General features: G+C 38.3%; 6 protein-coding genes and 1 long non-coding RNA gene across 26 annotated transcripts; 3 read left to right on the forward strand and 4 right to left on the reverse strand.

The window, feature by feature from the left end:
* Window positions 1-5,150: 5,150 nt before the first annotated feature.
* On the forward strand, window positions 5,151-7,977 carry MAD2L1 (mitotic arrest deficient 2 like 1). Its single transcript, XM_083835974.1, has 5 exons — window positions 5,151-5,304; window positions 5,506-5,652; window positions 5,731-5,851; window positions 6,301-6,404; window positions 7,188-7,977. The coding sequence occupies exons 1-5, from the start codon at window positions 5,229-5,231 to the stop codon at window positions 7,358-7,360; spliced, it is 621 nt and encodes a 206-aa protein (XP_083692100.1). The 5' UTR covers window positions 5,151-5,228; the 3' UTR covers window positions 7,361-7,977.
* A 715-nt stretch (window positions 7,978-8,692) lies between these two features.
* RPL7L1 (ribosomal protein L7 like 1) lies at window positions 8,693-12,700 on the reverse strand. The gene is made up of 7 exons (XM_083835973.1): window positions 12,549-12,700; window positions 12,319-12,427; window positions 10,798-10,961; window positions 10,480-10,617; window positions 10,115-10,224; window positions 9,674-9,886; window positions 8,693-9,430 (listed from the first exon to the last, which is right to left on the reverse strand). The coding sequence occupies exons 1-6, from the start codon at window positions 12,581-12,583 to the stop codon at window positions 9,678-9,680; spliced, it is 765 nt and encodes a 254-aa protein (XP_083692099.1). The 5' UTR covers window positions 12,584-12,700; the 3' UTR covers window positions 8,693-9,430; window positions 9,674-9,677.
* Window positions 12,701-19,442: 6,742 nt separating this feature from the next.
* LOC310899529 (uncharacterized protein) lies at window positions 19,443-87,737 on the reverse strand. Of its 2 annotated transcripts, none has more exons than XR_014584361.1 (3): window positions 76,466-87,737; window positions 69,083-69,154; window positions 19,443-21,451 (listed from the first exon to the last, which is right to left on the reverse strand). XR_014584361.1 is itself a non-coding variant. In XM_083835980.1 (3 exons), the coding sequence occupies exons 1-3, from the start codon at window positions 75,697-75,699 to the stop codon at window positions 21,231-21,233; spliced, it is 312 nt and encodes a 103-aa protein (XP_083692106.1). In that variant the 5' UTR covers window positions 75,700-76,343; the 3' UTR covers window positions 19,443-21,230. The 2 variants fall into 2 exon arrangements, 1 of the variants encoding a protein (XP_083692106.1); XM_083835980.1 differs by lacking the exon at window positions 76,466-87,737 and adding an exon at window positions 75,681-76,343.
* PDE5A (phosphodiesterase 5A) lies at window positions 51,494-187,109 on the forward strand. 10 transcript variants are annotated; one of them, XM_083835964.1, is made up of 22 exons: window positions 51,494-51,798; window positions 68,379-68,490; window positions 134,856-135,438; window positions 136,930-137,019; window positions 146,168-146,239; window positions 147,336-147,425; window positions 148,643-148,780; window positions 149,958-150,025; window positions 152,222-152,330; window positions 155,184-155,268; window positions 159,440-159,615; window positions 161,096-161,146; window positions 166,324-166,470; window positions 168,520-168,645; window positions 170,598-170,692; window positions 174,093-174,180; window positions 175,332-175,432; window positions 175,522-175,599; window positions 177,070-177,133; window positions 177,728-177,802; window positions 178,320-178,403; window positions 181,728-187,109. In XM_083835964.1, the coding sequence occupies exons 2-22, from the start codon at window positions 68,396-68,398 to the stop codon at window positions 181,863-181,865; spliced, it is 2,553 nt and encodes an 850-aa protein (XP_083692090.1). In that variant the 5' UTR covers window positions 51,494-51,798; window positions 68,379-68,395; the 3' UTR covers window positions 181,866-187,109. The 10 variants fall into 10 exon arrangements, with proteins under 10 accessions (XP_083692090.1, XP_083692088.1, XP_083692092.1 ...); XM_083835962.1 differs by having other exon boundaries at window positions 51,498-51,798; window positions 161,096-161,155; XM_083835966.1 differs by lacking the exon at window positions 68,379-68,490 and having other exon boundaries at window positions 51,501-51,798; window positions 161,096-161,155.
* Window positions 185,317-197,590, reverse strand: LOC310899541. The gene is made up of 3 exons (XR_014584374.1): window positions 197,010-197,590; window positions 196,638-196,718; window positions 185,317-191,201 (listed from the first exon to the last, which is right to left on the reverse strand). It is a non-coding gene; the product is annotated as an uncharacterized lncRNA (long non-coding RNA).
* Window positions 191,179-200,952, forward strand: FABP2 (fatty acid binding protein 2). 4 transcript variants are annotated; one of them, XM_083835976.1, is made up of 6 exons: window positions 191,179-191,285; window positions 194,980-195,084; window positions 195,783-195,955; window positions 196,567-196,674; window positions 197,598-200,572; window positions 200,660-200,952. In XM_083835976.1, the coding sequence occupies exons 1-5, from the start codon at window positions 191,216-191,218 to the stop codon at window positions 197,646-197,648; spliced, it is 507 nt and encodes a 168-aa protein (XP_083692102.1). In that variant the 5' UTR covers window positions 191,179-191,215; the 3' UTR covers window positions 197,649-200,572; window positions 200,660-200,952. The 4 variants fall into 4 exon arrangements, with proteins under 4 accessions (XP_083692102.1, XP_083692101.1, XP_083692103.1 ...); XM_083835975.1 differs by lacking the exon at window positions 191,179-191,285 and adding an exon at window positions 191,296-194,573; XM_083835977.1 differs by lacking the exon at window positions 191,179-191,285 and adding an exon at window positions 191,298-193,751.
* A 1,652-nt stretch (window positions 200,953-202,604) lies between these two features.
* Window positions 202,605-241,173, reverse strand: USP53 (ubiquitin specific peptidase 53). 7 transcript variants are annotated; one of them, XM_083835951.1, is made up of 17 exons: window positions 241,018-241,125; window positions 233,916-234,047; window positions 231,032-231,771; window positions 228,607-228,699; window positions 224,618-224,752; window positions 223,036-223,149; window positions 222,867-222,949; window positions 222,469-222,574; window positions 221,508-221,654; window positions 220,849-220,998; window positions 220,220-220,391; window positions 219,280-219,429; window positions 218,085-218,228; window positions 217,120-217,852; window positions 213,729-213,802; window positions 207,542-207,641; window positions 202,605-206,748 (listed from the first exon to the last, which is right to left on the reverse strand). In XM_083835951.1, the coding sequence occupies exons 3-17, from the start codon at window positions 231,173-231,175 to the stop codon at window positions 205,764-205,766; spliced, it is 3,330 nt and encodes a 1,109-aa protein (XP_083692077.1). In that variant the 5' UTR covers window positions 231,176-231,771; window positions 233,916-234,047; window positions 241,018-241,125; the 3' UTR covers window positions 202,605-205,763. The 7 variants fall into 7 exon arrangements, with proteins under 7 accessions (XP_083692077.1, XP_083692079.1, XP_083692076.1 ...); XM_083835953.1 differs by lacking the exon at window positions 241,018-241,125 and adding an exon at window positions 240,775-240,975; XM_083835950.1 differs by lacking the exon at window positions 241,018-241,125 and adding an exon at window positions 236,958-240,679.
* Window positions 241,174-246,085: the final 4,912 nt, after the last annotated feature.

Genomic DNA, 246,085 nt, shown 5'->3' on the forward strand with positions numbered 1-246,085 from the left:
ACATACAAGCTGTACCACCTATACTGTTGTAGAAATTCGCTTCCTCTAAAACACAGTGTTGAAAGAATTATTATGCAAATAAAAGTGAGGCATTCTTCATACCGTTCATATTCCATAAATTACACAAACCATCCTAGAAAGAAATGACATATATAAATGCCCTATGTTAACTACTGAATAAGTATGTGTGATTCTATAGTAGTTCTGACATAATCCATGCAGGTGCACCTTCAGAAAATAACCTTACCAGGCAGGAGATGAAACCTGCAGGGTGTCACAAGTATGCTTGTTTTTTCAACATGGTCAACAACAAAGTCTTAACAAAAATATAACAAAAAGTGTTTTTATTGATAAACTATACATCTATACATTTAAAACTATACCAACGATATATTAATGTTCTTGCTGGCATCTCAGAGGCTTGTCAGTGAACCATTCATGTGCCCTAACACTTGGTGTCCAGAACAAGACTGACACGTTGTGGAAGAAGCTCTCACTCCATGTATTAAATGTGCCCAAAGCACCAGGTGGTAAACTGTGTTACAAAGGGAAAAGCATTTGCACAGACAGAAAGACCTACATGTATGTACCTCTCACATCTCTCAGACAGGCAACCTACACAATTATGTTTAGTTTGGGTGAAAACGAAGGAAATTCGCCTTCAACTTGCAGGATGTGGACAGGAAAAAAAGAACACAGACTTACTGAAAAATCAAATCAAATTTTATTTCTGTCACTATCATTTTTATTTTCGCGTTTCAAGTTAAGGTTTTCCTTCATTCTGGCACATGTTTTAAAAAACAGCAAAGAAATAAATCTAAAACTTTCTAAACTGAAGTACTTAACTACTGTAAAATGAACTTGCTGTAGTTTCAGACTAAACTGAAAGGATGCAGATAACTTATGCTCCTGGTGCCATCTCCTGGTAGTGAAGAGGTAAAATCACCAGAAGAATCTAATTATTTTCTAAGTACCCTTTAGAAAAACGTCAGGACTCAGAGAGCTAGAGGAAGAACGTTGTTACACAGAAGTAGCTTTTTAAACTCTCGAAACCACAAAAGTTATTTCACTGCACATGAAGGCCAGTATCTGGATGTAGCTTCACTCAAGATGAGTGTTGCTCTTACATTGGCTTAAATAAGGAAACATAACATTTCTCTAGCTTTCCAGGTATAAGTAGTCACCACTGAATAAGTTTACTTTCAAAATACATTCAGTATCACTGATAACAGTTAAGATGAAAAGTAATTTTACAGAGTTTCACACCATGTTCAAAACCCAAACAAGGAATTCCCTTTGAGAAGTCCACTCAGAGTAATTCTAGTGCAGCTTATTAGCTCACGCTGACTCATTTTAAAGTCAATTTCTTTTTAATATTTAAAATTCAGGACATTCTTTCCCAGTTGCATCACTCTTTCCTTGTTGTTGATGAAAGACTGCAGTATGGCTACTTGTAATAATATCCCATGGATTACATTGTAAAAAATAAAAATAAATAATAGCATTAGCCAACTTGAAAAGAAATGTTATAAAGTTATTTTGACAGCTGACACCAAGTACCTGGACTTATCCTACAAACTTCAATGCTACGAAGACTGTTTGTTGAAACTTGACCACCACCAACAAAAAAATTGAAACAACTTGAGCTTGGTAATAAAACACCTGTCAAAAAGTACAGTATTTTACATTAATTCTAGAGTTAGCTCCAGGTAATAATAAATCATGAAAGGAATCCTGGGTGAAAGCTGTGAAGACACAATGGAAGGCAGTAAAATTAAGTAAGCTAAAGATTTTAGTAGGTTTAAAAATAACTCTTAGATAAAGGAACAGTGATGGTACGTGGCTGTGCTGGTGGCCTGCTCTGTGCCCAGGGAGCACTTTTCCTGGAAACCAACCAATGTCACTCCCTCCCACAGCACAGAGAACTAAACAGCTGAAATAGAAAAGCTGAAATAGGAAAGTAACAATTTCACCAAAAATCATGGAAGTTCAGCCAACTGAGAAGGACCTCAGCCCACTGCGGGATAAGATAGCATCCAGCACATGATGTAAAAATACCACAAGCTGGACTGAGGACGGAAGGGAGCAAAATGTCTAACCTGCAGAACAAGAATGAGCTCAACACTGCCATGAATTTTAAGCACTGAAAACTAGTGATGGGTAGAATTATAAACCCCTAAGGGGAACCAAAGCAATGCACAGAAAATAGGAGGGAATAAGGCAAAAGGGCTAGCTGTATCTGTGGGCTAGCGAGTAGAGAATCTCCTGAAGTGGGAGAGAAAACACCTCAGAAGAGCCTGAGATCTCCCAGAATGGGAGAGCGCTAAGGGTCTGTTAAGGTAAGGTTTCCTTCCTCTGCACAGGAAAAAATGGATTTACTGAGGCTTAATATGACAATTTGTTAATGTGATAAGAGGGCTCTTGTAACAAATGGAACTTTTATTTTAACAAACTGTTTTACTACACTGTCCATATCACCCTGAGGTGGGGAAAAAAGAAAAAAAAAAAGTGAATTATTTCTTCTAGTCTGCTGAATGACTACAGGAGTGTGACTAGGGTTGCCTTAAAAAAAAAGTGAAGGAGCAGCAGTGATCTGGATTGTCACAGGTTCACTGACAATTGCCATGGGGAAGCAATCATTAAATGCTGCAGAAAAACCAAGATAAATAGGGGACATTTCCTTCCACAGAAAGAGAAGAAAAAAAAAAATCTGTCATAACATCGAGCTATAATTTAGAAATAGAGCAATGAATGAAGAAACATAAGAGAACCAAATTAAATGCAACTGGGATTTCACATTCCTTATGAAAATTAAGGCTTTAGCATGAGATAATTAAAGCAAGGATAGCCAACTCATGATGTGCCAGAACATATAACTCAGCCTGTCATCTTCATTCCTGAGAGTCCCTCCGAGCTGGTCAGGAAGCAGGCTGTCAGCCACACAAACCATTCACTAACCCATGGCAGTCTCCCTGCTGTTCTCCTCTGTGAGAGCCCCACGGCCTCCCGGAGGTGCCCTAATCACAAGCAACACAATCATCGTTGCATGGAGCATGCTCATTCATTCAGTACTATGACAAAAGGACTTCAGTGCATGTGTCCCCAGCACACCACGGTGTGCTCTGATGTGGCCGCCAGGCTCAGCTGAAGCAATGACTGCAGCCCTAGATACATGATGGTAAGCACACATCCCCTAGGTGCCTCCGTTGGGGGATTTTGGCTTGACCTGGCAGAAAAGCTGAGTGACACTGATCTAAAAGAAGCAAAGAAAATGAAGACAAGTATTGTGGAGCTTAGGACTTGTAATAGAAAAAACAAAGATGAGATAATGAGAGAACACAAAAGGAAAAACAGCACACATACTGTCACATAACAACCTTTATGCAAGTGAACTACTGGCAGAGGGAAGGACAGGAACGTCTTGCTGACATGAAGACAAAATAGAGGTGAAGATGAAGAACCTTCTGGCAGAAGAAATACAAAGGTTAAGAAAAAGAAAGATGCTACCTTATGGACTAAAAAGACTGAACTTTTTAAAACTAATGAATTGGCCATATAAAAAGTAGTATATGTTAAAAGACAAAGGAAAATATTAGGAGCTTTGTACTGCAAAAAGTTCAGAAGTATTGAAAATATGCAGTTCCTACCATTAGATTACATTTACAGTACAAATAAGAAATTAAAAGAGAAGTAGTGGCACATTATAAAAGGGAAAAGTATTTCCCCAAGGAGACAGAAATATTAGAATTGCAAAATGCAAAGGGTTTTTCTTGGCGTGGGAGCACGGTGCAATTAAGTCTGTTGTTGATAAGCATATCTGCACAGTCACATCAACAACAGATCTTCAAGCCATCTACACCGAAACACAGTGAAACAAATTTATGGAAAATCAAATCAGTTAATTGTAGTGGGAGACTCTTAAGAATCCAACAGAGCTATATTTAGCTGAATTTTGCTTCTAGGAGCATTGGGGTTTATTGGGTTTTTGGTTTTGGTGGTTTTTTTTTGTTGTTGTTTTTTTTTCTCCATGTTTTTTTTTACAGTAACAAGCCAGTTGGAGGAGAAACATGTAAATATTGATCAAAAACTCTACTATGCTTGCCTGTCCTCATGCAACAGTGCTTTCAAGCTCTTATGTTAATCACAAGTAAGCAGCCCTTCGAAAACCTCTGAGGGGGCAAAACGTATGAAAAGCCAAGGAGGGAAAAAAGGGTTCTAAGGCCATTTTGATATAGGGTAACATAGTGCACAAGGTGTGTAGTAAAACAGCAAACTAACTTCTAAAGGCCAGGCCTAGCATGGATAATGCTGCCATAGGATGAATAATGCTTACCATAGGCCTTGAAGCACCCTATACTTAATCGAAAAATATTCTGTTCAGAAGACTAATGTATAACACAGTCACTAGTGATCAAGGCCCAGAATAAAGTTCTCTAGATTAATAAAACTATTTTGACTCTTTCAGAATTTCCAGCACACGAGTCCAGGACCATATTACTCTTTTTAATCACAGCAGCACAAACCCCCAAAACAAACTGTATTTCCTGTCAGCGCAAACACTGGAACCAAAAGATAGCCTCGGCTTTTGAGAAAAATATTTTGCTGTGACAAAATAAGCAACCACGCTACTGACTCACTCTTTTAGCACCTAGCCTATGTAAGGACCATACAGGTAATTCCCCCTCCTCTGTGAGTCACCCATTACCCCTTGGACTCTAGGAGACTGTTTCGTCCCCCTTGCTTGGTCTCTCCCTGCCTGCCTTTTAGCAGCGCCGGCAAAACAAGCCTGTTCTCCCCTCAGTGCCTCATACAGGTCAGGCCACCCTAACCCAGGCACCCGCTGCCCCTCCCGACCCGGGGAGCGCCCTCACGGGGACACCCAGCGGCGCTCCGCCCCACAAACCCGCCCTTCCCTCAGCCCAGCCACAGGGCCGGGACGGACCGGACACCCACCGACCCCACAGCACCCAAAACTCGTGAGACATTTAAACTGGAAAGAACTGCTTTACTCCGTGCCCGACAGCCCTTCCTAGCGAGGACGGTGAAGAGCTCCCCCTCCGTGAACGCACCGCGCTGACGGAAACCACCGCCCGCCAACGGCCGCCCCGCACGCAGGCGCCCTGCAGCCGCGGGGCGGGAGGGGAGGCGCGGCGGCGGCACCGCGCCTGCGCGGGGAGGGGCGGGGCCGGGATTCGAAAGCGGGCGGCGGGGAGCGGGCGGGCGGCCCCATGGCCAAGCAGGCGGTGCGGGACCAGCAGGGCATCACCCTGCGGGGCAGCGCCGAGATCGTCGCCGAGTTCTTCTGTAAGGGGCTGCGGGGCCAGGCGGGAGGGGTGGGGGGAGGAGGAGGAGGAGGAGGAGGAGGAGGGAGGAAGAAGAGGGGGAGGAAGGCAGCCCGCTCGCCCCCGTGCTGCGACGCGAAATGGCGGCCGGTGGGGGGGTGGGGGGGCGCGGGGTCTGTCGCCTCGTGTCCCGCCTCACGTCTCTCCCCACACTGCGCTGCAGCCTATGGGATCAACAGCATCCTGTACCAGCGGGGCATCTACCCCCCCGAGACCTTCACCCGCGTCCAGAAGTACGGGCTCACCCTGCTGGTCACCACCGACCCCGAGCTGAAGAACTACCTCAACAACGTGGTGGAGCAGATGAAAGGTGCCCGGGGGGTCTGGAGGCGCAGGGTCGCTGCCTGCGCTTGGCGCCGCCGCTAACTGCCCGGGCTGCTTCTTTCAGAGTGGCTCTGCAAGTGCCTGGTGCAGCGCCTGGTGGTGGTCATCTCCAGCATCGAAAGCAACGAGGTTCTGGAGCGGTGGCAGTTCGACATAGAGTGCGACAAAACTGCCAAGGACGAGAGGTGAGTAACGGTGCGCCTCTGGGCCTGGCTGTGGTGCAGGCACCAGGCGATGGCCGTGTGCGTCAGCACCGTTCTGCCTCCTCTGAGCAGCTGCCGCAGCTTTGTCTCACTAAGAGCACAGAAGGTGTCCTGTCAAACCTAAAATCCTATGTAACAGATGTGGCTTGAAGAACCGCTTCTCTCCTGTTGTTCTGCCAAAACTTTCTCATCCATTCCAGACTGAAAATAAACCTTAGTGTTCCTTAAAAATACTGTGAAGTTTCACAAGCAAAAATAAAGTAAAGCTGACAGTGTTCCGAGCCTGTTTACCTAAGGCTTAAAAGAATGCCCCTCCTCTAAAGGATCACAGCAAACAAACCACCAGCAGCTTGGCAGAACTGTGTTTAAAAAACACTGTTAGTATACTAGGTTGAAAATTTGCTTTTTTAATAATTTTCCTATTTTTCCAGTGTGCCCCGAGAAAAATCTCAGAAAGCTATTCAGGATGAAATTCGGTCTGTTATCAGACAAATAACTGCCACAGTAACTTTTCTGCCTCTGTTGGAAACTGCCTGTGAGTATTCACAACTTCTTTAAAGCTATCAAACATTTTCAGAAAGCCTGAACAACTTTTTCCATTGTAGAAAATATTTTTGGTTTTTGTTTTTCTTATTATTACTTGAAATGTCATATACTGTTGCATTCGAGAGCATTAGGTTTTGTTAGACTGAGATCATCTCCTGCAGATATGTACAGTATGGAAGCAGTGCGTCTGACAAAATACTCTCAAGGATTGTCCCCTGCTGCTTCCTGCACAATAGTGAAAAGAATTGCTAATGTACATACCGTGCTGTAGCTCTCATTGAAGAAATTGGAACAACTTCATTAGAAGGTGCTAGCGGGACTTTCTCCAAAAACTACTTGAAGCTCTTTTGTCAAAAAGTTACAGTTCAAGGTGACCTAACTAGCTTGATGAAACTAAATATACTCTGAGGAACATAATTTTTCATAATTAAAATGTTTTATGACTACAGCTGTGGACAGACTCATATAAATACTAAGCATTGAGATTATCTGAAGTAACTGCCATGTAGAGCCCAGTTCACAGTATTTCAACACATTTCAAAACAAAAAATTGCATCATACTCATTTCAGGAGAAAAGTAAAATGGCTGTGCATATGAATGTTAACCAGGACTATTTTTTCATGCTTTAACTGCTCTTTCTTTCCCCATAAATAGTATTAGTGTAACTTCTGATATCATTGGCATGTCTCAAATTCTAGAGGAGTCACTAACTTCAAACATGGCATCTTCCTGTCTGTGTATAACTGTTAATTTGTTCCCTCTTGTTTACAGGTGCCTTTGACTTGCTGATTTACACTGATAAAGATTTGGCTGTGCCAGAAAAGTGGGAAGAGTCAGGACCACAATTCATTGCCAATTCAGAAGAGGTTCGCCTTCGTTCCTTCACTACCACGATCCACAAAGTAAATAGTATGGTAGCTTACAAAAAGGATTCCTTTCCCTGAGACAGGGGTTCTTGTACGTATCTTGTCATCTTGTATAGTTTCTGTTCATAGTGCAGCTATTATGAACACACTATTGCTCTTGCTGAAGTATGGTACAGAAAAACGGCAAAGCGCGTCTGATAATGTGGTTTAACACTAGACTATGCTGGCATTGTTTAAAGAGGTCTAAATAAGGTGTTCATTATGATAGTTAAATCCTTTCTTAACTGAACACACCAAACTAATGGTGTGCTAAGCTGTACAGAATTCACTGAAAATAATGCTTGAGTCTAGGATTAGTTGGTAGAATTCAGATCCTGTATAAACTACATTCTAGTAGCAGACTGACATTAAAATTCTTGCTCCTGACGTGCCAGTCTTTCACGTAAAGATGTTCCTATTAACAGGAATAATCCAAAGCTAATCAAGACCAATTCTGAAGTGATGTGTACCTCTTTACAATGAAAGCAGCTGTTTATCAGAAAAAGCTGAAATACATGAAGCCTTGTATGTTAGAAAGGGGGCCTCTGTAGTTCTGGGGAGTGCTGTTCTGCTTCAGTGTATCTTTTTTTTTAACGTCTGTCAAACATTTTCTATGTTTGTATTCTTGTTTTATGGAATAAAACTTGAAATTTTAAGTCAGACATTGTGGTAATTTGTAATTTAGATGTGTCTATAAACTTCAGCTATTACCTGTCAAGCAGTAACCTAAAGGCATACCTGCTTCTGGAAAAAAACACAAACCTCAAGTACCTTACCCCTTTCCTGAGTCAGAGAACAAGTGCTATGTAGTCAGTATGAAATCCATTAATTATAGTTTCCCTCTACTTGAGTCTTCAAGTAGCTGTGTGCCACAGCACCTAATGGTTAAATAGTGTTGCCTTTCAGATTTGTTCATATATCCTTCATGTTTCAATATCCCTAACTTATTCTAATGTTGATAAAACCTTTTGTACCCTTAATTCGTCTTCACCAAATTTCCCACACCTGTAAGTGTTCAAAAGCTGTCTGGACAGTGCCCTCAATTATGTGCTTTAACTTTTGGTTAGCCCTGAACAGGTCAGGCAGTTGGACTACATGATCTGGGAAGGTCTCCTCCAGCTGAACTATTGTATTCATTTCAGCCAGAGTATTAACATCCATCTAGAAGATTTGAAGTACTTCTACTGTTATTCTGAAAGTAAGGTAAGCCTCTTGCAAGTAGAGAAGCATGTTTAACACGGATGGTTACTGAGTAATCACAGGGCTCTCTCTTTGTCCATGGCATATTTTCAGAACTCCCAATAGCAACAGTCTGTTACTTACCCACTTAAGCAGTTATAAATCAATCAGAGCATGAGTGGTATAACAATATCATTTTAAGAATTTATTTAAAAAGTATTGAATATTTTTGTAATACAGCTGTGAAGTATACATAGCGGGCTTTCCTACCAGAGAATATTTATCTCCAGCAGTCCCTATCTAGCACAGCTGCAAAGATGTTTTGTAAATCAGTAGGACAAAATCACAGATTTTTAAATAAATACAATCTAGCTGCTTCAAGAAGTGTTACACTGTTCCCTGTGGTAACAGAGGAGTAAAGCTAGTGTTTTCCTCTGCCTGTCAGCAACCACCAGCTGACTGCACTACCCATCTACACCTACACGGAGGTACACTTCAACAGCGAGAACAATTTCAAGCACTTCTTCCCTTGGGGAGGACTGGACAAAAGCACTGGGTACAAGTCACTCGTAACAAGTTTATATCAGGAAGTGACAACCCATGCTTTATACTAAAGGTGTTATTCAGGGCATAATTGCTACAGAGCTGGCAGTGAGGAATATAAAAAAAAAAGTTAAAAAACACCTTCTTTTACAGATAGCACAGTCATATTGCTCCAGGAAGTTCAAGTCACTTTTTTCTTGCACCAAATACAGTTTCTCTTCTTCTTCAAGAAGGACCAGCCCAAAATGTATCTCCATCATCATCTATGTTTATTTTTTAAGAGGCAGCAAGAGTCAAAAGATGTAGCATATCACTGTAGACAGCCAAGGTCTGTGAAAATTACACGTGAAGAGGAACAGGTTCTAAATCCTGATGTTTTCAAAGACCCTGCAGAACAAGAAAGAAAAATAGAATTAACAGTCACTTCAGTCACTAATGAAATCTCCCAATAGTCAAGTCTTTATGGAGGAATCTATCAGGATTTGCCAATACCTAATGTGACCCTCAATCTTCACTATTTGACCTTGACAGTCACTTTCGTAGAGTGACCTGGTGACAGTACAGTTATTCTTAAGAAGACAGATAAAGGGTAACATAGGATTTAGAAGTTAGACTACAGGCATTCCTCACCTGTCTAGTTCAGCTGACGTATAAGCTGGTTGATTCCTTCACCTCTGCAGCCAGGCTTACCCATTTCCTTGAGGAAACCCACTTTATTACGTGCAGCATGGCGGGCCACTGACAGATGGAAAGGCCATAGAAACTCCGTGACATTTCTGAAATACCTCCCAGCTGAATAGATTTCATGAATAAGGTCTTCCAGGCAAATAATACCAAAGTTCCCTGCAAGGAAAAAAAAAAGAAAATAAAATGAACAAACACACATACCACACACACAGAGGCGCATCTCATGTGTGTGGTATTATCTTTATTCACATTATCCAAGGACTGCAGTCCTCCACATACAAGTCTCGCAGGATTTCTCTCCCTCCCTTCCCTCAGGTCAGAACGCAAACTCTCAGCACCCCCCTCTTCCCTTGATTCACTTCATTTTCTTATCTTCTTCCTCACCTAAATGTTCCTCTATCAGCATATTGTCTGTCAGAGGTACCTTCTTCTTGTTAACAATTGCTTGGCCCCGTTTCAGGATAAGCTCTCGTACAGACTTCAGGTTAGGGTATCTGTACAAAAACAGAAATCAGATTCCATAGTGGAGAGATAAGATGCAGCAGAAAGTCCCATTCCAATTCTTTGTACTTAAGTAGGAAAGTAACCAATATATGTTTACAAAGATGAAAAGGAACAAGATTTAAATGTAAAGTTGCCAAAGACCACTACTGGACCAGCTAGCTATAGATTTGTGACAGCACATGAAAAATTGGAAAGATGTGATGCTTACACACAATCTGCTATGAAATCATGCGAATAGTACTTACCCCCACGCCACGTAAGGTTCCACAATCCGCAGCATCTTCAGCGTTAATGGAGACAGTTTAACAAATGTTCCACTGAAAATTTTTCTCAGCCGCAGCAACTCGATCACTCTCCTTACCCTCAAACTCACTCCCCTAATCCTGAATTGATAAAAAAAAAAGTACTAACGGTTACCGTGTTTCTTTAATACAGCACCAAATGGCCCCAGGTTACTTGCATAGAGACCTGTCTGGCTTGATCCCACTTCCTTTGCTTAGGAAGGATATGACAGTTACAAACAGTAGCAATAATAAAGATAGGGAGTAACAAAGACTTCTTACTCTGTAATCCGCACAACAAAGGCTAGTTTGTGCTCCTTAGGCACAGCCACCTGTCCAGGTTTCTGCTCCATGCGCCTCAGCCGGACCTCGTCTCGGTGTTTGCGCCATGAATCTCGAAGAAAAGTTTCAAGGCGCTTAAACTGGATTTGTTTCCCCTTCTGGTGCTAAAGACAAAAGGATAAGAAATGATTACCCTTCCCAACAATCTTAGAAGCTAGCATCTCAAAGGTCAGATGAAATTCAGAACTTCATGAACTATGCTCTTTCATTTTTGGAGGCAGTAAGAAGAAAATAGATTTGAAAATCCAAGCCCAAATGATACAGAATTGAGGGACAACATGCAAAGTTATAAACTTCAAACAGCTAGCTGTAGCTTCCAGTGAACATGGGAGTTTTGCCACAGAAGAAAATAAGTTAGGAGTAAGAAAGAGCAAGACCCAGAACGCTTCCAAGCATAGGAGAAATCAAATGGACACAGCCACATACACAGCTCAATTAGTCACCTGGAAAACCAGAAACAACATATGTCTGGGTAAAACAGATGATAAAGTAATAGTCCACTGTGAGTCAAAGTAACCATCCAAAAGAAATTAACTTTTAATTCCTTTTCTATAAAGGTATACATGCAAGAAAGGAGAAAGAAACATTCAACTGAGTATTACTCATTTAAACACAGAAAGCCCAGCTCACTTGAAAAAAAAATCTTTTCAGAATTATGAGAGGAGGGAAAACATATTTAATTCAAAAGATGTTTAAATGCCTATGCTTAGTTCAGGATCAAGTACATCCACCTAAATCACAGCACTTCCTCATATGAGGAAGGCATGTACTTGGCATTTACCAAATGAATTTAGCCAATAATACATCTAAAATATATTATACACTTCTGAATTAAAGAGTATAGTGTTGTGTGTCTTTAGTTTTATTTCACATCGGAAATCACCTGTGAAATTAGTTCAGATTTTCAAAGCAGGCAGAGACTTGATCAGACCCATCACTACGATCTTTTTTCAAATGAGAATCTTGAAAGGGGGCTATCGAACATTATTAGTTTGGTTTCCACTTTCACTCTGGGAATACAGCAGGCCTTTCACATATGTAACAAAACATACACAGTAGGTAGCAAAGAACAGAAGTTTTACACGTAATCCTATAAACACCATAAAGGTAGATTCCCAAGGAAAGCCTTAAGCCATTCCCAAGGAAGGCCCGGGCTGTTTTAGCGGAGACACAGCAGAGCGGGTCCCAAGCTCGGGAGATAGCTCACAGGGCACAGCGAGTCCCCGCATCAGTGGCACTTGTCACCCCGTGCGTGGCAAAAGGCCTCACCGTGACGCTCTGTTTAACTACGTCCAGGAGACGACCTATACACAGCTAACCAACCGCACTCCCAGGGATGCGCACGGTCCCCGGGGAGGCTCATAACGCAGAGCTGACCGCTTCCAGGCAGCACAGCCACCGCTAACACGGCGCCCCGCTCCCCGCTCGGCTGCGCTCTCCCCCTGCGGCCCCGGCCCCCACCTTCCGCTTGTCGAGGAGCGCCTGCTTGGCCTGGGTGGCCTTGATGGCCTGGTACGCCTTCCTCTTCTTCAGCAGGTTCTCCGGCACCAGCGGGATCCGCCGCTTCGGCCTGCGGGGCACAAGCAGCCGGTCACACGCACCGCCGCCATCCCGGCCGCCCCCCGGCCGCCCGCCGCCCGCTGCCCGCCGATGGCGGCCGATGCGCTGCCCCCCCGCCCCGCAGCACTCACTCGCCGTCCGCCATCTTGCCGCCGCCGCCGCGCATGCACCGGGCGGGGCGTGTGATGGCCGCCGGGAGGCGGGATGGCTGCAAGCCCGGGGCACGGAGGGAAGGGGAGCGGCTCGGGGCTGTCCCCGCCCTGAAGGGATAACGGCCAGATAGCGGTTGTTTCGGAACCTAAAAGTTAATCCGTGGAAGGGCAGCCCCGAGCACTGACTGTGTTAAAATGGGATGCTGCCGCACTTCGAGGGGCACGAGGACTGGGAGGGGAAGAAGTCATCCCCCAGCACCTACCGGGCGTCAAATGGCAGCCACAGTGGCTGGGCACGGACCTCAGGCTTTGACGTGTCAGTCCCGGTGCAAGAGCAGCATCACCATGTCAGGAGCCCGTGACAGACAAAATGCCTTTCCGAAAGATCTTTCCTTTCAGCCTCTCACCTCAATACCACAGGTGGCCTCAGCAGGAGGAATGAGACCATTTCCCTCCCTTCCTGGTGGCTTCCAAGTGAAGCCATTCCCACCCCCGAACAGCAAGTCCTGCCTGAAGGAGCATGTAGGCCCAAGCAAGGACTCGGGGGCCACACAGCACACCTGATGCGCAGGCCAGCAGCTGGGCACAGCCACATTTGAGGGAAGGGTCTCAAACATGGCCATGGCCCTGTGCAGTAGGAAAAGACAATCACACCTCTGGGGCAGTAGGGGCAGTGTGAGGAGCAGGTATAGGGACAGGGAATGGGGAGTTGCATTGCAAACTGTAGTCTGGAGAGGTTGCAGAGGCAGGAACAAGCACAGAATCATAGAATCACAGAATATCCCAAGTTGGAAGGGACCCACAAGGATCATCGAGTCCACCTCCTGGCACCGCGCAGGTCTACCCAAAAGCTCAGACCACATGACTGAGCACAGTCCAAACGCTTCTTGAACTCCAACAGGCTTGGTGCCGTGACTACGTCCCTGGGGAGCCTGTTCCAGTGTGCGACAACCCCCTCAGTGAAGAACCTTTTCCTGACATCAAGCCTAAACCTCCCTTGTCACAGCTTGACACCATCTCTCGGGTGCTATCACTGGTCACTAAAGAGAATAGATCGGCACCTGCCCCTCCACTCCCCCTCGTGAGGAAGCTGTAGGCCACAATGAGGTCTCCCCTCAGTCTCCTCTTTTCCAGGCTGAACAGGCCCAGTGACCTCAACCGTTCCTCATACATCTTCCCCTCTAGGCCCTTCACCATCTTTGTAGCCCTTCTCTGGACACTCTCCAATAGTTTCACATCTTTTTTGTACTGTGGTGCCCAGAACTGCACACAGTACTTGAGGTGAGGCCGCACCAGCACAGAGTAGAGCAGGACAATCACTTTCCTTGACTGAAATACAAGATTTTTTTTCTCAGAGCTGGCCCTACCTCTTAATGTCTTCGCATCACCTTTGCTGATACTTCCTGTTGTGTAAGAGACAGATTACAGGAGGAATTTATACCTAACAGGTCTATTAACACCTCTACCATTCTCCACTATTTGAATCTGTCTCAGCAACACACATAAGTGTGTTGTTATATCATATCAATGTAACTTGACCCAAAAGAAGTATTTCTCAAGAGAATAAACACAGTGTGATCTTGAAGAGGTGTGCAAAGCTGTGTTGTCTTTTGATATCCACTAAAACTCACTTAGGACATTAAAGAACATCTGTCCCTGGCTGCATGTAGTAAGTCTGAATGTTAGATTAGCCTATACCAGTAGATACTGCTCAACATCATTTCAAATTTAGGAAAGGTTTGGGAGTCCGCCTGTGGAGTTGGTTGGGTATCTCTGGTGCTGACAGCCAGTGGCAGTGTGCTCCCTTTACAGAGCTCCTCTGCTGGGACTACAAACACAGCAGAGAGGCAAGACTGGAGGGGGTCCAGCACTGTCCCCTCATTGCTCTGTAAGAGTAGAAGGAACCTCCGCAGCTGGGAAGCCACTGGGCATAGCAGGGGGTCCCCTCTGGTCCCTCTTTATCCCCTCTTCCCAATTTCCCCTGGCCCTCCCCCAGTTCTCCTGTCTCCCTCCACCCCCCTGCAGGACCTGCTGGTCTGCCTCACCACATCTCTGCTGTGGCCCCAGGCAGCACCGACACCACTCCTGCCCTGGTGTCTCCCACTGCACACAGAAACCCTTGCCCATGGCCACCCTACTGCCACCACCAGCTCCCCACAGTGCCGGGGGGGCTCTGTGTGTTTGCCCCAGCCAAGGCAGCACCAACGTGACGGGATGCTGCAGGCAGCATCCCCCCAACCAGCGCCATCACCATACTCCATCCATGCCAATGGCTCCTGCTGGAGACAGGTTGCATGGGGTTGTGGTGGGAGGGACATGCATGGGTAGCCAGAGGGGATTAATCAGCTCACCAGGAGATTTAGAAATAAAGATTGTCTTCTTGTTCACAGGGTCCTGCACTGAGCTTTATTGTACTAATTTTGTGGAGTTTGCTTGGGCCAGCTGATAAAATTTCTGAAAACCTAGGGAAATCATCAGGTCAGTTTTCATGTGTTCCTGAGAAGGAAGCACATTAGGGAATATAGGTACCCCAGAGTATGTTGCCAGGCAGAAAGATCACCAACTTTCACTGCCAGGCCCAGACAAACTGGGTTCCCAAATGCATGTCTGAATGGGACTGTGTCTCTAACAGTAAAAATATATATTTCAAATGGCTGCTGATGGAACCTTTACAAATTTCACTAGAATGTAACTACTCTCTGAGTTAAAATGTTCACTTCACTGTCCTTTTACATTCATGTGTTAGTTAAGTCCCAGCACCAGCCAGAGTGGCTGTCCCAGTCAGAAAGGGCTGCCCGTCCAAGCCAGGGCAGTGCAGGTACAACCACCCTCTGTGCCCTCCAAGTGTCAAATGAGAGCAACTGTGTCCTGCCAGTCCCAGGTAAGGTGACGTTTACATCGAACATGGAGCCAAAGCTCTGAAGAGGAAAGAGCCCAAGCACAGGGAAAACTTATCCAGACAAAACAGAGGTTGCCGATGCAAATGTTAAAGTAATTGTAGCATAGATGTCTTCCTGGATAACATTCCCAAGACATGGTATAAAAAGAAGAAAAGAAAGGAGGAAGTGGAGTTGTTACCCCCAAACCTCAGAGATTTTGTCACTGTATTTACTGCAAGTTGGCTTGTGATAATCCTGTGGAAAGAAAAATATGAAAAAATAGAAGACGCAAAACAGCAAATATCAAAGGACTATTGCACTGAACCTGTAGGAACTTTCAAGATTATAGAAACACAGTCAGGATTTATATTTAGTGTTGCTGGATTTGGGGCTGGACCCAAGGATGCACTCTGGAAGGGGGAGCCTTGATGAACCAGAGCACTGCGCTAAGGAGATGGGGGAAGCAAGCCTGGGACAGCATCTGGAGTGTGCATATCATGTGTGAAGGTGGAGAGCAGGACTGAGGAGAGCAGCCTGATCCAGCTCTTCACAACCTACTGAACGTCCTCAGCTGAATGACAGGAAAGCACAGATGAATGCAGGGCTTGAGCAGACAGACCGGCATAGCTGGCAAACGGCTGGAACCAAAACCATACCAATGCTTTTGTGTGGTTTTTTTTTGTTTGTTTGTTTGTTTGGTGGTGGTGTTTTTGTTTGTTTGTTTGTTTTCAAATCCTTATTCGAGAGAAGGGGAAACTGTGGCAAACGGTTTGGACAGCAATCTCACCCGCAGATGGTGCCATAGCCTCACGGAGGGGAGATGTTGCATCTGATGAGGTGGTATTTGTGCTCTGCAGCCTCCTCTTTGCCATGGAGGGTAGAAGCGTGTTGCATGCCTGCACGCTGGACTTGTTGCTTTAATTGCATCTGTAATCATTTGATTTATACCAGCCACTGTTAACTCTTCAGCTAAATAGCTGAGAATCAGAGCCTTTCACTAAAAATCTCAGGGATGTCAAAGTTTAACTGCTTCACCTCAATAAAGCTGCAAACCTTTACAACATTGTAAATTAGGCCATTTCTCTTTTGACACCTAATACCCAAATATCTGTATTTAGAAACGCGAGCCCACATTCTGGCACCTGCTCGGGTACATGCTCTGCAAAGAGCACACCACTTGGAGAGTAAAACCAGCTTCCCACCAGCTATTCTTTGATGCAGTCTTTTGGATTATGAAACAGAAAGCACATGAAACAGATCATATGAAAGTTTTATTTTTTAAAAAATAGAGGCAAATTAATAAATTTCACTCTGCCATGAGAGTAAGCTGCTCTACATAGAAATAACTGAAGTCTCTGGCAGCTCACAAAGGGAAATGTGGCCCATTTAAATTTACACATGAGTATGTTTTGTTTAACGAGGGAAATGCAAATAGGATCTTGTGTATTTCATTATTTATGGAAAGGAAACAATAAGTAAATAAATATTTCAAGTGCTGTTGCTATGAAATGTCACACAGCATAGCAGCATACCCGTGCTGACTTGTTAAACATTAACTAATAGTTACAGTATATTAATGAATGACTATTCAAATGTTCTCCTTTGCAGGCTTAGTCAGAAAAAAATATTTTCTTTCCTATATAGCAAGCTGTTGTAAATTGACTTTCAGCACTCTAAATCCCTATTGTCTTCATTTTTCTTCACAAGACCTTACATTTTTTGAGATTTCCATTAACTGTTACAGATAAAACCAATGACAACAGGTTTATGATTGTCACCATCAGTCAGTGATGGATTAAATGATTCCTCCTCGCTTACAGGTCATTCAGAATGAAAGGTAAAACCATTTTCAAAAGGCTGGAGCAAAACGATGGATATTTAGTTATGCCACTTGCAGTCATTGCTATTCAGTGACTTCACAAATCAGCTAGTGGCTTCCCCTCAGTATTGGTGATGAAGGTCCTTTGTGAGTGCGTTTTCTCCATTTCTCCAACACACCTCAGATAAGGCTCAGAACTCACCCAAGGAAATTATTTTTGAAAACTAGGTTTTTATGTAATTCAAAAAGGCCTGCTGGGTTGAGGAGGGTGGGTGGGGACAGAAGACATCGCTTTTAAGGACCAAAATTGAATGTGTCATATCAAAATAAATCATCCATAAAGCAAGTCAGGAAAACATGACTTCCTTTTCATCAGCAGAATAGAAAATAACCCCTTTTCTGTACCGCATGGAGACTTCTTCCACTTTAATTTCAAAATATAAAAATCCTCACAATGTATTTTTTAACAAAGCATGTTACCTTTTGATACGTTACTGGCTGTGGCAGGTCTGCTATGCTGTTTTTGAGGAGACTGTGTTTGAAAGGTTGACTGGGAAGATCAAAATCAAGAGGCTGCCTATATCTTTCCAGAAGGATGCCCCTGGAAGGGAAGAATTTTTGAAAAGAGCATCTCTCAGATGGCCTTGCTTTGTCTGAGCTGCTTGCCTTTATAGGTAAAACTTGGAATATTTTACACGTGACTAAGTGTCCCTGCTCTAATCACACTGGTCCATTTTGGAGTGCTGCTGCAGAACACTCACAAACATCTTTCATGGTTTCTGCCTACCTTGGCTTGAATCTCTTCACAGTGCTTCTACAATTCACATAGGTGCTGCAGAGCTGCCCAAGAGCAGATCCCTTCGTTATACTTGGGACTCCATTAGAGCAAATAAAAGCAAACAAAGGCAGATCTCTCTTTTGCCCCCTGCAGTCCTTACATGATCTGGTTCCCTCTCTTGAGTGAAGCGTCTTGCCAGCTTTCATTTTATCGTGATCTGATATTTTATCGTGGCTGATATTTTGTGTCGCATATTTTAATGTTCATTTTTATTACCTCATTCATGGACACAAAGCTGCAGCAAGTCTTTTATGCTGTTTTGAGGAGGCTGTGTTTGAAAGCTTGACTTTGAGACCAAAATCAAAAGGCTGCAGATATCGTTCCATAGGGAGCACCCTGGAAAGGAAGAATTTTTTAAAAATAGCATCTCTCAGAAAGTGAGGTCTTGCTTCGACCTAGACATTAGAAAATACAAAAATAGCAAACTGAAGTTAATAGGTATAAGTCTCAGAAAAGTAGATGCTGTTGTTTTGTTTTGTTGTTGTGTCAATGTAGTCCTCTTCTCCTAAAGGAGAAGAATCCAAAAAGAATCCAAAACTCTCCTTTGGATTAAATATTTAAGACTATTTCCTCCCTGCAGTAGGAATAAATTGTGTGGACTTCAGCCACAACTTAAATCTTCATTTTCATCATGCCAAAAGCTTAGCTTTCTGGAGGTATCCGAGTGTTCCTCTCTTTCCATTAATGGAGATGTTTGCTATTTGGGGTACAGACCATTGTTTTTGGATGCACTGGTGGTGAACTGTACACAGCCATAGAAGGAATAACTTGCACCAAAAGTTCTAGTCATCTGTTTTACTGGATTATTTATTTTCTTCAAGTATGAATGATGGCATTTGTAGACTCTAAATTTCTAAATTTTTAATCCTAGACAACAGTTTATGTCCCCAAAAGAATTTGTTATGACATGGTTACTGCAACAGAAATTTCCAGCCCTTTCTTTATACTTACTATGCTTCTGTTTAGATAGTGCTATGCTTCTTGTGTTACAGATTTTCTTAATGTTTCTACAATGAGTGGATAGTTAATAGGAATAGTAACTGCCACAGAATAAAGGATATTACTATTCTTTAGTTAATAGCAATATATTGCACTGCCATGTTTCCGTAACTCTGTCTAAGCCATTTAACTCTATAAATATAAAGCAAGACATCTGTGAAACAAGTATTCAACTGTTTGAAAATGCAACATATACAGCTTGAAAAAAAAAAAGTAACAAACATGTTGCTAGTTGAGTGCAAAAAATATGTACAAAAATGTGTAAAATGTGTGAAATTGTGTAAACAAAAGTAAACATGGTAAAATATAAGTATGGAAATGTAGTTAAGAGATGAGTATGTCAAAAACGTACTCACTTTAGCATGCGCACAGTTAGGGCTCCTGGGACAAAATCTGTCGTGTGGGATAAAAGGAGGGACGATGCTGACCTGGGCGCAGAATCAGTGCCTGCATTTCAGAGAGGTCAGTCGGGAAATGAAACAAGCTGTGGGTAACAACACGGGGCATGGATTCCAGGAGCAGAGGCAGGAGGTGAAGCATCTTGTCCATAAAACTTCTTGCCTTATTTTATCTTCTGACATTAACAGGAGAGCATAAAGCTCCATTAAATTCATTTTAAATCCCACAAAACCTCTACAGACAATATGTGCTGTCTCAGAACAAAAAAAAAGGAGCAGTGTTTGAAGTCTATCACTCTTGCCAGTGAACCATGTCCCAATCTGAAACCTGCCTGTAATGTATTCTCTGTAAAAAGAGCCAACAAATTAAATTCTGTTTATTTTGCCAGATCGTGATCTAATCTGGGGAACATTTTAATGGGGGAAATACCTTGTGATCTTAAATTATGCCCATTTTCAGATCTTTTAAGGAAAAAGTTTATATGATTTGGAAAGAGGCCCAAGAACTGCTCTATATGCACACTAAAACCAACGTTTAACAGAGAAAAAAGCCATGTGGTCTAGGACTTTCTTTCATGAAAATAACAATCACATGGAGATAGACTAATATTTAATAAAAATATTGTTGTGAAAATTGTGCATACATGCTTTTTTATTTTAATAACAGGGTTTCTTAACAACAGCGTTTCTGACAGAAATCCTGCAAATACTCCTCAAGGAGAGTAGTCTGGGTATAATGAAGAGACATGAATGGGACTAGTATTGGTGACTATTTGGCAGCTAATGGCTGCCTAATATGTCAAATTAAAAGGTCTAAAAACATATGTTTTGTGGTTTGCGTCTCCCTGGAAAAAAAAATGTGGGGAAAAACAATTCCATACAGTGGACCTAAGTCATAAAGTCAAGAATTAAAAACTATTTACTTATTCCAAATATTTTATCTTGTTTCCTTCAAGAAATTTAACTCAGATGCTTATTCCTTTCATTTCCAACATTTTGTAAATAGAATATGACTTTCTAATGAAAAAATAACAGCATTTTTCAGGAAAAGAGAATCTGGCATTTCTGCATTTTGCACATGTTGAAAGGAAATGCTTCACGCTTCAGATTTCTGCCCTTGTCTTTTCACTGAAGACATTTGCTTTCTTTGGCTTTCTGAAGACTTTACAATAAACCCCTCAGAAGTCTATTTTGTGACCTTACAATTTGTTGAAAAACTGCACCTGCACCACCATATCAAATTGCAGATAGCTTTATGGAAAAATACTGGTGTTTGAATCCATCCTGGCCATAAGATATACACTGCCTGATAAACCCCACATGTAACAGAGTCCACTGCATCTGCATCCACGGGAAGTCCGAGATGCAGCCACAGGATTTTTGAGAATTTCACTCCAGGTATGGTTTCCTGATACATGAGCACACATTTGACGCAAAAGGAGTCTATATATTTATAATCAGTTTTTAAAAAGCTTTCAAAATATTTTAGCATTGTTTTGAGGTTTTCACCGATTTCAAAGGAAATAGGATCAGCCAGAACTCAGTATTATTTAAAACACTACTTTCTAAATATTGTGCGGTATGCAAATAGATTCAAGTAAGTACGTAAATAAAATAAGTCTCCATTGACTATGACAGAGTGATAAACAATAACACAGCCGTCACAGCAAAATCCAGTTGCTTGCCCCCCTCGTTGTGGTATAACTAGCAACCCCGTCTTGCAAGCACCTATTTCTGTGAGAAATCCCCCTGCTTCCCATGGCCCCGCAGCTGGCTTTGGAGCTCCCATTCCGGGATATTTTCCAGGCTGGGCCACAACGGACTGCCTGCGGGAGACAGGAACACTGCATCTCTCAAGAGGCAACGCTGCGCTTGGTAGGTCTGAACACGAGATCGTGGCTCAGTCTGCTCCTTCAGCTGTGGTTTCATTGCCTTCTTCACGCTGCCTCCTGTGTGAGAAGCAACAACTTGGCAGTTTTCAAATACTTTTTAAAGTGGGGATTCTCCCACGTTTGCAAGACCAAGTCCTCTAGCACTCCCCCAGCTGAGTAATAACTACTGCAGTGATTTCTTTTCTACCTTTAGTGTGATTCATTTTCAAGTGTTGGAAAATATTCCAACTTAGAAAGCTTGATTTTATAGAAACTACTGTGAATACTTCACCAGAAGAAAAGCAGACTACTAATAAACCACTCACACTGTTCTCAGATATTGTCCGTGGAAATTATGTCTGGAGTTTTAAGAGCTTCTGTGTTATTAGAGATTTACATCTATCAAAAAATTCTGACATTTTCTGAGAGTGGTGGTACCTATTTACAAGTTTCTGAAGTGAAACACTTGCAAGAAATGAAATGTTAAGTAATTTAATTTTGCTCTAATGTATTTGTAAAGGCTTGATTAATGAACCTGAAATAGAAAAAATAATGTTTTTCAATTACAATAAACGGTGATGAAAATAATTTTGTTTTCCATCTCGACTAACCACACCAGAGAGTAGTGTGTACTATGAATTTAATTGTACCTTTAAAGAAAAAGGGGGGCAAAACCAGACATCATTCTAGATGGTCTCCACAGGTCTCTATGACCTCTCCTACCTCCACGGGGATGGAAAGCTATATTTTATTTGTGAAAAAGAAGACAGATTGAATTATGCTTGAGATGAAAGACAATGAGAGCAGAATAGCTGTCTTCCACACTCAGTAATTGGAAATCCTGCCTCCTACTAGATTACTTTTTAATTGAACCTCCAAGATAAAAATGCAACTAATTATGCCATTTAGGTAGCGGAAGCATGTTCATAAGTACACCACAGCATGAGCTATTCATAAAAATACTGCAGACTGGGGAACCACAGAAAGGGATGGAATGGAGTAAGCTAATTAGGAGGTTTGTCATTTCAATGCAGACAACTTCATAGGAAATGCTTTGTGTACTCAGATGTAATTTCTGTCCTAAATGTCAATGATTCTGGTACAAGGGTGGTAGTGCTAGAGAATTATTTCTATCAACTAAACAAAACAAAATAAAACACACATTTAATTATTCTTCCTTCATGGGCCAAGTTATCCTGGGCCAAGTTATTTCTTATACAAGAAATCCTTCAACAAGTCCACTTGTGGAGACTAGGGGAGGGAGCTGTTGTTTCAAACAGAAGAATAAATCTGAAGAAAATTAAATCAGTATAAATGGGAGATGATTTTCATTAATTTATGTAAAAACACAGCAGAATAGTATTACTAGTTTGCAGACTGTACTATTGAGCTCTAAATGAAGCTGAGTGCTGTAACGGTGCATGGCAATAGGGCTATAAAGATCCTCTCACTTTTTTCCCTGTTAATTTATGCAGGGAAAGATTTGGTTGGAACATTTTATTTTGCCTACAAGTATTTGAGACAACTGCCTAGTCAAGATAAAGAGACAGAGCATTTGTACTTGACCAGGATATGCCAGATACGAAACACAGAGCCTGAAGGAAACGGTTTTACCCCAAGGAAGGAGCTGTGTCCCAGCCTCTCCAAGCTGCTGATGTGTGGCTGGAGTGAGGGGAGGGAGGAGGTGGTTGCAGGCTTCTCCTCATGAAAACCACAACCTTTTATGGGTGGGATTTTAGCTCCTTACCGAAGCTGAATTCTTCAGTACCTGGATAACAGTAACTGAGCTGAAAGTTTTCACTACAAGAGTTCAAATATATGCTTTAAAAAATAAAAACAGTAAATAAAAATGTAGCAGCATTTCAAATATTCATACATGAAATGTTGGGTTCTAGGCTAATTACTAAGCATGGGAGTGAGATTTTGGAATTAGTATAGATTTTAAAAAAATCAGCTCTATGCTTAGGATGATAAACAAAAATAATTGAGAATTATTTGAAAAGGGACTCAGAACAAAGTTTTAGAAAAAGTTTTAGTTTAGAGACCATCATCACATTACTGTAACCCTCAGCATGTTTTGAATGCTACAGCTTTGGTCAGTTTTCATTCTTCCCTCTGTCCATCCTATACCCCTCCCTTCCTCCCCCTGAGATACAAAAGTAGATTTGGAAAAGCTTCAGAGAAAGAAGATAAAAGATATGGAATGGTTTCCATCTGTAGAGCAGTTAAACAGAATGGACACACAAGCTGAAAGAAAGGTATATGGGAGAAAATAGTCAGTAAAATCACAGTTGGTGTGGTGGTTGTTTACTCCTTCTTCAGTACAGGAAGAAGGGAACCTCAGATGAAAGTAACAGGAGGCAGGTTCACAAGTAACCTGTTCTTCCAACACATGAACTTGTAGTTAAGACGTGTTCTGAGAAAGCTAAAACCCTACATGCAAAGACTGAACAATTTCATGGAAAAACAGAGATATTGATTACAAATGACACCCCTTCTGGCTCTAGAAGTATCTAAGCAGCAACAGTTGGAGGTCATGGAAGTGTTCTTGTGGTTTGTCACTTCACGTTTCCTTCACTCTTCCTAAAACTTTACTTCTTGTCACTGTCAGAAGCAGACTACAGCTAGATAAACCTTTAATTTGTCTGAGCCTAGCTGTTCTCATAAGTCATGCCAAGCCCCATATCACCATATTTTTTTATTTTATAATATAATCTCTTCTCCTTGAATGCTAGGGAAGGGAAGATTGGAGTGCAAGTGCACCTCCACAAAATGGTTTGGATAACCAAGACATGGAGAAAAGGTAGACACATTGGTGGCAGCTCTGAACAACCATTCCCTTTTCTTCTGCAGCTGGTGCCCAGCCTTCTCTGTTTGCTGACTATTTCCCATTCATTACAGTCATCCTCACGTTCAAGTATCAAAAAGACTCAGTTCTCTTAAAAAGAGTTATGAAAAAAATGCTGGTGAGTCAGGAGTCCCAACAAATCAAAAAGACATGCCTGGAGCAAAACACAAGGAGGTGTTAGGCAAGTCAAAGATCAGGAGAGAAACTTTTTGACCCTATAATAGACTCCTGATAGTTAGAACTGACATTAGAACTGACATGGCACATCTGCCAGCCACTTGCATATTGGGAAGATGTAAATCTACATGCCATTTTCTGGGACAATATTTCCCCTGCAAGACTGGAAATCTATTTTCAGTATCAATTTGGGCCTGCAGCACAAATTGGATTCTCAGATACTCACAGTTCTGTGGTGGTCCTGGCAAAATGTCATTCAAGTATTCAAGCTATCAGATGGATGCAAAACGTCATTTGAAAACGCCACCTAACACACAACATTTAAGTGTCTTACACAACCTACCATCAGTCATAGCCTTGGTAGCACTTTTGCCTGTCGTTAGAATAACCACCTTTCTCTTGTACGTTTGGGTTCTGTCGTGATATTTATCCAGTAAATTTCCTGAACAAGTTGATTTTTATGGCATTCATTCTATCTCTATATGCAGAGATACCTCCAGATATTCTATCATTTCTCATAATACTCATATACTCCACTTTTTTCCTAAAGAGTTTGCAGATGTTTCTTTCACAACACCCAGTCCAGTTTTGTCCTAAACATTTCACACTTTTCACACAGATCCCAATACAGATAAACCAGTTAAGAAGTTTTCTGAAAATGAACAAGTTAAAGCTCCGCAACTAAACCACAAATAAGAAAGGTATTGATCCTATGCCCAAACTGTATTTTCCAACAATGGTCAACTCTATACCAAAAAAAAAAAAAAGGAAAAAGCAAACTGAACAAAGTCAGTGTTGTCACAGAGCAGCCAAATAATCCTGCATTCTGCAGGAAGGGCTGATAGAAGAGGGGCTGATCTGATCTGACTGCACGTCCTTCTTCCGTGTCCACCTGCCCCTGTCCTGTTTTTCTGCCTTTAGAGCACATCCTTTTCAGATCTTTAAACAGCCCTAGATAAATGAATCCATTCTTGCAATGAACTATTATCACTTATCTGAAAGCTAAAAGGATGAGGAAATTTGCCAAAGACCCGAGAACAGATGTAAATTAGCGAGAAGAGGATCAAGGAGCTGGTTAGCTCCAGGTACCCTTGTCTGGACCACAGCTGTGGAGAGCACTTGCAGCAAGTGGTGCTTGGTCCCTGCTTCTCAGAAGTGTCCTCCTCCCTGTTGTAACTTTCACCCATTGACTGATGGAGTGAGATTGCAGGGGTACTCATTCATCTTGAAATAAAACAGTTTTTACAGTGCTCAGCCTTGAGTTAGGGGGGGATAAGAAGAGGAGCAAGCATCGACAGTAATAAACCAGAGAAATTCAAAGCGACTGCACTGATGTTCTGCACCATGCTCTGTAGGACTTGCTTCTTCCCTGGCAGTTTTCTACAACCCCCAGCAGGATCAAGGCCTTTCCATATCAGATGCTGTGGTCTGACATCTAAGATAGAGTTTCTGACTCAAGGGACTATACTGAAGAAGGGCTAATAAAGAAAATCTGTGTCCCCTTTCTAAACCAATTAACAGAAAAACAAGTGTGTCTTTCTAGTTTCATTTTTCTCTGCACACATACTGATTATACTGTACATTTTTATACATCATATAGACAAAAATATTTGTCATCATTATTTCATATTTTTAATAACAAAAAGTATTCCTTCCTTTCAGTAAACAACCTTAGCAGTGAAAGAAATCATTTGGGTGCGGGTGTGCTTCAAAAGAATGTTTGTTCTGAGAACAGTTTTTTTTCCTCTGCATCCAATGCACTGCAGTTATATCAGAAAAACACACGCATTTTTTTTTTAAACCTGGTATGTCAAGTCACTGCCTAATGCAGGAGCTAGCTCTACGTGATGAGGTAAAGATAATCAGCAGGGCAGGTTTTATCAAGAAAAGGCTCTTAAACTTGCAGGAGAGGGAAGAAGCTGATCTACTTTACATATACACCTGTGATTTCATTTGACGTCTTCTTGAAGGAGGTGCCTGAGTTTAGTTTATAGCCAATGTAGAAAGGCTTTGTGTACTTTCATACTGCTTAATTTAAGTGCCTCAACTTAGCTTTCAATATCTCCTTCAGAAAGAAAAATCTTTTCTTACAGCCTCTTTAATACGCAACAGAAAATGGAAATAAATACCTTCAAATTCAACCCCTTCCCAAATTTGACAATCTTTGAAACACTTTAAAATGTGTGTAAAATAAGAAGAAAGAATGGGAAAACTGGCTTTTCCATTTCTCATTCTTTTCAAATCCAGACTGGCTACCTTTATGGAAGATTAAGCTTGAATGAAAAACACACTATCTGTAGGATTCAGAATACAGATAACAAGCCAAAACATAACAGGTTATCGAAACCCACTGCTGTGATGGGACCTTTCTCCTACTGTTGGAAGCAGCACGGGTCAGCGAGGAGGTGCCCGTGCCCAGGCTGGGGCTGCAGGGACCTGCTGCGGCTCTGCCCCTTTGCCAGGACAAGCCCGGGTCTCCTCCCTAGCTCCCTTCCCTGGTTCCTGTCAACAAAGTGCACCTGCAGGTCACAGAGGAGCTGCAAAACATTCTTGCCACAACCTAGAGAGGCCTGAGGGCTGCAGACCGTGTTACAGCATGTACCTGTATAACCCAGTGCTTACTTCTAATTCAGATAGGGATTTAGTCTCAACAGCTCACTTCTTTATAGCTGTTTCAAATCTGGAAGGTACCATTGAAATGTGACCCCGTTGCCTGTTTGTAATGATCTGTGAACAGCCACCTGGGTTTAGTGGTGTTCTGTTATTACTATGGATTACCCACCAGATGGTTTAGATAAAAATACTTCAAATGATGAATAGCTCATGAATTCTTCACGTCACTTCAAAGGCTTGCTTTTCAGAATTTGCACTGTACAAGTGGTCCCTTGTGCGTATTTTTTGTTGCTGATTCTCTTCGCCAGTTTGCAGGCCACCAAATCCACAAGCTGCCTCCAGAATAATCACATCTACCTGCGAAGTGTGAGTACCTCTGCAAATACACATGGGCATTTCCACTGCTTGCTGTTGCTGCACGCAGAAAGTCTCTGGAAAGTGAGCGTAAGGCCTTCCATATGGATCCAAAAGGGAAACTTGGGGGTGTTAGTGGAACAAATGTGAATTAGTTATTTTTCAGTCTTCATTCAGCTCTAATTAAAATTAATATCACTTTGGCTCATACTAACACTACTAACAGTGAGGAAATTTGTAGCTAAAACTTCCAGCTTGCTAGGCTTAGATGCTGCTGCACATATGGTTTGTGTGATCACTGACTGTTCCCGATAAAAGCCCATATGGGCTGCAACGAGTATGCAATCAAGGCATTGATGCTGTAGCCTCACTTGTTGTTGTTGTCATTAGCTTATTTCTCAATTTCACTCCACTTCTAACTACAAGGTATTTACTGTCTGTCATCTCTTTTCCCCTTCTGCGTAGTCTCACAGTCATCACAGCACCTCTAGCGACCACGACTCAGGCCATTCAGCAGAGGCTTCCAGAAGAGTCATGCATCGTTGCCAGTCTGCTCCCAATATCTCATATTCTTTCTGCATCAGCAGCACAACCACTGACAAACCTTGCAGTCCTTCAGGAAGCTGAACTACCTGCCAGCAAGTAACCTGAGGAAAAGTTTCTTACCAACTGGTCATTAAGAATGTCTTACATTTAAAAGACAAAATTATGTACAACAGGAAACATTTTTCCTGATCTTTTTTTAAGTTGATTTATAATAGAAGTATTTTTGTGTTGTTTGTTTATTTATTGGGTTCTACAGTTGTTGCTACTATTGTGTGAAATATTCCCCACCATCACTTCCAAATTATTTTGAAATCTAGTGATTTGAGTTACATCTCCCCAGAGTTTAATCTATTTTAATAAGTCTTAGATGCTTATTTAGTTTCTATAATTTATCTCACTCTTCTCGTAAATCTCTCCTTCCTTGCTTTAGCGTACTCTTTGGAAGACACGTACCCAGAATACATTCAGAACAATTACTGCTGGTGCAAACATAAGAGTTTAAAGGTATTGAATTAGAATCAGTGGGTTTCTGAAATGTAAAGCACATGCAAATGCCAATTCACTTGCTGGAGAACATAGGGTATAGGTAAGAGACTGAAGGAGTGTTGCTTCAGTGGCCATCCATTTTATGTCTGCATGTCTTCTGCAGGTGGCTATCAGAAATTAAATGCACCATCCTCAGTGGGCGGTGTGTACATAACAAACGTGTGACAAATTTGCGAATATCAGAAGTCCATTCTAAGCCAGCACATTTCTGTACCTGCAAATTATCGGCGAATGCCTTTTAGCAGAGTAAACTTATCCATGAATTAAGTCATAAGGATTCTTAAACAGACAACTGAGTGACTTAATAGGATGCTATTAACAAAGCAAGAGTGAAAATGAGGAAGATTATTCTCAAATATTTTGCAGTTTATGCAGGACTTGTGACAAATATTTAGCTGTGTATGGTCTGATCTAAACTTCTTTGGATGCGTCTCCAGGTATATAACAAAACAGTTGTTGCATCCTTCTCAGTCTGACAGCTAAACTAGAAGATGAATACAGCCCCTGACCGCCAGGGCCTCTCTTCTCCAGGGCTCTGCACCTCTGACACATTTCCCTCAGGCCCTTTGGTTCAAGCTTTCCCTTCTGTCCATTGCAAGTCTGCTCTGGTTGAATTATAAAACATTTTCCACTCAGAGGGGTCTGTTGGTTGTTGTGCTTTCATTATTTTTGTATTTTACACTGGCGGTATCTGAAAACCATACAGAGATTTCATATTTCATTCCCCTGATGGGGCCATTGAGTCAGAAACTCGCATCAGTCTCCTAGAGTTGCCCTTCCTTTCACCAATGCACTTTGAGCTGAAAAGGAAGATTTGGCCACATATTCTGACAGCTTGTATTTTGTTACTTCCTATCCTCTAGTCCTGTATCTTTATTATACTGACTGTAAAAAGGGATAAAAAATAAAATTATGTTAAAGCTTAGTTTATATAACACTAATCTAATAGGAAGCTATTAAAGTACAGTGAAAATAGAAACATACTCTTCAGCCTAAAACTTAATTTCAGCTGAACTTGTGCTCTTTACAACATAAGATGAGGCACATATTCATTTTGTAAAAATGAGCTTTTTGTTTAAGTTAAACTTACTTATTGGTAGCATTTTCATTATGACTAACGAAAAAGAGAAGTTTTAAGTTTAGATTTTTAAGCAAAAAATATTCCTATTGATATATTACGGCAAATAATCTTGCCTGAAAAACAATTCACTCTTAAAAAGCAATTAGTAACAGGATTAGTTATCATTCTTCATTATTTTTGTTTTGTTTGCTTTATGACATGCTACTTTTTCAGAAACACTCTTTTGACCTCCTTGTCCCATCTGAGTTAAGCACTTTCTTGGGAGAGAATTGACAACCCAAAAGGTGCTCTAGTTTGTGTTAAGTGTAAATAGCACAAGTGATCTCATGATCAACATGACTTTTAGGTACTAAGATCCCACCATCTACAGTGTTTGTTGATAGCATCTTCCATATAGAAGAAATTCTGCACTTGGAAATACAGCATAAAAGGCCACTTCTGTCACATTACAGCATAAAAGATTAACTGAAATTACATTATTTTTCTACAAAGGAATTTGTAAATAAGAGCATAAACAGAGGCAACAAAGTTAAATAGACTAAACTACAAAACGAAGGCCCTTATAAAGGGAGCAGATATGAAAATGTGTACATAGAGACATATATCTACATACGTTAACTTATAGATGTAACTACAGAATAACAGAATGTCCCGAGTGGGAAGGAACCCACAAGGATCATTGAGTCCAACTCCTGGCTCCACAAAGGATCACCCAAAAATCAAACCCTGTGTCTGAAAACATTGTTCAAACACTTCTTGAACTATATTCAATACGGGTGCAAAACCTATAAAAGTTCAAAAAGAAGACCAAATGCTGTACAGTATTTTTACTACAATTTTAAAAGATACTTGGTCCAGAAGGAAGAAGACATATTGGGTTTGGGAAGAAGGCACGCCTGGTCTTGGGGGAAGGAACAGTCTATGACATGCTTTTAAGGGGTAGCAAAAGATGCAGCGCAAATAAAGATGAACGTATTCATGGTTTCAGTGCCAGTCTTGATGGTGAACCCTCTGCGTTCTCACTGGCACTCATGGTAGCACGCATGGCATGCAAGAGGCAGCTTGTTTTGGAAGACCAGATATACCATACAGCAACACTGCAGATGTTAAAATTAGAAGATTGGAAGGGGCCTCAAGAGAGATTTAAATCAATTTTCCTATGATAAAGCAGCACCAGCTATTCCTGTGTTTTTCCAGACTCCATTAATTCTCCATGTAATCTATTGTACAACTCCTCTATGTTCATCATTAGAAAGTCTTTTCAATGTATAATCATCTGTGCTGCACTTCAAGTTCATTAGGGTGTTGTTCTATATAAATCTATCATAGAGGGTTTTTGGTTTTTTGTTTTTGTTTTTTTCTTTGTTTTTATTTTAAATTTTGTCTATTAAACATAGGTAAATCAGTAAGGGATAAGTCCAGGCAGTTAGCTCAGATGTTTACCAACTCTTCTGCTGATCACTTGTCTTACATGGCCTGATGGGACCCTTTCCTCGTTACAGGGGTTTACAGGGTTGTGGCCTCACTATCCGACTAGAAGAGAATTTCCTACTGCAAGCAGTTGCAAAGCTATCTTCCAAGGCCCACACTGCAAAGAGCAATGCTGGACTGGGAGCAAAAGTGACAAGCTGGAGACACGGCTGTCTCATGGTGTCCTGAAGGCACTCTAGGAAGCACTGGGGCTTGAGGGGTCATGCTAGGAGGCTGCCTTAGCTCTGAAACATCTTAAAACGGAGACGCTCACAATTAGGGAGGAAGAGAGATTTTTAAGCCACCAGTGAACTCAGTGGGGCTCAGCGCTTTCGATGCAGACAGACTTTCTCTCTTTGTGTTCCCATGAACGAGGTATCTTGACTTTCTAATGCTCAGTAAATGCAGTTACACTCAGAGGCAACTCTTGCCTCCCACAAAAGGCTCTGTTCTGACAGCTAAATTACCAGACTGTGATGTTTTATAAGCCATGTTTTTCCTCTCTCTTTATGTTGTAACCAATGGGCACTGGACTCCAAGGGATGTTAAGAGCAAGTTTATTGCACACAGTAGGTAAATATTTGTTGTACTCTGTCTCATACTTGCTCTTCTATTATTTTTTCCACAGACGTGTTAAAATTGGATTAGTGCTTAATCTTGCTTTTATTTTTTGTCTACTTTGTCTACATAATAGCACAGCATCAATGTCACTTTATGTTTTGAAACACTTTCACACTTGCATAGCTGAAAGGATATTTTGTTTGGTTGAGATCCTAAATTCATGTGGAGCTAGGACAAGAAATGAAGTGCCTGTCCAAAGCAACCTGGTTAGCTTGCAGAGCCAGCACCACAGCTGAAGAAGATTACCCCCAGGCTTCTATGGTGGAAAAATATAAGGCTGTAGCAAACAGACGTGGGCTGTAAGCTGCTCACCCCTATTTGTACAGGGAACTTGCAGGGGAAATCTCTTTCACAATAACTGCCAATTAGCCTTCACCCTACTAAAAGGGTCAAAATCAACTACAAGGCACACGTCTCCCTCTTTTTTTTCGTTTTTTTTTTTATCCTGAAGATCTGGTATTCTCAAGTAAAGTTTCAAAATTGTGAAATTTCTTCCCTAAATGCCTGTGGCTCCAAGACAGCTCCTGGCAAAACTCCCACACAGCCATACCTACTTCCCATCGGCTACATATCCAAGCCCATAAAATACTTTAACTCTTCCAAACTGTCATAGAAATGTTTAGCACTTGTAGAGCTACTGCACAACTGGCTTTGAAAAAATAGCTAAGAATAATTGTTCTGCAAATTCAAAGAAATAAGTTGTATGTGACAGGTTAAAATTCAAAAAGGGACCGAGGAGTTGTAGAAAAAGAAGCCACAGACCTGGGTCTTTACTTTCCCAATCTTACCGCAAACAGCAAAAAGTTTTTTAATGACATAATCACTGGTGAAGACCTCTGTTTCCCCAGAAAAGGTCTTGACTTCTCTGAATAAATCAAGGTCACTCGAGACTGAGAAAAAACCTGCTGTGGTGACCAGCTCTGTGCACTTTATCACAAGCTGTAGGAATTTCCCATAATTATGCTTTGCAAATAAATTACCAGCAACATAACAAACACACAGAGACATTAAATGTGAACAAAGATATTTTTGAGATCTTTGAAGAGGGAGAAAATTTAATTCAATTAGAGTTGCTCAGAAGACAGTCATAAAAGAACTTCCTGTTTAAAAGGATTTTGTCCAGATCTCTTACCAAGACTAATAACAAGTAATAACAGTAATTGGGATTTCTACAGGGCCTTTCACCCAAGGAGCTTAAAGAACAAAAGGGGAATTCCTTTCTAGTTATCCAGAGTTTGTTTTGTTTTATAATCAGGGGCCCAAGAGCAAAGCTCCAGCTCTGAGCCTCTTGGTGGGGGAGAGTGCTGACACTGAGGACACCCATAGGGGATGCTGGAGGGACCATGCCTGAGGCAGATGGGCCCTTATTAGCCCTCTTGCTGCTATATAATCAAAATCCCTCAAGGCTGGTACAGGCAAGCTGGTTTTGCTGGCACAAGCCGGTTTAAGTACATCTTGCTAGTTTCTGAACACATGTATTACTCCTATTCTGTAACATGCTAACTTGGTGTGTGTTCATCATTTAACTAAAATTACTATTATTCAGAATGAATGACTCCTTAGCAATCTCACAGCTAATGTAACGTGTTTGCCTACCTTTAAATAGCCTCCCTGGAGATGTAAAATTCCTGTGCTAACAATGCCTCTCATTTTGCTGAAGGGCATTTCATCTAGTCCACTGCCCAGCAGCAACAATCACAAATTGTAAGCATCAAATTGCAAGCTTTGAATCTAGTAAATAACAGACCAAAACACTAGGTGGATGTCCCGTTTGAAACAGGCATGGAGGCCAGAACATGCCCAGTCTGAAATTAAATGGCAGGAGAGCAGGACCGGAGAGTAGCACGCAGCTCCATCTCCTTCCTCCATCTCTTTCCAGTAGCCAGACAAATTTCAAGTCTGAGCACACTCATGTGGACTGTTGCCTCTGTTTAAGAGCAAATTAATTACAGGCATATCGGAAATGTGAACAAATTAAATCCCTCTTACTTCACACTCTCTTGCTTTATGTATTTGCATCCTCTGTTTTGAATTTCCTGAGAGAAAATAGGCAATTAAAACTCAATACTTCATGACGCAGACTTTCCTAGTGATCCTGCGTAGCCTTGCTAGAGCTGGCACATGGCTGTGAGAGGGCATATTCCAACCAGGCAGCCAGAAGGTTGTAAAATGATAATTGAAAGGATTAATGGAGAGCACCATATGCTCAGCCTTTGGGTCTGGCCACAAGCAGTACAGGGCATGCAGAGACTTCCAGTACAGTGCGAGGCCAGAAAAGGTAACAGATGCTGATATTTCTAGAAACCAAGAGAATAAAACTTGAATGAAACACAGTAGGTATAAGTAAGACATGGTTTTTGCTTCATGAAGGATGTGAACAGATGAGTAACAGAACGGGTTGGGTTGGAAGGACCTTGAAGACCTAGTCAGACCCTAGTTCCTCCCCCCAGCCATGGGCAGGGACACCTCCCACCAGATCAGGTTGCCCAAAGCCCCATCCAGCCTGGCCTTGAGCACCTTCAGGGATGGGGCATCCACAGCTTCTCTGGGCAGTCTGTGCCAGTGTCCTGGAAGATTTTGCTGCATCGGAGACATTTAATTAGTCCAGCTCTGAGGGGCTGGGGACAAATTCCTCCACCTCAACCATCACTCTGTACAGTCCAGTTTTTACGCTAAAACACTCGGCCTGCGTGCATTTTCCTCTTAAAGTCTTCCCACTGGGGTACCGCTCCCACATGCATGCCGTTTCTGTTATCTGGAAACCACCAATAAAAATGGAGATAAGGTGTTTACTGTCAGTATGTCCTTTTACTCTGGAATAAACTGTTAAATTCTAAAATACCTGAACCCCAAAGAGGAAGCTGCTTTTGTGATAAAGTTTAGTCAAGGTGAGCAACTGAACTCCTCTGAATGCTGAACTCCTCTCGGAGCTCGCAGCCAAGACTGGGAGGCTCTGGGGGAGCCAAAATACAGCACAGGCAGAGCAATGCTTGCTGGCTATATAAGGAACAGATCCACAGGCTTCCCATCTCAGCAGAAGAAAGATGATAACTAATAAGGTGCTATAAATACAGACATGTTTATGGGACGTGTTACATAACGGCTTTCCATGAGCTTCATGCCTCCCCCTTCACTGACACACACCACAAAATGTTTAATCTTATTGTCTCTTTATACTAAAAGGAATCTAATTTTAAAGCCAGAAACTAGGACAATATCTCATGATCTAAAGCTCCAAGTTAGCATTCACATGACCAAAGAGTTTGCTTTTCATTATACTTTATTTTCTATTTGTACCTTACCTATTTTTTCTCCCCAGATATGCATCCACAGCCTTTTCTAGTTTTTAATTTGATGCATAGTGTTGAAAACAGTATTATTTCCACAATTTCAGAATGTACTTGGGAGAGAAAAAAATATTTTGAAGAGTACAGTGATTTGAGGAATACACTAGAAGACTTAAGTACTTTAAGATATTTGGGGTAACAGATGGCATACATTGTCCTTTGCAAATACATGTCAAATAACAAGCCTATGAGGTTGAAGATGTGAACAGCTGCTAAAGAAAGAGGCCAGAAGTTATAGTAGAATAAATTGATAAGTCTTGTCTTACCGTATTGTAAGAAAGACAGTCTGAGTTTGCCTGGTTAACACGAGTAGATGGCACTCAGATCCCCATGTAACCCTGAGGTTGAAAGGAAGTGCAAATAAAGCACCAGTTCATCCCAACCCACCCTACGGAGTACAGTAATTACACAGCTGTCTTGAATGGGTCAAACTGCCATGCTAAATTTCAGGTGATAACATGTACATTTTGAGTGTAAAAGTTTTTGCCATTTTGTTTTTTTTTCCGGAAAGGTGTGGGTTATAATAAATAGATTTGCTACCTCTGGTCTTTAAGGACAGTTTTTCTAAACAGTTTGATTTATAATTGCTTGGTCCTGCGCCGGAAAGGAAGAGAAGGCCAGCCACGTAGGAAATAGCCGACAAAAAGCCCATGCTGTGGGAGTGCATCCCTGGAGTACATGCATGGGAAGGAGCCAGCTTTGTAGCACTACAAGAGGTTCATCTGGCAGCACACCAGGAACATTTTGCTCCCGACTGAGAGTGAGTAAGGGAAGAGGTTGGAAAATACAGCACCTTCACAATATGTCATTTCTCATTGTAACTAAAAGCTGTCATGGCATGAGGGAAGAATGTAGAAAAAAAAAAGGAGCAGGAAAGAAAGCATATGGAAAACACAGGAGGAGAAGAGTGTGAAATATGGAGGAAAACAGCAAGGAGAGAATGGGAATGGAGTGGGTGGGTAAATTAAGAGCATATAAATAGTAGAAGAGGAAAAGGAATAGGAAAGGAGAAAAAGCTTGAAGACCAGGCCTTTTTTTCTAGCTCTAATCTAGTAATTAGGCCCGTATGACTAGGTCTTGGTGCCCATAGAGCTTCTGTCAGGAACATATTTAAATCTTGTCAAATCAAACACCTGCTTGAGGCTTGTTTTCATCCGCCCATGCCTCACATTGCCTTCCACGAGACCACACGTTTCAGCATCCCCACAGAAGATGGAGATGGAGTATGTCCCATGCTGGGGCAGGGTCTTAGCTAGGAGGTGACACAGGGATCCGCACCCAGACAGAGCATACTTTATATTATTTCCATTACGAATGATACGGTCTTATCCTTTCAGAGATTTCAAAACTGCTAATTCACGCTACTTCTCCCAGTTTACTATGGAATCATTTTCCCTTTATTTCCACAGGATTATCTTGTTTTCATTTCTTCAGTTGCTGCCATTTCTGCATGTTTTTGTTTTGTTTCTTTTTTTCCCTTCCTATTCTCTCTTTCACAACTTGAAAAACTCACAGCTAAAGGAGTGAGGAGAATTGCTCCTTGATTTCTACTGGAAGCACCAGATGACCTCTCCTCCCTCCCCTTTACTTGGTGTGGCGAGCGAGCACTGCGCCCCAGCACTGCTCTGGTCCTGTGGCTGCTCAGGGACTGACCAAGTAAGCAGGGAAATCTGAGCCAGGATCGGCAGAGACACCTGGTATCAGGCTGAAGCACAGAGCCAGAGAGGGAGCAATTCCATTTGGTGATTGCTGTCAAGGTTTCATAATCTGTTTCTGTTTCAATGAGGAATTAAACAATCCCTTTCAAACATTTCTGCGAAACAGAATTGTGGTGAAACATCTGTTTTCTGGCTGAAGATGAAGATACATTTTCTCTCAGTTAGGATACAATCAGGGACCTAGATCCTTCCAATTAAATGTTTTGCTAGTACCTCCATTAAATATTTTTTAAATATTTCAGCTGCTCAAGCAGAGCATATTTGCACATCGATGACAAAAGTGTAGTCAATGAGGGGAGAACAGTGTTGCAGGATGTAAAACTTCACTCTACAGATGAACAGGCAAAGCAGCTGCAGCCTTTAAGAGAGGAATACAAGGCCAGAAGCCTTTGACCTACCGACAGTCAGTACTGGCTATCTCGCTCCTTTATTCCCTTCATTTTTCATTATCGCAGCATTTGCCATGAATTAATCTAGCATTGCCAGTGACAAGAGAGCAAGCTTGGACTGCACCTCACCTTTCCTAAATAGATCTGCTTCCTCTGTTATTAAAAAGCGGAACTAAATAACGCATCTATCTTCTAAAACTCAGGAACTTACTGGCATTAGTGTATCAATGCTATTTGATGATTTCTTGAGCATGCATTTAATGGAGGCTACCTTCTGCAAGGCCACAGGTTACAGTACCATTCCTCAGATTAATTGTTCTTTTGCCATTAACAGCTCCTTCTCTTCCCGATTGTAACACTGTGAAGGACCATGAATTTTTAATGGACCTTTTCTTAAGGTTACTGCTCAGGTATGCTATATATATTAAATACCCAGGAAGTAAAAATAAATAAATAAATAAATCTCTATTGTGTTCATTTTTACAAATAGCCTACTTTAGACCCTCTCAATAAAACATTCAAAGAAAGATGCCATTTATTAATTGTTCATTACAAATAATTGGTTTATGCATGAATAAAGCACATTCCACATGCACCAATTTCTCAGGAAACGTATTGATTTCATATTTCCTTTCTTCAAGCTCTATTTCACAAGGGTTAATTTAATTCGTGGCAGTGAAAATTAAAAGCATTTCAGATTCAAAGAAAAACAGGGCTAGAGAGAAAGAAACAAATTGCATTAAATGCAACCTTTGTCCGAGGTCTTCTGTTGTGACCTGAGCCTGCTCTCTACCAAGCCACTGAAAACACTACGCAGGAGAGAAATCCTAGGTATTAGTGCTCCAACTAGCACCAAATACATGGAGGAAAAAAAAGTTCAGAGGAGGTACAAAAATTTTTCATGCTAAATACTTTTCCACTTAAGTTTCATCTATAGAAGTAATTTGCATTTGCAAAAAGCTTTTTCAAAGGTTATGTTTAGGTAGTCACTGTTAAAATATTGAATATGAACTTGCTTATTTTTAGCAGCGTTTAAAATTAGGTAAAATCAAGTAAAATTAAAAATTTGTGGGATTTTTTATAAGCCACCGAAAGGGGATACTGAATTACAGTGAGAGTTATTTTGAAATATTAAAAATGTTGTTGCTAAGGATTAAAATCTACTAACTACTGAGCAGAAGACTCTTGCTTTTCTTGCTTTTTCTTATTGAGGATTCTGAACTTCAAATTTCCACGATGTTTTTCCTATCCTCTCAGCTGTGAAAGTCTTTGGAGTCCAGTAGGGATACTGAAGATAAATACACTGAACTTCAGTATTTCCTCAGAAGTAGAGAACACAGTGTTACAGAAAGTGTTACTCACTTCTGTGAACTGTCAACTCATTCTAGCATAAGTAACTAAACCTTTCCCAGAGAAAAATAGATTTCAAGTCCATTAGCTTGGACTAACTAACCTTGTGTTTTCTTGATGTCAATTCACAGAGTTTGGTTTCAAGAACTGTCTTCCGTGGATCCTTCTCAAAGAGTTGAAATTGGAGTTGCACAGAAAAAAATATCGAAAGTAACATTATCTGATGTATGTGTTTTTTTTTTCTTAGTCTGTTTCCAAACTCTGCTTCACAGAGCTCTTACGGAATCTTTGCAGCATCAGTTGTGTTCACACAGTGCTAGGCAGTTCCTTCTTGCCCTCAGGAGGCATGGAGCCAACAAAAAGAAGAGGGGAAACTGGCAGCAAACAACAAAAAAAAAGAAGCCACGCTCTCTTTTTTCCCCTCCTCTGAAAGGAGAATTTACAACATACGAGTACTTCTTAATGCTACATCTACATGCACACCGCTCCCATTGCTTCACCTTGGACATGAAACGTGGGAGGTGCCACAGCTGAAAACAGGACAAACCAGCACCTCTAAGATACAGCCTGCAGCATTACTGCAGTTCTGGAGAATTGCACTGCACAAGAACACTGCTGGGGCCTTCGCAGAAAGCACAGTTTCAGTATGAGTTGTGCCGGACACATGACAATCTTGCTGGACTCACAGTAAGATTAAAAAAAGTAGAGTTCAGGGCTTTGCTGCTGGAATCAGAGAGGCACCAGAAGTGGTCCCTTCCCAGCCAGGGCACAGCAGTCACTCACCTGGATCTACCTCTCTCCTCCAACATTACTTGCTGTGACCACAGAACTGACACAACCAGGAGACTCGTCTGCCTTAGGCGGTGTTTACATTATGGTGGCCTAGATTGCAAAATACTCCTTCTCAGAGGAGGGTGTAATAAGCAGAGAGGACATAGTTTGATTTTCACATTTCAGCTCAAGCTTGCTAAGCTCAAAAGGTTTAAAAAACCATAAACATTTCCATAAAGTAGGCAGTATCTTTACAGCTCACTTTCAGAAAAAGATTGTTTCAGAAAGGTTAAGTTTCACATTTGCGTGCAGATCATAGAATCACAGAATGGGTTGGAAGGGACCTTAAAGCCTATCCAGTTCCAACCCCCCTGCCATGGGCAGGGACACCTCCCACCTGACCAGGTTGCCCAAAGCCCCATCCAGCCTGGCCTTGAGCACCTCCAGGGATGGGGCAGCCACAGCTTCTCTGGGCAGCCTGTGCCAGGGCCTCACCACCCTCTGAGTGAAGAATTTCTACTTTGTACCTAATTTTAGTTTAAAACCATTTTAAACCATTTTAGTTTACAACCTCTTAGTATAAAGGTTACTCCATTACTCCTTGTCCACTGCAGGCCCTAGTAAAAAGTCTCTCCCCGTATTTCTTATCAGCCCCCATTTAAGCATTGAAAAGCTGCAATAAGGTCTCCCTGGAGCCTTTTTTAATCCAGGCTGAACAACTCCAGCTCTCTCAGGTGAATGCTCCCAATATTGAAAAGGACAAGCCAAAATTTCCAGGCCTAAGTCCCTAAGCTCATAAAGTAGACTTCAAGCACCTACTCCAGATTTCAAGGATTTGCACATGACTGCTAATGGAGGAGAAGATATTAACGTAACTGTAAGGTGGGTGACTTCTTCGGGTGCTTGAGCATGACCCTGCTCAAGCCTAGGACTCTGGCACAGACAGCAGAATACCCAGGGTCCCACTAAGGGCAAGACGGTGCCATTTATTTTGGCTGTACCAAGTGATGTTCATTAAAGCAAGCTCAAAAGAAAAGGGATAGCCTAAGAGAAGTCAGAAATTAATAACTTCTCAGATCTGGGCTCCAACCAGTTCAAAAAGCTTTTCTGCTGACAGCAGGTTGTTTTCAACACTAAGTATGAAGCATTCATCTTTATCCTTTGAAGCTGTGCCATTCACACCAATATATACACAAGGGTCCTGAAATGGATACTTACTAAAACAAAATGCCTGTTCAAAATGAATACCTTTTTCAACTTCAAACCACATTGTACACAGAAGTTCTTTGGAGCTTTTTAAAGACAAAAGCAAGAAAAATAAAGGCAAGGAAAAAATTTTAAACAATTCTGTCCCTATGCACCAAGCAGTAATGTAAAATAGAAAAGTTATGTCAAAGTGAACCACTAAATGGGTATGCTTTCTGCAAATCAAGCCAATACAAATTTCATAAAACTTTCCCCGTTAGAGGTACAAACCATCTGTTAAAAGAATAACATTCTAGTGCCATAATATTTTCACTGTTCCAACTGAATGTGAAGTTGTGTATTGCATTGAAACAATAATATCAGATATCATAAAAATGTGTTGAGACTCATGACAGCATGATCCCTGAAGGCAGCCTGATGGTGGGAACTGAAATCTTAATTTTGGAAGTACTGCTGAGATGTAGTTTTCTTCCAAGAATTAGGGTACTGGTGCATTAAAGTTTTTTAATAGGCATCTATAAAATTGAATATTACTTTACTATGGTTTCCTAACAAATAATTAATTCTAGCATGTTTTGTTTATATTTGGGAATTTAATTTTCTCATTCAGTTTTTTACATGACATTTAGCGATGGGTTAGCCATGTCAACAATTAAGAATGCTTTGCCCATAAGAAGCAAAATCAGTATTTTCGATTATTTTTCATCATTTATTGTGCTAACACAAACCAGTTTCAAAGCTTCTATCTATTCCCAATCCCTCTTTCTATAACAGAGATAACAAATAACTTTTCAAAGTAAGAATGGTTCTGGAACGTAGTTTATTTGAGCAGAAACTTTTGGCTGTCCTTAATTTATTTGGTTCTGGATCACGCTAACAGCACTTCTTTTTGCTCATTAAGGTCTAAATAGCATGTACAAAAATAGCTAAGATAATGTATGATAAGAAAATGCAAGGTTTTGCAAACAAAACAATATATTTTAATAATTTCTACAATGTTTTATTTTCACATTTCACAGGCAAATTTATGAGTACCTGACAGCAGTAAAAATGACTAATCACAACTGTAGCTGCGATCACGTGAAGCTTCAGGGTATGATCAAGGTCGTAGCAGTAATTTAACAAATGTATAAGTCTGGTTATTTTCTGTCATATAGATATTTGGATCATTAAGATGAAGGAAGTGAATGCCAGGGTTATGCTAGACATACAAGTAAAGGTAGAGCATTTACAGGAACCACTCTCTTGCTTTCTCATTTCCAGAGAGGTCACAGAAGTGTACACAAAAGGTATCTATCCTGTGACAAAAACTATCAACTCTTTGTTGTAATCACTTTGTAAAATTCATCATTTATGAAATTCCCCCTGTTCAGACTGCTCAAAGATATACTGTGTTATTTTGTTACCAGGATGGATGGTGGCTGTACTCACCTCATTGATTTAACCTTATTTCAGAACTACAGTAGCTTAGGGCCACGATTTGAAAAGAACCTGGTATCCAGCGACTTCCATTAACACTTTCTGTGTTGATCATGTAAGCACTGGAGCTATTCACTTTTAAAAATAAGTTGAAAAAGACTTCACCTTGAATCCTGCTCCAGTTCATTAACATCACAAAGACAACATATCTAGAGATTTCCCATTACTCACCCTGAAGTTTTCTTCTGCCTGCTGCTGTCATTCCCCATTTGTGCAAGGAGAGAAAAGCCCTTGTTCTCTACCTTAAGGCATCTAGTCATGCTGTGAAGCCTTTTTTTTTTTTTTTTTTAACCAAGAGAACTCCTGAAAGACATTGCCATGGGAATCAAAGTAGGGCAGCAGATACTTGAAGTTGCATGATAATCAAAAGATGTGCCAAAGCTCCAAATTAAGAGATACACTAGTTTTTCATAAGCAACTGCAGATGATCCTTTATCTTATTAGAACCCAGAGTATTTGCATATGTTTGAATCTTGAATAACTGATTTTGTTGCATTCATTTCTTTTTCAAACCTTTTCTAATTATTTAGACAGCTTTTATAAACTCCATAAATTTCCAAAGAATCGTGTGTAGATATTAACTAAAATACTCTTTAAAAGGAAAAGAAAGAAAAATGTCCAAAAAAGTATGAAATTACTTCACAACTGAGTTTGAAAAGGTGTTACACCATAGTAAGGAATACACTGCAAAAGTAATTTACAGTACTTACTGGGCTCTAAAGATCAATATTTCAAATATGTACATGTGGAGCACTACACATAATAAGCTATCCACTTTCAGAGCAGTGTTATTCTTAGAGTAAGCCAAAGAAAGGTTAATTTCTACTGTTTATACAGGCAGCAATTATAGAACAGATTTAATAAGAGCAGACTAAGAACAAGTTTGAAAGGGTTTTCATTTCATTTTCAGCTGCTTCTAAAATATCTCGTCACAGTTGCCTAGGTTGTGGTGCTTTATTATGACTTTCTGATTTACCCCTTGAAGAGAAACTTACTAGTTTTGCAAAAAATGCAACAACATGCCAGCTTCTTCCAGGAAGAGAAGACTGTGGAGTGCAAACACTAAGGGAAGCTATGAAAAATACATTTACATTCAGCTGTTCTGTTATGCAAGGTCATATGCACAAAGAACTAGTGATCATGTATCAACTGCAGATCTGCAACAGGAGCAAAAAGAAAAGCACCAAAGGAAAGATTCTTGCATTTGTTAGCTCTGCTTTTAGGTCACCCTCACAGCAAAAACATCCCTAAAACCAGGCATAGCAGCTCAAATGATAATATCCCCACCGTCCCAGTTTCTCTACAGCAGAGTTGTTTTTGCCTGCAGTTCTCCTGTAGGAAAACAATTTGCCATAGATGAAAAAAAAAAAAAAAAAAGCAAAAGATGAAGTTGCTCAGCTATAGCCTGAACATTTGCACTTAGAGTATACCATTGAAGCTAGGAAGACTTCCTCTGAAATTTGAGTTCAAGCAGCTAAACTGAAGTTTCTTTTTCCGTGTCTTAAATTATTTGCTCCCTGTGAGAGTACAGAACCTCACAGGGCTCATTTGGACAAATGCTCAGATTTAAGCCTGAATATGAAGAGCCAGGTGGCTCAGCTGTTTGCATCCATATTCTTGCATCCCCACGTAAATGCAGGCTTCTCTTTCACTCCATATTCAAGCTACAGCAAGAGCCAAAAGAGACTGATTAAACAATCTGGGCTCAAGCAGCCAACTAAATCCCCAAACTATCATCACTGACCTCAAAAGCCAGTTAAATTATTTTTTGTCACCTTCATAAATTATAGGATTTCTATGATACCTAATTCAACAGGAAGAAAAGCATACCTTCTTTACCCACCAAATTTTAAACAGTTTGATAGGTCCTCTTTAGTCCCCTGACACAGAATAACTAGAAGATCTTATACCTACTTCATGTCCAGAGACTTAACAATAAGAATAAAACAAAGATTTCTTTTTTAATTCCCTTCAAATTGAAATTAATTATTCAACCAATGTTCCAATGTTTTTCTAGTTGTTCTCCCTACATATAAATGAAATGCATACACATCCATAGCTATTCAGGCCTCCAGCACAAGTAAGTATCTTCAGACATGCAGATACAGTCTCAAAGACAACTAGAAGTCAGGCCACTAAACCTAACCTTGCCACATTTTTTTTTTTTTTTAACCATAGCAGTGCTGAGAGCTAGAAACAGAAATGCAGAAGTCCACATTTCTCTGCAGCAGCAATGCAGCTTTTGTACACTCAGTGCAAGTCTCAGTAACAGGGCTCCCTCCTACCCTCATCTCATCCCTCCCCACGGCCCCTCTAGAGCTACACCATTCCACAAAGCCACCATTATGGTATAATGCTATACGTTAGTCCATAACAAAAGCTCAAGAGCTTTCGTTTGTTCTCTTGCACGTTTTCTTATTAGGCTAAGTTACATGATAGTTTAATGTAAGCTAATGCAGGGAAACCTCATTATGCAAAGTGTGGGGGGAAGCCAATACAAATATCAAAGCCTAGCAGCTGTTGACGTGTTTTTGATATCTTATTAATGCTTTAGTAAGGTCTCTTGGATAAAGCCTGGAAATCAAACCCACACACCACAACACAAAGGGCTCATAGAGGAGGCACAGTGATAGATTTGGACATTGCTTACTGATCTACAGTGAAATTGCCTTCTGGAAGCAAGAAAAGCAAATATCATGAACAGGTATATTAGAAGCACTGTGGTGAAATTTGTTGTTCATCATTGAAGTGATGGGGCTAAGACCTATCAAAGGGACACATGCACTTTAAAACACATGACAAAAGAAAAGCAATCCTTCAGAAAAAAAAAAAATAAAAAGTCTTCCATTCTAAGAAGAAGTGTTAGCTGTGGGAGTTCATTTTCTGGAGAAATGACAGTAAGCTCAGATGAAGGACAATCACCCCAGACCCCCCAAGAACAGCACACTAGAGTTTTATCAGGACCTCTTGCAATTTCTCTCCAAACATCAGAGCTAGCACCCAGCTGCATTTAGATACTGAAACATAAGTGTGCCAGCGCTGTGCCACAGGATGACCTTCTTTCTCTTAGTCTGTGGTCCAGGCAGCACAGGGACCAGAGACCTGGAAAGTGACACCTGCCTTTTGCTGCTTCACCATCTGTTAGCATGAGGAAAGGGTAACTTGATAAGCTTTCAGACACAGTGGCTATCTGCAATGCAAGCCTGGCAACAGTATGAATGTATTAGCAAAGGTGTCTACGTGCAATTCAAACATATTATTAAAGCTTTTTTTTTTTTTCCTGGAGATTAACCATGAAGAATTTCTTATTTGCTGTTGTGTTTTTTTTTTTTTTTCCTCTTAGAAAGGTCTCTGATAAAAAATAGGAAACAAAAATATTTTCTTCTGAAGCTTAGACCCAATATAACTAAGTTATTCTATCAAGTCTGAATGTATTTTGTGTCAGAAGTTGGGACAAAAATAGAAATTTTTAGTTAGAGCTGGAGTGGTATTAAAGTAAAAAAAGAGCATTTGTTTTTCATTTTCTGCAAGCAAAACCATGAATATTCCTACTATATTTTGCTTCTGATTAGTTTTTAGTATTGAAAATTAAAATCAATTAGAACAATTGCCTTGGTACTAAAGGGAATCACCACCATCTAGAGTAAAAGTTTGCAGAAGTGTTTATTTTTGGAAGTAAATCCAGACCAAGCAGCAGAGAAGAGATTGGTTAACTTCAAATTCAGTCTTTGAAAATTATTTTTTTTCCCCTTTTTTCTTTTTCCAGAGTAACATAGATTGTTTCTAACCTAGATTGTTTCACAGAATAAGTCTCTAAAAACAACTCTTAAATTCCACATAGAGGACTTAAATCTCACAGTTACATAGGCAGGGATGAGAACAAGCAAGTTTTCTTTTTCTGTGCCATTATCACAGCCAATCTAGAACAAACAGAACAGGAACCTAACACATCTAATGAACTGGGGATTTCTAACGTAACCTCTCCCTTGCACCAGGGAGCAGCAGCAGTACAGAGAAAGGAGGCAGTAACACTCAATTGCCAGGCTGCAGCTTCCTCGGTGCCACAGTTTGCAGCAAAAAAACATCTATCCTGGTGATATCTTCAGATAATATTGAACTTTAAATTATAGCTCCTTTATTTCCAGGGCAGGAAACACAGACAGTTGGCTGGATCAAGTCTCTCCCCTCACCTGTGAAAAGCCTTTTTCACAGATCTGCTGGAGAGCTTTAGCTCACAACAGCACCCAATGGTCTTAGCTCAGGTGCTCCATGGTTCAGTACCTGCTTTGATGGGTAAAGAGTTTGTTACACAAGTCATTGCAGAAGATCCGGGTAAGAATTTAGGCATCTTATTGTCATCAAATAAAGTAGACATTCATTAAACAAAACAGGACATAATCATTAGCTTTAATCAATGGCTTCAAGAAAAGAAAATGAAGACACAAAACAGTTTGTGGGTAGAGAAATTCGTAAGAGATCACATTCAGTAATAAAGAAAAAAGGGGTTAAATGTTCTTGTTATATTCACGTGAAGAGCACCTCCTTTGGTAAGGATACTCATCTTAATTTGTTATAGAGGGAAGGAAACTGACAGCTCATATCATTAAATAGACCCAGTTTTGAAGTTGCCTTAACTCAGTGTTCTGCATGAACACTGCATGCTCCTTTCTCATTCCAAGTCATCTGAGATTTATGGGCAATTGAAAGCTGGGAACTGCAAAAGGAACAGAGGGAACAACTGTGCTTTTATACATCCAGGTGGCAGAATAAGTAAAACTGAAAAATGAGCACTGATGTGCTGGAGTTTCAATTTTTTTTTTTTCTCAAGTGTGAGCTGGGTCCTAGAGAAAAGTCAGGGAGTAGAAGTAGGAACTTTTGGTTAGAAAAATTGATTGAAACTCCAGAAGATTTTCCACAGTCTTCAGAAAATGCAGGAACAAATTTGATCAAAGTACTCTTTTGCACGTTATGGAGTACACATTTTACCTTTGCCTGTGTTACTTCTATTCTAATCAGTCCAGCTAAAGACTGTCTTTTAGTATGTCTAAAGTCTTGCAAAACTAAACTCCACTCTTCCCCCAGATATGATTGTATCCCCATGTATTTATGTCAATCATCTACACTAAACTGGTGATTAGCAAGAAGAGTCTAGAAAAGATGCAAGTCTAGCATTCCAGATCATAAACAGTCTTTAATTCAGGGAAAAGTTCCCTTTGAGTAGGTTATTTCATATGATCTTACAATGACATTTCTTGCACTTCCCCCATGATAATTTGCTGCTTGCCACCACCGTCTACAGTGGTGATGAGATCATCAAGCTGAACTAATTCAGCATGATGGTACACTTGTTTCACTGTAATTAATCCTCCACATTTTCATTATGGAATTACTATTTTTCTTCAGAAAGTGTGCCATTATTGTTCTTTTACCTCAAGAAACTCCCTAATTTTACCACTACCAGTGAGGACTGTACTCCCAGGGCACCAGAGAGTACCTGGTTCCAGCTTGTCCCAGTCTGCAGAGCGACGCTGACTGATTGGTGTTGTGACTTAAGCACGTCTCAGAGGTTTTACTAAATTTCAAATATATTCATATTTCCTTGGCCAAGGGATTGGCTCATTCTCTGGAGGTTTCCAATTTTAGATGGCTCCAAAATGGTACTAAAAACATTCTCCAAGAAAAGCAGGGCTGTCACTCTGAGGAAGGTTTTTAGGGTGTGTGGAACACTGCTTAGCTGAGGAATGTCTGCATTTCTATGTAGCAAAGAGCACGCCATGCTAATGCAAGTATTTCATACTGGAATAACACTTACTTCATTCTGGTAAGGTGAAGAGTTTCAGTTTCCTCAAACACCCTGAATATTTTGCTGCCTGAGTAGTATCTGTCCTTTCAATAATCAAGGAAATCTTTATATGATGCTATAATGTCTGCATACTTAATAGGCTAGAAGCAGCTATCTGTATGAAAAGCCGTATGATTGAAAATGATGCAAGAGTGAAGACTTTCAGCATTTTCTGTTGATAATTAAATTATTTTTTTTTTTAAATCCTTGAATTATAGGGACAAATTCTTATTACATTCAAGGCCTCTCAGTCAACTATAGATCATGTATAAGAATTCAAGTTTTCACAAGTAATCTGAGGTTATCCAAATTGTACTTGTATACGTGCACAGTTTGAGCTTGGTTACTTTATTTTTCAGATCTCTGAACTGCCTGAAATCTTTGGTCCAGCTAGGGAAAAGCGAGCTATTCCTCAGCGTTAGTCCCCAAAAACATGATTTAAAGTTGTAGCCAAAGCATGGAATGGAATAATCCACATGAACAAACAATTACAAGTTTATGTTAGTTCATTTTCACATGCAAGCAGGCATATCATTCCTCTGCTTCCCTTCTCTTCAGGGATCAGGACCAGAAGCATCAAAATAGAGTAAGAAACACTTCTTCCACTATTCCTTTCCTGGCTGAAATCAGGAAAGGCTGGAAGTCTCACAGGAAAGACTTATTCCATGATTTTCCAACAGCAGAACTTTAAGGATGCTTCCAATAAGTGGAGAGATTTGAATGATTCTGTCCCTCAGCCAGATTTCCCTAGCTATTCATTAAGCTATGTTATTCTGATCATTGGTCAATTTATCTAGTTTATTTTGGCTTTCATCTGGGTGAGCATTTCTTCCATTTTCTCCAAACTTGACAGAAAGCACAATATTGAGAAATTAAGAAGGTTTAGAGCTTAAGACTCCTAAAAGTTTGACTTAGAAATTTAACAGATTCCTTTGAGAAGCCTAGGCACTCACAGACTGGCTTTTAGAGACTTTCAGCTCTTCTGTATGCAGATCAGTGCCTGGTGTGAATTTCAGAAAATAGCTCGGGAACTAAACTTCTTCAGAAATATTTTTGTTACTGGCTAAGATGTTCTGAAGTCACAAGGAAATCTTCTGGAAAGTTATTTATATCAATAGCTATCACACCACTGAAGTCAACCAATCTAATCATCCCTAGAGAGTTACAACAATAGGAATTATAAATAGCTAAAATATCCTGGATATCTCCAGCAGTATTTTAAAAACATTGGTCATACAGACTAGTAACTAAGAACAAATCTTAGGACATGACCTCTCAATTTGAATATCAGAATATGTGCTCACTTGTCACTGCCAAATGGCTTTCCTAAGGCCAGATGCTTTTTTCTAAGCAAAACACACTTAATGCAACAGACAAAGGTGAATACAAAGGCAGAGAATAGATGGTCCGTCTCATCACTATATAGGTAGGAGTCACTAAAAGTTTATGTACATGTGTTTGGTAAGGAAATGTAATAGATGAGACAAGCTAACAAAAAGCACTCAATTTTTGATTAACATGAAGACTACCTTCAAGATGAGTTTGTTTTGAGTCCATTTGTAGATGAATTTTAAATTATCATCTTCAATGCAGTTTAAGCATATCCAGAAGAGATGGACTTCAATGAGGCATGTATGTTTGTTTTATAACTTAGTTCCCTATTCACTTCAAATTCAAAGTGTTTCAGGTAGTAAAATTTGCATTATTTCAACACCATATGCATGGTTTTAGTTCTTTGGTGGAACTACACACACTCCCTCCATCTCATGAGTACTGCCTGAGGATATCTCAGTTTCCCTTTTCACTGTGTGCTTTGCAGCCTTCGGCAGTTCCTTCATACCCAGCTACAAGCAACCAAAGATCTCCCTACACATAGCTCCCCAGCCATCCACATTGCATAATGTTTCTAACGCAGACAAATGCAGTCAGACAACATTGAGGTAGACCTCACCTGGTATTGTCTTAAAACATTACCAGTGTCCCTGCTGAGAGTGTGACCAAAGCCATTTTACATGAAACTAAGAGGACATGAAGCAAAACTTCAAATGCCAGAAAAGAATGTTGCCAGAAAATACTTTGCAGCACTTGCAAGCCAGGACCACTTTCTGTAATGGTCATTTCTTTTTGTTCAGTGAAAGAGATGAAGGAAATTCTGAATAGTTTGAAAACTGCAAGACAAATTGTCTACATGCTGGGAAGTGTCCTGGAAAAAGTTAGGCAAAATGAAAAACTTAGGAAGTGGTGATTACACATACCAGCACTTCTTATACATCTTTATAATGCAGTCTACTTTTTTTTTCCTATCTTCAAAAAGTATCTAGGTAGCTAATAAGCAGCACATTATATTCAGTTCTGCTACTGGAACCCACTTGTTCCAGACCTGTACCATCCAGTTCTGTTACAGGACTTTGTCTGCCAAGATACTCTTTATTAGAAAGAAACAGAAAAGGACATATCCTGACCCCTTCCCTTTAGTGTTTGTGTAGTTATTAAAGGGTGAGTGCATGGTTATACTGACAGTTTAATCTGCCTAATTATTTTCATTAAACACTTAGGCTTTCAAGAACATCAGACTTCAGTCAGGTTGAAATTTCTTCTTGTACTCTGGAAATTTTTTTTTATTTTTTTTAAAGTTTGATATAAAATAGTTCAGCCTTTTTTGGAACAAACTTAGTGAAGGATGTTTTTGCCAACATTCATATTTTTCATCTGTTTTCTGAAGAACCATAATGATTTATAACAGGAGCTTAAAATCTGGCAGCAAGACAACCCTCAAGTTAGCATGGTATCTTTTGTCCCCAGGAAAACCCCATTCTTATTCAACTGGGTTAACAGTTACAGAAACATCCCAGTTGGTATTTATAGAACAGAAGCTGTAACATTTCACAGTTTTTTCAATACTGCAAGAGGAACATGCAAACTCTGAAGCCTGCTGGACCCCTTGTCCTGAACAGGTACTACACATCTGAAGATAAAGCTCTGGACAGCTTTATCCTGAGCGGATTTCCATGTGTTTTTTTTTTTTTTTTTTTTTTTTTACAGCAACTATGTCATCAGCAGAAAGAGTACAATAAAAATATTTAGCAAGAGAAGTTAATTGAAAGTTGATTTCTCCACATTATTTATACATGTCAGGAGAGATTAAAGCCTTTCAAGGTTGTATTGATCTATTCATCCTGTATAATGAGTTCCCTAGAATTTAACGGCTATTTCTTCAGTTGTTATAACTCAGCTCTGTTAAGAGTTACATTAGTTTACCCCGACTAATATACTTTAGCTAAGCTGCCAAGCTAATAAAACCATTTTAGCTGTACTTTTAAACTAATTCCCAAATATTATCTGAAAGGTTTCTTCAGTGCAAAAAACCCACCCCAGTATAGGCCACAGCCCTGAATCCGTTGCACAATCCATATTACTGGTCAGTAAGTGATCATGAGGGTACCCTAGGTTACTGCTTCCTCATGATGAGTTCAGAGAAAGGGTGAAAACAGTTTGAAAAACATTTCAAATTTCAGCAGAGTTTTTCAGGCTTTGCAGACACAGAAGTCACTCAGATGTCCAAAGGGACAGCCTTAGCAAGCCCTGTCATTTTATGACAAATTGGACCATGGTATTTTAGAAGGGATTTAGTTGGGATTGCTAAACACATGCCCAAAAGAGAACTGCTTCTTGGATTTTTTCAATCAAGTAGCACTATATTTGGACTGGAAACAGCCCGTGGACAAGCAGGAATAACCATTAGAAGGCAAGTGAGAAGTTTCAAGCAGATGATACTACAGTCAAGAAAGAAACAACTTGAATGTATCTGGGCACGTTTCCATACTGACTCAAGCAACACTTTTTCCCATGACATCAGACTCAAAACAACCAATATATTATAGCCCATATGTTGATTAAAGAAAACCCAAGCAGTGCAGAGGCATGCACCAGCCTACCGAGCACCGACTGAACAAAAGCTGGACTGCTTGCAAGCCATGGGAGTTAATAAAACAAATAAAAAGCCCCAAGTTTTCAGGATAAGGAGCCTGGGTAAGACTTCTCAGCAAGATGAGGTTGTGAACACTGAGGTAAGACTGAAAGTAAATTGGCTGGATAAATGTTATACAGTCTAACTAGATGACAAATACAATAAATGAGCAATGCTTTGAATATGCAGCAGTGATAAGGCTCAGAAATCTGAAAAGTTGGTTACAGATAATGTACTTAGAGAACCTGCTACCTAAAGTCATGTGGCATTTACATAGGAAGTTTGGACTGTAGAATGGTTTGTAATTGGTGTTCAGAAGATCTTCTGGCAGATAAAGGGTTTTCCAGCAATATAATGCTGAGAATAAACATGCAAAGAAATACATAAAAGCTGTTTTCACAAGAATAATGCTACTTTATAAAACTGATTGCATTTTAGGAGAAGAACAGCTAGGACGCCATCCTCACAAGATGCCAACAATCAATCTATTGAGAACAGTTAGTAAATCATACCATTTAGCAACTTAAAATGACATGGTGTATTCTGAAATCAAAACAGAAACTTATACTGGATGAGAAAGAAGTACTTGCTAGGACTAGCATATTGATGCTCTTTAGGAAAGAATTGGGAACTGCACTCTTACTTTAAGATGGCCTAACGACAGTAATGGCTTACTGCATAAAGCTGAATTTACTAACTGAATTTACTGCACTATCGAACGCTGAATTATCTGATCTGCTTATCCTGTGTAATAAGAGGCCACAGGCCATCTTCGTTCCCTCTCAGAACAACAAGAAGTCAAAATCAGAAAGGAGTCCTGTCAAATGAAGATAAATATGAATAGAAGTATGAAGTAGACAGGTTATGAAGTTTCAATTATTTTAGCAAAAATGATATAAGCTCATCAAGACCAGTAGCCATGGAATATCATTAAATAAAATGTAATGTCATTGAGGTTAAAATGAGAACACCTAGGTTTACAGAAGAATGGATAATTATTCTTTGTTTGTACAGTACTGAACACATTCACAAAAGGTAAGAAATGCCTTGTTCGTTAGCCAGATTTCTGAAGACAGTTCACTTATAGGTTTCTTCTGTTTTAAATGAATATATTTAAAGGAATAAAAATTTGTTTATACTGCTTACAAAAGCTTCAGTCCAGGAATGACTGGTTAGCATCAAACTATACAGTGAAAGACTTACTTAAAAGAGCAATGTAAACAAATTGGGCAATTTTAATTCTTTGCCATTCAGTTTGGATCTCTGCATCCATCTTTGACAGATACTTGTCTGTAGAGATATTTAGGTAACAGCATACTTGATTAAGCTCTGATACTGTCAAAAAAAAGAAACGTGCTTCTTCCAAGCAAATGATCTTCCTAAAATAGTCTCAATAGCAAGCTGTTATCTGTCAAGAGAACCCTTAAGGTTCTTAGTACTAATAACTACCTCCCACATTGTTACCAACAGTGGCAGATGCACATTCAAGTTTTTTGGAATATTCACTATTTTAAAAGTTGAGTACTAATGCCAGTTGAGGTGTGTTAACATCTGAATAGCACTCTTGCACTGATCTTCAGTGCCTAAGGCAAAACCCAACAGCTTTTTTTCTGCATCTTCCATCTCCAATTTGCAGGAAATAGGGATGACTTACCGGCCAAATTCACTACGTAATAATCACCGGGACTGAGTGAGCATGGAAGTACATGATTTCTGTAGTGATATCACCTTTTGTAACCCTATGTTTTCCTCCAAGGTGGAGAAATAGTGGTCAGCCACTAACAGCTGCCAACACACCACTGCAGTTTACAGCATCTTTTAGCTACTGTAACATTTTGAGCTAGAAGGAATGAATCTATTATAGATGCAGAAGTAGCTTAAAGTGGCTTCTCTCATGTTTCTCCCTTCTTTCTCTCCTCAACACCCTGCAAGGATAAGAGCAACCACCTCAGAACAGGCAGAGATCTCTTTAGTAACCTCTTTCCACCAACAGCCTCTGGAAAATGACTCCTATAATTTCCATGAAACAAAGAAAAGGCCTGGGCTAACCATGAACTTCTTTACTCTAGATGGGGATAATCCCCAAGTTTAGTCAGAGCTAAGATTTTGAAAAAGGACATAAATTACAATAGCTTCATTAACTTTGCTACAACTAACAACTTTCACCTGACTTGTACAGTTTTGTTCTTTTACACAGCAAGTGCTCTTAAATTCTCATCTAATGCTAAAAGTCTATATTCCTCTTTTCTAAAAATGTATTAAATGATGTATCTTAAAACCACAAATTAATACATAGTCTGAAGACAGTCAAAATAATCTGTGGACAGGTGTCAGTGAATAATTTCTTCAAAACAAGAATTTCATATCTTAAAAAAGATATATTTTAAACCTATACACTAGGTCCAATTTGAAACCACCATTATAGAAATTAAGTACCTGCTATCATTCCACGCTCAGAAGCAAATTATGCAGTGTATAGTGCAGATGAACACTTTACAATTCTTTAAGTTAAAGAAAGTAATTTAAGTTGTTTAGCAGCTTAAGGTACAGTTAACAGTAACTTGGCTTTAACTCATCACTTTAGAAGTCCATCCTGTAGATTCAAGAAATTCTAGAAAAGGGAAGCATAGTAGGTCTTTTAACCTTATCTAATCCTTATGAAGTCATTAACATCAAACCGAGGAATAGAAACATAGTCTGACAACTAGCAGGCATATTAGTTATCTTTCAGCCCCTGCTCTTGATTTTAAGCTGAGGCTGTACATTCCCTGCACTGCATAGAAAGGAGTGTAATGAGATACAACTGGGAAAAAACATTTTGAACTTGATGACAGGTAGCTGAGCTTAAGACTAAGAGGTTATTTATGCCTTCAATAGTGCTACGGGTCTGGTCTTCAATATCCATATCCTTAACATACAGGCAAAGGATATGTAGGAAGAGAGAGACATGGTGCAGTGTAAGACTGCACTCACTGCGTTGTAACAAGTAGCATTGCATCCTATTTATTCCATAGAGAAAAATACCTTTATAGAATACACAAGAAAGTGCTAAGATCTGGATTACAGTCAATATAAAGCACTGATGTCACTATTGCAAAGACCTTTGTAGGTGCATTTTCGATGTTCATATTTCAAACTCACGTAACACCTGCTTATTTAACAGCAACCTGTGTAAACACTAATCCATGCTTTTTAAAGAAAAAAATGGAAACTCTGCACCCCAGTGTCCATTTCATAAGATGCATGTAAGACAGGTCTGCAACTGGTTTTGCTTTAGTAGTCATGCCATCAGCAATTACAAACATCTCAGCTACACAGGTCATAGTTTCCACATTTGTACCTAACTGTTCTGCTAAACTTACTTTGGTGTAACAAGCCAACATTCTTTAATAGAAAATCCAGATATTTTCACATTTAGTATTAGCATATTCTATATGCATAATTGCTTTTATGATATTTATCCCAGTGTATGAAAAGCAACCAAATGGCACAGTAGACTGTCATGAATTGCTAGGTAAGAAACGTTCTGTTGGACTGAACCAGCTGTTGAACATGTCTTTTCAAAATCCTTGAAAACCATGTTAACTGCTACATCTTGTTTTTCATGCACCTCAGCAGTTCTTCATGTTGGCTGGAAGTGCAGACTATGAAATGACTGTTCTTGCATTATTGTGAGTTTGGCTTTAGCCAAGAAGTCCTGGAATTGCAATCGTGTATTCTTTGGGGTATATTCAAAGTTAAACTAAACCTCCAAATGTTTCTTGGCTCACCTGCCATTAACTGGACCTTGAACTAACCATTCAATGGCTGGGGGGCTAGTGCTGCCATCTGTTTTGACAAATGTTTTCCATTGCCTCTGCATAGCTGACAGAACACAAGGCATATTGGGAAAAGGTGAGGTTCTCTTTCTGATTCACCAAGAATTCTTCTAGTGCTCAGAAATCTAATCAGAACATAGCTGACTGTATGAAACTAATTGTAAATCTGTTTGTAAAAGATTTTAATTTGTCATGAGCTGTAGGTCTTCTCAAATTTTCCTAGATGCCTATCAGTTACTCTGAGCATCTGTCTGCTCTTTAGTCCTTCAGTCAAAAAAATCTCTATTAAGTGGAAAATCATAGCTGGAGGCGTTCTGAAAAAAACAATACACATCACTTCTACTTCTGTCTTCCATACAGTTTCAAAAACTGCACAAAAGTTATAACCATGCACATTAAGAAAAGCAGTTGTGTAAAGTCAGATTTATTTTTTTTTAGTTATTAAAACCAGAAATCCATAAACAGACTTAGGAATAGGGCTTTATCTTTCTCACAAGATAGCCAACGACTGCCTGTTTCATATTGTTAGTTTCAGGTGTGACTTAAATAGCTTTGGCACAGCAATAGGAAAAAATGACATCTCAGAACTTTCGTATCGAGTGCCAATAAGCTCTTATTTAGCCTGCAAGATATTTTGATAGCAAGATGAATTTTTTAATACCAATTCCATATCAGAAAAGCATTTTTTGTTTCTGAAAATCAGAATCTTCATTTCAGAGTAACTTCCTAAAACAACATGTGACACTACAGCTCTCCAGCACAAAGGCTAACACAGATCAGCTACATCTTTTTCTCTCTTAAAGGCAGTCTGTGGCTTGTAGACCTGGGTATCTGCTAGGTACTCTTCTCTATAAGAAGAGAGCCTAATCTGACCTCAGAATCAATTGTTAGGTCTGCACAGACCTCAGGACCTCAAAACAATTTTTCATTTCTTAATGCCAATCTACTATGTATTGTATTACTTCCTCAGAAACTGAGGCAATTGCCTGCAAAACATGGGAAGAAAATTCTCTAATTTTCCATTCCTTTTCCATATAGAGTTAGACACTTATATCATGATGATCTAATCTCCTCTCCACTCAAGCAGCAGCTAGAAATGGGTTATTAGCAGAAGGTTCTTCAGCTTTCTTATAAGATAAAGCACTTCAAGATAGCACACATCCACTTCTTGGGGAGCTGCTTTACTAGTCTCTCTAAAATATATGGTCAGGTTTATTCTCTAAATAAAAGATAAAAGATATGGTCAGACCCAGATCTGAAATGAGACAAATTTATTACAGACTGCCCAGGACCGTGAAGACTTCCTACCTTCCACATTATAGCGTGGACTATGTCTGTATCCTCAAGATTACCAAAATCCCGATTGCTTAAGCAAGGCTGGCCTCATAATTCAAATAGCAAAATTAATCCCAGTGTCTTAAAGTTTGATCTTACCCGCCAAAAAAAAAAAAAAAAAGGCAAGTTAAATTGGTGCTTTAGATCTACCTACATTTTCTCTACCATAAAGTGTAACTTGAAAGGTATTTCTTAATTTCATCTCATAAAAATTATAGTCTGGACTATGAAAACATCAAGCCTGATCCCTTCTGGTTGACACACTGTCATCAGTAACAAGAATTCAGTGGCATGTAGGCTTGCAGTGTCTCAGGTGTAGTCAGCTGGAATTTAGTTAGAATAGAAGTTTCCCCTTATCTCGTAGCTTTGCAGGGATAGTAGAAAGAACGAAACAACTGTTTATATTTATCTCTAAGTAGGTGTGTGAATGCATATGTAAGCAACTGCCAGGTAAGCAGAGATCATTTTTATACTGTCATATTCCAAAGGAATAAAGACACCATGTTAAGGAGTCCCAGACTCTTTCCTGTGCGAACCACTAGAGATATTGGGCAAACAGCAGGAACTACGCCCTTTCCGCATGCACACATACAAGATGCACAAGGGATAGCACTATAGATAGTGCTACCTAATGCCTAGATTGCACACTGCATGACAAACTCATGCCCCTTCTCATTGCTATGCCTGGTGCTAGTTGCATAGAGAAACAGAGTGCGAAGCATTGAAGAAAGTAATGCCCACTTACACAGCCTAGTATCTTTGCACCAGAATCAGTGTGTGTATCACAAACCACCTACAATCACCCAAATACGAGCTGTACCCCAGCTCTACTCACCAGGCCAACACAGCACATCCCTGCTGCCCTCTGCCATGGCCCTGCTCTCTAAGTCAAGACCAGGTGTTACCAGCACCCACAGCAGCACTTGAAGGAAGGTTCACAGTCTTCCTCCAGATAGTCTATCTCAGCCATTACTACCTGAAGATGTTTATCTTACAGCTCAGCTCACCTAGACTATTTCACACAGGCAAAGTTGAGAGCTGCCATCCTTGCATACAACTTAGAAAAGGCTGTGGGGCACCAGCAGTAAATACTTACACATCTCTACTTGGATAAGTAGGGCCTAAATAAAAATTGGCTTTGAGTTTTCAGTTTTTAAATGGACAAATGCAAGTGATCATTATAAAGTTACATTTCTGAGAAATTTAGGAACAATATCTTCTTTGGTAAGAAATGCTGCTAAGGATCAGCAACAGTCTGTTTGGGGGTGATACAGTATTTGCCTTCCATATTTCAGATTTTCCCTGTGCTTATTACAGCCCTATTGGTTCTCATTTCATTTTATATCCATCTGCGCTGCTCATAGGTCACAAATCTCCCTAAAGTCAGCTTCTATCCCACCTTTCCCCTGAATTAGGTACTTTACTATTTCATTGTCTTTTATTTACAATCCAGTTCCATTTTACCATTGAATCACTTCATCTTTTAAAACAACATGCTTGTTTAGATCATGGCCCTACAACCAAAAGCCTCTGCATTTTCTCCTTGAAAGGAAAGGAGAAAGACTGAGAAATACTGTTGCATGCCAACACCAACAACTTGCTGTTAGCCTCATCTTTTTCTGCAACTAAGATGGATGAACCAGAGCAAAGTTTTTTTGAGGACCTGTACATTTATCTAAATAAATGTATGAGCACAGGCTCAGAATGCTTAAGCAGAGAACATATACAGATATTTTAACTGAACAGTACCATCCGAGCTGCATCCGTTCTATATAGTTAAGGAAATTGTCTAAGTTGTTAAAAAAGCAAGACCTCTTCTACAGAAGTCTCATGTGCTGCTCATGTCTGTACCTGAGGTTTGGATAAATTGGAGCAGGCTGAAAGGCTTTCATCCAAAACTATTTTCAAGGCAAAAAGAAATAAATACTTCAGAAATATTCTGCAAAGATCTGGCTTAATTTGGTCTTCCCTCTGCAAGCAGTGATGATATATACATCCAAAGCTTTTCAAACTAAAAATAAGAACCATTATTTTTATTTAAAGTTTCTCAAATCTTGTGGAGGATTGTATTTGTGTGAACATGGCATCACGATGAAAGCAGTATAGGTAGCCTTAAGAATTAGGTTTTCTTTGGTCCCTGGAATTGATTTCATCCTGCCCAAGTGCTAACTTCAGTATCACGAGTATAAAGTTATGCATACATGCACCTCTCTGCAAGATTTGATCCGTTAATGCTATTAGGATATATATGTGGAAGAGATATGCAACATATGTAACACTGGAGATCTCTTTTCAAAACTTACGCTACAGCTTCAAGTAGTCTTTCTCCTTAATCAGCACAGACTCCAGACATCGTAACAGTTATCTGCAGCTCTCAAAGCCCCCTAGCAATATTATATATCTGCTAGTCTTATTTCTCTGCCCTTTATTAGCTCACCTACCATACTTTAACAGGGATGAACCAAGTAAAATTTCAGGAACCGTTTTTGAAGCTTATGAATTATTTTACTGGTACCAAAGTAAATAGGTCTGCCTAAACGTTTTCTCTAATAGCAATAAATTCAGTCTTCCTATTCTTAGAAGAAGTATTTTCAGCCTCTTATTAGAATCACGAGAATCAAGGGAGTTGATGAGGGTTGCCAATTCTGATAAAGCAACCATGTAAGTGTCCAGAAAAAGTAGTAATTAAAAGCTACATTTCATCTTGATTTTTAAAATGACCTTTCCTAATTTCTGTGCAAAATATAATAACCAGATACAAAAAGCCTTGCATAAATCAGATCACAAGATGTTTTTAAGATATCTGGTTTATCTAAACTTGAACTGAATAATGAATTTATGCTAGCAGTACAGAAGAAGGAAAGATGTAAAATTAGGTTGTGCTGCTAACTGGGCTCCTGAAGTTCTGAAAAGAGAAATCACAGACAACGAAAAGTACTGCTTTACAATTCAGGTTGCATGTCACAATGTCATACCTATGATTCATGTCACATGCCACAGAGTCATTGTGCACATGTACAAATCAAGTGCCAGACATAAAATTAGGTATTTCTGGATTACATAGAAATTACTTAAGTATATATCTTAGTTAAATATTAGTAAACAGTAAAATCTTTTAATGTAAAGTATTGAAATTTCATTTTCTCCTTAACTTTAAAAGATCAACTTTCTTTCTGAAGCATGCAACTCTTTGTATTTACTTGTCTTTCCTTTGTCTTAAAACAGAAGAGAGAATAACAAAAGGAAAAACAGACAATATCACTAATTGTCTTTATTCATATTACCAGATAAATTTCTTTATGAAGAGATGAATGACAGGCAAGGGTATATGCATAATCTAGAATTTTTAAAATACTCTAGGATTACTTTAAAACTTGAGACATACCTAAGCAGGATTAATTCAAATTTCCCCCAGCATAACTGAAAGATATTAGGCCCTGGAGACCTTAGTATTATTCAAAGATATAATTTTAAAGAAAAAAGGAAAAAAGTTCTGCACATGTACGCCCTCTGTGAAACCATTCCTTCATCGGTGAAAGCAGAGACATACTGTAATGTCTCATAATTCATAGGAATTACATTAAAAGCAGCCATAGGATTTGTGGGTTTATCTTCTATTTAAAAAGGCGACCACACAATCAGTAAACTTGCATCAAGGGAAAAAGAGTGAAGCCCAATGATATTAGCTATTAAACATTTGAAGAACAAAACTAAGAAATAGCCTGATCTGTTTTAGTCCACCTGACATTTATGTCCACATCAAACTAACAAGTCATTAATATCCAGGTAAATGTAAGCAAGGGAGATTTTAGCTGAGAAGTCTTGTTCAAAGTAATAAAACTTTTATTCACACTCAGCTTGTACATCAACATTTCATAACTTGGCAGCCCTGAACAAATACTCAGAATCACCAGTCCAATGGCACGGAACAGAATCAGTCAGTATCTGTTAATAAAATCCTTACATGACTACGGAAAAAGCAATTACCATTAACATTTTTTCTCAGAGAAACCTGGCTACATATAGGGAAAAAATATCAGACAGCAAATTGCGTGTGATAGGGGCTTCAAGTTTTTCCTTTTTGCCTTCTACACAAAAAAAAGATTCCTTGGAACTCAAGTTCTTTCACAGACTTTAGCTTCCTAAAGAGCCACAAGAGAATTTGCTCATCCAAGTTCTCTTAAGCCAGGCCTGTCTTATTCCAAAACATTCTTAAATGCTAAAATCAGCAGATAACAAGAATGTATGTCAAAAAGACATGCTTCATTCAGGAGAAGATACCAGATACCAGTTTTCCAAGTTAACCATTTTCAGTTTATCATAAATTCTCATCTTACCACTGATTTCTGCAATGGAATTTCTTTTAGCTGTCAGTTCTGTCATAGTGTATAGAGCAGAATACAGCATACTAAATAGTATGATTTTTAATATGCCACATGTCACAGTATTTATTAAGGTCTCAGGAGTTACCAAGACAATATACTAACATTTAACTTTATGTGCTAATACTCAAGATTAACACGCAGCGAGAATCATAACTATACAAATATAGCAGTTTTTAAACTCTACCAATTAGAATCATAGAATGGCTGGGGTTGGAAGGGACCTTAAAGATCATATAACTCCAACCCCCAAGAAAGGAAAGAATCCATCAAGTAAGAATTTTTTTTTTTGAACTAAGCTTACAGTGATTAGAGTTTCTTATCTTTCCCATGCCAAGGGAATAATCCTATAGTACCCTACTCTGACTACAAAGCTGAATGCCATTAGGAAATCCCACTGTTTTCAGCAGCAAGTACAATTTTAGTAATTACAACTTAAAAAAAAAAAAAAAATTAAGTATTCCTGAAGGTCTTTAGCAGCATATACTAGTATTAGTATAAAAATACTATGTGTGTATATATAGACATATATATTCACATTTTAAAACAGTGCTAGTTCAGCGCTAATTCAAAGAAAAGACACAAGGAAGAAACTGATACAAGACTTTGGAATGACTAGCTGAATCAACAATATGACTAACGGTATGAATTGCAGCTGACAGCACATCTTTGCATAGGACAACAATAAAGATGACTGGTCAGAGTAGAAAATGATGACTTATGCTGCATAAAGTATCTCGTAATATAAATGCAAGCAGATAGTATCTTCAGTGCACATGAAAATAGAGTTGGTTTTGGGACTTACAGTAATCATTGCCCACAGTCAGGAGGTGTGCTCTTTGTGAGTACATCTTTCCACGACTCCAGACTGTTATATGCCACTTTCAGTTGTAATTAGTTGTGGTCATTTAGTCAAATATTATGAGGTCAAACACTTTCAAATCTACATAGGCAGACATGGCTATCAGCAGTCTGATTTTAATTACAGAACTGCTACAACTAATCAACACCCACATCTTGCTTCTGGTCAATGCCATGTACCTTAATAGGTCTGTAGGTTGTGTGCTGTGTTTAACAGGTAGAGTTTTATCAGTTTTGTGATTTTAGTTTTACTTGTAATCATTCTGAAAGTTTAATTACTGCTGCCACTTGTATATGTATTTTCTCTGTAGTGTTAAATACTAAATAAAATTGATTCGCTTTGGACACTTCCTGGGGCTAAAGAGTTCTGGAAGGCTGCTTTAGGACCTCCGTTCAATTTTCTGTTAGTTCCTGGACAGTGGGATTATGTTGTTTTCTAGAGTAAAGCGTCTACATTTAAAGTCCTCCATCCCCTTGGATTTAGGGAATTATACCGTGGTAGCTACTATGAATTTAATTACTATTTCTGACAAAGCAGACTGGTGCAGAATACACTCCCCTCCCCCTCGCACCTTCTCACCTACTTTTATTTTTATCATGGGAACAGAAAATGACAAGAAGGGGTGAGGTCTTAAGTCACTAAACCCAATCTCTGCTGCCTCAGGCACCACATCATCTCATCTTTCACAAACTCCACCACAGAAGTAGCTTGCCTTCTTACCATCCTTAAGTCGAATGAAAGACAGCTACCCCAGACTCTGCTTTAAAAATTAAAAGCCTCTTCTACTTTGCAATCTAAAATGGCTTTAAGTCACCATTAATTCATTGTGTCAACTTTAACACTTAGCTTAAATAATCTTATAGCGTTCATCTTCTAACGCATTAATAAAAAACATATTACCTGTCTCCTATTTTGCTAGCCTAAATAAAACAAATTCTCCCATCTTCTCTTATGTGGGAGATCAACATAGATTTGACCAAGCTATCGTTTAGTGTACAGATTTTATATTGTTCTTTTTTTATTATTATTAATTGTTAATTTTATATTGTCCTTCTATTTTCAATTTCTCATCGAGTATTCAGGATAAGTTCCTTAGGAAAATGTCTGTCAGGAATTTTCTGTGGTACATGGCATGGTCCAACCAAATCACAAGTGTCAGTCTCAAAGCACACATTGCCTATGAGTTAGGCTGCAAGTTTAGACAAGGCATCCAAAAATTAATTAATACTCAAATTAATACTTGTTACACTGATCAGCTTATTTATATATTTATTGCAGCATGCCTTGACTACTGAAATTACACCCTCTGTAGCTTCCAAGTTTTCCCATTCTGCTCAGACCACTGGAAAACCACAAAGCCACAAACAGATAAAGATGTTTTTTTAAAAAACATTTTTTGTAGTTATGTCTTCATATTTCATTTGTGCCTCCTTACTTTCTAATCAGTTTCTATTTTGTTGATTTGGGGTTCTGTACAAAGAGTATCCAATAACTCTTTATTTGTTATCCATCCGTCCTATCCCTCATTCTTGGCCGAACAATGTTCCTTTACTAGCACAGCTCCACAAGTCTGGGTGCTCTAATAAACAAACCCTCCAGGTCAGAATGTTTTCTTACCTTTGACTTATCAGTCACCCTCCTCCTCTCAGTATTTCCAGAGTATGACAAAAATTCTGAGAGCCATGGTTGCACCTATTTCTATTGCTCTTCTTAGACATTCCAGCAGAAAAGTATTTAGCACCAAGCGATGAGCTCATTTTAAGAGCTGCTTTCAACCAAATTTCCTTTTCCAGATGGCATATGAATTGAAACCTTCTATCATGGACTTAACAAGCCGTGGGTTGCTGTTAATTGTCACTTCCAGGTTTCAGTGTTGTTTATAAGCCACTAATAAAGCCTGCTGTTCCTTTCAAATTAGAAAATTAATTCTAATTTTTAAGGGTATACTTCACACCCTACTTTCCTTCTCCCTCTTATTAAATTCTTGCCTTGACTTCTGCCTGTGTATTTCTCACACGATCAGCAGAAGATTAAATCTTGATATTTCATTGAGATTTTCTTCGCATCTTTTTCAGATAAAGTTCTTTAAGGGATTTTACAGTAAAGGCCAAGTATCTTCTGCTCTATCAGCTCTTATTGCAGAGAAAAGAACTTGTCCCTTTCTTGTTTAATATTCTGAAACAAATTCTTACTCTGGTGAATAACACATAAAAAGAAGTGATACCATATTGATATGCATACCATATGAAAAATAATATATTTTAATATTTCCACTGTCTGATACCTTATCTCAACCAGCAATTAACAAATGTGCAACTGGCAGTCTTCTGAATTTGTGTAGCTTAGTAATAGAAAACAAAGCAGCAACAACAAGGTGAGGTTAGGTTGTTGGTTTTTAATATTAGAGCAGAGTTTAAGATGAGTGCCAAGTCACCAGGGTTCTGTCCACTAATATCTACAAGGCTTCCAGATGACACCCTGAAACATGAGCTGCACAAGTCCAGCTTGTTGATCACCAAGTTTCTATTATTTGTCAGGTAACTGTAAAGTAGATATTGGACTTGGGTCTTTCCAAATTGTCTGATGACAATTTAGAGTACAAAGCCATCTGAATTACAAGAAATAAGGTATCCACATCAGCAAAGCACCAAGTCCAGGACTCTTCTGCAGTTTACAAGACCCATTACCACCTTACACTCAGGCAGGCACATGCACTTCCAGCACAGGCATGCTCACTTTGGGGGCTTTTGCATGCTTAGCACTCTATTAGCCAAACTTTACATAGAGTAGATGTACAGTGAGTGCTAAAAGCAGGGCCTTAGAAGTTAGAATATGTACATCTTCAGTCATCACATTCTTCTCCCTGCAGCAAGGATTTGGAAGAAGAGACCAAGGTCATGCTACATAACTACAAAATTTCTTAGCCAGCCCATCTATAGATGAACTCTCCAAGGAAGTTGCTTTAACCCCAAGGCCATATTCACAGCTGTAAGACTTCTACATGGCCTAGAGAAACGGATTCCTCATTCAGCCTCCAAGGCATTTCCCAGCAAAAAGCCCAGCTGTTTGAGCTGGGAATAGTTTGGAATTACAGCTTTCAAAATCCTGCACTTTTTACAGTTAATTGAAAACCAAATTCGATGGGAACATACCACAGAGAAGTCAAATAAAACAGAAATGTGGTTTGTATGCTTCCTCTAGACATGCATCAAGAAAGGAGAACCCAAACAGAAAAAGGCTCTCCTTACTATTCACTTACTATTATAAGCAAATCATAGGCTCTATACAACAGATTCAAATTCCCTAGACAGAAGTATGCTCTCATACATATCGCTGACTGAAAAAAAAACAATCTGATAATTCAAGCTGAAAACATATAAATCAGAGTTACGCGCCCTAACAGTTACCTGGCATTGTCAGTGGCCACCTCAAACTGAGTAGAAGGGAAGTAGAGAAAGGCAGCATTTCAGAGCAAGCTGCATCAGCACACCCTGACAGCTACAGCCAGGCAGTGCCACTTGCCTGCTCCTCACTGACAGCTGTCCCAGCCCCAACAGCCAGCTCTGCTCTACCATCTCACCCTCCTTATCTACATGTAGGAAGGCTGTGATCCCTTCTTCAAGAGAGCGTACACCATGGAACTGAATACCTAAATTCCAAGGAGCTCTTTAAGCCCCTACCTGCAAATTAAATCTCTCCCTCAAAACATTAATTTTGCATTTAAAAAATACATATGCATGTGAGTCTAACATAGAGTAACTTTTGTATAACAAGTAGAAAGAAAATCCAGGCAGAGGTGGTTAGTTCTCAGGCTTCCTCCTAGTTTCTGGGTTACTGGAATAGCACCTGCTTTGCCTCTAGAGATCTCTTCTCCTCTGACACCACGCACTAATACAGAAGCAAAATGGAACTAGAGGTGCATCACATACCAAGATGTATGCACACTATATTCATTTAGTCACTCATGAGCTTCCTGAACTGTATCCTGCTTGCCACATGAATAGCTAATATTCTTCGTCTGTTTTCTTGTGTAAATATTCGGGGGGGGGGGGGGGAAAAAGTGTTCTTCCAGTGCTTTGGAATGTGTGTTTTGGGCAAGAAAGTATTACACTGGATTTACTGTACTTTGATACTTCTGTGTCAGTTACTTGAGATCAAAGCCAAACTCCCCCTTACAGGGGGAAAGTCACCTTAACCTAGAGTTACACTGTGCTAGTGGTATTTACATTTGGATACTATCAAAGAAATCTCACCATCACTAAAACATATAAAATATTAACCAAATTCAGTATTTTCTGTTGATTAAATCAGCTGTCCTGACTTTTGTTTCTATACACTGGATAACATATATACCAAATACAATTGTTGGCCCTACATTGCAGCATTTTGTTCTATGATGTGCATCTGGTCTCCAAGATATTTTGAAACAACTGCATGAAGCACTACATAGTATAGGTCTTGGCATATTTTCTACAATACTATATAGTGATTTGAGCCACAGATGTTTATTCCCACAGGAGATGTTATTAAGGACAAGGAGTTGTGAACATACCATAAATGGCCCTAAATCTTCAATAGGAACACAGTAGTTTTTCATTTTCACCATTAAATATGATTATAGTAATTAACCCAAAACTTATAAAACACAGTTATATTAATTATAGGGTGTAAATTGACGGTCTATCCAAAATGTTAACCATTCTGTTGTATGTTGGGTTTCTGCTTTATTGTCTCTGGTACAGAGTCATTTCATTAGAAGAATATGTTTCTGGAACCACTCTTCTGGCAAAGGCAACTCCTTCAGGAATCTTGGTTACAGACCTATTGGGTCAGATTATCTGACAGGTTAGTCTTTCAACACTTTCTGAAGGCTGGGGAAAATACTACGCTTTCTGTTGGAAAATCAAAGCAGATAAAAAAAGCCCATTTCTTGAGCTGAGTTTTTTTGTTTGTTTCAAACTCTTTCCTTTTACAAGCTTAATTTTTATTCACAGCTTCTCCTGATATGAGCATGCAACATGGGGTTTAAACCCTTTCCTTAGCTGAAGTTTACAGATTTTACCTCCTTCAAGCCCTTAAGATTTTTATACAAATTGCTTCACCAGCTATTTTGATAACCCTTATCAAGCTTTCAGAAGAGACATAGCAGCAGGGTTTTTTTCCTAAAAATCTCATCTTTTGTCTCAGTGATTGGAACCAGGCTCCTTTGAAAAAATCTGTCCCCAAGATTACTGTTTGCCACTGAATCGTGAATATTTGGATTGCCTATGTAATGCAAACTGCATAAAGAAGTAGTGATTCTGTTTTCAAAGGAAAGTAGAGCTGAAGGGTCAGACAAATCAAGCTATAGTGCCTCGTGCCTTTCTTCTTCCAAAGGAGTGGCTAATGACTTTGGGAAGACTGGAAAGAGGTCAAGTATGAATGCATGATTAAGAGAAGAAAAATCTTCCACACCAATTATAGTTTCTATGCTTTTGGCTAGAACCCAGAACCCTGCTTCCAGGGGTAGCCCAGTGACTTTTCTATTTCCTAATCACTCTACAGGGTCAAAAGGATGGATGCATGCAATCAGTTTGCTATTTTGTAAGCCTGGAAGAAATGGGATTGGCAGACAGTCTCAGAAATTCAGTTAGAATATAATTAACAATAAAATAAACTTTTCCCAAAAGAAAGCTACTCAGGCTTCAAAATCCTCTGACATTGGGGACCGCATACAAACTACGTTTCTACCTAGCTCCCCATCACTACTACCTGCAGCACTATCATTACTTCACAAAAGCATTCAAAAACCACAGGAAATTAGAATAAAGCAACAAATTCTACCACCGTATAAAGCACTATGCTTGGCATGCTCTCATTTGCTAAAGTCTACTGTTTTTCAAACTAGTTAGCACTCTTCAAACTAGTTAGCACACATGAACTCCTTTTTCAGTTGATACAGAATTGCAGACATCCATCCCAACAGCATTCAAGGAGTTCTCCAATGCAAGAACCTGTGGTGCATTTACTGAGGGTTCTGCCTTGTCCTAGGACTGTACAGAGTTTCAAACCCTGACAATGTTACAATGTTTTAAGAATTGCCAGGTGAACGAAGAACATCAATCTTTGTTTAGGGTATGAAAATCTTAGTCAACATTGAAAAAAAATTAAAAAAAATAAAAAAACACTCATATGCCTCTGAATAAAAGCATTTTTTAAGGAAGAGCCATTCCACTTCCAGCCGCACACAGGAGCATCACAGCTGCTGTACTACTTTTACAGTAAGGTACTATCTGTCTTTCAGGGTATGTCACCAATGCAATGGATGAAATCCACAACCCTCACAAGGCTCCTTTGTGCTGCCGCAGGTCTGTGGTTCCACCTCCACACCACTTAAGCACTGGAGCAGTTGAAAGGTATGGTGGGAGGAAAGGGAGCACAAACTGTTCTTGTGATCCCAGCCGGAAAAATGGCTCCTCTGAAAAGACATCCATGTAGCTGCTGTAATTTGCATTAGGAAATGTTTTGTTTCACAGAAGTCAGAGATGTACCAACATCTTATTTATGTGATAAAAAGAATAATGATTGGGGTTGTCCATGCCTTTTTCTGCAGAGATCATGAACAAAAGAGTGGGACAAAATCATGTTTGAAGTTTACCGAGTTCTGTTTTCTCACTTACCGGTTTATGTAACTGTGATCAGCAGCACTTTAAGAGTTAAGCCAACACAGAACTTTCCAGTTCACTACTAGCAGTTAGAACTGAGTTTGAATATAAATTGAAAATGTAAAATTATCTGAAGCTCAAATGGCTGCTTCCAATGCATTTTTATTTACTCTCTCAAGAGCCCTCTTCACATCTCTTGTTAAACTATGTACTACATTCAAATTAAAGCCTAAGATATATATATAACTTCTCTTTCCATTTCTCACCAATTGAAATGATTTATCTGGGTTAGGCATGAGCCCAAAGGATATGATCTATGATGTCAGAAATGGCATTAACTTACCACAGTGATAAATAGCCAAGGTAATGCTCGTCTTAAACTGAGTACGGTTGGCTTTCCTCTTCAAGTAGACAACTGGAAAAAAAAAATAGTTTGTATCAACAGAATTGAAGAGGTTTACAAGTGGAATTTCCTTTTGGATTTCCCAATTTCCTTAAGAGAATTAATACATTATTTCTCAATTACAATCTACATTTTGGCATAGTCTAACGCAGTGGGAGGAGAAACTCATTAAAAGTGTGGTAAATGGTCCTATGTGGGAAGAATACAGCAGGCAACAATCAGAGCCTGGATGTGACTGCAGGTCTTCCCTTTCTGTTTTGAAGAAAAAAGAAAAAAAAAGTTGCATTTGGAAATAATTGGAAAAATGTACACTGAGCAGACAAAGAGCCATCAGGAAGACTCGTAACTAGTATAAACAACAGGATTCAGGCAATAGTTGGCATGTTCCACTATGTCTATTGATTACCTTTAACACGCAGCACATTACACAACATAGTCTCAGTCTTGCTGCTCCCAGCACAAGGACACCTGCAGTGATGTGGGACCACAGCATTGCCAGTACCCTAGAGGCACCCCTAAGCAGCAGCACTGCATACAACCAGATGGAGTCTCATTAAATCATGTACCCTGAGTGCTCTTGAATAAGCAAATGGATAGCTATTTCTGCAGAACAGCATTGGTGGAACAAAAAGTATTAAAAAATGAAGCCTTCTATAGCTGTAAAATGTAATTCCTTTTTGAGACGTTAAAAGTTATACTTCAAGTAACAAGTGAAAATGCTATCACTTCTTGCAAGTTCTTCCATTACTTAAAGCAAAACGCAGAGAAAACATTTAAATTTAGGCTGATGTAGAAATTTATTTTCTGACTAAGCAATGTATTGTCCTCTCTATCAGCCCAGCTGCACAAATGCAGTAACAAGTTAAAAAAACAAAAAGCAAAAGGCAGCTTCTTAGTGAGGTCCAGATGCTTTAAATAAACTGCTCTTCTCCTTAAACACCTCCCAAGCCATAGCTAAATAGGAACTTAAGCATGCTTATGAAGTTCTGCAGAATTTTATTTGTTTTCCAGCGATTAGAAGTTACCATGCCTCTGTGGGAATTGGAAGCACACTAGGTTTTCCTATCCATAATAAAGGTAATTACAACAGAACTGATGCCACCTTAAGATTAGAGGATCATATATTTTATGATTCTGTTTATACAGTAACATATTGTGCTGTTTACCTTGGCTAGGCAATGTGCATACTGGGACTGCTTCTTATTATACGAAACTCGATCTTTTCACTGTTACCATGTCCTTTTCTGGCCTCTAACTCTACCTTTTCTGAACTACTTCTTCGTGAAGAGTTTTTTCATCTTTATCTCTTAGAACACATCATCTTACCAAACTATATTTGTGTGCATGCAAAGATGATGACTGAAGCTAAACCTGAGCACACATGAGAAAGGATGCTAATAAAAATGACATTATTTCAAGGTGATTTTAGTCAGAGCTGTAGCAGAATACACTTCTGTTTCCTGCAAAAAGCAGAAAGCATAGGAGAAAACTGTAGGGACTGATCACATAGCAAAAGACTGATACCATAATAGGCATGGGGAAGAAGCTAAATCTGTCCTGCTGTTTTATGCTTGTAGTGTTCGACTCTGCAACAGCAGCTTCCTTTTTAATATAAGTTTTGTAACAGGCGTTTGCCGTACATACTGCCAACAATTACACCTCAGCAGAAGGTTAGCCAAATGCAGAACATGCTTGCCTAATTTTTTGTTGACTCAGATTGCCCTGTTAGGAACTGGCTGTGGCAACTGACATGAGGAACACAACCACAGTAGCTGGGGCTGTGGCAGAAGCAGCTGTTTCTTGTAAAGAAATGCTGGTGAACATTTCATTGCTGGTGAAATAGTATTTTACCACTCATGAAACAACTGAGCAATGCCTCACTGTATGCAAATAAAGATTCTTAGCCCATGCATAAATATGGATTTCTTAACACCTGCCTTAGTTTTTAGGGTCAGAAAACAAGAATAAAATTCCATAGAAGTTTCATTAGTGACAGATCTTTTAACTGGCAAACTGCAAAGTAATTTTTATTGCTATATTAAAGGGGAGATTGCATTGTAAGGTTTTTTTTTTTTTTGCTTTTTAATGTAAAAATATATTTGAAAGGAAGAGGCTAGGAAGCTGAGGCAAGGGAAGTTTAGGCTGGACATCAGGAAGAGGTTCTTCACGACACCAAGTTAGGTGCGTGTGTCGGTCTGCTCGAGGGCAGGAAGGCTCTGCAGGAGGATCTGGATAGGCTGGAGCGATGGGCTGAGGCCAACTGTATGAGGTTCAACAAGGCCAAGTGCTGGGTCCTGCACCTGGGCCACAACAACCCCAAGCAGCGCTACAGGCTGGGAGATGAGTGGCTGGAAAGCTGCCTGGCAGAGAAGGACCTGGGAGTCTTGGTCAATAGTTGGCTGAATATGAGCCAGCAGTGTGCTCAGGTGGCCAAGAAGGCCAACAGCATCCTGGCTTGTATAAGCAGCAGTGTGGCCAGCAGGGCTAGGGATGTGATTGTCCCCCTGTACTCGGCTCTGGTGAGGCCGCACCTCGAGTACTGTGTTCAGTTTTGGGCCCCTCGCTACAAGAAGGACGTCGAGGTGCTTGAGTGAGTCCAGAGAAGGGCAACGAAGCTGGTGAGGGGTCTGGAGAACAAGTCTTATGAGGAGCGGTTGAGGGAGCTGGGGTTGTTCAGCCTGGAGAAGAGGAGGCTCAGGGGTGACCTTATCGCTCTCTATAGGTACCTTAAAGCAGGCTGTAGAGAGGTGGGGGTTGGTCTGTTCTCCCACGTGCCTGGTGACAGGACGAGGGGGAATGGGCTAAAGTTGTGCCAGGGGAGGTTTAGGTTGGATCTTCTTTACTGAAAGTGTTGTTAAGCATTGGAATAGGCTGCCCAGGGAAGTGGTTGAGTCACCATCCCTGGAGGTCTTTAAAAGACATTTAGATGTAGAGCTTAGCAATATGGTTTAGTGGAGGACTTGTTAGTGTTAGGTCAGAGGTTGGACTGGGTGATCTTGGAGGTCTCTTTCAACCTAGATGATTCTGTGATTCACAGAGAGGGTGGTTGCACACTGGAACAGGCTCCCCAGTGAAGCAGTCACTGCACCAAGCCTGTCTGAATTTAAGAAGCGTTTGGACTGTGCACTTAGTCACATGGTCTAAACTTTTGCGTAGACCTGTGCGGTGCCAGGAGTTGGACTTGATGATCCTTATGGGTCCCTTCCAACTCGGGATATTCTATGATTCTATATTTGAAGGTCTCACAAAAGTTTCCACCAATTCATCTGGAGTTCTTGTTGACTGATGCTTTAAACACGCCAGAATCTAGTAGAGTTCATAATCAGAGCTCTTTAAACAGCTGTTGAGTTAAAGAGGGTAAAAGATGCTATTCAAATGTAGATATTGAAATTGAGCCAGATTCCAGGCACCTCTATTCCTTAAGGTTTACAGGCCTGTTTTTGCAAACTGACAAGTGCCTTACAGGAGGTAAAGTTCTGAATGTTCAAATCCATACTTGTGATTAAGTAGAAACAAAAATAACCTTCAGGTAAAAAGTCTGAAAGCCTGTTTAAAATGCAGACTGATGTGCTTCCAGAAGCATCTCACTAAAACTATAACATACAAAGAAGGTGTGGAATTATTCCCCATCTTCAACAAGCTTCTACATTCCGCTAACCCTGTCACATCCACTGTGCCACAGATGCCTGATCCCTTGACCTCAGGATCTGACTAGAAAATACACCTTCTTGCAGCAGGGTATCCTGCATCAAATGATAGGCACCTGGGATAAAAATCACACCATGCTAAATTTTAGAGTTGGCTATGTCCTTTGCTAATTATCCCCAAGGGATTTCCACAAGGTGTCACGCAGGACTTGCTTCCACCTCCAGCAGCTAGACAGCACGCTGGTGCTTACAGCCCAAAAAACCCTCCAAACCACAACTGGGGACAGCTGCTGCTGAGCACTGCTGGTGTTCTTCAGGGTTATCTTCTTGCCTCAGTGGGAAGAAATCCTGGAGGACTTGTTTTTAATCCCTTAAAAAGTGCTTTGTAAAGGTTACGACCACAGGATAGGCTGAGAGAAAATATTTCTGACAAAACCCATTCTTAAATTATTACCTGCTCTTTGCTAGGTAGGCTGAGTACCCCACCTGCTCTTATTTCCTATTGCTGGAAACCTGAATACAGTGTATACAGACTTGAGCACATTTCAAACTCAGCATAGCTGCACAAGGTAACTGGTATTTTCTTAAAAGAAATCACTTCAACAGATTATCAGGTTCACAGCTGAAATAACAAAACATAGTTGCTTGCTAAAAGACATGGAGAATGTTTAACACATACTACAGATAGCAAGTGACAAAAGACCAAGGAACCAAAACTGATTCATGCCGACGGGGTCTTGAATGAAACTGCAGCCCCTGCCAGTAAACAGAGCTGTCAGAAGCCCCAGGCCATGGCTTCTCACAGCCAGCTCCGGTATTCCCCCCACTTAAGTCTCCAGCCACAATGCCACATCACATTGCCACCTAGTGGACACCAATATTTAACACTCCCAACCCTCAGTCATAGGAGCATAAATAGTTTCAGTTTTATTTTTTATTAAAAATAATAATAATAATCTTACTCTTTTCAGTTCAGTCCCAGACTACAACAATGCATATAAGTGCAGGAAACACCCAAACTAGCAACTTCAGCTTTTACTGGTTTATGAAGGTGTCTGGAAATAATGATTCCTTCTCAAAGTCAAAAACGCGTAAAACAAACAGTATAGCCAGCAACTAGATTTTTATTTCAGATTTTTTTTTTTATTCTATCGCGTTGTTGAAGAAATTCCTCCATTCTAAAGCAATACAAAGCTCCTCATAAATAAAACATGTTTAAGGGCATTACCCCTAAGAGAAAACCCCAGGAAGTTTTAGCACAGCTCCTTACAGCAGCCAGGCATGTTTTGTGTGAGAAATTTAAGATGCGTGGTACACAAAGATTAATGTGTACATAGAGAGGCAGATGCTGCTTGCACTGACACTGTTCTTGCCTCCCTTCTGGCTACAAGATGGGATATAATTAAGAACGGAAATACTGGAAGTTAAAAACAGTAGATGCTAATTTGAGAAAAGGCATCCCTGGTGTGTGAAAAAGCTTCCAACTTAAGAATGACATCTAGCCAAGCGTGACAACCTGCAATTGGATCTGTATCTTAGCAGTTATCTGATGCCTACATTTTTATCCTACAGGAAAACACTAGAGAAAATACGTTCACAGGCATTAACTTTGTAAACTTCCATTTCTGTCCTGCCTATGGCTCACTAACTTAAAGAGGAAGCATAAGAAGAAAATGACTGGTTAAGACTGAGAAGAAACTTCTTTAAATAGCCATAATCCCCTGCTCCACAGAATCCAATACAGCTCTCTTAAAGTTCTCTTAAAAGATCTTGCAGATCTCTTAAGATCACTTCACACCCTCTTTGCATTCTTATTTTGTGAGCTTGCCGGCCCCCAACCCAGCCCATCAGAACCAAGTAGTTGAATAGTTGTAGCTTGATTATTGCCAGTTCAGATGTCAAAAAGTGGCACTTTAAGACAGAAAGTCAGCTGTGAATACCGAGTTGTGCAAGTGCCCACTGGAAAGAATAAAATCATAGGTTTGACCATACTTCACCCACTCATTTTGAGCAAACCTAGAAAAATTGGTGGTTTTGACCTCAGCTTCAAGAGCATAAATCTAGATCATCTTGACCAGAGCCTTTGATGTCAGTAAAGTCACGCCTAATTTACCCTAGCAGAACTGAAATTAGAGCCTAGCCCAAGGGTAAAAACGTCTTTCAAGTCACCCAGCCTGGTCCTCCCCCTGTGCAGGTTTGTAGCTGCACCACAGTGACTCTATCCTTATACCATCCCTTCCTATGACTTGAAGTTTGTCATCGTTTCCTTCTAACCACAGGGTAGGAGAGACTTTCAGGGTCAGAGCTGATCATGGGACTCTGGTCTGTGAGGGGAACTTTTCTCCCAGCCTTCTCACACAATAGCATTTATCTGCATTCTCTAATTACATACAACTACAGCTGGGTAAAATCAGAGAAACCCACTAGACAGGATAACGTACATTTTCTTCAAGTCTAAGGAAAGTCAATGAGTAGTTCTGAAGTAAAGAAAAAGGAAAAAAAGTGAGAGAAGAAAATAAGACCTGTATATGCTTTGACATTCTTAAAACTATATTTTTTTCAGGTCAGAAGGACTAATGCAAGTCACACTATTCAGGGAAGGAGGCACTAAGTGACAACAAAGGAAGATGACAAAGCAGGAGCAGAAGAAACTAGATCAAGTCAATAGAAAGCAAGTTCATGATTGGATTTGGCTGCCAAAATATCCTCCCATATCTCCCTCTCCTGACCTTTAGCAAATTATATCCTATGCTGTTCTGTTTCCCCATGGAGCCATAATGAACATTTACTTTCCTCTGGCTCAAAGCACACGTTCAATACAGGAAAGCCAAGCAAGCTAAAAAAGGTTTTTGGAAACAGACTGACAGATCCACAGTCACTAGTTGCCATACCAGGGTCTTTAGTGAGCATATCCCAGGGCAGATGAGGGTCCACACCAAGCACTTTTCATGCTGGCTCCTCCTCGGGGGGGGCACCAAACGGCCTATGAAACCTCAGGCACTGAGAACATGACTGGAAAAGGCCACAAGCACCCTGCTCCAATGTCGACAATAGCCCGGCTTGGACACAACAGCTTCCTGAAATCCCTTCCAATATAAATATTCAAAGATTCTACCAACATCTTTAAAATTTCACTTTTTTTTAACCTCAGTTAAACAAGGATAGAGGACCAAAGCCTCTCCAGAAATAAGCAGTGCGCTGTTAAAAAGCATGCTGTAATAAAACCTTTAAGTGAGTTTTAAGTGAATATTAAACACATAATAATGCACGTTGCTACAGCCAGCAATGAAATTGAACACAACAATCAGAGCAAGACAGTTTAGCACAGATGCCTTGACAATTCATTATTTAAATAAAAAACAAAGGACAGTTGTCCACAACACATAGGTTGCCACATGAAAAAGTTATTTCCACATTTTTCCTACAGCCTGCTTTAATTGAAAGTCATAGGAAACATGAGTTTAGGAGAGCAAGATTAGACATAAAGCTCCTCAAAAATCACTAGAGGAAAGGAAATCTTCTTAAGCTTCGGTGTTTTTTAGCAGTTCATCCTAGACTAGGCCTAACTTCCCACCTGGGATTAGGCCTTTCCACAATGCTTTCTGTTTTCAGAGATCACATACAACGCACAGGGCTGGTTACAGTAGCTCAGGGACAAAACAAGCAGCACCCTTACCCAAACATAGAGTTACAGATTAGGCATTAGACACCATGCTCTGAGATCAAAGTAACTATCCCAGCTATTTCACTGCAGGTTTACTAATCCTAGTGCTAGAGAGAGATCAGCTTTACACTTAATCTAAATTACATAAACCTGGTAGGTATCTTCACAGCCAGTACTAATCCACTCTGCCCAGTAATTTAAGCCAGGGCTCTAAATTGGTTTGTGAGGAACTGTCTATCCTGGATCTGCATCATGAGGGGACGCCTCTCTTTGGAGAATGTGGAAGTAGCAGTTTAAGCCAGGTGGTATTTGTTGTGCATGAAGCAAGGTAGCATTAATTCAAGAGATTAATCATAGTCTTTCTCACTTTTTATACCAGGCTTTATCCATTAATCTGCACTTGCAGTAGAAGCTCTGTAAGTCACATCAGTAACTAAGACAGTTATTGTAAAGTCCTGATAACAGAAAGCTAGGAAGTGCACAAGCAATGATAAAGAAAAAAAAAATCAAGGTTATGGTATCACAAAAGGAACTTTGTCTGCTTAGCCAGTAAAACATTTCTTTACAACATAACTTCCTTATTGTCCAGCAAGTGTTTTGTACTACTAATTGTAAAAGTTGCAGAGAAACCTCAATGTGAGCCTACTGCAATGTTATCCATCAAGCAAAGGTCACCACTTTATATGTGCAGTTCAATTAAGTATGAGTTCACGATGCCTTCTCTGCATTTACTATACAGTGCTAGAGAACCAACAGAGTAGTAGAGATGCTGCAATATCATATGCAAGACAAAAACACCCTGCTTCATGTGCAGCACCTGGGATCAAACTTTATGATAAGGCACAAAACCAATTACACCTTATCAATACAACACTAAAAAACAAGCTCCCCAAATCCAAAGCCATTGCACTTGCTTCCTGCGAATTTCTGCCAAAAGGTCATTTCTGCCTTGATACCAACAGAGACACTGTGCTGACACGAGCAGTTGCTACACACTTCTGGCTGGTTGGACGGTTTGGTTTGCTGCACCAGCCTTTTTAGTTCTGCTTTCTCCTCACTGTCTACTCCTCTGTAAAGGCCAGAAACTTTTCTGTTTAATGCCAATCACAATACTTTGTTGGACAGTTGTACTCCTGTAATAAACAGTAAGAATAACAGAAGGTCACATGTTTGAATCTACATCTGCTATCCCTGTCTCTAAAGGCTGTGATGGATGGCACTGATAGATTTAGCCATAATATGCTGAGCATTACTAGTCTCAGCTGTTCATTCATCTCTTTGCCAGAGGTGATTGCCTTGTGGCAAACACATGCCAATCCTGTAGCTTCTGTAGTTTGCAGCTTGGCAGATTTAACCACAGTTATTCACTTCTGTAACTCTTGCAATGTAACTTCTGCAGGAAGGTGGGGTAGGCACCTGAGAAAGGAAAGGTAGCCTTAACCTGACAGAGCTCATCTGTCATAGCCAAAAAGGTCAGTATTTTGATAACAGAGATTTCAGATATGCATGCAAAACAAACAAAAGCACCTTCTGACATGAAGCCATATAAGAATCTAAGAATGGATTCTCCCTATTTTCTGTTTGATCACTAAACTTATTTTTTGTCCGTGCAGTATTTCCCTTTACAGGTTTAAGGTGAAAAACAAGCTCAGATTTCCATTTCAAGCACCATGATGTTCTTCCTATAGTACAAGTCAAACTGACCCTATCCCAGTTAATAAATATTTCCAGTGTTGCTGCTCTCTCTGTATCCTGCTTTAATGTAATGACACCACAGCAACAGTTCCCGGCACTCCAGAGATGATGGGAAAGTATAAACAGCGCTCCATCTGCAGTTCATTTGCTATCGCTATAAAAAAAGAGCAAAACAAGCCTTTGACTGATGGTCGGTTTCCACAGTTCAGTGGCAACAGCTTTGCAAATGAACTATTTCAGGCAAGAGCTGGTGGCAGTTATTTGATAAAATGCAGCAGTTCTGATAATATGTGGATTTTTTATATTTTTTTTTTAAACTTGGACTTTGTAAATGGTAGTATTCAAGGACAAGCTTGCCAGGTCAAATTTGACCCAGGTTTTGAATGTGTAAAAGCTGAGTGGTAGAGATCACTGAAGGAAAGATTAATGACACTATTATCATGAATTTGTGCAGCTACATAGCTGTGCACAGAGAAAAAGGTTTGTTTGGAGGCATGGTAAATGAAGTCTGGGTATGTTCTGGGGATACTTTGGTTCCTTTTTCAGTATGGAGATAATTTATCTCAGAGTTATTTAAATACACTTGAGTTACTATATGCAGGCTTTAAAGATTAATATTTTTTTTACTTCTGCCTGATGATCAGCAGTTTTGTAATTTCCTATTATCATCAAAATACACTCTATTTAACATTACCCAGCTAACCTGCACTGAAAGATTCTCATAATATGTCCAGCTGGCCCCTTCAATATTATGTTTTTCATGCTGTTGCAATGCAATCAGTGTGTGATATTTTTAATTATTATCTTTCCAAATGTGTAAAATTGAACTCTGATTCTCCTGAGCAAAAACATTTTATAGTTCACCAGTTGTGATGTACTAAATTGTAAAGAACACAGCTCTTGCATGAAATGGTAAGAACACCTTAATCAGTTTGGGACTACATTCTTACCTTGTGAAATCAGCCAAAGCTCCTCTAATATCATCAGTGCACTCATTTACATCTCCTGAAGAGCTGCCATCTGAGGGAGGCAGGGCCATGCAGAGAGAGGGGGCAGGAAGAACAGTTGATCTCATTGCCCACTGTGTTCAGTAATTACAGGGGTCTTGAACCTTGTGCCAGTGGGACAGACCTTGATAGTCAGGGTATGGTAATCTCTACTCGTATTACTAATTCCTTTGTAGCTCTGGGCACCTCATCTGATCATTGTCAAAGTTTTGGTCCAATATTCAAATTTGTTAAGTATCTGTAATCAAAGTCAGACAGGCCTGCATGTATAGGTGCTTGATACACTGCTGATTAAATTCAGCACTAGGGCCAAATCACTTGACTGAAATTTTCATCTCCTCAGTGCAGGGTAAATACCACCCCAGTGTCACTATGGGCATCTGCAGTCTTGAAGGTTCACATAGAAACTGGCCTCTGCAAGGACAGAAAGTATTTCTTCCCTTTGACTTCAATTCTTCCTTCATTTGCAGCTGATCTGGTCCCTGCAAAAACTGGTAGGTGAAACTCTGAGATCTGTTAAGAGATTTTTCTCTCTTCTTCCTGTCATTAAACAATTTCAGTTTCAGCAATGTTAGGCCCAAGAAGCAATTCTGGAGGAAAATGGATTGTAAGAACATGACCCAAATGTTCCTGACTTCAATGAAAAATTCACTGAATTCAGTCAGACACATTATTTGATGAGCTCTTTCCCTTTCTTCCCTGTGTTTCCAGAGGTGGATAAATAATTCAGTCAAACATAAACATAATCACTTTTGAAATCTGCTGAATAAAGGAGTCTTCCTCCTGATCATACTCTGGGTCTCAGTTTATTTCAGTGGAAATACTTTGTGATTAAAATACTGAATATTACAAGATTGCTATCACATTCCCAGGTCAGTCTGTGAGAATTGCTCCTCACCTTCAGGCTCTAAGTTTCCAAAGTTCCCAGATATTCATGGGCCCTTTTCTGTTCACAGTAGACTGGCCTCTTCATTAACTTCTGCTGTGCTCAGATCTCTCATCTACAGAATGGTAGTTCTTCACATCACAGTGGTGTGGGAAGCATGAATCCAAATACCCCTCAGGTATTATGAAGAAAGGGTTTTATAGAGGCTGCCTGCACAAATTTGCCAGATGTGTTCAGAGTTTATTGTCCCTTTTAGCCTGCACTGAAAGTCTCTGTCATATAATGTGGCTGTAATTACATGTTGGCGTTCCACTCATGATTGGAGCTGCTTCTACTCCAGAATAATACAGGAAGGTAAAAAGCCTGTTCACGTCTAAAAATCAGTGCTGCTTGGCCATTTATCTCTCTGGTACCTTTCAGAGATCCTAATTCAAAGCTTGAAATTCTCTACTAGTTCATTACGCAAAGTATTTATTGTACAGCTAGGAAATCCTGCATAATTTGGTCTTTAATTGTAGCCTTTCACCCTTTCTTTTCACAATGACCAACTGGAATTGCATCTTCTGTTCTTTCTAAACCATTCATTCATTCATACTGTCCACCAGGATATAATCCCTCATTTCCAGCTGGGAACCACTTGCAGCAATCCCCTGTTATACGCACCAGAAATTTAGCACTATGAATGAAAGCAGTGACACATATTAATCAGTATGCCATGTTTTTTCTGGGTATGAAATTTCAGAATATCCGCTAAATTGTAAAGTTTGTTTGTAACTTCATCTACCTCTCCTTTCCTCATAATTATTTACATGGGACCATTGGGATACAGCATGTCATAATATTCTTTCATACTTGCAAACCGCAAACTAGAAGAAAGCTGAGCCAGGACTAATGCAAACAGACAGAAACAGATAAGTACATCTGGCTATGAATAAACAGCAAGTTTTTTGCTTCCTCTCCTGGAAACTTTCTTGGACTGCGTTCCACCACAGTTTATTCTTTTAGAGACAAAATGGCCTGCTTCAATAGTTGCATAATATTGTAAAGCATCATCAGATTCAGGCATCATAAAAGACTTAAAAGTCCACGAGCAAAAGTAGATCTATTTTTAGAGCCAATGACCCATCATTTGTATAGATTAATATTAGTTAAAGAAAATAATAAATCAGACATAATCAGCTCTACCTATACAAAAACAACACTAACCGGTGACAAGTTAAAATTGAGCTGGCTGAGTTAAATCCACACTGTGAATGGCCAGGTTGGTCCCCCACACAAGTTGCTTTGCACAGCTGCAATACTGTCCGTGTTGTGGAAGGGACAGTTTGGGGAAATATCTATAACAAATCAAATCACACTGGAAATGCCATTTGCCTGTTGAGCAGAATGGGTAAACTAATATTAGAAACCTCCACTTTAATTTTTCCTGTCTCCATTCCATGGTAAATTGTTATCTATTTATTTTTAAGTACAACAAAAGGTTGTACTTTTCCACAGCTATTCCAAATGTAGTCATTCATCCTTTTTTAACAAAGTTACAAGAACATTCACTGTGGAGTCTGAGGGATGGTAAACAGAAATTGATTTCAGATTTAATAGTAATATTTGTCATAGATGAGTTGATATTTTCAATTATTTCTACTGACTCCTCAATCCTAAATCTATGTTCCAGAAAGAGTTCTCAAAGAGATTTTTTTCCAAAAGTAATGATTTTTCTCTAAATTCAGACTGTTATGTTCAAGTTTGTAGAAAAAAAAGTTGTTACAGAAAGCTAAAACAAAACCATATGTTTTCTATTTCTTTTAAGAAAAAGTTCTCTGTTATCAGTTGCACTTTTTAATGCTAAAATTAAATACTATATTGCAGAAAAACAAGGGCTATTTACTGGCTAAATGCTACCAAAAGAGAAGATCTATTTATCACTTACAATTTTCAGTGGCATGTATGTGGTCTTTATTTATTGAGTTTTGTTATTTACAGTCATTCAACAGTTACTTATAGAACTTAATTTTGTAATTTTCTCTGTCTTGTTTCTCAGTTGTATATCTTATCTCTTTCCTCATTGAAAGGACTGAGCTTTCTTACAGAAAGGATTTCCATAGTTTATTTCCAAAGCTTTCGACAGCACTCTAAGTCTGTTCAATTCATCCGCTGTGTAAATAAACCATCATTTTAAACAAAAGATGAAAGTACTGCTTTTGCAGATATCCTCCCTGTATAACCATTTAAAATAGAACCAAGAGTTATTTTGCTTTCAGCACATAAGCTTGCAAATAAAATCTTTGAACATGAACTTTGAAGAAGAATACTGATCTACAACAGGGTCTGTCCACGTGTATCGTCTCTCAGGCACAGGTAACTTTCCTAAATTTGAAAGAGCTTTGTGTAAGATTGGGAGTTTTTTTCATCAGATGGCCTTGAATGCACTGGGCTTACCTGCAGGAAGGGACCAAAGGTAGAAGTTAACCATATTGGATGGTTTTACATTTGTCTTGTAAAAAACTCACTTTCAGCCTCACTATGGCAGTAAATCAGAGACTATTTATACCCAGAGCTTTGAATACTTACTGCCTGGTAACACCAGACAAGACTAAAGAGGAAAAAAAAAAAAAAAAAAAAAAAAAAAAAAAGGAGCAGTTCTTAGTTCTTCAAGTTAGTGCCTTTCCCTGTCATGGAAAGTTTTGCAAACAGGTATTGCTTATTACTTTAAGCTACTGGGTTTGAGACTGAAAATCAGTGGTTTGAAATTTGGTCTGAAGAATCTTGCCAAAGCTGGTACTGAAGTTTTAACGGCTCAAAAATAATGAAAGGCTAGGATATGCATAGATTATTGTAAATAAATAACATGGTATGTCAGGAAGAATGAAGGAGAGTGATGAAAGGCAATGAAAGACCATGATTTAAAGAGTCACATTGCAGAGCAGCACAAACACAGTGATGTTCTCCTGTTAAGATCTCTTTTTACAAAGTTGTGGGCTTTTATTGTTTTGCTGGAAATGTTTTGAGAAGGTACTTTTCAGGAATTTAAAATAATGAAGAAAAACTACATTTCCCTATTTGTACTCTCATTGAAGTTTTAATTCTTTAAGGTAAACTCAGTCTGATGAGATATTTTTCTAAAGAATTTATTCCATTAAGGGGGAAAGAGGTAAATGTCCCAAAAATTGTTTAGCACAGGCATTCAAGCTCTGCCATTGGAAAGGGTAAACAGCAAGTTACACAGATCTTGAAGGTCAAGTCATTTTATTCGTTATATTTCATTGTAGTTAGGCTTGGGTGAACTTCAGAAAATTGAAGTGTGTGCATACATGCGTCCTTCCATTTATGGAGGGTGTAATAACTCTGGAAGAGCTGACATATTATGACAGAGAATAAATACAAAACTGTATAAACAGATTTCATTGCAATTGGTAGTCCTTAGACAAAACTTTCTTCTATCCACATACTGCCAAACTCAGTAAAGACAGGATTTAACAAAGCTCAATGTAAAGTCCAAAACAGGGACCTAATTCCATTTTAATGGATATTATATAAACCCAGTATACAAGAATTTCATTGCTAATCTGGGAGTAGAAAGATCAAGATCTGGAGTCCTTACACGAGTGTAAAATACAAACATTTAGTTCAGCTTTCTGCAGATCAAAGAATGTGATACTTTGTGATTATTATTTTAAATGCTTTTAATTAATCTCAAAACAAGCTGCAGCTAAAGGTCATGATTTAAGTGCTTTAGACTGCAGAGATGCAGCTCCAAGGAAAAGTGTGTTTTTGTGTTGCTAGGGGAACCCTTCATGTGTGATGGCAGCAGAAACTCTCTGAAAAACAAGAAAGGAAGGGTAAGTAGGTATTGTTTAATAAAAAACATGAAAAGATTAAATCAAGGTCCAGAAAATCATTACACATAAAAAAGAGGGACAGACAGAACATTTTTAAAAGCATTTTAGAGAGTTTTTAAATATTTAATATTAATAGTTTTAAAATATTTATTTGTTAAAACTATATTTAATTATTTCAAAGGAAGAGCTTAGACTAGAACTGTTGCCAGAGATTGCTTAATGAAATAGATTAATGGTGCCCTGAAAGGACCTCAGAAGGCTGGTGCTGTGTGCATGAAACCAGTGGAAGGATGCAGACTGTAGACTTTGCATGACATTTTCTTAAAATCCAGTAATCTGTGAAACTTTCCTTGCTTCAGAATTTATCATAAATCAGATCTCAACAAATCTGTCAATTTCTATGCACAGTTGTGCCACATTTTACAGTAATATTCTCCACTTCCAGGGTGCTTTGAAAATCCCTCTGAACTGAGCCTTAAACAAAGATTTTCTCTGTATGATGTGGATTGAAATCACTGCTCTAGATCATCACTAAAAATTATAGGGTCAGGGTCTCAGTTGACTTCTGCCTATTTATATCCACTGAGTATATAACATGGTGCCGTAATATAAGGACATAAAACTATTTGAGAGCGTCCAAAGGAGGGCTACAAAGATGGTGAAGGGTCTGGAGGGGAAGATGTGTGAGGAGCAGCTGAGGCCCCTTGGTTTGTTCAGCCCCGAGCAGAGCAGGCTGAGGGGAGGCCTCATGGCGGCCTGCAGCTCCCTCACGAGGGGAGCGGAGGGGCAGGCGCTGAGCTCTGCTCTCTGGGGACAGCGACAGGACCCGAGGGAACGGCATGGAGCTGGGACAGGGGAGGGTCAGGCTGGGGGTTAGGGAAAGGTTCTGCACCCAGAGGGTGGTCGGGCACTGGGACAGGCTCCTCAGGGCAGTGGTCACCGCACTGTGCCTGCCAGAGTTCAAGAAGCATTTGGACAATGCTCTCAGACATAGGGTTTGATTTTTGGGTGGTCCTGTATGGAGCCAGGAGTTGGATTTGATGGTCCCTGAGGGTCCCTTCCAACTTGGGATATTCTGTGATTCTATGAAAGCTGATCAATAGAAATTAGTATCAAGTAAACAAGTTTTTAAACAGTTTTAGTAGATCTCTGTAAATAATTGAAATTTTGGCCAACTGATCACACTTAGAGACACTTAGTGACACTGAAGTATTAAGTGAATATGGTTAAATTTCATCTGAAGCATAGTTTCAAATTCACAACTATACCTTCTAAATTTAAAAAAAAAAAAAAACTTTCAAAACTGGTTTAAAACCTTTTAACCAGTCTGTTAGGGCAATCTTTTTCAGGTAAAAACTATTTGAAAAATCAGTCTTGGTCTGTTTAATAATTTCATTGCCCTGCACATATTTTTTTGGTGCACAAGGTACTTATTTGAAAATATTTCTAATCCTCTACTTCTGATTGCTCTAAAGCCCTAGACTGGCACCTTCTACAACGAAAATCTTTGTACAGTGGAGATGATAAATATGGAGGTTCCTCTTCATTGTTCCTCCTACAACTGTCCTGGTGCCTTGCAACTGCATATTGCAATTGGGTGCAATCCAGTACTTTGGTTAGACCAAAGAAAAACCCAGTTCTACTGCTGACAAAAGAAGAAGAAAAAAAGATACGCATATAATCTTCTATGAGTTAAAGAAATCTTATTTCATTCATACATTTTTCAGTGCCTCACACAAGGGTTCTAGCACAGCCATCATAGCCAATGCATGAAGAAATTTTCCTATTCTTTCACTCTTTGGCAGCTCCATTAGGTAGCATGTGAAATTTTTCTTCTTTATCTTGAACAAATTTATCTGAAACAGAAATCGTTTTCACTTATTGAAGGGAAAAGAAGGACTAATCAGGTATTATTATCTTCGTGCAGACCTTTTTTATTACAGAATTACTTTCTGACAATTTGTTGTTTAGTAAATAAGTTTACTAAACATATATGGGAATTTGTCTAAATCATGTATATTTCTGGGAAATAAGCTACATGGGTAGGTAAGAAATAATGATTTCATACATATTATATAGGACATACATATAGTTAGAAAATGCAAAGAACGTTGATACAGTGGGAAAATTATTTGTAGATAGACTCTTGCTTAAGAATTCCCATACCTATTACAGAAACTATGAATTGTTACATGTGAAGAACAAAAATGTGTGAAATGCCTATAAAAGTATTTGGTAATTTGGATGTTTCTCTGCACTGTGTACTTCACACAAAGCTTAAATGTCAAGGAATCCTACACTGAAGCACTGACAAAATTATGAAAATTATTACATACTTTTTAAGCCCACCAACATCTTAGTTAGATTGTCCATAGAATTCAGGTCAGCAGCCATAAAATACAAAATAATTTATCAATCCTAATTCCACAGTAGTATTTCTATGCACAGGCCTCAGGTCTAGTTGTTGCATTCCCAGATTTTTCTTCCGACAGTGGGATTATTACAGATATTGACAGTAGCATATTAAAAGGCCTAAACTGGAAATGCAGACTAATAAAAAATGGAAAATAATAATGTTGAAAAGACTACTTGTCTTAATACAATAATATTCACTATTTGACCTTTTTCTTCTCATGCTCAAGAGGAATAGAACGTCATAAACAAACTTCCATAGGGACAAACTATATCATAGATAATCTCTTTTGAGAATAGCATGCTTGCAATAATATACATGAATTAACTTACTGTAATTTATGATATGTAGGACTAGGACTTTTTAGTGTATAACCCTGCATTAAATTATGTGGCCCAATGCATCAGACTTTTCATTCTAATAAGTTCAATGTATATTAGACATTTGCAATAAGTGTTTACTTTAAAAGCCTCACAGAAGAGGGGACAAAACAACATTCTTTAGTTTTCATTATTCATGACTTGTTCCAGCTTAAATCATAATTTTCTCTCTGCTTCAGACAATCTGTTGAGTTTCACATTACTTTTCATGCTTCAATAGCATTAATAACAGAACATTGAAAGCTAAGGCATATTTTAGTTGAGCTTACAATAAAAACCAAAGCATAATCCATAACAGTTGCCATTCATGACTGCATTGTTCCAATATTATATTTCTATAATTGCATTAACTTTCACAGTACTACACCAGCATGTAACCAAATAGCACATTGGTGGCTAAGGCCTGGAACAGATGGGCTTCTCATGAGCCAGTTCCCCAGCTGTTATGTGCCAGCACTGCGCTGTTGAAACCAATGCAATTGCAATAATATCAGCCAAAGATCTGCTCCACTGGATCATATTCTGATGCATTTGCATCGATATATATACCTCTACCAATAAAATACGCATCACGAATGGCATAAAAACAGGCTGTGAAAACAATTGTACAGTGCCCCAACACAGGTCAGCTGGCCCAATAGCACATCCAAACACACATCTGGTCACACATACTTAGGAGAGGAGGAAAAAAATCTGCAGATGCATATCACATGCGCTTCCCCTTGTAAGGGTCCATCTTTACTGGGAGCAATTAGTGAACTGGAGACCTCTTGATGTACAGTTTGCATCCAGCTCATCATACCTTGTACCCACTGATATTGCTACCCTCATTGCATTTTTTAATGCTTTATGAGCCCATTTCTATTTTTGACTTCCACAACATCCAGTGGCGATGACAATAGGAAAAACAGCTCCTTTGTATGTATTTTTAATGAACTACTTGACATTTTCATTAAATCCTCACTAGTTCTCATCGTAAACACTAAATAATAGGTCCCTCAATTCCTCAGCAATCTATTTGCCTTTCTAATCTCCCTTCTATATACCTTCAGAGCACTCTGTGACAGGCACCCTCACTTTTTTTTTCCCTGAGTCCCACTGAATATAATTCACTGTTACACAGGCCTGACTGCTCAGTGCTTTACACCTTCTGTAATCATTACAACATACAGGGCAAATAAAGTACAGACTGGTTGAAAATCAATCCTGATTCAACAGCATTTTATACCCAAATGCACGACATAATATATGTTTAATCATACAGGAACTGACCACAGCTTGATAGAAATCTTCCTGTCTCTAGTAGCATCAACAGAGCAATGTTAATTTATACCAGATGGACATCTGGCCCAGCTTGTGTGAAGAAACTGTTGAGGTAGAAATTTAATATTTAAACTAGTACAAACCTACAGAATTCTGCAATGAAATTAAATTTGAGTACAGGATTAGTTATACTTTGATTATCTATTAAAGAAGGCCTGTTTTTACAGTAAACAGAAAATTGAAAATAATTGGAATCAAAACTTTTGCTGTTTATGTAGTGTCACTTTCATGACACTTACCCTAAATGTATTTATTATTAAAGTGGATGAGTGACATGCCTAAAGAAGGTGAGAAGAGTAACCTGGCACCTTGGGTTGCTCCCCTGTTTTTCTACAAATCTAGACAGGGCCACAGTCACAGCCAGCCAGTCACATGCATGTTTACATAGAGATGAATTTTGATACATTACAATGCCCTTGAGAAGCCATAAGGCCTGAAAATTGGGGAATGTGAGAATAAAATATTCACCCACTAACCAGAACTAGGGGGTTTATGATTCTAGAGTTGTTGAAGATACTTTTGGGACCAAGGGTTGAGCTAAGCCAGTCTTACCGAGAAATAGCTTATGCAGCAGTCTTTTTCCCCCTTCTAACTCCCCCATTTCTTATGATGCTTTTCTTTCCCCCTTTTGCTTTCTTCCTTCTTTATGTCAGGATATGAGAAGGAAGCTGGAGCTTAAATTATAAGACCTGGTTTTAGTATTTATGGCTGTTTTCAGAAAGTGGGAGAGCTGCTGAGGCCAGATGCCTGGCACACGCTTGGTGATTGAAGAGTATGTAGGAGGAAGCTTGCTACCTATTGCCTTGGCTTTCCACAGTAAACTTGGTCTCCCTACTCTCACTGTAGTTTCTCTGTCTTTTCTACTGCTGCATCTAAGTGATCTCTAGTTTTAAAGTCTGGCAAAGACCTGAAAAAAGATAAAAAGCATAACATAACAGTGAGCTGCTTTTATTAATTTTCAACTGGCATTCTAGAGATTTAATTAAATTTCTCCAATTTTGGCCATTGCCAGGAAATGTGACAGAACAGAGAGTGATCACCTGAGTTTCCGCAGTTCTTCCTGGGCACTGACTGGCAGCACAGTAATGCAGTACAGTGCTAGGGGAGGACATGTTGCAGGCAAAGTCCTTCAGAGAGCCAGAGAATACAACAAAGGCTGCACTGTGTCTTCACCCCCATAGTACTGAATGTTGATCATATTCTCCTCATATTATTTGCCTTGGACTAGTCTGACTTGTTTTTTTCAATGCAATGATAATTGGAACATTTAGATCATAGCTCTAAGCAGCATTTCTCCATAGTACGATATCTAAATATCATTGTTTCTATATCCAGTTTACGCGTATTCTGATGAAAAATATGTTGTGGAAGGACAGTATAGGGAAAAGCAAAATGCATTCCTCATCCAGAGGAAAGTAATCATTCTTTTGATATTTCAATATTAATCTGTCATAGTCTCTTTGTGCGCATTTTATTGCCTGATCAATGGGGAACTCTTGTAGACCTATCAACAGATTTCCTGAAGCTTGAAAATGAGGCAATCATGGACTTTAAGTGTGACAATGTACTAGCAAAATGGTGAGGATTGTAGAACAGTGTAGATACTATATAACAAATTGTTTATCCATTTTACGAAATGCCAGTGTCTGGAATTTTTATAGAGATGATGAAGCACTGAAATACGAGCAGTTTGATAACCTTATTTTTAAGAGTGGGCTTGAATCAAAGATGTTGAAGCACAGATGAGGATTTCTTTCTGTAGTAATATTCACTTGTTACTCTTTACCAGTTGTTTCTATTCTCTCTGGTAAGGCATCTTCTAGTATATAGGTATACATTTCTGCCAGTTTGTCCTTCAAAACCATCTATCAGGCATTCAGCTACTTAACTTCACAATTAACAAAGCTATTTGTGATAGTGAAAAGCGTTCTATGCCCATATTTTATTAAACCATGTTTTTCTCGTGGAGCTTGATCACTTGTATTATTATTAAAGTAAATACCAGAAATTATATGAAGGCATTGTAGAGATCAGGAAAAAATATTGAAAGATCCATGAAAAATGGCTTTCCCTTTGGATAATTTGAACAGTTATTCTGCTGGGGCTATCTCTGTCTGTTTCTTTTTGTAAGACCTCTGGACCAAAGACATCTTCCTGAACTTTGTGGAATCATACTCAGATCAATAAAACTAAGAAAGATTAAGTGACAATACCTGTGCCTGATCAGGATTCGAAGTCCCTTTTGAAACAAATCCAAAACAGTTCACCATAAAGCAAAAAAGCCCACAACTCCATTATGATAATCCTATGTCATATGTTATGGAATGATTCTAAGATTCCCAGTAAGCCAGGTACATACAATACAAAAGAGCTACGTAAGCATGAAATAATGGACCTAGGTCTTACCAGTTGCTAGGACCAGGCAGGAAATCTATGTAAGTTTCACCCATTTTTGTGTGATAAGAGTGATCTTGCAATGATGCACTACACATAGTCCAACTGGCAAAAACCTTACATGTAGATGTTTGTTTTGGTGTAGTAAATTGGCAAGAGGGCCAAAGAACCAACAAGATGGACAAGAAAGCCAAGGGAGAAAAAAAGGAAGGAATAGAAGGAATATGAATTAAGAATATATATATATAGATTAAAAAAAAAAACAAACTATGCATGAATTATAATGTAGAGCTACTCATCTCAAAGAGTTTATTTCTGGCCCTTTACCCATAAGATTTTTCCAACGATAATATGGTATAAGCAGTAATAAGAACTTCATGAATGATGTTGCAGACAAATTATAGAAAAGAGATCAGATCCTTTGAGTTTTGGGGGAAATTTTATGACATAGTACTTGTGTGCTGAATGCTTGTCCTCCTATTCATGTCTCTATGATTTTCTTATGTTTATGTAACTTTATCATTCCATATAACCAAAATTAACATTAGTTTATTTTCTGCCCATCTCACATGTTACACATAAACACAGAATGAATTTTAATGTTTTGTTTAAATCTAATGAACTCAAAACCTATCAGTGTTAAACCAATGAAAAAAAGCGTTAACAAAAATGTCATCAATTATTTACATAGCCTCCAGAGAAACCTTGTGCATGTATGGTGGTAATATTTAAAAAAGAAAACTGTTTCATCTAAAAAATAACAAACAGTTGCTAGAGGTTCTGAGAAAATTATCTTCAAGTTATCTGAATTTAATCCATGAACCAGTGCAGAACTTCAGAATGGAATACAGCAGACTTTGGATAGCAGACCTTGTGCATTATCTAACTGCTTGATTTAGTCACTTATTTCAAAAACATAGGCTCTTTGGTGTAGACAATATTGTGTCCTGTTTTGTTATATTTGTATAAATCACAAGTGTTTAAAGTAAAAAAGACCTAAATATAAATCTGGTATAAAGACTAAGCAGTATTTTGCTATATATTATACATTCAGATAGTAGCTATTCCATAAACACAAAATATGCAATTATCCTGAAAAGAAAATGCAAGGGATCTGTTTTCAATTTTAGGTTCTCTAAATTTATTTCTGGGAACTGTATTACTTTCAGGAACTATGGGTTAAATGGGAGGAAAAACAGGAGCAATGAACTTGATTTGGCAGTTAAACACTGAGTTCACTGATTTCAGGAATAGTTTCTTTTCCACCAGATGAAGACTTTTCCAGTGCGAATAACTCATTGATATAGTAAGGACAATGAAGAACAATGGCTTCTTACAGTGGAAACTCAGAACAGTAATGACTGTTCTGTTTCCACAGAAAATGTTTTAATTTCATGTTTTGAAAGGACAAACATTTTGAAAGCATATTTCCAAAATACATCTGCAAAATAGCTTACCATTCTCCTTTACTCACTGCTTCCATGAGACTCAGAGCATTATGCTTCATGGTTACTCAACTCTGTGCAGAAACATTTTCCCACAAAAAGACTGGTAAATTTTTTTGCAAAAGCCTAAGCAAAAGCCAATGTGGAAGTACACCTCCAGTATGGATCCCCGACATCTTTGGAAATGACAGAAACAGCAAAATCCAAAACAGATCATTCCTTCTGATCCAGTGTTGCTCTAAATGATTTCAAATTGTACATAAAGTATACGATATTCATGACCACAGATCAGTGCCATTATTATATATTTTTTAAAACCTATGATTAAGTTATCAGCTGCCAAAGCCATGTCTGACTGTGGCTGACACACACTGTCCTAATTTTTTTTTTGGATGACTAATACAGGTGCTTCAACGGCAGTTCTAGTGGGAAGGAAGGTCTGTGAAAAAGCCCCTCTGGCAGATACAGACATAGCTATAGATGCTAATCTGTAGTCACTTTAACACTCAGATGAAGAAATCTGCTAGCTGTGTGCTGTCTTGACAATAGAAAGCAGACTGAGTTTCCATAAAAGTTGAAAAACACCTGAAGAAATATATGTTAGTAGAGAAAAAAGCAGGTCTGTCAGTGCCCTAATGTATGAGGGTCTACCCCGGAGATCTTCAGTTGTGAAGGTTGCTATTTTTAATGAGTATGACAGACAAAAGTCTGTCTATATCATACAGGTAAATTTCTATACCCTCCCCCCCCCCCCCAAAAAAAAAAAAGTGTCTTCTGCAATTCCTTTTCTTTTCCCTAGAAAGCTTTGAAATTTTATCTGTGCAAGATGGATGAATGAGGACATATTCTTGTCTTTAGAGCTTACAGCATCTCAATTAAAGTGAAGATATTTTTCCAAAAGAATGTGTTATGTATTTAAGAAAAGAAGTTCACTGTGGGATGACAGAGATCAACATTTTCTTTCCTGGAAGAAGCTTTGTTTAGTTTCCATTAAGTAATGAGCTGCTAAAAGATTTGCTGCTATAAGAAACCAAAAAAAGACACCTTAAACACACTAAAGCAAAGCATTGTCCTGTGGGACAGTTGCATAGTACAAGTTGGTGCCAGTAGGCACTCTGTCGCTGATATATGAACTAGAAATAGCTAACACTGAAGATTTGTTCCAGAAACATTCTTGAGAAAATTGTTTTCCTGAAATACATAATCATGCTTATTTTTTTTACATTCCAGTGTTTTTACTGGTTTGGTAGCCTTGACAGGAGGCATGAATCACAAACTTACAAGAAGACAGCATTCTGCATTCCTTTCTGTGGAAAAGTCAGGCCCTAATGATTTTTGCAAGATAGACCAAGGGAATATGCAACATGAACATTGCTTGCTTGACATTCATCTACATAAAAATGAGAAGACAGGATACTTCTGCAGTTAGAGCTACATATAGACAATAACAGATGACAGTGCTGTCCAAACAATGGTTTTTATTCTTTACTTAGTTTGGCCATATCTTGTTTTATAAAACCAATTATTATGGAATACTCTGTGAAGTACAGTACTGGTACACGAGTGAGAATGACGGAACTAAGAGGCAGTAGAGATGGCTGAATTTCATGTTGAGAAATTGTCTCTCAATATACCTTTTTCATTCAAAAATTACTCATTATTTCATTACTCATTATTTATTTCAACAAGATAACTAATGTCAACCCATAACTATCTGTGAAGATAATTTTTCTGAGTGCTGAATATATACAATTTAATATTTGAGCTGTTTGCTCAACTTAGCTTCTTGATATTGTTTCCTCTTCCTGACTGGAAGGCCTTTCATACTAATTTTGTTTGAAACAAACTCTATCTAATCATTAAATAAATTTGATTTTGTAATCAAATTAATCTCAATTTAAAGTCTAGCATTCACTTTATGAAAACATATTGTCACAAGAAGTAAATAAAAATGAGTATAAGCATTTGCCAGAAAAATGGTGAATATTTTTGTAGCGTTTTTCTGCTTTGCTGCTATCATAGAGTTGTCTGTAATACATATCAGCAGTAAAAAAAGTAATAAACAATTGACCAACACATATCCATTTATTTAGAAACAGTTCCATGGTGAAGATTTGAGCCTGTGACTTTGCGTACATTCTCAGTTGTATGAGAGGATATGTTTTTTGTCTAGCCACAGTAGAAGTCCTTATCTTTAGTTTCAACTTGTGAAAGTAAATTTGTCATTATATTAAGCCATAGGTCCCTTATACATGCATCTTTCTCTAAAACCAGAGTTATGTGGTCCTCAGAGCAATGTTATTAGGCTTACAGTTCTGCTGTAAGGCTCTTGGGCTTTAACAGCAACACCAAATACCAAAACTCCATGTGTGCTTATCAAGAACTAAGTACACTTGAGTAAAACTGGAAGACCACGGATTTCAGCTCACTCTAAACACATTGTAGGCAGCTGAAGGCTGACAGAAATAAGTACCATTGGCTTTAGTTCTGAATATTGCTGAAATAGCCTGGCCCTAAAGACACTCATAAGGATGATGCATATTTTCAGAGGTACCAGGACTCCACGCTGACATCCTACACTTTCATACTATAATAGTTTTGAAGTTGTTTGGGAACAACTTTGAAAAAAAATGTAGATTAAAGCAGTTCTTCCTTGCAAGGGCATCAAAGGAAGGATAGAAACACACACACTGTTAACTTCTGCCAGTTCAGCTTGTTGAACCTGCACAATGTGAACAGTACTATTAATTTATGCATTTGCATAAGCATTTTCCTGGGTGAGCACCAGGAAAATATGTTAGCTGTGGAGACAGTAGATCAAGTTCTACACAGATTCCACAGGTATACAGTTTGGGTCAGCTGATACCACTTCAAAGTCTCTCTGTATGACTGGGGAAAAAAAAAAAAAAAAAAAAAACTATTACTTGTAAAAGTGCCACAAATTTTACTTGTACAAAGTCTGAGACTCCTTCACTTCTTGGCCTTTGTAAGTGCTTGCCAACTCATGGGTTTAAACACGTTATTCATACAGGAGACAACCTGGACCTCTAATCTGTTTCTATTTTGAATTGGGGTAAGCAACTTAATCCTCCAGAGACAGTTTCAATTTCTGTAAAACAAAGTTTGAAGGCACTATTTTCTCCTACAGGGAACATTATGAATTGAACTAATTAACACTTAACAAGTGTTTAATATTTCAGAAAACTAAGTGCTATGGAGAAGAAGAGTATTGGGATCCTGTTTATGGTAGAATACTTGCATTTGACAAGTAGTTGAGAACTAGCCTTTACTCTCTGCCTTAGCATCTCTGAAGTGCCCTGCGTCCTCATCAACATTTTGTTCTCTACGTCTTCCACATGTATTTACCACTTCCAGACAGCAATTACGTTTATCCTCCAAAACTGGCAGTTATCTTACAAGTCAAACTTTATTTCACTGTTACTCCATAATATCATGAAAACAAACATCATAGGTTTTTCCTTGCACTTTTTATTTCAGGCAGACAATTCTCTACTCCCTCTGCTTAGAAAAATTCTGAGTGCAGTCATGATTCCACTATCAAACTAGAGAATACTCTGAGTTTTACACTTAACACTTCGGCTACCGTTGTATAGAAAATACTAACGGTGACAGCAATGAAGGGAAACAGCCTTTCCTAGTCGTAAACTCCTGGGTAATCTGCGTGGCATGAAGGTTCTAAATTAAGAACCAAAGCGTTCCATATTTCTGAGTACAACTGTAAATTAAAAGTAAGCATATACAAAATACTTCAAGCCCCTGAATAACAGCAGGACATCATAGTCCATTCCACAGTCTTTTTTAGACTGGTCCATTAATGTTTTATATACAGCTGGACATACATCTGATAAACATCGCTGCATTAACAGTACTTTTTTTCTTAAACACTTTGCATAATAAGACAAAGATGTAAGTAACATGGGGCAAAACAAAATGCAAATACCTGTAGATTTTCAGAACTTTAAGATCTTAACAAAACTTGCATCCTGGATCCAAGCATTCTCACAATGATTTTGAATTTACTTAGAGGCTGGAATTTTCAGAGTGGATGAAATCCAGTCACCAAATGTTCAATTTCTAAAATTCAAATACTTATCTGAATTTGAAGTACGTCATGAACTTTTCATTGTACAGTAGAGCTCATTTATGATGTATTTGGTATACAGGCATTATATTAAGCAAACATTTAAATGTGCAGGCTTACATTACATCAAGAGTATTCAAACTAAAAGAATGTCAAGCCAAACTTTTCAGAATTGTATTCTTAACAAGAAAAGCTCTTGAGGGGATACATAACCTCTGATGACATTGCAGTTGCAGTGTCCAGTTTAAAAAACTCCTGAAAAAAATATGTCAAAACCAATTTGAATGATTAGCTCTAGATTTTCCTTATCCTGGTGAAGGGGAAAAGTATGAATCTTAAATACTTACCATCATTAGTGTTATCTCTGTAATACTGCCCCAAATGACCACGTCAATCCTCATAAACCAGCAAAGGAAAATGATCTCTAATATGTGTGCAAAGCCAAATAGATTATCAAAATTTACATATCAACATGGAAGGACTCATCTAAAGGATTTTGCACAGGGATCAGTCGTGGGTCCAGTGGTATAAAATATTTCACTACTGACCCAAATAGCAGGTCAGAGAATAGACTCATTAAATTTAGAGACAAATGTAGTCTGGTACACTGTAACTACTTTGGAGGACAAAAATAGGATTCATAATATCTTGATAAACTGGAGATAAGAATGGAAAACTTGAGATATTTTTCATGTTGTAGAAGTGCAAGTAACACACTCATCAATAAGAAACTACACCAAGGGAAAATGGGGAAGAGCTATTGATGGAGAAATTCATTTGGGAAAGGATATAGAAATTAGCTGACCACAGACCAGACATGAGTTAAAAATGACATGCTGCTGCAAACACAGAAATGTCCTTCTGGAATGCAGATAGCATGCAAGTTTGCAAAGCAACTCTTCGTTCTACTCAGCCCTGATAAGGCTTTAACTGGATTATTGTGCCTAGGTCAGGGACCACACTTCAAGAAATTTATGTACTGGTCAAAGACAGTCCCAAAGATAGCAATAAAAATGATAAAAGGTCTATAAAATATGAATTATGATAAAATACTGAAAAAGTGGGATTTTTAACCTAAAAGACTGAGGGAAGGCTTGATTACAGTCTTTCAGACAAGTAGAAGGCTACTTTATGTGTCTGCAGAAGTAACAGGCCAAAATTCAAGCAAGCAAATTCAGATTACATATTCAAAAAAAAAATTTTGAGAAGACCATGAACAGCAGAAGAGTTTGACTGAGGTTTTCTGTATCCATACTGAAGACTTCAGGGCACGCTGACAAGTATCTGTCACGAAGGACCCAAAGGTTGTTGCTTTTGCCTTGAACTAGATGACTTCAGGTCCCTTATAGCCCTACGATCCTGTACTTTTGGCTTGCTCTTTATCCTGTTTAGCTGAAGCACTGAAAGTCATGACATATGCCACGTGCAAAATACATCCGGTTTCCATGAGCCCCGTACAAGCTTCTGCTTCTCTTCCTTCTACTTTCACTTTCTACTAAAAGGAAAAGTCAAATTATTGTTTTTCTCATTCAAACCTATTGTTTTACTGAAATTTCAGCTTCTCAGTAGTGGTCTAGAAATTTCAAGGCTCAAACCTAAGAGATAGGAACATTCTGGTCCTTATCCTGTTAAACAATGAAGGGCAAGAACAGCCAAACACATGCTTACTGTTTAAGGAAGTGTGCCAATATCTGGCAGATTGCTCAGCAGGCTCATTATCTTGTAGACTGAGCCATCGCAGGATCACAGAATCACACAGAGTCACAGAACGGTTGAGGTTGGCAGGGACCTCTGGAGGTCTTCTGGTCTGCCCCCCTGCTCAAGCAGGGCCACCCAGAGCAGGTTGCTCAGGACCATGTCAGTGTCATTCAGGAGACTGAGCTGTATGTATTCAATTCAAGTAGACAGAAAACAATAAACTAAATCTTGAAAACTGTCTCAAATATCTCCAAAACTTTGTTGTTTAATTTACAACTTCAAACGATTTGTACAGCTCAAACTGAAAGGACAGAACTGATGCAAGTAACCACAGGAATTAAGAAAAAAAATCTTCTTTTATTACCAACAATGTCATTAATGCTTCTATGGAGACAACCAGAAATGTTGGCGTGTAGGGAAAATTGTATTATTTTTTTCAGAAGCAGCCCAAGTTTTTTTATGATTTTTCTATCCACAGCTTGTTTGAAGGTATTGTAGGGAGTAGCTGAAAGGCATAAACCATAATTAGAAGTTGAACCATGCCAAGACACCATGGGCATTGTTCAAGAAGTCATGCCAATTGACATCCCAAGCATGCAATGTGAAAAGAGGGTTTGCCAACAATTTGTGAAAAATTATCTCAGCATGTTGTTTCATTTCAGTATTAACATTGTTTTAAAAAATGTCAGCCAGTTACATAGGGTTTGGCTGCAATCCAGGTGTGAAACAGTGATGAAGAGGGCCATTAATGCAAAATGCCAAGCCCTGAGTTTCATGTCATTAATATTTATGACATAGTGTGAAGAGCCTTATTTAAATGCCACTTGGTGTGTGGGTTGGGGAGGGGGAAAAGACGGATGGTAGGGGAGGAGAGTTATAGTATTTATGCTAAAGTGTCAAAGTCTTGACATGGAACAAAGCCCTTTACAGACACAGAGTAGTAATAATTAGCCTAATGTTTGGATAGTTACACTTTATTTGACCTCTGATTTTAATGGTATAAAATTGTAAAAACTAACCATCTTGTCAAGCCACCAAAGGAAATGCATTTGGATGGGTATTTGGAAACCACATGTAATTGTTAACCATCATCTATTATTTTGGGCAAATTGCCTGAAGCGTACTGAACCTCAAATACTTATTTCAAGCTGCTCTGGCCCTTCTGAAGTGATGTTATAATTTCAGGCAGACAATATGCTTTGTTTAACATCGTCCTATAACTCCTACCAGTGCCTGCTGAGGTCACAAAATAATTGATTTCCTCCTTTTCCAGGCTGTGGCAAGAAACTGCACGCTTCAAGCGAGTAGTGCCCTAGACCTTTACAAGGTCACAGGAGGTGATCAGACGTTTTCACATCCATGACTTCTATAAGTGATGTTTTTTGTACACTGATGAGATTTAGTGTTTAGGTCCTTCCTTAATGAAACACAACTCCATTGTTAGTGTCCTCTGTCCTGGAATGGCAATGCTCTGCATTTTGTCATATGAACACAGCGAGTCGCTTTTATACTTTTATACAATTCACATAAGATTTGCATGAACTATGTAGCCAGTCCTCAGTTCCCTGTTTTTAATTGCAAATTGTCTCCTTCTCTTGACATAAGTAGTCTGTTTTTTGTCATAACTTAATTCCTACAAACTGCTGTGTTTTTTCAACTTATGCTCTTATGTCAAGAAATAAATGAAGTGCACTATACACATCATATTTTTCATGCAACTGTCAGACATGCTTATTGCTTACATAAAAATACAGCATTGTTTAGAAAAGAGAAAAAAAAATAGAGTGAGCTGGTATAAAATATTTCTTTTTAAAGTAGCAATTCCTTGGAGATTAAATTTTAGAAAGAAAATGATATTTCATGGTCTGCAAAGAAAAATCTGCTTTTCAAAATGCAGAGAACAATCAAATTAAATTAAATTTACAATTTTATATGAAGAAATCATCATATTTGTAGCACCAAAATATAAAATGAAATAATATTGTAATTAACTGTTGAAAAATCCTTTTAATATGCACTAATATAAAATTGATAGTGTACTCTGTTACTCAGGAAATGTATTCATTTTGTAGTCACTATCTCCTGTTTCTATTCAAAGAAGGTCAAAGCTCAGGCTCAGCAGGAATCTAGGAACTCTTAAAGCGAGGCTGAATGAACCCCCAGGCATGTTTTCTTAAATTATGTTACAGTTGCTCTGTAACTATATCCATCCAGAGTATCTCCTAAAATCCATACGTTAAGAATGGGTGATTGTACTTTGGACTACAAAACCCGTCCCAAAATAACAAAGAGGTTAGATTCTCAATGATTTAAAATTGATAACCAATCTAAGACCATGGAGAAACTCCTTCTAATGACTGTTAATGAAGTTTTCTTTCTAGTAACCTATTTAGGTTAGTCAGGACTGAAAACAATGATAAGGAATATCAGAGACATCTGGGACATCCACATCAGTAAGTGGATAATGCAATGGGAAATTATAATCATTAGTTGATTAATGTAAATAATGTATGACCCCCCAAAATTTCTAGAAGTCACTTTTTAACATACATTATTTTCATTAATCAACAAATGAACAGGGATTTTCCTACATGGAGCTTAGTGTGCAGTGCTTGGATCATGTGACAATGGGGCTCAGGAGTACTTTGTGTCAGGCAAAGGGACTGCAACATGGTTAGCAATTCGAGAAGATACCCAAGCATGGCGTTACTCAGTGTAGCTCTACTGGCACCTCAGAGCAATACAACACAATAGAACCAAGCAATACAACACAATAGAACCAAATTCTGGAAATTAGAAACCACTCACCTCAAGCTGAGATCACAAAATCTGGGAACAAGAACTTTAGCAGACCTTTCTCACAATATGATCCTGAGCTGTGCCTGTGTTAAATAAAAGCTGATCTCCAGAGCCCCACTGTGCAAAGTGCATTTCTTTGGGAATTTTGTAGAAAGATTATGTTTGTATGCACACTCTGTATTTCCCTTTTATAAACACATATGGTGGCTCTTTAAATCTGACTTTGACTTCTCTACATATACCAGCCTCATCTCAGGGTTCATACTGAGAAGTTCACAAATACTGGATGCCATTTCTAAAGAACTCTCCTTCAAAGGAGAAAGACAGCCTCTTTGATAATTCTAGGATGGCCATGGCCAAAGTGTATTTAGCATCCAGGCTGGCTAGAGGGCTTGCCCAATACTTTTCTACTGCAGCAACATTAGGTTCAGGAGGAACTTGCCCAGCATCTGGAACTGTTCCGTTTTTACTAAGCATTTTCTACTGCAGCACTAAGACTATCTTATCTTTCTTTATTACCTCTGTGTAACATATATATGTGTGTTTCAATAAGATTATCGTTTAGTCAGATTACTGCATTCACATAATTACATCAATCAAGCGAGCATTTTAGGCACACAATTCCTTGGCATCTGATCAATTTTCTGCAAAGAGGATAAGGTCTTTGATCTCACCCTAGAGAGGGTCACTAGAGTATGATCCCAAAGATGCTGAATGCTGATTTCAGAAAAAAAAAATGATGATCAGGACATCTCAAAAACGATTGTTTAGGTTAAGAGTTCAGCTAATAAGTTCCCTGACTCCTAAGTGCTATGCACCTCCTGGGAGGTACTGAGACCCTCCAGCTGCCCTTGCAGTTAATGGAGATGAGGATACTCCATATTTTGCATAACCCAGCTATAAATGCATTACACTTAACTGCATAATCTCAAGGATAAGAGAACATCTGTCATCCAATAACAGCAAACACCATCTGGGTTTGTATCATTGTATTCCTACTTACTTGAACAAATGAAGCTCAAGTGACACTGGGCGTTGCTTCAAAGGAAAAACAAAATGTATTTACACTTGTTACTTTGCCCTTTTGCACATTTTGAACAGCTATAATGAAAGGCTTTGCCTACAAAAGCATTCATTAGAATAACTGCTATTTCTGTTTTCTCAGCTATCTTTTCAGAATTATATCATTTTTCTCTAATCATCTCATGGAAGATATCCAAAGTAGTCATGAAGGAACTCACATCTCATTCCTTCTGACCTTAGCTAGTAGCCTTTTTTTTTTTTTTTGTCTATTTTTAAAGATAATATCAAGTGTCCTACTTGATCTTTTCAGCTTCTGCCCCAGAGAAGGCTGGCTGGTCCTCTTCTGCTTCTCTGCTGGTACTAAAACAAAGGAGCTGCAATAGCAGCACAGTATCAGGCCAAAAATCTTTTCTGTCAGAGTAAACTAGACCTCTGGAACTTTGCCAGAAGAAATGCAGATGAGTTGGTTTGAACGCTTTGTACTGCTCATAATTTATAGTGTCTTCTTATTAATATTTTTAATGTCTGGAGGAAAATAAAATTATTCTGCACTGTGGAGTCAGTTTGTAAAGCTGTTCAAATTACCTGACTAGATAATTGTTCCTCTTCTAGCTTCTGATTAAGGCTCTTCCTCCTGTCACTTTATTAAACAGAGAGCAGAGCACATGCCCCAGTCTAAAGTTGGAAATGGCTCTTTAGAAAGCTTTGGGAAATTCATCATTTAACTCAGTACTACAATGGATTCTAAAGACAGTTACTCACAGCAATTGATGCTGTGTTTTCCAAACTTAGCCCTTAAGGGACTGATGTGCTCTGTGCCCCCAAAAGAATATCCGACTTGAAAAGCAAACCTAAGAACTAGTGTTAGAAGAGGATGCTAAAGTAGGCCAAATGAACCAGGTATAAACACAGCTCTGAGAACTAAGAGGAAATTAGTGAATAACTAGAACAGCTTGCATAAATCTAGGGAGACAAAAATATGTTTATTTCGAATCTTGGAATCCAAAGCCAATTTGTATCTAGTGCTGGGTTGAACTTTTCAGTAGATACTTTAAAATGCTCATAATTTTCTATAATACTCGTAGATTTTTTTATAATTTATAGAAACATCTGTTTCCCTAACTATGTACAGAGGCAACTTTTGTAGGTAGGCTTTTGTACTTATTTGACCAATTCCATCTCTGCACACACACTTTCATACACACCTTCAAAGAATAAAGCATGTTTGAAATGCCTGCAAACTCACAGATAGTTACAGCTTTAAAACACATTGCATTTCTAAAGCCCACAGATGTCTTCATCCAGACAGCTGAACTCCACACTAGCATCTCGATTCTAACCATAAAACTGAGAACTGACCTCCCAAGGTAATGCATATTATTATTATATGTGTTACAATAGCACTTGAGAAACCGAATTACATCCTTCCCGGTATTTAGAGCTGTGCAATATCTGCGATATGAGGCTGCCTTGTAAATTTAGAATGCTAGCTCCTAGGGGACAGGCTAGAGGTAGGGGGAGAAATAAGCTCATAGGGAAGAAATGTTAGAAATCAGACCTATTGACTTCCAGTCCAGGGCATTACACAACAGAATATGTCAACTATTATATTATCGTGTTAACTATAACTGCCTTTGAAGTGAGATGAGACTCACGTACTTCTGTGTCTCACACACACACATACACAAAGGGAATTTTCCCAAAAAACTTTTTTTTTTCTAATGAAGTTTCTGGAAAGAATTATAGGTGGTTGTTTTTTTTTGTTTGGTTGGTTTTTTTGTTTTGGTTGGTTGCTTTTTTTTTTTTCTTGTAATAGAAAGCAAGTTCCAAAGGGACAATTTTATTCTTGCAGTGGTAAAAGCAATTTAAGTTTCCATAATAATTGAGTAATCCATGGCAGTGTGTGAAAACTTTTGGTATATATATCAGTATTTCTATTCTGGTTGGGTAAAAGATTTAAGAAGTTTCTGAGAGATCACATGCAATAGCATCCCCTCACTGGTAGAGACTCCAGCAAGGAAAAGTAACCTCTGTTGTCCCTTGGCTTATAACCAATATAGACCAAAACCCTTTCTCTCTTTGTCTCCTCTCCCTTACACTCATTTAGAGTAGTCACCTCAGAGCATTACCTGGTGTCACCTCCAGTACAGGAAAGGAGACAAAATATCCAGTGTGAGCCGTAGGTGGGTGGCAGGCTTTTAGTCGTCCTGTAAATGTAAAAGCAGGCAGTGCCTTCCTTCATACCTCAGCAGCAGGAATAGGCCCCGCTTTGCCAGTTTGCTGTTCCCTAGATGATCTCTTTCTCAGAAGAGAAAAATTGGCAACTTTCTTCACTTCCAGTCACTAACATATGTTCATGTATCAAACAACTTAATTGTCAGTACATGGAATAATAACAATTAAGGATCAGAGATCAGTGTTCTAGTTTAAAGTGAAAGTGAAATGCAGTCTATGCTCAGGCCAGTCCCACATGTTTATAGCATTTCTTCTGGGCAAAGTCAGTCAGATTGCAATGGCTGCATTGCAGGCTGGTGTGCCAAGTCTATGTTCAGAGCACTTCTTATGGGATTTCTGAATATATAGTGTGAATTGACCACATCTTTCTCCTCTCCTCAGGAATACTGTAACATGGTATCACACCTCCTATTTGAATGCTCTTGCAAATGTTAATGAAAGAAAGTTCACAATCTCTTTCTAAAGTAAAATAAGTATTTAATACCTGTTTTCCAGCTCAGCCATCCGAGGCAAAGACAATTAATTAGTGTAAATTCTTGCCCATGAGAGTTGCTAAATTATGAATTATTTTGGTCAGGAAGTATTTTTTTGTTTTGTTTTGTTCTGTTTTATTTTAATTTGTGGCCAGAAAGTAATAATTATTTATAACAAATAATCAGTTGTAACAACAATTAGTTATAATAACAAGGAATGGTAAAAAACATAATCCTAGATTGCAACAGTGGTAGAAATGAAGAGGAGGAATTTTGACTCTTTGCTATATCAAGCCACTAAAAATTAGCCATTAGACAAAAATGGCAGAAAAACAGATGGAAGCATAACTAGGATCCTTCTTGTGCATGGAATGGCAAGAAACTGCAGCGTTGGCAGCCCTTCTCGTGAAACTGAGAACTTGAGCCACTAAGACATTCAGTGTCTTTCTCTGATTCACAGCTCAGGCTTTCCGTCCATCTCTTCACAGGTATTTTATTTCTGGTCTCCACCGCAGCCACAGGTTAATTTGTAAGGTGGAAACTCCCCTTTCTGCTGAGCAAGCCAGTGCCAAGAGCAGAGCAGGCTGAGGAGGAGCAGCTCCCAGCCCGTGCTGAGCCCCCGTGCCACACACATCTGGCCATGTCCAGGTGCTGTCTCATGCTGTCAGGACAGACCTGAGCACCAGGTCCCACTGCTGCTTACTCCCTCCATCCCTCACAGGCAGGGTAAATCACATCCAGGCTCCAAGGCGAGTGCTGGCAGCTGTGCAAATGCAGGGTGAAGTGCTGCACCGTACGCCCCAGCTGTCCCTCTGTTAAGGCAGGGCTGCCTTGTTTGCATGCCTGTATCAAAAAGTAACAGCCACAAAATATCAAAGACTGTTTTTCCTCTCCAAACTGACTGCCTGTTGTTATTTCTCAAAACATGAGTCCATCTGCGTCTTTCCAAGCTATGGACATGTGGAGACATCTGCGTCATTTTGAAAAAAGCATGTGTGTTTGCTTCTCACGGGAAGTTGGAACTTGCCAAGAAATAATTGTCAAGACTCTTTATTGTTTTCACTTTTATACCTGTTATTCCTGAGCAAAAAGGACTTGAATCTCCTCTCCTTCCCAATGTAAATCTGAATTAAGCTCACAGAGCTATGGAAAATAAGGTACCTAAGGCATCGGAACAAATATTCTTTGATCCAGAAGGTATCTATTTAGTTCGTTTGATCATAAAGAGAACCTACTCAGTTCTCACTGCACATCACTGCACTTTCTGAGTAGCAAAGGTTCACAGGGCTGCTATGGCTCATCCAGTGTCAGCCACTCAGAGATATTCAGACTGATGGACAGTACTAAGAATTCCCATGGCAGAAATAAAGGCAGAGACAAGACCACTTCTGTAATCTACTGCGGTATACAAGTCCTAAAAGTGTTATTTTTGAAAAAGCTGAATCTGGTAGTGTAAAGAAACATAGCAACAGCTTTTAAAGCAAAACTATCAAGGTGAAATAAACACATTAGCAGCATCTAGATTTGGCACTTCCTTACAGTTCTGATGGAAATACTACTTTGGGTGCAGATCTCCCAAAGAAGACAAAATGTTGATTTGAATAAGCTTCTAGTTTTTGTTGCATTGGCATAATAAATCTAGGTAAACCCTAGTGAATTGAATCACTTAACTACTAGAGAAGAACAGGGAAAAGAGAAGAATTTGACCCATTGCATAGAGTGACTGTGGTTCTCCAATGTATTTAGTTTTGCAGTAGTGATGAGAGTATGACCATGAAGTGGACAGCAAAGATGAATCCAGGTGTCACTGCAGCTACTTCCTATCCTAAGCCAGTGCTGTTTCTACTGCTGTACTGCATTTGGCAAAGTTAATGACAGGCAAGAATCTATGTGTCATATCCAGTCATTATCACAGGAATATGCAATGTGTTCTCGTCACCAAGGAGAAAGGTCCTAAAACTAAGCACAGGCTTCTATCTTAGGAGACTTTGAATATTACAAAAGTACTGCTAGCATTGACAGGACAAAGATCTGGCCTCTGATCTTCAAATGTGTAAGTTTTTTGCAAGGATTATCCAGCCCAGCTTTTCACACACAAAGTAGCCCTGTGAAGCTGAGTCTCACATGCCAAATGTGTTTCCAAAGCTACCAGTGCTTCAGCTCTGGAACCACAGAAGCCACTCCTTGCTAAAAAATACCTGTCTTTCACAATTCCTCTTTTTTATCTTCATTACAATTAATTTAATTTATTTCAAGGCAGTTGACAGCAAAAGCAAAACATTTTGTTCCTACTCTGCAAAAGATGTGGAGACATCCCTGAGGAAAACCAACCACACAATGGCAACACTGTTCATTAAAAATCCAAGATCTGCCATGCAATGCTGTTTATAATTTATCCCATCTGTGGCAGGAGGGACATCATTGTGATGATCGAGGTGATAAGTTCTGGAAAGAAATATAAATCATTCATTCAAGTATTTCAGATGTATTCTTAAAATGCAGCAGTAATTCTTCATTATCTCCTTCTTAGGAGACTGCATTTGGAAGCCACAGCTCATCCTTAACCAGTAAAAGTAGTTCACTTACAGACAAGGGAACTGTGGTATGAAATGTTCGAAATGAATGAGAAGACAATAAAAAGTAAACAAAATTTAAATATTTTTGCTTTTCAAAACCAAATTTTGTTTTCCATCACATATTTAAAATTTGATTTGCATTTCCCACAATAGGAATTTATTGTACAATACCTGAAAGCACAGACTTATGGGAATGGAGTACAATTTTATAAATACTGGTGTTTATTTTCAGAAGCTCCCAGATCAGTAAATGAAATCACAGTTTTACCCATCAGTTGTAAATCTGTAAAACCTTAGCTACTAATGGCATTATGTAGCAATCTGGAATTAACCCAAGACAGCTTTCTGGATGAAAGAAGTCATCTTCCTATAGGAGTGTCCTTGGTGTTTATAAGACCTCTATCTTAAAATCACATCACCATAACACTAGAAAGTTAGGGGAAGTGTTAGATTTCCTCAGAGGGCATCTTATCTCTGGGCACTACCAGCTTTTTCCTCCCAGACATGATTAGCTTGTGGGAGTCATATGAACTTTTTTTGAAGGCCACAATTTTTGCTTCAGAATGGTTCAGATTGTACCGAGCTGCAGGTATTTTGAAAACAAAATTAACTTTCCATACAAGGTTAAAAATACTCACTGAGCCCTCTCACACATCAGACTGCAAGAGCTGAATGCTACTACGCTATCAATACAGTCAGTATATTTTTCAGGAACAAAATATAAACATTGAGAAAGAACACTTAATATAAGTTTGCTAAGTACTTTTGCTTCCTTTCTTGGTCATGGCTATGAGAAACTGTTTGTTTAAATGTGGAGGAAAATGAATAGATTTCCCAGACTTCCCTCCTTTGCCAGCAAATACAGTGTTCACCGTACATTGCATAACATGTGGTGAAAAGGAAAAAAAATAGATTCTCTTGTTAAAATACCTGCCGTCACTAGTTAATTTGTTGTGTGTTTTTTTACCTTTCCCTATAAATGTGCATAGAGCCACCTCAGTGTCTATTGACATCTCCAGGGATAGGTTTGGTCCTTAGGAATAATGGGAAAGGTCTCTGGTCTGAATTCTGCACTCTCCCCTACGAGCATTAAGCCCAGTAGCTTTCCTACCGCTTCTACATAAATGCTGGCAAGGACTGGGCAGACGAAGTGCTCTGTGCAACTGCTCGGAGGATAAAAGCTCTTGACCTGGTGGTTTAGTCACAGCAAATGTGCACATTGAGAAGACGTGTGGTGCTGAGAAGAACAGAACGATTCTATTCCAGCCTCACACCTCCGCTTGGTTGCCAAGATGCCCAGCAGCAGTGCTGAACAAGGGAATCAGAGGCTGCAGAGCAGCCAAGCATAGTGCATGAGTTAAGCCACAAATAATAGGAGAACACGCACTTAAGTTAATAGCATATGCTGCCTCAAGCTTTCTTCTTTCAAGGAAACTTTCTAGCTTGTAGGAACAAAGCCCACCACCCATCTTGGAGGCTGTTCGGCAGTGTGCAATAAGTGAGATTTTTTTATTCCAGCCGCTTTCCAGTAGACTGTGTTAACATAAGAAAGTCATTACTACTTTCATTATTGGCAAAACTGCAGTGTCCTGAGGGAGCCAAGAGATGTGAACAGGCTGAGACTCATCTAGGACAAGGAAATCTAAGTTGCAGTTTGGGCACATTAAAGAATGAGCCATACGCTGTGCTCTGTGGATGAGGACCTCAAACTTACCAATGACAGATCAGTGACTCCACAAGTATTTCAAAACCCTCACATAAGAATAAAGTAGAAAGGGCTTCTTTCCTTAATTTCTGAGATAAGTAACTTCTGAGAAGGAATTTTAATTCAAAGTACAAAAATCATTTCCTATCAGATCCACAGAGATGGACCTTAGTTTCTGATAAAGCCAACATTAAGAGGAGTCCATGTATTAACTCATATCCCATTTCAATGAGTTTCTGTCTCATCTGTGTGTGTCAAACATGTGTGAATCATTCTGCCAAAACTCTGGAGGCTGTCTAGGAACTACCAAGCACAAGTGAAAGCATCTGTGCTCCACGTAGCACAGCTGTATGAATGATGCTGCTCGCCTGCCCGCAGAGCACACACCATGCCAGCTGTTTGACAGGGTGAATGGGAAGGGAGATCGATGAGAGGCTCTCTGAGAGAGCCTGGGGCACACTTCAAAAGCATTTTTTTCCTTTCACTCCTCTGCTTTTATGCACTGCTCATATTGCTTTGATTATTTCACTTCTTTAATCTGATCAACATTAATAAACAGCAAGTACTCCTCCCAGCACTTATTTTTAATAATTTCTTTAAGCAATGAGCTGAAAGTCTGATACTTTGCCAGGGTCAGATGGCTCAGATTACGCAGCTGCGTTCCTGTGTTAGCACCCAAGGATTTATGTAGAAGTTTGCATTCTACTTTATAGTCAGTGAAAACCAACAAAGCCTGCAGTACAACCAGCTTTCTGGTGGTCAGTAATGTCCTGTACTGGAGGGAACATTGTTGATTACACAAATGTCTTTACCTTTAATGGCTTTCTTTAAATTCTTTCATTTCATTGTGTTGTGCTTAGCTTGGTGACCAATCTGCTCTGCTGAGGAGTGAAGTACCAGCCATATTTTTATAATTTTTGGAATAAAAACAGATTAACCTGAACCTTAATTACCTCTTTTATCAGTGCAAAGAAAGTAGTCGCTAAGAAAAAGATTTTCTCATCCTTTTGAAGGCCTTCTTGTCTGTGTTTACAGCTCTTTTTATTTGAGCTTAATGAACATTTGTGCAGGCAATGTTAGATTGGCATGAACAGTACACAGAGTGAATTTCAGGCCTGTTAACAGAGATTTGCTATCTGTGAATTAGATTCTTGATTAAATAAAACACATTTTGGCAGGCTCAGATTTGCTTTTTAAAGGTCAAGACATTCAGTCAGAGAACAGAAACAATACTATGAACAAAACACAAAGGCCCACTCCATGTCCCAAGGACCTTTATGAAGAAGCACGGCTCTGTGAGAAGTATACAGTGAGATCAAAAGGGCAGCAATAAATCAGAATCACTAGTGTGCATGTTCAGATAATGATAGCTCTCTGTTGCTATTAATTTCTATTTCTAAGTGCTATGTAAGGATTTTTCTGAGGAAGATTTGAATACGAGCGGATAGTGTGCTTTTGCGAAGCTGTGAAAGATATCTTCAAACACTGGTGATGATAAGAGCACAAATGAAATGTGATGAAATGTGATAAGAACACTAGAGACACCAGAAAAAAATCTTAATCTTGATCTGTAGGTCGGAATGATATTGATAGGGTGATGGGTGATATGTAGAGGGACATCTCTTTGACTCCTTCCATAAAGAAACTAAAAATAGGAAGGAGAATGAATGTTAGGCTATCTACATATTGATTTGGAAGGAGTGGATAAGAATTGTTTAAGTTCAATGTTAGCAGAGGCAAAGAAGCAAAAGAGCAGGTAGAAACCAGCCTGAAGCAGAAGAGCTCTTTGTTCTGGGACCATCAGAACAAATGCGACTGTGTTTTCTATACTTTTTTGTGACTAACAGATTTTTAATTGAATTATACTAATGCTCCAGGCAGCAAAAAGCCCACGCAGGAAAGATCTCACTGTCTAAAGGCTGCCTGGGATGGTGCAGACCTCCAGCTGAAGCTCCAGGTCTCTGCAAGGCTCTCTGCTGCGCGGGTGCTGTGGTCTCCTGAAAGGTTCACTATCGCACTGACTCTCAATGAGTGCATTAATAGCGTCTCTTCAATTGGGCTATTATTCTTTGAGATGTTCGCATTATTTTGTTATCTTTATCCTTCCATCAGCTTTGTCTGTTGCTGGCTAGAGGATTTGAAGAATCCTGGAGTTAAAGGAACTGACAGATATTGACAGATGCAGATAAACACAAACTGAAAAACCTTGCACTTTTTTTTTTTTTTAATCGTAGCAAGAGCTTCAGAAATTATTTAATACTACTATTAATGAGCATAGCTCTTCAGAAACAGCAAGAATCCTGGAAAAAAAAAAAAAGGAACTCAAGTTTTGACTGAGGGAGGTTGTTTCAATCTGAATCTTTCCCACTGAGATGTAAAGTGACCCAGCTGTCTTAATGCTTTGAGCCACTCTGAATGAGAAACAGCCTAACCCTTCAGGGACAACCGCAGCAAATAAGAACTCTTAACAAATGAAAACAATAGTACTATGCATGTTTCAGCTGAATGCTCAGCGGGGTTGTATCTGTGTTAAAATCTACATTCTACAAGTTTTTAGGGCTGGAAAGCACTGGGGCACTTCCAGCTTTTGCTTTCTACTTTAGTGACTAGCTTAAAATCAACTTAAATTTCTATATTTTCTTCCCATATTAGAGGATATAAGCATTACAGGATTTCAGTTCCTGGTTGGTTTGTCTGTTTGCTTGTTTGTTGTATATTCATATATACACATATATATATATATACATTTTCCATTCTAAAGTAGTCACACTGTTGTAATCAACAGAATTGGAAGATTATAGCAATATATTTATTCTGATAGTAATGTTAAACTCCATTCTTCAGTTAAACTGAGAATCAGTCCATATAAAATGAACATCTTTCAACTTCACCAAAAATTCTAAGCCATCATGGAGATTTGTTGATTTGCTTTTTATTCCCTTTTGCTCTTCTTACTTCCACACAACTTTGAATTCTCTTATCTCCCCAAACTACTTTTAAGTAGCAAAACAGGATGGTATTTTTATTCACACACATGGAGTGGCAAACAGTTCCTGATTTATCCTGGGTTTTCAGGAGCTTAAGGACCTGAGGAGGAGAGGCTGTTCATGCGGGCCTACTGTAGCCATTTTGCTGTAAACACAGAACTCAATCATGTCAATACAAATCTAGTCAGCAGTGTCGTTTCCTTACAAGATCTGTAAAGTCAGCTGTCAACACACAGAAAGAGCTCTTCTAGATCACTATCAAAGGAAAACGAAATGACATATAAAGACCGTGTACCACACGCACACAAATCCTGCCTTTCAGTCCATTTTGCACCTCTGGCCTCTGGCCTCCTGTGGAAAGGAGAAAAATAGCACAGGATGTGTATGTGTTTGGCACGGGGTGAGCTGACAGGCAAGGCTGCAGCCCGCCAGCCCTGCCACACTCAGCTGTCCTTGCAGGCTGCCAGAGGCTGTGCCACATTTGGGTTTTTCAAGGGTGCTCGTGGTATTATTTGAGCAACGAGAACACATCAACTTCTGCTTCCACACAACCATTTTACTTGGGAAATAAAAGAAAAACAAAATAAATGCAACCAGATCAAATAAAAATTAAATATTTTTTTCTTCAGGTCTCTGAAAGAGACCAGACTTTGCAGACAGACAGATGGATGGTCAGGTGTGGCCCGTGGCTTGCAAGCAGCTGGCAGAAGGTTTAGGCTCATGAAGAGTCCCCTTACTATTTCTGACTGCTAGCAGAATTGCATGCTTATTTCCATATCACTGTCCCCATCTATCTAGCTCTTTCTGGCAGTTTTTTTCTCACATGGTCTGATTCCTCTCAGTCTATAATCTTCACTGAAGGCCTAAAAGTGGGGTGGGCAGCTAGCGTTCTTAATCTGGAGGAGGTACTTGTCTCCTCTGTTGGACAGGAGACTTCTTGCTTTGCAGGGATGAAAGCCACAGTTCACATTTTCATATGCTCCCAAAGTGAATGCAGGCTGAAATTTTTGAAGTGACACAAAATCAGGGTTGCCACTTTCCAGAATCAGAAATTGCCCACAGCCCACAGCACACCCCTGACAGAGCTCTTACCTGCTCTCCTAGAGATGGCACAAGATGTCAGAAGTAGCTAGGTAACCCCTCAACTGTGGGAAGCATTAAAATTTAGCTCCCTGGTGGTTTAGAAGGATAATCACAATACAAAAAGCAAGTGACTCATCCGTTGTGATTTTAGCTATGTATGAGAAAAACTTTTTCACTACCCTAAGCCAAATCATGCAATCTTTCCGTTTAGTTAAAGCCATGTGTAGTACAAGACTAGTGACAACTATCTGTCTTCACAGATATAATGGGAGGACACTAATTAATAGAAAAGCTTTTAAGATATACAATTTGTATTTGAGTTCCAAGAAAAAATGTTTTATTCTGTCATTTGTGTTAGTTTTACAAGGGCACTTGAAGGTCCAATTATGCTAAATGCTGCAGAACCACATGGCCAGGGACAGGCCCTGCCTCAGAAACTGAACAGAATGCAACCTGCCAGTGATGAAATGTAAGTACCAATTTGAGAAATGGAGCATCAAGCTTGAAAAGATATCGTAATGTGGACCTAGTAGTAGCTCTTAGATCACTCACTATTTTCCTGAAAAATACAGATTTGCTTCTTCAGGAAGGCAGGGTGGTGCTGGCCTAAAGAGAGTCTAAATGGGAGTTTAATGGGAGAGTCTAAAGATCCATTTCACTAATTTGCTCTACAATAGTTTTCTTCTATTTACTAGACAGAAACTAGTTACTAGATCCTCAGGTCAGCCAAAGCTTAAAAACAAATGATGAGGCAGCATGAGCAGCCACTGGAGGGAACACCTCTTCATCAGATTGCAGCTGATTTGGGATCAGCAGTGGTATATTGTGAATAGACTCATTCAGACTCCCTTGGCTGAACAAATGTCTACACCACAGATGTCTTGAGGGATGGGCATGAAAGCTGAAGGAGAAAATGCAAGGATCCTGAGCATGCTATACCCCTCAAAAAAAATAAAAAATAAAATAAAAAAATGGGATCCAGCAATAGACACACATTCATTTATAAGAACCTCTTTTCAATCTGAATGCTTTCATACATTTTGTTCTTGAGTATAATTAAAATGCCATATATTCCCTTAGCCTTAGTTACAATCTTATCTCTTACACATTTACCATGCTTGTTCAAAACACTGAATGCTTTGTGGTTATACTTTTAGGTTATAATTTCAATATTATGTGTAAGTAATCTCTCTATTCATCTTCTGTATTGTTTAATTTTTGCTGAACTTTCCCAACCATACATTGACACTACTTAATTAACAGACTACGTCTACACATTCCTAAAATGCCCTGAAAACATTTTTATGCCCACTGCATAATACTTCAGTGATATATTCTGTGTTTACCTGTAGGCTTTTTATTGGACTGGGTCCAAACCTCCACTCCAACCACTCTACCGTAGCTTGAAAAAAAAGAGAATATTTGATGCTGTACCCACTCAAGCAAGAGATATATTTTTTGCACGGCTTCCAGTACAAAGAAATCCTGACTCCAAATGTGTTCTTTAGAAAGTGTAGCATTTTTTTTTCATAATTATTTTTCCAGAATCAGTAATGCATATAGAACACCAATGAAGTTTGTTCTTATCAGTAAATCAGTAGCTAAAATATGCTTACTTATAATGGGTTAAAAGGAGTTAATTTATTCAGTTAAGTACAGTTAGGCTTGGTCAAAGGAACACCTTGTCTTTCAAAAATGTCTTCCACTGGGAAATGTTAAGCAGCTTAATTACTTTGGGATCTGGACAAGATCGTCTCCTATTAGTCTAAATAAATAATGTCAGTGAAAGTATAATTTTAGATTCATAAAATGCTTAAAAACTTTGGCACTAGCCAAATTTATTACTTGTTTCTATTTGTAGTGGGACTTCATTGTGATACAAATTTACTGGGCACCTTAGTATATAGCAGATGCTTCACAGAGTTTCTGACTACACAGCAGTTTCCCTCTTCATGGTAAGACAGAAGCAATGAAAACAACCACATAAACATATTCTTGCATGTTATATCCTGGACTATGAAGATTTCATATTGATAGTAACAAACAGAAAGATTGACCAGCTCTGTGCCACTAAAATATTCCTTGGGATCTACTGAGGTAGAAATCATATGTCCACCACTAAGATTCCAAAATATCAGGAAGTAAAATAATACCTGTTTAACAGCCCTAAAGCCTCAGTAAGACAAAATTTAAAAGAACCAAACTCAGAAAAGCATGTCTTGAAATCCCAGGCAAGATCCCAAAGACAGAAGAGAAGCAAACATTGTTCCATTATTTAATAAGGAAATTGCAGATCATTTTGTCTGACATCAATGTCAGGAAAACTGATGGAAAGGCTGGTACAGGAAGCAATCAGTGTACAATTAAAGGATGATAGTACAATTAACGCCAGTCAGCATAGTTAGATAGAAAATTGGTTTTGTCAGAAAAAAACTTCCTGTTTTCCCATGAGATTATGTATCTGTTTGATAAAGGAAACTCATACAGATTTCTCTAGGACTTTGACTCATAACCTTAGGGATATGGTTTAGTGGGTAATATTGGTGGTAGGGGGATGGTTGGACCAGATGATCTTGGAGGTCTTTTCCAACTTCAATGATTCTATGATTCTATGATATACAGACATTGTAGTTTGTTTTTTTTTAAAAAAAAAAAAAAAAAAGGAAGAAAGAAAGACAGAAAAAAAAAACAGCAAAGTATACTATCAGTGTGGTCCATACTATGTGGACCCAAACCATACTGAATAATGTTAAGAAAAATAGAAAATTATTGCTGGAAAGAGATGCAAATGATAAAAAAGTTATAGTGATAAATAATGGGAAGGACAGGCCATTAACACAGACCAACTAAGATTACTTAGTAAGGTCTGGACTATATTTTAACACAGAGGAGAAAAGATTGTTCATCAAAGAACAAAGAACAGAGGTCTCATATCCAGGATGGAAGATGATATTGTAAAAAGCAGTGACTCTGAAAAGAAATAAATGGTAATAGTAGACCCAAGTAGACATGAGTTCTCAAAGCAAAGTGTAGGCAACAGGCAAAAGTTACTCTTATTGCACATGATGAGGTAGGAGTTGTTGGTACTATTACAACTGTCTATGATTTCAGAGAGATAATTACTTGGAAAATGTGCTGATTACAGCATCTCCAGAAAAGCAAAGCCTTGTACTGACAGAAACTATACTAATAATGCGTGATGATAGGGAGTCTTTAGAAACTAATTTGTGAGAAGTTTATCAGAGAATTATGGTCTCTGAATATATAAATGGTATAGTAGATGGCTTTCTAATCTGTCAGAAGCAAACAAACAAAAACCAACAGGAGGATCCATACATGCTACTGAAGACAGATAAATTAAAAGGCAAAATGGTAGAAACATTCAGCAGCAAGGAAAATTAACTGTGTGAACAACATACTTGAAGACATGTTGGATTCAAGTCCCTATATAAAAACAACAGTCTTTCTAAAGCCTTGCATTAACACTGAATTGTTGGGTGAGTTTCTGTGGCATACTGTTAGGAAAATATGAGGAGATCACCATCAGAGTAACACACCTCACTCTACACTGGATTCAGAATTCTCCTCCTCCTCATACACACTGAAGCAGCCCATACAATCCTAAAACAGAATGGTCCCAGTTGCAAGGATTTGTACCTGAAAAACATCTGAGTAATCTTAGCTTTATATAGTCCATCACTTTTTTATTTTCATGTTGAGGTCTCCTTCTTCCAGCAACCATAATTAGGAAAAATGCCCTTATACTTTGGCTTAATAATTATTTGTAAGGTTACATACAAACCTAATTAAATTTGAGATGACAAATACTAAAAAAACTACTAATAACCACACCTATTAACTAACTAGCCAGTAGTTGCTAAAAAGCTGGTTAAAAAATAAACTGTATTGTGTCAATTAGGAAAAAAAAAAAAAAAAGTTCCTTGTGCAGCAAGAGGGCCTAGAATGAAATCTGGCCTACATAAGTTTCCTACTTACCTACTAATTCCCATTTAAACCCTGTCAAACTCCGTATCTAAGTTAAAAAAAAAAACAGAACATTTTGATCACAGCTTCAATTTTCAACATGTTAGAAGCCCAGAAGTGTTTGCTGAATGCAACTGGAAAGGGGCTACGTGGGTGCACATTTGCAGGGGATTGTAGCCTGGCCCTTTGAACAAGTCAGTGCACTGGGTTTGCTGCTATCCCTTGTGACACAACCACGCATAACCTCCCTGCTTAAATCAGGGCTGTGTCTGCATGTTCATTGAAGATGTGGGTCTGGCATGTCAGCACCAGAAACCAGCTAATTAAACAAGAAATCATGCTCAGAAGTCCACTTTCGCCTAGCTGCATCATCCCCGTGATTGCCCAGCCCCATGTCCTTCAGCAAATTTGCACTAAGCTTGATGAGGTAAAGAATACACTGGAGGACAGGCATAGGATTCAAAATAACCTTGACAAATTGGAGAAATGGGTCATTATCAGAGGATGAAATTAAAAAGGTTAAAGAAAAGGAAAGTGCACTTAAGCAGAAGTAAACAGGTACACAGGGAACATCTGACAACACGGCAACTATTTAGAAAAAGGGAATAGAGTACAGTGGGTCACCATGAGTCAACAAGATCAGACTGCTGCCAAGAAGACATACCCAAGGGGGGACTATATTAGCAGGAATGTAGCCTGCAAGGTACCCAAAATATCCGTTCCACTTCATTCATTATTGATATGTGTTCAACTGGACTACTTGATCCTAGCTCGATGAGACACCCCCGGAATGGCAGAGATAATCTGGGAAAAATCCACAGTGAGAAAGAATGATTGGAGGGCTAAAAAATGTGCCATTAAAGGAAGAATGGAAATAAATGGCACTACTTAGCTGAAAGGAGAGAAAGCTGAGGAAAAGAGACACACTTGGTAACAGTCTTCGAATTTATTCTGAGACTTCCAACAGAAAGTAGAAGAGGTTAAAACCTGAGCATGCTGGTCAGCTGATGTATTAAATGCTAATATGTTAAACTCAAATTCCAAATTTTCAGGGGATAAAGTTAGACGGTATTTTCCAGACAAATGTCTGTGTATTACAAACAAGTTTGCAAAGCCACTGCTTTCCTGAGATTAACAGCAATTTTGCATGGTACTTTGATTGACGCAAATGCTCAATCACATTCAAATCAAAATAGGAGGAAGCTACTATTTTACATGGCTTCCTGTAGGACATATGCAATGGTATCCCAGAGGAGAAGGCAGGTTATGCAATGAATGAGCAGCTCTGCAAAACTGTGTTTATTTTGGAAGCATTTCCAGTAATTATTTGGGAAGGACTGAGAGAAGGAGCTGATAAGACATTCTCATGATTTAGTATTTTCATCACTGAAGTAACAATTAGATTTTAAATGAATTAGATTTTGGTTGCTATTTTATCCTCTTCATACAACTTAAGTAATGGGAGGGAAATGGAAACTTGCTTTACTAATATTAGGCTTCTTCCACTGCGTGCGTGTTTGCATGTGTGTGTGAAAGTGCTGGCTAATAAAGAAGCAGGATAGTTTCCTCTCCCTTACCATATTCTAGCCTCACTGGCAATTTAGTACAGTCCTAAACTTGTTTTAGGAGCCAGAATGGTCCAACTGTTTTCCAGATTTAAGGGATGGTAGAAAGACAGCCAATTCCCACTTCTTAGCAATGCTAAATGTTGCTCCAATTCATCTAATGAGTAAGTCAGACAAATAAGTCAACTGTGGTGACATTAGAAACCTTATTTTCTTCCCTTTTAAAGGGGAATGCTATAGAAATAAATGAGTTTCTAATAAGTTAAAATAAATAAAGGGTTCTTTCAGCATAAATATTTTAGAAATACTTCTCTGATTACAAACTTATTTGTTCTATATAAATACTCGTTCTTACATCTGATCATGAGTTAGCAGCATCTCTGATTTATGTGCCTTGCACATACCAAAAAATCCCATCTTCCTTATTTCCTTGCTAAATTCCTTATTCCTTCCTTATTTCCTATGCTACAGTATTTGCAAAATATACAAACAAAGACTTCAGTTAATAAGCTTTTCTATCAGCCGGTCCCGCTATAGAAAGGCCTTCTGCAGGAAAAGCATTCTGGCTTCTATACTGAGCTCTCAAGCACCCTGCCTTGCCACAAGTAGCTTTTAAACTTGAACCGGACATATTTATTTGTGTGTCATTACCACAAATCCTTTTCATGTTTACAGCTACTACACATCAGTTCTGTCATCCAAGTTCTGGAAACAAACTGGAAGCCTGGGTGTGAGTTAAGATACATGGAGCTTTTTCACAGCACTTTTGAAGCCAAAACCATGCAAGACTTTTTCCAATTTTACCATTCACTTCTCTGTTATGTTTGGCCTTCACCCTGTCCCGTCACCTTAAAAATGAAAACAGCATGTTCATTATTATTCATGAAAATTCATTGGATATGGAGAAAGTATCCCTTTTTTTCCCCCAACCATTCCATTTTTGTTTCTTTTGGGAAAGACTATGCTATTCTTTAGTCTGTTGAACTGATCTTTTGCCACTGAATTCACAGGAAGACAACCATCTGCATCAGCTTTACTGACTCTTATCTGTAGGATGGATAATTGAGAGGCCATCAACCCTGAGCCAAGTGCATGGTGCTGCTGCCCTGCCCATCTTCCCCCTCCTTTGGTACAAAATCACACACATGCTCTCGAAACCTGGGCAGCCATCCACGGTCCAGGCAGCTCCATCCTACAGGGTCCAAGGACCTCATGGCATGAACAGGGATGCTGTATGCTTACTTCTCAGCCAGCCTAGACTTCAATGTTGTTGTTTACAGGGCTCAGTACAACACATATCTGTTCTTGACTGGGCTTTACTGAATGCTGCTACAGTAAACATGCTTCTTTCTATTAGTGCTCCTCCTAATTATATGAATTGAGATGGTACATATTGCAGCTGACATAATATCATTGACCATTACCTTGTTATTCTCCTATGAGACAGACAGAAAATCCTATTCTATTTTAAATACCAGTAATCAAATTATATATTTGCATTCATCCTTTTGTAAACAATCTCCTGTCTCCTTACAGAAGAGAGATCTCCATCTGTTTGCTCATTCCTAGCTTTCCCATCTAGACCACCTCTGATAATTCTGCAATTGTATTTTGAGATGGGATGAGCAGTTCTGTTACCAATATGGAACCATTAGGAGACATTCTGGGAAATGCTTGTTGATATTTATGAAATCTGCATTTTATAATTCTGTATTTTACATTTCTCTTGTATTTCTTAAGCATTCTAACATAGTGTTGTTTTCCGAAAGCTTTGCCCAGCTTAGAAGTTTTTATTGCCATGTCTAGTGTAGCCTCAAAAGTCTTTTCCTGAATGAAACAGTTAATTTAGAAATCTGCGAGTTCCAAGACATGTTTATCTTCTTTTTTCTAACATACCGTACTTTCCAGGTTTTGACACTAAACATCAACTTCTTTTATTGCTGTGTTGTCTCTTTTTGTGGTTTGCCTGATAATTCTGAATTTCCCCGTTGAAAGACTTCTCTTTGCCTGGACTAGTGGCTTGACTCCTGTGGCATATCTTAACCAGTTTATCTTTACATCTTGCTCTTTGGTCACCGTGCACATTTCTCCTGAGATTCCTTGTATAACAGAGTTATGTTGATGTAAACCTTCCCTTGCTGTGCGCTTGTATTACACAAACTCTTGCAGCCAAAAGACAGATGTTACACAAAGACACAGAAGAAAAAAATTTCCCCCAAGCTCAGGGACAGGCTCTTAATCCCTTTGCCGTGAAGCTTCTGCCGCTGCCTCTGCTCGTGCTGCAGAATCCCCCTCTCCTGTCGGGGCTGGAGGCAAGTCTCTACGTGCACTGCCAAAAATCACAAAGGTGTGCGGGGATGCATGCTCTGTCTGAAGTGCACCACCCTGCATACAATGAAAGGCTTTAAGAGGGGCAGAAAACCTTTTACTTTCTATTATCTTTCTCAATTTATCATGCAGGAGAATCGTTTTAAAGACCCTGTATATCCCTTTCCACAGAAACCTGCTGCTGCTTTTTACTGGTATTGACCTCCAAAGATGCCGCATGTGATGACACAGGAAACTATGCCTGTGCATCATACTTCGTGTGAGGTTTTTTGGGAATGCAGTCAATTATTGTAAAAGTGTGCACATGCATATGTTAGAGTGGAACTACAGTACAGGAAAGTGATGCTCAGCACTAACCCAGACTTTCAATCCTGCTAATATCAGAGGGAAAAAAAAAAAAAAAAAAAGTAGCTGTGAGTCTGGAGCATCTTCAGAGCTAGGCTGCGTTCATTGAGTGTCTAAAGCGAACCTAAAAGCCTCGCTGGAGGCAAGAAGGATCGAAAAGCCAGGGTTTATATCGACACCCAACCGTGAATCACTCCACGGAGCCTTCTGATTTCACCACTTTTTCTAAGCGGGCTTCGCCAGGCCACACCTTGAAGGGCAAATAACCGAAGGCGGGGAGGTGTTCCCTCGGCAGGCTCGGGGCGAACAATTCCCTTCTTCATCGCTTTGGGGTTTCTCCCTGCCCTGGCCACGCACACGGAGGACGCCTCCTCCTGCCGCCGCCCTCCTCAGCGCCGAGCACCGGGGGCGGCGCGGCCGGGGGCAGCCGCCGGTGCCCCGCGGCGGGACTGAGCCGTGCCGTGCGGGGCAGAGCCGTGCCGAGCCGTGCCGAGCGGGGCGGGGGCGCTGCGGGAGGTGGAGCCGCCTGCCCGCCGCGGGCCGGGGATGCGCTGAGGTGCGGCGGCGGGGCCGGGGCTTCCTCCCGCCCGCTTCGGGCGAGCACCTGGGCGCGGGGCGGGGGCGGCCCCCGGCCGGAGGAGGTCGGGCGGCGCTGAAGGGGGCCGAAGGGAGCGGGCAGGGCTGTGGGAGCGGAGCATGGAGCGCAGCTGCCGCCCCCCGCCGGAGCAGGAAGCGGTGGAAGCGTGGTTGGACGATCACTGCGACTTCGCCCGCTCCTACTTTGTTAGGAAAGCCACAAGGTAAGGCTGGTGAGGCGGCGGGCGGAGGCAGAGCCTTCCTCGGCGGCGAGAGGTCGCTCCTCGGTTCCCCTTCGCTGTCCCCGAAGGAAAGAAAAAAGCCGTTCCCCCACCCCCACCCTCGAAAAGAGCAAAGACCGAAAGCAGCCGGCGGCGGCTCCGGGGCAGGCACCCCTGGGGGGCTCTCCTCGCCCCTTGGAGGCTGCCCTTGCCCCCGAGCAGCAGGCAGCGGGCTGCTCCCTGCCCGGCCCCGCCGGCCCGAGGGAAGCGCGGCGAAGCGCTGGGAGATGCCGGCCGGCCGGGAGGGGCAGCGAGGCGCTACTTGTCACCCCGAAACTGGGACTGTCCTTAAAGAGCGCAGCCGAACCCCTGGCTCTGTAGGTGTAGGGGCCGAGACCAGCTGGGATTGGGATTGGGATTGGGATTGGGGCTGGGATTGGGATTGGGGCTCGCCATTCTGCAGCCGTCGTGGCCGGCAGGGGGCAGCGCGGAGCCGGGCTGCGGCGCAGGGCAGGCAGCGGCTGCGAGTTCCCCTGCGCCCGGGGGCGGCTGCTCCTCGCTTCCTGTCCTTCGGGTTTGGTTTTTGCCAAGAGCTAATGTAAAGATCCGAAGAGCTCATCTGGGCTTTCCCCCCTGGCCTGACATGCTGCCTTATGGAGATAAGACGAGGTATTTGCTCACCGTTGTCACACTTCAGCAGTGGGACTTCGAGTTGAAACTGAGTAAATTCAGCTATTTTTAGAAGTGGAGTCAGGTTTCCATTTTGAATATTTTCCGATAAACAAAGCAGTGGGGATGCTGAGCACAGGCAATCTGCGGCTCCCACGGTATATCTCAGTGGAGAGCTCGGGTTAGTAAGTCCTGTGGTTTGGTCCTTGGACACACCACCTCCGCGGGCTCTCCTCTCCTCTCCTCTCCTATCCTCTCCTCTCCATCTGCTCACTGCTGCTGATTTACTTCTTTCCCAAGTCACTTAGCAGGGATGGCTGCATTCTGAATGAGGCTTTGCTGCTGCTCCTCTCTGCATGGGATGGGGCGGTAAGAAGAGAAATCCCCATTAATAATTGACTCACAGCAAGCCAGAAGGCTTTGGGGGTCACCTGCTTTCTTGTGACCATCTGTCACACAGTCCCTCTTTCCTCTGCTGCTTCTTCCTTAGGTTGATTTAGCAGAAAGTAATAAAAAGTGCCTTTAAATAAGTCTTTAAAATGTTGAATTTTTAAAAAAGGCTGTGCATAGGTATAGCTGATGGAAGCGTTTAACTTTGATATTCTACAGAACACTAGTTCATGGTATATAACTGAAGGGTAGCTTATTTGCCCAGGAAATAGGGTGTTAGCAGCTTTGAGAAGTAGCATTTTATTAGTCCAGCTTGTCACACTTCCTTTGGAAACTGGAAGTAGTATTGAACAAATAGGAATGTTAATTAATAGTAACTGCTCTGTCAGATTTGTTCTCCCCTTGGAGGGGTTTGGTTAGTCTCTTTTCTCACGCTGCGGCAGCTTTGTGTTTGAGTAGGTCTGAAGCAGGCAGTAGTTCCCCAAATACAATCCAGTCATGTCTTCGTGACAGCAATGCCTCTGCATTTAGAGAAGGTTTTGCAGAAAAACTGTTGACTTAGAGTTGTTGCTTGGCAGTAATTGTGATGGTTTTATAGAGATGAAAACATTGTATTAGTTTTGAAACTATCTTCTCTGTTGTTTTGCATGGAGTGCCTTTTTTCTTTTTTTGTATTACTGTCTAAATAGCAAACTATAAATATTTAATAAGGAATGACTTTCATATGTTAGCTTGTATTTGATTAGGCAAGTTGTGAGTTACTCAATTGTATGGTTCAGGTTTTATTCACTGAAATGATACCCTGTAAACCTGATAAAATGCTTAATGTTCTACATTGTAGCGCTATTTTAGAGCTTAAAAAGGGGGGAAAAAAACCACAGCCCACTAACATTTAATGCTATGCTTTGTTTTAGTTGAAACTTTGTGCTACAACAGTACGTTGAACAGACTATGCTGTGAATCTTTCGGTTAATTAGCATTAGATTTATTCTGTCATGTAAAACAATACTCCTTGAGCTAGTTCTTACTGTTTTCTAATCTTAATTTACTGCTGTTTTTTTGTCGTTACTGTTGTTGGTTTTTTTCTTCTTTTTAATATGCTTAAGTCCTCACAGGTCCTGAAAGCAGTTGACCAAAAGTTAGTTACTGTGGTATCTTACAGAGCAGAGGCATATCTTGCATATCCACCTCCTCAACACTAGGCATAATTGCTAATGGCAAAAGTTTCTCTCTCTGTTTTTCAAATAGTCGCACGCAGGAACAGATCACCAGCTAAACCACTTACTACAGAGCAATACAAGCCCTTTCTGCTGATGATAATTGGCTTTGAGTCAGACCCTAATTTAGCAATTGCATTTTATGCTAGGCATTAATTTTTATATTTATATTTCTGTGTAATTAATTCATTCCTGCAGTGTTCTGTAATTCTGCCTCCAAAAATTGTTTGTAGAATTAGGTGTCTAATTAATACCAATAAAATAAATACTTTGGGTAGTCTTATGCTGCAGATTTTATTTATTTTTTAAGTATGGGAGTCATGTTTTATATTCATGGAGTGAGTGGTAACTTCTGTTTTGCATGCATCAGTTTCATGTTAGTATCAGTTTTCATCATTTAACTTACACATTTTCTGACAGGGTGGCACTTCAAATGAAAGCATTTGCTTTTATTCATTTGTATTAATTGTTGTTTATAACGTGGGTGTGACAACTGGCAGAGTCGATAGGCTCACCAGTAGACACTCTGGATGCTCGGGGAGAAGGGCTGCAGGTCCTCTGGTTAATGACTGCTTTTGTCCTCACCCCTAAAATGTGTTGCAGGAGATAATTATATCCAAAGGGTTTACACCTTGTGTTTTGATCCTGCAAAGCCTCGAGGCTGACTGTGTCTGGAGGCAGGCCACATTGCTGCCTCCCTCAAGTCTCCGATGGCTAGGCGCGCCGACAAGTTCTGCAGTAAAGCTCCCATGATTGACTTCCACCTGCACAGCACAAGGTTGCAATCCCACAAGCATGTACAGATGAATAGCTTTAAATTTATCCCTCCTTTCAGTATGTGAACAAACTGCAATCCCAGAAGTAGGAAGCTACAGAATCAGTTATTTATTACTTTCTTTTGTACCAGGGAGACAAACGGTATACAGAGATAATATAAATAGCTATTATCCATGAAGTGCTACAGGCTGATCAAAGTGCAGAACAACAAAGGGGAAGTATGTCACCAGCACTCAGTGAAGTTTTATCGGAGATGAATTTGGTTCACTTAGGGATTCAGTCTGCTGGTTGGCAGACCTTCTGGCTGGAGGGTTTCTTACTGCACACTTAGGGGGTTCAAGAAGTCCTAAATGCCTGGCTCCTACTAAACTTAAGCAATATATTTTCTTGCTTTTTGTTTCAGCTCCTCTTGTTATTTTTCCTCTTTCAAAGTTTTAGAATTGCATATCATATTTTGGCTTCCCAGAAAGCAGAAAAGTCTTCAAGCAAAACAATACTTATTTTAGATTGCCTTGAGTTTACCCATAGTGTTGTTTAAAGACACTTTATAGCTCATGTTCAGAAGCTTTAAAGTATAATTTGATGTTATTGTCACAAAACTGTACTGCATTTACGACTGAATCTTGTTGCCGTTTTTGTCTTTCTAAAGTTCTATCATTCTGTATTTCCTTTAAAAAATAACCCATGCATTTTCACGTTCAAACTTCATACTTATTTTAACCCTCTGTGGAATACTTGTGTATTTCTAACTTCCTGCTTGTCCCTACTCTTACAGATATGAGAGGGATTCTCTTTTGGTGCTCTTTGCGATCACAAGCAGCAGGCTGCCAAAACAACCAAAGTAAAAATTCTTCTCGGTTAGAGACATCTGCATTGTTCCAGACAGTTTTTGTCTGGCTTCCTAAATGTATGGCACAACAGATATAAATTATTAAACCAACTCTCGTATGTCTCTCACTGGAAATAGGGTTATTTTGTTATAAATACATCTTGGCTTATTAAACCAGGCTGGGAAATATTTACAAATGAATTAAGGTGGGGTGGTTTTTGGAAAAATAAATGTCCTTAACAGCATGGTACTTCATAGTGCTTCACCGAGGATTCCAGAAGTGGCATTTACTGGGAACCTGCACTTTGCTGGAATTCAGAGATTGCACAATTTGAATATATCAATTACATTTATTACTTTGAAAATAACTCAAGTACAGTCGTTGTTTTTTCTTCTTGGTGGTTGGCGGACAATCAGTTTGTAATGTGCTGCCTGGTGTACTTAGGACACTTGCCTTCTAGTCTCCGTGTCTAGAGGGCTTTTCAAAAATGCCATTCCTTTTGAGCTGGCTATTTATGTTTAATCTCATAAATATTATCCGTAAGGATGTCCTTGCTTTGTTTGGTAATGTGTGCTTATTTTTTTCTAATTGAAAGGAAATTATTTTTTGAGCAAGTGTATGAAAATTCAGACTATCAAAGACATAAGTATATAAAATTTTCTGCACTGAAATGTGTTTTGGTCTAGCTTTTCTTAAAAAAAAAAATGGTTTATGGAAAAAATACTAATCCTAAGAATATACAAGTATGAGCCATATTCATCCTTAATGTGACCGTGGTAAGTAGGCAGTGGTTTTTAAACTTCTGTGATTGAAGGACCCCTTACAACTTTCCAGTGGAGGCACAGAATCCTATGCAAACTGTTCAAATATACTGAAAGTAGATTTGCTTTTCTAAGTTACTTGATGTGAAGCATTTACAAGTGGACGGCAGACCCACTGATTCTTTGGACCACGTCTAGAAAACCACAGGAAGCAGTGGTGTTAATGCAGGGATTTGAATGTTTTCTCCCACTTACTTCTATTAGATATTTACAGAAAGAAAGGAGTACAGAAAAAAAAAAAGATTTCTATGAAATCTTAGAAAGCTTTCTTGTAGGTCTAACGATCTCCATAGTTATTTCATTTATAAATAGTCTCCATACCCTTTTGCATTTCTTGACAACTGCAAAGTACATCCCAAAATATTTTAATCTCCTGATTTCTTACCCTCCTGAATGTTTTTTGAATGTTATCCACGTTAATGAAGTTGTAAATGTGATTAAGTATTTTTGGCGTTTATTCTTGGAAATAAAGTTAGGTCCGAGCCTGAGTATTTTGGAAACAAAGTTTAAAACAGCAAATACTGGATACTGAAGAAAATATCATTTGAGAAACAGTTATAAATTGCTAGTAAGTGATTTCTATCTTTAATTCCCAAAAAGCTATAAGCTTTTCCTACACAAAATCTTTGGCATGAAGGTAAACTAGTCAGCAGATAGTACTGAGCATCTGCAAGAAGAACAAGTTTTTAGTACTTACTGTTTGCCTTAGGCAATCAAGAAACAAACAGGCATGTCAGCACATTAACTAAAATACTACTGGTGAACCTTAGTGGCCAGATAGAAAATAAGGTGGACTACAGTTAACATCTTCCTGCCTTCTTTGGGTTCAGGGTAACTTTAGTATTGTATTACAGTGCTTGTGGTAATACCAATAGGTGTTTGAAATTCATTTCCATTCTTGTTGCTGTTAATAGGATGAATTTAGAGAACAGGGTCTAAATTTATGGCAACGGGAAAGAAAGTGGAGTTGAGGTATATGTCACCCTTGTGGGAGACAAGGAAGTTAGACACCTTTCTTTTATTTTTAAAGTTGTAGAAGTTCGTGAAACTTTTATGTTGGGTATCTGTTGAATCTTCACAATTGCCAACTGCTTACATGAGGAGGAAATTCATGTCTTTGCACAGGATTAGTACAAAGACTACGGATATAAAATAAAAATACCACACCAATCTGTTTTTGAAGCTGAAGGGAGGCTTCTAGGGTGTAGAAATTTTGCTAGCTAACAAGCACAAGGATAAAATTCATGACATCACCTGTGATGTCGTCAGATCAAAGAAAGTACATTTAAATATCATAGCCTACATTCATGCTTATTTGAATGCTAGATTAAAGTTGAACTGTGTGGAGAATATACGATCCAGAGTAAGAAACAAAGCCAGTTTAGACAATACATTCTTGACTTGAACTAATATGCAACAACCTGTTTTCATTTTCAGCATTAAAGAGAAGGCATTTTGCTTTTGTCATGAATAAATATAATTAATAAAATCACAAAATACAAGTCTTTCTTTTCCTTACTGGCAAAGAAATGTATATTTATATGGAATGCATCTTGATTTATGAGATTTACTTTTTTTTAAAAAAAAAAAACAAGGGGGTTGGGGCAGCATTAAGTACAAAAGGAGCTATTTACAAAGTGCCAGAAAAGAAACCCTGATCAAATGGCCCTTGTGAATTACTCAATGGTTGTAATTTCACATTAGGTCTGGCACTGAAAATATAGCCACAAAATATATTTGCTTGGTAAAAGATTTATATTTTCCCATTTATTTGTGCATTATGGTGAACTCACCCCAGCACAGAGGGCCAGCCCAAAGCTTCTGCACCACTTAAGTCCTACTTAACCCCTGTTTTGGGACTTTAAGTGGAACTGAACCAGTGCCTAAGATTTATGGGAAGTCTCCAGGCAGGTGTACACTTAACTTTCAATCAGTCATTCACCAAAGCCACTGGCATTGTGCTATTGCTTTCCACAACAAAACAATTAGATCCATGGTTATTTTTAAGATTTTTTTGAGTCTGCAATGAGAAGTAAACATTTGGAGGAGAAATAAAGGGTCATGTTTTAGAATTTGACCTTCAGTCTCTGAGGATTTACTGTGTCTTTCTTTATACTGTGAATAGAAAGTTCGTTTTAGGGAAGACAGCAATTCTTGTTAAAAGTTAGGCTTGCAGTTTTCTTAAAGAAAACGTGAAAATAGCTGAGAACAGTCTATTAATGAGTTTCCTGTTTCTAATACTTTTGCTTCAAATAATAAATTGACCTCTGCCTCCTATTTTAAAAATAATATGAGCATCAGACAAGATTTATATTATTTCATAGTTCCAAAAAGTTATTTTACTCTTTCGTGACCATGATTTGAGTCCAGAATCAGAATTCTTCATTTAGATCTGTATTCGAATTGAAATCCATCGGACAACTTGCATGTTTAACATTAAATATAAGTTTATATATTTAACCAAGTTGTGCCCAAAAATTGACATCAACTTTAAGTTGTATTTTGTCTTCACAAATTGTTTGCCTACCACATAGGAATAGCACCTCTAGTAACTATAACTGGACAAGGGTTTAAGGAAAAGCAGTTATTGACTGTCTGTTTTTTTAGTTCATGTGTAAACTGTAAAAATGTGTTATTTTTAGAATTTCCACTTAATGAGGCCTTGCACAGTTTATTTGAATTTTTCCATAGCTAGAAAGGAGACAAAAACACTTCAAACATGATTGTGAAATAGGATGTACTAGAAACAAAATGGAAAGGCAAATTGAATATCCAAGATGCTTGTTGTGAATTTCATACTCATTTGTTAAAATTGAATAGATTTCAATTTGTTAACCCTTTAAATGATTTCTATATCTAAATTATGTCAAGACATGGGAAAGAAATTTGAAGACATCTAGTGGTTACATTAAGGAAAGCAATTGAGAAATAGATAACAGGCTAGGCTTGAAATATTGTTGACTTCAACACTAGCAGGATTAGGCCACAGGAACTCGGATACTCAAAAGCTGCCATCCTGTAGTAGGCAAGTTTGGATTGAATCCCTCTCTTGAAGTGTATTATCAGTAACTGCTAGTTTAAATGAAAAACTAGCAAAACATTCTACACAAGTGCTGAAATATTACATGTTGTATACCTGAACGATTTATGAGCAACAGAGAAAATGTACGGGAAGTTATTTGTTGTTTCACTAAAATCCATTCAACATTTGTTACTTTCATGGTACAGTAATTATTATGTATCTTTGTCCAAGATGAATAGGATGCAGCATACTATCATAGTTGCCTCTCAGTATTATTTTTGTGCTCTGTTTTTGCAGATTTTGTCCAACGATTCTAAATGCTTACTGAATGGTCACACGAGTATGGTCTTACATATGTGAACGTGTGAGCAAAGCAACTATAATTTCGCTGTTACTCTTTAAACATCTTTACCAGGTGGTTTTGGTTTTTTTTGCCTTTTTCTTTTTCTTTCTTTTTTTTTTTTGAGAAGTATGTGGTGTATTCTGAAGATAATCTCAAGGACACAAAGATGGGTGCAATAAATTATTTAACGTTACCAGTGTGTGAGTAGAATAGTAATTAGTGTCAGGTCAGCATGTTTTGATAAGTAAGGCACAGAAAATCAAGCTGAGGTTCTTTTGAGGTATAACTGCTTGAACTGTCTCAAGCCATGTCTCCTCCTTGTGCCTATGTTTTCTCAACCACTGATTTTTTCTATTTTTGTTGCCTATTCAAATTGCAAACCTCTTGCTTCAAGGACAGTTCTACTTCCTATACAATCTTTAACACACCAGGGCCAGAGTCTTAGCTCTTCTAAAGTTCCTGAGTGATAATACAATGCAGATAATACGTGTGTAGTTGGATACAAGTGATTACAAAGAGGATCACACAATCTTTTTTTTTCCTTAAAATGTTTTATCTGCCATTGTATTTTCATCTGCTTCTCATCCCCTCTTGAAAATTCCTCTCAAATTTTATCATCTGCTGATGAGATCACCTGCCAAATTCAGCAGTCGGTATTATCATGATCCTTTGAAGCTGAGAGGAAAGACTGGAAGAAGTGACTAAAGAATGATTACTTCGTAGTTGTGCTTATGAACTCCGGAATAAATCATAGCTTGCTCAGGTGGAAGCTCATAGCGCAGTAAAAGACCATAGTGCAGAGAAGGATGTATGCAGCAAATGAGGAATGAGTGCAGATGTCTGTATCTCCTTAACCTGCAGTGACTAAAAAGCTTTGCTGTGATGGAAACATTGCATTGGTTTTAACTATCTGTGTAGATCACTATGAATCAGTATCTGCTCCTGTTTAACACACTGCTGTAACTTCTGAACTTACTTTCACCTTAACGTAATTTTTGCAAGGGTCTGGTCCTTACCGTCAGCTCTTAACAACGCCAATGCTTACTGAAGGCTACTCGTATGAATAGAGTGGTCACAAGTGTTTGTTTCTTCACGTAGTCCTTTCAAAATCACATCTTAGTCACATTTAGCACTTGTTACTAATTTCCAGTCACTTACCTGTGGTTCAGTATGTGTCTGGTATCAGATACTTTGAGCTAGCCCCGTGCTGAGAAAATAGTTGTTTGTAATAATACTTGCCATACATTGTTAAATAGGATAGAAAGTCAACAAGCAAATGTACGTCAAGACTTCATCTCATAGATTTCAAATAGAGCTAGAATATGCCAGTTAATGTGAAATGCTAGTTCTTCCACCCATAACTGCATGAGTAAAACGAGCTAAATAGTTTCCTTGTTAGAAGAGGCATTCAGTAAAGGTCAGTGAACACTGTTCTTATTCCAGCTGAATTTGAGCAGCTTTCCTGTTGCCTAAACTAAAATGCCTAAATGGTTTGAAGTTGAAAACCATACTTTAAAATGCATAGCTAAGGATTTTGTTGTTGTTATGAACCTACAGAGCTGTTTGAAAATTGCACACTGTGTTGGCAATTTATTGGACCATCATCTAAGGGACATTAAGAGGGAGAGGAATATGTTGCTTGTAATTATGCAGCTTCACATACAGTTCTGTTCAATGTCAAAGCATTGTATGAGTAATGCAGACAGCTAACAAGTAGCCAGTCCTTATTAAAGAAATGTAATTACTTTCACTGGAAAGGCTTTACAGTTATGTTGCACATCCCTCAACAACCTCCAGCAGATAGAGAAACATTAGAAATCTTATTTTACACAGTGAAAAGCCAAAAAGGTAAAAATTAAATTATTTCATGGCCACAGTGTGAGAATTGGTATTAGAATTCAGCATATATTGTTTTTACTGATTATTATTACTACAGTGTTAAAGCCAGAAGACATCATTACACAAAAGTAAAGAAGTAATAAAAAGGCAAGTTTCAAATGATAAACCAAATTTCTGCTTTAGCTTTTGTTTTGTCCATAAGGGGGACCTGAATCTTTTTCTGCCTTATGTCTTGTATCAACATACCCACCCATGTAAATTCAGTGTAAAACAGAGCTAACCAAAATGGTAGCATTTTATATTCTCACTTCCTCATGTGTAAATAAGCAGAAAATCAGATTACTCTAAAATTGCTGTCACTCAGCAATAGTACAGGTTCACACTGATCCGTTTCCAAACGTGCCTAGACAAATCACTGTACCTAATTGCTGGCTAGTTGAAGAAAGCTTCCATCTGGTTATATGTTATTACAGTCTCTTTTAAATCTTATTTTACATGGATGCCAGTCCTCTATGTTCAAAACTCAAGTCAGCATGCACAAATGTGAAACTGGCTCAGCTCACAAGCCCTGTTTTCAAACTATTGATCATTCTCTATTTACTTTTCTGTGTCTGAGACTTTACATGCACACAGCTCGTGTTTTCAGGTTTGTCTCTGAAGCCTTAGTGCTAGATGCTCAATTTTGTTTAGAAAAAGCTAAAATTTCCAAGTAATTGCTTCTGTTGAAGAATCAAACAAAAAGAACCCAAATAAAAAGCACATGTGATGACAAGTTATAAGCACTGATTTTAGAAGTTGTACTGTGCTTACTTAAAAAATTTTGCATTTTGTTCTCTTTCTTTTCTTAAGGATATTTTTGGTCATTTTCATTACTATTTTTTATTCTGCTTTCTCATTCAATTTTAAAATGAAAAATCCAAATGTTATCAAATGCTAGCTTCTTATTTTGGCTCTCACTGAAACAGCTTTTGCAAGTGTGATTTTGCCCTGTGCAAATTATATTATGTATTTCAACAATACACGGTCGCAACTCCCACATCTGGTATTTATGCTGATTAAGTACTATCAAATAATCTTGTTAAAATCATAGTCTTAATAATACATTAATTGCTCCTTATGTTTCTTCATTGTGTGAAGTATGTGGATGAGATGACTTCACAAAAAGTGTATATTGCTGCTGTAATCAAGAAGGATCACTGGTAGCTTTTATGAATATACTTAAAAAGCAGAGTTTACTTCCTTTACTAATAAGTAGCTAAGCAATGAACCAAAACCCTTTGAGAATAACAATGGAATTTCATTGTGTTCTCTGGCACCATGTTTCCAGTAACTGGACTAGCTTTGTATTGCTGGGAAATTTATAATAGATGTTGACTGAGGTATATTACTGCTACGGTAAGTGCTGTTCCAGGAGCTTCATGGAAAATGTAAAAACAAGGAATGAAATTCTAGCTCGGTGGAACTCTGAGGCAAAACTCCCACTGCCTTAACTGTGTCCAACATTTCATTCAGTGGTTTTGGACAAAGACCCTTACAACTCAAGACTCTCATCTTCAGAAGATTCACAGATGTGCATCACACACGTGATGTGTGACCACATTGACCATTCAGCCTTGAAGGTCAGTGAGGCTATGAATGATATTACCCATCTGTGTAAGGTTTTGCATGATGATGAGGAAAAAAAATAGTCTACCTACTTATTCGGAGTTGCACTGGTGTGAATAAGAGAAGGACTTGGTTTCACAGTGCTGTATTGAATGGGATCTGCCTCAAAAAAAAAAAAACAACTTTTTTTTTGAGGTGGGGGCTAAATTATTAAGTAGTTCACAAAGAGGTGGGATGGGTACAGTAACATAATGACTTTCTCTTGCCCAAGTGCTCTCTTTACACTCACACTGTTTCCTAAATGAATTCAATTTTTCATAGTATGTTTTCCTACAGTTGAGGCCTCCAAATTGTATGTGATTGCAGAATCTGAGAAACTCTTTCACAACATAAGACAAATAAGTCTCCTGTTATGGACTGCTTCTTAATAAAGATAGTATTGGTGGATTTTAGATTTTAATCAGCTATATTACTCTGAATTAACAACTAACTTGCATCATTGCATTCTACAACGTAGATGAAGCTGTTCTATAAGAAAAAAAGGCTATGTACTATCATTTACAAATTTAAGATATACTAATGCATGTAACTGATCAGAGGCTGACTAACCTGATTAATTTCCATGGTTTCATTCAGCTTCAGTCTTGAAATTCCTGTGGTCTGCTGAGCAAATAAAAAATATCCCAAATTTAAAATATGACCACCATGAAAGGCTTCCAAGAGATCAGACTTTTTAATACGATATTTGCTGTTTGTAGGGCAAACATTATGTAATTCATAAAAAGCATTTCTTCTGAGAGCAGATCATGTGACAACGTTTCCTCACAGCATAAATGAAATTTAAAAAAAAAAAAGATTTTGGACAAGTAAATATTATAGTGATAAGAAAGTATAGTTGTGGGTTTTTTTGATGTTGTATGTGTTTATGGATAATCCAAGATAGGCTGCATTTAGGGAGGATATAATTTAAGTGCTGGAGATTTAACATTAAAAATATATTTTAAAATTTTACTATTAATTTTTAAACACTTCAAAAACATTATTTTGGGTTGAATTAGGCAATGAGTTTTATCCTCAAGGAACTTAAATGGGAGAGGTATGAAAACAACATGTTTTCATTGTTTTGAAGAGGTTTGAATTAGAAATATTCATGTTTCTTTCTGACAGTTTTTAAGCAAAGCTTGAATGTTGACTCAAACAGCATTTTTCATGAGTTGTGAGACAGCAGGGAAAAATAACTTAAAACAGTGGACAAACAACATAAGAACAACATAAAAATAGGAGAGGTTGCAGGTGCTTTGACAGAATTGAAGTTCAAAATTATCTCTTAAAACATTAAGAAATGGTCTAGAAAAATAGAATTAAAACAGAAAGCTTTGTTTTCACACACAATTTTATATATATATATATATGTATACACACACACACATCTTATAAATAATTCCATATCTTAGGAATGGGAAGGACTTGAACTTTTCAAGCAGTAGATTATAGTGTAAACTTTTGATCTCCTGTATTCTGAAAGCCACAGAGTAAGCAGTCTTCCTCTGGCCTATTCAAGTATTTCCTCTAGGTGGAAATAGTTTCCTTTGTACAGGGGATAAAACATTACAAACTTAACCTAGGCTAAGTGCTGCCTAAAACTGAAGAATATTGGTAAATATTGATACAGAGGAACTCTAAAGGTGCACTCATGTCCACTGTATGAAAAAGTTTAGTCATCCTCTTTGCAGTGTCGTCTTCAAATACGTGTTAGTTCCTAAAGATTTTTAACATATATTATTTACTACATTTTATTTTTGTTTTACAGAGAAATGGTTAATGCATGGTTTGCTGAGAGAGTTCATACCATCCCCGTCTGCAAGGAGGGAACCAAGTCTCAGAGTGAATCCTGTGCTTGTCACCAGCCTGCCTGTGCTGAGACCACCAACTCTGGGACGCCAGCGAGGAAAATCTCTGCTTCTGAATTTGACAGACCCTTACGGCCTATTTTTGTCAAGGACTCAGTAGGAGCAGTGACCTTCCTCTCTGGCTCTGAAAAGAAGGAACAGATGCCTCTGCAATCTCCAAGGATTGGGACCAGTGGAGGGGATCAGTGCTCAAGGCTCTTAGAACTTGTGAAAGATATTTCTAGTCACTTGGATGTCACAGCACTTTGCCATAAAATTTTCCTACATATCCATGAGCTTATAGCAGCTGATCGCTATTCCCTGTTCTTGGTCTGCGAGGATAGCTCTAACGAGAAGTTTCTTGTAAGCAGACTGTTTGATGTGGCTGAAGGCTCCACCCTAGAAGAAGCTTCAAACAGCTGCATTCGCCTTGAGTGGAACAAGGGCATTGTGGGCCATGTGGCTGCTATCGGCCAGCCTCTGAACATCAAAAATGCGTATGAGGTAAACCAAGAAAATCTATCTTGAACAAATCTTGAAACTAGAAAAAGCTGATGTGATTTTGTCATTTTAGCCTATGTATTTGGAGCTTTGTTGACTTACACCAGTCAAGAGGCAAACCTGACACCAAATTTCCCATTAGAATAGACATATTACACAAGCACACAGATGCAGAAACTTGTCGCTATGACTAATGCTAGAGGAATGGTAGCATCAAAATCAATTATTTAAGTTTGACAGTCAGATTTTCAGCCCCGTCTTAACCAGTTACGTACACACCAGTATTTACATTTCTAGCTTTGGACACATAAATGTTTATGTATAAGGACATAAGATACTTCCGCACCAAAATGAATGAAGTTATGAGCGTGAGTAACTATTTGCAAAACTACGGTCCTGAGACTGAAAATAATTTTGAGAAGTTTATCATATCTGGGGCACAAAGAGCAGGATCTGAATGAATAAGAACAGGGTGAGGCTTTGAACTGTATAGCAGTCTCCCAAATGAAATAATATTCTGCAATATGCATAACTTAATGCAAGGCTAGATGAAAAAAGAAAGAGAATCCAGCACTGGGAGAGGACCTGTCTTACACCTCCTCTTAACATCTTTTAATTCCAGGCTCTTTGGATATGCTGATTTTGTGCTTTGAATCTAGGGATGATGGAAAATTTAATTAACTAATACAAGCATAGAGAGCAAAAAATTACCACTTCTGATTGATCATCTCTTGGTTAATCTCAGCATGTTTACAGAATTGGGTACCATTACCAAGCACTATTCTTCAGAAGCAGCAAGGAGCACAGTATGATTGCATATGTTGTTTTAATTTTCAGCAAACACTTGCTTTTTCACAAAGTGCCTAAATATTTGTTGATATGTCTTCAATGGGGCATCACCTATCCTTGTATTTTAAAAGTTCTTCCTTGTATTGAGTCATCATGCTCAACTTGAAATCAATTACCAGAGAAAGAACAGCAGCTATACATATATTTATATTTTAGTGAGAATTAAAGTTTTATAACAACATTCAGCTGAAAAAAAAGACGTAAGCGAGTAAAAGCAAAAACATTAACCACTTTCATGAAATTTTGTTTTTCTTTGGCCATATGTCTTTCAGTATGTTTCTGTAATTTCCTTTTGATGATAAAAGCCATACTGGAGATAGTTATTCCATGCATAAATTCTTTATAATGATGGTCTAAGCTCAAGAAAGGCTTCTCCTAAAGTTGTTTGTTTTCTTGTTCTTTCTGTCAGTTGTATTTATCCACAGGCACTCATGTTCCACATAAATGTTTTGCTGTGTTTTTTTTTTCCTTTTAACCCACTCTGACAGTAACACCTTTATATAATTATTAACTGTTACCTAAGATAGCAAAGGTTCCATTACTAGCTAAGTCAGATACTGTACTTTTTTAACCTTTAAACCAGGGAAGAAAAAGAAACAGTCTTTAAGCAAGTAGTCAACTAATTATTTTTTTCTCCTATATCAGGATCCACGATTCAATGCAGAAGTCGACCAGATCACGGGGTATAAGACTCAGAGTATTCTTTGTATGCCAATAAAGAATCATAGGGAAGAGGTAAGTTGCAGTATTGGGTTCACTTCATGTAATACTGTTTCCAGCTATGCTAATTCTTTAAACTTTTATTAGCTGTCAGTCATTATCTTACAGCATAAACCCATATCTTAAAAAAAAAAAAAAAGACTGTGTGCTTATGATTGCTTGGACTTTTAATTTTATCTTATCTAGTTCAGTAATGTAAGCCAAAGGGAATTGTCAAGAAGAGTTTAACCCCCAGATGCAGAAGTAGAATATATGAATTTAACTCCAGAAGTGCTGTTCATGGTTCCTGTACCTAGTATCTGTCAGCATTAAAATTCTCTGCGGGTTTATTGGTCTATCTCGGCACACACTCAGATTGCAATTAAGAGTTACTGTGCTTCAGCTTGGGTTTTATCTAGGTTATGTTCTTGAGAGTACATAAATTATTTTTTATCATTGTATAGAAGGTTTTTACATTCTGTTAACTCAGCTCATAAGTAATAAATTAAGAAACACATTAAGTGCTTAAGATCAGGCATTGAAAACACATGGCGTTGATGTGATTTTGAGAAGTCATTGATAAGTCATGTAATGTAAAGTCAAATTACTTCAAATATGAAATAATGTGAACTCTTGCATGTAGTTCCCATCAGTGCTACTTCTCACAGAAGTTCTCCCTTCCTACCTGATACCCTCCCTGATACTATTGCAGTAGGGAGAATTCTTATTACAAACTTAGGTCTTCTAGCATTGACCAGCTCAAGAGTACATTCAGTGAAGACAAAGCACAAAACTGGGATCAAAAAAAAAGCAAGCACCACTGTTCTACTTAGGGAGGTAGTTAGGATTTCTTAATTTGTTTTTTTTTTTTGTGTGTGTGTGTATTTTGTTTGGTTTTTGATCCTGACTGCAGTAGCCTTCAGGTACACCATCAGTTCTTAGGATGCTTGCACAGTGTAGGATTCCTTATAGAGTGCATCAGAGCTTTAAGATGGAGACTTTCTCTCCTGTAATTCCTTTATTCTTCAGAGTGTTTATCATTTGCTTCCAGAAAGTTCAAACTCCAAAACCAAATGCTGCCAAGATTGTTTTGAAGATATCATACGTTCTTTTTCTTGCTTTTCCATTTTCCATAAACTCTTGACTGAGTTCATTTGTTGAATCTTACTGTAGCTGATCCAGACGATCAGCCAGGATTTCCTTTCTTAACCTACTGCAAATTTTGGTTTAAAATGTTCTTTCAATTCTTCCAAGGACAGAACTTGAAATTGACTTGAGTTGACACTACCTTGCAGACAACGCTTCTAGTCTTCCTCTCCTAGTCCCAAGCCCACTTCGAAGTCTTCCCATTTCCAGCTGGCAGCAGCCACTGCTGGCCCTGGGCCAGCTGATGAGCAAATCAGATGCTGTGTGGAGCAGCGCTCCATGTCAGGCTGATGCAAGATTTTAAATTTCACCCACACCATCCCATTTTCTTTTTGTTGAATAGGAAAAAATGCTGTGTTCTATGTAATTGGGATCAGAAACGAAGTACAGGATCCTCGCTAGCCAGGGAACACGAAAGTGCTAACTTCTCGTTGGGCCTTTGCGGTAGGTAGGGGAAAGAATAAGAGCTGTAGTCTGTTGGTGAAACACACCATGACTTACAGGCTGAGTAAGCCTGCAATTGGCCGTATCTTCAGCTAGGTTTCTACTCCTAAGTGCATCAGCAAGTGGAAATGAAGCAGGGACATGTTTATTTTGAAAGCTTCAGCCAACGTGAAATTTGAAGAGTCTGTTACACTCACTCTTGTATGCAATAATTTGAAGGGGCTAAACTAGAAAATCCTTTTAGGAAAGGATAACACTTATTTTTTTCCTGAATTTGAAGTCTATACTAGGAGGTTTTTGTTCCTCTCACCATAACAGTTTGGTGACATGCTTCTAGAGAGACTTTGGAGTCAGGGAATCAGCCTTTAATTTGCCATCTGCTTTTTCTGTTTAGAAAAAAAAAATCAGAATATGGGCTCCTCCCTGTGATAAATAAATAAATTCCCAAAGCCCCTCTAGAAATATGGAGGCTAGTGAATGCTTCCTTAGCCCAGGATGTCAGCAGTCACAGTCAAGAGATGATTCTGGAAAACATCCAAAAATAAACACTGAGAATGAGAAGCAACTGTGACTTTTTTGTATGTTTGCTTAGTATTGGTACTATTTTTTAAAACAAAAGAATAAGTAATTGAGATTAAGAAAATCTCATGCTGATTATTAAATCCTCTGGGCCGGCTGAAGTACGGAGATTTTTCCAGTAGATGTTTTTCACATTTTCCTGTATTTCCATGAGGCATGTGAGAAACCAACATCTCACTTAAAAATAACTACTAATAAGAAATTCCATAGATGAAAAGAAGAGCTCATAAAAAGGATTCAGGAAATAATAGTAATCTTAAAAGGGAAAAAAAAAATAGTGAAAATGAGTACCTCTGCACAGATGCGTACCAAAAACGGAATCCCATTCACTTGATAGCAGGACTCTTTTTCAGTCCCCTACTCGACCTATTCTTGCTGACAGAAATGTCAGAGAAACGTTGCATTTCAGATCCAGAAAATTCTGCTGATTATGTCATCTAAGATCAGATCATAGAAGCTTGTACAGTGCTAGCTTTGTAAAGAGTTTTCATTTTCCCATGAAAGACTGCAAATACAAACTGACTGAGCTTTGTATGCAGCTTTAGGGGCTTTGAACAAAGTTCTGGCACCTGTAAATCAGTGCTGTGCAAAGTCTAGTAACTAAACAAATTCCATCCATCCCATTATATGCCAAAAGATTGCCATGTGATGCTTTCTGTCATGCAGAACTATATTATTTGTTGTTTGTAACCATTGAAGAACACAGTGAGGAAGACAGGCCTTGAGTAATCTGAATTGTCCTCTACTTAAAACAAACAACAAAAGGGTTCTAAGTCAAATTATCTAAAGCTATCCATGTATTTAAAATTGTCTGAAGGTGAATGTGAAGCCATAGCAAAAACTCCATTTTCATCCTAAAAGATTTTCTCTTCTGTAGCAGCAGATAACTTTAAACATATTCACATCAATATATGCAATGTGTAGAGTTATCAAGACATCAATCAGACCTACTCTGTGTATCAGAGAATACCTCAAAACCTTCAAAACAGAGTGAATTATCATCCTCAGTAGTACAAAAAAAAATCCAGTGAAAAGTCAGTATTAGCCAGCTCATACCACAGCTATCAAGGCTATTTCTTTTACAAGAAAAAATGATATTGATGGTCACAGGATTTAGCTGTAGCTATTAATGCTAACCGTTTTAGTGCTATAGTGTTTATGCAGAAATCAGGGTTTTATCACTAGTGGCAGATCTAAGGTTGTGGCTGTTCACATCATGTATGTCAAAAAGCATTTTTGATGTGTCCTTAAACCTTCGATTTTTTTTCAGAAGCTCTAAATGCTACTGATTTGCCTTCTATAGTAGCCTTAATGAAGTGAGTAAATGCACTAGCACTTTTCCCTGATTTTGCTTGGTCTTGGATTCAAAGACCCAGAAAAAGGACTATAGAAGTTGTTGCAAGTAATTATCACCTTAAGAATTTCTCCATGTGGTTTTGTAGACATTTGTAAACAAACACTCATTTTGAAGAAAAAATCTTACAGAACTGAATAGTGAATGGAAGTCATTAGCTTAAAGCAACTTGTGGAGTTATTGAGAACTGATACAAGGCTCAGTACAGCTCTCTGGTTTGGAATATCTGCAGAAGGGATGGTTCCTAACTGGAAGAGTCATCATAGCTGTAGTAGAAGCTGTACAGGAATGATACATATTTTTTTCCTTTATGCTGTGCAAAATAATTTCCATGAAATACTATTTTGGTTTAAATCTTATTAAAATCTGTAGGATTTTCTCATGTGGGGACTTCTAGTTGAATTAACCGAGACCTATCTCCCAGGCTCTGAGCCTGAAGTATGTAAAATTGAACTTCCCACTAATTGGCAAGGCAAATCTTCTGTTCTGGCAATGATCATTCCAATTGTTTAGTTGTGTTTTTTGTTGTTGTTGTTTTTTAATTTGCCCTAACCTCTCACTGGGAAGCTTTTCGGCATACATCAGGGTGGTATTCTGTTTACAACAGCCATTCAAAGTATCCTGTTGAACTTTATAAAAGATAACCAGGCATGTTATGGTTAGCCAACTACATTCTTTTTTCCCACAATGCCAACTTCAGGTACAACACATCACAGTGACTGCAGTATAGCCAAGCTACCTTGAAACAAACTACCTCCAGTTCCAGTAGCAGTCTTGCTGCAGGATTATGGAGATCAGTAATTTGCTGCTTGGAGGATTTTCAACTAATGCTGAGACGTATTATAGTAGCTAGACTGCTAGGAATCACACAGGCTACTGTTGGCAAGAACGGTAGAAGAGGATGTGAAAGTTTTGTTGATTAAAAATGAAAGTCTGTAAATAGAGGTCTGTCCCTATAGGATAGTTTTATAAGCCTGATTCAAAGATGTACAAAAGCAGGAGAGCAAAGTAAGCTTAAAACTACTCAGTCTGTCCTCTCATGTGGATATGTTTCTATCTTTAAAATGAGATAAAAGTTGAGTTTTTCTCTCCCTGTTACCATTCTTTGGCTTAATGTTATTTTTCTTCAGGTGCCAGCAAAATAATTTTTATTTATTTATTTATTCTCAGGACACAAAACGGTATTTTTAAATCAGCTAAAGTCAGAACCAACTAAAAAAGGCACTAGCTCCCTGTAGAGCTGGAACAGCTTTCACAGAGTTAGGCCTGGAGTCCTAATGTTCAAAAAAAATGTAGCATGAAACAATACAGATAAAACTCATATCTCAGTCATCGTCTACTGAGAGACACTCCAGGTAGCCTGTTACTTTTAGAGGCAGGAGGCAGCTAACAGTAGAAAAGAGTGAAAATAATGTCCTCTGATAATTAGAAGAAATCTCTCATTGTAATGTGATCAGGTTTTATTAAACTGGATAACTGGTAGAGCTAGAGAGGAAAGGTTACAGAACAAGCAGCAGCACTGGAAGATTGCCTGTGTTGCCAGCAAGAGTAGAGTTAGGAGAGCTGTGTTCTGAGGTGGTAAAACAGGTACGGGTTCTGACTTAGTAATTGGTGGCTATTTTTTTCTCCTTTTTGGGGATTGACAGAGAACTATTCCATCATCAAAGCTGCTTTCTGTGTTCATGGCGTATGTCTGTCTTACGTCATTTGAATGGAAAATGACAAAGTGTTTGGTTTCTGATTCAAGGGGATTTTTTTCCACTGACTTTAAAGAAGGCTAGACTGAGGACTAAGGTCCTTTATATACAGCATGTTTGCTTCTGCCCACCCCTTTTGTACTTCCAATACAGCAAACCTAGATGAAGGCTCTTGCTAGGAGCTGTGTGACTAGTTTATACAACACCAACCTAGTCAGACTGGGAGTAAAGCTCATCAGTTTGTAGCACTTGACAGCTCGCTGGTTACTTTAGGGATTAGGACACAAGATTACAGGTCTCTAAATATAAGCAAATAATAATTACTGCAGTGTTTACTCTCCCTTAATCTTGGTTTTCTTCAGTCCATAGTACTTTCTTATGATTTTCTCTAGCAGTTATCCCCTTTCATGGCTGTTTTAGCCCCTTTCTGGCCTAGTAGTTTTGCCTTGGGTGAACAACAAGTATGCAGGATAATTCGGTAGGCATAGCAAGACAGTGACAAGTAAAAAGTATCTTTGCTTTAGTGCTACAGGACTCAGCTTTCAAGAAGGTTAATTTGGTGCCTGCTTGTAAAAGAAGTAATGAAAGATGAGATAATGTGCCTATGTAACTTAATACCTTTTTGTTAGACTGGAACAGAGCATTCATCAGTGAATCTTCAAGTGGGCTGTCATTTTTTTTGTGTGTGTTCTTCAGGATTTACAGAGAATGTTTTATTTCAGATATGAAGTAACATGTCTTCTTTATTGCCATAAAGATTTCACACTTTAATATAGCTGTTATATGAGTAAGTTTTCTGCATAGCTGAGCTCATAGTAGTTACAGTCACCTTTGATTCAAAATCTGTGCTGGTGTGAACGTAACTCCCAGATGGAGGGATCAGGCCTATTGTCTTTTCAGATTTGTTTATAGCAAGTTTAAAAAAAAATTAATTTTAGTGAATCCTAACAGTGTGAAAACCAAAAATGCAAGCCTGTGTTCTCCATGGCCTAAAATGCTTTCACATGATTAAGTTTTGTCCTAATTACATAATTACATTAGTAACAGGAACAAACCCTCATGAGTTTTTACATCTCCTCCTAATTACCTGCTTGCAGGCAAGACTCCAGTGTCTAACTAATACACATCTTAGTGAAGTTTACTTGAATTTGTACTGATATAAATCAGAATAAGTCCAGAATCTGGACCAGCTTAATCTTTAAAACTGATAACTTTATATGAAAAATGACACATACTACAAAAGTCTCTTTCAAAGCTTAGGATGTCACTGAACAATGGAAAATATTTTGTCAACTGTTTTTTTTATAAAAAAGAAGTGTTTTATGCAGTTTGTCATCTGCATAAAATTTTTATCATCATCAAGACAAGCAGGATTTTTTTAGCAGGTTTACTCTCCTCATTACTCCTTCCCCCCCTCTATTAAAAGCTTTTATTGGAAGACCTTAATAAAGATACAAAAATGACCATTTCCATTGATGCACATGCCTTTTTTTTAATGTATGAGTAACCTGCAAGGCTAAATAGTCTTTTTGCTGTATTGGTATGGTACTTATACTGTTTTTTAGCTTTTTTAAGCACCACAGGCCTTCCTTTCATTGGCAGAGGTGTTTATGCACAATAAAAGTACTCACCTCTTAATTCTTAAACTCCGTAATGATGCCTCTGAACTCATCATAATTGTCTTCGCCCGTGCTGGACCAAAGCTGGAAAAAAATAAAAATAAAAAAATGAGAACCCCCAAAAAGACAGTGGTGTGGGAAAAGGTCTAATCATTAGTCTTTTCAGGTGCGGGTTACCGTAAAAGCATATATGATTATTAAAGGATTTCCTTACTATTCAAAGTCTGCTTTAGAAGTATATATGGCAGGTATATTGTTAGTATAGTGAGAATGTTCACTAGGTAAGAAGTTTTCCCTGAAGTCAAGGAGAAGTGAACTGTGGGAAGAACTGGGTTGTATGGAATGGACTTGACAGCTGAGCTTTATTTCAGATGGACATTTTTGAGCCCACAGTTGGCACTGATTCATGCTGCAGAACACTGACCTTGTAACATCAGTATTTTGGGAATGCTGGTGTGAGAGATGGCAAATTGTTGTCTTTTCCATTACAAAAACATAACTGTATCCTCTCCTTCAGTTTAGCAGTTATATGTTGAAATGATTAACAGCCAAGTACAGTTTTTTAAACATGCACACCACACAGTTTTCTTCTGATATTGTTTATCAAAAAAAGCAAGATGAAAAAATGCTGTCATTAACAACTTGTAATGGTCTTATACTACTTAGATTTCAAACAAAGCAAATTCTTTTGTTTTGTCAATCATTTACTTGAGATCTGACAAAAATGTCTGAAAAGAATCAAAAGCTTTGTATATACTTTATGGCTTCTTACCACGTACCCACTCATGTTACTGTACTTGGCTTCATCTGTTCTAGTAAATTCTAACCTCAGAGTTTACTGCACTGTAGATTTACTGGCCTTAACAGAAGAGGAGACTCAGCCATTTAAATAGATGTAACCATGTTAATTGTAATGAAGTGCAGGGTTTTAGTGAGTGACTTCTAGCTCTTCCCAGTTTCCAGCCTACGTCTCCTGCCTCTTGCTCTGGTGCTTATCCTCTGTTTCACTTCTGAGTGCCTTCCAGTTTTAGTGTGCTGTGAAGTGGCATGGTTAACGTGATTCAGAAGGATACTTATATGGAAGTAAAAGGGTAAGTGTAGGATCCATGAAAAAGTTTAAACTAGCTTACAGGACAGAATGGTCGCTGCCAGCAAACAGATTAAATAACTGCAGTAAGGAATCTAGAGAAATACTATCCCAGTGAGTTATTTTTTTTTTTTTTGACTAAATGCTCCCTCTCTTCATACAGACTCACATGAAAGTCTCTTGAAATTCTCTTGTTTCCCCTGGTCTCTGAAAAACAGACCCAAATTACCACTAAGACATCTATGTTGACTATGTAAGAGCAAATCCAAAGCAGCCATACAGTTTCATTTCTCTGAAAATAGCAGAGTTGGAGCCTACGTTAGAAACAAATCAATACTAAACAAAAATCTGAATTTCATTTTTATCTTTATAAGTAATTTTGCTGTTTGCCAGGCAGATTGGTTTGCTGGGAGGCTCTCACCAGCATGCAGAATTGAACTCTGCAAAGACTGGCAGTAACAAAAGCATCGTTCTTCAGCTGTGTTGTACTCTCACATTCATTTTACGTTTCTTTTAAATCTAAACCAACATCTTTTATTGCAAAATCACATTTCCTGGCTAATTCTTTTCTGTGTAGAAAGTTGGAAAAGCACCAGTAGCTCAATCATCTCTATGGGACTGTTTTCTGTTCCGTAAGAAATCATATTTTAATCTCCCAATTCATGTAATTATGTCCAGAAACCTGAAATCAAATTTTATCACAGACTATTTCTACACTAAAAAAAGCATCATCTCAAAGCTTAACACAACGTAGACAGGACTTTATAAGAATAAAACTAGGTGTGTAATCTTGCCAGATTCCATTTTTTTACACTCAAATCCCAAAGCAGACAAGCCAACAAGCAAGTAAATAGAGCTGGTCTGTCAGTGTCTTTATAATTATTTCATAAAGTGTAGCAGATCTTTTTATAGTTCATGTAAATACTCTTTGTTACTATCTATGCTCTGATTTATGTGAGCAGCCTTAATTTATGAAGCCAGTTAGCTGCTATTCCTAATACATAGTGCATTTGAAATCTAAGGATTTAAGCCATGTGCCAGAAGCAGAAAGAACTACCCAAGGAAAAGTCTTTAATGTTGTTCAAGGCATATAGATTTGTTTCTTAGGTCTGTCACAGATGTCCTGTGAATGATGTTTTACCCTTGGCTTAGCTTCTTTAGCTGTAAAACAATCATTTATTTTTTCATATGTCTGGGAATAAAGTCCAATGACAGATTCCTTAAAAATGATCTAATTATTCCCTTTTGAATGCACTAGGTTGTTGGTGTGGCTCAAGCAATCAATAAGAAATCGGGAACTGGTGGGACTTTCACTGAACAAGACGAAAAGGTATAGAAGCTGGACATTTCTGTCTGTTCTGTTTTCATAGGGGATCAGGGGTTATATATGCTATTGCTTTTCACACTGATCAGACATCTTAAAGTTACTAAAAATTAATCACTGAAAAAGTAAGAATTCCTGGTAATATTGCAAAATTCTTTCCTTATAGAGCCACGAGAAATATGGATGTGACATAGTTTAATTTCTCTTTTCAGAATGGTATCTCTCATACATGTCAAATACAGGTTTACTCTACAGAGATGCACTGTAGGACAGTTCCATAGCTTATAATAGACATCATTTTTATGAAGTGATTATAGGTCTCTTGGCATCTCTGACAATACATATTTTGAGTATTAAAATTTACATAGTGATTATTTTCTAAATATTGCATCACTTCTTAATACAGCAATTAGAGGAAGAGAAAAGGCCATGGGTAAATTATAAATAATACATGAGATAATCAGTAGAGCAGACAGCACCTTGATTCCTAATTCTCCCAATGGAGTTGCTTTCCAGACATTTCCAGATTTCACATCTAGATTTGTAGAGCAAAAGAGGCTGCACAAAGGCTGAAGAAGTTGACTGAATTTTCAGCAGTAAAAATAAATAAGTAAATACCAGAATGTAATGTTCCCCTTTGAAAACTTTCCCCTTTAAAACAAAATGCATACTGAGTATTTGTGGGATATAAGAAGTAATCCCATTCAAATAAGGAAAAAAATTGTGGTTCCGCTATGTTAGCAGAATTTTATTTCCACTTCCCAACATAACAGAGGCTGATTGTCTGCACCAAGTTTTTCTAGGTAAAATCTGCATTATTGCAAGACGAGTTGATTCCTCTGTGCTGCTTCTTACCCCAATCCTACTTGTACCAGGATAAACTGGAAAGATAGTTAGTTTAAAAAGAGAGAAGAGATTCTTGAGGAAATAACAAATTATGAGTAACTGGAGGAAAAAAAAAAGGAATGTGAATGCCAAAAATAGCTTTAAATATCAATTAAGATTTCAAAGTGGAAAAAAAAAGTAGGAGCTTATCTTTGAACAGAGTTAAGATGCTGTGAGACGTTATCTTCATCAGATGCTTATGTTTATTTGTCTTCAGGATTTTGCTGCATATTTGGCATTTTGTGGAATTGTTCTTCATAATGCTCAATTGTATGAAACATCTTTGCTTGAAAACAGGCGTAATCAGGTATGATCTACAGGTTTGTCCCAAGAATACAAAAATTATGATGGTCAGCTAAAATCTGCACCTTTTCCTGTTATTTCTGTTATGGTAGCAATTCCTTGGCAATTTTTAATTACTCTAATACTGTGGAGCTCTAACTGCACTGAGAAGTAGCTTGGCAGATTTCAGCTCGGGCTGTGAAAAGTGGGCTGTGTGGGGGAAAACAGTAAAGCTACATGTCCAAAATTCATTCCATGTCAATATACTTGATACTGCCTGAAGTTATCCTGTGGCTCACTGTGTGTATTACACAGCCGGAGGCACGTATACTCCAGAAATTTCAGGTAAAATTATCCCTACAGCATGGCAGAGGTTATACAGATTGCTCTTTTAGTCTCCTACAACTATAAATAGTCACTAACAATATTTTCCATAATGATCAGACAGGAAACTAAATTTCCTAGAGGAATGTAATTCCTCCAATTATGTAATAAATTCCTCTAATAATGTAATAAGAATAGCCATCTATGTAACTGATGGGTTATTAACGCCATAGCCTTTATGGGTGGAATATCTCTCCCCTACATGATATGAAAAGTTCTTGGAGAAACAACTAGGCAGCAGTTGTTTTAATAGCATTCTGGTAGGTCTGAGTTTCCAAGTGACTATTGGTGTCTGTAAATTGGTACAAATTTGGATAATCTTTTCAAATTGGTTCCATGCTTCCTGTGGGGAAAAGGGAATATAATTTGACCACATCTAAGTAGCTAAGTCCTTCAACAGCAGCTTTGAAATATGGCAGCCTGAACCTAAATGATGTTTTCACCAAATGAGTTCGTTAAGCTCTGTTTGAATTACAACAGATAATAGTTGTGCTCAAAAGTCTTCAGTAATCTAAATATCACGGTTGATATTTTTACAATGCACACAAGAGCCATAGGAAACCATTAGGTTTCCTAAGGGCAAATTGCTGTGTGCTGTCTGGACTTCTCAAATTTCATTTGATCAACTGTTAATGTTGATCTGACCGGAAACATCAGACAACTAATTAGGCTATCTATTTTCTCCACCAAACTGGCTAATAATTCCTGTTGCCTTGCAGTCTGTATGACAGCCAAAGCTTAATTTTTGTCACAGACATGTGTTGATTTCCTTGATTCAGAGAAGAGGAGAAGAGTAGGAACTGTAATTATTGCTTACATCGCCATCAGTCAAATTTTCACAAAAGACTTTTTTTCCAGGTGCTTCTTGATCTTGCCAGCCTGATTTTTGAAGAGCAACAGTCTTTGGAAGTAATTCTGAAGAAGATAGCTGCCACTATAATATCTTTCATGCAGGTGCAGAGGTGTACCATCTTCATAGTGGATGAAGATTGTACTGTGAGTACATTTTCTTGGTTAAAAGTCAGAAGTGCTGGGAAGTCCCTGGGAGCGGTATTGGCTTCCCTCCATTCTGATTCAGTAGCATTTCAAACCTTCTTCCTCCCTGCCCTTGCTTTTATGGCATCCAGTCAGGGCAGGTGTTGATTTCAGAGGATTAGGTCTTTGTGTAGGCGAGGATGCCATTTTATACAGTCATTTTGCATTACCTATTGGTAAGCTATGGCTCTAAGCTCTCTCCTGTGGCATAGATCTTGAATGCAGAACTTTTTTATAACTCATTTTATTGGCTACTGATGTAAGACAAAAAAAAAAAAGGAAAAGGCTGGGTGAAAAACAATGTGGCTTTTACTTGATGTGCAGAATCAGTTTTGACTGTACTTTTTATTTCTTGAATATATCTCATCAGGGAGTATCTAAACAAGGTATCTGAAGAGAATCGTGGCCTCTCCCAAGATCCTGGCTCACTGAAGCAAAGCACATACTCCTTTCCTATCTGCCTACTTTTATTTCCTTTGTATTGAAAATAGGCTGCAGAACAAGAAGCAGGATGTTATGTTGCAATAATATTTCCCTGTATTTAAGAGAGTTATTCTTGCACAGGAATGTGGAAGAGGAATTTACATAATGTATGTATTCAGATATTCACACAGTCCCTGCAAGTCAGCCAAACTCTAGCACCTAGTTTCCAGTCTGTAGTTTGAATGCGTAGCACAGAGAGAATCTAATTTCTCTCTACGTTTAGGCTTCTCAAGTATAAAAAAAACTTATGTGAAAAGAAAGACAGAGATCTCTCAACCTGTTTAAAAGGCTTTGATGTCCTCACCTCCCCAAGCAAAGCAGTTATTATGCACTCCTGGTCTGGAACTGGATGAATGTTAAAATATGGAAGTTCTGTGCTAACAGGTAAATTTGGCACAGCTTATAAATACCGGCATTTCTTCTCAGAATGATCAGTAGAGATTCAAGACACTTCAGTGATATTTAAAGAAGATAATTATGTCATAGGAATCTGTACCATTGCTGCTAGATGTGAAATGAAATTAAACAATTTTATACTTGTCTTTATTACAGAATAGGTGTTGATAATTGCCATGAGCATAAGCTTTTCAAATGAATATTACTACTCTAACTTATAACCACAATGATATATTAAAGTATCTTCTTGGTATTCCAGGATTCATTTTCTAGTGTGTTTCACATGGAATCTGAAGAATTAGAGGATTCAGCTGAAAACCTGAAGAGGTAAAACAATGAATTTAAGGGTTTTTTTTTCATCATGGGAGAATGTTGAAGAAATTATGCTTTTAATATAGGTTTTCATAATAAAGGACACAGTACCATGCCTTTCCACTGGGTGCCATGTATTTCTGCTGTGGAACAGGTTTTGCCCTGAAAAGTACATAGACAAATTGCCTTAAAAAGTTCACTCTGAGCAGAATAGGAGAACAAGGTCTGTTCTCTTCATTTTGTCAGGTCGAAGTACATAGTTGCATCTCAAGGTTATGCTGTGGAAATGTGCAAAACACGAGAAGTAAAAATCTAATTTCATGGGCTGCTCTAGAACTGGTCTGTAAGAAATCTATGTAGGTGACTATGTTGTAGAGTTGACACAACCACATTAGTAGTTACCAAACGGTGTATAACCATATGATTTTAATCAAAAAAAAAAAAAAGTAAAGTACTTTATAAAGAAGGATAAGCATTATTCTTATTTTATAGATAGGAAAGATGGATCAAAGAACATGACCAACGAAATCAAGAATAATGACTGATAGTTAGATTTTTAGGTCGTGTTCAAGAAACCACTAAGAATTTCAACTGGGAAGGATGGAAAGAAGTAGACATAATTGTATTAAAATACTCAGATTACATAGTTTCCAAATTTACTCTGAACCTTTGTATTTAAGTTTTGAAAATTACCGTCTTCATTACCTTTCTGTCATCACAAGAAGTTGTTTCAAATAGTGTCAAAAGAGTGAGAGACAGTTGTATCTAAAACACTATGACAAATGTAGTGTCAGGAGAGAAAAATGGAAATTTCTATACCTCTTTGATCTTTTTTTTTTCAGTGAACATTTCTTATATGAAATTTAATTACATATATTTGAAAATGAACTTAAAAATGTGTGGCTTAAGCAAATAAAAACCATTGAGATGTAGTAGGATTTCTAGACAACATACAGTCAGAAAGTTCAGAGGTACAAAATGGTACTAAGATCACAGAATAACTCTTTACTTCCTCTTCTATACTGTGGGAATGGCAGAGAGAGATTTTACCTTCCTATTCATTATCCCTTTCATGGTTACTAGTTAAGGCACTCAAAATGTAATTTACTGCTTGCATGGGTCATCAGTAAATTATTTCTCCTAACTGATAGGAAGGGAATGTTGGAACCTTAGCTGCATATCTGAATTTTGTTCATGGGACAGCACAGTTAATATGCCAAGGACTGTACTACGAGTCAGCAATTGGAGTTAGAACTTCTGCATTGTTTTAAGGTCACAATTTCAGGCAAACAAAAAAACATGACATGGATTAGATGGAAAGTATTATGTTACAAAATATAATTTCAGGCTTATTATGTAATCAGGGACCCTGAGTTAAACCCAGATCAGACTCGTTTTCAGAATTATGTGGTATTGCCTTGTATAACCAAGTTGGTGAAATAATGAGAGAATAATTCTCTTCCTCAAACACGGTGAACATCCTTTGGATATACACTTACACCAGAAGGATAGCTAAAGTCGAGTCAAACGTCAGAGGAACTTGTTCAGGAGCTTGTTGGGAATAGGTGCATTATTAGGACATATGCCCTTCTCCAATGTTAGCAAAGGGGGCCAATAGAATTGAAATCCCTTAATTAATACATCGTGGCTGTATAAAGGAGATGATTGAAGGTATTTTCTGCCCCAATTTGGAAAAAAACACCTCTCTTTCAGGAACAGAATCCCCATGCAAATGATTGTTCTTTTACTTTTAGAACAAATCTGAAATAAAGTTAGGAGTAGGAAATTCACAAATGTTACCAGCTATACCCAGTCTAAAGAATATGCGAATTTCATCTATTGATTTTTCAAGTGTGTGAGATTTGAGAATAGTTTGTTTTCAGAGTTGTTTATTTCAATGCAAACTCAGTTGCTCATTCTTTATCCTTCATCTACATGAACGGAAACGATTTGTTTATTTCTTAAATTTGATGTTTGGTGTTAACATTTTGGAATGCTAAAGAAATGGTGTAGTGTATAAATTAATCCACTCTGTCATTTTGTGATGGCAACTGGATTAGGGTACAAAATTTGAACTCAATTCCATTATATAGCTGTTGGTTATATCTTTCTTGGCCTTATCCATGTAAGATATTTACTGTTACCTGCTTTGCATAATGAAGTGTCCTGTTGTCATACTAAGCAGCTAAAAATAATATTTTTATCCCTTAGGGACTGTGATACAAACAAAATCAATTATATGTACGCTCAGTATGTCAAGAATACTATGGAGCCTCTCAACATCCCAGATGTCTGCAAAGATAGAAGATTTCCCTGGACAGTAAGTAAAATAAGCTTACATTTGAAATTCAGAATTGATTTTTTTCTGTCTACCTTTCAAATCTTTCTCGCTTTCCCCTCAGTATTTTTTTTTAATTTGATGGCCACAGTTAGAATTCCACAAACACAAAGGAAGGTACAATGTTTGCTTTATAAAATTCTTTATCAGTGAAGAAATGGTACAATACTCACACAGTGAGCAGGGTATTCCTATAGCCATTATTTAAAAAGGTTAACATTCATTTGTCAATAGAAACTGTGATGTGGAGAGCTTGCAGTGTATTCTCTGGGAAGCATTTAAGTGAAGAACAGCTGGAGGTTTTCACAGCAATTCTCTGTAGTTTACTGTGATTGTTGGGAAGCTCTCAAAAGTTCCTTCCGTTTCATTCCCTCCTTTCCCTTCTTGTTCTGGCAAAGATTAATGATATTTATGCCAGTTCTTTGCTGCTTTTGAGAAGGAACAATTTCACTTTTCTGTGAAAGATTTTGCTTCACACTTCATCAAGTGTGAGCTTGTGGTGTGGTGCACTACTGAACACAGATACTGGAGAACTAGGAGGGGAAGGTCACTTTGCAAAACTCAGATTACAATCAGGTTGTGTTCAAAGTCATCAACATAAAGTAAAATTGTAATTCTGTGTTTTCCTCTCAGTGCAGAAACTTGAAAAAAACTCTTCTTAATATAGGTAGGCCTGTTAGCCAGATGGGTTCAGAGAGAGAGTAAGAGGAGGGATAAGATTTGTCACGATCAGCAGGTTTTTATCAAACTCTTTGTTTTGTGTCACACAACCAAAAGTTCAGAAACAGTTCTGCTAGAAGGAATTTTGGATAATGTTTTTCACACAGTCACAGTGGCTGCATCTCCACCACTACGTAGGAGCAGTATCAAGGCTGGGTGGAGGCAAAATCTTTTGAAAGCTGACAAACCGTGGTATGTGGGAAATCCCAGGCGTACCTAGTAACCTAAAAACCCCAGCTTGTCTCTTTCTTTGGAGAACGTTCAACAGCATGCTTACTCACTTTATGAAAAGAACTTTGTGCTTTCTAAATGCATTGGCAGCCTCAGCTACCAACGTAGTGATGTGAGGCAGAAAAACAGCATGGGTTTCTTCACAGGAGAGCCCTGATGTTGCCTGCCTCAGGTTCAGGCTATCTATAAGGACAGGATTTAAGCCAAATGCTAAGATTCAGCAGCCATGCCTGTGTGTTTTTTTCCTGAACCAACAAAGTTAGGGTAGTAGAGACGAAGTTCAAGTATCTACAACACTCATTAAAACCATTTATGCCTATTCTTGTTTAGTCTCCTTCCTTTTCATTAATACTGGGACAAGTATATTTTTAAACACTGTACACTGGTCTTGTCCAATCCAGACAAGCTGGAGTTTCAGCGCACCTGAAATTTACCGTGAAACAGCAGGTTCTCCTTAAGGTAGCCGTAAACCAGTTTTCATGCAAACTTAACTTGGCGGTTCTCAACTGCCCCTGCTGGAGAGGTCTAGCAGGGAGAGATGCTGATTCCTAGCCTTTTTTTACAGCTTATTTCACAGGTACATCTTTTCAGCCTGCAGTTCAGAAACCAGCAAAATCCTACTCTTAAGTTGTTCCATCTAACCTGTTGATAATGGGCTACTAAATATTAAGTTCCTGGAGTCATGTAAAGTATCTGGCATGATATAATCCCTTCATCTTTTCTTCAAAGAATCATACTTCCTATTGCCATTTATAAGCATTATAGTGTTTGTGCATTAGCCTGCACAGAAAATCTTCAATCCCTTGCACAGGACAAGACGACAAAGCAACAGCAGTAAAAGCAAGCAAACAAACCAAAACACAAACAAACAAACAAACAAAAAAAACCACACAGCCAACCAAACAATCCACCCCCCACCCCCCACCCCCCAGCACTTTTGATCTGAAATATTAGTGCATACACATTTTTTGTGTCACATACAATTAGAGATTGGCCTTCATTTACTTCTCAGCAACTGCCGTATTATTCCAGGACCAAGAGCAACTGAACAGATCTAGGTCATTTGCTCACCAGATATTTGGTGTAGGTGTATTGTCGTTTTGTTCCCCCCTTTCACCTTCTCACTTCCTAGATTAAGTCAGTGTCCTTCTCTTGGGGCATGATAGCAAAAAATACATCCAGCCTAGCAATGATAAAAGGTCTTAGGAAGACTGTAGTATGTTCACCTAGTCAGAAAACTGGTCATTATTTGGATCATAACTTAGTCTCCACCACCAGACCTTTCATAACATCGCTGGGTTAATCAAGGTGTCTCAAATGAACCAAAAGGGTTTACAAAAATTTGTGTGTCACAAAATGCACAATTAGCTTAATGCTAGGTAGCTACTCCTGTTTTATGACATCTGTTCTTTGTGGCCATACTGTAAGTGAAGAAGATATGCTGGAAATAGAAGAAGTCAGTTACTTTCACAGCTCTTCACCTGATGAGAATAGAAAGGTGTCCTAAAGCCCAGCTGATCTCTTTTCAGCTGCACCAAGTCGAACACTTTGTCTTGGTGCAGAATTGTCATTTTTATGAAAGCAAAATGAAAGAACCTATTACAAAATTAACACATTTTTAGCACAATTACACAAGTCACTGGCAACTCTGATTATCAACTTTACCTGTATTATTATTATTCGCTAAATCTTGTATCAGATGTAATGTTTATTATACCATCCAGCCAAAGATGTGCAAACTCTTTGAAGACATGACTGCTTTTTGAAGGAAAATGTGAACCAAGAATAGCTGTAGGCCCCAGCTCTACATCATTTTCATTTCAGGCACCTAAGCATTAGTCTTAAAAATTGTAACTGTATTTTTTTTTTTTGTTTGTTTAACAGAATGACAGTGCAGAAAATGTAAATCAACACATAAAGAGTTTGCTGTGTACACCAATAAAAAATGGGAAAAAGAATAAGGTGATAGGTAGGTATCTTTACAAAAAGTATTTTTGTACTTGTCATAGCAATATTTCTGTGCTTCACAGTAAAGTCTCAGCAACGTGGAATCTAAACACAGGGGAAGAGACCCTTAATTATCATGCTTTCAACTAACAAGTCCATTGCAACCTTGCCTGTAAATTGCTTGCCTTACAAGTTACCAGCTACCTACAACTCTCCTGTGATATTTCATCATTTTCATAGCTTCATGCATTTGATAGTTTTCTATAAGTAAAATTATTTTCACTGTTTCCTTTTCAGAGAGTCAGATACCACTCTCACTGTTACAAGGCAGTGAAAGGAAGAGAAGATGTAAATCAGTAAATAAGCTCTGGGCTTTTAGGGAACAGAGGTGGTAGTACTCTGAAAGTATAGCATGTGGGAAGGCAAGCGGGCTGTGCATACGGTGACAGTTTTGCAAATAAGGTTTGGCTACAGAAAGATTCATACATGAGAAGGCTAAGTGCTATGCAGTATTGGTGCTATGAATTGCCCTTTAGAGTTGCCTGCTTCTACCAGCAGATTGCATAGGAAGGCTACAGTCCTATTACAAGACACTAAGTTTAAAAGCCCAAATCTACCTAGCACAAATACCTCTGCAGCATCTCCTTTGCTTTTTCTTGAACTTTTCTTCTTTTTTAAAGAATGCCCATAGTACCACTGGTTTCCTGTGGTAAAATTTTCATAAGTAGTTTGATGTCACTTAGGCCCACATAGGCCTAGATCCTTATGGAAACTTAAAAGCCTATTTATCTTTAGGTCCCTGAAAATATTTAGGTGGCCAGGGTCTGGATCCTCCAAGATGAAATAAATGCCTAAATTGTCTTGAGGATCTGGTCCTAACAATGATTCAGGGAATAAGCTTAATGAGTTTTAAGTCTTTCCATGAATTTCAGATTCACCTTAGGCAAGAGGAGGATGATGCTTTTGAAGATTACCAGGTCCTCCCTGTCCCATGAAGAGTAGAATGCGTGTCAGCCTACTATGCTGGCATCAGTAAGTTCCATGACCAAACAGAACATAAAATATATTAATTTCCAGATAGCAGTGTAAATCCAACTTCCTCACCTTTACAGAATTTGTCAAGAAAATGTTCCAAGATTGTATTTTTAATGGTCTTCACGTAATTGTGCTTGAGAATTATGGCAAAACCACATAATCAATGTATACAGTAAATACAAGATTCTTTTTCCATGAAGACAGCTCTTTTTTAATTCCTGAAGCAAAAAGAGAAGCATTGTCTTTATTAAATAGAGTTCTTTGAAATTTCTTCTTATATCAGCCTCCTCAATGATTTATTACTTTGTTTTCTGTATTTTACCAGACTCTAGAAGACCAAGATGAAAATTGAACTGTTGAACTTTAATGAGATTTGCTTCACTATGCTGTTAACTACTGATAAAAGTTACATCAGATCTCATGTGGAGTGTTTCTATTGTTGTGTTTTTGTCTTTTTTTTTCTGTGAAATTTCAAACTGAAAGTTTCAGTCAGGCAGCATTTTTAGGTGGGTTTTTCAAATCCGAGCAATTCTCAGTGAGAAATGTTCTTCAAAGTCCTTTCAGGTTTCACAGCCCACCTAATGTTCAAATCTTTAACAGGGCAACATCAAAAACTTGTTTCAGGGACAATACCCGTAGGTTCCTTTAACATACTGTATAAGAATATTTTGTCTCCCTTTTTTAAGATTAGTATACCCAAGACCAGAATTTGGAGAGTGGGGTGTGCAGAGGGGGCAGTGAGGGTAGGAAAAACCATCCACAGTAAAACCAAGCAAATCTTACTCGAAGAAGGATAAAAAGATTTTTTTTAACTCTCCTGACTTGTACATTTTTCAGATTTGTGTTGAAAACTTTATAGAATTTTTCTGTGGTTTTGTAAGTATGGCCCAATGAAAGAAATTTGAGTACCTTTACTTCTAACATATGGACCCCTGAATGCTTCTGGGACCCCTGAATGCTTTTGAAAAATGTTCCAGTTAAGAGTCTTAAATAGCACACGGCATATTTGTTGTAGTTTTCCCATTTTTAAAAGGCATTTATGTGTATCCAAATGCTGTGCCTTTTAAGAATTCATTTTCACTTGTGGCTTATTCACTGTTGAATCTGACTTTTGTGTTTGTTACATCACAGTTGCTATGGAAATAATTATAAAGTCATAAACAGTACTAAACAGAGATTTGAAAGTGAGTTCCATGAGATTTTCCCTGGGTTTTATAAGTCAGCTTCTTTTTCCCAGGGAAGGTTAATCTTGTTCTTAGTGAATCCTTATTCTCCAAAATTATATATTTTTAATATCATTTAAGTATCTACTAATCCATTAAAGCAGCATCTTCTTTGCAATATTCAGATACCACAACCCCTGCCCCAGTGGTTTACAACTGCAGTTGTAATCTTACTGATCTCTCTAGAGGAGACTCGAATACTAAAGTTCTTCAAACAGAACATAATTTGGAAATAGGATGGTGTTCATATAGTGTCACCAGACATTAAAATTTCTACATGCTAGGCCATTGTTCTTCTAAAAACATAGTTAACACGTGCAACGTTCTTTTCCTTCTTTTTTCTGCTTACTGTAAAAGGGAAGATATAAACTAGCTCCCTCATAGACTTTTTTTAAAATTACAAACCATAATGATTTTTTTAGTCTGTAAATGTAGCGTATTACAATCCTAGAATTACTTTCATATAAAAAATCATTAGTACTAATAAAACCTTAGAGTAACTGATTATGTTCACTGTTGATTCTACTGTTAAATAGTATTGGTTATAATTTCTTCCCTATCAATAAACAGAGAGCAAATCCGTCCTCCCTGACATTATGGTGGCAAAGTGTAAGGCATTCAGATTCTATTCATATAACCTATGTAAATGAGGAGTAGCTCTGCTAGAGCAAAACCTGAAAGCTGGTAAACAGTGTTCTGGAAACATCATTAAATAGTTATCTTCTCCTTTGCTGGTTAAATACATATTTAATAAATTACTGTTTCTGCTGCAAAATGTTCTTCATAAAATACATAGAATGTACAAACTGGTAAGCAATTACAATTTATATCAAATTAAGAATACTGCATTTTCTTTTTTTTCTTTTTTTTTTTTTTTAGAATTCTTAATTTGGAACTATGACTTTCACTGGGACAGTTATTTGCAACTGATCAGGAAAATATTAGCTTTTATCTTTAAAACTGCCAGTCCTTACACTTATGAGCGTGAAAAAACGTTTGAACTTGCGTAAGACAGTAGTCGCTCTCACAGCATTTAGGACAAAGACATGTTTTTACGATGCAGCTGCTTTAATTCATATTCTGATTTCTTAGCAAAAACTGCCATTTGCTAGGTGAAGCTAGATTGAGGTATATATGTGAATTTCCCTCTGCTTAAAACAAAGATTTAATCTGCAGGCATGGTAGAAGTTACCTGTCAAACCTCTCAATGGCAAGTGCACAGAAAAGTCTGGCACTAAACAGCAGAAATTATTAACAAAAAATAAACAGATGCAAAAAATAAACAGATGCAATCATCAGCAAAATCAACAAAAAAGTTAACAATCTGATTTCAATAGCATGCTTTTGGATGACTTCAGTAATCTTTGGAGCAGGCTGTAATCCAATCACATCCTCGTGGAGTCAGCAAATATATTTGAACTTTGAGCCTCAACTTGGCTATTTCTGTTTAGTTCATTTATTTTAAAAAATTTCCAGTACTGACTCAAACAAGAAAGTGAAAACTCAGTGTACCAATGTTCTGACTTTCATAGATGTTCTTTTGGCATGCTGACAAAAATTTAATTAGCCTCCAAAGGACAAATCGTCTTTAGGGATTAAATCAACCTAGAATACTATTAATAATAAAAGTCAGGATGAAAACTACCCTAGAATTTCACCCAAATTTTTGGCTTATAAATCCTAATAAATGCTTTTGGGTTTACCAAGTAATGTATGATATTTTAGTATTTATTCTGTAATACAGTGAACTCACTCTAATGAACTTTGGGATGAAAAATTCTGTAGCACTACAATGTGTCACTTTAATGTATATCGGTGGTTTGTACTGTAGGCTAAACAGTCTTAGACCTAATTTTTCCCTTGACGTATCATACCATAGATGGTATTTTGGCAATTCTCTGTATTAATTCTTTAAATTTCTCTATCCTGACTTAGGGGTTTGCCAGCTTGTGAATAAGATGGAAGAAAATTCAGGCAAAATCAAGGCTTTCAACAGAAATGATGAAGAGTTCCTGGAAGCTTTTGTCATCTTTTGTGGCTTGGGGATCCAGAATACACAGATGTATGAAGCTGTAGAAAGAGCAATGGCCAAACAGATGGTGACATTAGAGGTAAGCTCAAAATCTAGGTGGTCTTAAATTGACACAAAACAGATCCTAACTTTCTCCAGACCTTGACTGTTCTACACAGAAGTGCAGCTACTCCCATGAATACTCAATAGAAATTGTTCTCCGCCATGAGAACAACATTTGGCCTGCTGAGTTGCACAGGATTTTCTTTGCTGGTTTCCGTATCTGACGGCAGACTATTTCATTTGGTGTTGTATTTTAACTTTACTCATGAGATTTAGTGGTGAACTGAACACATCTTTTCCTCTACATGAAGCTACGCATTGGCAGCATAGCTGGTTTGTTCAGTTGCGTAGGAAGAGGAAATGGTTTGGGGGATTAGGGGCTTCCTTTTCTTGTCTGAGGTTTTCTGTGATGATTTTGGCTCAGTCCTTTAGACAAACTGGTTTGGGGAGTAACAGCAGCGTTATTGTAGGTTTTCAGCAATTTCTTTGGAGTCAAAGACTCCATCAAACCATATCAAGATGAATGTCATCTGTCTAAGCCTTTGAATTGGTTACTGTTAAATTTAATAGCTGAAGAATGCTTTAGTCTGAGAAGTTGAATTACTCAGAGGTGATAGCTTGAGGCTGAAAGTGAAAAAATTGTAGACTTTGGATCTCCTAATATTCTTTATGTAAATAGAGTGTTTGCAGGTTTCCTAAAATGTGGGTTATATACCTGGTAGCCTCTAAAAGAAACGTTACTACTCTCAGATAAACCCATATTAAGTCATATTAAATAAAAAGATGGTAAAATTATTGTCAAAATAATTTAAGTTCTTTAAAAAGAAGCTGCCAGTTTACCTGGCAAATTAGCAATTCTCTGTCCTACTGTAGCACTTTATAGATAATATGTGAAGTCCACACCTATAAATTCCATAGTGGGAAAAATATTATAGGTTAATATATAAATTGGCTTCTTTAAAAAAAAAAAGTTATTCTTTAGATGCTAAAAAAAAAATCCATAACATTTTCATGTCCTGGGTTCTCACAGCTAAAAAACATGAGCTTATTTTGTTAATTTAAAACAAACATATTTTCTTTCAGACTTTTCTGCCAAGTTTCATTTAAGGCAAAACTTTCTTTTATGTCTGAATAAACTCCTGAAACGATTATTATGGCAACAATGTCAGGCTCGTAATTATAGCTGTTTCATGAATTATTTGTCTTTGAAAGTGGAGCATGAAAATTTTCCAAAGAGAAAATGAGTTCTTTGCTCATTTATAGAAACTATTTACATTTTCTTGGCCTAATTATCTCAAGAAGATTTTGTGCTGTGGGAGATCTGTAAAAGCTGCAGATATCTCCCCGTGTGCTTTTGGAGCTCCTTAAAACCGGAGCAGGCCCTGCATGGACACCAGATTTCATCAGCAAGTGCAACACAATGCAGCTGCAGACTGAAAAATTCTGCTTTAGTTAAAACCCTCCTTCTTTTATCACATTGTTCTTTTGTTTGTTCTAAGGTCTCCTTTTCTCTTTAGGTTCTCTCATACCATGCTTCTGCTGCAGAGGAGGAAACGAGGGAGCTGCAGGTAACAGCGGTAATTGAATTTTTTACTATTACTTTAGAAATATTTCATTGATGTAACAAAGAAGGGCAGTCCTTGACAGACATGATCCCTACACATGTGGAAGCACATTTTCCAGAAATAAAAATTATAGTGAAGTTAACATTACAATGTACAGAGAGCTGCAATTACCTGAAAGCCAGAAATATAAATAGACACTGACATACTGACTGCCATTCTCGTGAGCTTAAATGACAGCAGCTGTTGGTGCAATAATACTACCAACTCACAATGATCAAGTATTTCAGAAGCAAACTCTTGTGATTTTTTTTTCGCAGCTAAGTCTGAATTTTGTATATTTTATATCTTTGGTATAGCTTTGTGGCCTAGGAACAGAATCAACAGCATGTGGCTGCTCTAATTTAAAGCCATAGCTTTCAAATACTTTTTAATTTGTGGACTCCTGAAAAGGTTAGATTGGAGGAGCAAAACCATACAGAGTTTCAACCTACTGACAATAGCTTTAGTTTTCTTCTTAATTACCCTACGATTACAGACCCTTGCCCTAAAAATCCACATGGTACAATCAGACAGTTAATATTCCTGCACTGTCTTTTAGTTGAATCAGTTAAGACTTCATTCCTAAAGCACAGAAAAGAGACCAATCCTGCTCTTTAAATATCTGCAGTCAGCATATACCCCTTCAGATACAGGATCATTGATCATTGCTACCTTTTTTTTTTTTGACTCTGTACTCACAAAATAGAATACAATGAAATGTTGGAACTATCAACATCTATTTTTCTTTTTTTTTTTCATGAAGCTATTTGATGTTTCTGTGCACTGAGAAAGTTACCAATACTTGAATAGAGATGGGGCCAAGTGAGTTTATAAATCAAGTCATTCATGTTAAAGACATCAGTTCACCTGTGCCTAATCTTAAGTTTTGAATAAGTAGTGACAAAGGCAGCACCTGCTACCCAAGTTGAAAAGCTAACCTTCTCACCTTAGATTCTCCTCTTAGTAATGGGAGAGAGACAGGTGATTCTAGAAATTAGCTCATAGCTGAAGTCCGTTTTAAGTAAGAATTCAGGGAAATATGTAAGTGTGGCGATTCCTTTTGTATGCAGATGATTCTTTCCTTGAAATCTAACTTAAAATGTTAGTCGAGGGCAGGTGTAGAGACTTTTTTTTTGGGGGGGGGGTAAACAAAGGCTTTACAAGAACTTCTGTGAACTTGTTGTGCTAGTATTTCCCTCTAATTAAGAATAACCTCCACAGTATTACTCTGTGTTGACTGTCTTCCCATTAACACTTCACAGTAAGATTTCAGTTTTGAAATCATCATGTGGAACACCTAACTAATACACACACCTCGCCTGAAGTGATAGACGGATGTTGCTCAGAGTTTGTTCCAGGCGTCAGATTGTACAACACTGATTTCATGTGTGCCGATGTGATCGAGGTGACACAGCAAGTCAGTACCCATAAAAGAGGCCCTTACTGGTAGCTAAAGCTAATGCACTGCATATTACAACTTCCGTTCTACTACTGAGCGTCAGCTGATGAATGGTGATTTACTTGGCTCCAGAACTCTTATATCAAGCCAGCCAAAATAGATTAAGGTGGTCATTCTGGATATAACTTTGTGTGATTTGCTTTGTTTTGCTTTAAAATAATCTGATAGAACAGATTTTTTCACTTTCACCATTGCATCCGCATAGCACGAGTGTCCTATTGCATCAGTCACTGCTTTTGGGCGTGGATACTGTCTGCAACCTGTGCTCTATAATACAAAGCAAATGAAACAAAGTAAAATTTCGTTTTGCTACCACCCAATTACCACAATGATACCATATTTTCCTTAGCCTTCCTTTGGCTGCTAATGTATTTATGGAATTTGGGTTAGAAACTGTCTGGGTAGCCGGGCCCAAAGAGTCGTAGTGAATGGAGTTAAATCCAGCTGGAGGCCGGTCACTAGTGGAGTCCCCCAGGGCTCAGTACTGCGGCCAGTTCTCTTTAATGTCTTTATCGATGGTCTGGATGAGAGGATCGAGTGCACCCTCAGTAAGTTTGCAAATGACACTAAGTTAGGTGCCTGTGTCGATCTGCTCGAGGGAAGGAAGGCTCTGCAGAAGGATCTGGATAGGCTGGACCGATGGGCTGAGGCCAACTGTATGAGGTTCAACAAGGCCAAGTGCTGGGTCCTGCACCTGGGGCGTAACAACCCCAAGCAGCGCTACAGGCTGGGAGGTGAGTGGTTGGAAAGCTGCCTGGCAGAGAAGGACCTGGGAGTCTTGGTTGATAGTTGGCTGAATATGAGCCAGCAGTGTGCTCAGGTGGCCAAGAAGGCCAACAGCATCCTGGCTTGTATCAGAAACCGTGTGGCCAGCAGGGCTAGGGAAGTGATTGTCCCCCTGTACTCGGCTCTGGTAAGGCTGCACCTCGAGTACTGTGTTCAGTTTTGGGCCCCTCACTACAAGAAGGACATGGAGGTGCTCGAGCGAGTCCAGAGAAGGGCGACCAAGCTGGTGAGGGGTCTGGAGAACAAGTCTTATGAGGAGCGGCTGAGGGAGCTGGGGTTGTTCAGCCTGGAGAAGAGGAAGCTCAGGGGCGACCTTATCCCACTCTCCAGGTACCTTAAAGGAGGCTGTAGCGAGGTGGGGGTTGGTCTGTTCTCCCAGGTGCCCGGTGACAGGACAAGGGGGAATGGGCTAAAGTTGTGCCAGGGGAGGCTTAGGTTGGATATTAGGAAGAACTTTACCGAAAGGGTTGTTAGGCATTGGAATGGGCTGCCCAGGGAAGTGGTTGAGTCGCCATCCCTGGAGGTCTTTAAAAGACGTTTAGATGTAGAACTTAGTGATATGGTTTAGTGGAGGACTTGTTAGTGTTAGATCGGAGGTTGGACTAGGTGATCTTGGAGGTCTCTTTCAACCTAAATGATTCTGTGATTCTGTGAAACCATTTTTGTTGCCCTTCCCGTCCATCACTAGTTCTAACTCAAGGTTAGCTTTGGTTTTCCCAGCTCCATCCTGGTATGCTTTGGTAATGTCCCTGCACTGATCCCAAGTAGCCCATCCCCGCTTCCTCTCTGTGTACTGCATGTCTTCATCTGAGCAAACTGAGGAGTTCCCTGTTCATCCATAAGGGCCTTTTACCATGCTTGCTTTACTTCTTGCATGTCAGAATGGACTGTTCTTGTGCTTGAGCAGATTTGCCTTGAAGGTAATGCCTTGGCATGAAATGAAGTTATAAGCTTTATCTGTAAGTTTTTCAATAATATAAGACATGTATTCAAAACTATTTTTATACTTAACCAGGTAATGAAATGGAGTCACTAAATTATTTGCTATTCATTGCTACTAATACAATCCCTATAGTAAGCAATAGTAATTAGAAAGTCACAATTATGCAAAAAGGGGAAATAACTGGCACTTTTTCTTTTCTTGACTATGTCATGCTGTTTATAATTTTCCTGAGGTGGAGAAACTGAGCAAGAGGTTGTAGTTTGGTCAGTGCTTACAGAAGCAGAGAATAGCTTAATAACTTGAAATTAAAATAGCTGATCAACTTTCATGCCGCAAAATGGGCGGGCAGATAGCTCTACTGGCTTTGGTAAGTAGAAGGGGAAATATCTAATCCAGTTAAATAACCCTTGAATAGCTATAGAGTGCAGGTTTTTTAAGTGTCATCTGAAATTAATTATTGCTGGGAAAGACAGGAGATCAAGGAAGGGAAAGATAAACTACAAATAAAATTAGAATGCAGGCATGAGAAGGTGTTCTGTTGAGCTACTACTGTGCTCTGAATTGTTTTTTGATTTTCCTCATGAAATATCAGGCTGCAGTTGCATTTTTTCAAAATTGTCATCAGATATCCTAAATGGCTGCATTATTTTCCACTGAGTATACAGGCTTGGTGGTTCTTTCCCATGCATGTGGGTGAAATACTACATGAGTCCAAACCAAAGGATGCAAAATTACTGGTACAAAAAAATATATATTAAAATGTTGGATTTTGTTCCTGTATAAATACTATTTTTCATAATCTTTCATGTCTTTCCAATTGTGATGCACAGAAAAGATAATAGCAAACTTAGGTGAAATAGAGACTGGTACACTTAGCTATGGGGAGAGCTGATTTGCCTCCTACACGTAACAGTACTTTAGATTATAACACGTACTTTCTTTTCAGTGTGCCAGCCTTCTAGGATACAGTTCCCCATGCTGGAGAAATGTTTTGTCCTAGAACTACAAAGCAGAAAGATAAACACTTATTTCTTTAGCCATCCCAGTTTTACCTGATTTTCTTTTAAACCATATTGAAGTAAACAACTGGAAGGAAGTAGTACTGAAAACTCCACCTTTTTATTTACTGAAAAAAATGATACTAATTTTATCTGATTCTAATCTATAACATAAGATATCATGTACGTGTTAACAAATTTAACATCTGTATTTTGAGGGGCAATCGATACATATACTCTGAATTTTATAACTAGAAAATGTAGAGCTGTGATACACAGATGTGTTGGAAGATTATTGATAATAGAAGTTACAGATTTTTAAAATTACAGTGTTGTTTTTTTTGCATGTCTACTTTAGAATTTCAAAGCAAAGATGTATAATTATACTCTAAATACATTAAAAACATCATTCAAGGGTTTTAAAGATTATCTGACCAGAGGTAAACCCTAATTTTTCAGGTATTTAGCCCTGAGAAAGCTGTAAACAGGTTCTGGCTACCGCAGTGCTGAATGTGGATTCTGCTAGGAATTCTTTGTTCTAACAAGTCTACGGTGATATATTTCCTCACCATTTTTAGAAAAACACCAACAGTTACAGATTTTGATGTCCGTACTTCCATAAAAACAAACTACATTGCTTAATTTTCTCAATCTCCCAATTTCATACATACTCTTAGTTATAATTTTCTCTTAGGTGACTTAGGTAACAGACTGTTTGACCATGTAATCCTTTACTTATTCTCTTGATCTATGGAAAAAGTGTTTGTTAAATCTGAGAAGCAAATAAGACAGTGTTAAAGAAGAAAGGCTAATGAAAGATAAGTGAGAAGTACTTATGAGGTTTCAGCATAACATGAAGGTAAAATTTAGTATCTCACTACTTCTCTGTTGAAAAAGCAGATAGTTATGTTATGATTTCTCTTATGCTAAGTTTTATTCTCTTATTCTTCTCTAGGCTGCTGTAGTACCATCTGCACAATCTCTCAACCTAACTGACTTCAACTTCAGTGATTTTGAGCTATCGGATTTTGAAACAACACTGTGTACAATTCGAATGTTCACAGACCTCAATCTGGTGCAGAATTTCCAAATGAAACATGAGGTATAAAATCTGTCAGATGCTGCTTCACATAACGAGACAAATTAATGATTGGAAAATCAGGAGAATATTGAAACAAGCCTACAGTATATCAGTAATATAAGTGAAAACCTGTATTAAGGATTAGTTTCAAGCCATTTAAGGGCTATTATTACCAGAAACGGCGTAAAAGTCAGTAATGTGCCATAGTAAGAAAAAAGGGCAAATTTTTGTTCTTTACTGGCAGAGGAGTAGTGTTTAATGCCCGTGGAGTAATTATATTGTAGCTCATATTTGAAGAGACACACAGAGATACAAATTAATTTTAAAAATTCTGGGGAGAGAACTAACACTTTAGATTTAGGAAAGTTTGAATGATTAAGCTGATTTTCTCCAGAAAACAGAATATTGAGGAGGGAGATGTTAGCGACTTTTCAGTAAGTGAAAGACTGTTAAAAAGGGGACAGTAGTAAGGCTGTAAGAGAAGTAAATAGCTTAGTCTTTCCCCCACAAAAGATTAGATTAGATGTCAGGGGGGACTTTATATTTATGGAGATAGTAAAGACTGAAATAGATTACTTAAGTGGACTGTGAAAATTCCACTGGAGGCTTTTACCAATAGACCTAGTTGTAGATATGCATCTGTCCTTGGTGATCTAGACAGGTATTCTTATTTTGCCCTGGAGTTAGACTAGGTGATCTCTTAGGCCTCTTCCAGTCAATACACATGACTTCTATTAATAAAAGCATTCATTTATAAATGCTTTAATTTTTGCTCTTTATATTTTTTTGATAAAACCTCCAAAGCTTAGTATCAAAATGCAAGATTCATCTGGAGGACTCCATAGACAGATGAGTAAGGGAGAACAGGTATTTAATTTGTAGATCACCAGCTTACAGGACAATTTAAATGTGTAGAGTTTCAGGACAGAAAGCAGTACTATATTACCTAGTCTGATCTCTTGAATATCACAGTACTTAGTTTTACCTCTGTGGTAAGGCCAAGAACTTGTACTTCTTTAAGGGGTACGACCCAAAAGGAGGAGAGAGGGTGTAACTTCTAGTTCAGGGTGGAGCAATTCTGCTGGGTTTGAAACAACAAAATAGTACCGTGATAATAGACGTATAGGTACATATTATCGGTAGAAGCAAGAGAGCATTAACAGCTTTGAAGCTGCACCTCTGTCTTCCCATACTAGAGCTCAAGAAAACCGGCAGTAGCAAAATACTCCTTATTTGACAGTGGAAAGGCACAGAATACTGCTGTTTTTGTCTGTGCATAATTGTTCATCTGGATGAGTGACACTGGATTTTCATTTCTGCCACCTTTCACTAGGAACACTAAAAATCATCTTGAACAATCTAAGGCCAAGGTCCTCAGCCAGCATTTAACGTATAGCAGTATGCTGTACACATTTAAACCAAGGGATCTGCTTTAGTACACATCCAGTTACTCTCTGGCCTTCATGCCTTTCACTTTCTTAAAAGTAAAGTATAACCCACAACTAGTAATACATTTCTGTAAAACATCCAGGGCATACTTGCTTCCTTCATGAGAAAATACAACCCAGCAATATAGTAATTGCTATCTTTCTATCATACTTGCTTTCCAAAGTCCAAAACCACTTGTCTTTTGACAAGCTGATATGAGTGAAAAGCCACATGTTCATTATCAAAACAGCTCTTAAGAGAGTTCTGCAATTCAAAAATAAATGACATATGTTGTTACAAGCAAGCATTTTTTTCTCCCACTTAGCTCAATAACTCAGTTTCTGAATTAACAACAGTTACTAACTAACATAACAGATACTAACGTTTAGCCAGTAGTAATAAAAAACAAAACCACAAGTGTTACATACTCAAGGAGAGGCTAAACTGGTGGTTGTAAGCACATTTTTATCTATGTTCACAAGAATGACATACACGTATGTTGTTATATTTGAACTTAATTGAGGTAAAAGGAAATTTTTCTGTATGAGAGTTTGCAAAACTATCTTGAGAAAAATTTGTTTTCCTAAAACGAATAAATGTTTAATATATTTACAGTTAACTATGTGATGCTGTTTCTTAAAGGTTCTCTGCAGATGGATTTTAAGCGTGAAGAAAAATTATCGGAAAAATGTTGCTTATCACAATTGGAGACATGCCTTTAATACAGCGCAGTGCATGTTTGCAGCTTTAAAATCCGGTAAAATTCAGGTATGTTTTGCTGTTTGTAGTTTAAGAACCTTCTGGCTAACTTCTGTAATAATGCAGAGTTCCAGTTGTCATGTTGTTAAGATGTTCATTCTTCTACAGGATTGCTAATGAAATCAAAAACTTCTGGCTTTAAATGCTTGGTTTATTCGGCTGTTGCCATGTTGTTATGTATCCAGTTTCAGCTAAATCCTCTGGAAATGTTCAGGTGGATGCTCCTAATAGAAATATCTCAAATAAAGCATGTATAGCATTATATCTTTTTTAAAAGTCAATGCTTGTGCTGCAAGCAAATCTACAAGCTGTAATAGAAAGGGACCAAAAGGACCACAAGAAGAGGAAATAAGTTTCATGATGCTTCCTTATAATCAGCATGTTTTGTTTGTTTGTTTGTTTTTAAGTTCATAAACAGAGCTGAATACAGCTGTAGACAAACAATAGGACATTTTTAGAAATAAAAATTTAAATGCTCATTTCGGTGCCTTTGAACAATGTTTCAGCTTTCCACCTAAAAGTTTAATAATTTCAAAAACAGTCTAATCATTCTGTATTACAAATACTGAAGAGCCAGATGATCCCAAAAATAAGAAAAACTTGCATTCAAGACTTTTCCAAAATATGTTTTCAGGTTTACTTTTTATTTTTCTTGAAGAAAACAAAATGTTCCTGTTCATTTTGAATCAACATGTTTCTCAGTTGGATTACGGACAATTGTTACTACTTGGTTTATTAAGAGACAAAGGCAAAGACATTCACATTCCTTCTAGTTGGAAAAGAGTGGGACATGGTAGATTTGCTCTGTGTGCAGTATGGCAATCTCAGATGCTTCTGATAGCTTGCTTGCTATTTTTGGAATCCTGTCAGTCTCCACTGCAATTTCCATAAATTGTTTTATTCCTAACTGCATTGGATTCACTCCACTCTCATTTTCATGTCCTAGATTCTGGACTCAGAAATTGCATTGAACATTAGTCTCTCAATTTCCTTTCATCTGAGAGGAAAAACAAGCAGTAGGATGCACATCTTCCTAAGAGAAACATAAAATCAGTCATTTCCAAACTGCTCTGACTAGAGTAAGGACAGGCTGCATTATCTAGAAAGCAGACGCAATCCGCAGAAGTTGTAACTGCTTGAAGAAAATCTGGATTTGGTTGTACACAGGGCACAGCCCCCCAGTGGCTGTGCTGTCACTAGCTGTTTTTCAAATTCCTGTCGTGACTGTTGTGCCTGCTATTCTCATCCCATTAAAAAAAAAATGCTGCATGAATATTGTAGTTTTGTCCAGCCTCTGTTTCTCACATTTAAGTAAATTTTCTATTCATTTCTATTGAACAATATGCAAGGTATGAAATAGTCATGAAAGAGAAACTGTAACCTCTCCACTAATCTTTGCTGAAGCTCCAGAATAAGCTTTTAGTAATGAATCTGATGTTGCTGAATTTTGTTTTTAATGGGTTTTGAACTTCTGTTAATTTATTTGCCCAGTGATCAATGTAGAGCATGCCATTTTTCCCTTTTGATTATTCCAAGGACATTTGTATTTTTTGTACTGGTTTAGGGAATGTAGCGTAACTTCCTTGAGGTTATATAGGAGCTGAACTAAAAGTAATGGAGCCAGAACTAAAAAAAAAATCAGGCCAATGCTGTCTTTTTGCTGGCAGGTGACATTACACAAGTCACTTCCTCTTCTACATCAGATTCCTCATCAGTAATATTGGGCTTGAGGATGTTAATTCTTTCTGAAAACTCATTGAGGCCTATGAGGAATGATTATTACTGTGCACCACTTCAGAGATAACCCCTTACTGTCAGCACACAATTTTATGTCTGTGGCCTCTTGGCCAGAGCTTATCACCTATGTGGGTGAAGACAAGATGGCAGATATAAAACACGCTGTGCAAAATAAATCCCTGTTGCAAAGGTAACTCACTTCTTGTATTTCTCTTTACATATAGAGCAAACTGACTGACTTAGAAACACTGGCTTTACTGATAGCAGCTCTAAGCCATGATTTAGATCACAGAGGAGTGAACAACTCCTACATACAAAGGTAAGTAGCCTGAAAGAAGTTAAATAAAAACGATCAAATACATAAAATCACAGAACTAAATTAAGTACAGTCTAATTGATTTGACAACGTGAGACTGTGCAAAGGAAGGTCTTTACATAGGAGTAAGTGCAAGAACAGCCTGAAACATTCAAGGCCAAAGACATGTAACCTCGCTGAGCTAGCTAACTGCGATGGCAGATGACCTGAACTCTTCAGAGACTGTGCAGGGGCAGCATCTTCCTGCTGCTGTTCCAGATGTCCCATCCCCCAGTTCCCACACAGAGATAGCAAAAGGTCCCAGCTTCTAAGCGACAGCATGACAAAAACGTGCAGCTTTTCAGATTGCTTGCTGCCCAGCCAGCTGTTCCCTATCTAGCCTGGGCCAGCCCAGAGCTGAGCTGTGCAGCCGTCCTGATGACACAGAGTGGTCACCACACCATTTTGGACTCCGATCATTTCACCCATGATTTAGCCATGGTTTTCCAGAATTCAAAGTTGATTTGGATAGGACACATATTTAAAACCACATTACAAATTTATGATTGGTTGGCATTATTTTGGGTTATCTATACTCTAACTTTGATCAAGTCTGAAATTACAGAAAAGCCTTTACAAAGCAAAAAGGCAAGATATATTTTAAAGCCTTGGAACAAAATATTTCACTAAATAATTAAACTAAACAATTAATAATAATTAAAATAATTAATAATTAAACTAAACAAAATATTTCAAATTGAAATTAGCAAAATAAAATCATCTGAACTCTTCTGAAATTCTCCATATTTTAATTTTTAACAAAAAAAATATAATTTATCAATAGTTTCAGATCGGCACAAAATGTGTTTTTCAGTGAATTTAGTATTCACTTCAAATAACACTATACGATTCTTTGATTGAATAAATAGCTTGACTTAAAACATGATATAATGTTATTCCTGTGATATGGCAATGTGTCCTGCTCTGACCAGAGATGGGGAAAAGTTACCCAGAAACGTTTACTTGTATCTTTTTCTGGCAGAGCTGGAGAGTGGTTTTGAAGCTGCTTTTGGCAGAAGTGGTCAGCTGTTCTCGCTGTGTGTAAAATAGGATATTAGGGGAGGAAAAATTTGTTTCAGGCAGAGAATACTGAAAGGCTGAAAATAAGTAAGCTGAAGGAGAGCTCCTGCCTTTCAGATACATGTCAAAAATAACGCTAAGACCAATGGGTAAAGCAAAAAAAAAAAAAAAAAAAAAAGGCCATAAAATTGAAAGAGTAACCTTTTTGTAGTTCCCTAATAGGGGAATCCAGCAGTAACTTGTAGCCTTGCAGTGATTAGAACTGGTTAGCTATTTTTTGCTTTATTTATTTAAAAATAAATTTCCTGGAAGACATCTGGAGATGCGTCATCTCCTCTCAAAAATGTCCTGGGAAAGTGTCATAGACAGCAAAATTTAACATTCATACATGCTGTAAAGCAGAAACGATTACAGCTGAATTCTTTTTCAACAAAACAGTTCCATGAATTTTGTTTTTAAATTCCACATGTAAATTAAATGAAAAGCAATTTTTTCTAGAAAAGGATCCCTTTTGTTTGCTCTTGGAAGCAGAGCAAGTGGGGACTTGGCATATGTTTTTTTTTTTTTCTTAAGCAACAGAGTTTCAAAAATTAAAATGGTCCTGGTAGCAGAAATTACAGGAAATGAACTGTTTAAAGGTCTTTTGTAGATATGCAGAGGTTTTGTTTTCCTTTTTTTTTCAAACCCACATGTAAAGTAGGCAAGCACAGAGTATGAAAACTGCATAACCAAACCACTGTGTTCTGAAAGCAGTGGTGTCCTTTGCCCTGGCTTGGTGGTTTAACAAAAATGCTGTGTAGTACAGAACTAGGAACTTGAGTTTATTTCCAGCACTTGTGTCTTCCCAGACAATCAGGGTCTGTAAGTACTGAGCAAGCTCTAGTTTGGTGCACTACTTGGGAAGATAACGTAAGATTTTTCTCACATATTTCTCTCTTCGATCAAGATGAACTTCAGGGACATAGCATGCATCCCATTTAACTCAATGGGAATTTCACTCAGCGTGCATTGGCACAGTCCTACAATTTGTTTTCTAACAGAAACACGCAAGCATATTTGCTATATATTTTCCTCTTGCAGTGGTCTCAGAGGAGGTGCTGGGCAGCCAGCCCATAATCCCGAGGGACTTGCATCCTTTAATCTCCCTTTGTGCGTTTTTGTTTGTCTTTCCATCTTTCTCTCCACATTTCTGTGCTTCTGAAATCCCTGGAGGCTCCTTTCATGGCTTTTGAGTTTCTGTGTGCATGTACTTTACATAGGGACTCAACCCTGCAACCACTTAGTCATGTGAATGATCCTTAACCATACCAAAAGTCTTATGGAACTGTACACTAAAACAGAATTTCTCACGTGATTAAACGTTTGTAGGTCAGATTATAATTAGAGTAATATTTTCAGGATAAGCAACAAAACAGACTTCCAAGAGAATCTTGTTTTAGTTAAAGATATGAGATAACCGATGTGGGAACTGGGTTTGAAAATGAAGATAGAGTAGCAAAAGCTAAGAAAGTTATGCAATGAGGAAGAGGGGAAAATAAGAAATCCTCAGAGGAGGAATTTTATGTATTTTGTCTAAAGCTACTCAAACAGTAATTATTTTTTTTTCTAGACTAAACTTTAAATTCTGTATCCATGCACTTGGTTTTATGCTGTTTTTCCACTGCCTGTAGTACAACTGACATCTTTTTTCCCTTTTGGATTTTGCCCTGGACAAAGGGAAGGTAATGATACTGCAGTAGTCTGGTCGTGAGAATGGTGACGAAGTATCAGTACACTTGCTAGCCCAATAGGAAATTATCTGCTCAACATTTGGGGGCCTGCACCAGAGTCCATTGAGGCCAGCAGGAACTTACCCATTGACATCTGTGGGCTTTAGTTCAGGTCTGCTTTATTACTTGCAAGTTCAGTATATATGATGAAATATGCCAGGCGGGTGTGCAAAATGAACAGAAACCAAAACTCACTTATATTCTGTTGGTGAAGAAACCTTTCTTGTTGCCTTTCCTTTTTGTGGAAGAACTCTGACCCCTTTACAAGACCTCGTTTTACATTCTCACTCCTTGCATGCAGCTGGTCTCTACAGGTAACAGAAGGCAGAAAACTAGAGTTGTCAGTGCTCTAAGTAACAGTGTTGTCTTTTTATCTGTACTCCTCCTGCATCTTTCCAAATACATTCATTTTGTTAGCCAGTCATACAGAAGGGAGAAAGGAACTGGTTAAAAACAAGCATTGGTGGGTGGGGATGAACGGCTAATAATAAGAGGACATTAAAAAGGAAATTATTTCTGGATGAGCATTATGTTTAATTTGATTTCTCGATCTGATTGGTGTTTTTGCTCTTCAGAAGTGAACATCCACTGGCTCAACTCTATTGCCACTCTATCATGGAGCATCACCATTTTGATCAATGCCTGATGATCCTGAATAGTCCAGTGAGTGCCTCGTTTTTGTGTATGCTGAAAGGAAACCATTCCCGATTTTAATTTTTATTTTTAGCTTTTGGATAAATTCCCGCTCTTATACATTCCTAAAGTGATCTGTATTCCTTTTCGGGTAAAAAAAAACAAATGCAGCAGTTTTGAGATCACAGTTCCATTTCTGAGGGCCATCAAACCTTTCCAACTGTTGCCTGATAAGGGAATTCTTGCTAATATCCTTGAATACCTGCCTCCTTCGACCAAAGGAAACAAAAAGCTTTGTTGCCATTTTAATGACCTCTTATGAACCACCAAACAAACCCAAGTTCTTGCTTTCATTTCAAAAAACATTCCGGCCTACACATACACAGAGCAGTCCTGATGAGACCAAACCAAACACTGCTTGATGTTTACATTCCAAAGTGAAGCCAAACCTAAGCTAAGTAAATATGCAAATAAAGCTACATTCTTCTATTATTAACTAATTCTAAGACCAGTTATTCATCATGCATGATCATTTCAAAGCTGTGTATCTCCAATGTTCGTTTCATATCACAGGTGTGATACTTCTGGCATCCTTTGTATTGCAATGATTCTCTCCTGTTCATACAGGAAAACATGGAAAAATGTGGAGGCAAGTTGCCATGTCACCAACTATATAGTGCTTTGGTTTGACCAGGGGCTGCTGATCTTGTCTTTCTATGTACTAGCTTGTTATTTATGTTGCTTCGTGAAAGGGGAGAGTTTTAATTTATGTGAGCTGTATAGGCAGATAGTGGAACCTGTTACCATTCCTGTGCTTAAGGGAAGGAGGAGGGAAAAGGAAAGAGAAATGCTCTGATACAACTGATGGCAAATTTATTTTTTATGAATGAAAGGGACTTAAAGGCTTTGTTGTTGCTCTGCCTGCAGTTTCATTTTGTAAAAGTCAGTTATGACGCTGTGCTGCACAGCTTTCTTTCTGCCATTACTCAAGAAGACTGGAATTTTTATTTTTAAATTGGGGAATCCTCAAAAGGAAGCAGATAAAAGAATGACAGCAGATACCAATAAGCAACTTGGAATGATTCAGTATCTAAGACAGATTTTAGCAAACTGGTGTGTTGTTGCCTGTTTTACCACTAACACTGATTTATTTTTTGTTGTTGTTTGTTTGTTTTGTAAAGGGAAATCAGATTCTCAGCAGCCTTTCCATTGAGGAATACAAGGCCACACTGAAAATGATAAAACAAGCCATTCTAGCCACAGACCTAGCACTATACATAAAGTAAGTCACAGGCAAGTTTGGCTGTGTAGTCACTGCTTGATATTTGTGTTGTGTCAGCACACTGTAAAATCTTTTAACTTCTTTTAAAGGAGGAGAGGAGAATTTTTTGAACTTCTAAGGAAGAAGCAATTTAATTGGGAAGATCCTATGCAGAAGGAGCTATTTTTGTAAGTAAATGCAGAATGGTTAAAAAGCCAATTAATATTAGGTGCTCAAGTTTCCATGCCATGTTGTTGTGAACTACATTAAAACCAGCAGATCTATGTGCTCTGGGTGTGTACAAACTGGTACAGGTGACACAGGTTGCTCCTTGGGTGTGAATTACCAAGCCTGCAGCCTATAATAATAAATTTTGTTAAGTAGCATGTGGAGTTACAGAAGCATTTCTGTTCTATAGGATTCCTATCTAAGTACCATGTTCTTTTGCTGTGGATACTTCATACTTAATAATTGAATTGTTGAAACCCATAACTAAAGATTCAGGACTGGAAGTTTGTTTTAAACGGATTCCTTACTGGAAGTGGAAATATATATAATATATATATATATATTATATATTCATATATATAGTCATATATATTATATATATATAAATAATAGAAAGACACTTTGTAATGCACAGCTAGAGAAAAGCAGGTTTACCTAGGCTGTCTCAGAAAGGAAGACTGTCCTATTTCAAATTCAGTGCCTTTAAAAACCTGTCTCACTTAGTCACATTCATGTCTTTCTCTGTTTCAGTCCTTGACCCTCATACCGTCGATAAAGATAGTAGTCTCTGTTAATGAGAGGAATAAATCATAGAATCACAGAATTATTCCAAGTTGGAAGGGACCCTCAGGGATCATTGAGTCCAACCCCTGGTTCCACACAGGGCCACCTAAAACTCAAACCCTGTGTCTGAGAGCATTGTCCAAAAGCTTCTTGAATTCCACCAGGCTCAGTGCTGTGCCCACTGCCCTGAACAGACTGTCCCAGCTCCATGCCGTTCCCTTGGGTCCTGTCGCTGTCCCCAGAGAGCAGAGCTCAGCGCCTGCCCCTCCGCTCCCCTCGTCAGGGAGCTTCAGGCCACCATGAGGCTTCCCCTCAGCCTGCTCTGCTCAGGGCTGAACAAACCAAGGGGCCTCAGCTGCTCCTCACACATCTTCCCCTCCAGACCCTTCACCATCTTTGTAGCCCTCCTTTGGATGCTTTCTAATAGTTCTGTGTCCTTCTTATGTTGTGGTACCCAAAACCACACACAGTGCTTGAGGTGAGGCCACACCAGCACAGAGCAGAGCAGGACAATCCCTTCCCTCGCCCTGCTAGCAGTGCTAAGCCTGATGCATCCCAGGGTATGGTTGGTCCTTTTGGCTGCCGTGAATAAATGTGCTGTCTGTCCAGTTGCAAAATAGAATGAAACAGTTCATTTGATGTGAATCCACCAAAAGAATTGGTAGAGATTTGCTCATTTCACACAGGTGAAAGGGTCTACCACATCAGCAAGCCTTGGACATCTTTATAACTTTGCTTTAATTTCACTTTTTTTTCTGACTTTGATTTCCTTGAAATTGGATATTCTATTTACTAATCACTTGGCTCGGTGTCTACATAAATTTCACAATATAGTAATTCATAGATTTCTTTTTTTTTTTCTATAGAGCAATGCTGATGACTGCTTGTGATTTATCAGCCATAACCAAACCATGGCCAGTTCAGCAACGGGTATATGCTTAATTTTAAGACTTCCTAAATACAAACTCTGCATGACGTCTTCTGCTTCCTCCATCCAACCCATATTGCAAAGGCAAGGGTGGAACACAGAGCCTTAGGAAGCAGTCCTTCAAAGTGCTAAATGTGGATTGAAGACTTTCTCAGGTCTTTGCAGCAAAATCTGTGCATTTAGCTATGACAGCCTGTTAGTAGGTTAGTCTGAAGGTGAATCGTGGATCTCTGTATTTATGTAACATTTCAGTGTTACTACAAGGTAGTCAACTGATATGACAGTATTCAGTATCAGCTGGCCTTTCTCTATGTGGATTACTCCAGCTGTTACCAGTGGTAAGACACTTTTGTGCCATTTTCTCCAAGTTACTTTGTCAGAGTAATCATCAGAGTAAGTATCAGCACATGCATGTGTTTCTTCTGTGCACAGACCCATGTAAAGAAATCTAAAGGCTAGCTGTTATGTTGAAGATTTTCATTATGGGGAATCCCAATCTGATATATCCTAAGGAGACACAGAAAACTCAGGAAACAGTTTTGATCATAGGTAGCAAGCAAACTTTTATAGCTCTCAATGTATGAAATCTCTTGCAGATTGCTGAGCTTGTAGCTACCGAGTTCTTTGATCAGGGTGATAAAGAGCGGAAGGAACTCAACATAGAACCAACAGTAAGTGGAAGATCATATAGAATCACCTCTCTTTAAATGGCTTCTACAAATAGCACCTCACTTGCCTTTTAAAAGCCACCATTTCTGTCAGTGACCAGAATTTAGGACCAACTCCTTCCCTGTCTTCCTGGCCGTCAGTTTTCTTCTGTGGTTCCCAGACACCAGCACTATGTCATTGTCTTTGAGCCAAAAGAACAGATAGCATTATCTCTTCTAAATCAGTATTATTAAATTGTCTAGGAAGTACATTCCTAAATTGGTACGTATTTGCAGCCTGTCCTAAATAAATAAGCTTTTCTATTCCTCTAGTCTGTCAGTCCAAAGACAACCTTCTAAGGCTAGTCATGCAGTCAAATTACCTGCATTATAACAAGTACTGATGCCTTGCTGTGTTGAGCTTGCTGTGTTTTTTAAGGTGCTGCTTTTTAATTTCAGACCCTTTGATTCTGTTTCATCTTTAAATGCATTTAAACATAGAGCTTATTAAACATAGAGCTTATTTACTTCTTATTTGCAGGATTTAATGAACAGAGAGAAGAAAAACAAAATTCCAAGCATGCAGGTTGGATTCATTGATGCTGTTTGTTTGCAGCTGTATGAGGTATGGTGCCTTAGAACTGGAAATATCTAAAACCAGAACTGCTCAGTGTACCTTCTAATAGTTGCAGATATAAAATTAGAGCCAAATTTGTTGTAGTACCCAAGTTAGAAAGAAAAACAGATTACACACACACACACATACATATATATATATATATATATAAAATTGACTGCAATATCCAGTTGGAGAAATGATTATTTTAGTATTTACCATTAATGGTATGTTTGGCTGATTAATGTATATTGTTTTATTTTTTTTTAAATCCGGTAGTAATTGCTGTGTTCTGTGAACTGGTATTAGATCCCTGGGTTATATTTTGGATTCTGCCAGTGAGCTGCTGTGATCATTAGGGAAAGACAAAAACATCTAATGCTTTGCTATCTGTGGAAAGAATGGTATGCATGTACTGCACTGTTAAAGAGTGTTGTTTAAAAGTTCTATAGCATTCAGAATTTTTCATGCAAAAGGTGATATATGATACATATAAGAAATTTACCTGAGTTCAAAATTTCCCATCCATTTTTTTCTCTCTCATCACACACAAAAGGAGTGCATGAGAGCATTCATTAAAATGTTTTTCATCCTGGTCACAAACTGCATAAGTAAATACTTGGTCAGATAAAATGTGAAATAAATTATAATTCCTAACTTTTTAAAACCAGTAAAGCACTAGAGTGGAAGCTTGTCCACTGAGACTGTAGCAAGTGTTTTACAGGCAATGAGGTAAAAAAAAGAAAGGTGAGGAACAAATAGTCTAACTCTAATCTTAACCTTCCAATGGGAGGACGAAGGTGATTCAGTTTTTTCCCTTTTACACAGTAAATCCTTCTAAAAAGAATCCACATCCACCAGTTGGAAGAACACAAAGGTAGAGAGGAAGGAGGGAACTACTAGCTGCTGCCCCCTGTATGTTTCTGTGCTGTAAAAACGTTGTCAGGAAAATAAGGCAGCCTTTGCTGGGAAGCCTCAGAAAGCTGTCTCCAGTAGTAGCTAAGCTGCTGAAAGAAGACTAAGTAGCTGAGCAAAGGTACACATTATACAGATAGAAAATTCTTTGAATAGGATATCGGAACAAGTTTGAATGTCCACAGCTCCAGAGACTGTATAACTGTGCTTTATTTGCTGGGGAGAGCTTTACTTTCCCATTTATGAAAAGATCAGAAAACATTCAGTTATTTACTCTGAAGTATGCACTGCATCTCACATCAACAGTTACCAAATAATATTAGTACAAATTATACCTAGGTCTTGTACAGTTCCTGCAAGGAAATGAGGTGTGTGAGTAATTACTAGTGACTTAGTCCCTGCTTTTGTAACTGCAGCTTTGTTGTGCTGCAGTGAAGATAATCTAATTCCTGGTTGGCAGCCAAGAGCACCTACAAATGTTAGGAGTCTTCTCCTTTCTCTTCAATTGGGGAAGAAAGAATGAGATGCCATGCATACAGGAGGGGCTATAAGCATGTACATGTTGCCTCTTACAGCTTTCCACTTATCACTCCTATTTTTCATCCTGTCTCAAAGTCTGTCCTGAACAGGAATGACACATAGCAAGCTGGCAGTATCTGGGACTTTATATAGGCTCAGAGTAGCCAGCATGCGTCCAAACTGGAGAGATAAGTGAGCGTGACATATCTGCAAGGGCAGAGAGCACTAAAGAGAATGGGGAGCGTATGAGGAAGTGACATAACCAGTAACAATAATGGTAAATCCAAGAAAAGGGCTACAGTGTGAGCTGACACACTGTTTATTTTAACTGGAGTACAGGTAGGGGATATCACCTGCTTACACAGATTTTAGTTCAATGAGTAATAAATGGTAAAACATAAGCAACTTCTATGTTACTTTGAAAATGAACAAGCACACATTTCACTCTCAAATATTATAATGCTAGAATGGCAAACAAGAAACAGGATTGTAACTACAGCGTTTTCACCAACTGTTTCTTAGCTTTAATCCAGTCAGTAGGAATTTGACAAACAATGCAGAGGTGAGTGTCCAGTGCAGCACTGCAAGTTTGTGACTTACCATGTTATTCAGAGTGGTTCAAATCCCAATGAACTGAAGCTGCGTGGCTTGTTTTAGACAGATAACCAGTGGAGTTATGCTAACTGATCTGTATGTCTTCCCTTTAAGTTCAGGAATCTGAAAAAAACAAATGTATGTTTCACTCTTCATTTTTTAATTGAAAAAATTGTACCATTTAGTAGTTGCTGTTTAGATATGTTCAGATATATAAATCAGGAATACTCAAGAGATACTTGAGAGCCCCATTCTTCTTATAGTGGTGTAAATCAAGAATAATTCTTTTAGGTCTACTGGAACTAATGACGCTGTCTAGAAAACCAAAAGGAGGAACTATGAAGATTTATACAAGTTGATAATTCACTAGAGTACCCATGTGAAATTCTGACTTTTGAAATATATATAGTGACCAGCAGAGGAACTAGGACTTTTCTCTACATACTTAACAGTCCTCATAGTAGTTCTAGAATCAGTGGTCTCACTCTTGCTCATACCTTGTAGTCCAGCACTGTCTGAACTATTAAACTCCCACTCCACGCTTCTGAATAGGGTGACTTCATTCCAGAAGTCAGCAGAACCCTTCATGCAAGGACCAAGCATCACTATCATGTGAGAATATGTATTCATCACTTCCATCAGAAAAACGCAAAAATGCTTATTCTTCTATTTAATTTTCAATTCCATATTTAAATACCAACCCAGTTTTCCTTCAGTCTGCTATACTGTCACAGCCACATCACGGAAAATACTTGATAGACTTCAGTTACAGCTGTTTCCCAGAGGCACCAAGTGCCAAATGGAATTTATCTATCAGGTGCTAATTGCTTTGAATTCAAATATTTCAGGGACGACTCCTCTGAATCAGTAGTGATGCCATCAGTGAATATGGTCACAGTGACTATAACTGCTCTGCATCTGATTCTGATTCCCATTCCAAGGTCATTTTTATGATGGCAGCCTTGCAGTATATAGAAAGGGCTGGCTTGCAAACAAAGTCCATCCATGGTACTTCACTAGGAATCCTGGACGGGTCATTTGTGCATAACACAACAAAATTAACATGGTTCCTCCTGCACCTGTGTATCATGTGCTGCACAGACACTGACATTCAGCCCAGTTTGCTGGGTAACTGTATTCATGTTTGAAGTGCAACGGGAAGCCTTCCTTAAATGTCAAAATACAAGTTCAGTTTCAGGTATAAATAGACCTCATATTTCAGTCATTCTGGTTGCTCTAATGGTCAACTTTAAGAACACTTTTGTTGTTGTTAAACTGTTTTACATGTTTTACAATTTATTTCAGGCCCTAACGCATGTATCAGAGGCCTGCTACCCTTTACTGGATGGCTGTAGGAAAAATAGGCAGAAATGGCAATCCTTAGCTGAACAACAAGAGAAGAATCTGATTAATGGAGAAAGCAATCAAGCCAAACGGAACTGAGATGCCGATTTAAAAACCACAAGCTTAAGTTCACATAGAAGACAGTAATAGGGGAGTACTGCATTTTACTAAACACTGTATGGATTTGGATTATGTTTTGCCACTGCTGTATTATTTTTCCACATTTCAAGATATAGCATGACCATGTATATGTCAAGGTTATATAAAGATCATATATTTCTTTTATTACATCTGAGTGAGATCAAAAAAGATCTGCAAAGTTAGCTTATGCTACCCTATTCCACAAGAAGGTACGAGTGCAGTTACTCGACTGTCTCTGAGAGCCTATTACTTTATAGATGTATATAGTTGTTCAGTGATCATGTTGTGGCCAGTATCTTAAAGACTACTGCATTTCGCACCTTTTTTCCTCTTCCAGTTTTGCTGTGTTAGGTTGTAAAAGAAATGAGTGGTCTTGCCTCCTCTCTTCCCAGAGGCTGTGAAGAAAGATTGGGACTAACTCTGGGGAGCTTAATCCAGCATATACTATGCTGACTTCTTTCAGGAGACAGAACTGGGCTTTGAAGTGAAATAGCCCCAGAATTTGTGTACCCAGTAGCTTTTTCATATGTTAAGAATGTCTTAGCAAATGTCTTGCATTTGGATGAATTTTTTAAAACCCTGTGAATTACTAGGCAATGGAGGACTTAGGAGTTATGTGGTACAAGTGTCATAATTATCCATGGATAATGGAAATTGCTTGTTGTTGATTAAATACAACATAACTGACAGGCTGCCTTGGAAGACTGATTCCTATAGAAGTCTGCAGGAAGCGAAAAGAGAAATGGAAGTTAAACAAGATCATTTTTATATGGTTTTAACTTCATTTTTAAGTTGAATTTAACATCATCATAACCAACAAACTAAATCACAGGCAGGAAAAGTGGAAGAGAATGTGACTGCAAGAGATGAAATCCGAATCAGAATGATGCAGGAATGGCATACTGCCAGTGACCATCAAGGACCAGTGCTATTATGAAATGGCTATGACCACTTTGAAGAAAATTTTATGTTAATATCTTTTTAAAATCATTTTTAGCAGCACTAGTTAATGTTATAAATGATCCACCATGTCTTAAAGGAATATGAAAAAAGAATACTGAAAGCAAATATATATCAGAATGCTACAGGGATTTACCAAAAGTAAGAATTAATTAACTTGCACTAGGAAAAGAAGGCATTGATATTTATTCAAATGAAGACGAATCATAAAAATTGTTTTGAACTGATCATTGGGAACCAATTCAAGAAAATATGCATGTAAGACAATCCTAAAAGAGTAGTACAAAGAGAGTACAATTGCTTTGGCTGGGCAGGATTAAGAGATTAACGTCAGCAATCTAAGATTGGTTAGTGGTTAAGTATAACTTCAGCTACATAGAGACAGAAAATGTTGATTTATTTATTTTTTTATCTGTAGTAAGGACTCTAGTTAAAATCAAAAAAAGTATAACGTAAAGGTCATACACTTAGTATCATACTTGAAGGACAGGAGTTATTTTGTATCACAGTAATCCAGAAAATTCTTGTTGGAAACTGCAATAAATTTGTCTTCCCCGGAGACTATCAATCTCACCTCTAGTAGCTGGTTAGAAAGACACCGAAAACAACCTCTCTTTATGCATTTAAATAAGCAATACCAGCAGCTAACAAAAAATGAAGCAAGTGCTTCAAAATGTTCCACAAAAAATGTTCCATTTTCAAAAAACGTAGAATAATGTATTCTTACATTTTGCAGCATTTCTGCCAACCTGTATTATTTGGCACTGATTAAATCCCATCTCAAATTTCTCTAATGACTACCAATAACATATTATTGCAGCTGTATTTGAAAACTTTTTTTTTCTACAAAAGTATTTCTCCGATGGGGTTTTTGTTTTCTTTTTTTGGATTTTACAAGAAAGTATGGAATTCAACAGTAATTAAGAATTCTAGAGCTATTGTTATGCTGTGTTCCATATGTGTATTTATATGCATACACAGTACAATATATGTATGTAACAGGTCATAGACATGCTGAAAAATTACAGCATACTGCCCCCTCAGTCTCCCACCTCAAAAGAAATATAATGTTTTTAGGTACTTTTTGATAAATAGGAATCTTGCTTCAGGATTTGCATAGTCCTTGTATATTCTTTTCCTTGAATGTTTGAGATGCTGAACTATAATTATTATGTCAACTGAGGAAATACGTATTTAATATAAATATGAACAAAGTATATGTATATAAAGATGTATTCTTGCTGGTATGGTTGAGACTAGTAATTCATGGTGACAACACAGCAAATCAACTACGGTAGTATTACAGTGTAGTGATGTATCATTTACATTAAGGTTCCAGTATTATATTTCTTTGCTATATTGTGTGTTCAACAAAGCTTTATTATGATATATACTTGTAACTATTACAAAAGAATGCTGGATTCTTACCTTTGACTTGAAAAAAATGCACAAGTTGCATTTTTCAAAGGTTCACATAAAATGAACACAGTTATAGAGTATGTGCATATATTTAATTACATATTTGTACACACTTATCCCACAATCTCTTCCACTACAAAGATTGGAACATTCATAGAAATATAGTTCCTAGTAAATAAATCATTTAAATGTCACAATATACCTGTATCTGTATATATTTCTACAAAAACAAACCCTTTAACTACTGGTTATAGAATCTTAAGAGCATAGTTTGCTGTACTTTGTGAAAATTCAGAGAATAATCAAATTGCATATGTAGTGTTTCACTCTGCCTGAAGGCAAAGTCAAAGGGTGCTGGTTTTGTCTCATAGCTTTGTGTGGGCTGTTTGCAGGAAGTTTTATTTTATTTCATAGTGTAGATAGGTGACAATATGGATAAAATAAAAAAAAAGCCAGACTGTTTTTTGACTGAAATTCATTGCCTTCAGAATTTAAATCCAGCCATGCCGCTATCATAAATTTCATCATGAATTGTGTATCTGATTATTTTAGTCGGCTTTCAACCGTACTCTGCCCTAATTTACATTGTTTAGCTAAAGAAATCAAGCAGAAGATACAAGCAGAAACGGAGTTCAGCACTTTGTCAGTTCAGTCTTATGTCTGCTAAAGCTGTTGTGAACTTTGTTATTTAAGTCTTCGGGTAGAGAATTTGTCCCACTAATTTTTAATCCTAGTCTCAATTAAGACAAGTTATGATCCTACTTGTTCTCAGACATGCACATATATTCTTTTGAAGTCACTCCGCAGTGCAGGTTAATGCTTAAAATACACTTTTCTTTTTTTGTCCCCCTTCTGAAAAAGTACTTGTCATGTGTATTAACATATACAAAAATATTGATTAACCCTAGGTCTTCTAATTAAAAATAACAGTGAGGCTCTTAAGCTGCAGGTAGTACTTCTTTTCCCAGCAGGTTAGCCACACATCCAGTATTACCTGTGGAATATATAGGTTTTCTATTATCCACAAACGTTTTGTTTTTTTTTTTTTTTTTAAAAAAGAGACAAAAAACAATGTAAATTTGATTTTGGAGATGGAGTTGATTTTCAAGCAGTAGCAGTTTAAATTCAAGAGCAGATCACACTCAGATCTGTGCAGAATGCAAATGCAAGTGGGCTAGTGATAAAAGTGAATAATCTCTTCCATTGATAACTAGCTGATCTCTCTTTAGAAGAGAGGGCTGAAGCCTGATTTTATGCATCACTTTCTGCCAACTGGGTGCATGTAAAGGTAAGTTTTTGGACTCCAACCCAATGCATTTTATCTGGTAGTGGCATGAACTACCAGTTTCAGAGCAGTCTTATTCTTGCATAGGATTTTTCAGAATTACTGAGTAACTGACTGTGCAACTTATTATACAGAAAGATTATGACAAGTCAGATCTACCCCTTAAAATTAGGGGATGTTCCCGGAGTGAATTGGTTCGTGTCCCTCACAGTTAAGCATGAGAAAATAGCACTGAGTGTTGATGAAAAAAATGCCTCACACTTTTAAAGGTTTTACAGAGACCTAAGCTTTCAGGTAAATTTTTACATTAGCTTTAGTTAAGAGTCTTGACTCTGCAATGCTGTAGGTTGATCTTCACATCAAATCACACGCACTTTACATTCCACGAGGTTTCAGCTTTATTTCACACTCCCCTGCTCAGCATCTTCAGGGACTTGCACTAATTTGAGAGATAAGCTTGAACATTGGAGCTTGAATAAAAATCCGACTTTGGCCTGAGTATGAGAAATAACGAGGGCTGGACTTTTTGGGTTGGACTTTCACGGGAAGAAGAAACATCACAGAGTCCGGCCTGGTAATTGGTGGTGACACTTGCTAAATACAGCAAATTGTGACTTCAAGATCCTTTATCTTTGTCATTGCTAGATGAATGGAAATTGCATAGGAAAGTTTATTTTCCACATAAAGTTTGTTTCCATAGAGAAACTCATATCTAAGTACCACTGTTTGTAAATGTATATTTATGTGACAATGCTATATAATAGCTAGTTTCCACTAACTTTCACAGCATGAGTTTGTCATGCCGGGGCCTAAGGTATGCTCAAGTGTCCATTTAAAGTCAATTATGTAATTTCAGTTTACCTCAGTGGGAGTTGGCTTGAGCTCAGTGGGAGACTGGATAGAAGGTGAAGGAATGGGTCAAATCCACCTTTTCTACCCATAAAGAGGAACCAAACTCTTACCCTTGGTAACACCTGCCTCACCTGCTCTTTACTGTATTCAGCTATTGCTGCTGATGCCTGAGGTACCTTACAGATGTAACCAAAGTTAGAATTTGAGCCCTCTGTGTATTCACGTGGCAGACACATGCACGTGTCTCTTGAAGAATGTAGTGTGAAATGCACTGTAAATAGTTTTAATATACATTTCTATTATAGTTTAATAAAAATCTTAATCACCGTCACTAGCCACTGAGTTTGTCCACTTGTATTCTTTTATCTTAAAAATATTTGAACAAATATATAGTTTCTGGGCACAGTATTTTTGTACTAGGTTAATTGGGTTACTCTGTATATAATGTTCTGCCTTTAAGCAGTCTTCTGAATGTTATGTGTTCTCGCTTGCTTCTGTCCTGTGACTACTTAGTAAAACTAGTTATATTACTTAAGAGAACCATTAGTCCTTCTTAATTGTACAGCTGATAGCGAATATGAGAGTCACGTTATTTTTGATGGTCAAACTGCTGCTTAGTTGCTTCCTCATTCTTCTCTTTGTACTGTTCTCATGCTTTTTAAAATAAAAAGGACAACGTCAAATAATTTTTACTGTTTGTTAGCTAGCATTATTGAGGTTAAATTTTCAACACCTCACTGTTGCCTGATTCAAGACATCACTTCTGCAAATGTATATTTTATTGCATTTTTAATAACTTTTCTAGGGCCTAGAAATTCTGACAAGAACTTCACTATTAATATCAAGATACCTCTAACACAAGCACTACTTGACAGTGGGGTTTCTTTTAACAGCAAAAAATAATTTGCTGTTACTAACCACTAGAGAGCAGTGCAGCTACAATTGCTAGGAGCTGTCAGAAACCAGGTTAGTAGTAGGCAAATAAAACTGTTACACAGATCCATTTTCATCCTTTGTCCCTGGCTGTCAATTCCTAGGTAGCATATAAGAGAGATCGAAATAGTCAACCCAGTGACTTCCAACAAAACTGTGAAAATTTTATTCTTTACACCAAAAGCTGCATCATGTGCAAACTGCTGATCCCAGAAGTAAATCTAGACCGATGGGCTGCTTGGCACTGTTCTTTGGCTATTAGGTTCTCCACAGCAACACTTCTGGCTTGACTTTTTTTTTTAGCTCTAGGCAAAACCAACAAGTATGTACATCCCAGACAAACAACAGGCTCATTCAAAAAGTTATGAAGGGCCAGATTTAGTTCAGTACAAAACCCAAGCACTGTTTGCTCAAACCAACTGCAATTTTGTGAGTGCAACTGAACAACTGCCTGTGTATATCTACATATATCAAGTAACCATTTGCTGCTGGGACTCCAATCTTTCCACCCCGGTCACCAACTTAGGCATGCTCCTGCTTGGTGTTCACTGGCCTGCTGAATGAATTCATTTGGGAGAAATGGCACAGTTTTCAACAGGAATCCTGCAACACATTCCTTACCCAACCCAGAAAAGAATATCACCTTGAACTAGGGTATTTTGTTGAAGAGGTGAAAAAGAATATTAGACTTGGTCTTTCACATTTTGCACGGTGATGACCATTTTTAAACAAAGGGAAAAGATGATAGCCCCTTCTTCCACCTTATTTTTAGTAACAGTGGTGACAGCTGTTGCTGACATGCACCAGTAAAGTCTCACTATTTAAGATCTATACAGAGTAGTTCAAATTATGAGTTTGCTGCAGTAGTAAGTTCAGGATCTAAATTTATGGAATCTAGCAGCCATCAAGTTTTTCAGCCCTTCAGAGGAGAGTAGCATTTCTCAGCACTTATGGAGCCATAACTTTAGAACTTGAATTTCAGTTGAAAAATACCACAAGTTACAAACACAGTAATTTTTCACTTCAGTATACTCAATTCAAATTTTTTTTGCAATATTTGGCTGCGTGTATTTCCCCCAGTATTTCCAACACTCTATTTTACTTAACATGGAAATTTATTTTTACTTTTCCTGAGAGATTAAATTGTTCTTCAGACAGCTGTATTATTTTCTGTTCTGAATTTGTACTGTCAAATAAAAATAAAATCCTCTTTCCTGATGAAATATGAGGCTAAACAATTCAGCCTGCTATTGTCCTCCCAACAGTTCATAATGGCTGATAAATAGCTCTGTACTTTACATAGCTTTCTTTTCTTTAACATCATCAAAGATCTTTAACAAACACTGGGCGTAAAACACACGGTTAAATCATTCCACTAAGTTACACATGATTAGTTCACATACAAGCATTTTTTTTGAGCTTTTTTTTTTTGTAGTAGTAGTAGTAGTTGATCAAGTCACTGGCATATTATTTTATGACATAAATGGCTTTTTAATGTAAGGGAAGTTCAGTTCACAGATAAGTAGAGAGGTTAATTTGATCAAAGTCACACAAAATCTATTTCTTAGCTGGACGGAATTAAGATTTGGGTCCCAGTTCTGCTTTTAAATAAGACATGAAGAAAAGAATGTTTTGTGTTGAAGACATCTTTCCCTTTCATTACACAAATGCTTAATTACCTGAGCTGTGTAGGGTGCTCCCTTGCTATTATGCTGAGCTCAGAAAAAATCCTTATTTTACAGATTGAGATTAGATCCGAGTCACTAATCCAGATAATCACAATAATCTTTTGTGGAGTTTGGAGCTGTATCATAGTCAAGAGAAAAAGTGTACAATCAGCAAACAGCTATGTTGAAATGAACCAAAAGGCCAGTTCAGATTTTGGAGAAACTGAAAAGATAGGTGCAGACTGTCAACACAGTACACTGTTAGCTCATTAACTACTTCCCCAAATTTGGCTGCTACTAAGCATCTACCTGGAAAATACAGGATAAGAGTACTAAGATACATGTTTAAATCAAGCCTGACTCAAAGCCCTACAGGTCTACTGACATCAGTCTGTATGTGACAAGTGCCAAATGGCACTAATACTCAGAGATTTGTGTAACGTTTACTGGAGAAGCACGCTGTTATTTATATTGGCAATAGCTCAATATCACTTCCTCTTCATTATGACTAGGCCAGATTCTACTGTTCTAGGTAATCCTAGGACACATTTTAGGGTACACTAGTAGATGAAGGAAATAACAGAGTTAGTATTTCTTTAAGAAAACCTTGCATTTTGCTTCTAGATTATTTTTTTTTAACCTCGAGCTTATTGTGAAGAAGCCTTTGCACTTCAGATCTCTCCAGTAGTCAACTCTCAAAAACATGCAGCGCTTCATGGAACAGAGCCAGTACACACAAATTATAAAGGAGCATATACAGACACTTAGGAGTAAGTTTTAAGATCCACAGCCCACTATTAAATAATCAGACAGATGCATTCTATGCTCCGTGGAAATTTCTAAGTAATCTTCGAACGGTGAAGTTTCATGTTGAACAGGTTGCACAATCAGCAGTATCCAGATACTGCTTGAAACATTTGGGACCGGTCCTGTTTAGCATCTTCGCTGGTGACGCAGACAGTAGGATCGAGTGCACCCTCAGCAAGTTTGCCGATGACACCAAGCTGAGTGCTGTGGCTGACATGCAGGAGGGCAGGGTTGTCATCCAGAGGGACCTGGCAGGTGGGCCTGTGCAAACTTCATGAGGTTCAACGCCAAGGGCAAGGCCCGGCAGCTGGGCTGGGGCAATCCCAAGCATAAATACAGGCTGGGTCGAGAACGGATTGAGAGCAGCCCTGAGGAGAAGGACCTGGGGGTGTTGGTGGATGAGAAGCTCAACATGAACGGGCAAGGTGCACTTGCAGCCCTGAAAACCAACCGTATCCTGGGCTGCATCAAAAGCAGTTTGGATAGCAGGGCAAGGGAGGTGATTCTCTGCCTCTGCTTTGCTCTCGTGAGGCCCCACCTGGCCTCAGGATGATCAAAGGGCTGGAACACCTCTCCTGTGAAGACAGGCTGAGAGAGCTGGGGTTGTTCAGCCTGGAGAAGAGAAGGCTCTGGGGAAACCTTACAGCGGCCTTCCAGTACCTAAAGGGGCCTACTGGAAAGCTGGGGAGGGACTCTGTCAGGGAGTGTAGGGGTAGGACAAGGGGGAATGGCTTTAAACTACAGGAGGGTAGGTTTAGATTAGATATAAGGAAGAAATTATTTACTATGAGGGTGGTGAGGCACTGGCACAGGTTGCCCAGAAAAGCTGTGGATGTCCCATTCCTGGAGGTGTTCAAGGCCAGGCTGGACGAAGCCTTGGCCAACCTTATCTAGTGGGTGGCATCCCTGCCCATGGCAGGGGGGTTGGACTAGATGATCTTTAAGGTCCCTTCCAACCCAAACCATTCTGTGATTCTACAAAACAAACAAACCAAAAGCCTACAACAACAACAAAACCAAACCAAAACAAAAACAAACTTAGCAAATGGGCAGGTGGAATCGGACAAAAGCTAGTTTGAGTATGATCTAATCCTGCTGCAGCACAACATCCAGTTACAATACATACTTGGAAATCGTTTATGGAAGAGATGGCATTAGTCAAGCTACATTGAACTCCTTATTGCTAAGCCACCCATAAGTTATCCTAAGGTTGGCTTTATTGACATAGAATTATGTTTACTATAGCCATATAAATATAAGTATTGTGGTTTAAATTCTCAGTCAAACTTCGTGACAAGCGATCTAGATGCAATTAAACGACGTCAATGCCCAGCTATCCTTGCTATCCATTCACAGACATTTAGAAGATTCCTGTAATAGAAAACATGCAGAAACACTGCCAAATCAGTTCCCAATTACCTGACAGACATCAGTTCATCTGCATCATTTTAACAGGTATGAACAGACTCATATCTTTCTTAATATATATATATAACAACATTATATATAATAATATTTATATAAGTATATTACTTTTACGCTGGCCCCAAGCCAGTACCACTCTGTGGTAAAGCAGAGTTTTATTGTCCTTGCTAATTTTAGGCTGAACAACTTTAAGACAAGCCACTAAACAATAAATGGGATAGAGGAATGCAACCCACTGCAAAAGCATTTTTGCCACCCTGATCTTTGGAATCGCATTCTGAATTATCTTCATAATACAGCTTGATGTGTTTATCAGAGACGGGCATGATGAGATTGGCAAAGCAGTATAAGTTAATCATTGATTTCCATCCACCTCATTTAAAGATCAAACTTCAAAGTTAAGTTTGCCTTTTTCTAGTGTCCTACAGTTGGCAAACTGACTAAAGCCACAAATACAAGAATCCACACCTTTAGCTTTCAAGACTTTCATGCAACCAGCAATACTAAACAGATTTTTCAATGCAGCATCTAAACAAAAACTGTAGTTTTGAAATCTGCACAAGGAAAAGCTAGAAGAAGGGGAAAAAAAAAAGGGGGGATAGTGAGATATTCCAACATTAAAAAAAAAATCTACAAAAACAATCTTAGTTATAATTTTAGAAGAGAAAAGAAAGCTTTTGCAGGAACTCAACTCTGAAATGTACATAGCGTCATTCTTTTACATATAAGAAATCTGAAGTCAGATTGTAGCGTGTTAATAGTCCTAAGTAACTCATAAAGTGTGAGTTAAATCTCATAAAAATGCAGCTGCTGGTTCTGACACTGACATTCCACCACACCTCGGGAAGAACAGCTCCTTGTGCCATCAGTGCACACCAGCGGAGGGACCCCATATACTCATAAATATCAACCACCTGTGAGGTTCTTGCTTAACTAACACAGCCGTGGGGCTGATCTGAAGAGGATCCTAAGGATTCATACTCAGTGAAAAGAAACGCTAAGGAAGGGAAAATGGGGAAGAAATGAAGCAACAGGCTGTTAACGGAAAATTCAGGACCAACCAATTGCTGCTCCTATGGTGAAAAGGTTTAGAGCTGGCTGCTTAGCCTGACTTCTGAGGGAGGCCACAGAATCACAAGTGGGGAGAGGCAAACTGTGAGATAACTGACAGGAAAAGCACATCTGAGAGAAGTTCCTGCTAGTTTAGGATTCACTCCAGAAGACCCGCTCTCTTTTTCAAGGTTCAAGAGAATTGCTGGACTAAGTTGGATGCAGAAATTCATACCTAATTTGTGGAACATCACTACTCTGAGTTTTGTTTTCAGAGCTTAAGAAGATGGTTTAAATGAGAAGAGCAATCAGCAATGATAATTTTGTTTAAATACATAGAAGATTACTTCAGATATTTTAACATTTCTTAAATGAAATTAATCACCAGGTTCTTGGAGAGAATACAGAACCCACCTAAAAGTTAGAAAAGCTCTCTTGAAGCGCTCAATAAGCAGTAGTTTCCTATTTGTTAGATTTCATATGGACCTGAAACAATGTGAATTAGAGACCTGTTGCCATTATTTAAATCATAGAATCATACAATCATTAAGGTTGGAAAAGACCTTCAAGATCATCTGGTCCAACCATCACCCTACTACCAATCTCATCACTAAACCATGTCCCTAAGCACTTAATAAAGTACTTTGAAAGTATCTATCTTTAAAAAAAAAAAAATCCCAAAAAGTATTTCAATCTTTTCATATAAAAAATGCTCTATGCTATACATATGCACAAAAATTATGTATACATACTCTTCTACATTGAACTGCTGCACAGCCTCAGTTATTTTACTGGATTCAAGACAAGTGACTACACCACTGACAGAAAGAACATTTCTGCAAAGACTATAAAAAAGGGAGACTGTAAATCTGGTGAACTATAACCTGACATCATATTTTTGTTTACGCCTATGTACTACATAAATAATATAGATCGACAATGATAACTACAAAGGTCAAGAGATACTCCAATGCAATAAAAAAGAAGAAATAATCCAACTTAAAAACAGACACTCATCTTGGCCATTTTTGGAGCTGGCTGAAGAGTAAGATGGGTGTCCATGAGTAGCACAGCACTGGGCACGGGCTGTGATATTCTTTGAGACATCAAGTTGGGTTTTAGCAGGGTGCTAATACAACTACACATCTCCAACCTTAGAACTGGTTGATTTTTACCCAGTTCCAATCTCCAGACTAGCAGGTGTATATTTCCCTAAGTCAAATGACAGGATTATAAGAAGAAGGAAAGGGAGAGAAGAGGTAGCTGTTACAGGAAGAATGGCAGACTCTGCTTCTCCTTAGTCTTAGAGAGAATAAAAAGGCATTTATAAGATGAAAGACTGTGGCTACAAGGGATGGGAACTACAGTAGCTGGAACAGAGGAAGATGAGTGGACAAGCTGCAGCCTGAAGAGGACCCATGTCCACCACCCCAATCCTTGCCACTTGTGGGTAAACCTTCTCATGCAGAAAAGGGGTATGTCTGGGGGTTTCTGCTCTCCCCCAGATGCAGAACCCCTGGGGGTACAGCAACCTCCCAGGAACCATGCATTTGGCATATGACATTAGCATTGGTTTCAAAATGAAGCTGACTGGAGGGAAAAAACACAGTGTTCTGGTAACTAGCAAGTATCACTGGGTTGCACCTCAGTAAAACCTCTTGCTGCAGTCTGGAATCCACAGGTGGACAAGATTATGATAACATGGGGCTCTTAAAATTCATTAAGCAGAGCACAACCCCATCACCTGTGTGCTAAGCAAAATTCAGTTCAGCATTCAGGATTTACGTTTTGAAGCTAATAGACAGTAAAGCTAATGCCATCCATAAGAACAGCGTAATTATAATCCTAAATTTGCCACAGACAGATTTGGTACAGGCAAACTTGCTCGGTTTTAAGAAGAGCTATTGTGTGGGGAAGAAGCAGCTAGGTAAGGGTAGGCTCAAGTTCAGCATTATTCCTAAACAGACAAAACCTGGGACCTATGGAAATCAACCACATCAGGTATATTCACTTTGTGGCATCTTTTTCTGGTGTAGGAATGGGTAAAACACATAGCATTCACTGAGCATGTTATAATATAGACAATCTTTAGAAACTGCTCAGAATTTAAACTGAGTGAGCACATGAATACAGAATATCATCACAATTTTCATAGCTCAGCACTAGACAAGAAGAAAGTGAATAGTTTTCTGAAACTGCAGACACTCAGTAAATTCTCCACCCAATGTTTATTATGTAGAGTAGAACAGACTTCTGCCAATAGACAAGGTAGAGATTTGTGTTTGGTTTGTTGGGTAAACAGAGTTTCTCCAGCTGTATAGAGACTCTCCCTCAAGCGTGATGTTCTATACACCAGAGAGAGAAAATGTCAGTAAACTTTCTTAGCCTAATCATTACTTTCACTAGATAAACAATTTTTACTACAAGTCAAATAAGATGAAAAAAAAATGAATGGATTAATGATTGTTTATAAAGAAGTATAATAAAGATATTACCATCATTTTGGGCAATAAGGGAGAGATTCAGCAAGCAGTCTGGTCACGATTTGAAAATTTGATTAAACTACAGTAAACCTCTCCCTGACAAGATCAGCGCAACAGTTGAGCTTTAGCCAGCCACATCATCATGTAAATTGCTTTCATGATAAGCCAGTTTATAAATTCTCTTTGCAAAGCTCGGCTACTTCACGGAAGTCCTCCTACAGACAGAAAGATGGCATTTAATGGTGCTTGGAAAATAGACAGAAATGAAAATTATGAAAAATTCATGGAGACCATGGGTAAGCCTTACTTTTCCAATGCCTTCTAAATGCTTGATATTGCTATGGCTGACTCCAAACTCAAGCTTTCGGTGCACTACCTTCTGGCTAACTTGTCTTTTGCTGTTTGCTACTCTGTCCTAGTACACTGTCCTGCATTTATTTCCAAAAGATTCTATAGAGAGGGGAAAAGATTCTACAGAGAGGTAGAAAAAGATTCTGATTTTAATTACATTATCTTAAACAATCCAGCTAATTCCAGTAGAGTTATTTCAGCAGAACAATCTCTAGGACTTCTAAGATTACATTCGTGAAAAATGCTCAGAGAATTTGAATGATAAACTCTAAACAGAATTCTATACCAGGAATATTATTTTGATAACATAAAACTGGTTTAAAAATTAGGGAGGAAGGAAACCATTTATCTTCAATTTTACAGAACACGCATGATTCAAGTCATTTTAACATGTGGATGCTTACTTTAAGCTTGTACAAATTGCCTGTAATATGGATATAAACAACTATTCCAGTTGGCTAGTGGTTTGTATTATATCTGTACTACTGAACGCTGCCTCAGTAAAAGGTGGAGAAGAATAAAAATCTGGGTCAGAATGCTGGGCTAAGCTCAGCTGACCACATAAATGTCACGACAAAGATACAAATATGATGTTCTCTTTTGTGTTTTTTTTTTCCTGATTTATGTTAATTGATTTTTCCAGGTGTTAACATTATGAAAAGGAAGTTAGGAGCCCATGATAATCTGAAGATCACTATTCAACAAGACGGAAACAAATTTCTTGTCAAAGAATCAAGCAACTTCCGTACCATTGATATTGAATTCACTCTGGGAGTCAGCTTTGAATACAGTCTGGCAGATGGGACTGAACTTACTGTAAGATACTTTTTATATGATTATATATTTATTATATAGTAACAACTTTCTGAAGTACAATTTCAGGATTAATGACCTGTTTTCCTAGGTTCTAATTTAAATTTGACTTTTAAAGTCTGACTGTCCAGGAATGCCTGCAGCACATATACAAGATCACAAGTTAGTCTTAACTATTAATGGCTTAACACTGTAACAGGAAGCTCAGTGTTCTGTACAGTGCCCCAAAAGTAGAGTATCCAGCAATCTTCACATGCAGGAACCCAGGCACGTGCAATTTCGTATTTTATAATACTCAAGTACACCACCTAGAGTGTAGTGAGGGTATTGTAAGAAATTAACTATACAGAGAAAAGGTAAAATCAACTAAGCACTAAAAAAATTTAGTTTGACAAATAGGGAATTAAATAAACTATTAGTTTTATTAATATTTCATTTTTATAGCCTGTCCAACTATGTCATAAAAACTTGATTATACTGTTTTAATCTCTGCTCACCTTAAAGCACTCCTGCAGTCTTTAAATCAAATCAGATATCAGATATATATAAATCAAATCAAAATAAACACAGAATGCTGTGTTTATTGTAATATATATATATATTTCCCATCATAGGGTTCTTGGAATATGGAAGGAAACAAACTTGTAGGAACATTTACAAGAAAAGATAATGGAAAGGCACTCACAGCATACAGAGAAATCGTCGGTGATGAGCTCGTTCAGGTGAGTTAAGCAGTCACTTATGTGCAACTTAAACACATAACAACCTGAAAATAAGCTCATGTTCAGAGCTGTTTCGACAGTAGAAAGTATTTTCTTCAAGCCAAGTAACCTAATTTATCTTCAGTTAAAATCCTCAAGTCTAGTAATATATTAAAATTTAAAACTATAAAATAAAACTTTAAAATACGTGTTTTTTTTCCTACCCATGTAAACTGTATCTTATCAACACATTCTGACATCTCTGAATACAAGCTATATATAGAAGGTACATACATACTACATATATAGCGTACATAGTATATATACGGTATATATATAAGTATACATATACCTACTTTAGTGTGAGGGCCCTTTTCTGACTTCTAAAAGCGTTACTGCAGGAGCTCATACAGGATAATGTACTCAAGTGCCTGATAAATGCCCTTTTCAAACGACGGAAGGGGAAGCTCGAGACAAATGGGAAATGCCTCACTGATCTGCAGTAAAGCCAGAGACTGAAGTGAATCACAATGTTTCAGGATCCCTTCCACTAGCTGGACACAAACTTCTTAAAAATAAATAACCAGGTGTGAGATCTGAGACCAAAATCATACAGTCTAAAATTCCACATTTCTAAAAAAAAAAAAAAAAAAAAGGCACTTGTTTAGAAATTTTATTGGGAATACAGCTCTTCAACACCTTGGTGTTTTTTTGTTTGTTTGTTTTGTTTTGTTTTAAGCCTCCAAAAATTGTTCAAATGTTTGCATGGGGAATTTATGGCTATTGTCAATAGGCTGCTTTCCTTACGTTCCTTTCCTCAGAGCCCTTACGAGGTCCTGTAGGCCCCACAATTAATTAAACTGCCTTTGCTGTTTCTCAATAGAATCTGTGAAATGAGATTTTATGAAAGCAGTCACTGATTTTTCTTCTTAATTTCTGAACAGACCTATGTGTATGAAGGAGTTGAAGCCAAGAGATTCTTCAAAAAGTGCTAAATTCTTCACCCAGAACAGCACTAGAACTGAAATCCAATGATAAAAGGCCATTTTTCTACATATACCCTGTTGTTTTTCCTTTTATCCCCTCACAGCACCTAAAAAGTTGTGATCACTTACTGCTACTGAAAACGTTTGTTTACATTTAGTGTTTTGCCTTGAATAAACAAAATTCTATTACAATTTGAAACAAATGCTAAAGTGTTATTTGTATGAAGTCCTACCTGACTGTAAAAGGCTGGCAAAATTATATTCTATAATCAGAACCTAAATATTTTTGCACTGGTTTTTAAATGGTGACTTAGTTTCCTTACCATTATATTTATATTGATTAAAGGTTTCTCTGTGTACTGAGAATTGTGTAATAAGGATGGTAAAACTTACAAGAAACCTGGGAACCCCCAAGTCTCGAAAACTCTTATATGTAAATATAAATGCACAATAAATAAAAATATGGTCAGATAACACCTCTCACTTTGATGGTTCAAATGATATCTCTGATGCCTTGCTGATATCAATAGGAGTAATATCAAGCACTTGCTGATGATATACAGATATCTCACATAAAGCAGTTTCACTATATTTGTTTTTTAAAGTGTGGACATGCTTTTAAAACATACAGATTTGGAATTGTTCCAATACATTAGGGCTCAAAATCATTCTGTGTCAGGAAGAATGTCAGAAACTTTTTTTCAGGACATGAATAAAAATATTCAAGGTATCTTACCACGATAAAGAATGATTTCAGACAAAGCTGGCTTCAAGTAAGTACTGGTGCTTCTGATGGGTGACAAATACGTGTACCACGTTCTGCTCACATCACTCAGTCTGTAACTGCTGATTTCACCCCAGACTCAACTCCCTCGAGTCGCACTATTTCCTAGGGTTGGCAATAAAAATGTCTCTTGAGGGCCAGCTTTAGTCTAGATCTGCTGTGTCCCCATAACTAAGCCTCCCAGTGGCAATCCAGTCCTTGTCCCCGTGTCTGAAGGGCACCTTCTTCCAGCCCTGCGTGGTCACTGACACAGCAGCAGAACACACCTGGGTGCTGCGGACACTTCTGTCCTGCAGCAAACATGCCCCAGGACTCTCTGCTTGTTTCTGAGCTCTTTACACCTTCCTCCTTCTGCTGTCACAGTGAGAAAAAGGCTGATCCACGCAAGGGCCTAGCTAAAAGGTTATACCTCCACGGGGACCTGAGGACAGCCCCGAGCTCTAACCCACAGCACGAGTGCAGCTGTAGTCTCTTACAGCACGTCAGCACACAATTGCCTGAGGATGGGAAGCAGCTGAATAGCCTTCTGCCGTCTGCTTATTCATATGCTGCTGGAGCTCCTGGTTTCAAATATCATTTCTTAACGGGCACATTTACACTTCTAATTCTTTGCTTGTTTGTTTGTTTGTTTTCTAATTCCTCTCGAAAATTATTCCACTGTTTTCTTGGCTCTCTTGGCTGTTTTTTTGCTGGGTAGAAAAGAGAATGTTCTTTCTTCAGGTATTTCTACAGCTAAAGCCTCTCCAGCCTATGCTTTTGTAGTCTTAAGGGTCTCAGAGCTCCCTCTAATGGCAAAAGGCTCTCATGACGCCAACTGGATTCGATTTCAGATTAGGGAGCACCATCCTTCGTCAAAACAATTCGGATTTTCTCCAGTCCCCAATATTGATTGTAAGAGATGTAAGATTGGAGAGCAAATGTACGAAAAGCTAAACAAAAGTACAGGATAATTACTAGGTAGGGTTTTTGTTTGTTTGTTTTTGTTTTGTTGTTGTTGTGGGGGGTATTTTTTTAAGTATTTGAGAAATTATTTTAGCAAATTCTAGATTACATACAAGGCCATTAACTGAATGGTACATTGATAGGAAGGAAGGGTGTGAGAAGCAACCTGAAGATATAAGTTTAAAAGTGTTCAACAACCTCATATACTTCAGACAGATGCAGGTGGCAGCTGTACTTGAAAAATAAGGAAAAAACAGTAAGATTCAGTCTCTAATACCTGAGGTAGGATCGACTACTGTATTCTGCACATAGCATTGCTTTTACTCTTGATGCAGGCTAAAAGTGGTTAATAGCTCCAATGAAGATGCTTTTGTTTAGTATAATCACTAATTTCTAGTTACTCTTCTAGACAAAATGAAAAAAATTGCACTCCTTCCAACTCCGAGTGAATTGGCATGTTTGTCAGATGGCAGTACAGGCTGTGCAGCTTCGTTTCTTTGAATTTTTTTATGCAGTTGCATGCTGTGTAAAGCCCCCAGTGTGCATGAATTTCTCCACGATGGTTTAAGGCGTACAAGCTGCAACCAGCTTCCAAGCACGTATCTTAAAACAACTTCCAGTTTCGCTGGGTATCTTCCCACCAAGATTTCCTAGAGGAGCCTTCAGTTTGCTCCAGCAAGCCACCCGCCCTCCACGAAGCTGACCCAGCAAGTGGGGAATGTTTATTTCCACACAAGTCCCTGTGCAGACTGACCGGAGCAGCCCTGGTACTTTGGCAGAAGTGCCCGCCACGGGCTGACGGAGGCTCCCGCCGCGGGAGCTCCCTGCCAACGGCCACCAACGGTCACCAACCGCCACCAACGGTCACCACCCCCCGTCACGTGACGCGCCAGCCCATCCCTCGGGTGTGGCCGCGCGGGGGCGTGGCGGCGGGGACGTGCGCTCGCTTCCCATTGGCTCCGCACGCGGAAGGGCTGCAGGCGCCTGCGCGCTGGGCACCGCCCCCGGCCCTTCCCGGAGCGGCGCGACAAGATGGCGGCGGCGGCGGCGGTGTCGCGGCGCCGGGAGCAGGCGGAGAGGGAGGCGGAGCGGGACGCGACGGCGGTGCCGGCGCCGGCGCTGTCGGGGCAGTCGTACTGGCTGGACCTGTGGCTCTTCGTCCTCTTCGACCTGGCGCTCTTCGTGCTCATCTACCTGCTGCCCTGAGGTCGGGGGGGCCGCGGGGCGGGCCGGGGGTGCTGAGCCGAGCCCGTGCCGCGGGGAGCCCCTGACCCGGCGTCTCTGTGCCCCGCAGGGCCGCGGCCCCGGCGCTCGGCGCCTCACGGAGAGCAGCGGGACCCGCCCGGCAGGAGGCGGCCGTGGGGACGCCGCCGCTCGCACCTGGGGACCTCCGCCTGAGGCGGGAGCCGCGCCCGCCCTGCCCCGCGCTGTGCCTTCGGAGTCCGCGGGACGGCTCGGCTGCGCCTTGGCCGTTTGTGCCTGAATATTTATGATGCATACGTGAAAATGTGTATTCTTTGTAAAAAAGCGACCGAGAGGACAGACGATATTGACAATAAAACGCAGCTCACACAGAGACGGGAATTGTAACTCGGGCCTTATTGCTTGAAAGACGAAACATACCTCTGCTGTTGTACTTTGGAGAAGTTGAGCGTGCTAGTATGTTGTTACCCCTGTTTGCCTGTTGTACCATTCTCTCTTTGTACCACAGCGTGTAGGAGATTCGTGCTTCAGCAGTTTCTGAGCTTTCTGGAACGTGGCAGCGGGTAGCAGTGGGTGCTGTCTGAGCACCCACTGACTGAGTCAGTTCTGAGCACCTTGCTATGAACAGTGAAGGAGGGAGCTTACGAGAAGAGCCTTCCTAGGCAGGTTACATGTGAAGTACGCGCCTCCCTACGTCTGTGAGCAGCTGTAAATAGTACCAGCCCTTCAACTTCCACGTGCCCCATCAAAATTTGGTGTCTCTGACTATAACGAGGCCTTCAAAACAATGTTACGTTAAGGAATATCTCATGTGCTCAGGAGAAAGAAAAGGAAGCTGAGTACACAGAGTAAGATTTTTACCAGATAATCAGGTTTTGAGAAAGAAAGTCTTTAACTATGGGTGGAAGCAGTTCAGTTGCCTTGTGTATTTTTCCCTTGTAAATACCCTTAATTGTGAGAAGTATATATATTTTTTTTCCCAGGAATAAATACAAAATATAACTGGACTTCAGAGACTCAAGGATTCCAGCATCCTCTAACACATTGAGAAGAGGCTGCTATCAGGTTAAATAGGTTTCAGGTCATGGAAGTGGGTACACATTTTTTTTCTTTTTTTTTTATTCGTAAACAATTCTTCAGTTGACAGTAGCTTCAATTATATATCAGGTTTGTGTGTTCAGAAGGGAGCTTAAAGCTTTATACCTGTATCTGCTAATATTTATGACATGGGTTGGTAGTACCTATGAACAAGTGGTTTCAGCATTCCTGATTCGGGCTAGAAAAAAGCTGAACGATGATTGCATTCTCACACAGAGGAAAATTGTTTTTTAACTTTTATTTCAAATGAGCCTATTAAAGAGACAAGTTCGCTACTGTTTTTTCCCCCAACATGATTTCACAGTGAAATCTCAAGGGAACTACTTCCTACTTTCCTACTAAGGAAGCACTGTAATCCCTGTAATGTTCCATTTCTCTTTTGTAAGGCAGACTTGAGAAAAAATGTTGACTGAATCGACTTTAGAAGGTTAAAAGAAATCTCAAGCTATTCTGTAGTGATTTATTTTTTTCCCTTCAGCCAGGTCTGAAAGACAGGGTTTTACCTATCTCAGGAAACAAAGCTGTCAAAGTACAGGCTTGTGATGCTTTGAGCTCAAGCTATTTCATACACCCCTGGAGTACCTAAATATACATATAAAAGCAAACTCCACTTCACTTCACTTCCCCCTAACAGAGTAGCGCTATAAAGTATAACTAATCAAGCAGTTGTCACCAAATCTATGGAATTATGGTATTAAAATTGATTTATGCATTTCATAGGTATTTAGAAAGCTAAATAGCTTATTAACAAGACAGTATTTAACAAAATGAATTTTACTTCAAATATGATAACAACCACCTTCTTTTCAAAGCTTACAAGCATTAGTATTAACCGTCATCGTTTAAAAATGTGGTTCTGGAAAGCCAGGGTATGGGGGTCTTGGTGTGGGTTTGGGTTTTGGTTTGTGTGTGGCATACAGAAAGAACAGAGACAAAGGCATTTTAAGTTTTTAATCTGATAGTTTGAACAAGCAGAACATTGCAAGAAAATAATTCTAAAGACTGAAAAATATATTAATTACAAGACTTGTTAATGTATTTACTGTTACAAAAATCATCTAGGCTCTTATACAAATCTATAGCCAGAAGGGGACATTTATAAAAAAATAAATAGGCACCCTAGGTAAGTCAAAACAAGTTGTCACATATTCATTAGCAAATATTACATACATACAAGGAGTGCAGAGTCAAATATAAAAACAAAGGTGCCTGAATTAGCTGTCTGTTTACTATTAAATACCTGGTAAACATGGGTCACCTAAGAAGTTGTCTGGTAAGATTGTTTCAAGCAAAGCAAGAAGACAGAAGTACATCTAAATTACTGCAGCTACTTTAAAAATAAGTTTACCAGTTGTGCTTACTGGAAACCAAGTTCATTGGCATCAGTAATAGGCATTCATATTGCTTTTTGTACAGAAGTATGAACATTGTTATGCATGTTTAAAAATAGCTGTTATTATTCACAGTTGTTGCTGTGCTATTTATACATAAAAATACTGTCATTTCAAATACAAGATTTTTGCAAACACTTTTTACAAATTATACATTATTTACAAATTCCATAATCTTTGTTTTTTACACAAGTATTAGAAGACAGTTTTACTTAACTGGCTATGTATATTATGTAACATGGCTGTAGGTACACTAGAAAAGATTAATTTACAAGTTTTGAAATCTTTCAAAAATACTACAATAAGGAATCTTCCAAGTTCTTACATGTTCAAGGCTTTTTTCCTCTATTCCACTGATTTGCTTACAAAAGGATAATTTCAAGTTGCTGTTTTCCAGCAACCATACCTAAACATGCATAATTCTTTGCACTATAAACTCTAGAATTCTTTCTTTCTCCAAGTGCTGAAATAAATTTTGATCAAGAAGACAAAAATAAGATTAATCTAAGATACCTGGTTTGTTGCATACCTCCTGTTCCAGTTTTATACTATAAGTTACAAGTAGTTTAAAACACTGACCTTAAAGAATAACCAAATGTGTAACTTGGTTAATCACGCTAAACAGTTTTCAACATTTTGTTGAAGCACTAAAACTCGCATAAGTTTTATGAACATTAAAAAAGCCTCTCTGACTAACAGTGCAAGCACAATCAAGTGTGTTTACCATGCATTTTTAGCCTGCTTGCATTATTTTCTTAACTAAAAGGCATTTACGTTTAGATGTCGTCAGCACCACCCCAATTTTAAGTTAACAGTAACACAAATAATTAAAAGGTTCAGCTTTTCCAGATTGTGTCAGGACTTCCTGACATTAATTCTAAATTACACATTGTGCAGTGTTACAACAGACTGGAACAGAACCCTAAGCCGATGCTTCTGATACCACAAGACGCAGGAGGTCATTTCTAACGCTCAGGGTTGCCAGGAGGGTAAAATCCTGTTCACCTTTCTTTTTTCCCCCATCCTCACTGGTCCACGTGCTTTGCCCCAGCAGTCACTTAATACTTCCGTGCACTGATTTAACTTCCTAACCAAATAAATGCCAAATAAATCTGCTTTATTTCTGAAGTAAGTCAGGTTAGCAAAAGACACTGTAAATGCCAGACCTGCCAAAACAGCAGGGCAGAGTGCCAGAACAGAGAAAAAGAGGAACCTCTTCTTCTCATGCCACCTTAGTCTAAATGGCTGCAGGTTCAGTCAGACTTACCTGCTATTACAGTACTTAGCCATTTGTAGAACTGTTCCGAAGAGGGAAAAAACTGTCGGTAAAATTATGTCTGATCCCTGTTAAACATTGCTTAAAATGTCAAGCTGAAAAGATAGGAAGTTCAATAAATAGCAACACTGACTTTGTGTGCAACTGTAGAATAAATCAGAATAGAACATAAACAGCAAATATGCCTAAAGTACTTAGAGAGGCTACAGACAGGATGGAGGCTCACTCTCCACAAGGAGCCACATAGAGAAGACAAGGGGCAATGGGTAACAAGTTGCACCAGGAAAGACTTCATCTTGATCTAAGATTTTTTTTATTTTTTTTTTTTTATTAACAGTGAGAACAATCAATCACTGGAACAACCTCCATAGGGACACACTTATCTAGCACCCTGTACAATCACATCCTGAAAGCCTCCAATAATAGAAAGTTTTCAAGGTTCAATGGGACAGGATGCTAGATAATCCTATCTAAGCTGCCTTTTCACAAGAAACGTTGGACCTGATTATCTTTCAAAGGTCCCTTCCAAGCTGGGCTGTTTTATGATTCCGTAATTCTAAAACCTTACCAAAATGCATATTTGACAGCTATATAATACATCCATATTTTAAAATTAGCATCCTATTTTCCTATACCAGTTTGTAGCTTATGTGGTTAAACTTAATTTGACTAAGTTAAAGTATATAGCTTATAGGGTGAACAAATCTCATAAATGTGTAAGTTTAAAAGTGTGTACAAACAGAGCAGGTATATTAATAGGATAACATTACTGCCATTTACTTGAATTCCCTTTAAAAATCTTACCTAGCACTTGCAAAACAAAACGGTTTGTAAAGAATTATCCTTAAGGCTTTTAAATAAGTTAGAAAATCTCTGGATAAACTTGTATTAAAGACACTTGAAGGTTTGCGAAAGCACAGACTCTCAGAGAAGTCAGCTGAAGAAACAACCTCCTGCTATCTATCAGGAAAATACTGCTCCGTTGTATTTACTGCATTATATATGGTAATACGTTTACCACTTTTGTTTGTTTAAGTATGTAGTGACCACAGTCTGAAGGAACACTTTTTAAACTGCAACTATTTAAATCTTAAAAAAAAAAATAAATCAGTAACATCTAGTTGATCCCATTGCTGTAAGATGCATACACCTAGAGGGACCATTTTCAACCTAAACTGTAGAAGATGAGACAAGTAACAGTGGTAAGCATTAAGGCAACTACAGTAATAAATCAAAGAACCGGAAGTTTAGCACCTCTTCTCCTCTGCTCACCTCCTATTTGCATATTCATTTACAGAGTCATAACCCCTAGGCAAAGTACAGCCAACTGGGTACCAACTTACACACAGAGATTCAAGGCTTGTGCCCATTTACAGACTATGTGAAATGCAACAGTCAGATCCAGATTTTTATTTTTATTTTTTTTAGCTCTATCTACTGCAATGTATGCCTTCTACATTTGCCTTGTACCTTTGCTCGGATGTAGGATGCCTGGGCTCATGAGTAGCATGGTAGGGAGCATTCAGTTCTACTCCAGCTGGTGATGGATGCTTTTCTTTGTGAAAGCTTCCACTGTCAGTAAAATACAGCTTGGGTCTCTGATGATATTTCATCCTGTATGTGTCAGTCATACAACTGTCTACTGAAAAATAAGTTGTTAGGGATACGCTGTCATTGCCATCCACATAGCCAGCACTTGGTCCCATATGACGAGATCCTTTCTTTAAGAAGTTCTCAGACACTGTCCAAAAGTCATTAACTGATAAGCTAGGTGGAGAATCCGGTTTATGAACAAACAACTCATTCCCTTGAAATGGCTCTTTGAGCCTTTGTTCGTTTGTAAATACATTTGCTTCTGATGCCGACTTTAAAGGTGTACCTGCTTGCCTTAATGGGTTATTTTGCAACGCTTCTGTCAGTTTTACATCAGCTGCTGAATTACTTTCTGATCCTGGCAAAACATTCAGAGCATATTTCTTTGGAGGTAAAGGGGGAGGAAGATTTTGGTAAACTGCTTCTGGCACCCAAAGAGCATCCGCCCTGCGGACTGGGTGCCCGGCATGCTCACAGGGAGGGGGCAGCACAACGGGCCTTTCCAGTGGGTTCTGTGGCACAGAAGCCAAAAACCCCATCTTGGGAACAAACATTCTTGCATGAAGAGGCTGCGGATGGGACGAGGAGTGAAAATCATTGTTGACTGGCTTCCTTCCACAGACGTTTTCTGTATAAGGGTGGGGTATGCCATCAGCACAATATACTGATACATTCATCTTCTCAAACCTGTCTGGATTAAGCCACTCTGAAGAATTCGGTTCGTTTGCCTTGTTCCTACTTTCTGACTTCACCACCTCTTTAAGAACTGGCTGTAGAGTTGATGATGGGAAAAGTTTCCTATTACTCTCAGGCATTTCAGCTCTAAAACACAAAAACAAAGAGGACATAAGTATCCATTAAAGCCAGGGTAACAATGGCAAATGATGCAAGCAACTTTTACAGTGACAGCCCTGGTAACACTGCCTAGGTATTCTTGAGCTGACATAAGCCATTTAATTAAAAGTTGCATTAAATCACTCCAAGCTTCTTTCATTTGAAAGGTACACTGTCCCCAGAAAACTTTGTGGGAGATTGAAAGAGTCATAATAAAGAAATTCCTTCAAGATACAGGACTGTATCAAGTATGAATTTGGTTTTCTTCTAAGCATCCTTGTGATTTGGGCTTATAATTCCATTTTTCAAATGCTAGGTGTTACTTCGGGGAGCTAAACTTGCATTTTGATTCTTGATTTTCAAGAGGTTCTGAGCACTTACAGTTCAAATCAGAAACAACAGGTATACTGCAGCAGCTTCTAAACAGACAATACCCCCTTCCTGGTTATTGCATTAACCACAAAATTGGTTAACCAATACTTGTTATATAATACAATTTCAAAACAAAAATATTAAAACCCATTGCTCCAGTAAGATGGCTTAAACTACATAAATTTGGTTCCATCCACTAAATAACAGAAACTCATTTTTTTTCCAAGAGCAAAGCTTTTATCCTTATAAATTACATAAAATGCAAGAGGCATTTTCTGTCAAAAAGTTTTAATACCTTAACTTCTTTAATTATACTTTAAAAATACTTAATATTGATTACTATCACATTACAGATTTTTTTTTTTTTTTAAATAATACTACATAGTAAATTAATACTAGTATTAGTTACCTCTTTACTGGAGGACTGGGCACCTGCAAATGTAATTCTGTTGGGAAATTAACGTGAGGTTTGTAGTTAGCTTCTGAACTGATGGGGTCCTTCCTCAAGTCTGGGGGTGGAAAAATATTTTAAAATAAGCAGAAATACAGTCCAACTCCTTTGTGATTTCTTAGAGGTTATACACAAACAAAACACAACAAAACAAGAAATTTAATTCTTGTCAAGATCTGACAGAAGTCAAAATAACATTTTTGGAAAAAATTCTTCACAGAAGATCACATCTTATATTCATCCACAGTAATCTGAAGGAAATGTTCTCTCTCTTTTTTAAATGTTGCCAGAAAAGAGGTAATTATCACAATTTTGTTCACAATCCTATAGAGATGTTTTCAAAATTCATTTAATCTAATTACAAATACATTTTTCAAAAATAGTTTTTAATGAAAGCACCTTTATTCAGATATCCAAAATAAATTTTGTAATAATATATTACTACTTTTGAATTTTCACATGACTTATTAACAAATCAGAATGTATACTGTAAGAGTGGGGTTTTGCTTGTGTTTTGTTTCTTTGTTTGAGAAATGCATTATGCATCCTTGAAACATTTAAAAAATGCTAGAACTGTTACTTCTCCTACAATAACTGTACAGTTTGCAGAGATATGAAGCAGACAGAGAGCATTATCACTCACATGCCCTAAGCACACAACGTAAGAGTGCTCGGGCCAGCAGTACTACACACACTCTAAGAAGCTCCTTCTATTCACAGACAAAAGCAAAGAATTTTTCTCTAAAAATACACAATTTCTGAACAAAGCAGCTCCTAGTTAACAGTGAATAAAAGAAGCATTGAAGAATCCATGTTGACACCACGCAGAAGAAAACACACTCTTGGCAAGTGACAAGCAATGGTCTTTCTGTTGGAAGATAGTTACTGTAAGTCTTCCTAATGCAATAATTGGTCCATTATAACCAGTCACCTGCTCTGCAGTCAATCAAAAGTTGTATTTTGTAAATGTATGGACTATATCCATACAACTACTTTGCTTATTTCAGAAAAAATGGCAATGTACTTCACAAAAGGCAGCCTACACTGCCTGAATTCCAGTGGAATGATCTGATTCAGCAGGCAGTACTAATTTACCCTGTCAGAAATTAGCTAACATAGGCTGTCCTCTTTTTATCAGCAAAAGCTATAAAAATTTGGTACCTATTCTTAACTGATGTAATCTTACTAAGTTTTTTTTTTTTTTAATATATTATTTGCATGTTTTATTTTCCCCAGTTTTAAAGCCTTGGAAGCATTCTTTTGACTCATGAACTCATTTTTGACTTGAGTCAAAAACCCAACAGAGAAGAACTAAACTAAAAACTTTGGGGCAATGCTGGAGATTTACTTCAAGGGTCAGTATGTGCCCTATCTTTTAGCAGATAAAAGATTAAAGAAGTTAAATCTTTGACAAAGACACAGGTTGTAGAGGCTAAAAAGGCATATACCTGAAGAGACAAAGCCTTCAATACAGCTTTCCTTCGAGCCTTGAAACTAAAAAAAATTCTTGCTATTCCAGCATGGTAAACAGTACCACAACCCTAGAAAGAACACTTATGTGAAAACATGGTTACTGAATGAGCCCTTGTGACACTGGCAAGGGTCAAGTGACTAACCTGAAAGAAAGTTCGAAACTTCTCCAGCAGGCCATGACATCAGAGATAACTAACACTGAGGTAATCAAATAGAAAACATTTCATTCTGCTACAGATTTTAATGAACTGTAAATCACTTTACTGCGAAAAGCAAAGGCTCTGTCACATTAATTCCTGTGAATCATTTTCAGTTCAGTATTTAATCATAGACCCGTCTTCAGCATACAGTCTAGGAATAAATTAGTCAATTTAATTTTCTAGATTAACTGTGTCTGTAGCTAATGTTTTTAGCTTTAAGTCTTTGAATATACAGGTTTTTATACAAGAGCATTCCTACTTAAAAATCACATACAAATTGACCATACAACTGCTCTTTAATTCCAAAACCCGACTGATGTGAAGTGCATTCCAAGCCAAACTCTGAGGGAATTTAGCACGTCAAGTCCTTCCAAAAGGCAGTATCATAAATCTGTCAGGAGGAGGCAGCAAAGGGTAGTAAACTGTTTCTTTAGCATGCCCATGGCACACTCAACCAAAGCTGCTCAGCAATACCAGGTGATCTGTCTTCAGAATTCCAGCTAACTTAAAAATAGACGTGTTATTTTCTCTTCTGCTGACATGAGATCCATGCAAGGTTAAAACCAGGCACAGGCTCTATAGGGAATTTTGGCTCCAGATTCTTTGCAAACCCAAATATGGGACACATGAGCACTGTGCTCAGCTGCAGACTGACAACCTTATCATAACCTCTAAGCAGCTTACCAATAAGTAAAGGTAGCTCTGGTCTCTCAAATACAAACCAATCTTAAAAGATTTATCAACAGCAGCTTTCACAGCTGAATAGCCAATCTAGATTTGTAAAAAGACTAACACCCATTCTATAGCCAACAAGTAAAGCAAAAGTTTTTTCCTCTAATGACTTAATTTACATATACAGAACATTTGCACAATTCTGCAATGCCCAATTTCTGTACATTAAAAAAAAAAAAATCAAATTCTTACTAATGTTTTAGCTGCATGTTTCCTGTAGTTTTGATTTCCTCATGAGTGTTTTTTATTGGTTTATTTTTTTTAAGTTGCCAATAAGAATGTCCTGTGGTAAATTCTTCTCCCTGAACACAGACTTTTTCTGTGTTCAGCTGAAATCACAGATGAACTTACTGGAAGCTTTGGAAATGTGGAACAAAAACAGTCCCAGAAAAGAAGGTAAACACATTATAATTTGTTTTAAAAATACTGTATTTTTAAAAATATATAAAAAATCATTTTATTGAATAAACTCTCCTTTTAGAGCAACATGCAGTTGTAAAACTTTTATTATATACTTTTTAGCACATTTTTTTTCCTTAGTTTTTAACATCCAGGCAAAATGAAAATACAGTTCTACTTTTTTTTTTTTTTAAATACTTGCACATGTGAGAGCTTAAGCAAGTTTTGAAGTGGAACAACTGTTACCAGAGAATATCAACTGTTATCCTCCCTTCATTATGATCTGCCCTTCCTATCAAGTTTATTGGGTCTTTGTTTTAAAATCTGAACCTTAACCTTTGCTTCGTTGCTTTTAAATTTCAAACTTCTTACATTCATAAAGTGAACAACAGAAATGAGAGTGCTTAAAATTTCAACCTTTGAGGGTTATTTGACTGCATTTGGAAACCTTTACAGTTTAGGATTTAGTTCTGAGGGTTTTTATTTGTCTTTCATCTGTCATTTATAGACACTCCAGAAAGACATTTGTTTGTTTCTGATTTGCAGTAAGGAAAGTAAGTAGCTGTATGCTTCAATTCACTACTCAGTTCTTCAAACAAAATAGTCATATAGACTTACTGCATCAGAAAGGTTAACAACTGGATTTTCCCTTAGAAGCACATTTTAAATATTACTATAAATATATGTTTTTCCTAGGATGATATGTTTTCTTTTTCAGAAGTATGGTTTTCTGAAGTCACAAAGAATTAAAGGCAACCTGGGGATTGTTTCCATATTCACAAGAGCTTCTGAATGATTCAAGATTTCGGTTGAAATTGTCTCATACTAGTGAGCTCAACAACTATTAACAGAAAAACCTCTGGATTTACGATATTAAAAACACCACTCTGCAAATGCAATGCAATTCTTTTCAAATGGAACGAATTATTAACTTAAGGCATTGATGCTGAGCACATCTTTTTTATTATCATTTAAATGAAGTCACTGAACAGGTAGCTTTTATCATTGCATCTTAAACAAGATTCCATAAAGCGTTCAGCCCATTTGAATTACCATTTTATTTGACTGAACGGATAGTTCAAAAAGTACTCTGAACTTTGAAAAAAATAAAATCTAGAAAATACGGCTTCTAGGTTTAATTGCTGGCCATGTGGGACACTTGCTTTAGCGCAAGTTATCTACTGCTTACAAGTAGTGAAAGAAGCAGCCATTTGATCTACATAACCACTGTGTGATACGTTACTATCTTTAAAATGCTCTAACAATAAGTTTATTTTTGTAAGTCAAGGACAGAATTCCTGAACCACTGAACAGTAGCCTAATTCAGCTCCTGTTAAAATCGGGAACTGGCAAAGCACAGTTACGCAAACAGTGGGCATAATTAAAAGTTCATGGTTATTTTCCCAAGAAGAGACAAGAAGTTACTTTTTCAAGTTGCCAGGAGCAGCTAACAAACATTTCCTATGTTTTGTTCCTCTCTCAGAAAGGACTAGATATTTCCTTGTTAAAGTATCATTTTCTAGGAATCTATATAATGTTTACCTACCAGTTCTAGTTGTGGTCACAATACTCGGAACCATAATATAAGGCAATAAAACTGGTACCTGTAAATGACTACTACTGTTTTTCCTAAAGGTGTTCTGACACTTTTTACACAAGCAAGAAACCTATGTCTAAATCTTTAACCTTGGCCATGTACATAATCAAATTCTTCAGATTTCTTTTCAGCCCATTTATCATTTACAGTAAAAGTGGTTTTCCAAAACTCGCACACGTGAAAACTTCACATTTAATTTAGAATTACATATGGTTTTGTTACAAAACTACTCAAAAATTAGTGAAACAGAATTACTGAAAAGATGGGAATTTTACACCAATGCTTTATGACAATTATGTTTTATAACTGTGAGGATCACTTGGAATAGGTAACAGTTTTGAAGAAATATTTGTAACGTGATCAAAGTTTTAAATATAATCAAGTACAGTACACAGTAATCTCCAGAGAATACTTAGCAATAAATTGAAACATTGTTTGAACCCAACTATTTCTCATTCTGACAGCGTTTTTTGTATTTTCACTAGTGGCTTTTTTTCCTTTTTTGCTACCCCAGTGTTTATATACTTTCTTCCACTGGTAATGATAAAAAACAGTTATACTACAGAACTACAGTAGAAAAAATATCATACAAAACTAGATCTTTGCATTCCATGCCAAATTGGGTTTGAGGGCTTTTGTTTTTGTCAAAATGAAAAAAAAAGAAAAAACACCAAATTAGTTCTCTTTTTACAACCAAAAACTAATTGGAGTAACAATAACAAAGTGATGTGGCGAATGCATCACCTCTCTCAAATTTAAGTCTTAGAAGAATCTGTAGTGTACAATTCTCTGAAAAGTAGTATGATATCTATAAAAAAAAAATCAAACATTTCCTGGGGAAGTGTCTTAATATTTATTGCACCTCTTTGTACAAGCACTATTCCATTGTTCCAGCAACAGTAGATAATGATTTTGGCTGGCCTCATGCTGACCTATAATATTTATATGCCACGGCATTTATAAAAACCCAGCAGACATATTAGTATGTAAAAGGAAGTAGATTTCCTTATTACAAGTTGTTTCTTCCTGATATTGCTTCTTATCTTGAAGAAAGAGAAATGGTACCACAGCATACCCAGACATTTAAAAAAAAATCTTCCTTAGTATCCACTAAGAACACTCATGGAAATGGTTTTTTTTTTTTGGAAAACACAGGGAATGAACAAAAGAACTGCATTTTCTTTTGACTTTTTTTGGGGGCGGGGGGGGGCGAGAGGGGGCATGGGAGATGGGCACAGTTGCTAAAAAAACTAAATGGAGAAATACGTTCTCAAGCAGAATACAAGCAAAAGAAAATGAGATTCACATTTAATCATTTGCATTGGATTAAAAAGAAAATACTGATTAAAGGCAGTGAAAATGAATTACACTGAATGCCTTATATGCCAGCATAATGTCATCCAAAAATCATGAATACTGGTAAAAACTTGTGTTTCTGGTGCTTGTACAGGGAACCTACACCAGCCAGTAGCAGTTACACACTGGCACAAAACAGCCATCAACTCCATGCAAATTTTCTTGACCTAGGTACAGACAACATTACGTGTTGCCATTAAAATGATAACTTTTATACATTTTTCACTTTTATGAAATATCATGACAAATTTGCAGCAACATTATAAAATAAAAAAAACAGAAATCTATCCATCTCTTATGTGATATCAGTATGTTAGTATTACAATTTTGGTATATGTAAATTATTTCTAGAAAGCTTCTAATTCTTTATACAAGTTAAAATTCTTACCGTAAAAATTTCTGTTCTGCTGGGATACGGAATGTAACACATTTTCAGCTTTTCTGGTTGACAGGTTCTGCTCACTGTAAAATAAACACACACATAATTTGAAAGGTTCAACTCCTGCCATGTGATCACAAACATTACTTCCTTGAATGCATACAAGCATAAAAATTTTGCCTGTGTGAAACTTTGGTGCTTGTTATCATTACTGTCACATTTTTGACTAAAACGCTTTACAGAAGATACATAAAATAGCGAAGGTGGCACTTGAATACTTTTAACACACCTAACATGCATGATAGGCTGCAATGACGCAGATGAATTTAGGATGAACTGCATCCTTTAACACGGACAGCTGAAAAACATACAGTTTGTGAGGCTGGTGTATCCGTTTGTTCTGAAGATTGCACATGCCCTCTCATCCCAGCCCCACTGTAGAGGAGCAGGATGTCCACTATGCAATGCAGAAATAATCAAGACAATTTGTTATGTAGTATCACCTCGGTCTGCTTAATAAAGAGCTGATTTCCAAAGCTATCAACAACTTAACAGAGATGTGTCACTAGTGAGAAAAGAATACAAACTGCACTTTTTCCTCACCGCAAATAAAAACTTCAGAAAATTTTTAAAGAGTGCATACTAACAGAGATCACTGAGAAAGCACAACTGTTTAGAATATCATTTTTCTAGAGGAATAGATGATACTGGTCACATGATTCCATTTATTTGATTTTTTTCCCAATAATTACCACTTAGTGCAGCAAAAGAAAACTACCAACGTGGTAGTCTATTCCTATTTATCATCACTATCACCCATGTCCAAAACAAATTTTCAGTGCTAGTAGGTTACGCCTTGATTATTTCAAAGTGAAACACCTATGCAGCAGCATCTATGAGAAGCTTGAATTCAGTGCAGAAATCTCTCAGCATTTTAAATACGTGAAATTTGTTAGCTAACATTCTAGCTTGTCTGTTTTCCTAGTTTCACATTTTGCTATTTATTGTTTTTATATTCATACTTTGTTGTAACAACAAAACTGATATTGACACTTGGTCTCTCACTTTTTCCTCAAACTGGAAGAAAACCAGAAGATAACAGTCACAGATGCAAGTGGAAAATTCAGCAGAGTTGTTAACTTTTGCTGTTCTAGTTAAGCAAAAAGTGTGCCTTACCAACCCTGACAGGGAGCTGACAAACACCCTGCTATTTCCTTCCTTCCCCCAAAGTAAAGCAGAGAAGATACATGGTGACAACTTTGCTATAAAAGACTCTTGTTATTGAAAGGACAGGAAAGTAAGAAAAACAGTGAAAGAAAAAGGCAGAAGGAACGTAAAAGGCAGGAAAACAAAAGTCATTTTTTTTCCACCTTGTCAAATAATTCAAGTAATTCCTTTGGATTCTGGTACTGGTACTGCCAGTCAATTCTAAATACCAATCACATAAAATCTTTCGGAAGATTTTATTGGTCTAAAGTTTTATTGGTCACCCAATAAAACTGGAAAGTCCCAAGAAATCATGTGTATTTGGATAACGTATATTCTTTCTTTGACAAAAGGTTAAACAACAGTGTAAGCAGATTCCTAATGATTCAAGTTATTTACATTTATAAAAGTCTCTCATAAAAAAATACAAGGAATATTTGGTCGTCTCATTAAGTTACCTACTGGAGGACATATAAAAAAAACATGGTTAAACTGTAGAAATCACTGTTCAAGGTAACTGTAGACACCACAATTAAAAACATGGTTTAAAGGGGCTGTACATGCATTTATTTGTATCATTATTCAAATATTCATATTTATTCATATCATTATTCAAATAAAGCCCATGAGGGTTTTGCATGGTACAGTTCTGTTTAGTTGGCTGGGAGGTAAAGGAGCAGAGAGAGTGGTGAACAGATAAAGCATGGAATAAAAGTGTTTTAATTGGAAGTGGATACCACAGTCTCAGTCTCCCGTTCGGAAAGTCCATAAAACAGCCAGGTACACTAGGGTCAGAAGAATACACCTCCCAAATACCACCATTTTTATCCTCTTTACTCTCTCCATAAGCACCTGCTGCTGGCTACTGGTGCAGACTGAAAGAACTCCAGATGAACCTTTGGTCCTGTCTTGGTAAGGCCATTTTTTTTGGCCTTATTTATAACTTCTGTATGCCAAATAAAATAATTCCCTAGGAAACTGAGAACTAAGCAAATGATTGTTTTTGCTTTCTTGCAGTACCAAAATAATCAGAGACATTTTATTTCACCCAGAAGGTGAATTCTGAATGTTTTAAATTAAAATTTTGCTTTGATAACTTTCTACATGCTTTGTGAAATACATTTTAAATTTTGCATCTCTACTTAGAGAAGTCAGAGCAGTTTCGTTCTTTGCACCTGCCACTCCCTTCCCCAGTAAGAAAAAAAAAACAGATGAAAACACGTATCCAAATCATGCTCAAATCTAGCAATCATTTGTGAATAAGCTTGGTCTAATAACTGTGCTTTTCCATTTTATGGATATAAACAAAATTCAGAATAAGAACATATAGATTCTAGTAGGAATGAATTTCTACATACAGTTTAAGACACACAATGCTGAAAACTGCATGCAGAAGGTTGACAACTTTATCTCACAGCACCATAGAATCATTTAAGTTGGAAGGGAGCTCAGGAGATCATCTAGTCCAACCCCCTGCTCAAGCAGGGTCAGCCAGAACAGGCACTGCTCAGGACCACATTCAGCCGCGTTAGGAGCATCTCTGCAGATGGAGACTCCAAAACCTCTCTGGACAGCATACTTGTTACTGCAATTCTTAGAAAGTTCACTAAAATTTGGCTACTAACCATTCTTTTTTTTAAGCCAGTTTTAGTAATTTTACACTTCTCAGCAAAGATTTCAAACATCTCAACCAATTATCAAATGACCAATATACCTTAGGTGTTCTAGAAATCTAAATTTCAGAACAATGACTAGAAACAATACACAAGAGTCATCTACTGCCATTCCCATCTTTTCAGTAGGGGCCTGTCCATACAACTATTACAGATACGATTTGTACGGACAGTTCTATTCCATTGCAGGTAGCAAGTTACCCACAGCTTGAAACCCCTGTAATTAAAAAGTTGTAGCAATTATTTGAAATTAACACACCCTGCCCCTCAGCAGGGCTTCAAAGCTCTGGCTCAGCACCTTCCAAACAGAACTGAATACTGTTGAAGCCTCAGAGTGAAGGTAATATAAGACTCATATTTGCACTCATATTTCTAGATATATTGCTAGTTTTCTACATACATAGCCCAAAGACGTAAAGTTCCAGAAGTATACTTACTTGATTGTATATGGAACAACACCCGAACATAGTAATTTATTTTTCTGTACAATCTATAGAAGTTCTTAAGAGAACTAGCATTACCTGCAGGAAGTGCCATCTTTAACGTTCTTGACCTCAGCTGGATTGATTCCTTCAGTAACAGGAGAGTCTGGATTTGCAGATCCATTGCTGATATGATCACTGCTTTCATAACCAGATTCTGTTCTCTGGATCTGCCAGTTATCACCATGGATTTTTCTCTCTGCAAAGCCTTTGATTTTTTCAGCATTGCCTTTTCCCTCTGAATCCAAAGAGCTTCTACTTCCTGTATCCTGTTTCATTTCATCTTCATATATAGTCATTAAACATTTCTGGATTTGGTTCTCTTTCGGCCAATGGTGAAAGCTCCGTTCTTTTTCATGTTTAGATTTACTGTTCGGAGTTGCCTTGTGCTTCGGGCTATGCTGTTTCTTCTCAGTCTCACTGAAAATGCTGTCTACATTTAGCGTCTCTCGCATGGGTTTCCAGCCTTTACTTCTGCTTCTGCTGCTGATGATACTTCCTTTGTCTCTAGAGTCTTGACTGCAGTCTGTATCATAGCCAGTGACACCATCAGTCCGGGTCCTAACCATCGGTTTCTCCCCAGCTGTAAAAGCTTCTGTTTTATTTGTTCCAAGCACCGGTACAGAAAGCTTTGCTTGGTGCGGTACACTGTCATGCTTATACGGTCCTCTTCCCTGGCTGCTGTATATGCGCTGATCAGTGCATTGTCTAAGTCCATTCCCAACTGGAGGAGATCCTGACTTAAAATTGGAACGATCTTCCCCAGTTAAATCTGGTAAGAAGGAAGAGGGAGAAAAAAAAAAGCTGCATTAAAGTTCTCACAAATAATTTAACATACAACAAATAATATAACAAATATTATCACAGTTCATATTTTTCTTATATTATCTCAAATTCAGTACATGTTTCAGAACACTGCAAACTGAAAAACAAAGAAGAAAAAAAATCTTGGTGCTAAAACCTGTCTAAACCATTGATTCTCTGGTCATATTTTTAAAGTGTACCTCTTTGTCTCCCAGACTCTTTTCTTGGTCCTCTGTCAGCATCTTTTCGTAAAGATGAGAAGTTTTTCATATCAGCAGCTTTCTGAGCACACTCTCTGGATATGTCCTTTAGCCTGTCCTTTTGATCATTGTAAACTAACTTAGCTGCAAAAAATATATATTTTGCCAATTATCATTAATAAAAACTTACTCATGATCAAAATACACAATTGTATTTATGTACAATAACATTTATATTTTATCATTAACACTACTTAAAAAGATTAATGAATTATAAACCACAGATTCTTAAGAAAACAGAAGATGTATAGCATACATGTACGAGCATACAGATATCTCCAAGCAGTCCACTAAAGAGCGCTAATGAAAGCAACCAAAGCAGCATTACCTCAGGCATGTCTTAAAGGCGTGTCTTGTTAAGACTGAATACTCAAGCTATTTTCAAAGCACATACTATTTACCTCAACTTTTATGAATTATACTACAAAATTAATCCAAGTTTAATCTTGTCTAAATGTGAAGTGCTATTTTTACTAAAACAGCAGTCACTGCTTAAGAACAACAAATTCCCCTTTTGGGTCATCACCTCATCAAAAAAAGTTATCAAGATGTGCATTCTGAAGTTTGATAAGGTTTAGCAATTCAACAATGAAAGACAGAAGGGAAACATCTCTCAAGTAAGAGAAGCCAACATCTCTCCCAGTATGGGAAGTTTGTAGCAAATGCACAGACACATAAGACAGCAGTCACTCCCCAGTATTGCTGCTTAAATAATTTTTGGTTGGTTGGTTTTGGAAGCCTGGTTTACTGACAAAATAGATTGTAAAATAGGTTAAAGGTGCCTTTTAAAAAAAATAATAATAATAAAAAAGTATTTTTCCCCCCAAACATAAACATCAGTTAATATACAGGATTAAAAATAATACCGCACATCACAATACCGTTGGGAAACAGTGTTCCACCAAACAGCCAATGACTTGCAGAGCCACATGCTCTACCAGATCAAATCGGTTTCAACTTTCTAATGAGCTTTTTAACTGACAATATGACTGGAAGGTATGAAGTTGTTGGAGAAAAGGATGCAGGCCTCAAGCAGCACTTTAGTACAGGAAGTATGAGGGGTAGTTACGGCACCAATGTAAATATTTCATAATAAGCCACATATTGGGGTTGGGGGGGGGAGGGAGGTACATACCTGGACCTCTGCCGCCACTAGCCTGAATGTGGCTTCTGCTGAAGGCTGAATTATCTGGCTGAAGTTTTTTATTACTCCTTTGACTAGCGGAGTCTCCAATTCCATTCTCTTTCAACTGGTCTGACTTAGGAGCAGAATGCTTCTCAAACCCTAACAAACAACATATCTATCTTTAGAATTACAGGCTTCCTAATTTAAATCTTCCAATGTGTAAATTCAAAACTAATTCTTAATTTAGGATTAAGAAAACAAAAAGAAACAAGCAACCCACCACAGTTCAATATGCTAGGCAGTAAGGTTTTGTAACATCTTGTATCCTGCCATATTTATAATGGCAGGCTGCAGTAGAATAGGCTCCACTCCTTCCCTGAAGCAGTGCATGTCCTATTGCGACTTATTATGTAAAGAGGATACATGTCAAATTCAATTGGTCTTTTACTTTACTTGTATGTTATATTTAAAGTTTAGAAAAAGTGCACGTGCATAGGCATATGGTAACACACACTCCAAATATATCTCTGTATTTGTATTAAGCTCTGGTAAAATGCTATAAAAAGCATTTTTTAAGCAGCATGGATGATTTTAAATTAATAATATTTTAAGCAGTTTTTTAAATGTACCAATACATGCTTAAGAACATTTGCATATACAAATATACTAGATTTTCTTCTGAAAGAACTACTTTACACATAACTTTAGTAATGACCAATCTTCCATAAAAAAATCCACTCCTTATCCACGTCTCAATTTGTATTCCCATATCAGACAAAACAGGCAGTTCCAGTATGAAGTATGTATACTAATATTTTTTCTTTTGAGACCCTTTAGATAATTACTGATAAAAGTATTTAAGAACAAATCAGCTAATCCATTACCCCTCCTTATAATCCTCGTTTCATAATTCCTCATAGTTTATATCATTATTAAAAAAATGAATTACCTAAGTCTTCCCCATTTCCTCCTACTGCTTTGTTTGGAGACCAGTGAATAATCTGCTTTGGAGCATCTTCTGGAGATACAGCTGTGCCATCTGGGTTAGCATAAAATAGCAACAATGGCTGAAAGTGACACCGAATGCACCTGGAGACCACATCTTTCCATTTTGTTCCGATCTAAGAAAAAAATAATCTTTCTGTATCAAAGCCATCAAAGAGAATTACAGAAAGAATAATTCAATCAACAGCAGGTAACCATGTCCTAATTCCAAAGGTACGTTAAGATTCAACACTGCAGCATAAGTTCATGTAAATTGTGGCAAGAATCTAGAACCAGCATTACACTGGCTAACAACCAGAACATCAATTACTGATGGCTATATTTGCAGTGTTAAGTCTTTCATAAAAAGAATGAAAAGTTCAATAGTTGACAGGACGTGCATTAACATGAAGTATCTGGCATTTTTAAGTGGTGAAGTTAATTCTATAATTCATTTGTGAAAACTTATTTAGTAAACTAAAGGTTCACTTAAAAAAGAGACATTCATTTGACTTGTTTAAGTGTTGTGACAGAAGAACGCATTCTAGAAAACTGAAGATCACTAAACTTGGTAGCAGTAAAAACAGCATTTACCTCTTTTACATTAGCATCATCAAACAGCACCCATTTGCAACTCTTGGTGTGAAAGGCAAAGGCACAGTAATGTCGGCTTGTGTAGCAAATCATTCCCACAAGAAAAAGTTCACTATTTTTGGCATTTTCATCTGTAACCCTATAGAAGAGCTGTAAAGATATTTAATATTTTTAAATGCATGTAACACACTTACCCTTGATTTCTAGGCCAACTACTGGCACTCCACCAAGACAATTAGAATTAAATATCTTGTTGCATTATTCAGTTTTTCATTAATAATGATCTTTGCTCTTAATAGGTCTATTTTAACTTTTCTTTTTTTATATAGCTATTAAGGCAAAATGGTAATGCTCTGGATTAATTCAACAAATTTCAAATTGAATATGATATTCTTAAATTTTCAACTAGGAATTTATCTATATTCCTCTTCATACTTAGGTATAAGACCAACACTTCTGACAAGACTTTTTCCTCTCAGAAAAACTACACTAGGCAGCACATTATACAGAATGTTAGCCATAAATTTTGAAGTTAAATTGTGCTGATTTTTAAATACATATAATTACATACCCATATGTATATATGCATATATTTGTATTTACATAAGATTTATATAAAATTAAATTCTAGAATAAAGAATTAGTTTTAGGTCAGATACCCCAGGAAGATAAAGTTGTGTTGCCAGATTCCGCATAACCTCTTCTGTCAGGTCAGAGTGTTCTGAATCCCAGACTAAACCAATTGTCACAATTTCAGGGCAATTCATAAGAACACGACGAATTTTTATTTTTTGACCACAGTTACTCTAGAGAAAGGGAAAAAAAAAGGGTGTGGTGACAAGGAAAACAAATATGTTAAAAGAAACCTCTAAGCTCCTTGTTGAGTTACCAGGCAAAACAAAACAACCCTCTGCAACTTATTCTAATTCTCAAATTGAATTATGATTTTTGTTTCTAACAATTTATAGGTAAAATTCTTCATCATCACTTTTTATGTTTTTAAAGTAAATACCATAAACACTGATGAAGGCTACAGTTAAACTTCTACATCCAATCACCACCCTAAAATAGAAATCTCTGAGCACATGCAAGTCACCGTCATGATTTTGTTACCCATACCCAGGAAATTTAGGGTTATTTCTATACTTTCTTATTCCCTTCTTGATGATTCCCAGATTAATAGTATTGATAAAGTATCATTTGAAGAAGAGAAGGATGAAGCAGAATAAGCTAATGGAGACTTTTTTTTGGTTGATAAAAGTACAACATTATTCCAATTAAAGACGATTTTCTCAAGCTCTCAGTGTATATGAACGAAAGGTGCTTCATTCAAACAATACACTCGTTCAGGCTAATCAAAAGTACCTAGCTGTAGATTTAACATGGAGTGAAAGTACAGGCCTAATAACTCAACTTTCTAACTAGTTACTTACACATCCAGTACAAAGTTTATCTGTAACTGTAGCAACAGAATTAAAGGCAATCTTTCCCTAAGCTAGACTGCACTGAAGTGGCCAGAAGGAATCCTGCTTTTAGAGGAATACTTCAGCCTGATTTAACATCCTAAAGAGTTCTCCATTATACATTAACGAAAGTCACGGAACATCTTCGTTTACTTACAGGACACTTTCTGTAGTCATCAGCAGTATTTGCTGCCTGCAGCAATTCTGCAAACATTTCTGGCTTGAGACGCTCATGCCTCTCCATCATTCTTTCTACTTCATTACTGTAAAAAATTGTAAGAAAGGAGTTCCACAGTTATTTTCCATTTAAGAATAAACAGATTTCTACCAAGTCTCAACTAATCTTTTGCATAACAGGAAAAGACTCAGAGGTAAAACAGTAACAATGTATACTTTTTGTCAAACTCTTCCCCCAACATCTTGTTTTTGAAATCCAAATGTTACTTTGGGACACTATCTCAAAAGAACTCACTTTTAACTTACAGCATTTTTCTGGCATATTACTTGGAGCGTATATATACAAATTAAGACAAATACAAGAATAAAACCCCTTACCACAGGGCTGTGGTAGAAATGTAACGCACAAATTCCGTAAAAGGCAATGGGTCTGATGATGCTCCACAACTGCGGCATACACACTACAAAAATAAAGATCCTTTTGTTTTTACTTACTCATGACAGCAGAAACAAAGTATTTGTTAAAGCAATCAAATAATAGTCTGACCTGTTCATACAGTGTCATAGCAAACTTCTGATGAGAAATACAGGATTTTGAAGTGCACATATCTGTGTCACTGTTTGGCACTAGGTGAAAATGAATCCTCTCAAGGATATTTTCCTAAAAAGAAACAACAACATAAACTGATGAAGTCGGAATATATAAGCAATATTCCAGTTTAATACTCCAGCAATTATTCCTCTTAGCTCCAAACAGGCAACCTACAAGTTTAACATGTACTTAATTCTGTCCCTATTCACATTGAAGTGGATGGGAATTCTCTTCACTTAAAGGTTTTCAAACTTTAATATAACAAAAACAGCATTAAACAACAGTTATCCAACTCCAACTCTCCTAGCATGTGTTCTCTTATGAAGGTCATGAATCTTCATGAAGAAATACTAAGACAATATTAACATCATTGCATGCAATGCTTGAAAGATGTTTTGGATCAGGCCTCAGTCTCAGTTGTTCTTCACACTTGCACATTTTCTCTATGTATTTCCTGATCATGTTTAGCGTTTATGCCAACGCTATGAGTACTGCTGACAGAGGCCTGGAAAAAGCTTATAAATAGCACATGCCTTATCACATCCCCAGTCTTTTTAATGAAAAAGAAAAAAGGTACTATGATTGTCATTTGTTTGACCCCTGTATCGGCACAGCCATTTTTTTTTCTCTTTCGCCAAAAATACCAGAGGTAATGGGAGGAAGAAAATATAGGCAGATAATTCAGGTAGCAGATATTTTCAGGGGTCACAACACGTTCTGCTTAGACGAAGAACTGATGAGATTCCCTTTCCTGACTTCAATTCATTAGCCTGTCTGCAAACACTCAAAACAACTACTTTAAGGAGTTCTTCATTGGATTTTCCTATGTATTTGAAATTGCACCTGGCAGGTAGGTGTTCATTTGTGGGTTATTGCAGAGGTTGTTGAAAGCTGAAAGTAATCAAAGCCGCAAACATATTTTCTGTACCTGTTATATTTTTTATTAGGCTGAACAATTTTCATTGTTCAGAGGAGAGACCTCCCAGAGAAGTTTCTTTACCAGTGTCAATGTGACTTTGAGTCATCTTTTATGACCACAATAACCATTCACGCTTTTCAAAGAGAGACTTCATAAAAGCAGCAAGTAACTGCAGCAAGAGTTGAGATCTTCAAGTTTTTGTTCACTCTTGGATAAGATAATGGAAATCTCTTCTGCAGAGATGCCAGCGATGAGCTGGCTAGTTGAAATGGAACATCTTTCAACGGGTGTTAAGAGAACCCTTCTCTCCATCCAAAAATTTTTGGGAACGATTGAGAGTTACTTATCCTCCCTCACCTCCTGTAGTGATGATGTTTCACACACCCCTCTGTCTGAGACACAGAGTTAGGAAAGAAAGTATGGAGCAAATGCAAGACTACTCCATTTCACATTACTACTTACTGTGGGTGTCTCCATAAATTGACATGAACAAGATCAGCAGTATTATGCTACTTGTATCCTACCTGTGAGTCTAAATTTACCAAAACAATAAGCCAGGTTGGCATCCTTTCTATAAAGCTAACATAACCCTACTTGACTATTGTAAAGAATACTCACAAAGCATTCTGCTGCATCATCCATGAATCCAAGCTGGAAACGTTGTTCATCTTTAAAACTTTCCGCCAGGGCATGTCTCATATTATCTGACGGGAGTGCTTTTTCTCGACTGTGTTGAAATTGTGAAAATATTGCCTAGGAAGAAATATGATTACTCAGCTTAATTAGCCACTTAACTATGTACTGCAGCTCTATTCCAATAGATCAGTTCTTATGCAGCATGCCTAAACAGCAAATATAAAAAGCATGAATATATGCAAATTTACAAATGACTACTTTCTCTTGAAGTTACTCAAGTTCCATGTTCTCACCATCACTTGTTCAATTATAAAAAGTTAAGCTACCAAACGGAACTCTGATTCAGTAGGAAAAAAACACAAAGCATAAAAAATGCAAAAAGCAAGCCCTTCAGCTCCCAAAAGCAACACAAAACTTTGGTCTGTAATTATGCAGCTTTTTTAATTTGGCCACTGGAATAGTGGTTTATGCTTAAGTATCTCATCTTTACAGATCGTACGTATTTCTTAGGGGCACAATGTAATTTTACTTTAACATATAGCACTTATTTAATAATAGATTTACATTACTATTTCAGACAGGATCATACCTTTATTAAAATGATGGATATGCAAAAAAAACTCCCATTATATAGAATGCTGAAAATCCTTGCTATTAAATTAACTATCTACTCAACCAGTGTATACAGCAAGACAAGAAAACGTGTCAATATTTGTAGTTCCAGAACATGAAAATAAACTGCATTTGATTTTTTCTTCATTTCCCAGAAGAGACAGTTGGCTACTACTTTTCTTTTTGGCAGATATGCATGTAAGTGACCTCATTATTTAGCAAGTAAGGAAGGCTGATTTTAAAAGAACTGAACGTTAAAATCCATTAAGTGGATAAGAAAACATTTGCAGACATTTAAGGGTGTATTCCACTCTCAAAAATTCTCTGAAGTCAAACTTCTGAGAAAAAAAGAAGAGAAACAAAGCACATCGGAAGAAGTCATGTAAAATATAAATAAGGATATTTATTCTTCACATAGGCCTCCTAGGTAAAAAAAAAAATAAATCTGTTGTACAGAAGGCAAAGAAGCAACAGACACCCAAAGTTTCAGTGCTAATAAAGTAGCGTTTTAAACATGATGCATTCCAGTATAAGTGCCTGCCAAATATTTAAAACTTCCCTCTCACGCCAGAAAGCATTTTAGCAGCCTCTATGTTCTAAATCCCACTCCAGCAGTACCCAGAAAAAAAAATCATATTTAACACATAGAACACCAATATTTTTTAAAAAGTGTTGAACAGAGTAAAACAGAACTTACTGGCTTAGCTAGTAAACTTACTAGTTTACACCATAGGCTCAGAAAAAGCCTAGAATAGCACTTACATAGGGGGAAAAAAAGTCAAATTCCTTTTGGAAAGGTTAAAAAAATACAAAAGACAAAACATTTTTTTATTTTTGAATAAGAAGGGTTAAAATAGCCCCAAACCATTAAAAAAAAAAAAACACAAACAAGTTGCTGAAATGCATCCTCATAGAGCACATACACCACATGAATATAAAAATGCCCCAGGTTCAGAACACAGAACAAACAGAATCACTCAACCAGCATCTCTAATAAGCCAAGAAAGCAAAACCAGTAGTGCACATAATGACTGAGGACAGATACTTCCAAATGAGTTAACTACAGTGGTGTTTCTGGTTCAATACCTAGGCTACTGGCCATACAGTTATAAAGAATGCAATTATGTCGTTAAAGCAATGACCAATTCAATTCTAACCAATTACAGAACAGGCAGCAATATGGCTTATCATTTATGTTGGGAACTTACCAAAACAGGAAGACATGACAGTCCAAGCAATGCAAAATATTCAGGTTTTGTAAGCCATTTAGAAAAACGGCACAAGAAAATGCATTATGGGAGTAATCAAACCTTCTAGAGCAGGTACTTGAGAGAATAAAGAAAATCACCAGTCCTAAATTGCAGTAGCCTTACAGAAGAGCTAAAGCTAGTGTGTTGTTTTGGGAGGTGACTTAAAGTGATGCAAAACCTATTTCACTTTGTACTGGAGCCCCAATAATTACAAAGGAAAAGGGTATTAAGGTACAGCAAATAGCAAGTTTAGCTTAGAAAAAAGCAGCCAGTCTTCACAAATGCACCATTGGCACAGACCAACTCATTACTTATGTTCATTTGCAACTTGACATGATATCTTCATGTTTCTGAGCATCTTAAAACTGCTACAGTATTTTTTTACTATGATTTTAGCAATGCGATTACTCACATAGAGAATGCAGTATACATACATTCCAGAAATTGCCACTATTCAATCACTCTGAATTTCTGAAAGTCAGTTCCAATGCATCATTGAACAAGACGATATATGACCAGCACTTAATGTGTAATATGGGTCAAATCAAAAGGGATAGGCCACAAATCTTACTCCAGATTATCACATCAGACGTAAACATGACTTCTCGTACACACAACAATAAAAGATTATATCTAAAAATTTTATCTAAAAACAGAGGTGTGCCAAGTTATGGTTTGGACTTCATGTAGTAATAAGACCAAGTGTCCAGCACACAGAACAACATATAATATGCATGAAAACCCTGGTGAAACAGAAAGCCCCATTAAGTTCTGTGGAGTTAAAAGCTTGTAAAAAAGTTGGGAAAAAGCCTCAGGAAGCTGGTCTGAATATGAGTAGTTGCATCAAAACCTACTTCATCTTGTTTGTTTTTTAAAATGAACCATTTTAACCAAAGAAGTAAAATGACACCTTCTAGGAAAGCTATATTTGGGAAAAGAGAGACTAGTGGAGAGATCAGCCGTGCTATATCACAATCATGATAAACACTAAAATGGTTTGAAAAAACCTACACAGAATACATAGATTATACACCTCCTGAAAGACTAAGTATCACTGCAAATACTTCTTGCCTCAAAATGTTTATTCAGTAACAAAGTTTGGTCTGTAAAATGCCCTGTGAATAAACTCTAACTGGAAACACCTGACAAATACTTGGCTTATCCTTGCCTACAATTTAGTATAGTCAAAAACCACTTCCTTGATGAATTTCGTTTTTAAATAGTGTTGACCCTTTCAGCTCTCTCCATACAAGTGATTCTTGGTTCTGTATATAACTATACAGAAACCCAAACCATCTTTGTTGTCAGTAAAAGTAGAAAGTGCATATTACTAGAAGAACAAGCAAACAAAACAAAAACTCCTATGCATTTTTCATTGGGAATTTTATCCCAATGGAACATGAGATACGATGTTTACAGTTCTTCCCTGGTAACTGAAAGCAGCCAAATACCATTGCAGTAGAAATAGCAAGAACCTAACAGAAATCATTTGTTTCTAGACTTCAGATGAGTTACAAAACTGAAGTACGAGTTTTGTGTGCTGGTTAAGACTTGCAGATCTGACATACTTTTACAATTCTAAAATACTACCAGCATTCTTTAAATTTCTAGTACCTCTGCCTACCTTTCACTACCTACAAGCTAAACAATTAAGTTCTGTACAGTTACCATCAACTACTCAGAAAAAAGTCCTGAGACCTTATCAGTCAGTAATGTTATTGTACTCAAACACTGAAGTAAAGAACAAAAGCATTTGTATGTAGATAGAAAAAACAGATCTCTACAAGGTTTGCTAGAAATTTTCAATTAGGTTATAGTGTCTTAGACAACAGTCGCATGCTTAAGCAGACTGCAAATTTGTGTACTGTAATATTTCGCCTATAATACAAGAAAATATTTGTTACAAACATCTGCTACAAATGTCCTTAAATCTAAATTGTTTCTTTATACAAGTATGATTCAATCACAAGAATGAGACATTCTTATTAGACATATGAACGAAAAGGACGTAAAATTATCAGATCTCAGTAAAATTTTCTCCCTCATTTTTTAAGACGTATAGGGAGAAATGCATAATGATTCGTTCTAAAATTTTTATTCATTATTTACCTTTAAAGCACAAAATATGCATGCATCTCCCTGGCATACGTGTCCAGTTAAACCTCTCAAACTTCGTCGAAATATGTCAAGTTGCCATAAAACCTATAAAAGATGCACAGAAAATAAGTAATGCATTTTGAAAGCTCTACATTTAACACAATAACATGCACTAGATCTCTCTTCTTCCTCCTGATTTTACATAACATTTACAACATGAGCACCAGGACTGCTAAACGATGATCCTTTTCCATTAGCTTAGTCAATTTTGGAAGGTTTGCATTCACAACTCTTGTATAAAATGAAGATCTCATTTTTAAACTTTTGAAACAAAGGCACTATATGTTGGAAATGCTGAAATGCTCTTTAGGAAACGAGAAGTAAGCTTAACTTTGTACAGAGAGTGCAGTAGTGTATCTTATGGCTTTACATAAGAGGAAAAAAGCTATGGGGTCTCATTTTTCCTCTCTCCCTCTTTCAAATAAAAGAGATGAAGACACGGAAACTGAATTGCTAGGTAAAATGTGAACAGCATTTCATTTTGCTCTCTTACTAAAAACTATCACTGAAATACATTTGTTTTTCCACAGCTCAAGATAATCCACTTGTGCTTTATCAGTTGCAAGTTTCTACTTTTTATTGTGTAGCTACTGTATATAAAGGTAACGTCAATTTAGTCGCACTATCCTGCTTTCAGTATCTACTATCTTAGTTGCACAATCAGTGCAGTAGTTCACAAAGTTGCCATAAAAAATAAATGCACAAAAATGAGTTCTTGAGAGACACTGTAACACAACAGTTGCAAATCCAGAAGAAAAATTTCTATCTATAAATATAAATGCTAAAATGAATTAGGATATTTTTGAAAAGGAATGTTAGAACATCACTTCTGAAGGTTGAACAAAGGAGAGAAAAGAAAGGAACACATTCCTCCTTTTAAAAGGGCAGTCACCAATCATCACCCACCATGTGATAAACAGCAGTATGTTGTAAAATACTAGGACTGTCTGAAAGCATAACTAAAAATGACTTAGGGTTTAATTTCAGGGCACCCTAGGGGAAACTACCAAAACTAAAGAAGAATATAGGTCATGCTGTTCTCATTAAATCCAACACAGCAAACTCATTCTACACAGCCTATTGTACGTTTTTGTTTTAAACCTATTTAGATACCACATTTATATGGCATTTGCATATCTCACCTCCTGTGTTCATATCTATACCATTTTTAAGACTTATTTTTGCTGTTGGATGGCTTTTTTTCACCTTTTTTTTTTTTTTAAGGGAAGTCTATGCATCTATTAAGACCTCTGCCAGTTTGGCAAATAATTCTGTACAATTTGCAAACAACCAGGGCCAAAATCTAAACATTACAACAAAATATACTCTTATACCCTCTATTTGCATATTTTTTATTTTTTTTTAAACTTCTACTTTTTTGATTTAAAAAGACCTAAAACTAAACTGCTGCTAGTATTCCGACTTGCAGACAACCTGGAAAGAATAGCACTTAATTATATCCCCATATTCCATCACAAATAGGCTTGTAAAAGACCAACTTTTATCATGCTAACATCACTGTACTATTAAACTATACTTAAGAGATCTAAACAGGCAACGCTTTTTTCAAATTAAAGTTCACAGAACAGTACATAGGCAATACTTGCAAGAATTTGACCTGTAACAGATATGCACATAGAGTAAAAAGATACTTAAGTCATATTTCTTTGGTATCAATTGTATCTCCTGCTCTACTAATTCCATAAGGCTTTCCTAATATTAGAACCAAAGCTTTCAACTGCATGTGCATCTTCTGATATGCCCCCAGTGACACAATTTAATGTACTGATTCTGAGAAAACAGCATTTCAATAAAAATAGTATCCTATTCAATGCATGTAGTAGTACTAGCTGCTGCACGTTTAAAAAAAAAAAAAGTAAATTTGGTAGGTAATAAAAACACTATGTTTAACAAACATTGGTTTTAAAATTCAAACACTAAGTTTTAAAGTTATGAGTAATAAGCTGCCAAATATGAAAAGAAAGTTTTACTGTTATTCTTAATGTATGCAAGCAATATAACATGCTGTCATTTTTGGCAGAATTAAATATTTAACATTCACAATCAATTCCTTAAAATCAAATTCTAAATAAAATTATTCCCACCATTGTCTTTTTTCTGTGATAGCCACCTTTTACAGGAAAGTCAATTCCAGAAAGCAATAATATTCTGTCTCAATTCGCATCATTAAAAAGTTTAATACGTTGAGAACTGAATTTAACACCACTGGAAAACATGGTGTATTTTTCTGTAGAATGCACATACTGCAATACAAAAAATAATAAAAACAGCATTTCCAAGAGAACCCTTTCCCTGTTATGATCATCTAAGCTGCAACAAAACGAGAACTACTTAATAAATCAAAAAATTTTCTTACCTGAACAGCACTATTTAGAAAGCAGCTGTTTTGTCCTGGTTCATTTAATAAACCTTTTGTCGGGGCCAGGGACAATATACTTCCAGGCTGATAAACTTTTCCAAGGTTACCCCCAGGTTTCCTTAAAAATTTCACCCATGCCATTATCTTCCAGAGTTTATAATTGCACTATTTACACTTAAATATTTAAGGATATGATGGGTGCAAGGCAAAGAAGGTCCTAAGAGAATCACTGTAAAGTCATGACATTCCATTCAACCCTGTGTAACAGTAACCATTCAGGGGTTTAAGTCCTTATTCCAGGAGCAGCTGTCAGCAGTCTATCAGGATCAGTCTGTCAGTTAAAATATAACCACACAAAAGTTTTCAAATGAAACTTTCAAAAAAAAAAAGAAAAAAAACATACGGTGTCCAGTTAAGGTTAAAATTCATTAAGGTTAAAATACATAAAAGTTATTTGAATAAAAGTTCTTATTAAGCAAGTTGCACAGTAATTGACTTCTTCTTCCAGGGATATCAATAAAGTATACTATAAATCATGAGTTGTATTATATCATGAGGTTATATATATCACAGAAATGGAAAACTCTTGACAGGCGTTATACTCCTATTTTCTGACTTGACAGGCATTATACTCCTCTTCTCTGACTTCCATCCATCTTTTTACTTTTAACTGTGGCCCACAAAATATATTCCAGTTTAGAAGACTCCATGTTTATCTCATTCTCTTTCAAGTGAATCTGAAATAGGAAAAAAATAATATAAAAACAGATTTTTCAAAAATGTTAAAGATCTAAATAAATAAGATGGCTGTAACAACCACTTAATATACAGGCAGATGCAATAATCAGGGAAGAAAAGAAGAAAATTTCCACTCCATAGTTTTCTCAAGACAGAAAAATTATTTTGTCTGTCATAATCAGTTATTTTCTAGTTTACTATACACCTCTAGAGACCACGATAAAGTTTGGATTCTGCTAACAATATGTAGCACAGCTTGTAAAAAGAACACATGACATGTGTTATTCTAACTTTGAATCTCAAAGCCTAATTAAAAGATTACCAAGAAATAAATATTTTTATTCTACACTTGAAAACCTAAGATGCTTTTGATTTCAGTATCCCAACAAATCACATGAACTTATGCCTCTTTTACGATTCTGAAGGTGTTATAGATGGATTCTCAGCTTTCAAAGTTTTGTACTACTTAGTAAACACTACAAAAATACGTCATTAATCTAGTTGCATTCGTAAAGCATCTAGAGAAACACAGCTAGAAGCAGAGCAAGAATGTTTCAATAGCAGTCCTAGACCAGTGACTGCCCCAATAACCAACTCCAAGATTCTCCAGTTCCAACAGTAAGTCTCTCCTTGCTGAAGGCACGTATTTCCAGTTAAATGACTCATCGTCAAAAGCACATTTAAAGCTCATACAGTGATCCTCTCAGAACAATGGGTTATCCAATCAGTTTGGCATTATTACAACATCCATATACATACTTAAAGTAATAGCACAGAACAGAATAAATTTGAATGAACCAAAGCAATTACGACTACATATTTGGGGAAAAAAAAAAAAGGTGAAATATGGGCCTTCCACATCACAGACAACCTATTCACCTTAAATTTTACAAGCATGCAAGATACTAAAGATGTATCAGGGTACACAAAAACTTGCAGCTTTCTCACTATAATTTTTTCCACTATGAAAGCCTTTTCAGAATGGTGAGAAATTAAAAAAAAAAACAGTAGTCCAACTACAACAGATAATCTGGAAGATAACTTTGCCCAGCTCAGAGCTACCACCAACACATTCACATCAAGCAATTCTACTGCTCTCAAATATTGTATAGCTGGAACACCACAGAAACATACCACATGACTTTCAAACATAACTGCATGAAGACTTGCACCCCTAAAACCCTTTAGTAAAAAGAAGCACTTATACTTGCTTGTATTGTTAAAAATCAATAACTGGAACATAACCAAAAGTCCCTTTTGCCCAGTGCATAATCAGATGTTTTCTGTTTGTTTACTGATGTTACTGCATCTCACCCGTAAGTAATTTGATTTAATAATACTGGAAATAGTAAGTGTGATTTGTGACAGCACTGAGCAAAGAATCTGAAATCTAACTGGAAACTGACCTTGACAGACTATCATGTGATTATTTTGTGTTCTTTATGTTCACTTCAATAAACCCAGAAAGGGAAAAAAGAAAAAAGATGCAGTGGGTAACTGTAAACACATATTAGTTTAAGATCTTATTAAAACCTTAAATTAAAGGGAGTATCAACTTCAAATTTTATTTCCACATGAAAGCCAAAGTTAAAGTGCTCCATAGCATAACAACTACTCTTCTGCAAAGGAGCAAACTCATAGAAAACAGGGACAGAGGTGAAGGTAAGAAAGGGTAAAATGAAGCTTAATACAGAAGATTAAAGATTGTCTCAAGTCAGGTATGCAGAGGTGGTAACAGATCCACATAACGCAAGTGAAAGAAAAATATTTTTAACAAATATTTTCATTAAAGTCTTGCTACAGTATATAAATAGAAAATAATGAATAAAGAGGAGCCAAGAAAAAAAAAGTGTATAACTGGTTATATATATATACACCCCCACACATATATAATACATATATATACACTAGGAGCCAGTATCTTGTATCAAAAACACCTAGTAATAGAAAGCATCGTTTTGATCAAAGTCTCCTGCTATCATGTGGAACTATAACTTTTAATCTCTAAAAATACAGATATAGATATAACTATGAATTTTAAAAAAAAATGAGAAAAGTCTTACACATTCAACTCTTTCAACTGTTAAAATAGTTTCTGCTGATTTCTGAATTAGTACTCCTATATCTATGCTAAAAAACTGACCTACTACATTTTTGTCACAGGGAAACTTCTTGAGTCCCCATTTTCCTGGCAATACAGAGTTCTCAATTTCACTTTACATCACTTTCCACATGGAGAAGATTGTACAGTCTTCTTCACCTTCCTGCTGTTGCCCTGGAAGACAAAGCTAAACGTAAGATGGACAATTTTTAGTAACCAGCAGTATCAAAACAGATACACTGAAGAGAAAAAAGAATGGAAAGTGTGGATCAGGAACAGCCTGGATGGCCTGCAGCAGCCATGAAGGAATTGAGTATTTGCACTCCACCGCATACCTGAAATGTCCCTCGCTGAGTTGCTACCTTTGACACATGGGTGCAACATGATAAACACGGGTCTGAACCAGAAGCACCAGACTTGCTGTCAGGGTCACCCAGCCTAAAGTGCCCTACTTAATACATCACACCTCACACCTCCAGAGCTGCTCCAACAGTGGAACTCCACCACCATTGCTGATTCAGCTAGCCTGTCCTCTGCTGTCTGCATTTCTGTGTAAATAGCACTCAGCCTAGAGCAGCTGAGTAATGTGGGAAGCACTAGATGGAAAGTAAGGTAGGCTATACATTAGTGCTAGAACACACAAGTTATATGCAAAAATAAATGTTTCTAGTATCTAAATTACAGGTGAAAACAGATCTTATGTATTCAACTACAAATGCACTGAGGAGGAGTCTGTGAAGTTGGACTACAGTTGGTTATTTAAAGAAAATCAAGAACAGACAAGAATCACACGATTCATCTTAGGCCAAAAAAAGAAAGTGAACACTTGTTCCATAAGTAAGTTACTTTCTCATCTGAAGAAAAGCCTAATGATATACCCAAAGTCACGTTAAGTTTGGGAAACATATGTGTTGTTCTTTTTAAATGCAAAAGTGAGATAGGGTTCTGTTTCACCCAGGTAGTAGCTAAAACAGACAGATGAAAAATGTAACATACTTAAAGAAATTTTACCTCTGTCAATTTCATTTCCAGCCCTGGGACATACTTACACCAATCGATAAGGACAGAAGAGCTTCCATCAACGTTTGTTTCTTAGCATATTTCAAGAACAATTTCACCATGCTTCTGAACAAGAGATTTATGCATCGATATGGAACAGGGGCAAAGGAACACCACAACTCTGAATTTAAACTAGTCTATACTTTAACTGATAAGAAATACACACATTGTTTGGAAACAAAGTTCTTTCAGAACAATTCAGATAAGAAGCATTAATTCACTAATATTTTCAGGAAACGCATTTTGTTTTACATTTCATGGGTGTCCTAAGACAAACAGTGTATGCACTGAGTGAGCATTTAGGTGTTGGGATGGGTTTCAGAGAAGTTGCGATTCACTGCAGGAATTTTATAAAAATGGTTCTCTGCTAGCTCTCTGTTAATATCATATCACGTTAAGATGCTTCCTGTTTAATTTCACATCCACGAAGCTGTAAATACAAAGTATTTCAGCTATCACACCAGGTAAGTGCACACAAACCTATTTATGATAAATAAAATTATATATTGCAGAAGACATTCATCGCATGGTTTTCATATGCAGACCAGATATCCATTTACCAGAGCACTGTGGTATTACAGTCATACGGCCTCTATTAAGAGCCCACAACATCAGTACACCTGTTCTAGAAAATTTCAATACAACACAAGAAGAATCAGAAGTGACTGCTTAAAAGTTATCCTTATGCAACCTTCTAAAATAACTCTCTATAAACGCGTTCTTTAAACTGCATATGTCAAACTAAACATCCCCCAGCAATTCAAGCATGAATCAATTTTAAAAGAAAAAAAAAGTAAGAACGGTATATCAAATAGCTATTCATTTAAAAAAATTATCTTCAATTCCACTAGGACTTTGCACTGAATTGGCACCGGAGTCCCTTTGTTTTATTAACTGCTGTCCTTCTCCCCAGAAGTTGTCACACAAAACAAGTAACAGAAAGTAGGTGTGAAATAATCCTACCTCAACCCAGTTCTCTGGTCAATATGACCAACCAGTCCTACTCCGGGGTTGGAAATCCCACCAGCCTCTCTTCCTCCACTACCATTCTGTATCAAGTACACCGCATCACTTCTTATTTGCTAGCAAGGGGACCACTGTAGAAGAGCCTTCCAACTGTGCCGTGAGCGATGTGATTAACATCTGGCACATATTTGCTGTTGCAGCCTCTCCCTAAGGAGAGGAAAGTTTATAGTAGCATCTTGTTTTGAAATTTATGTTGTACAAATGTCTCTTAGCTTCTTTAACAGAAGAAAAACAAAAAAGCCAGGATCAAACAAAGCTGTTGTAGAGGATGCTGGCAAGGACACATGCTCTTTAGTCACAGCAAACTTAGCTTGATTTGGACCATCCACCAGGAGCATTATTCCTCTGCCAACAAGCCTGCTCTCGCTGGAAGCTGTTCCATAAACCAGAGAAGTGATGCTGCTGATCAGCCGTGGCTCCTTCCCCAGCCCACGAGGTTTAGATAAGCATTTTGATGACTGGGACACAGACCACTGACTCCTTTCATCTAAATTCAATATTCTCCAGGACTGTAATTAGGAGTTGAAGACTGTCCTTACACATCTGTGGTAAGCCAGTGTCACTAAGAGCACCAAAGCATTTATTAGCCACTGGGGTTTTGAAGTTCTTCGTTAAGTTCCTGGCTTGACAAAGGTGTGGGTGACTGATGATTGATCATAATTTGTCCAAACCACACAGAGTCTTCAAGAGCAGATATTTCATGCAGAGTTAAATGACATGCTATGGAAGAATTTTATCACCTGGGAATTAAAGAAATATTCTTGCCTTTCAGACTAAAGGGATCAGTTTTGGATGACTGTTCTCTACCAAAGCTGCTAAACAAAGGCTATGAACTTTTAAACCAACAGCCATTTATCAACTTATATTCTTCTACCTTGCCTAATTTTAGGCAACTGTTCTTTGGTCATCAATGATCCCATCAAGCACCAGGCTACCCTTAGTCATGCAGTCACACAGGAGAAAATATATATATGCCTGTCACAAATTTCACACGCTTACCTTTATAGCTTCCAGAACAAGAAATGCACTACTCTGCAAACAGCATGTTATCACCAGTTTTGTAGGTACACCCTAGGAATTAGGTAACTGTGGCTTGCACAGTCTTCTCAATGGAGGGAATAATACTATTAAATTAGCTTAGGAAATGGTACAATTACTATTTTACATAAACCACTTTCTACAAGTATATTTGGGTTTAGGCATTATTGGTATGCATTCAGTTAAAACCAGTGAGATAAACAGTTGGGTCTATGAACACTGGAGCTACCAGCCTGGCTCCTGGCAGCTGTCTCATAGCTGAACGAGCTCTCAGTTTTCTCCCTAGCCATGCAGCAGAGTTGGTATATACCCAACATCTCCTCACAACGTCTCTCTTCCAGCCAGCAGCCTATTGCCATGCACTCTGGAAGCACATCGTCATCGTTAAGACTTTATCCCTTCTGTCAAATTGGGTGGAAACCTGCCAGCGGGTTCAAAAGTTGTTGACTGTGTCTGAAATTTGGCTGAAGAATAGTTATTTGCATCATCTCAGCCTCATTTTGCAACGCATCCCAGCGCGTTGCATAGATGAGTAATGACAAACCTTCCTGGTGCCCAGCACTAAGGTTACTTTCAAGTATCTCAGCTTTCTGCTTCTGCTGGCAGCTCACACCTCTGTGCTGAGCTTGGCAACCCACCCAATGGCCTGACAACTCTGGTAGATCAATTTCTAAACTGATACATGTCACAACTTAGGAATTCAGATAACAAAAATTTGGATGGAAGAGTGACTAAATGTATTGAAAAGAAGCAAACCTATGATGGGAAACCATCAGTTTTCTGTAGTGAGAATAGCATTGTTAGGACTGTGGTTGCTTTTTTTCTCCCACCAGAATGAAATCCATCAAAAATCTAACAACTTACAACACCAAAAAATTGAGTACTTGGAGTGTTTTCTGTGGTTTTAAAGCTTGTCATTTAAAATTGCCAACAGACCAAAAATCTTGATTTGTATTATGACGATACTGGAGGACACCATCTGTTTTCCCCCCCCCACACACACAGACTTTTGGAAAAAAATCAGTGATGTTGCTTAAGAAAAAGAGTAGAAAAAGACAGAATTTTGGAATGAATAAAACTCTTATATCCCTCCAAATGTGACTAACTCATTTCTTTGGTCGCTGGACCAATCCCTGTCCCATTTCACCTTTAATACTGTGCTGAACTGTCTATGTCAGATCTCCTTTGCCATAATATACTCCATAACACACAGCTAATGCTGTTAGTAGTCCTCAGCCTGTTTTTGAAGGACACTATTTGCAAGAACTGAAGTTTTCAGTATCTGAAACATCAGACAGGGCAAAAACCCTTCGTTAACAGCACATATTTGCAACACAAACAACACTGTAAGACCAAAGTCACATCTCCCGCTGTGGCCATTAGCCCTGATTTTGTGGGCCATCTGCAAGTACAGCAGCCAGGGGTATCGGTTTGACACATTCTTTCTACCTTCCATCACTGACTCAAGAAGTCCTCCAGAGACAAAAATGGTATTTGACGGCCATTTCTTTAGAAATCCTTCTAACCAACCTCTAAAGATATTAAAACCAGACTTTTTTCTATTTTAAAGAAATTGCCTATTTCCAGTCCATTTAGCTATCCCTCACATGCCACATCACTGCTCCTGCATGTCATACTTCTGTGTGACTTTCAGGATGGGAGAACCAGAAGTATAGATGCTATCTCAGATGGCTTCTCTAAAAGGATACAATTTTTTCTTTAAGCTGTTCCAAGGAAAACTTTCCTGTTTGCATCTAGAAGAAAACAACAGGTTCACGGTTCAGCATTTCTGGGCTGTTACAACTAGGAACCAACTTTACTCAGAGTTCCCATTGTGGCTGTTTCTAAAGATCTGAAAGAATACAGGTTCCCAACATATGACACGAGCCAACATTTACAGTGAATCATCATGCACAGAAACTCTTAGTTAGACCGATGAATTCAGATGAAGCAGCAGAATAGAAGCAGTAGGAAAGAGAAGGCAGCAAAAAGTCTCAGCTGTAAGAAGTTTGGAACCCAAATGCCCTAGAGCAGCAAGTTACCTCTGAGTTCTCACACGAGCCCTTCTCCCTACTGAATTCAAGTATCAGCATACATTAAATACAAGACCGGTCAAGATGATCTCAAATCAATCTGAATGTGATGAAATCTCAGGAGTACTATTCCTGACTGTCCTCATAAACACCGTGAGACATATTATTAAACTAAACCACATATATTTTTGTTTCTCCATCTTCCCAATCCTTTATGATGTGTTTTCCTCAAAGATTACCACCTACTCCCTGAACCTCAGAAAGATAGAAAGTATCTTTACAAGGTATCTTGGAAAGGTTTGTTACCCTTACAGGGTTACAAACTGTAACTTTGCCTCTCAGATTTTGGAGTAAATGCTTGATAACTAATAGAAATGCAAAACACCAGGTTTTTGTTCCTCCCCCAAAAGCTTTCCGATTTCTTAAGCCACCAGGAAAAACTAAGTAACTGAATTACAAGGAAAGGTAATATAAGTATTATCTTTAATCCCACAAATGTTTAATTGACTTGATAAAAGCGAACGTTCAAAACATTTACATTTCACACATACAAGTCTGCACAAACCTATCTAAAACCCTTTTTTACATCTGTAACTCTGATCCAGTCCATCTCCCCTCTACACCCTCAGCACATCATCATTTAACCTGGCCCTGCCAAAATCCAACTTGTTTCTGCTTACGCCTAGAAAACATTTCTGAAGAACTCCTTGAAAGTGTTCCACTCTTATCCCTATGCCCATCAAGTGACTGTTTTACTGCACCCAGAGCCATCAGCTGAGGAACACCAATGAGCATCGCAACCAAGACTGTGGAAAGCAACGTAACTGACAAGCGATAGCACTGATGCTGTCCCTGAAGTCTCGTGGGTCTCACACCCAAACAATTCTGCCAGTAGTACATCATGCACGCTGTACGACTGGAAAATATTCTGCTCTATCAAGTTTTGATATGAAAATCAAGCACATTTTAGGTGTTTTTATCATCAGCATCCCCCTGTTCCAGGATAAGAACTTTTTACCGAAGTAATTTGATCTTTAAAGGAAAAAAACTGTAAAGACATCTTACATTGCAACAAGGCTAAGACAAGAGAACATCGTTTGTTATTTATTCAGACTAATTTCTATTCAGACTGTAACATGAGCTCTCCCTGCTTTGAGAGCCAAAGTCACCACTCTAACCGGAGCAGGACGGGATAACCACTGCGGCCACAGGTGCGAGGGGGAAGGAGACGCGCACACACCATCAGTTAGGTAAAACACTACTCACATGACTAAGCTTCTGCTCTTAAAATAATCCTAGCAACTTCAAAGTCAAGCAAGAGGGAATTTTTTTTTTGCGTGCGCAGAATAAAGGATTAAGCAGAGACATGCAAAAGCCGCACTTATTTTGGGAAGGGAAAGAACGAGACGCGTTTCCTCAACAGCTTCTTCTCAAATATTTGCATCGAGAAATCACAGCGAGGGGCAGGCTCCGGCTCGGACGGGTTCCCGAGCAGTTTGCACGGGGTACCTGCCGGCTCCTGGTGCTCCACCGGCTGGGACCCGATCCCACTCGGAGCAGCCCCACGCCACCTGCGCTGGCATTTCCTGTTCCCAACAGCCTTCGAAAACACTCCCTAAAACCCCGCCGACGGGCAACGTGACTCCGGCGTTAAACATTAACCCCGCGCTCCGGCTCTGCCCGAGCCAGCAGCCCGGCACGGAGCCCCCCCCCCGGCTCCCCCAGCCCACCCCACCAGCGCCCACCTCGCTCAGCCCCGGCCCCGGCCGCCGCCTCCCGGCCGCTGAGGGGGCGCGCGGCGCCCTGAGGCGCGGCCGTTACCCCCCAACGGCCGGGCGCGCGACGCGGCCCCAGACGCGGCGGCGGGGGAACGACCGGCCCGCGGGGGTCCCCACTCCGCCGCTGCCCCCCGTGGGCGGGTGCGCGAGGGGACGGGGAGGCGGCTTTCCCCTTTCCCCCGTCCCCAAGCCGCGGCGCCCCCGCCTCACCTCGCCTCCCGGCCCCGCAGCTCCTCTCTCGCCCCCTCCCGGCGGGCGACTCCGGGCGCGGCCCCGCCCTCGCGGTAACTTTTCCTCCCTCCTCCGTCTACGCCGGGTCTCGCGCTCGCTCCTCCTCCGCGCCTGCGCGCTGCGCGAGCCGCCGTTTGCCCGCTCCCCCCACCCCTGGCAGGGGCGCGAGGCCGGCCGTTGGGCGGGTGCCAACCGCCGGCGCGCGCGGCGTGGTCTCGGCCGTTACCGCCCCTCAGGCCGGTGGCTGAGGGCAGGGGTAGCTGAGGCGAGGCTGGCGCTGAGGGCGTCGTTACCCCCCCCCTCCCCTCCCCCCGGGAGGAGCCCCGAGGTAACCGGCCGGTTGCAGGCAGGAGGCCGGTGTTGGGGCTGCTCCAAACCGCTGGGTTTGGGAGTTAATCGCCTGGTAAAACGGACGGGGCAGCGGGTGTTTTTCCAGCAATTGTTTGTCAGGGCTGGCTGCTGGATGCCTGTCAGCACGCTTTGGCTCTACGCGAGGTGCCCGTGAAGTTACACAGGCACGGGGGTGCCTCTGGGATGAGGGCGGCTTTGATGACAGACCCCGAGCAAGTGTACGCGTATCCCAGAGCTGCCTTGCTTTTCAGTTCCACAGAGCTCAGAAAGATCCTACTTAGTATCACCTAAAGATCTGCCCTGGGGTCATCGCCCCAAAGTCATGTTCCCTATTATTTTTATCTGGTCTATTATTTTGGGGAGGGAGGAGTGTTTCCTTTTGTTATTTGCAAAAGGAATTGTATGTTGATAAATACTCGTGTTTCTAGTTGCTCAAGTACCTTAAGTAGTTTGCTGTTATTTTCTTGGATAAAGATGTAGATTTCATTAACACATTTCACTTCTAGGCTAGTAATGAAAATATAAGTGTAACCACACCCAGTACCAGTCTTTAGCACATGACTTTTTACGTTCCCATTTTTCCAATTGCCTTTTTATGGTCTTTCAGGATTGGACAAGTGTTTATGTGTATGAATGCATGTTCACTTTTGCAATACCACCTTCTGCAATAAGTAAAGTCCTTTCCTTGTAAAGTTCACTTCCCTCACCTCCTTTAGATCATCCAGACTGCAGTAATGTTTTGCTCCAGAAGATACTGTGTGAAGCACAAGGCGCTGCATCAAATGAGTTCACTGCCTCATGTAAATGCTACACTTTTGTTCATCATTTATCCATTTTCATCAAAAAATCAATTTTAATCCATTTTGATCAGATTGGTTTTGCTAGTGTTTCTTCCATTATATTGCTAGTGTAAGAAGCTTGCTGGCAAAGGCAATTTTCTCAGTTTCACTGTCCAACATATATTCTCAAGTAGCCAACTTTTTACTTCAAAAAATTATATATTTTGGGGATAATTACAATTAAATTGTCCAAACTTTATATAGTTATATATATATATACATACTTCTCAGTGATTTGGATAGTCATATTCATAAATTGGAGATCTTTAATATAAGATTAGTATAATTTTTTTTCTTAAGACTTTCAGATGTTATGGCCAATAATGTATATACTTTATGATTGCTTAACAGATACTTTTTACATTGTTCATAGTAACAGGTACAGTATATGTTTCCCAATTTTTGTGATTTTTGAAGGGAATATAATATTTGCTTCTCCTGTTGTCCTAAGATTCATACGGCATTTTGGCACAACAACCATGTTCTGATGTTTATGTAGAACTTTCTTAGCTGTGTATTGATAGGTGTTTGAATCTCTAGTTTTCTGCAGAAATTTTAAAGTGAAGGCACATTAGAAGTCAGCATGTTAATATTACCATTAAAAAGTCCACTTTTGTGTTAGTACACTTTGTTATGGTATATTTAAAAAAAAAATTGTCCGTATCATTTTGGTTAGTATCTGTTTAGTCCTTGATCCCTGCATTACTTCTTTGCAAAGCCAGTCATGCAAAGGCGTCAGTGAATCCCAAACTAGCAATATGACTTCACTGCAACTATGACCTTATTTTGATATTTTTGCTTCTCCGTGCACTCTGCTTTCTCATTTGCCTTTGCCCTTTTCCTCAGCACAGATTTGTTTTTCATTGCTAATCTTTTAGAAGTCCCTTAGGACATATACCGGTTTCTTCTGTTCTTTTTTCTCAGAGGAAATGTAGTCTGTGAGCTTTAATTATGGTATATTTTAAGATTTTCTACAAGGGGATCTTAATAGAGTCTTCCACACAGTACAGACCGAGAATGACACAGGTGTGGCACAGGAAGCCCCAAATGAACTAAAAGAAGAACTTTAAAATTAGAATAAATGGTGCAAGTACAAAACAATGCCACAAGGGCAAGTGATTTCCTCTTGTAGTTGTCAGTACAGGATATGTGCTATGCATGATGCAGGGATGCAGAAAAATGTTTACATGTTTTTAGTACTGATGTTTATGTAAAGTTTGATAGTATTAATAACATATGTTGTTAAACAAGGGAGTTGACTGGACAGTTGAAAAGGTCTTAAACTCGGAGGAAAGGGATCCAGAGTAAACTAAAACAGGTATTCATAGTTCTACTCAGTAATCCAACCACTCGGTTTGGCTCCAGGCTAACTGACCAATATTAAGACTTTCAAAAGGCAGAAAGAATGATGTGGTTGATTGTGGGGAGGGGCACGAGGGTGACACAAAACACGCAGCTGGAAGAGAGTGGGAGAAAGACCATAACCAGATCCTTCAGCACATCCAGGAGGTTGGCTTTTTGCACATGTCCAATCCAGGGCAAAACATATTTATGGAAAGTTAGGTACTAAAGGAAAAATCTTATTTTTAGGAGGCATTCAAAGGTTTTAAAGTAATTGCATTAAATATTTTTTCTGAAAACTGCAGACATTATACTTCCTTTTCAGTGATGAATGAGCTGGAAATCTGTTTCAGAGCTACACGCAACATGGTATATTTTTGTGTTAGAATGTTTTTGTTCCAGAGTGATCCATACTGTTGTTGATGCTGGCTGATCAGATTCCTTCCTCTGAAATAATTTTATTGTCGTGTATTTTGTATACACAGTGTTTCTGTGAGCATGTTCATACCTTTAGCTTTACTGGAACACCTGTTCTCCATTTTCTTTTATATTTCTGAACACTTGGGATATCTTTACAACAGTCTTTTCAAACAGTTACTACCCTCCTCACGTTCCTATGATTTATGAAGACATTATGTCTGCCTCTAATTTTCTCAGGGGGATAGGAAACTAAATTTTGTTTTTTTAAAAAAAGTGATTTAAGTAATGTTTTATTGGGTAGCTAATAGATTTTGTCATGGTGCTCTTCTGCACCCATCTTTTTTCCTGTTTATAAGCTGATAATCACGTGAAATCAACTTTGTGTACTTAATGGAAACTGTGTCTGTACTTACGGGGGGCTTTTGCAAAAACTGAATTAGCAATAATACTAACGTATAGGATCTGAGGCAGAAGGTTCCACAAGAAGCTGTGATGCTTAACTAATTATTGAATACTTGATTTTCCATGTTCTCAAAGCCTTTGGGGAATTGTCAGATCACTTTTTGCCCAGGGAAGAGAAAAAACTTTCAAATTCCGAGACACTCATACAGTTATTTGTCTTCAGGAGCAGTGGTTTTCACTGAACACAGGTTAGCGCAGTGCACTTTATAATGCTGCAAGGGTTAGCTATTATAAGGAAAACAGGTTGGTAGGAAGGAGGGCCATATGGGAGTAAAGCAAACAAAAAATAAACAGTATTCTTGTTACTTAAAACATAAAATAATAATCATATGCATTTAGTAGGGAGGCTGAAAGGAAGTTTTAACAACATTTTAGTCCAACATCTGTTCTCTGGGTTGTTTTGGTCATCTGTTTTATCACAAAAAGATGCAAAACCAAGCAGAACAAGTAAAAAAAAAAAAATCTCAAGCTTTCAGTAAGCTAAGTGAGGACACATTGCTTTGTGGGCAATTTACCTAGCTATGTTCCAGTCCTCGTGTTTCCCCTACCACGAGGACATACACCCACCACCTTTTCTTTTAGACATACTCTAGCAAAGTTTTCCTCTATGTAGCCTGTAGCAAGCAGTCACATGAAGCTTAGTCATCTGATTGCTCTCTCGTTCCCACATCCTGTATAGAGGCTAAAATTTACACACATACCCACATCCAAACAGGCTAGTGGAGCATTTCTTTAAAGACTCCTTTGGGCAGACGTGATTTTCAGTGAACTAGTTTCCCACTCCTTTTTTCATCCTACCTGGAATGCTATGTTTAAAAGGTATTTTGCTCTTAGAAACCTTTCTGGCTATGTTTCTGCTTGTGGACATGCTGCAGCCCTGCTTCGTTCACACAGCATCTGTGAGGAAGGGCTACATAAGAGCAAAACATGCAGAGCTGAGCTCAGAATGAGCAGAAATACAATTTGGGGAAAAAAAAAAATAGAGAAGGAAGGTATGGAATAGTGATGACAAAATTAAAGGTGAAAAAGAAGAATGAAATAATGAAACAACGGTTACTATTGACAGTAAGAAGAGAAGGATGGGGAAAAATGAGGACATTAGAAGCCATGAATGAAAGAAAAATATTGATCTCATCTGAAGCAGCATCGCTTGGTTTTAGTCCTCAAAGCTCTAAATAAAGCTTCAGAAGCAATGAGAGTGTTAAGAAGGGTTGATTTATTTTAGCTAGGTTAAAAATACAAAACACAGGAGACTGCAAAAGAGCTGAAATAGGCAAGCGTCACAGACTTACTGGGAGGAGCCTGCTGCATGCCATCTCATGAACATGCAACAACATCTCATGATTCTAAACCTCCAGTCGTTTGTTCTCCCTTCTCCAGTGAACTAGCTGTAGACAAGCTTTCATAGAGCACAAACACACTATTTTTTAAGTTTCCTGACCTTAGGTGCAGGAGCAAACACAGTATGTTTTGCTCTTATTCACTGTGCACTATCCTATAAATGGATAGGATTTATAGACTATAAATTCTTTCCCAGTAGTTTTTCAAGCGCTAAGATATTCAATAGAGTGCCAGAAGCAATTTCACTGAAGTCATCTAGAATTTCACCCTGAGAGTAAGAAACATTGGTTTTC

Source organism: Anser anser, assembly GCF_964211835.1.
Source record: "Anser anser genome assembly, chromosome: 4".
NCBI lineage: Eukaryota > Metazoa > Chordata > Aves > Anseriformes > Anatidae > Anser > Anser anser.

What these genes read in the sequence shown, in the direction of transcription:
- MAD2L1 (XM_083835974.1), top strand. Translation starts at nt 5,229, where the DNA reads ATGGCCAAGCAGGCGGTGCGGGACCAGCAGGGCATCACCCTGCGGGGC. An exon ending in GATCGTCGCCGAGTTCTTCT is followed by an intron (nt 5,305 to 5,505) that starts GTAAGGGGCTGC and finishes ACTGCGCTGCAG; the next exon opens with CCTATGGGATCAACAGCATC. An exon ending in GCCTCTGTTGGAAACTGCCT is followed by an intron (nt 6,405 to 7,187) that starts GTGAGTATTCAC and finishes TCTTGTTTACAG; the next exon opens with GTGCCTTTGACTTGCTGATT.
- RPL7L1 (XM_083835973.1), bottom strand. Translation starts at nt 12,583, where the DNA reads ATGCGCGGCGGCGGCGGCAAGATGGCGGACGGCGA. An exon ending in CGCTCCTCGACAAGCGGAAG is followed by an intron (nt 10,962 to 12,318) that starts GTGGGGGCCGGG and finishes TTTTGTCTTTAG; the next exon opens with CACCAGAAGGGGAAACAAAT. An exon ending in GAACCTTACGTGGCGTGGGG is followed by an intron (nt 10,225 to 10,479) that starts GTAAGTACTATT and finishes GTTTTTGTACAG; the next exon opens with ATACCCTAACCTGAAGTCTG.
- LOC310899529 (XM_083835980.1), bottom strand. An exon ending in CTTGGCTATTTATCACTGTG is followed by an intron (nt 21,452 to 69,082) that starts GTAAGTTAATGC and finishes CTTCTCACACAG; the next exon opens with GAGGCAGCGTGAAGAAGGCA.
- PDE5A (XM_083835961.1), top strand. Translation starts at nt 121,432, where the DNA reads ATGGAGCGCAGCTGCCGCCCCCCGCCGGAGCAGGAAGCGGTGGAAGCG. An exon ending in TAAAGAATCATAGGGAAGAG is followed by an intron (nt 137,020 to 146,167) that starts GTAAGTTGCAGT and finishes TGAATGCACTAG; the next exon opens with GTTGTTGGTGTGGCTCAAGC. An exon ending in TAAAATCCGGTAAAATTCAG is followed by an intron (nt 168,646 to 170,597) that starts GTATGTTTTGCT and finishes CTTTACATATAG; the next exon opens with AGCAAACTGACTGACTTAGA.
- FABP2 (XM_083835975.1), top strand. Translation starts at nt 194,429, where the DNA reads ATGAATACAGAATATCATCACAATTTTCATAGCTCAGCACTAGACAAG. An exon ending in GACTTCTGCCAATAGACAAG is followed by an intron (nt 194,574 to 194,979) that starts GTAGAGATTTGT and finishes CTCTTTGCAAAG; the next exon opens with CTCGGCTACTTCACGGAAGT. An exon ending in CAGATGGGACTGAACTTACT is followed by an intron (nt 195,956 to 196,566) that starts GTAAGATACTTT and finishes TTCCCATCATAG; the next exon opens with GGTTCTTGGAATATGGAAGG.
- USP53 (XM_083835948.1), bottom strand. Translation starts at nt 231,175, where the DNA reads ATGGCATGGGTGAAATTTTTAAGGAAACCTGGGGGTAACCTTGGAAAA. An exon ending in ATTTCTACCACAGCCCTGTG is followed by an intron (nt 222,575 to 222,866) that starts GTAAGGGGTTTT and finishes AATTTTTTACAG; the next exon opens with TAATGAAGTAGAAAGAATGA. An exon ending in ATGACTACAGAAAGTGTCCT is followed by an intron (nt 221,655 to 222,468) that starts GTAAGTAAACGA and finishes CCCTTTCTCTAG; the next exon opens with AGTAACTGTGGTCAAAAAAT.